This window comes from Lissotriton helveticus, chromosome 5_1, assembly GCF_964261635.1.
Source record: "Lissotriton helveticus chromosome 5_1, aLisHel1.1, whole genome shotgun sequence".
Lineage (NCBI taxonomy): Eukaryota > Metazoa > Chordata > Amphibia > Caudata > Salamandridae > Lissotriton > Lissotriton helveticus.
In genome coordinates, this window is record NC_136065.1 from 1,797,103,612 (window position 1) to 1,797,391,969 (window position 288,358).

The following is a 288,358-nucleotide window of genomic DNA, read 5'->3' on the forward strand; positions in this document are numbered from 1 at the left end:
CCACATACATTCGGCTAGCAATGTTTCTAGCTGTTGCTTTTGCTACCTCGTCTGCAAATGCATTTCCACGACCCACATCATCTGTAACTTTCTTATGCGCACTACACTTTATGATCGCTATTTGTGTAGGTGGGGTAAGTGACTCAAGAAGATCCGTCACTAACTGGCCATGTTGAATCTTTGTTCCATGGGAAGTGAAAAATCCTCTCTCCCTCCACAACTTGCCAAAACTATGTGCAACGCCAAAAGCGTACTGACTATCCGTGTACACATTCACTCTCTTTCCCTTTGACAACACACACGCTCTAGTCAGGGCTATTAATTCAGCTGCTTGGGCTGAATTATGTTCAATACCTGCCGTCTCGACAATAGTGCATAAGGTAGTGACAGCATAGGCAGAAGTGGTTTCTGCATTCGGGAGCTTAAAACAAGAACCGTCCACCCAAAGGGTCCCATCCGGGTCCTTGAGCGGAGTGTCCTTTAAATCAATTCTACCCTTCGTTTCTTCTTCCGTTCAGAGAAAACAATCATGTTTCTCTCAATCATCTTTCTCATCTGGAAGAGGCAACAACGTAGCTGGATTTAACGTGTTACATCTTTCAATGTGTACATGACTCGCTAGAAGTGTCAGCTCGTAACCAGACAAACGAGCACTCGTAAGATGCTGCATCTTAGTTCTATTCAGCAAGGTGTCCACTGCATGTGGAACCATAACAATGAGTGTATTATCCAATACTAATCCAGCAGACTGTCTAATAGAGATTGCGGCAGCTGCTGTAGCTCTGAGACAACTGGGCAAAGCTTTAGCTACTGGGTCTAATGTAGCGGAGAAATAGGCGCACGGCCTTTGTTTATCTCCGAATTGCTGTGTCAAGACTGACAATGCGCAACCCTCTCTCTCGTGAACGTATAATGTGAAGGACTTGTTGTAATCTGGGGTCCCTAACACCGGAGCAGAACACAGAGCAGTACGTAAATCAACAAAACTTTGCTGACATTCATCCGTCCAAGGGAGCGGATGGGGCGTATCTTTCAACGTTAGTGCCAGCAATGGTTTCAACTGGAGGGAAAAATTAGGAATCCATTGTCTACAATAAGAAGCGATACCCAAAAAGGCACGCACTTCTCTCTGTGTGGTAGGTACAGACATCTGTGAAATAGCATGGATACGTTCTGAGGTCAATCGCCTTCCCTCCTTCGACAAGAGATGACCTAAAGAGGTCACTTCTTGGCGGGCATATTGCAGCTTAGAGGGTGACACCTTATGATTCAAAGCAGACAAATGATGCAACAAAGCAACAGTCGCACTCTTACACACATCTTCCGTATCAGCAGCCACCAGTAAGTCATCCACATACTGAATAAGCGTAGCACCTGGAGGCAAAGGAAAAGCATCAAGTTGGGACTTAAGAGCTTTACTGTAAATAGAAGGACTTTCACAATAGCCTTGAGGAGCTCTCTTAAAGCGGAAGCCTCGGCCACCTAAAGAGAAACCAAAGATGTCCCTACTTTCCTCAGCTATAGGAATGCTAAAGTAAGCATTCTTAAGATCGATCACTGAAAACCAAGCCGCCGAAGCAGGGATCATCGTTAACAAGGCTGTAATGTCCGGAACAACAGGAAACTGTGGTACCACTATTTTATTGACCTCTCTCAGGTCGATAACAAATCTATAGACAGGAGGGTGTGAGGGATCCGTTCTTTTAAGAATCGGAAGAACAGGACTGTTACAAGCATTGCCTCTCGTTTCTTCAACCACGCCTTTCCGAATAAAATCATCAACAGTAGCCAATAGTGCTCTTTCCCCATCACTTGAAATACGATATTGGGGAATTCGTGGCATCCTAACATTCTCTCTAACTGTGACAACATACGGCGGGATCGCAAGATGACCCACGTCATTTGGACCCGTGGCCCAAAGACTTTCCGGGAGAGAAAGTAACTCAGGTGGAAACTGATCTCGAGACAAACACATGGGAGACATCAGTTTCTTTCCCAATGTAAGATGAACACTAGAAGGGGAACAATACAGTGTTGCATGTAGTCTTTTTAACAAATCCAAACCCAGCAAATTCTCCCCACAACCAGTTGTTAAGATAAGGGAAGTTTCAAAATCATAAGGGCCAATCGAGACAGGTAAAGGGCAAGAAACCGGATTACAGACTGGGGCGCCAGAAAATCCCACTGATGTATTCACCAAGCCAGACAAAGGTGCCCCAGGGAGTTTAGAATGCATAATAGAACTTCTCATCGCACCAGTATCCAAAAGAAACGGTTCTAAAACGCCCATAGTATTGACAGTAACATATGGCCCATTTTGATCTACTGGAATCGATACAACTCCCTCACTTTGTCCATGGCTGTCCTATTCAATCTGAAAATCGTCGACTCCATTTTCAGCATAATATTGTGTGGACGGAACTGCCTGTTGATCAAAATAATTCGAAGTAGATGAAGGAAAAGATCGCTGCTCCTTGGAGGACGCACCCCGTCCTCTACCTCTAGATCCTGTCTGAAAATTACCACGACCACGGGGAGCAGACATCCCATTATTACGCTGTAATAGAACCGGACAATTATTCTTAAAATGCCCTTCTTCCCTACAATATGCACATTGATTCGGGCCTAACGAAGGTCGCGGCGCATAATACTCAGGCTTTTGTAATAATCTCTGAAACTGTGGGGGCTGTTGGAACTAGGAAGACTGCTGATTCGGATTCGAGCGAGGCGGATACGCCTGCTGCAGGAGAACATTTGTTTTCAGATCTCTATTTTTCTTCTCTTGTTTCTCCTTTTCCTCTTTATCTCTGTTCTCATAATACTGTGCAGTAGCCAATATTTTGGCAGGGGAAGAGACAGCCCATGCACTTTCAGAACTCTTTAATTTGTTCGACAACTCAGGAAGCAAATTATATACAAACTTATCCACAAATAACCGCTGACCACCCTCTACACTCAAATCCTGACCACTATGGTCTATAAACGTCTCTTCGAAAGGAGTGAAGAAATCCGAGACACTTTCGTCTTTCTTTTGCTTGCACGCGGCCAGCTTATCCCAATTTACTCGCACTGCAGGCATCATTGTCTTCATCAATTCAATTATTCTACCTGGAAGAGCCGTAATCAAATCCTCAGGCTTCGCACCGCCTACCTGATTCGCATCTGCGGCTCTAATAGCAGCCCAATCGCCACCTAATTCAGCCAGGTGATTTTACTTGTGAATCCGTGCCCATATACCCTGCGGTACTACATTTCCGAACAGCATATCGATATCGGCCAAATTCATAATGCAAGCGTCGACTGTTTGGGACAATTCTTTATAGTATCCAGCAGGATTCTTACGCGGGTCCGGAAGAGTGCTCTTAAGTGCTAAAACTTCAGACCTCTTCCAAGGCTCATGGACCCATATACGCTGGAAATGAGCGGGGACAGGAGGTGGACCAACCACCGCTTCTCTCCATACGGGAGGAACCTCACGCATCGGATAATTCTTACTACCTTGTTTGTTGGCGGTGTTAACCTCAGAAACAGACAAGGACAAGAACATAGTGCGAAATGCAATGAGTTTATTCACTGCCTCTTCAACCCCGTTTCCTACAATAACGCCTTTATTGAAGTCAGCCTGTAACTTCAATAATTCCAAGGGAACTGTATCTGACTCCATATCATCCCAACCGCTAATAAGAGTTTGACACATAACATTAAAAACATATCTCTGCGTAGGTTCTGACCACTGATAGAAGTTACTCATAATATCTGCAGTACTGTATTCTAATCCCTGCTCAATCCATCTACGAGCGAGAGAACCCAAAGCCACTTTCTCGTCCGTAAGAGGAAGCTGACAACGAGATTGTCGTCTAGAAAAAGCTGGAGACAGATTGAAAGACCCGATAAGAGGAGAAAGGAAACTTGAAACAGCATCCGCTATCCTCCTCTGCGAGGTAGGAGAATCCTTCAAAAGAGTAGGAGGCATAACAGATGTAGAAGGCAGCGGAGACTGAAACATAGCAGGCTGAAGAATAGGAGCAGGAGAAGGCGGAGGCTGAATCACAGACTGCAAGGATGGAGCAGAAGCAGGAAAAGAAATATTGACAGGCTGAGCCTGTTGCTGAACAATTGGCAACTGAGCAACCACTTGCTGAGCAACAGGAAGGGGTAAAGGAGGTGCGGTAGCATTTTGCACATAGGGCGGAGGAGAACTCAGCAAACAAGACATTAAGGCATCTTCTTCTAATTCCTTATGTTTATCTGAAGAGGAAGTAGGCAACATTGGGTAGCATCTATCTATCGCCATACGATGTTGTCTTTCTGACACCTCCTTCGCACCATCTTCTTCATTATCTTTAAGCTGTTGTGCAGCCTGTAAAATCGACATATCTTGTGCTTTCTTATCCTTTTTCGCTTTCTTAATTTCTTTCTGTTTGGCTTCTTTACGCCAAAGGCGAAAGGAGTCAAACATAGCCGGCCGGGCTTTCCTTTTAAACAAAATCGTTTCTAAATTATCTAGTATAGTGGGGTCAAAGCTACCATTTTGGGGCCATCTTAAAACTCCACTATTTTTCGTATATCGGACCCATGTCTCGTTAAAGGTAATGGGACCAATACCATGTTTCGAATAGAGCTCATAAGTGGGAGTTCCAACTGGAGGGATCGGGCATGATTCCTCCAACTGGGAATCCCTCGTACAACCTAAGCAACAAAATCTCTTAAACTTACTCAGCCCAGGCATCGTTACTTCTCTAGACTGATCACAAACAACAAGGGGTGAAAAAACAGTAAGATAGTACAATCGTACTCACCCCTTGGCTTCAGGGATTGCAATACCTGAATATACCAAAGAACAAAGCAAAACAAAGGTCTGTGGGAGCGACCCACCAAATACTTAACTAAGAATCGTTCCACACCAGCGAAGGTCCATCTGTCGTCTCGCTCTACCAAGCGTCATCAGAAGGGTCCAAGGCAGGGCGACAGTCAGGGTAGCAGTCGTCAGCAGCCGTCGGAGAGGAGTAGCCGCGCTGTCAAAGACCTTCGGTCCACTTCCGACATACAGGGGCCGATCAGGTGGTGCGCCTCCTCTGGAATTTTCTTGCGGGGCTCCTCACGACCCTCGGGCTCAACCGTAACCGCTTCCGCTGAAGTCGCCCCGCGTTGGGCGCCAGTTGGAGAACCGCAGCCTTAGGGCCCGGCGGCGCAGGGTACGCCTAAATCCCCTGGGTTCACCTGCCTTATCAAATACAGAGACACGGACTCTTCGTCTGGCGTAGAAGATGGTATTTATTAGCTGCAGCTAGTACAGTGGTCTTAGAAGTCGTCAATGCAACGAGGTTCAAAAGAGACTGCCACTTAACTCCGTGGCGCACAGGTTTATATACAGTACAACACAATGCAAAAAGGCAATTTCACAAGAGCATGAGCTATAGGCAAATGTTAGAAACAATGTTTTAAGACTAAGGCAACTCAAATTCCCGGTCTCGTTTGTCACTCGACCTCTTAAGTAAATTACAAATGAATCCACATTATTCAGTTTACGAGCAAAGAAAACACACAAGTGTGTGTCGCAGGAGGACAGTCGTTAAACAGGAGAATGCAGGAGACATGTAGCGAAGAACAGCAGATAAGATAAACCAAAGGAAACAATGGTGTGAACCAACATGTAGTCCGGACGGGGATTAATCAGCTCAGACAGGAATTAGTGTACTCGGCCGGGCCCTGACACTCACTAGTAAACATTAGCAGAGAAGCCACCTGACACGCAAAGGCAGAAACGACAAAAACATCGCATTCGCCGTGCTGCCTGAGTGAGGGCAACAAAAATGGAGGCGAATACAAAATGGAGGCTGAGTACCAACGAATTCGTAATTTTCAGAACCTCACGTCTTTGCCTAGGCCTTTCTGCCAATTCCCCTCCTAATGTGTCTTCTCACGAAGATCAAGAGTGCCATGCAGAATGATCCTCATAGCCCCATGGTGGCCCAGGCAGCACTTGTTCGTGGAGCTTCTCCTTCTGTTGAAAATTCAACTGATTCTCCTTCAGCCCATTCCATCTCTTTTGACGATGTCGCAGGGACAAGTGCTTCATCCAGACCCCAAGTCTCAACGTTTAGCGGCATGGCTCCTGAACACTGTGAATTTCAACATTTAAACTATCATCTGAATGCAGGGATATTGTCTCAAATGCCAGGGCACAGAGTACAAATAAGACATACAGGATGAAATGGAGAAGATTCTGTTTATGGGGCCAAGAGTCTAATATTCATCCTCTTAGATCTGCTTCGTATGAGATTATTCCTGATATTCTGCTCTTGGCAAAATCTGGATTAGCACATGCATCAATAAATGTTCATCTAGCTGCGATATCCCGTTATAGAAGCACCTCATTGGGACCATCATTGTGGTCAGAAAGAATCATCAAACAGTTCAGGAAAGGATTATTTCGTACCTTTCCTGCAGTAAAGCCTCCACCACCTCTCTGGTAGCTGAATATGGTGTTATCACAACTCATGAAAAAAACTCTGCAAAAAAAAAACCCTTTGAACCCATTCACAGGGCGGATCTTAAATTCCTGTCTTGGAAGATAGCTCTTCTCCTGGCTCTCACACCTGCCAGGAGAGTTGGGAAGATTCAAGCCCTGACCATACAGGAACCTTTTCTGCATTTCAAAGAGGATCGGATAGTCCTTCGAATGAATCCAAAGTTTATACCCAAAGTACCATCAGACTTTCACTTGAATGAGCTTCTTATCCTAAAGAGGTTCTTTCCTCAACCGACTCCTGTGGCAGTGAGGACTCTACATTCGCTGGATGTCCAGCGTTGTCTGAAAATTTATTTACAAAGAACAAAAGCTTTTCGCAAGTCATCACAGCTCTTTGTATCCTTCAGTGCACCTAGGAAGGGATATCTTCTGTCCAAAAGAGGAATTGCTCGATGATTCTCGAGTGCAATCCAATATTGCCATCAAGCAGCACGGAAGCCTTTGGAAGCACGATTTCGTGCTCATTCAACGAGAGCAGTATCTACTTCCACCGCGTTGTTTGCTGGAGTACCTATCCAGGATATATGTAGGGCTGCTACCTGGAAGAGTACACACACCTTCACCAGACATTACTGCCTGGATGCAGCCGTTGATAATGATGTGGCAGTGGGACAGGCGGTGCTGAGAAACCTTTTCCAGTGACGGTGAGCTTTCTGTCTCATCGCTTCTTCCTTTTTACTATTTGAATGTGCACATTTTATTTGAAATGCATTTCTCATATGGTAGAGAGTTATAATGTATTGGTTTTCAAAAGACCGGTTTATACTTTGTGATGTCTACAATTATTGAGGTGAGGCATGAAATAATTCTCACGTTTGAAAGTTCAATGGTTTTCCCAGGTGAAGCTGTTTTCTCCAGAAAAATATACAATTTTACGCACACTCTGGCATATGTTCAGGTTCATGTACAATAAAATGTGCTGTATACTAAAATCTGCTAGCTACTCTGATTCAAGCATTTGATTCTGATTCAAGCATTTGAATCTATGAATGTTCCAATACTGGAGTAAGAAAACAAGTTACTTACCTGTAACTGTAGTTCTCCAGTATTGGAAACTTTCACGGATTCACATGCAACCTGCCCTCCTCCCCTGAGAGGCTCTCCTTTGGATTTTTACATGAGGGTATCTTGGGAACAAGTGCTCCGAAAATCTAAAGGGCTAAGGTTCTCTCAGGAGTGTTCCAGAGGGTGACTGGTACTGATTGGTTCATGGATTATTTTTGGTCTCTTACATAACGAGAGTTATGGGTTGCAAACCGAAAAGGGGCCTAGGCCTTTTTTCTGCTTTGTATTCATCTAAGCATTGCTTTGTTGATATACCGGGGACTCTCACCTCGACAACGGTGAATGATTCAAGAATGTGAATCTATGAAAGTTTCCAATACTGGAGAACTACAGTTAAAGGTAAGTAACTTGTTTTCTTCTTGGACATAATACGACAAAACAAAGTTATTTGAATACAATGCTAAACCTACGTAAAAGCATAATAAAAACCTTAAAATTATAAAACAGCACTATGCTAGATTGAGGATAAAAGCCTACAAAAAGCCATATTTAAAAAGCATAAAAGCTCATTTAAAAAATGCGTTAAAAGGCAGTGTATAAAACAATTTAAAAACAATTTAGGATGTTAAAAACAAGTCTGAAATAAAAATTGTTCCCACAACTCGAGACAGCCAGATTGTTTGTGTTCTGAGCTGTAGATGAAACATTGCTGTTCCCAGCAACTGCAGATGATGCTCCCAGAGGCACCCAACGCACCAGGTCTATAGAGCAAAGATAGAAACAGATTGTAACAGAAGCATTTGCATTTCAAATAGATCAATCTCAACTTGGGAATATTACAAACGCACTGTTTGTAGTGTGTTATTCTTTCAGTACCAATTCAGTACAACTAACATAGACAAATCATATTACAACAGAGTCATGTATTTATATAGTGAATTCTTCCTTTATTTTTCTTTAAAGCTTAAGTCAGCCCAGCCAACTGTTTTGTCCGTAAAGACTTTATCAGGGTTTAAGGTTGTTACATGTAAACTGGTGAGTCCACTCTCTCCTTGTAATTTCTGTGTGCAATTCTGAAAATTCACTCTTTATGTTCTCCCAGTTCACAATTGTTCTTTTAGAATTTTCTTCATGATATAAGTTGGGCATCACCATTATAAGAGTGTTCCTATCAAAAAAGTCAAATATCCTCCCTTTAGATTTGTTTAAGAGAAAGTGGAATAGTCGCCAACCCAACACGTGAAATCAGGTGATGAGCAAAGATGTTTCCATCCATCATCCTCAGCATCCGCCAAAGGAGGAACAGCCAGTGCTGAGTCCACAGATGATGATCCAGATCACCAGGTGCAGAAGCACCCCTGGAGGGCTCATAACATGCATTAGGAGCAATAGCAAGCACGAAGGACAACAGTACAAGTAAGCTATTAACGGGCCCACCAGTAGGGCATTCTCCGGGGGTTGAACCATTTGCAATCCCAAGCACATGTCCAGGGCACACTCAAGTGTCCACAGCAGAAAACGGGCTGCATGCTAAATGTACAAGAACCAATGGTCGCTTAGTTCCTGAAGTAAGGGTGTGCCAAAGCACTGTCTTATACGTTCATGACACAGGAGTACTTGTGATACTGTTATCCCAATTTGACCTCATAGTTGGACATCCATTGCTGAGCAGAAAAATTAAGCACAGTCCAGACACCTAGGAATAGTACAAGCGATAAGCCTCCAAATATGCTTTCAAGCACGGAGTGGATGAATGATGGAATAACTCTGAAGACTGTCTTGAAGGTGCTAACCAACTCGGAGTCAATTGACTTAATAAAGTGTGCTTCTTCTGCTGTATTGGACATGTTAAAAATGTTGTGCACAAGCTCCCCAAAATGGTGTAGGAAGTTAGTGCGGAGTAGCAACTGTATCTCAGCAGAGGACCTTGCAACTTGAAGATCAAACGCCTCCCTTGCAGATGTTAAGGCCACATCTTTCTGGAACAATTAGGCTTTTAGTCTGCTTAAAGCGTCAAAGTGCATATTTGTAACCTTTATCAATGGCTGAAGCGTCTCATCCCTACCTCTATGGGCAGGTGGAAACAGTACCTGTGTATAGCAAGTCATGACCGTCGCCAAATAGGCAACACCTGGTCTCATCCCACAGCAGCCTTGATCATTCAGCATCGAGTAACTCCCATTCAAGAGTAATCAGAAAGCCAGACGGATCACAGCAGCCAGGGAACCTTTCAAGTAGCATGACAAATTTGCCTCAGACGCATTATATCACCATGAAGCGAAACTAAGGAATGTCCTATGGTACTCTCGCAGTCAGTCCAGCGAAGAAAAATCTCAGTCTCCCTATTCCAATATTGTAACTTGAAAGGTAAGATTCAAGTCTCATGTACATACCCCTCTCCTCACGCTTCATATCTGCTCACTTGATCGTGTTTTAAGCAGTATTAGAAGTGAAATGAATCCGTGGGCTATCCAATCAGCGGAAGGTGTTTTAGAAACAGTAAATGGCATTTTCTCCAGCTTCTCTATGTGTAAGATGGCATAAGTTGTGTTTTTCTTTGCCATGATATCTGTTCTTTGGTAGGATAATAAGGCAAAAACAAGCTAGTGGCATTGAGGTGTCGACACCGAATGCGACCAGTTCGAAGTGTCTGCAGGGTCAAACTCAGTAACATTTTAGCTTTAAGCTATAACTACATGTGGCAAAGAAGACCTGTCACTCGGAATGATGTTAGTTGCAGATGACACTGTTACAGAGAGAGTATATTCTGGTAGATGGAGTCGTCATACCATTATCTACTACTGCCAGAGCCCTTTCAAAATTTCCCCTATCAATTTTGCGCAATCTCTCAGCAGCTTCCTGCTGTGACATTTTCCACACTTCATTGAATATTGCATGCAGAAAGTGCTTTAGATGCGGTCTTCAAGGACCTAGGAAACAGTCCTGTAATTTAATGTCTTCGCAAAGAAGGGACACCTATTTTTTTCACCTGGGACCATGCTGAGGTTTTTAGCCAGTCAAGACAGAACTTCCCAACACTGCACGGTGTTACCACCACTGATTGTTGGGTCTGCGCGTATCTTGGATCGGGCCTACTGATCTTAAACCTGGGGATCTCACCCAGAAACTGAGCCTGACACCTGCTAGTAGCGAACAGCCACACTAAACATCCCTCCTGATTGCTGTCTGAAGAATTGATGAGCCATTATGAAGCATGATGTGTAATGTTTCCTCCGTGTAATTTGTGAATTGTTGCCATTTCACAAACCGTGCAAATGTGGGAATGTTTGGTGTATTTAATTCTTTTATCTTAGCCAAGGCAGGACGTTTGCTACACAGTTTTGTTCAGGAAAACCCTTTGCTGTGGTATAAGGAATGCTCTAAATAAGGCCTCGGTTTCATGACTCTGCCAATTTTTACTTCCCCAAATCGATTTAAAGTCAACAATGTCTTTCCATAGGGTGTGGGCAGCTGGCAACAAAGATGGCACCCGACCTCGCCTTTTCGTCTGTCCGGTCACTAATCCGTCCTCTCGGAGCGATCTGAGGCTGTCAAGCTGATCACACATCTGAGGGAATCCAGAGGAACCCCGCAGTCCCCAGAAAGGAGACAACGCGAACTCCGGAGATCTGCTCGGCGAGGGGAGGCGCCACCCTTTAGTGTTCTGAGACACCGGGGCAGAGCGCTGCAGGTGGTGGACAACGCTTTGTTCCCCCAAACACCCCGCAGCCCACAAACCTAAATGGGGGACCTGTGGAGCCCAGTGGGCCTGAAAACAGAGGGAAGCGGGCCTCGGGGATCCGGCGCTATCCGCAGCGAGGACAGGCGTTGCACTTCAGCATACTGAGAGGCCAGAATGGAGCGCTGCCGACGGTACGTGGTGCTTTGCTCTCCCTTTCCCCCCTGTGATCCACAGCCTGAGCGGAGACCTGGAGAGGAGAGAGGAGACGTGAGACAGAAGGCTGCCTGCCTGTATGACAATCGGCACTGGGCACCCGAGCTCATTGCTCGGACTAAAGAGGCAAATTTCAGAATTTGAGCGGCAGCAAAGAACTCACAATAAGAAGAATCCAAAATTAGAAGTAAATATATAACACTGGATCTAATCGTCCAACTTGAGAACCAGTGAACCGATTATCATTGTCCCAGGAGACTCTGAATTAGATACTCCAAAATGGACACAGTCACAATGGAAGTGTCAATAATGAGATCACCTCCATCATGTAAACTCCAGAGTGAAAGCAAATAGAAGATACTACTACATCCCTAGAACAAGTTACAAAGACCCTTCAGAAGCTAATCTGGGAACTGCAGGATCCTAATACCACAATGGAGGGTCGTCTGGAAGATAATGAAGGGAGAGCAAGATTTGATAATATCTGCACACTATGGGTCCCAGAATGAGCGGTGGGACCCTCAACAGATCTCTTCATGGAAGACTTGGTGGTCAAGGAACTGCAGCCCAGAGGGCTGTCCAAATATTTTTCAGTGAAAAGGGCCCTCAGAATACCTGGCTGGCGACCACAACCAGTATCAGCTCTGAGACTTATCATAGCCAGGATCTTTAATTTTAGGGACAGAGATGTAATCCTTCAGACTGCCAGAAGTGCACCGCCGCTGCTCATTGAGGACACGTGCATCTCCTTTTTTCCAGACTTTACGCTCAAGGTACAGAGACTACGGTGTAGTTTCCTTGAAGTTACAAAAGAACAAAGGTAAAAGGGACTGAAATATGCGAAGCTCTTTCGCGCCCGACTCTGGGTGGAGGCGGAGGGGAAACATGTTTTTTTGAGTCACCAGAGTAAGCATGGAAGTGGCTGGATGGATGGAGAATCGCGGAAATAAGAGTCAAGCCCCAGCTAGCACGACAGCGGCTTACTTCAGGAGAAATGTCAAGACACTTGCCACGGAACGCACAACAAGAAGAGGTAAGACTGTTCCCCAAACCAGATCTCCATAAATGAGCCACAAACATAGTTTTAGCCGACTGGCTGAATGTGAGAGAGACAATACAGAAAGTGGGAGCAGGCTCTATTGTGCAGATGCTAACAAGTGTGGTAAGAAGCTGAAGAGGTAGGACTGGAGAAAAGAATGGTGGGATCCGAGACAGAAGAGTCAAATATAAAACTCAATTGAGGTAGATGACCTGTTGGAAAAATGACCCCGTGGGGATAAAACCGTTGAGTGATCTGGACACTCTTGACAGTACTAATGTATGGGGAGGTCGAGGTTAAATGCTAAGGGAAGGTTCACGCTCCCTTTACTGTAATGTTTTTGTTGAGGGGGAGGCGATAGGCACTCTGCAAAGTTTGTGGGGGGGGCCAGTTTTGAGCTCGCCATGCAGGGAGGCAGGGTGGGCGGTGGTTCAGTTTGGGAGGGGAGGTATTGCGGGGTGGGTTGGAGGGAGTTGAATGTTCTGTTATTCAGTATGGCGGGTGAGAAATGCAAAAACTTGAGTTACACAATGTATGCATCTTGGTGTGGTCATAGGCAAGCTTGTTATCATGCGATTATTGAAAATCGTACAGAGCGAAAATAGGAATACCGACAAAACCAGAGATTTGTCTCCTTTCCTGGAACGTAAATAGATTGGGCGACAAGGTAAGACTAGGAGTTGTGCTACAATTTATTAAACAATACTCGCCCAAAGTTGTACTCCTCCAAGAAACGCATCTAATGGGCAACACTTGTAAGATAATTACACTAAAGGGGTATATAGAGTACACGATAGACATAACCAAGAAAAATTTCTCAGTTTTGGAAAACTGCCCTCACTCACATACCGAAGTATGTGACATGCTTCATCATAGGGCCTGCTACAAATGCCCTGGTGTAGCCACATCCAGGGGGGAGCATCAGGGAGGGGAAAAAATAATAAATTCCACACTACAAGACGTACAACCACATAATATCAACACATACGAATAACACAAATGAGGTGAAAAGCATATGCAAAACACCCAGTGACTGGAACTGACAGTGCGACAAAAAAGGTGCAGTATGGGAAAGTGATTAAAACTGGTTAGGGGTGCCAATGAAAAGAATTACTTTATTACACACAATAAGGTACCCGTACCAGGATTAAAAATAAGAAAAGGATAGGTGTGACGGGGCGGGCCCCTGTGTGAGACGAGGGGCCCCATGACACGGGATCAGACTACGGACTGGTGGGCTGTCCCCCCTATTTTACGTTCCTCCGTTCCCTCCCTGCAGCAACCTGGTCGTGACGAGGGTGTGGACTGGCAGACCGGAGACCCCGAGTACTGGTGGCCGACCGCGGATGTTAAAGAACCCTGTCTCTTTAAGGACTCGGAGCCCCGCCCCTACACAGAAACGCGCCGGCGTCAAAAGAGGCCCGGATCCAGGAAGCGACGGACGGGTTTCCCAGGAAGCGAGGAGAGAAGGCGGTGAAGGAGTGTGCGGTGACAGCGAGGAGGCAGAGAGGAACACGAGGACCCTAGCTGAGACGGAGAAGCCAGGAGGCCAACGGAACTACGTGCCGCCCCACCACGTTCCCACGGGAGGAGCGTGGCTCCAACAGGTACGGGCCGAGTGGCGGGTTGGATGGGGCACCGAGTCCCGCCTATTGAGTAGTTGTACATTTGTAGAGACCCGTGTAAAGCTCTCCTCCCTAGAACCCGTTACCTCACAAGCACTGCCTCACGACCCCTGTTTTGTAAATACACTTGATCACTGGGTTTCCCTCACTCCCGGCCCTACAACCTGCAATCCCCAGAACCCGATCTAAATCAGTCCTTTTCTCTCTTCCTTTGCATACGGCGACACCTGGCCCTAAGGACGAGCTGACCCGACATCCAAGGCACGCTGGATCCCCCTCGCAGCACTGCATTTGATCCAGCAGCATTCGCCAGAGAACGCATTACAAGCCGGAGGAGAAAAACTTGATACACAAATAAAACCTTCCCTGAAAAGTCTTTTTAAGTTCTCTGGCTCTGCTTCTCTTGATCGTTCATCCAGGGTCAGTCTGTTAGTAGAAGAGTCCAGCCCGATCCCTAAGTCCCCACTCACCCCGGGACAATAGGAAATGTCTTGTTGAGAAATTGAGGTTCCTCAAGACTTCCCTCCTACCACTGCTGAGGTCAACATGTTTCGACCGCTGGAAATGCGCCTCTAAAGGTCACTCCGGTCTTCGTCAGGACTGTCGCAATCAGTACCACTGTTGTCCTTTCCGTAATCCGGTTAAAGGCCCCTCGAAGGAGAGTAGGTCTGTCGTATCCGTACTCTTCCGAATCTTTCTAAGTCAAAAGTGGAGGCTGATCCCAATAGTGCGGGAGAACTTTTACGAGTTCATGAATTTCACGAGCCCGACCAGGTGTCCGCCAGGAGGGTCTCCCTAAGAACACAATCGTTCTCTGGGCCAGCCCTGTCCCATATGCCTGTGTATTACGGAACACCGCGAAGGTAACACTTGTAAGACCCTAGCTAGATGGAGGTATAAAATGATGGCACGTGCAGGATTTACAACAAGCTCTAGAGGGGTAGTCATACTATTAAAGAAACAATTACCGTTGATGATACAGCGCTCCTGGATTGATTCTCTTGGCTGATATGTTGTCCTCTCAGGGACGTGGGAAGGGGAAACGATAAATATACTATTGGTCTACATACACCCAGCTTTGCATAAGACCACACTGCTTAAACTCCTTTTGAAACTCCCTCCCAGTGAGCTTCTCATGGGAGGAGATTTCAACATACCAATGTGGAAGTCGCTTGATCGTTCCCTTCCACGGACAACTACACCTTCCACCACACACCTGACGGACTTCTGTATAGCAATGAGGATAATAGACATATGGCGCTTTCAAAACCCCACAGCTCAAAAATTCATAGTTCATTTGGGAGCACACGGGAGCCTTTCTCATATAAACCAGTTACTGACTCTGGGTTACCAACTACCGAGGTTTAGTGAGGTACATCACTTGGCAAGAGGGATATCTGACCATTCCCCTGTATGGACCGTATGTAGGATTGACAATCAGGGACCCAGTAAGGGAATTACGCTCAACCTGTGGTACTTAAAGGTTCTGGGTATTAGGGAGGGCTTGACAAAAGCCACATACAACTTCTTTAAAGAAAACAAAGGCTCTGTGAGGTCCGTCCGAACCCTCTGGGAAGCTTATAAAACAGTAATTAAAATTGAAGCATAATCATTGACTGTTGGACACAAAAACAATCTAGGCTAGAAGTCAAAAACATTGAACATGAAATCCTGGCACTAGAGGCCCAGTTAGCCACTGACCCCACCACTGATGTTAAACACGAACTGGCACTTAAGAAACAGGCATATAGGGACCTGGCCACTGAGGGGGCAAGACTTAGCTACAGTGCAACACAACACTGTATCTATGAATCGGGAGATAAAGCTGAGAAACTGATAGTATGGCTCAATAAGAGAGAGAAGGCGAGCAGGTGGGTCACTCAAATCTTACAGAAGGTGGGGGATCCCTACGGACCCACAAGATATAGCAGACACTTTTGCAGATTATTATGAAAAATGATATGCCCCAATGGGTAGGGCAACAGTGGACAGTGCACTAGGTCTCCTTTGGGATCTGCATTTCCCCACCCTCACAACGGAAGATAGTGATACGGAAGCTGACCCAACAATAGAAGAAATAGCTCAGGCGATCCGAAAGACCGCATCAGGTAAGGCCATGTGGCCGGCGGGACTCCCAATAGAGCTATACAAATCCAACATAGCACTCCTAACACCCCACTTCTGTAGTAGGGGATCTCTGTGTATAGTCATAATCTAGTGAATAGTCCCGCCCATGTGCGTGGACCCCGCAGCAATCACAAATAATCTCTTAAGTTGTCCAAAAAATGCAGAACTGCACAGACACTTAAGAGAGAATTTAAAGACAGATAATGCAGCCTATATCCACAGGCTACACTGTCCAGTACTTCAACTAGAAATTCCACCAAAAGTCCACAAACAGCACAGCCTGTCCAGATTTCTCCACAGAGAAAAACCTTGCCTTTACCAGCAAAACCCTCTTGAATGATAGAGAGGAAGGAGTGGACAGACAAGCCCCATATGCTGCCATTATGTGGCTCAGAACAGGATACTGTGCCTTTAAGAGAACTTTCCAGAACTCTCTCAGTATCCCAGAATGCACTGCAGGTCCCTTTTACTTTCAGTTCTTTTTTCTGGCTCCTGCAAGCAGGACCCTGGAGCATTGAGCTCTCCCTTTTCAAGGGTTTATTGGTGATTGTTTTCACTTTTTCAAAGTATTTAGTGCTTTCATTGAAGGACTTTGGTGTTTTTCTTCCTTGTGTGTGTCTTGGTCACTCTTTTATTTGTCAAGATGCCTGCTTTGTTTGACAAATGCCCAGAGTGTCCGAGGAAGAAGGCCAAGTCGGACCCACATGAGGTGTGCATCGTCTGCCTTTCCTCATCTCATGTCCCAGAGGAGTGTGGCATCTGCCAGACATTATCCATCAGGACCCTGAGAGAGAGGATGAAGATCAGGCTCCAAGGCCTGGAAGATAGAAAACTGCAGACACAAGGTGGGTCTGGGCATGCGTCATCTGCCCGTGCTGAAGCCTCTGGGGGGCTCCCCAGAGGCAGGAAGGCCAGCAAACGTCCTATTTCTCCGCCGACTTCGATAGCATTGACGACGGCGTCAGGAGGGATGACAGCAGTCTGTTCCCCGTCTCCCCAGGGCTCTGGGTTGAAGCGGCGGCGACGTTCGACGTCGAGGGGACTGACGAGGCCGCCGTCGAGATCGCCGTCGACGGCGTCATTGACGTCGTCGTCAAGTCATCGACGTCGAAGGAGTTCGGCCCGGCGGCGGCGCTCGCCGTCGGCAAAGAGGAGGAGGTCGGCGTCGAGGGGATCCTCGACGTCGAGGAGAACGTCAAAGGCTCGCAGGCGGTCGACGTCGAGGAGGTGTTCGACGTCCAGATGGCGTTCGCCGTCGAGAAGGCGTTCGACATTACGAAGGAGACGCTCGACGTCGAGAGGTCGACGGTCACCGTTGAGGAAGAGATGTTCGTCATCCAGACGCGGTTCAACGTCGAGGAGAGGGCGCCGGTCGACGTCGGGACGGCGTTCCTCGACATCGAGACGACGTTCTTCGACGCCAAAGAAGCGCAGAAGGAGTTCTGGCGCCAGGAGTCCCTCTGGGTCTGCTGTAAATGTAAATGTAAATGTATTGCGACTTATATAGCGCACGTATCACCCGAAGGTATCAAGGCGCTTGCTTAGGGAACCCGTCCTGGTATTCCCCTGTGACATACCACGGCAGGGTATCCACAAGGTGAAAGCCAGGCATCCCGCCGCGAGGGGCCGTAGTGGAGATTAAGCAAGCCATTGCCCAGAGTCGCAGAGTGTGACCCCGTGAGTTGAGTAGGCACCGGAGCGAGAATTGTCAAGTCCGTGGAATTTTTGAGCCGGAGACCCGCCGAGGCAGGGAATCGAACCCTGGTCCACGGCCGATCTCAGCATCCGGGTCTGCCGCCTCTAACCACTGAGCCACGCTTCTCCTGCTGGGGCTCGTCGGCGACGTTCTCCAATAGGAGACAAGGCCTCTGCATCGCCTCCGCCTAAGAAGAAGAGGGAGTCACAGGGCTCTGTGTACTCCGAGGTATATACACCTACCAAGCCAAGATCAGCTACCCCTCCTCCTCCCTTGCCCACGGAACCTCCTCCATGGAATCCCACTCCGCCTCCGCTTCCACCTCTGGTTCCCCCTCATGGTCATCCTCTGCTACCTCCTCATGGACTGCCTCCGGTTCCGCCGAGGTCGGTTTCGCTGCCACGGTACCCGACGCCTCCTAAGGGGACTCCTCAGCCGAGGGTCCCGGTCAGGCCGCAGTCTCCTGCTCCTGTGAGACCTGCGGAGCGTCCGTAGCCGAGGAGATTGTGCTCTCGTTCTGGACGGAGGGAGAGATGATGGAGTCGTCGCCGATCGTTGACAAGATCAAGGCGACTCCACAGGAGGCGCAGACCGAGATCCCGCACGGGCTCCTCTGGGACCACGGACTACCCGCCGACTTTGTCGGAATCCCCGGGGACGAGGGTGTCGCCAGTGGACGACATCGTCTCATTCCAAGATGTTCTGCTGAGGGGTGCGGCTAAGTTGGGCATCACGGTGACAGTGCCCACTCCCACGACGTCCGTGATTTTCGAGACGCTACATAAAAAGCACCTGTCTCGGCCGTTACTACCCCTAGTACCAGGATTGGTAGAGCCCGCTCAGGAGTTGTTTCTCACTCCGGCGGTGACGAAGGCGGCTCCCTCCAGGCTCCTCAAGAAGTACCGGGCTCCGGATTCTGACCCGGCCTTTCTCAGGATGGATCCGCCACCGGACTAGGTCATAGTGACAGCTGCTAGGAAGTAGCATGCCACCCCCCCGTCGTCCACGGTACCTCCTGATAAGGAGAGCCGCTGGTTAGACTCGGCTGGCAGGAAGGTCTGTGGGACGCGTCTACTGCAATGAAGAATGCAAGTGCCGCGGCTTTGCTAGGGCGATATGATCGAGCCCTGGGTGAATCCCTCCAGAAATTTGCTGAGCTTCTTCCTCGAGAGAAGAAAGAGGACTTCCAAGAGATTCTCAATGAGGGACTATTGGTGTTGATCCAAGTCATCAGCGCAGCTGCTGATGTGTCCCTTCTGGCGGCACATGGATATTGCCATGGTGTCAACCAACGGCGCCACGGCTGGCTTCGCCTTACATCCCTCAAGCCAGAGGCCCAACAACGGGTGGCCACTTGCCTTTCTCGGGGGAAACCCTGTTTGGCAAGCATGTGGATGATAAAATGGTCCGCATGAAAGCGGAGGCCGAGACCCTGAAGGCTGTTGGGTTGGAGAAGCCCAAGGAGAAGAAGACCTACCGCCCGTTCCAGAGACGGTTCGGGGCGCAAGGCAGAGGGCGAGGGCAGGCTTCGGGACAGCAACAACAACAACAGCAGCATCAGTTCCGGAGGCCCTTCCAGAAGCGCCAGAAGGGCAGAGGCCAGCAGTCCGCAGCGGCGAACAAGGGCCCGGCTGGGTTTAGGCCCTGAGCGGTTACTTCCTCTACATCCGTTACCCACTCCGGTGGGGGGAAGCGTTAAATTTTTTCTGGCAGAGTGGAGAAAAATTACTCAGGACAAGTGGGTGCTGAATACTGTTTGCAATGGATACAGTCTTCGGTTCACCGGCCCGCCTCCAGCGATTCCACCGGTCAGCTCGCAGTTTCAGCTGCGCGAGCTCCAGGTGGAGGCCGATATCCTGTTAAGGAAAAGGGCGATAGAAGATGTACCTCTGTCTCAAAGGGGAAGAGGTCTGTACTCCCGGTTCTTTCTGGTTCGCAAGAAGGACAAGAACGAGTTCAGGCCCATTTTGGATTTGCGACAAGCAAACAAGTGGATTCGCAGAGAGAAATTTTGCATGCTGTCATTGCATCAGCTTTATCCTCAGCTGCAACAGGGAGACTGGCTATGTGCTATAGACCTACAGGATGCGTACTTCCATGTGCCCATTGCACACAAACACAGGAAGTTCCTGCGATTCCAAGTCGGCGCCAATCATTATCAGTACACAGTGTCAAGGCGATGCTCACGAGGTTCCTGTTGCTTCCTTCCTGGCGACGCAATATCCCTACTCCCTCGTAGACTAATCAATTAGCAAGATTAGTAAACTCTTAACCAATCAATTAATCCCCAAGGGGAAAGAGGAAGTGGACAGAGAAAACAATGCACACACTGGATCTCTTCTAGAGATGTCAGCGAAGTTCTCTCTTGAAGTGTTCAGGGCTTCTTCTTCTTGATTCTTATGATGTCTCTGAATTACATACAATCACCTTATCAATATATATACCCTATGTTCATTAAGCAATACTTCAAAAATATAAGGTTATATTTCACATACTATTGAAGAAAACAGCCCTTTCTGGCACTTCTTATAATTGACAAGAGGTTTTGCGAGCTTCAAACCTTTTAAACAAAGGCAAATTATCATGAGTCAAAAAACTATTAGAATTGCAAGACCTTTGATTAATTATTAGTGATTTGTTAGTTAGATTAATTAACACTATCACACCTTGCTTACCTTGTCAATACTAGATGAAAGCTTTACAAATGGATTCTGTTGAAAACAAAATTAAGAAAAGAAAAGAACATACAAATTCCTAACTTTTGGAATTTCTATAAACTCTCTGTATATATTCTGGACTATCACTTCAAAGATAGTGACTTATGTAAACAGTACAAAATAGTTCAAATATTCATATGATCATATGTAGACATGTATATCATGATAATTGTCTCTATTCAGTGTCCTTTTCTGTAAATAGCAGTTAACAATCACTGCTTTGATTCAGATTGTATTTACCAATGCTTTTTGTTCAAAACATGTTCAAAACATATTGATCAAAGTATCTTCCTTAAAAGTTTTCAAGCGCAACAATTTGTCTTTGCCAACTTTTTCCTTTACAATTTACCAGTAATTCAAGTAAATGTTTGCTGTTACCAATGTTTGTTGTTTTCGTTCTCTTGTTGACAGGTAACTAAAATGAGAACAATCTTACTTTCTCTCTTGCAGGACGGATCCAGCAATCACGTAGAAGAATCTGAACCGGAAACCAATGCGGGAACCGATGCGGGAAGACTTCACTGGAGAGAAGGCTGGAATCGGGAGAGAAAACCGGGCGAGGACCGAAGACTGCAGGAGAAGAAACGATGCAGGTAAGGAGGAGACTCGAGGAAGGAAGTGGGAGGGAATTGGAAGCAAGCGGGAAGGAAACTGGAGGTAGACAGGGTCTCTGCAGGCAAGCGGGGCTGGAGGCAGACAGGGTCTCGGCAGGCAGGCGGGGTCTTTCTGGATGCTCGGAGCTTGATGCAGGAACACTCGTAGAGACGCTGTGTTTCAACGAAGTGAAGCGTCTTGACTGAGAGCGAGGACGCTTTTATAGTCTGAGTGAAGGGCGTTGGTTGTTCATGGCACGTGTAAGTCTAGAACAGTTTGAAATGTGCCCGACCATGTGTTATTATCAGAATCTGCAAACATGGTTTTTAAAACAATCCTGGAAGCAACGAGCATTGCTAAAAGCAACTCAGATTAATGTCTTCTAAGCTTTATGATGATACCATAAGATTATTAGGATACCATAACAACATGAATCATAATATCACATGTGAATTCATGACAGTTCTCCCCCCAAAGGTCGTCTCACAGGTCTAGGTTTGCGAGGATGCAAAGCATGAAATAAACGAACTAATCGAGGGGCGTGTACATTAGATTCAGGTTCCCAAGATCTTTCTGAGGAATCATACCCTTTCCAGGCAATTAAATAAAATAAATGACCTCGAATGCGTTTTGCATCAACAATTTTTTCTACCTCATATTCAACATGATCCCCAACCACAATTGGTGGAGGTGGATTATCAAGCCTGGTGTCTGGATCATAAGGCTTCAATAGAGAGACATGAAAGACCGGATGAATTAAATAATCTTGGGGTAATTTTACTTTGATGGATACTGGATTGATAATTTTTTCCACAGGGAAAGTCCCAATAAATCGGGGTTTTAACTTTTTTGGGCCTTCAACTTGAATATTTTTTGTAGATAACCAGACTAAATCTCCAGATTTATATTGGGGTGCTGGTATTCTATGAAGATCTGCTGATTTTTTCATCTTTTCTTTATTTTTAGCTAAAGATCTTCGAATCCTTTCCTGAAAAGTTTGCAATTGAATTAATCTTTCAGTTATTGCTGGCATATCTTGTGTTTTATCTGGAATTATTATTGGTAATGATCAAGGGTGTTGACCAGTAACAAAATAGAAAGGTGAGCAACCCAAAGCTGAGTGCATTGAATTATTGTACGCAAATTCAGCTAAAGGTAAAGCTTCATCCCAACTAGAAGTCATTGTGGAAGTCAAACAGCGTAGACTTTGCTCAAGATATTGATTAACTTTTTCTGTTTGACCATCCGTTTGAGGATGAAAAGCGGATGATAAAGCTACTTCTATCCCCAATTGATCATTAAGGTGTCTCCAAAACTTGGAAACAAATTGGGGACCTCTGTCAGAAATAATTTTTTGAGGCCAACCATGAAGTTTAATTACATTATTCAAAAAGATGTTACTTAATTCAATGGCTGATGGTAATTTGGTCAAGGGAATGAAATGTCCCATTTTTGAAAGAAGATCCACCACTACAAGTATTGTAGTAAAACCATGGGATTTAGGTAAATCTGTTACAAAATCTACACTAATAGTGTGCCAATGAAATGGTGGAATTGGTAAAGGTTGTAACAAACCCATTGGAGGTGTATGTAATGATTTTTGTCGTGTGCAAATAGGACAGGTAAGTACGTAACGACGTACATCTTGATTTATATTCTTCCATCAGAAATGTCTTTTACAAAGTTCTAATGTTTTATTGATTCCAGGATGTGCAACTGCAGCAATGTCATGATTCCATTTCATAATTTGTACTCTCAAATCTTCATCTGGAATGAATGGTTTATCCTTGAAAAAGAAATAACCATCTCTAATAGTAGTATGTTTTTGAGAAAGCAATGTTGTTGATCCATCTTTTGTGTCTTTGTTTGTAGTATAGCTAAAAAATCATCGGAGGTTGTTTCTGCACACACTTTTTCTGTAGGTATAATACTCTGTAACTCTCTTGGCTGATCATCATTTTTCTCACAAACTAATCGTGAAAGAGTATCTGATAATAATTGCTTAGCCCCGGGACGGTAAGTGATTATGAAATCAAACTCACTGAAAAATTGTAGCCAACGCATTTGCCTGGGCGTAAAAGCTTTTACAGTCGAGTAGAACTGCAGATTTGTATGATCAGAGAAAATGGTTATTGTGTGCTTAGCCCCTAAAAGATGATGTCTCCACTCCTGGAGAACCGACTTAATAGCTAATAACTCACGTTCAGCTATAGTATAGTTTTACTTTGCAGGCAGCAATTTTCGAGAGAAAAAAGTTATTGGATGTAAATGACCTGTAGAGACATCTTTTTGTAACAAGACTCCACCTATGGCGGTGTGGAAAAGTAAATTTTGACATGTCATATGTGCCTACGTGTTCCCCATCTTATGTTATATGTGCATGATCGATATGCATGTATTCCCCTCTGATCGATTAAAGACGCAATTACAGTTGTGTCCATCTCTAGTATGCCAGTTTCCAGTTTTCGTGAATATAACGAATATCAGGCCTATGTAAAGCTACGTTGCCACGTTTTACAGTGTGCACGTTAATTCATTGAATTGTCCCCGTTTCTAGGCCTCAAAAGGGCCCGGACTCAGATTCAGCTCCTGTTTCCTGAACTCTCCGAGGAGCGATACAGCCCCCACCTGTATCCCTGACCCTTCACTTACTTTCATGCCTCGCAGTGCCCGGCTAGGCCTGGCTCTGCCTCCCAGTCTGCCAAGAGTATGTTATGTTTCTAGTTATCAGTTCAGCCCTCCTTCTCTGCATTCCTAAGCTACTGAATCGCATCAATAGTTTCCGTCATGGTCTAGCCTTTATGTCTCCATGTAAGAGAAATACTGTATTCATATTCATAGAATATTCCTCGCACATGCAATACATTTAGAATAATGCATGCACCAGTCTTAGTGTCTGTTAGCCTTTACCCTGATAACTTTTGGATTCTATCAACATGTACTATAAACACCAGATACTAGATATGCCTAGGTACATGTCGCTCTGACCCTCCAGACTTTTGTCTCCTCTTCTAGTGCAGAAGTCATAGCCCCCAGTTCTCCCTGGTAACACGTCATTGCCCGTTTGCGCGCACCACTAGGTTAGAGGTCCCAGCTGCTCAGGTAGCCCCCTCCATGTTTCCGCCCCGTTTATGACATATTCTGTTACGTTTGCATCACATGTCTATGTATACGCCCTGTACACGCCTTCTTGTTACATCATGTTGCCCTTATCTTTCGCGACTGCTACAAACTCCGCCTACTGCTACGCCTACTGTATTGAATGCAATGTATTTTGTTTAACTATATATACTAATGTACTGTTATTAAAAGCTAGCCAATTCCCAGATCCTGCCCCCGGCAGCTGCCATCCTATTCCCATGCAGGCTGTCCTGTTCCTGTCCTTTTATGCCTGATTAAAGCCTGTATACTTCAGCTACCTCGAATCTTGACTCTTATTTATTGAGCTATCTGTTATTAGAGTATCCTGAAAAATAGAACCGGTAATTAATTATTTATTTACCACATAATGGCGCCCGAACAGGGACTTGCCCTTTCCCCACGCGCCGGAGAAGCCACGCAGGCCCCCTGATCCTCTGCAGCCGTGACGGAACCATACCGGCCACGTGCAGATATTTCTGCTTCAAGTATCCCTCAGGCCCACGGAGGAGACTGAGGTTGCGGTCCAGCGTCCAGACGAGGCGGTGGAGGAACGCGGCGAGTCCCGACCAGAGCCCAAGCCGAGAGTCCAAGGTCCGAGGTATCCGGAGGCCCACCTGTAACTGAAGTCCGAAGTTCGTCCGTCCGTCGTCGTAGCAGTCCAGTCCAGTCCGAGGCCTTCCGTTCTTGCTGCCCGGTGAGTACCATTGCTGGGGTAGTATCTAGACAGGGTCAATTAATTTGTCTCTGGTCCGTGGGTTTGGGTACACAGATCCAACACGAAGTGTCCACCTAGGTGGATGCGGGTCCTGACGTGTCTCTTTATGAGACCGGTAAGTTTCGTACTGTTTCAGCAGTGCATCTAGTAATTCTAGTAAGTTCTGTTCTCGAGAAATTCATGTGGTTCTGTTTTCAGTATTCCAGGTAGTATTCTGTCCGAACCGTTATTTTTAAATGTTATTTCATGTGTTTTCAATGTCGTGGTATGAATGATTCATTTTCAGTTATTATTGTGTTCATTGTGTATTGTATTGTGTCCAGACTCTAGCCTAGTTATGCCTCTGTTCTCAAAGTTACGTCAGTTAAAAACTAGAAAAGGTCTGCTCGAGGAAGCAGTTCCTGTCCCGCCTAGGGACAGTCCAGGTCATTTTATGTATCATAAGCATGGCATAAGTGCCATATTATATCTAGACTTATGGGTCGAGTATACTAAAGATCTAGAAGAGAAATATAGATGGCCTGTATCAGGTACATGGGATGCCGAGTGCATCATGCGAGTAGAAGAAGCATTATGGAAAAAGAAATCCAGACAGTCCCAGAAAGATGCCATCGAGTTATGGCGCAAAGAATCTCATAAAAGAACCGAAAAAGAAATCAGAAAGTCAGAATTAAGTAGAGAATCCTCAGAAAGAGCCCAAGAAAGGGAATTAATCGAAGTAGGTGAACGAGTTAAAGCCGAACAGTCAGACAGACAGAGAAATGCCCTTATTAAGGGTATGTATCCTCTTCTTGCCGAGGGCTTGCCAAAAGCAACCCCGGAAGCACCATGTAATTTTCCGCCGACATTGGTTCCGATTAAGCTACGTCACAAACCGACCGCAGCTGATATTTTTCTCTCGTCCTATTTGGACGACACAGTCCCAGAATATGCAAATCCTGTTCCGCCAGCTCCTGTAAATAATGTAATTCCTGTTCCTCCAGCCACCGGGGCACCTGTTACAGCACCTGTTACGGTACCCCCGGTCCAGCCCGTAGTACAAGTTCCCGCTACATCGGTCACTCTGCCAGCACGAAGAGTATCAGTCGACGATTCTAGTATAGGGGCCGCGGGGGGAGGTCCTCCTGGTACCCCGCCGCCACACAAACGTGTAACGTTAGTCGAGTTACATGAACGTGCGTTACAGCGTACGCCCAAATATCAGTCCGTTGCAGATATCAGACGAGCTCTCACCGAATGCCGTTATGATCCAGTCCCAGGCGATGATAATATGGTTATATATTCATTGCGTGTAAGACGGGTGACCGAGTATTTGGACACCCTACCGAATATGAAAGAAGATCTAGACAGAATATATCGTTTCATCCGTACAGGAGACGATCCAGAAAGTATTGGCGAAATCATGTCTCTAAGGAAAGCTGAGACCCAGCTCATGCTATTAAAATTTCTAATCAATTGTTTAGTAAGGGAACAAGATTATCCGACTAAGGATCCGATCGAAATGAGAGTTCTGACAAAGTGGAGTGATCATATAGCCGAGGGTAGACACAAGACACTCAGTAGTATAGAGAGTATGTACAAGAAAATTCGTAAGGAAATAATAAGGTTACACGAGAAACGCAAAGCAGCACAAGTAAGCGAGAAAGAAGACAACACTGATACTGAAGAGGTAGAAGACGAGAATACCGCCAGAATAGCGTATGTAGGTAAATCTAGACTTCTAGACCGACATTCACGCCTAGAACACAAGAAAGTTTTTCACCTTCCAGCACTAGAACAAGAGAATCTTGAACAAGTATTTCAAGCTATCGATCACATCCTGAAATCACGAATCGGTTATAGTGAACTTAGTACTATGCATGAACAAGAATTAGCCCGATCAGCAGTTCGATGGACTACTGATTCTACCACTTTTCCAGACGAAATAGTGGCACAAATGTTTCTGAAACTGCCCCCAGCCGAGCAGCGACTGGTGGGTATGTATATGATCCAGCACCTCATTACACTGTATGAGGGACAACATTCTGATCCAGGTCCGTTACATGATGTTCTGAACGAGTTGCTCCAGTATAGATGGAAAGGTTTAGGTACCGATTTAATTAGTGTCATTCTAGAACAGCGCCACAAATATAGAACGTTTCTGAATCCGCATTTTGTTCACGTCTCACCTCCAGAAAGTAAACCATTTTACATAGATAGACAACATCCGTTACGAGAAGTACACCCAGTTAGGACAGCGGGTGGTGAAATGCAACGAGTATTTGTTTACACCCCTATTACCAAGATGGAACTCTTAGAGATGAAGAAATTAATTCCTTGTCACGACAAAGATCCAGCAGGGTTCCATCGAGAATTAAAAGACATGCTCCGTATGGGAGAATACACGTATCCAGATATCATTAAAATGCTAAAGGTCCTGTTGCCCGCAGGGGTATATGAAAAACTCAAGGAAAAAGAATGGGAGGTGGGAGAGAAAAAGATTGATTGGACAGCTCTAGAAGCTGAAGATAATATACGAGTACCAGGTACCGGTCTTGGGGACTGTTGGACAGGCCACATGAAGGGCTCGCTCCCTCCCCGCAGGACAGGGCCCGGGCCACCGTCAGCACCATTGCCCGGCCCAGCCGCCATCTTGGACACGGCACCACACGGCCGCGCGGCCTCAGCCCGACCCCAACCCTGGGCCTGGCCAGGCCCCGACATCCCGGCACCACCCTCCACCCAGGAGGTGAACGGACCACTTGGCAGGTCAATGGGAGTAAGAAGTGTCGATGGCTCTCCCCCGCCAGGTGCCGAGCACCCCCAGCCTCCTCGGGCGCTGGCTCCACCCCCCTGCTGGGTGTCTGGACTCCCTCATCCCAGACCTCCCGACCTCCAAGAGCGAGGGTCCGGACATCAAAGGGCGCCAGACCTATAACTGGGGCCGCCCCAGGACAGGAAGGCAGTTGTATCCTGGAGTCGAGAGACACCGTGACGAACTCATCCTTGACGGACGGCTGGCGCTGCCACAGCCCTGCCTTGTGAACTATTGTCCTGCCTGCTGGCGCTGCCGCGGCCCTCTGCAACCTTCATCCTCGTGGGACCTGCTGGCGCTGCCGGGGCCCTCTGCAACCTTCATCCTCGTGGGACCTGCTGGCGCTGCCGCGGCCCGTTGTAACCTGCATTCTCGTGGGACCTGCTGGCGCTGCCGCGGCCCGTTGTAACCTTCATCCTCGTTGGGACCTGCTGGCGCTGCCGCGGCCCGTTGCCCCCTACGACCTCTTCGGGACCTGCCGGCGCTGCCGCGGTCTGACCCATCCGAACACCGAGCTCGAGGATTGTGAGCTATCACCGTTACACCTCCGTACCCGTGGGTACCAAGACTGTCCCGCTACCCCCTTCCTTTACTAGAGACTAGAATTGAGAGGATCATCGTGTCCTGATCACCTTGTATCGTACCACACTACTACCAGAAGTGCCTATAAAAGGTGTTACCCTGATCTTGGTGTGGTGTCCATCTGTGGGGGGGAAGTTACCTGTCTGTGCGATCACTGTGCTCGGCCGACCCTCCAGGTCTCCGTCTAACATTGGTGGCTAGCGGCGCGATCCGAACCAACGCGTACCGTACAGACAGTAACTCACCCTACGACTAAAACCACAATGACGACCAAAGAGAGCGGATCGGCGGAGAAGTTCCAGATGGAAAAGCTGGAAGAATACAACCACCGAGAGCTCAAACAATTTTGCATGGACTTAGGCATTGCTACCACCGGGCTAAGCACAAAAGAAGACTTCAAAAACGCCCTAGAGGCCTGGACAGAGACAAATACCGCAACCCCCCGGGACCCCGCAGCCCCGGAAGTCAACACCACCCGGACGGAGGAACGGAGAGCAGGCCCTTCCCGTGAAGAGATCCAAGAGCGGGAAAAAAATAGATTGCACGAGTTAGACTTGGCCCGACTCAGATTAGACGGAGAATTGAAACTGGTGGAACAAAAAATAAACTTAGAACACTTACGGCTCAGAGAAGAGCGAGAGGAAAAACAGAGACAGAGAGACCTCGAAGAAAAAAGACTGGCATACGAGCACGAGTGCAAACTAGCGGAGATAGAAATACGCAAACTGAACAAAAACCTAGGGGTGCCCGAGCAACCGCACTCCCCGGGTCCTACCGAGCAGAAGGTTTTTTATTTTTTTTTGGGGAAAAAATCGACCTGTACACCGGGTTATGTGTATGCTTCTTATACTCTAACACATATTGCAGAAGGTTATAAATTGAAATGCCGTGGTATATGAGTTTGAAAAACTTCTATTTAATGGTTATTATTTTTTGGCTTTTTTTCCACTTTTTGTAACAATTTTTACAATAAATCACTTTTTTACATATATTTACAATAACAGTTAATATACTTCTTATACAAATCAAAACTACAATAGCATATTTTTGCCCATTACAAAACTAGATCCAACGCGTTTCGGCGGCTGGCCTTCATCAGGAGTTTTGTATTCTGCTATGTCGGTTTGATACTAAAACGGTAGAAAATACTCAATTAATTATACTCAGCACTAGGACAATCTATATTCTGCGACATGTGACAGTAGTTATATCTATATTATACTCATTTTATTCTTTTAATCTGATGAATGAGCGTTCTCTCCTAACTCCGAAAGCTCTCTACCCTAGACACTTACACATTCTAACATTAAAATGTGACCGAGCAGAAGGTCCACATCCCCAAGGATGTGGTCCGAGAATATCACCGGAACGACGACATACAGCAGTGGTTCAAGGCCTATGAGATTGCCATGACCGCCCACCGGGTCGCCCGAAGTGACTGGGGAGCCGGTCTATGGGGGAGATTCGTCAACGAGGGTCGTGATGCCCTGCTGCAGCTTCCGGACCATCAAATGACGTCCTATGACCACATGAAGGCCGCCCTCCTCAGTCGATATGGGCTTACACCCGAAATGTACCGCCAGAGGTTCCGCAACTGCACCCGGATCCCGGGTACAACGTGGTTGGAATACGTGAACTATTTCAGCCGAGCCTTCGAGGGGTGGATCAAAGGGTAACAACGTAACCACTTACGAACAACTCTTCAATCTCATTGTGTGGGAGCACCTCTCCAACAACTGCTTCGTCGAGCTCAGGCAGCACCTCCTCGACAGTAAATTGACTGAACCCCGGCAGCTCGCCACCGAGGCTGACCGGTGGGAGAGCACCCGAGTGACCCGGAGTGGGCCGAATGAGCAGAACAGAACCAACCAAGGTCACCATCGTCCCCGAGGAGGAGGAGGAGGCCCGGGCCGGGGCAGAGACGCCGTCCCGGCCGCGCCCACTAACGCCACCCCGGCCCCAGCAGGCCGGGGAAACCCCCCGATGCGCCCGGAGTTCCGAGCTAACATGACGTGTCATCGATGCCAGCGAGTCGGCCACTATGCCAGTGACCCGACCTGCCCGAAGAACCAGGTCCCCGGGCCCCGCCAGATGGCGGCCGCCGCCCTGGGAGAAGAACAAGTCTCCGAAGACACGGAGACCTATGAGTCGGAGCAGTTCGAGTGGGAACCCGCCGCCATGACCCTGGCATGCCTGGGAGGAAGAGACATGGTCCCGCGGACTCCCCTGCCCGCCAACACTCGAAAGTACAGCCAATGGGTGAGCATCAATGGGCGCAAGGCCGAGGCCCTGCGTGACACCGGGGCCAGTGTGACGGCCGTCTGTTGTCACCTGGTGACCCCAGAACAAATCCTACCAAACGTACTTTGCCCCGTCCGGTCGGCAGATAACTCGGAGAGCCTGTGTCGGATGGCCTGCGTCCCCTTCGAATGGGGAGGAGTGTCCGGCATGCTGAAAGTAACTGTCCGCGACAATGCCCCCGTGGACTGCCTCCTGGGGAACGATCTCGAGAGCTCCCCGTGGGCCGCTGTAGAAAGAAGAGAGCATCTGGGGATGTTGGGTCTCCCGGACTGGGCGTGCGTAACCACCCGGTCCATGGCCACCCGCACCATCCCTAGACCAGAAGAACCAGAATGGGCAGCACCTCCGCCCTCGATCACCCCAGAAGAAGACTTCCTCCAGACCGACCACCCGGACCCCACCACAGAGGGGTCCACACAGCCCCCCGAGCTTCCCGACCTGGCTCAGTGGCGTCAAGAAGGGGGGCCCACCCAGGAACAATTCCGGCAGGAGCAAAAGACCTGCCCCTCCCTCGAGGGATTGCGACAGCAAGCGCTCGCCCAGAGCCAAGGAGACACCACCGGGGCCCACTGGGTTTATTGGGACAATGATCTCTTGTACAGCGAGCAGAAAATTGCAGAACTGGGGGCCGGGCGAGTGCTGGTGGTGCCCCTCCACTTCAGAGACTTCCTGTTGAAGCTAGCCCATGATGTCCCCCTGGCCGGGCACCTGGGCCAAGACAAGACCTACCACCGCCTGGTGACTCACTTTTTTTGGCCCAAAATGAGAAATGACGTCTCCAACCATTGCCGGTCCTGCCCGACCTGCCAGGCCAGCGGAAAGAGCGGCCGCAAACTCAAGGCACCCCTACAACCATTCCCCGTGGTGACCACCCCGTTCGAAAGGGTGGGAATAGACATTGTGGGGCCCCTGGACCCCCGAACAGCACAGGGGCATCGCTTCATCCTGGTCCTGGTGGACCACGCCACCCGCTATCCTGAGGCGGTCCCCCTCCGTACTATAACAGCCCCAGTAGTGGGTCGAGCCTTGATGGGGATCTTCTCTCGAGTGGGCTTCCCCCGGGAAGTCGTCAGCGACAGGGGTACGAACTTTATTTCAAAGTATATGAAATCCCTCTGGCAGCAGTGCGGAGTCACTTACTGCTTCACCACCCCCTATCACCCCCAGGGGAACGGACTGGTCGAGCGGTTCAACCGCACCCTCAAGGGGATGATCATGGGGCTGGAAGAACCCCTACGCCGCCAGTGGGACGTGCTACTACCGTGCCTCCTCTTCGCCTACCGAGAAGTCCCCCAGAAGTCCCTCGGCTTCAGCCCCTTCGAACTCCTGTACGGACACCCCGTTCGCGGGCCTCTCAGCCTAGTGAAGGAGGAATGGGAAATGGCCCCCCTAAAGACCCCTCCGGACGTCTACAAATACCTCCTGACCCTCCGAAATCAGACCCGGAAATTCAGGGAGATCGCTAAAGCCAATCTGGAGGCCAGTCAGGAGGACATGAAGAAGTGGTACGACCAACATGCCTCCTCCATCGAGTTTGAACCGGGTCAGCAGGTATGGGTGATGTCCCCCATCGAACCGTGTGCCCTGCAAGACAAATGGACGGGGCCCTTCAAGGTGATCGAGCGCAGGAGTCCCGTCACCTATCTCATCGACCTGGAGTCCCCCCGGAACCCCCTCCGGGTCCTCCACGCCAACAGGCTCAAACCCCACTTCATGCGCTCAGAGCTCAGCCTGCTGATGGCGACCGACAGTGGCACAGAAGGAGACTCCGAGCCCCTCCCTGACCTACTGAGGACTCGGGAAAGAGATGGCTCGATGGACGGGGTCCGACTCTCCGAGGCCCTGACCCCAGAGCAGCGTCAAGATTGCCGGGCCCTCCTGCTGCCGTTCGCAAACTTGTTCTCCCTCGCACCCGGGGTCACCTCCTGGTGCCTGCACGACGTGGACACGGGGGACAGTCCTCCTGTCCGACACCGGGCGTACCGAGTACCGGATCGGGTACGTACATGCATCCAAGAAGAAGTCTCCAAGATGCTCGCCCTCGGGGTCATCGAGCCTTCGGACAGTCCCTGGGCCAGCCCGGTCGTCCTGGTCCCCAAGGCCGCGGCACCGGGCACCACGCCGGAGCTCCGATTCTGCATCGACTATCGGGGGCTGAACGCGGTCACCCGAACCGACGCTCACCCTATACCCCGAGCAGATGAACTAGTCGACCGCATGGGGGCAGCCCGCTACCTAAGCATCTTTGACCTGACAGCGGGCTACTGGCAAATCGGCCTCACCCCCAGGGCCCAAGAACGTTCCGCTTTCTCCACCCCGGACGGGCACTACCATTTCAGAGTGATGCCCTTCGGCATGAAGAACGCTCCAGCCACCTTTCAAAGACTGGTGAACCAGGTATTGGCGGGCCTCGAAGAATTCAGCGCCGCCTACCTGGACGACATCGCGGTATACAGCCGCCACTGGACAGACCACCTCCACCACCTCCGAGAGGTCCTGCAGGCCCTCCAACAGGCCGGCCTCACCATAAAGGCCAGCAAGTGCCAAATCGGCCAGGGGTCCGTGACCTACCTCGGACACCAAGTGGGGAGCGGTCTGGTGGCCCCCCTCCAACTCAAGGTAGCTGCCATCCAGTCCTGGCAACCCCCCGAAACACAAACAGAGGTCCGAGCCTTCCTGGGGCTCACCGGATACTACCGGCGGTTTGTGAGGGACTATGGCAGCATTGTGGGGCCCCTCACGGAACTCACGTCTAAGAACAACCCAAAACGAGTCAACTGGACTCCCGACTGTCACGCGGCCTTCGAGACGCTGAAGGCCGCCATGTGCACCGCTCCGGTGCTCCAGGCCCCCGACTACAGCCGCGAGTTCATTGTGCAGACCGATGCCTCCGACCATGGTATTGGGGCCGTCCTCTCCCAACTGAACCCCGAAGGAGTGGACCAACCCGTGGCCTTCATCAGCAGACGCCTACTGCCCCGAGAACAGCGCTGGAGCACCATTGAGCGAGAGGCCTTCGCAGTGGTATGGGCCCTCAAGAAGCTCCGGCCGTACCTCTTCGGAACCCATTTCCGGGTACAGACAGATCATCGGCCCCTGCAATGGCTCATGCAGATGCGGGGGGAGAACCCCAAACTATTGCGATGGTCCATCTCCCTGCAGGGGATGGACTTCACTGTGGAGCATCGTCCTGGCCAAGACCACGCCAACGCGGATGGCCTGTCCCGCTTTTTCCGCCTCGACGAGGAAAGTCCCCAAGAAGATGGGTGACTCTCCCCGCCTTCAGCTGGGGGGGACGCATGTTGGACAGGCCACATGAAGGGCTCGCTCCCTCCCCGCAGGACAGGGCCCGGGCCACCGTCAGCACCATTGCCCGGCCCAGCCGCCATCTTGGACACGGCACCACGCGGCCGCGCGGCCTCAGCCCGACCCCAACCCTGGGCCTGGCCAGGCCCCAACATCCCGGCACCACCCTCCACCCAGGAGGTGAACGGACCACTTGGCAGGTCAATGGGAGTAAGAAGTGTCGATGGCTCTCCCCCGCCAGGTGCCGAGCACCCCCAGCCTCCTCGGGCGCTGGCTCCACCCCCCTGCTGGGTGTCTGGACTCCCTCATCCCAGACCTCCCGACCTCCAAGAGCGAGGGTCCGGACATCAAAGGGCGCCAGACCTATAACTGGGGCCGCCCCAGGACAGGAAGGCAGTTGTATCCTGGAGTCGAGAGACACCGCGACGAACTCATCCTTGACGGACGGCTGGCGCTGCCACAGCCCTGCCTTGTGAACTATTGTCCTGCCTGCTGGCGCTGCCGCGGCCCTCTGCAACCTTCATCCTCGTGGGACCTGCTGGCGCTGCCGCGGCCCTCTGCAACCTTCATCCTCGTGGGACCTGCTGGCGCTGCCGCGGCCCGTTGTAACCTGCATTCTCGTGGGACCTGCTGGCGCTGCCGCGGCCCGTTGTAACCTTCATCCTCGTTGGGACCTGCTGGCGCTGCCGCGGCCCGTTGCCCCCTACGACCTCTTCGGGACCTGCCGGCGCTGCCGCGGTCTGACCCATCCGAACACCGAGCTCGAGGATTGTGAGCTATCACCGTTACACCTCCGTACCCGTGGGTACCAAGACTGTCCCGCTACCCCCTTCCTTTACTAGAGACTAGAATTGAGAGGATCATCGTGTCCTGATCACCTTGTATCGTACCACACTACTACCAGAAGTGCCTATAAAAGGTGTTACCCTGATCTTGGTGTGGTGTCCATCTGTGGGGGGGAAGTTACCTGTCTGTGCGATCACTGTGCTCGGCCGACCCTCCAGGTCTCCGTCTAACAGGGACAAATGTAAAGAATTGCCCGAGTTATTGATACAAGTTTTGCCAAGGTTACTAGCCACGAAAAAGGAAGATTGGGATGCAATCTCAGCATGTAAACAGAAACAGGATGAAGACACTAGTGATTTTTATTCTAGATTTGAAAAATGTTTTATCATTAACAGTGGTTTGAAGACAGGTAGCGAGTCATACCCTCATCTTTTTGTTACTAAACTAGTCGAGAATTCAAGTCCACAAGTTAAAAATCGAGTTTTGAAAGTTGAAAGTACCTGGCAAGCTAGTACCCCGTCACAAATGCTTCAGATGCTCCAGTATCACCAGAATAGAATCAGGGAAGAGCAAGAACACGAAAGGAGACGTATGAAAGACACGAAAATGAAAGTATTAGTTGCACAATCTGTTCCACAAGACAGTCAGAAGAGGGGTCCGAATCAAGCCAGTCATCCTGCAGCTCCCGTTAAAGGGACATGCAATTACTGTAAACAGCCAGGTCATTTTATAAACGAGTGTGCAGTTCTGAAACACAACATAGCTACTGGTAAGACTAAAGAAAGACCACGTCCGCCTAGGCAAGAACAAGTTTCACAGACTTCTCAGTCACCACAGAATGCACAACAGACAGTTCCAGCACCGCAGCCTATCGCTGCAACACAGCATGTTACACAGCAGATGTACCAGTATGCTCAGTCAGAGTATCCAGAGTATCAACAGTATTCATGAAACAGCCTAGAGAGGGAGGTAGGCTTGCCTCTCATCGAGATACCTGTAGATCAAGAGGGTCCCTATATGCACAGTCAAGTATTAGGGAAAGACAGAAAGTTTTTGATTGATACAGGGGCAAGTAGGACTACTATCAGTCATGACGAGGTTCCAGGGGCTCCGCTCTCAGGCTCTAGAAATGTTTCCCTTGGATTTTCAGGAAAGCCTATTGTGAACGAGATTTCAAAGCCAGTTTCTCTAGAAGTTGGTCCATTGTCCCGAACTACTGATTTGTTGCTTACGAAGTCATGTCCAGAAAATTTGTTAGGCATTAAAACATTGAAAGAACTAGGTGCAGTTATTTGCTGCTCCCCAGAAGGAATACGATTGTTTTTGCGTGACTTTAAAGGTCACTATGTATTACGTGATTTTGATCCAAGGTTACTAAATGTACCGCAGCATTTATGGGCGCAAGGTCCAACTGATGTAGGTTTTATGCAAATCACACCCCATCGTGTGACTCTCAAGCAAGGTATAGTCTTGCCACGAATCAGACAATATAGATTGCCACCTGAGGCTGTAGCAGCCTTATCCAAAATTATTGACGAGCTTATTGCTCAAGGAGTGGTTGTAGAAACTGACTCCAATGTATGTAATTCTCCTATCATTCCAGTCATGAAACGTACTGATCCAAATGCACCTCCAGTATATCGATTAGTGATTGACCTTCGAGAACTTAATAGATGTATCATACCCCAGTATCCAGTAGTCCCAGATATTTCATCCCTATTAACAGCCATTGATTCCGAAGCTACATTTTTCACTGTCATAGACCTCAAGAATGCATTTTTCAGTGTCCCCATTCATCCAGACAGCCAGTACCTTTTCGGTTTTTGTTTAAATGGACGGAGCTATAAATTCACACGAGCTCCTCAAGGTTTCACAGAAAGTCCTAGTATTTACAGTCAAGCACTTAAAAGACAACTAGACAATATTCACATGCCAACTGACACTGCCCTGCTCCAGTATGTCGATGATCTACTGATCACAGCCCGTTCTGAACGTGACTGCGAGCGAGCGTCACTTACAGTCCTGTATTTTCTGGCCGAGCAGGGGCACAAGGTGTCCCCTTCCAAATTACAATTCTGTGTCCAGCAAGTGATCTACTTAGGCCACTTACTGTCCAAGTGGGGTAGGCAGTTGACACCAGACCGTATCCAGTTGATAGCGAGTCTTCCACAGCCCAAGACACAGAAGGAGGTACGTGCTTTTATTGGCCTCACTTCTTACTGCAGACAATGGATTCCTCAGTATGCATTTCTAGCCAAGCCACTGATACAGTTAACGACACAGGAGGCAGCCGTATCGACTGTCCTCCCTTGGACATCTGAACATACACTTAGTTTTAATGAATTAAAGAAAGCTTTATGCCAAGCACCTGTTCTAGCAACACCTAACTACAGTAAGCCTTTTACACTTTTTGTCACAGAACGTGATGGTACTGCATTATCTGTTCTCACACAAGATCAAGCAGGACAGTACAAGCCTTGTGCTTATTTTTCGAGCACATTAGATCCAGTAGCCCAGGCTTTGCCTGCGTGCCTCAAGTCAGTTGCAGCCACAGCTCTAGCTATCAGACAAAGTGATTCCATAGTATTAGGACACTCCCTGACAGTACAAGTTCCACACTCTGTGGAAGTTCTTTTAAACCGAACACAGACACAGCACTTGACCATTGCACGTTTAACAGGTTATGAACTGACACTGTTCCAGCCACACATAGAAATCAGACGCTGCAACATTCTAAATCCTGCTACCCTGTTACCATCAGTTACTTCAAATCCTGCCACACATGACTGTGTGGAAGTCATTAATACTATGACTAAGCCAAGACAAGATCTGACAGACATTGCATTACCTAACCCCGACCTGACACTTTATGTGGACGGTTCATGTATGAGAACTAGTACAGGAGAACTAGCAGCCGCGTACGCAGTGACTACTGACACTGAAGTTATAGAAACACACCGTATTGACATCCTGTCTGCTCAAGCAGCAGAGCTAGTTGCTCTGACCCAAGCCTGCATACGTGCCAAGAACCTGAAAGTAAACATATATACAGATTCACGTTACGCATTCGGAGTTGTACACGACTTAGGAGTACTCTGGCAGGAGAGAGGTTTCATGACTTCTCATGGAACCAAGATTCAGCATGGTCTCCTCATTCAAGCTCTGTTAGATGCAATACATTTACCGACAGCTATCGCTATCATGAAGTGCAAGGCACATACGAAAGTTACTGACATCATTTCCCAAGGTAACGATCTAGCCGATCGAACAGCCAAGCTTACAGCTCAGACCCCAGACATTCCAGTTAACACGACACAGACACTCGCTCTAGATCCGACTACTTGTATGACAGTTAAGGACCCTACACAAGATGTCATAGACATACAGTTACATGCTACTCCCGAAGAAATCAAGAAATGGTCTGAACAAGGAGGGGTCCAGACAGATCAGGGATGGGTGACGAAGGGAAAAGCCACATGGTTTCTCCCCGACTCCATGGTTCAAGTCATTATCAATACCGCACATAGTCCAGCACACCTAGGAGAAAAAGCCATGTTAGACAGTATACAGAACCTCTGGTTCAACAAGCATTTACGAGCTGCAGCCAAGCAGAAAGTCCGTACCTGTATGATATGTTGCCAGTTCAATCCAGGTAAAAGTGTCCCGGTGGAACAAGGTGGATTCCAACCCCCTGACCACCCTTTTGAAGTCCTCCAGATGGATTATATTCAGATGGAGCGATGTCGAGGTTTCAAGTATGTCCTCGTAGTTGTATGCGCTTTGTCCAGGTGGACAGAAGCATATCCAGTCCCAGATTACACCGCCGCGACCACTGCCAGGCAGTTGGTTCGTGAATTCTTTCCCCGTTATGGACTCCCTAGGGTCGTGTATTCTGATAACGGCCAGCCATTCTCATCCGAGCTAATGAAACATGTTTCCCTTCTGTTAGGGTACCAGTGGAAGTTCCATTGTGTGCGCCATCCTGAAGCAGCCGGTCTCGTAGAGAGACATAATCAAACCCTGAAAATCCGTATTGCTAAGACATGTAAAGAGAAAGGTGTAGACTGGCTAGTTGCCCTGCCAGTTGCTTTATTCTACATGAGAATGGTCGCACATTCTAGATCAGGTCTGTCCCCTTATGAGGTCGTATTCGGCTGCCCCCCAAATATGTGGGGTACACCTAGACCCCGCAGTATTACAGATGTTTCCAGTAATATGCTGACAGATTACCTAGCTTCCTTGATGTCTGCCCTACACTCTTGTCCTTCACAGGTTGCCGCCGCATTTCCGGACAATACTGTAGTGAAACCGCACGAGGTCATACCAGGGGACCTCGTCCTTGTAAGGAACTTTGATCGTTCAAGTCCGCTAGAGCCTCGCTGGAAGGAGCCGCGACTTGTCCTTCTGACCACCCGCACGGCCGTGAAGTTGGAGGGCCGCAAGGGGTGGGTCCATCTGTCTCATCTAAAGAAGTTCCATGGAGTCTGAAAAAAAACATTTGCAAAGGACATTTCTAAAGACTGCCTGAAACCAGACACTGATTTGAATCCTGAACTGAAAGTTCCTCTGTTAGAGAAAACTCCGCAACAGGAGTATAAGTTAAAGCTCCGGTCTAGTAAAATAAGTCAGCCAGTTTAATTGTCTAAGTCCCTCTCGGGTGAAACGGTTAGACAGGTCCCTGACATGTATGAGATAGACCCCCATAGTGAGAGAGTTAGTCAAAACTCTATCAGATGTATCGTTTTTCTAAGTTTCTTATTGTTTCTAAGTTTGATGGTTACCTGCACAAGTTATGCATTGCATTTATGTTTTCCAAGTTCACATGTAAATATGTTTTCTAATGCTACAGTAGAGCACACATTTAGTGATCTGCCTCCTCACGAGCTATCCTATCGTCTTGCTATGCGTAATAAGTCATTCATCCGAATGTTACACTATTCACACCAGACCAGCAATGCCACTAATTGTTGAGTGTGTGGTCGACTCCCCCCTTTCCAGACACCGAAGGGAGTTCTGCCACTCTTTCCCTATCCGTTTTCACATAATGGTTCGTGTGGAGCATGGTCCACGTTAACGTCATCCTCCAATGATATGTCCCTTCTGAATAGAACATGTTTTCCAGACAAACAAGGTCTCCCCCATAGAACAGGGTTAGATCTAGAAAATGAAGTATATAATTTAGGTAATTATTCTTCGAATTTTATGGTATTGAATGTTCAGTCTGATACTACTCCAGACTTACCTGCTATTTCAGTACTACCAGTCAAAGGCGAATTATGTGTCAGAAAGAATGGTTCCGCACATGTAGGACATAGTGATTGTACTACTACTGTCAAGTATAGTGACAGTGGGAAATCTATTTTCAAAGCATCACGTCATTCTTATTTTGTTTGTGGTCAGACCGCATATGTTCGTCTGCCCCTCGATTGGGATGGAACATGTTACATTGCCTTCCTACTGCCACCAGTTTTTCTAGCCCCATCTGATTATCATAGAAACACACATCTAGTACACATTAGACATAGAAGGGAGATTGAGTCCCCAATTGTCGATCAAACTGAAACTGCTCTAGAACAGTATCAAGACTTCAATAAAGGTTTCTTCTTCTTTATAGGACCTATCCAGAATAGTAAGTTAATACGTAGACTAACCAGAACCCTTGAAGCAGTAGTGAATGAGACTACTTCTGCTCTAGGTAACTTAACCGAAGAGCAATCTGCTATGAGATTTGTCGTGCTCCAAAATCGTCTCGTTCTTGACGTCATACTGGCCGATAGAGGAGGAGCATGTAGAGTCATCGGATCTAGTTGCTGCATTTTTCATTCCTAATAACGCGCCGTCTGTTTATTCAGCTATAACCAGACTTCATAAAATTGCCCATCAGTTACACCAGAATCCAGGCACCTGGACATGGTCCGGTTGGCTCTGGAGTATCATATCTGCCTAGGGATGGAAAGTATTGTCATTTCTAGGTATTGCAGTAATGATCCTATTCAGTTGCTGCCTCTGTATACAATGTGGCCCTGCGATTTGCGGCATTTGTGCTACCTCTTGTATTCCTAGTCCTAAGTCCCGTTCCAAGACAATTCGAGACGAGCAAATGATGCTATATGAAATGATAGATGGTATCATGAATATTGATGTTTCCTGATGGAAACGTAGGGCACAAGGAGGGAATGTGGAAAAGTAAATTTTGACATGTCATATGTGCCTACGTGTTCCCCATCTTATGTTATATGTGCATGATCGATATGCATGTATTCCCCTCTGATCGATTAAAGACGCAATTACAGTTGTGTCCATCTCTAGTATGCCAGTTTCCAGTTTTCGTGAATATAACGAATATCAGGCCTATGTAAAGCTACGTTGCCACGTTTTACAGTGTGCACGTTAATTCATTGAATTGTCCCCGTTTCTAGGCCTCAAAAGGGCCCGGACTCAGATTCAGCTCCTGTTTCCTGAACTCTCCGAGGAGCGATACAGCCCCCACCTGTATCCCTGACCCTTCACTTACTTTCATGCCTCGCAGTGCCCGGCTAGGCCTGGCTCTGCCTCCCAGTCTGCCAAGAGTATGTTATGTTTCTAGTTATCAGTTCAGCCCTCCTTCTCTGCATTCCTAAGCTACTGAATCGCATCAATAGTTTCCGTCATGGTCTAGCCTTTATGTCTCCATGTAAGAGAAATACTGTATTCATATTCATAGAATATTCCTCGCACATGCAATACATTTAGAATAATGCATGCACCAGTCTTAGTGTCTGTTAGCCTTTACCCTGATAACTTTTGGATTCTATCAACATGTACTATAAACACCAGATACTAGATATGCCTAGGTACATGTCGCTCTGACCCTCCAGACTTTCGTCTCCTCTTCTAGTGCAGAAGTCATAGCCCCCAGTTCTCCCTGGTAACACGTCATTGCCCGTTTGCGCGCACCACTAGGTTAGAGGTCCCAGCTGCTCAGGTAGCCCCCTCCATGTTTCCGCCCCGTTTATGACATATTCTGTTACGTTTGCATCACATGTCTATGTATACGCCCTGTACACGCCTTCTTGTTACATCATGTTGCCCTTATCTTTTGCGACTGCTACAAACTCCGCCTACTGCTACGCCTACTGTATTGAATGCAATGTATTTTGTTTAACTATATATACTAATGTACTGTTATTAAAAGCTAGCCAATTCCCAGATCCTGCCCCCGGCAGCTGCCATCCTACTCCCATGCAGGCTGTCCTGTTCCTGTCCTTTTATGCCTGATTAAAGCCTGTATACTTCAGCTACCTCGAATCTTGACTCTTATTTATTGAGCTATCTGTTATTAGAGTATCCTGAAAAATAGAACCGGTAATTAATTATTTATTTACCACAGCGGTCTGAGAAGCATCTGCTTCCACAAAGAAAGGTCTATCTGAATCTGGATGCACTAAAATTGGTGCTGTGGGGAAAGCTTTTTTCAAGGTTTGAAAGGCAGCTTCTGCTTCTAAATTCCAAAGGAATTTTTTCCCTTTTTGTAATATGAGTGATTGGCGCTACAATATTGGAAAATTTTGAAATGAAGCGCCTATAAAAATTTGCAAATCCTAGTACTCGTTGAATTTCTTTGACAGAAGTTGGTGATGGCCAATTCAAAATTGCGTCTACTTTTTTAGGGTCCATTGTGATTCCTTCAGGAGATAGCCAATAACCTAGGAACTCTACTTTTGGAGTGTTAAAACACATTTCTCTAATTTAACATATAATGAATTTTCTCTCAGTTTCTGAAGCACAGCTCGAACGTGTCCAGTAAGTTCCCCTGGATTTTTTTAATATATCAGGATGTCATCAATATATACTATTACGCTAACATCCAACAATTCATGCAAAACTTCATTAATGAAGTATTGAAATGCTGCCGGAGCATTACAGAGGCCAAATGGCATCACTGTATACTGAAAAAGACCAAACTTAGTACGAAAGCGCTCTTCCATTCGTCTCCTTCCTTTACGCGGATCAGATAGTAAGCTCCGCGTAAATCAAATTTTGTGTAAATACTTGAACCTTTCACCTGATCTAGTAATACAAGAATCAAAGGCAATGGATAACGATTTTTTTATTGTTGCCTAGTTGACTGCGCGAAAGTCTATGCAAGCCCTGAGATCACCTGTCTTCTTCGCCACAAAAAAAAGTGGAGATGATACTGGCGAAGTGGAATGTCGAATAAATCCAAGTTCCAATAACTCATCTAAATAAGTACGTAAATATTGATTTTCCGGTTCTGTTAATGCATAAATGCGACTGCAGGGCAATTTAGCTCCAGGAATCAGATCGATTCGGCAGTCGTAAATCCTATGGGGAGGTAATTTAGTAGCTTTGACTGGATCAAATACGTCAGCGTAATCCAAGTACTCTGTAGGAATAGATTTATGTTCACAATGAGACGCGGCACAATATAAAGGCATTACAGGATCTTTAGTTTCTTGGTAACAGTGAAGTTTTCAAAAAGATGAGTCTAAAGTTACTGTACGCTTGATCCAATCTATCTTAGGGTCGTGAAGTTCAAGCCAAGGAATTCCTAAAATTACTCCAAAAGTAGGAGTATCAATAAGGTCAAATATTGTTAATTCTGTATGAGCATTGTCTGTAACCAAAATCAAGGGTGTAGTATGAAACCGTATTAATCCTGAAGAAAGCGCTGAACCATCAACAGCTCTCACCGGTTCAGGTTCTTTCTTGGGGACTTGAGTCAGGTTTAATTTTCGAGCCTATTCCAAATCAAAAAAATTCCCTGTTGCTCCTGAGTCAATAAGGATGGGAATACTATGTCTTTGTTGATTAGGTAATATCAAAATAATCCTTACTGTGAATGGAAAGGGGCGACCGCTCGGTCCCCCCGAACGTATGGATGGGGGCCCGAACCTCCCGGGAAGCCATTTTGGGCGGGGTGGGCGTGGCCCGGCTGGTATGCCCAAAGCGGCGTAGCCGGAGCGCGCCTTCCCCCGCCCGAGAGGGGTTGTCCTAGACACCTCGAAGGAAGACCACGCCCAGTAGGCGTATCAGGGACAGGTACACGCCCTCCCGCAGAAGGATAAAGGAGCGGGAACCCAGAAGATCGTCCTCTTGTTCCTCGGATCGGAAGGCTGCACCCACTCGTTGCTCGTGAGCCCTCGACGGAACAAGCAGCAATTTTGAACGTGGTAATCCTGTTTTTATCTTTCAGTTTCGACACAGATTTCAGGACCTCGTGGATCGACCAAAGGCGGAGGACTCGAAACCATACCTAGCAAGCAAGCAGGAAAGGGTTCCGAGATGGAGAAGATGTTACGCCTGTTGTCGAACCGGATGGCGTGTATGGACCGAAAGCTCGGTCAAGTCCAATCGCTCGGTAGAGGTTTGGCGGAGGTAAAGAAGCAATTGGCTACAATGAACGACCCAGGTCAGCCGAAAAAGGTAATAGGCCCGGCCTTGCCGGGAGTGGTTCCCGGGTTAAGAGGGAAACGGGTCAAAGAAAGGGCAGTCTCGGGGGGGGTCCCGGCACCAGTGGTGCCGCCCATCGTCCCCCTAGTACCGGCTGGTAACCCGGTTCAGGAACCAGTTTTAGGCCAGCCTATCCCAGTGGTGATCACCTCCACCGAGGATGATGAAATGCCCCCAGAATTGGCCGCTCAGTTGACCGCATGGCTTAAAACAAAGGTGGGGGGCACAGCGACCCCGGGAGATCCGGCCGAAGAGGCCAGAGTGTTAATGAAGCAGTTGCGGCAATCGAGAGATGTCGCGAAAGCGAGTGTTCCTCTTGTTCCCCCACAGGTGGCGCCAGGAGTACCAGCAGCTGGTCAAGAGAAGGTGGCGGCAACAATAGCCGATCCGGGTAAGCTCGCATTGCCAATGGTGGGGGAGGGCTCGATACCCTCTAGGCGGGAAAAAGTTGCACAGCACGTTCCCTTGGCCACGAAAGAGTTAATATGGGGAGACAAGTATGTCAACATGTTTTCATTGTTAACGGACCATCGTGAGATGGAGTATGCTAAAACGCAGAAAGATTTGTGGCACCCTAGTGTATGGCGCGCCAAGATGGCCGAGTTCAGGGTGGAAGAGACAGTGACGAACTGGGTTAAGGCCTTCTCTATATTTACCGCAGTTATGGGGGAACGTAAACCTGATGTTATGACTGAGTTGGTTTGCTATCAGAATCGCATTATGGATTTTTATTCAATGTATGAGGGGGAAGAATGGAAAGGCTATGACATGAAGTTCCGTAAAGCAAAGGAATATGATGCTTCTCTGTCTTGGGATTGTTTGGACTCGTCGTCATGGCACAAGCAACTCCTGCCAGGGGCGACAGGTACGTCCTCGCCAGGCGGGAGCGGGTCCGGAGTTGTCCGCCAAAAGCCCGGGGTGCCCTTTCGAGCAGGCACAGGTGGGGGCTATCAGCCTAGAGTTGGCGGGAAGGGCGGACAAGGAGGGGTCTGTTGGGGCTTCAATCGAGGCAATTGTAACAGACCACAGGGGACATGCAAGTTTAAGCATGTGCGTGCCGGCTGTGGGAATTCCTCACACCCGGAAAGTGCATGTAGATGAAAGAATGGCGGGACGGGTGGAAAAGGAGGACCTAAATAGGAGTGAGGTGGACCTTTGTAACCGATTGCCTACACCAGTTGATCTAATGGTTATGATTCCGTGGTTAAACAAATACCCTGATCATGTGTCCGCTGGGGTGTTGAGGAAGGGATTCTTACATGGCTTCCACATCCCGGTGGGGGAAGTTCGGGGGAATTCCTTTTGTAGAAACCAGTTATCGGTACAGCACAACCCAAGCGTGGCAGAAAAGAAAATAGCAAAAGAAGTCAGTTTCGGACGAGTGGCTGGCCCCTTTTCCTGCCCGCCGTTGGCCGATTTCATATGTTCCCCGTTAGGGGTTGTCCCGAAGAAAGATCCGGGGGAGTTTAGACTCATACATAACCTTTCTGCTCCCAGGGGTTCCTCGGTGAATGATGCCATAGACCCAGAAGTTTGTTCGGTACGATACGCATCGTTCGACGATGCCGTGGCCATGTTGAACCACCTAGGCCCTGGGGCGCTGATGGCGAAATGTGATATCGAATCAGCATTCCGGTTGCTTCCGGTGCACCCGCAGGATCAGCGCCTGCTAGGTTTTGCATTTCAGGGAAATTATTACATGGACAAATGCATGCCCATGGGTTGTTCCATTTCATGTGCATATTTTGAGATGTTTAGCTGTTTTTTGGAATGGGCATTTACAGAGGCCACAGGGCATAGACATGTTATGCATTATCTGGATGATTTTCTGTTTTGGGGGGCAGCCGATGATATGAATTGCGCACAGGCGCTGTATGATTTCTGCATCCTCATGAATGAATTCGGTGTCCCATTGGCACCAGGTAAGACGGTTGGACCATCTACTTCACTGGAGTTTCTGGGTATTGAGCTCGATTCTGTGGAGGGGTGTTTCCGACTACCAGTAGACAAAGTGACCAAGTTCCGGGCTTCCTTGAGGCAATGCCTGGGTGGGGAGAAAGTAACCCTGCACCAGTTACAACGAACAGTGGGTCAGCTTAATTTTGCCTTAAGGGTGATTCCTATGGCCCGCCCGTTTTCGCGCTCTATCGCGCAGGCTATGGGTGGTCTCAAAGAGGCTCACCACCGTACGAGACTGTCTGGAGAGGTTCGCCAGGATATGCGTATTTGGTTGGCATTTCTGGCGGACTTCAACGGTCGAGTCGTCTGGAGCTCCCCGCCAGAGTCTTCGGAGGAATTGGGTCTATGGACCGACTCGGCAGGGAGCGTGGGTTTTGGCGCCATCTTGGGTGATCGATGGTCGGCACAAACATGGCCAACATGGTGGCACTCCGACGGCCTCACAGGTAACATTGGGTTCCTGGAGTTATTCCCCATCTGGGTTGCTCTGATGACATGGGCCGATGACTTCAGGGGCCGCTCAGTGGTGTTTTGGTCCGACAATATGACTGTCATAGATTGCATTAACCGACAGGCAGCACGCTGCAAAATGATGTTGAGATTGTTGAAAGAGATTGTGCTGCTGTGCATGAGATTGAATGTACTGTTCAGGGCGAAACATGTGCCAGGTGTACTGAATCATGCGGCTGATGCACTCTCTCGTTCACGTATGCAGGCATTCAGGGGTTATCTGCCCACAGCAGACTTAGAGGCAGCACCATTCCCAGAAGCAATGTGGCTAATCGGTGCCTCGGATTACAAGACCTCGTGGCAGCGAGTCTAGCCCCCAGGACAAGGAAAGCATACGAAGGAGCGTTTCGTTCTTATTGCACATATTTGGGTCCTGTGGGGAGTCTGCATTGGGGGTAGGAGGAATCCTTCCTGGGGTACCTGGTTGCACTACACAGGGAGGGCCGATCAGTGGCAACGGCCGGTAGGCATAGGGTGGCCATTTCATTCATGGCCCAGGTACACGGCATAAAAGACCCTACAGGTTATTTTTTGGTGAAGAAAGCCCTTGGCGGCTGGCAGCGCCTTGAGGGTTGCAAGAGAGATACGAGGCACCCGATTGGCTTAGACAGACTGTCTCTGCTTTTAGCAAAGCTGGACGAGACGTGTTCCTCCCATTACGAAGCAGTTCTGTTCCGGGCAGCGTTCACATTGGCATTCCATGGGGCCATGAGGGTGAGCGAGCTTGTCGCAAGGAACAAGAGAGATATGGAGGGAGGTTTGTGCAGGGATCACATCCAGATAAGGGGTGCTTCGATGGTAATCATGATAGCCAGGTCCAAGACCGACCAGGGGGCTATGGGAGATAGTGTGGTCGTACAGCGCAAGCGAGGGTCCCCCGTCTGCCCGTTGAAGTGTGTGGAAGACTATTTGGCGCTGAGAGCGGCCGCTTGGGGGGGGAGCTTGCTCCGACACAAGGATGGCACCCCACTGACGAGATTTCAGTTTCAGAGGGTGCTGGCACTGGCAATCGCTGACGCGGGCATGGACCCGTGCGATTTTGGGCCCCACTCCTTTAGGATAGGGGCTGCTACTGAGGCTACAGCCAGGGGTCAGAGTGCCGAGGAAGTGAAACTATTGGGCCGTTGGTCCTCGAATTGCTTTAAGAGGTATGTGCAATTGCACATGTTGTAAGTGATCAATTGACATGCACTCACGTTTTCTGTCTTTTGTTTACTTTGCAGTTTCGCGGGCCTGCCATGCAGGGCGGAATTGGAGGTCGACCCTACATCAAGAGACCAGCGGTCAGAGATCACCGACTGGGGAGAGGATGGTATGGGTCGTGGGCCACTCATACGTGAGGCGCGCCGGTGACGTATTCAAGGAAGGTGACGCGATTCACGCACCTGGGGAATACGGGTTCAGAGTGGCTTTCCATGGGAAAGGTGGGCTCGTTTTTGACAAATTTGAGTCATTTTTCGAGGGACTTTTAGGGCGGCATAGGTCACCGCCATCTATAGTCATAGTACACCTGGGTGGCAACGATTTGGTGACACTGGGTAGACGAGTGTTACTTGAACGAATCTTGTCGGCTGTTAGCTGGTTGGCTAAAAGAGTCCCGGGGTGCACGATTGCCTGGTCCCACATGATTCCTAGAAGGAGGTGGCAGGGGGGCCTTTCGGTGTCAGCTATGAACCATTCAGTTAAACGGGTCAATAATAAGATTAATAGACTGTTCCGTTCTGCACAGTTGCATGTCATTCCTCATGGGTGTATCCGGGGTGACCATATGTATCTGTACGATGGGGTTCACCTGTCCAGGGAGGGGAATGATTTACTAATAGGAGATTTGGTTGCATGGCTGAGAGGTTTGAGGAAGTATGACCTATAGGAGGAGTTGGGGGGGGACCGGATAGTCGGTCAACTATCCGGTCTGTGGCGGTAAGGTCATGATCGGTGAGCAGGAATTTAAAGGTCCCTAGAGTGGGGCGCCACCCACAATGGATGGGAGCGCCCGGGGGAAGACGGCCATTGGCCCCTTCCACGGGGAGGCGGCACCCACTAAGGATGGGGCACCTAGGGGGAGATGGCCATGGGCCCCTCCCAGGGGGGGAGGCGGTTAAATGCCCCTCCTGACTAATTTCCCGGGGGCCGGATATCCGCGACGGCGGATAGAGAGTATGGGGTGGGGGGAGAGTCCACGCTGTCCTTCCTACAGAGACCTCATACGGGAACTCGGACGACCCTTAAGATGGCGTCGAGTAGAAAGGGGGCCCCCACCACGACAAGGGAAGTTACAGTTGGCAATGAGGGTAGAGCCCTCTGCGCATGCGCCGCTCACACGGTGAGGGCGGGAGTTTGGTAGTAGGGATCTGACACCGGTTAAGACCTTGCCGTTGGCCCTTAATGCTAGGATGTACAATTTGAATTAGAGTGTATGCATTTTCAGGATGTTAGCCAAAAGTACATGACTGCATCGAAATGTAATAAATGTCAAATTGTACATAATGCATAATGATGAAACTTTTAATTTAATGTTTTAAATTTTGTTTCATATTTTAATAAATACGGCCGGGAGGGTGACTCCCTCCCGTCTTCCAAAAGTTCAACGATTGTCCGACTTCCCATCCTTGGGGATGTGTGTTGGGAGGGGGTGGCGGGCATCCCGGCCATATGGAAAGGGGCGACCGCTCGGTCCCCCCGAACGTATGGATGGGGGCCCGAACCTCCCGGGAAGCCATTTTGGGCGGGGTGGGCGTGGCCCGGCTGGTATGCCCAAAGCGGCGTAGCCGGAGCGCGCCTTCCCCCGCCTGAGAGGGGTTGTCCTAGACACCTCGAAGGAAGACCACGCCCAGTAGGCGTATCAGGGACGGGTACACGCCCTCCCGCAGAAGGATAAAGGAGCGGGAACCCAGAAGATCGTCCTCTTGTTCCTCGGATCGGAAGGCTGCACCCACTCGTTGCTCGTGAGCCCTCGACGGAACAAGCAGCAATTTTGACCCACCCACCAGCCCCTGATAGCAAATGTTTGGAGAAAATAAAGTTTTCTGAGTGATGAAAGTATAGGCCTTTCCTTTTCCTTGGTAGAGTGAATAAAGGAATGTTGAGAATGTAAATATGGTTTGCATTGGAGAAATTTCTTCTTGCAGGAATGATCAGTAATAGCAGTAAGATGATGTGGATTTTTTTCTTTTTAGTAGGTAAACAACTGTCGTATTTATTTGTCGGGCGGTAAGGTCATGATCGGTGAGCAGGAATTTAAAGGTCCCTAGAGTGGGGCGCCACCCACAATGGATGGGAGCGCCCGGGGGAAGACGGCCATTGGCCCCTTCCACGGGGAGGCGGCACCCACTAAGGATGGGGCGCCTAGGGGGAGATGGCCATGGGCCCCTCCCAGGGGGGGAGGCGGTTAAATTCCCCCTCCTGACTAATTTCCCGGGGGCCGGATATCCGCGACGGCGGATAGAGAGTATGGGGTGGGGGGAGAGTCCACGCTGTCCTTCCTACAGAGACCTCATACGGGAACTCGGACGACCCTTAAGATGGCGTCGAGTAGAAAGGGGGCCCCCACCACGACAAGGGAAGTTACAGTTGGCAATGAGGGTAGAGCCCTCTGCGCATGCGCCGCTCACACGGTGAGGGCGGGAGTTTGGTAGTAGGGATCTGACACCGGTTAAGACCTTGCCGTTGGCCCTTAATGCTAGGATGTACAATTTGAATTCGAGTGTATGCATTTTCAGGATGTTAGCCAAAAGTACATGACTGCATCGAAATGTAATAAATGTCAAATTGTACATAATGCATAATGATGAAACTTTTAATTTAATGTTTTAAATTTTGTTTCATATTTTAATAAATACGGCCGGGAGGGTGACTCCCTCCCGTCTTCCAAAAGTTCAACGATTGTCCGACTTCCCATCCTTGGGGATGTGTGTTGGGAGGGGGTGGCGGGCATCCCGGCCACAATGCCTGGGTATATGATTAGTTACGCTGGTCGCATATTGTGAGATCATTAAACCTGAATCTCCAGAGGAGTCAATCTCATTATTCCCCGAAATAATTAGTTTTCCGAAAACTGAGAGGTTTGAGTCAATTACTAAAACTCTTTTCTTAACTGGTTTTACAGGACAGTCTTTGGCGAAATGTCCAGATTTGCCGCAATATAAACATAGGTTTCCTTTTCGCCTACGATCTTTTTCTTCTTGAGTAAGAGGACCTTTAATTCCTCCTATTTGCATGGGCTCAACTTGTGCATTTTTATCTTCCACGTCTTTACGTACTGATTTAAAATATAACTGCCTGATGTCAGCTCTTGGTCTCTCACTTTTTCTTTCACCTAGTCTATGGTCGAGTTTAACAACCAAATTTTGAAAATCAGAAAAGTCATTTGGTAAATCCACAATATGAGCTAAAGAATCTTTTAAATTGTCACTAAGTCCTCTATAAAATAATCAAATCCTCTTTTCCTCGGGCCATCTGGTTTCAGCCAATAGTCTGTTAAAACTAGTGACATATGTTATCAAATCTTTTGAACCCTGACGAAGATCATTATCAGATGCTTGCAAAAATACATGCTTGGCAAAAAGACTAGACATTGCGGTTTTAAAATGTCTCAAATTATGTATCACCGGGTCATCTGAATCTACGAGAGGCATGGCCCAATTTGCTGCTACTCCACCTAGATATGATATGATAAAAGATACCTTTGAAGTATCTGTGTTAAAAATTTGTGGTTTGCACATAAAGTGCAACTGGCACTGACTCATAAAGGTATTGTAACGATTACTATCTCCTGTGAACCTTTCTGGGTTAGCTAGAGGAATTGGATGAGGAGTTACAACAGTAACCTGTACAGGTTGATTGGAAGCCTGTCCTGAAGTAGCCTGAGAAGGAAAATTAGAAATATCAAACTTAGGAGGGGTCAAGATGGGACGTTTTTCTTCGGTTGATTCTCGCCAAGTTGTAAATCCTGCTTTTGTTTTATCCAACTCATGTCTAAGAGACTGATTCTCTTGACGCAATTCTTGCATTTCCTCTGACATATTTTGTATTAACTGAGCTAACTGGTTTTCTTCCATAGTGGATACTCTCTAAATATGGTTTGCGTCACCAGAAGGAAACAAGGGATTTGTGGCTTCGCTTTCTGTCAAGGCGATGCTCACGAGGCTCCTGTTGCTTCCTTCCTGGCGACGCAATCTCCCTACTCCCTCGTAGACTAATCAATTAGCAAGATTAGTAAACTCTTAACCAATCAATTAATCCCCAAGGGGAAAGGGGAAGTGGACAGAGAAAACAATGCACACACTGGATCTCTTCTAGAGATGTCAGCGAAGTTCTCTCTTGAAGTGTTTAGGGCTTCTTCTTCTTGATTCTTATGATGTCTCTGAATTACATACAATCACCTTATCAATATATATACCCTATGTTCATTAAGCAATACTTCAAAAATATAAGGTTATATTTCACATACCATTCAAGAAAACAGCCCTTTCTGACACTTCTTATAATTGACAAGAGGTTTTGCGAGCTTCAAACCTTTTAAACAAAGGCAAATTATCATGAGCCAAAAAACTATTAGAATTGCATGACCTTTGATTAATTATTAGTGATTTGTTAGTTAGATTAATTAACACTATCACACCTTGCTTACCTTGTCAATACTAGATGAAAGCTTTACAAATGGATTCTGTTGAAAACAAAATTAAGAAAAGAAAAGAACATACAAATTCCTAACTTTTGGAATTTCTATAAACTCTCTGTATATATTCTGGACTATCACTTCAAAGATAGTGACTTGTGTAAACAGTACAAAATAGTTCAAATATTCATATGATCATATGTAGACATGTATATCATGATAATTGTCTCTATTCAGTGTCCTTTTCTGTAAATAGCAGTTAACAATCACTGCTTTGATTCAGATTGTATTTACCAATGCTTTTTGTTCAAAACATGTTCAAAACATATTGATCAAAGTATCTTCCTTAAAAGTTTTCAAGCGCAACAATTTGTCTTTGCCAACTTTTTCCTTTACAATTTACCAGTAATCCAAGTAAATGTTTGCTGTTACCAATGTTTGTTGTTTTCTTTCGCTTGTTGACAGGTAACTAAAATGAGAACAATCTTACTTTCTCTCTTGCAGGACGGATCCGGAAATCACGTAGAAGAATCTGAGCCGGAAACCAATGCGGGAACCGATGCGGGAAGACTTCACTGGAGAGAAGGCTGGAATCGGGAGAGAAAACCGGGCGAGGACCGAAGACTGCAGGAGAAGAAACGATGCAGGTAAGGAGGAGACTCGAGGAAGGAAGGGGGAGGGAATTGGAAGCAAGCGGGAAGGAAACTGGAGGTAGACGGGGTCTCGGCAGGCAAGCGGGGCTGGAGGCAGACAGGGTCTCGGCAGGCTGGCGGGGTCTTTCTGGATGCTCGGAGCTTGATGCAGGAACACTCGTAGAGACGCTGTGTTTCAATGAAGCGAAGCGTCTTGACTGAGAGCGAGGACGCTTTTATAGTCTGAGTGAAGGGCGTTGGTTATTCATGGCACGTGTAAGTCTAGAACAGTTTGAAATGTGCCCGACCATGTGTTATTATCAGAATCTGCAAACATGGTTTTTAAAACAATCCTGAAAGCAACGAGCATTGCTAAAAGCAACTCAGATTAATGTCTTCTAAGCTTTATGATGATACCATAACATTATTAGGATACCATAACAACATGAATCATATTATCACATGTGAATTCATGACACACAGGACTGCCATTCAGGCTGAAGTCTGTGCCCAGAACATTCTCGAAGTGCATGGCAGTGGTAGCAGCACACCTGAGGAAGAACAAGGTGTTTGTCTACCAGTACCTGGATGATTGGTTGATCAAGGCCTCCTCCTTCTCGGAAGCTCAAGCGCACTTCTAGAAGACGTGCGTTCTCTTGAACAAGCTGGGGTTGCACATCAACATGTCCAAGTCTGTCCCGACTCCGGTCCAGTGCATACAGTACTTGGGAGCCTCCATCAATACGCTGTCAGCAAGCGTGTCTCCTTCGGAGGGGAGACGATTATCACTCCTTCGGAAGGCTGAGGCTCTTATGACTGCTCCATCTACAACAGTGAGGACGGTGTCTTCTCTACTGGGGTCGATGGCCTCTTGTATCTTCCTCACGCCACACGCACGGCTGCACATGAGACCATTGCAGGAGTGCTTGGAGGATCAGTGGGATCAGAGGAAATGACAAGATACGACTGTCTCTGCATGCTCTTCAGTCTCTGAAGTGGTGGTGTTCAGCGGAGAATCTCCTCAGAGGGGTTCCCTTCCACAAGGACATTCCCACACAGACTATCGTGACGGATGCGTCTCTCCACGGCTGAGGGGCGCACTCCAGAGACTTACAGATACAAGGAACGTGGTCCCAGATGGAGTCCACATATCACATTAATTTCCTGGAACTCAGAGCTGTTCACCTGGCACTGAAGGCCTTTCATCCGTCCTTCCTGACCAACTCTCTGCTTGTACAGACGGACAATACGACCACGATGTATTACCTCAACAAGCAGGGGGGCTCGAGATCGCGCACTCTGTCGCAGGAGGCGCAGGCGATCTGGCGTTGGCTTCTAGCCAGGGGACTGACGATAACGGCTACCCATCTACCAGGTGTGCAAAATGTTCAGGCCGACGCACTGAGCAGACTGATTTAGGAAAACCACGAATGGGTCATAAACGATGAAGTACTAGGAGAAGTCTTCGCAAGGTGGGGGACTCCAGACGTAGATCTGTTCGCCAACGCCGAAGACAACAAATGCCGAGACTTCGCCTCCAGGTACTACCAGCAGGGGACGCTGGGGAATGCGTTATGGATCAACTGGTCGAACAGCTTTCTGTACGCTTTTCCACCCATTCCCCTGATTCCGGTGGTGCTCATCAAGCTGTCCCAGTCCAGGGCGCGGATGATCCTGATTGCCCCGGAATAGCCCAGGTAGTGGTGGTTCACGGACCTGTTTCACCGGTCTCTCCTTCCTCACATACGGCTGCCGTGACGGCCGGACCTTCTCACAAAGTTCGGGGGCAGATGGTGCACCCCAACCTCTCATCTTTGAGTTGGCGGCATGGCTTCTGAGATAGTGCAATATGGCCATTTGAATCTACCAGAAGATTGTATGGACATACTGAAGGAGGCTAAGCGACTTTCTATGCTTACAAGTGGAAGAGGTTCTGCATCTGGTGCAAGTCCAAGAACTGTGATCCAACGACATGTAAGGAAGATGTCATCCTTCCGTATCTTCTACATTTGGCGCAGTCTGGCCTTAATGTTCATTCCATTAAGGTGCATCTCGCTGCGCTGACTGCCTACAGGAAATGCCCTTCACAGACTTCCTTCTTCCAGATCCCTGTGATCAAGGACTTTTTTGGAAGGCTTGAAGAAAGTGTTACCTCCTGTCCGGCGTCCTTCGCCTTCATGGGAATTGAATGTGGTGCTGTCCAGATTGATGAAGGAGCCTTTTGAACCTATTCATAAAGCTTCGTTGCAGCACCTGTCCTGGAAGGCGGCGTTCCTCGTGGCCATCACATCGGCCCGCAGGGTGAGTGAAATTCAGGCGTTGTGTTGCCAAGAACCTTATACTGTACTAGAAGCCCCTCCCCGACCTTGTCCGGGAGTAATCAGGCTGCCCCGACCCCCGCCCGCCCCGACATAGCAGCCCGTTCCGAAATGAGTGTTCAGGGCCCCCGCCCGCCCCCCGCCATGAGTGTTCAGGGCCCCCGCCTGCCCCGACCCCCGCCTGCCCCGACATTGTCCGTGGGTCCCCCGGAGCCTACCTCAGCTGACGCTCCTCCCCCGCGCTCCTCAGTTCACCGCTCCGCGCCGCTCGTCACCGCTCCTCCCTGCCTGTCCGCCGCTCCTCACCGCCTGTCCGCCGCTCCTCCCCGCTTGTCCGCCGCTCCTCCCCGCGCCATGTCCGCCGCTCCTCCTTGCGCTCCTGGACGCCGCTCCGTCCCGCGCTCCTGACGTCAGCACGAAGGTCGCGGCCGGCGCTTCTTCCACGGGACTACTTTTTTTTTTGCAAAATTTTTTAAATAACATATATTTTTCAACTTTATATAGCCTATGTCCATCTGCACACCCTGACGATTACAACGATGTATCGGGTGTGTGGATTGGCGCTGTGGTTCCCGAGTTTACCCGCCTCAAAGATTCAAAGTTCTTCCTTTATAATAGTAGTATAGATTTCATGCTGCTAAGGTTGTTATGCGTACTCACCCTAAATTTCTTCCAAAAGTTATCTCTGATTTCCATGTTAACCAGACCATAACTTTACCTACGTTTTTTCAGAATCCTTCCTCTCCAGCGGAAAGGTCTCTGCATTCCCTGGATGTCAGGAGGGTGTTGAAATGTTATCTGGATAAAACCAAAGATATTCGTAGGTCAGACCAATTGTTTATCAATCATGGATCAGTCAGGACCGGTCTTGCTACCTCAAAACAGTCCATCTCGAGGTGGATTGTGTCCTGTACACAATTGTGTTACCAGAAGGCTAATAAGACCTTAGGGGGTAAACCTAAGGCTCACTCCACCAGGGGCAAAGCTGCCACGACTGCTTTGCTACGTAATGTTCCGATTGCAGAAATCTGCAAGGCAGCCACTTGGAAGTCGGTCCATACCTTTGCTAAGCATTACTGTCTGGACACTGATGCCAGGACAGACGCTCAGGTTGGGCAGGCTTCGCTGCGAAATCTGTTCGCACAGTAGTGGTGTTACTTCTTTTTCTCCACCGCGGCTTTGGTGTGGGGATGGGCTTGCCATTCTATTCACTAGATTATGACTATACACAGAGATCCCCTACTACAGAAGGAGTAGTTTCTGTCCTGTAACTCCAGTTCTGTAGTAGGGGTATCTCTGTTGTACAAAAGGGGGTGGTGTTGGACGGAGCATCTGAACCAATCAAACACTCACACCCAGTCAAAAGATCTGGGTTTGATCCATCACCGTTCTTTAGCCCACTCTGTCACCCCAGGTCAGACATGGCTATATGCAAATCAGTCTGACCCTGTGCCTCATGGGAACAGTCCAGCCCGAACTGCCAAGCCATGCCTTCCCTGGACCGGGAACAAGCTTCCGAGGACCGGTTTCTGGCATTCCAGCCGTCTTCAGCCCGGCTTGCTTGAATCCAGTGGCAAAGTGAGCAAGGGACTCACGTCTGAGCATACCCTGCCACACTTATGGCGGCCAAAGCGGTACAAAAGTCATAAGCGCCCGCCATCCTCCCCGGTGGAGAGAGATATTCATGTGAGGAATGCTACAGGTCTGGCGTGTTATGCCTTCAAAAAGAACTGAAAGTAAAAGGGACCTGCAGTGCATTCTGGGATACTGAGAGAGTTCTGGAAAGTTCTCTTAAAGGCACAGTATCCTGTTCTGAGTCACATAATGGCAGCCTATGGGGCTTGTCTGTCCACTCCTTCCTCTCTATCATTCCAGAGGGTTTTGCTGGTAATGGCAAGGTTTTTCTCTGTGGAGAAATCTGGACAGGCTGTGCTGTTTGTGGATTTTTGGTGGAATTTCTAGTTGAAGTACTGGACAGTGTGTGGATATAGGCTGCATTATCTGTCTTTAAATTCTCTCTTCTGTGCAGTTCTGCATTTTTTGGACAACTTAAGAGATTATTTTTGATTGCTCCGGGGTCCACGCACATGGGCGGGACTATTCACTAGATTATGACTATAACAGACATACCCCTACTACAGAACTGGAGTTACAGGACAGAAACTACTCCTTACTGAACATGTATATAGAGAGCTGTGAAAAGGTGGACCTTCCCAGAGCTGCTCAAAGACTGGCATCTATAGTAGCCATACACAAAGAAGGTAGGCAGCCCGAGAACTTTCAGATCCACACCGACCCCAACACTACCCTCAGAGGAACACTGATCTACAGACCCCCCGGACCCTGGGCTCAGTTCAGGGACTCCATCGCCGACCTAGCCAGCACCCACGCACTCGCTTCCACGGACTACATCCTCCTTGGGGACCTGAACTTCCACCTCGAGAACAACAACAATGCCAACTCCGCCACCCTGACTGACAACCTCGCCAACCTCGGCCTCAGACAACTTGTCACCGCACCCACCCGCGCCGCCGGCTACACACTGGACCCCGTCTTCTCCACAGGCTCACACATCACCTTCGACAACACCACCGAACTCCACTGGACCGACCACCGCTACATCCATTTCACCTTCAAGAAACCAACCACACACCACCGCACCCAACAGCTACCCCGCCGCTGCTGGAGCAAAGTCACCGAACACCAGCTGATCACCACCCTTGCCCAGAACCCGCCCACCGACCCCACCAACCCAGACGCCGCAGCCCGCAACCTCAGACAGTGGATCGACGACTGCGCCAACACTCTCGCCCCACTCAAGAAACACCCCAACAATCACACCAGCAAGAGAGCCAACTGGTTCACCGACGAGCTCCTGACTTCCAAACGCGCATGCCGGAAACTGGAGAAGACATGGCTCCACGAACGCACACCGGACAACCACGCAGCCCACAAGGGCGCCACCTGCAGACATCACCACCTCATCAGACTAGCCAAGAGATCCTCCTTCAAAAACCGCCTGGACAGCAATGCCCACGACAGCAAAGAGCTCTTTAGCATCGTGAAGGAACTCTCCAACCCCAGTACCAACACCAACGACATCCTGCCCTCACAAGAACTGTGCGACTCACTAGCCATCTTCTTCCACTGCAAGATCGCTGACATCCACAACAGCTTCAACACCACGACCGCCCAAACTACGCCAAACGCCACCGACCCTGTGAACACCACCAGCACCAACCGCCTGACCTCCTGGCACAACGTCAACGACGAGACACGCAAGATCATGAACTCCATCCACTCAGGATCCCCGTCAGACCCATGTCCACACCACATATTTAACAAAGCAGACACAGCCATCGCACCGCAACTACGGAAGGTCATCAACATTTTCTTCGAAACAGCAACATTCCCGGAAAGCTGGACACACGCCGAAATCAACGCCCTCCTCAAAAAGCCCAAAGCGGACCCCAAGGACCTCAAGAATTTCCGGCCCATCTCCCTGCTCCTATTCCCGGCAAAGGTCATCGAGAAAATCGTCAACATGCAACTGGCCTGCCACCTGGAAGACAACAACATCTTGGACCCGTCACAGTCCGGATTCAGACGAAACCACAGCACCGAGACAGGCCTCATCGCCGCCACAGACGACATCGGGCGCCAACTAGACATCGGCAAAACATCAGCCCTCATCCTCCTGGACCTGTCAGCCGCATTCAACGCGACACGCCTACAAGAAGCCGGAATCCAAGAGAAGGCCCTTGACTGGACCACGTCCTTCCTCTCAGGCAGAACCCAGAGAGTCCGCCTCCCACCCTTCCGATCCGAAGCCACCGACATCATCTGCGGCGTCCCTCAGGGCTCATCCCTCAGCCCAATGCTGTTCAACGTCTACATGGTCCCCCTCGCACAAGTAGCCCGCCATCACAACCTCAACATCATCTCCTATGCCGACAACACCAAGCTCATCATCTCCCTCACCAAGGACCCATACACGGCCAAAACCAACCTCCACGAGGGAATGAAGGCCATCACCGACTGGATGAGGAGCAGCCGTCTGAAGCTGAACTCGGACAAGACGGAGGTCCTCATCGGAGGTCCTCATCCTAGGACCCACCCCCTCAGCCTGGGGCAACTCCTGGTGGCCGACCACGATAGGAACAGCACCAACACCCACCGACCATGCACGCAACCTAGGATTCATCCTCGACTCCTCCCTCTCCATGCCCAAACAGGTCAACGCCATATCCTCCTCCTGCTACAACATCCTCCGCATGCTCCGCAGGATCTACAAGTGGATCCCGACTTGACTACGGCAACGCACTCTATGCAGGAATCCCAGCCAAACACCTACGACGACTACAACACATCCAAAACGCCTCCGCCCGACTGATTGTCAATGCCCCCCGATGCAGCCACATCACCCCCACCTGAGAAACCTACACTGGCTCCCCGTCGACCAGAGGATCACCTTCAAGCTCCTCACCCACGCACACAAATCACTCACAACACCGGACCAGCCTACCTGAACAGCAGACTCAGCTTCCACACCCCCACCCGCCAGCTCCGCTCTGCCAGCCGCGCCATCGCCAGTGTCCCCTGCATCCAACGCACGACCTCTGGCGTCAGATCCTTCTCCTACCTCGCCGCCAAGACCTGGAACACCCTCCCCACCCACATACAGCAGACCCAAGACCTACTCACCTTCAGAAGACTCCTCAAAACCTGGCTCTTGGAACAGTAGCACTACCCCCCGCCCCCTCCCCTCAGCGCCTTGAGACCCTCACGGGTAAGTGGCGCTTTACAAGTACTCTGATTGATTGATTGATTACAGACAGATTTCCCTCCTCAATACCGAAGTTAAAATAGTGGTGAAACTCCTAGCCCTACGACTGATCCAAATTATTAACAAATAGTTCCATCCGGATCAATCCGGCTTCATGTCTAGCAGGAGTACAGCTCTAAATCTGCGACTTCTCCAGGGGGTCCTGGGACGAGTTCAGTTCATTCAAGAAGACGCTGTGATCCTGTCACGTGACGCCTGCATGGCGTTTGACACGGTCAAATGGCCAGATCTCTTTGCAGTGCTCGAATGCATAGGCTTCGTCCCTAACTTCCTGTCCTGGGTACGCCTACTGTATACTGCAGTATTGGCAAGAGTCGTAGTTAATGGGAATATCTCTAGAGAATTCCCATTAGGACGGTAGACCCGACAAGGCTGCCCCCTCTCATCCTTATTGTTTGCCCTACTCCTTGAGCCATTGGCAATTTGTGTCGTGCTGACCCTTGATACGAGTCCTGCGTTGGGCAGAGGAGTGGGAGGACAGTATATCCCTTTATGCGGATGATATACTCCTGTACGTGGCATCCCCTTGCGTTTCCCTAAGTAGGATATGGGATATATTCACATCTTTTGGGAGACACTCAGGGTACATCATTAATTGGTCTAAATCAATGTTTGTTCTCAGAGGGGAGGCCCCGCAGCAAACCCAGTGTACTAAAGTAAGAGTAAATAGGGATGGATTCCGATATCTAGGGATCTATGTTACAGTAAACTCAGAGGCTTTCATCGACCATAATCTCCAGGGCCCCCTGACACGACTTAAAAAAAGATGTCTGCCACTGGAGAAAACTTCCTCTTTCCTTATTGGGCAGAGCGGCGTTATTTAAAATGATGGCATTGCCCAGATTTCTGTACGTGTTACAAAACACCCTTTTGCCAGTCCCGGAGGTATATTTCCATACTATTGAATCGAAATTGAGTACTCTGCTGTGGGAGGGGAAGGCTCCTCGTATAGCGCTCATAAAACTGGCCCGTGATTGGTACGATGGGGGAATAGCATTGCCAGACATACACAAATATTACCTAGCGGCACAGCTTGCCACGGTCAACTAATGGATTCACTGCCCCCGGGAGATTCAGGATACGCCATGGATTGTCAACTGTTGCAACCACATGGCTAAAAACGCGCTCTTTACAGCCCCTTCAAAAACTAAACCCTTATGGGACCAGCATCACTCACGGTCCAAATATGGCAAAGGACCCTCAAAACACTAGGATGGGCAAGAAGAATGACACAATCCACCCCCCCTGTGGGATTCCCATAAATTGGGCACTTTGGAACTCAAGCCTGGGTTTGCTAAGTGGGACCTGATTGGCAGCTCCAGGGTGGGGGATTTAGGAAAGGAGGGACTGTCGTACCATTTCCCGACTTGCAGCGGTAATATGGTCTAATTGCATGAGAAACTTTTAGATATCTCCAAATTCGACATTCCATAATGGGAATAATCCCCAGGGGCTAGGTTCTCCCAGAGGCGTCCCCGTTGGAAGCTAGGCTACTTGACGACTATATGACGCGGAAAGCGATCTCATTGACATATAAGAAACTGATTCATAATATCCCAGACACATTGCATCATCTCCGCCTGCGTTGGGAGGCAGACATAGAAGACATAAAGGAGGAGGACTGGAAAGAGGCTTTATCCTCCGGTAGGGAAGTGGCACAATTTCGCCTAATACAGCTTAAAATCCTACATAGGGCTTATATGTCATTTAATACAGTAGCAAAGATGGGGAGGAGGCCTGATTCCGCCTGCCTGTGGATATGTGGATGAGGTGGCCCCTTCCACCATATAATCTGGGAGTGTCCAGCGATACAGAATTATTGGACCTTAATGCCAGCCTGTATAAATAATGTGGTGGGAGGAACTGTGCCCCTCAAAGAGAGAAGATGTCTACTGAATTTGTGGGAACCCTCAGATCTAGGCCAAATGAAGCAAGTATCGGTCACGCTGGGGTTGATGGTGGCTAAGACGAACATTGTGAGAATGCGGGGAGCTGAGACATCAGTACAACTAAACGATTGGAAACAAGATATGGACCAGTGCTTGATGGCGGAAAAAGTTATTTGTGAGTGCTGTGGTTGTCCATCTAAGAGGGAAGACATAATGGCATATTGGAATGAATACAGAGGTGGGCTCTGCACTGTGCCGGGGAGGGGACCTGCATTGCTTCCCAAGGGTGGAAGGGCGGATAGAGGAGGAGATGGGGAAGAGAGTCTGTGATCGGCATAGATTGTCAAAGGCAGAGAATGGAAATAGAAATGCCACAATCACTGTGTACACGTGCAATAACCTGATACTGTTGATTATATTGTGTGAATGCTGCCTTTTCTCTTTCTATAAAAAATATAACGGGAAAAAAACAATGTCATTTCATAAGTCAAACATCTTGTGCATCTTATTAAAACCTGGGACGGACCCAAAACGGTGTGAGTCCTACAGGCCACTGTCTATGTTAAACAGCGACCACAAGATATATAATCAAATACGGACTGGCAAGAAGACTGCACCAGGTAGTTGGTACTTTGATTTATGAGGTTTAAAAAGGTTTTATAAGGGGTAGACAGATCCAGAAACTAACACACAAATTGGTGGGAGCAATTGACATGGCCACTCAGGAAAGATCCCCCTTATCTATAATCACTTTAGACGCTGCAAAAGCGTTCAATAGGGTCAGCTGGACTTATCTACACAGAGCACTAGAAAAATATAATCTGGGAAGTAGCTTTGTATGGTCAGTTAAGACCCTATACAAAAACCCCACCGCATGTATATATTAGTAAATGGCGCCCTCACAGACAAAATAAATATCTGAAGGGGTACTAGACCGGGATGTCCCTTCTCCCCACTGTTGTTCAACTTGTACATAGAGCCTTTAGCAAATGCCTTAAGGCATGGTCAGCGGATAACCCCTTTCAGATATAGAGCATGGGTTAAGAAGGTTGCGCTTTACGCAGATGACCTAATGCTATTTACGGATGACTTAGCAGGCTCACTCCCGAAAATAACAGAGGCACTTGAACAATTTGGGAAAATATTAGGTTATCGGATAAACCAACAGAAAACGGAAGTCATGCAGTGGAACGCTTGGTGCAACATCCCTCTGGTGAAGCAAGAGATAAGGTTCTTGGGCATCCGGGTAGTGGGGGGATCGAGAAAATAGCTTAAATAAATTTTAATATAGTTCTAACAAAATCCAAGAAACTCCTAAATGCATGGAAAAACTTACCGCTATCCTTCCTGGGCCGCTGCTATTCAATAAAGATCATGCTACTCCCCAAATTCACATACATCTTCAAATCCATACCCCTAGAATTTAGGAGAAAATGGTTTAATAAGATAAAGGGAGATATTAGCAGCTTCATCTGGGCCTCAAAGGAGTCAGAATAGTCTGGAAAAAGATCCGGAGAAGGAAGGAACACAGAGAGATTGCTAGCCCGGATCTGTTTCAGTACTATACAGCTTTTCACTTTAAGAACATCAGAGTGCCATTCAAAGAATATAAATTGTACCCACCCTACCTGCAAGCTATGACATCCCCGGAAGGAAGCCACTTCCTATACAAATTTGGCAATCCAAAATTCTTTAAAAAAGTAAAATTGAAGATATTCGTGTCTGCCGCCAAACTATGGTACCAAGCTAGATGCTCATGGAAAAATCCTTATTATAGTGACAATGCCCCAATCTGGGACTCGCCAGAATGTTTAGGAGATTCGCTATCATCTGAACTGAGAATAGGGAGAGTAACAAAGTGGGGTCAGAGAATAACAGAAAATGAATTAGTCGGATATCGTTGCTGGCTAATGGGACACTTTCCAAATTTAAATTTTACCAGCTATTGAGCTGGACAAAGTCATTAGGGGTAGACGGCACAGGAAACTGGGAACTGAATACGAAAATCCAAGGGGATGCAATGAAGAAAGAAGCAGCACAGTGGTACTGGTCTTTCATATCAGCAGGAGAGGAACAATTCATCCTACCCACAGACTTCTGCGGGAAATACCTGCCGACGCTGGATACTCTGAACCTATGGCAAGTATCAATGTCTACATGCTGGCTGCTGGCACATAATCAAGTCTGCACCCCACAAAAAGAATCATTTATTTACATACATAGAGCTTATTGGACACCAAAGAAGCTGTCCAAGTTGTCAAGGTGAGAGGTGAAATAATTTCCCAAATGCGGAGAGGAGAGAGCGGACGATGTCCATATGTTTTGGAGGTGCCCCCAACTCCAAGCCTTTTGGGAAGATGTGGATAAGGTCCTCTGAGAAGTTCTACATCAGGTGATAGAGGTAACCCTGGGGTTAGTCATGTTTGGGGTGAGGAGCAACTATGATAATAGGGAAGGACATAGTTTGAGTAAAAAACAGAGCAGTTTACTTTTCCTTCTAATATTACTAGCTAGGTGGGAAATATTTATCAAATGGATTCACCATAACCCGCCAACATTAGCGGAATGGATGGGATCAGTTATCATGACAAATAAGCTTGAGCGGGCGGGCACACAAAACAAAAGGCAAGATTTCTGGGATATATTGGAAAGTTAAGTCCCACTACTGAAACATAATGATGACCAGGAAACGCCAACAACTAAAGGCAATATAAAAAAAATAAGAAGGTCCAATGTTTAAGCAAAATATCAATATGAGTAATTGGGAATCTGCTGGTGCAGGTATCACTCCCAATAAGGAAGAGTGGGCAGAGGTGAGGAAAGGTGGCCAAGAGGCCAGTGGATACCCACATATACTAAAAACTCCTCAATCGAAGGTGTATGCATGGGGTCAGGGCCTGGGAGGTACAGGTTGAGAACTAAGGCACCCCCAACTGTGAAAAATCCTGCTATCTCAACTCTGTTTTATTGCACATTGAGTGCTAAAAAATAAATAAAAAATAAGTCAAACCCTTGTACAGACAACTGGGAAATGCAGGATTCAGAACATAGCAGCGTAGTGCTAGTGAGCATAGTTTTGTGAGCTCGTGATGGTGTTAGTTTGTAAAAATAACTCTGGGTCAGCTGTATTATGACCTGAAAAATATGCAAACTTCTGTGCAAATGCTTTTGAGCTACTCTTAAATGTTGTAGGGCACTGTTTCTATTAGGAAATGGTGATAATATAATGGTGAAAACAGAATGTTTCCTCATAATTAGCTCATTCCTCATTAGCTGTGCCCTCATATATATTTTCATTGAAAGCAGTAGAAAGCTGCAGATCATCTAGCATTTCATGCACTGTATCAATGTCCTAATCATCAGAGATAGAAGTAGGGGTGATGAAATCATGCAGATACATTTTGAATTTATATGGAATTTGAAAACCGTTCAGTGGGACCAAATATATAATTGGTTACCTTATCCCAAACAATTTAATCAGGAACCGGTACAGCAGAAATGTTCACCAAGGAAAGGTTTCTTTGCACTTTGTGTGATGAAGAATGGGGGTTCAAAACCAGATTCACCAGTACAACAGCAGAGTGTTCTGGGCGATAGTGTCTGTTTGGAATCAAGAAAAAGACAGTCACAAAACCAAGGAAATGTAACGAAATTGTAATCTAAATGTATATCCAAGGAGGGATAAGGGATACATTTCAGCCAAATGTAGAATTCACGCAATATACCTCTGGGCGGTAGTGGGTCAGATGAACTGAAGAGACGACATCATAGTCGACGAAGTAGCCGGAGGCTGTTCGATCTAGGTTTGGCAGCTCTGGATTCTTTGGAGAATTATGGTAGACTCATGGTGATACTCTGCAGTAGACATTTTCTTTGTCTGTTTGCCGAATTGAAAACTGTGGTTCTGTGCATGAAGTAACAGAGAGAAGTGATAACTTCAGTATAAGCTCTCCCCTGGAGGGGAGAAAAGGCTTCATCATTGACCAAAGCTTCCATCGGGACTACCTATAAGGTATTGAGAGGAGGCAGGTAACTACCAAAAAGCAGTGGTGGCTGCATGCGAACCAAAGCAGTGGGCGATAGGTACACAGACAAAATAAAAAAATATATATAGAACTCACCCTGCCGCATTGCTCCTCTCCTGATCTTTATGCTTGTCCAATCCCAAGCTAATCACACTGCGCAGGCTCCCAGATGCCAGTTCCTGACTCTGCTCTCATGTGCTGGGAAGGGTATTCCCAGCATAAGAGCAGCACTGGTATTGGTCTGAGAGCCATGGTTCGGCGCTCAGACAGGGACTGTGAGCCTGTGGCTTTTCTCCACCCAGCTATACAACACAGCTGGGTGGAGAAATGCTAAATGTGCACTTAGTAGTGCCCATCAACCCTCCCTATGACGTGCTCTCTGGCAGCCGCAGGTAAGATGAAAAATAAAATAATAGAATATGTTAATTATCACGTTATTTTTCTAGTTTTTACCTCTGCTGCCATATATCTCACATCCTCCATTTTACCATGTCAAAGCCCCACTAGTAGTCTCAGCCAGGCTGCTATTGAATATTCTATTTGTGCTGAACTTAGCCCTTGTATAGAGTGTTCAAGGTGTTCTGATATGGTGCCCACAAAGTGATATCGTAAGCAAACTGAGTTCGAGAAATGTTATTCTATGTGTGTACTCAAATGAATGTGTGTCAAATGTCACCGTGTTTAAGGAGAGAGAAGGCAACTTCAGAATGAAAGCATGTAAAGATGGCATTTCTTAACCAGGCCTAATACCTCCACATGACACTAGAGGTACGATATAGCTTTGTAGGAGAACCTATAGCAGCTTGCACTAGAGCTTCATAATGACTGTAGGAAAGATGTTGAGGACTTAATTCATAAGGGCTTACTAGTTTCTAGACAAGTGATTAGCACTGCAGTAGACTGCATGCGCTGCCCTGCTTCAAAATTCTGCCATTGCATCTGCCTGGTTAGATCCTCTTGGCTGCGCCTTACACCTTTAAGGTATGTGGCTCATTTAACAATTATGGATCTCTTTTCTGGAGCAGTATTATTATTCCTCATGAAAATTGAGATGCATAGAACAAAGAGCGAAGCAGAGATCCTCAAAGGAGTGAGTCTTGAGGAAAAAATGACATTTTTAAAATACAATATAAATGTTACCACTGTTACCAATATAGCCAGAGGGTTTAGTCCTCTTATTGGCAATACCAACTACATCCTCAGAAGCAACAACAGGCCCATCATCCACCTTCCTACCAATGTAGTTAAACCAAAGGCAGAGGTTCTCAACAACAGTCCTACCCATTCAGTAAAGGCTGTCTCAAATTCAAGGCACTGACTCATTCCTGCTAGGGTGATGAACAGAGCAAGGGAAGTATTTAATTACAAATGCTAAGTGTGGCAGAATATTAAGACTGACATGTGGGTCCTAAACATCATTCAGGAAGGAATGATCCTCAAATTCAAATACCCTCCATATACCCAAAGACAGCACCAAAACACTGGTTGTACCTTTTAATGAATAAAATAGCTGTTCAACACCGGGATATTATCACTATTACATGGGGGATACCAACTGTCTTGGATGCCACAGATCAACAATTTGCCCTTTTTATACCAGCACAAGCCTTCCTTTAAAGCACATCAAATGGATGAGTAAATTGACCAAAGAGACCCCCTTGTGATATGGGATATGGTGGGTACACATGACAAAGCTTCACAGTCTGGTACCTAACTGAAATATCAAAGTTAGGTAACGTTTGAGTGGGCACTCATTTCAAATTCTTTGAGCAGTTATTTGATGAGTTAGGTCTGCATTATACACAGTTCTTTAGATGCATCCAGTTACACCATGCTCTAGGTTCGCATGCTGTGGCCCTGACTGAGGTGCTGGAATTCACCCCTTTTGGGGCATTGGCCACACACAGATCGTTGTTCTCAGGCAGAGAGGTAGTGGCCCTCAGTGGATTTGTTTCTATCCCCATCTCTTTGCCTTGTGGTGTCTCACATCGATCATAATTGAGCCAGACACTCGTTTAACGTTTACGATACACCCCTTGCCAGCATGATCAGATCCTTTGGTTTCTTCTTGATGATATATGCCGATGACTCGCAAATCATTGTTTCAATCTATAACAATTTTCATGACGCGGACATCAGAATCCATGATTCTCCTCCATCTTGTGAGTTGCAGCCTACCTGTGCCCTAGATTGCAGTGAGCAGAGTACAGGAAGTGGTAAGGAGGCAGACTAGTGCTGTTTCTTTTCCAAAAAAGTTAGTAAACGATTTTCCCTATCTGTGATTTCTGTCTTTGCCTGTGGTTGTTACAGTTTAAAATTGTAGTTTTAACCTGCCCGTGATTGCATATTTAATCACCTGTTTTGTGTTCAAACTTGTGGTTTTTCCTGCCCATGATTGCTTCCATTTAACGTGTTGAATTGTGGGATTTGCAGTCCTAAATCTCTGTAGTTTTTCCCTCTCATTCCCGGTGACTATCAGTTTTTCCTCCAAATGTCCCCTTGTGCTAAGACCTGTATGTTAAGCAGTGCACCCCCAGCCACCATTTTGTGTTAACAAGTCAGTGAATCCAGCCCCTCCTCGCCCCCCCCCCCACCAGCAACAGAGATATTAACCAGTATTATGGGTATCTTTCATAGATTCACATGCCTGAATCATTACCCGTCGTCGGGGTGGGAGTCCCCGGTATATAATAACAGTAATGTCATATAGACATATACATACTAATAGGCCAGAGGCCTCACATTAGTAACCTATCCAAGTCCTGTTGACCAAACTTTGGCCAGGAGCCAATCAGCTACTACCACCCTCTAGAACCTTCCTGGAAGGAGCCCTAGTCCCTCAATTTTCTACCGCACGTCGTGCTAAGGGATTCTCCACTGAGCTCTGCTCAGCTATCTGGTATTTTTGGATTTATTCCATATTTTTCTCTTCAAAATTACTCTTGTGGAGGAGTGCTAGAGCAGCTATGTCTACCACTCCTAAAAAAGGGCTCTTTAGACTCTGTGCCTCGTGTAGTAAGCTGAGACTGCATGTAGATGACAAACATGAAGACTGCCTCTACTGTCTCTACCCTGAACATTCTGCCAAGGATTGTAAGGTCTGCCGCACTTTCTCTGTCAAGACTTTAAAAGACAGGGAGGGTCGCCTGCTTCTGTGGCTTCAGAGACTAAAGGACAAGGATCAAACAGTCTCCTCAGGTGAGAGCGAGTGTTCCTTCAGGAGCTCACACTCCTCTGCCAAAAGGCCAAGACAGACATCTCCAGGTCCGTCTGATATGCCACCTCAAAAGAAGACGCCAAAGTCTTCAGAGGGTCGTCCAAAAGCCATGACAGTTAAGACTTCTCTTCAGGAAGCCACCTTCAAGAAGCCTGTGTTGGTGTCTTCTGCCTTGCCTGTGACAGCGTCGACAGTAACCATCACTACGTCGACAGCATCAACCTTCACCACCTTGTCGACAACTACCTCAGCATCGTCGTCGACGGGTAGGTCTCTTACCTCAATAATTCCTGTCAAAAAAGCATCGACGACGCCTCCGTCGACGATAGTTTCCGCGTCGACGAAGTCGAAACCATCGTCGTCGACGAAGGTCCCATCGACGTCGATGACACCCTCGTCGATGATGTCATCGTTGACGAAGCCATCGACGTCGACACCAGCGTCGACGAAGCCGTCGATGAAGAGGCCGTCGACGAAGCCGTCGACGACAGCACCAGCGTCGACGCCGCCGTCGACGAAGAAGCCAGCGTCGACGACGGTAGACGACAGAGAGGTCTACTGTGGCTGACAGCATCCCACGGCTGATGACCACCCCGTTGACGGGCCCGTCGACGGAAGAATCTCCTAAACTGAAGTGTACTTATACACACTTCAGGATGTCAACGCGTATGCTGACGCCAGAGACTACGTCTCCTAGCAAGGTCCAGCCACTGCTACCGGTCCACTTAATGGAGACTGAGGATTCTGATGATGGTGCCTTGTTCCACACTGCAACAAGTCCTTCACAGCTCAATGTCAAGGTCCAAGAGATTTCGGACTATGAAGACCTTGGCAGGCAGAAGTGCCATGCCAGGAGGAATATCAACCGCCTCCTCCTTCACAACCTATGATGTGCCTCCCGGCCTCAATAGTCACGGACCTCCAATTCCTCATAGCGGACTACAAGCAGCGGTTTCCGCCTACTCCACCTCCTTCGGTGGTGCCTCCAAATCTCGTGGCCCCAGCTCCTCCTCCTCGCCCTAGACCACCACCTCCGGTCATTCGCCCGGATCCTGTGACTTTGCCTCCTCTTCTGTCTTCTGATGAAGAAGAAGAGGAAGCAGTAGGAGAAGATGAAGAAGGTCAACAGGAGGAGGGAGAAATACAGGATGACGAGTGGGATGACTATGTCATTGAACGTCCGGCATCCCCAGACCAGGCACAGGCTGATTCACCCCCAGAAGATATCGGGGGGTTTCATAATGTTGTAGAGAGAGCAGCAGCAAGGTTCAAAATAGAGATGACCACGCAACCTCAGGATTGCTTCCTATACGACTTTAAAGAGCCATTCAAGAAGACGGTTCGGTCAATCCCGATTATCGAACACATCTGGGAACAGGGGGTGAAAATAATGAAAAACCCCTCATCTTTACTGCCAGTGCCGAACAGGCTTGATAAGAAATATAAGGCCCCGGACACGGCTCCGGCATGCCTTACAGGCCATACCAAACCGGACTCAGTTATCACCCAGGCCACGCAGCGGAAATCCAACAACCCTTCTGCTGCGCTGACTGCACCTCCGGATAAGGAAGGCCGTAAGCTGGATAACATCGGGAAGAGATTCTCATCGATGTCGGCCCTTACTGTCAGGGCGGGAAACTCGCTAGCGCTCTTAGGGCGTTACAATCGCCAGATGTGGGTGGATGTTGCCCCATATCTAGGCACACTGCCAGAGGAGCAGAAAGAAGAAGTAAAGAAGATCCTCCTTGAGGGAGAGCGGTCCGCCTCGGAAATGATTGATGTGGCGATGGATATCGCCTCAACCGGATTTCGACAGCTGGCGGGGGCAGCGGTACTTAGGCGCCAGGGATGGCTGAAAGCTACATCTTTCCGGCCGGAGGTACAGACCAAAGTACTGGACATGCCGTTTGACGGAGAGCTGCTCTTTGGGGAGCATATTGATGAAATGCTGCAGGGTATCAAGAAAGATACGGAGACCGCAAAAGCCTTGGGTACCCTCCAGTACAAAAATACTTCCTTTCGGGGCTCCAGAGGAAGAGGCCAGCAGACAAGAGGTGGCTATCAAGGATACAAATCCTCCTACGGCTCGTCCCAGCACTACAAGCCTCAATACCAACAGAGGCAGCAACAAGGCCAGTCCTCGTACAATAAGTCATCCTTTCGAGGGAGAGGAGGAAAGACGGACTCTACCAGAAGACAATGACTTCTTTCCCCAACAGGCCTCCACGTCTTCTCCACATTACGTAGTTGGAGGGAAAATTTCCAACTTCCTCCACAATTGGCAAAGAATAACGACGGATCGTTGGGTCCTCCAGCTGGTTCGTTTTGGCCATACTCTGGAGTTCGTGGAAACTCCTCCTTCGAATCCCCCAGGTCCCATGCAGCACAAGAAGCTGCATCTCCTTCAAGCGGAACTCTCACTAATGCTCCAGAAAGGAGCCGTAGAAAGAGTTCCCAGAGGTCAGAGGGGGAAAGGATTCTATTCCCGGTTCTTCCTAATATGGAAAAAGGAGAAGAAATGGAGACCTATATTAGATCTAAGGAACCTCAACAGATACCTCAAGAAACAATCGTTCCATATGGTATCCATTCAGGAAGTGTTACAGCTACTCAACTCCAAAGATTTTATGGTGTCCTTAGACCTCCAGGACGCCTATTTTCACATACTCCTCCACAAAAGTCACTGCCCAATACCTAAGGTTTGTAGTGGCGGGCAGACACTACCAATTCAGAGTGTTGCCATTCGGCCTGAAGTCGGCGCCACGCATTTTTACAAAATGCCTATCTCCAGTGGCAGCGTACCTTCGCCAGCACCATCACCAGGTATTCCCCTACTTGGACGATTGGCTCATCAAGTCTCCTACTCTAGAAGGCGTGAGCAGATCTGCCAACGCCTGTCTTCAACTTTTCAAGAGCCTGGGACTTACGCTCAACCAGGAAAAGTCAGTATTGCAGCCCTCTCAACGCCTCACTTTCCTGGGAGCAACTTTAGACACGCATCAGGAGAAGGCCTTCCCATCACAGGAGCGTCAGGTCAAACTGAGGTCTCTGGCAGCCCGCATTCAGGTCAAAAAGGCTGTGAGAAGTTGGCCTGATATATGATGTGCACTAGTTCTAGTGATCACCTTGTATCAGTCCAAACAACCCTTATGGTGATTGGTTGTAAGTCAACCTTATAGACCAGCTATCCTAATGGTAGCATGGACAAAGCAGTCTTTAGGCTAAACTCTTTTGGCATGTGAAGCCAGCTGTTTTACCACAATATAACCCCTTGAATACCAGATGAAAGGACTCCACACAGGTTGTTATGAAAATAAACAGTATATTTATTAATAACAACACCTCTGAACTCTTTATGAGGTCAGAGGGCTAAGCACATGACAATCTCTTAGGAAAAATACGTTTAAGTTGCACGAATTACAATGGTGCCCTAGGGGCACGACAAACCATATACTAAGTAAGTGGAATGTGAAAGTCAATAGATGGAATGGAGCTATCCAGAGGCTGTAGAATCGATGGGACCACGCTACACTAATGCTAGGTAAGTAATAGGAGGCCCACGGAACGCGTGTGCAGAGTGTGAACTCACACGCGAGATGCGTAACAACGTCTATGGACAGTACAGTTCAAGTTAAAGGTGAGTACGGACAATCCTGACTAGGTAGGACTAAAACGACTGTGGAACTAGACACTAGGACAGTTAAACTACCCTTGAACACCGAAAGGCTCTCGTTACCTCACCCACGGGCTGCGGGTGCAGAGGTGTCAAAGTGCGTCGGGTTCTCGCGTTGAAGTCAATGGAGCCTGAAAGAAAGATGCTGCAGGCGACCAGGAGGAAGATGTCCGGTGCGATCCAGGGGTGGATCGGTGAAGGAGGAGACCTGAAAGCAGAGGGGACCATGTTCACAGTCACTAGCCAGTGACTGGAGTGGAACCAGGAAGGAACCAGATGTCGTTGTCGCGATCAGGTGAAGAGTGGACGCTTGACTCTGCAGCCACGTGGACCAGGAGGTGTCTTCGACGACCAGGATGGAGGCACGAGCTGTCCCACGCAGGCTCTCGCTGTCGGCGTTCTTGGATCCGGAATCGGCGTCAACAGGCCTTGGCAAAGGCAACTCACGCGGTGAGTGGAGAAAGCGTCTGGTGCGGACTAGGAGAGTCCGGGGTGCCCCTCTTTTGGAAGCGAGCAAGGGCCAGTCTGGAGCAACCAGACCAGCAGCAAAGATTCAAAGGTTCGTCGTCTAGGAGGCCACTAGCCAGCCGGCAAGTGACCAGACAACGCGTCAAGCAGCAAACAAGCAGAAGGGCCCCACGCAGATCTCGTGGATGCTGGAGGGCTGATCTTCGGTGCAGGGGCTGCTCGGGGCTGGGGCTTCTCAGTCCCCAAAGCACTTGGTCGAGTTTACCTCGGGAGTCGTGCTGGAAGCGAAGTGCAGTTTCTTCCGAGATGGCCGGTCCCACGTGTCTCGTCGCACCCACGGGTCTCAGCTTTGCTGCAGATGTGAGTTGAGGTCGGAGAGGTCTGGGAATCCGGGTCTCGTCGGGCTCTGAAGTCTGGATCCTGGAAGGAAGACGACAAAGGGAAGCCGCTGGACGCTTGATGGTGCCTGCGGATGCAGGGTGGACACTTCTTGCCCACAAGGGAGATTCTTCAGTCTTCTGTGGAGCAGAACGTCGAAGTCCAGAGTTTCTTCTTACAAAGTTGTTCAGGATAATCTGATTTGGAATGGGACCAGCTCCTACCTTTATCCTGCTAAAGGGGGCTGCACTACTGACTAGGTCCCTCCCCTGGGTGGGACCAGGAAGGGGGGTGGTTACACCCCCTATCCTTTGTCCGGTTTCCCGCCAGAGCTGGGGCTGGAGTGTCCCAGCAACTGGTTTGAACCGGTGTATGCACAGGGCACCTTGTGTGCCCCAGGCATGTCTCATTCCTTTCAAGCCTACCCTACCCAATACACAAAATCCTGTTTGGGGTGGTGCTAGCACCTCCCAAGGCAGGAAACCCTTTGTCCAAGCCGTCCTCGCTGGAAGGACTCCCAGCAGCAGGAGGTCAGACTTGTGTCTGTGGTGGCAGCATCCATTTTGTGATGCCAAGGCTCGAGTTAACTTTAACCGGGGTTCTCAGTTACATACATGTCGTGTCCCTCTAGAAGGGTGGAATGCTACCCCCGTCACCAGAATTGGCGAGGGGGTAGTATTCCAATTCGTATGACACCTTACTCGACATGTTTTGATAATGTTATACCAGAGTTAGCATTTAACCGCGAGGATTATAATGCACTTAAGAGTATATGGTATAGCGTTATCGTGGAACAGCTATTAGGACTTGGTTCCGCAAGCTGCAAATGGGCTCAGCTCATGCCAGAGCACCATCTCACATAATTCCAAGCACTCTGCCTTCAGGATTGATAAGACCTTCCATAGGAGTGACTGATAGGAATATATGTGTCCATTTTAGGTTTAGATATAGGGAACTATATCTAAAGCAAAGGGTGATTACACCACCTTGCCCCAGCTGTCATGCAGCCAGTTGTGTCTGTTTAGATGGCCAGCCAGGGGTGGCATAATACATGCTTCAGCCCCTGGTAGGCTCTGGGTATGCCTATGCCCTGGATACCTAAGGTATACTGTACAGGGACTGATAAGGTGGCCCAGTACCAATTGGTAAATGCACCTAAGGTACATGGTTGTCAATTTAGAGAGAGAACAGCTAGGCTGTGGGTCTGATTAGCAGGCCCACAGCCAGGGAAATTCGTAAACCAGTGAAGCAAAAAGCAAAAATCTGGGGTGACCATAGGATTGCAGACCTCACTCTCCTACATAACCCCCCCCCCCAAACGTAGGGACATTAAACTAACCTTGACCAGGTGAGTCTTCCTGTTCTAAGTGGAAATACCTGGAGAGACCATCTGCATTGCCATGGTCAGTCCCTGGTCTGTGCTCCACTGTAAAGTCCAACCCCTGTAGAGAAATGGACCACATAAGAAGTTTGGGGTTTTCACCCTTCATCTGATTTAGCCATAAGAGGGGCTCATGGTTGGTCTGAATCTTGAAGTGAGTTCCAACCAAGTATGGCCTCAACTTCTTCAGGGCCCAAACCACAGCAAAGGCCTCCCTCTCAATAGCTGACCAACGTTTCTCTCTAGGGGTCAGCCTTCTGCTTATAAAAGCAATGGGCTGGTCATGACCATCAATATTCAGTTGAGATAGAACAGCTCCCACACCCAACTCAGATGCATCTGTTTGGACAATGAAGGTTTTGGAGTAGTCAGGACTCTTGAGAATAGGTGCAGTACACATGGCCTGCTTTAGGTCATCGAATGCCTTCTGACAGCTAACTGTCCACTGAACTTTCTTTGGCATTTTCTTACTTGTCAAGAATTTTAGTGTTGTCACAATGGACCCATAATTTTTGACAAATTTCCTATAGTAACCAGACAGGCCCAAGAAAGCTCTGACCTGTGTCTGGGTGGTTGGAGGAGCCCAGTCCTTTATGGCCTGTATCTTGCTCTCCAATGGTTGAACCTGGCCTCCACCTACAAGGTGGCCCAGGTACACAACCTGACTCTGCCCTATCTGGCACTTAGTAGCCTTGATAGTGAGGCCTGCCTTTTGCAGGGCCTCCAAGACTTTCCTCAGGTGGATCAGGTGATCCTCCCAGGTGGAGCTAAAGACAGCAATATCATATAGATATGCTGCACAGAAGTCATCCAACCCAGTGAGAACTTGGTTCACCAACCTTTGAAAAGTGGCAGGTGCCTTTTTCAAACCAAAGGGCATCACCACAAATTGGTAATGACCTCCTGGGGTAGAAAATGCTGTTTTGGCCTTGGCATCCTCAGCTAACCTGATCTGCCAATAACCAGCTGTTAGGTCAAATGTACTTAAGAAAGTTGCAGAAGCCAACCTGTCTATCAGTTCATCTGCCCTAGGTATTGGATGGGCATCTGTCTTAGTGACAGCATTGAGACCCCTGTAGTCTACACAAAACCTCATCTCTCTCTTACCATCCTGGGTGTGAGGTTTAGGCACTAGAACTACAGGACTAGCCCAAGGGCTCTCTGAGGGTTCAATGACTCCCAATTCCAACATCTTTTGTACTTCTTTCTTTATGCAGTCCCTGACGTGGTCAGGTTGCCTGTAGATTTTACTCTTGACAGGCAGACTGTCACCAGTGTCCACCTCATGGGTGCACCAGTTTGTCTGACTGGGGGTCAGTGAAAACATTTGTCTAAAGGATTGAAGAACCTGTTTGCGATCCTTTTGTTGATGCTCAGAGAGGCTGTCAGAAAAGACTACACCATCTACTGACCCATCATCAGGGTTCTGAGTGAGCAGGTCTGGGAGAGGGTCCCTCTCTTCCTCCTGCCCCTCATCTGTGGCCATGAGCAAGCCCATGTCCTCCCTGTTGACAAATGCTTTGAGCCTGTTTACATGAAGCACCCTGTGGGGGCTCCTGGGAGTTCCAATGTCCACCAAGTAGGTGACCTCTCCCTTTTGCTCAATGATGGTATGGGGTCCAGACCATTTGTCTTGGAGAGCTGCTGGGACCACTGGCTCCAACACCCACACCTTCTGTCCTGCATGGTACACAGTCAGGACAGCCTTTTGGTCATGCCAAGCTTTTTGAAGTTCTTGGCTGGCCTCAAGGTTTTTACTTGCCTTCTCCATGTACTCTGCCATCCTGGAGCGGAGACCAAGTACATAGTCCACTATGTCAAGTTTAGGCTTTTTGAGAGGTAACTCCCATCCTTCCTTCACAAGACATAGGGGTCCTCTTACAGGATGCCCAAACAGAAGCTCAAAAGGGCTGTAGCCAACCCCCTTCTGTGGGACCTCTCTGTAAGCAAACAGGAGGCAGGGTAAAAGGATGTCCCATCTTCGCCTAAGCTTTTCAGGTAACCATTTTATCATCCCTTTGAGGGTCTTGTTGAATCTCTCAACAAGCCCATTGCATTGTGGGTGATAGGGTGTGGTAAATTTATAATTTACACCACACTCCTTCCACATTGCAGTCAAGTATCCTGACATGAAGTTTGCACCTCTGTCAGAGACAACCTCCTTAGGAAACCCCACTCTGGAGAAAACTCCAAGCAGGGCCCTGGCCACAACAGGAGCTGTAGTGGTCCTAAGGGGAATAGCTTCTGGATACCTGGTGGCATGATCCACTACCACCAGTATAAACCTGTGCCCAGATGCTGTTGGGGGGTCCATTGGTCCAACAATGTCAATCCCCACTCTTTCAAAGGGAACCCCCACCACAGGTAGTGGTATAAGGGGGGCCTTTGTTGTGCCACCTGATTTGCCACTGGCTTGACAGGTGACACATGAGCGACAAAACTCTTTTGTGTCTTCAGACATATGAGGCCAGTGAAACTGTGGGGCAAGCCTGTCCCAAGTCTTGTTCTGGCCTAAGTGACCTGCAAGGGGAATCTCATGGGCTAAGGTGAGAAGGAAACCTCTAAGAGACAAGGGGATGACCAGCCTCCTGGTAGCACCAGGCTTGGGGTCTCTTGCCTCAGAGTATAGGAGTCCATCTTCCCAATATACCTTATGGGCACCTGTAGCATTCCCTGCAGCCTCAGCAGTAGCCTGCTGTCTGAGGGGTTCAAGAGAGGAACAGTCTAATTGGGCCTGCCTCAAGTCTGCCCTGGAAGGTCCCCCTGTCCCAAGAAACTCAACCTGTTCAGGTTCAAGCTCTTCTAGGACAGTTCCTTCTGGGGTCTCTGGGTCAGCCTCCTGAGAGGGCTGATCCTCAACCTGAGGCAGGGGGGAAGGCTCTGCCTTAACCCTACCATTCTTTCTCTTGGGTAGTGTCTGGTCCATTCTTCCAGGATCCAGCACTTGTTCAGCTGGGCATTTCTTGGCCTGTGACCTAGTCACAGCAAGGACATGTGAGGAGAGACCTAGCATTTCTACATGAGTCCTGTACTCCACATCTGACCACAGTGAGGATTCCAAATCATTGCCCAAAAGACAATCTACTGGGAGGTCTGAACTAACTACAACCCTTTTGAGGCCAGTTACCCCTCCCCAGGAGAAATTAACAACTGCCATACTGTGATTGGTAGTGACATTGCTAGCATTGGTCACTAGGTAATCTGAACCTAGCATGATCTGGTCAGGGTCCACAAATGTTGGTGTCACCATAGTGACACTGGCACATGTGTCCCTGTAGGCCTGAGCCATCTTTCCATTGATTAAAGGCGTTTGCCTGTATTTGCCCAGAGTACTAGGACTTACAGTAGGGGTCATATCCATGTCCCCAGTACAAACAAGAACTGCCTGAGTAGGTATTCTAACTAAGTCAGAACCCACCTCAGTTCCCAGGGTTAACCCAACTATAGCCTTGGGAGGTATACTACCACTACTAACTGTACTAGGGGGTGCAGGTGTCTTAGGGACAGTAGTGGTAGGAGTTTGGCCTTTCTTGGTGCACTCACTAAACCAGTGAGTTTTACTTTTACAGTATTGGCACCATGGTTTCTTGGGACCATCATTCTTCTTCTTTTGGGAATTTTGGGACCCACCCTCCTTAGGTTGTTGGGGCCCTGTTGAAGACTTCTGGTCATTTTGCTTATTCTCAGTACCCTTCTGGTCTGCTTTCTTCTGGCCACCACCCTGGTTCTGGTTCTGCTGCTTGACCCTTCAGCAAGCTCAAATCCCACCCGCTGCACACCAATGTGAGAAGTTGGCCTGATATATGATGTGCACTAGTTCTAGTGATCACCTTGTATCAGTCCAAACAACCCTTATGGTGATTGGTTGTAAGTCAACCTTATAGACCAGCTATCCTAATGGTAGCATGGACAAAGCAGTCTTTAGGCTAAACTCTTTTGGCATGTGAAGCCAGCTGTTTTACCACAATATAACCCCTTGAATACCAGATGAAAGGACTCCACACAGGTTGTTATGAAAATAAACAGTATATTTATTAATAACAACACCTCTGAACTCTTTATGAGGTCAGAGGGCTAAGCACATGACAATCTCTTAGGAAAAATAAGTTTAAGTTGCACGAATTACAATGGTGCCCTAGGGGCACGACAAACCATATACTAAGTAAGTGGAATGTGAAAGTCAATAGATGGAATGGAGCTGTCCAGAGGCTGTAGAATCGATGGGACCACGCTACACTAACGCTAGGTAAGTAATAGGAGGCCCACGGAACGCGTGTGCAGAGTGTGAACTCACACGCGAGATGCGTAACAACGTCTATGGACAGTACAGTTCAAGTTAAAGGTGAGTACGGACAATCCTGAGTAGGTAGGACTAAAACGACCGTGGAACTAGACACTAGGACAGTTAAACTACCCTTGAACACAGAAAGGCTCTCGTTACCTCACCCACGGGCTGCGGGTGCAGAGGTGTCAAAGTGCGTCGGGTTCTCGCGTTGAAGTCAATGGAGCCTGAAAGAAAGATGCTGCAGGCGACCAGGAGGAAGATGTCCGGTGCGATCCAGGGGTGGATCGGTGAAGAAGGAGACCTGAAAGCAGAGGGGACAATGTTCACAGTCACTAGCCAGTGACTGGAGTGGAACCAGGAAGGAACCAGATGTCGTTGTCGCGATCAGGTGAAGAGTGGACGCTTGACTCTGAAGCCACGTGGACCAGGAGGTGTCTTCGACAACCAGGATGGAGGCACGAGCTGTCCCACGCAGGCTCTCGCTGTCGGCGGTGTTGGATCCGGAATCGGCGTCAACAGGCCTTGGCAAAGGCAACCCACGCGGTGAGTGGAGAAAGCATCTGGTGCGGACTAGGAGAGTCCGGGGTGGCCCTCTTTTGGAAGGGAGCAAGGGCCAGTCTGGAGCAACCAGACCAGCAGCAAAGATTCAAAGGTTCGTCGTCTAGGAGGCCACTAGCCAGCCGGCAAGTGACCAGACAACGCGTCGAGCAGCAAACAAGCAGAAGGGCCCCACGCAGATCTCGTGGATGCTGGAGGGCTGATCTTCGGTGCAGGGGCTGCTCGGGGCTGGGGCTTCTCAGTCCCCAAAGCACTTGGTCTAGTTTACCTCGGAGTCGTGCTGGAAGTGAAGTGCAGTTTCTTCCGAGATGGCCGGTCCCACGTGTCTCGTCGCACCCACGGGTCTCAGCTTTGCTGCAGATGTGAGTTGAGGTTGGAGAGGTCTGGGAATCCGGGTCTCGTCGGGCTCTGAAGTCTGGATCCTGGAAGGAAGACGACAAAGGGAAGCCGCTGGACGCTTGATGGTGCCTGCGGATGCAGGGTGGACACTCCTTGCCCACAAGGGAGATTCTTCAGTCTTCTGTGGAGCAGAACGTCGAAGTCCAGAGTTTCTTCTTACAAAGTTGTTCAGGATAATCTGATTTGGAATGGGACCAGCTCCTACCTTTATCCTGCTAAAGGGGGCTGCACTACTGACTAGGTCCCTCCCCTGGGTGGGACCAGGAAGGGGGGTGGTTACACCCCCTATCCTTTGTCCGGTTTCCCGCCAGAGCTGGGGCTGGAGTGTCCCAGCAACTGGTTTGAACCGGTGTATGCACAGGGCACCTTGTGTGCCCCAGGCATGTCTCATTCCTTTCAAGCCTACCCTACCCAATACACAAAATCCTGTCTGGGGTGGTGCTAGCACCTCCCAAGGCAGGAAACCCTTTGTCCAAGCCGTCCTCGCTGGAAGGACTCCCAGCAGCAGGAGGTCAGACTTGTGTCTGTGGTAGCAGCATCCATTTTGTGATGTCAAGGCTCGAGTTAACTTTAACCGGGGTTCTCAGTTACATACATGTCGTGTCCCTCTAAAAGGGTGGAATGCTACCCCCGTCGCCAGAATTGGCGAGGGGGTAGTATTCCAATTCGTATGACACCTTACTCGACATGTTTTGATAATGTTATACCAGAGTTAGCATTTAACCGCGAGGATTATAATGCACTTAAGAGTATATGGTATAGCGTTATCGTGGAACAGCTATTAGGACTTGGTTCCGCAAGCTGCAAACGGGCTCAGCTCATGCCAGAGCACCATCTCCCATAATTCCAAGGACTCTGCCTTCAGGATTGATAAGGCCTTCCATAGCAGTGACTGATAGGAATATATGTGTCCATTTTAGGTTTAGATATAGGGAACTATATCTAAAGCAAAGGGTGATTACACCACCTTGCCCCAGCTGTCGTGCAGCCAGTTGTGTCTGTTTAGATGGCCAGCCAGGGGTGGCATAATACATGCTTCAGCCCCTGGTAGGCCCTCGGTACGCCTATGCCCTAGATACCTAAGGTATACTGCATACCATAAAGAACAAAATACCCTAATCTAATACATAAGTTAAATATAATAATCGTTCAAATCATAATTCAATATTGGTGACAGGAAACATAATAATGACTTTTATTACTTCAAGAAAATATATGATTTTTTTTTTAATACATTAGAAATAGATACTATTTCTTTGCATCCAATAACATTTCTTTATATCTTGAAAAATTGCTATTTTTTATAAAGACAACACATTTTTATATATTTATATAAACAGAACCAAAATAGAAAAGACATAAAATACATGAAAACTATACATAATTCATAACCCCTGGAGGAGAGAAGAAAAACATCAACATACACACACACTCATAACAATCTCAACATTTTCACTCTGACTACATACATTCCCACACCATTTAAAAAGAAGGAAGTTAATTCATGAATACAAGTCTCCAAGATCAATGTGAGACCCCGCACTTGGTCGACGCACGTTTCGGCGGCTCAAGGCCACCTTCTTCAGGACCAATTCCAATAAAAGCACCCAATTATCCAGGGGATATTGATATATGCGCAAAATATCGTAGATACAGGAGGGATTCTAATGAGGTACACTTATCTCGAGACAAGACATTCACGATCTGTACATCATCCAATATTTGAGTCACTCTATGCCTGAGTCCTGTACTCTCATAGACTAATAAATTCTCTTCTTCCGCTGAGTTACTTGACTTATTTCAAAAGCTTCAAGAACTATGCACAGAGTCTTGTTGATCCCAATTTTATTTCTTATCTTATATAGGGGACACACTGCTCCTCTCAGTATCCTTGCCCGGCGTTTAAACCCTCATATGTACCGGTCCGTCTCCAAATTAAATCGGACCGGGTCCGATTTAATTTGGAGACGGACCAGTACATATGTGTATAGTCCTTGAAGCTTTTGAAATAAGTCAAGTAACTCAGCGGAAGAAGAGAATTTATTAGTCTATGAGAGTACAGGACTCAGGCATAGAGTGACTCAAATATTGGAGGATGTACAGATCGTGAATGTCTTGTCTCAAGATAGGTGTACCTCATTAGAATCCCTCCTGTATCTACGATATTTTGCGCATATATCAATATCCCCTGGATAATTGGGTGCTTTTATTGGAAGTGGTCCTGAAGAAGGTGGCCTTGAGCCACCGAAACGCGCGTCGACCAAGTGCGGGGTCTCACATTGATCTTGGAGACTTGTATTCATGAATTAACTTCCTTCTTTTTAAATGGTGTGGGAATGTATGTAGTTAGAGTGAAAATGTTGAGATTGTTATGAGTGTGTGTGTATGTTGATGTTTTTCTTCTCTCCTCCAGGGGTTATGAATTATGTATAGTTTTCATGTATTTTATGTCTTTTCTATTTTGGTTCTGTTTATATAAAAATATAAAAATGTGTTGTCTTTATAAAAAATAGCAATTTTTCAAGATATAAAGAAATGTTATTGGATGCAAAGAAATAGGATCTATATCTAATGTATTAAAAAAAAATCATATATTTTCTTGAAGTAATAAAAGTCATTATTGTGTTTCCTGTCACCAATATTGAATTATGATTTGAACGATTATTATATTTAACTTATGTATTAGATTAGGGTATTTTGTTCTTTATGGTATGTTGTTTCATTCCCCTCCTTCCCTGACTTTATTTAGTCTTGAGGGGGTCCCATTATTATTGCTTACCTAAGGTATACTGTACATGGACTGATAAGGTGGCCCAGTACCAATTGGTAAATGCACCTAAGGTACATGGTTGTCAATTTAGAGAGAGAACAGCTAGGCTGTGGGCCTGATTAGCAGGCCCACAGCCAGGGAAAGTCGTAAACCAGTGAAGCAAAAAGCAAAAATCTGGGGTGACCATAGGATTGCAGACCCCACTCTCCTACAAAGGCCATCAAGGTGCGACTCTTCAAGTCATTGCTAGGAATGATGTCCTCCAATATCCTCCTAATACCACACTGCCGCCTCCGTATGAGTCCCTTACAGGAGGCATTATCATCTCAGTGGATCCAGTGTACGGGATCCTTCGACGATCTTATCAAGATCACTCCGTTCATGGTGAAGGCCCTGCACTGGTGGCTTCAAACAAGAAACCTGAACCAGGGCCTTCCATTCCTACTTCCAATCTCCCCACACGTGATAACAACAGATGCATCATTGGAAGGATGGGGTGCGTTCCTGCAGGAACTACAGATACACGGTCAGTGGTCGCTGGCAGAAAAACAACTCCACATCAACCTGCTAGAGCTGAGGGCAGTATACCTGGCACTTCGAGCATTTCTGCCCCGGATCAGGAACTCCCCAGTGCTTGTGAGGACGGACAACACCACCACAATGCACTATCTAAACAAGCAGGGGGGAACTCGATCCATGACGTTGTCTCAAGAATCACAGCGAATTTGGAAGTGGCTACTCCAACACAACATTTCGCTGAGAGCGGAGTATGTCCCAGGAGCAGACAACACCCTGGCGGACTCTCTAAACAGGCAACGCTCCATTTGTCACGAGTGGGAGCTCAACCAACATGCTCTCGCCGCAGTATTCTCCCGATGGGGCAGACCTCGCCTGGATCTGTTTGCGACGGAGATCAACGCAAAATGCCAACATTATGCAAGCTGGCTTCTCCAGAGAGGATCTCTCGGGGATGCATTTTCAATGGCATGGTGCAACGTGTTTGCTTACGCATTTCCTCCATTTCCCCTGATCCCCAGGGTCCTCCGGAAACTGAAAGTGGAGCATTGCACCCTGATCCTGGTAGCCCCAGCGTGGCCGTGCCAACACTGGTTTACAGAGCTACACATTCTGTCGCTGGAGCCTCCGTTTCCATTCAGGCCTTACCCGCATCTCCTCACTATGAACCAGGGGCAAGTCCAGCATCCAGATCCGACATCTCTCAGATTATCGGCTTGGCTCCTGAGTTCAGAGAGTTCCAGGTCCTAGATATTCCTCAGGACTGCAGAGTCGTCTTAGCCCGGGCCCGGGCTGACAGTACTAATAAGACGTATTCCCTTAAGTGGAAGAGATTCTGTTTGTGGTGTAAAGCTAACAAACTGCACCCGTTCTCGTCATCTCCGGCACAACTTCTGCCTTACCTGCTTCACCTGGCCAACTCGGGATTGGCCCATGCCTCAATCAAAGTCCACCTGGCAGCCATATCTCGGTTCAGGCGCTCTTCCTCTGGTATTTCCCTATGGTCCAATAGACTGGTCAAGCAGTTTCTGAAAGGCTTATTCAGGACCTATCCTCCAATAAAACCTTTACCACCTACATGGCAACTCAATGTTGTCTTGGCTCAGTTGATGAAATACCCCTTTGAGCCAATGCATAAAGCAGATCTCAAATACTTGTCATGGAAAACTGCTCTTTTGCTGGCTCTCACGTCAGCAAGGAGGGTGAGTGAACTGCAGGCTTTCTCTATTCAAGACCCGTTCCTTCAGTTCAAACAGGACAGGGTCTTCTACGAACTAACCCCAAATTCATACCAAAGGTTCCGTCAGCTTTTCATCTAAATGAGCCTATTGTCCTGAGATCTTTCTTCCCGAATCCATCTTCAGCAGCGGAGAGATCTCTACATTCCTTAGATCTGAAAAGATGTCTGAAATTCTACATTCATAGAACGGAACAATTTCGCAAGTCCAACCAATTATTCATTGCCTTCAGCAGGCCCAGGAAGGGCCTACCATTGTCAAAGCAGAGCATTTCAAGATGGATCTCTGCGGCCATCGCCTTCTGCCATCAGCAGGCGGGACATCCTTTGCCCTCCAAGGTTCGGGCTCATTCCACTAGAGCGGTCTCCACCTCCATGGCACTCTTTTCTGGGGTGCCCATTGTCGACATTTGCAGAGCGGCGACATGGAAGACACCACATACGTTCACCAAGCACTACTGCTTGGATTCGGAACTTATGAAGGATGCAGCAGTGGGACAGGCGGTGCTCCGTCATCTATTTCATTAGAGGTGAGCCTTCTTCCTTTCATCCCACCTTTCCTATTACCTAATTGCACATTTCTTATCCTGCTACTGTTTGCAGTTTATTGTGTTGCACTATTGATAAGTTATTATCAAGTGTCTTACATGCTATGTTATACGAAATGTGCTGCCTATTGCTTGCTACTCTGATTCAGGCATGTGAATCTATGAAAGATACCCATAATACTGGATAAGAAATGCGTTACTTACCTGTAACTGCAGTTATCCAGTATTGGTATCTTTCATAGATTCACATGCAACCCACCCGTCTCCCCTGGAAGGGCTCACCTTAGTTCTCTCAGTAGGTACTACTTAGCACTGTGCTTACGAAAATCTGAGGGACTAGGGCTCCTTCCAGGAAGGTTCTAGAGGGTGGTAGTAGCTGATTGGCTCCTGGCCAAAGTTTGGTCCTTTTTACAAAAGGACTTGGATAGGTTACTAATGTGAGGCCTCTGGCCTATTAGTATGTATATGTCTATATGGCATTACTGTTATTATATACCGGGGACTCCCACCCCGACGACGGGGAATGATTCAGGCATGTGAATCTATGAAAGATACCAATACAGGATAACTGCAGTTACAGGTAACGCATTTCTTCTACATCAGAGGGTGCTTTGAGGCAACAGTGATCTTCTGTGTGCTGTTTAAACTGTGTTTAATAGGGGCTGTGCACTGCGTTTTTTAGCCAGGAGAGGGAGTAAAGTTTTATACAAACACTATTGTCAGGGGATAAGTTAGGCCCTTACCTGCAGAAGTCCAAAGTGTGGATTGAGCCTGTCTGTCTCCTAGGAGATTCTGAACAAGAGAAACAGCTCCCAACTCCCTAGCCAGCAAACCTTGTCTGAGGTTGCTGGAACCTTATATAGTCTGCTAGTGGTTGGTACATGTATACACTGATTGGTGGTTGTATCTGATGTTTCTATTGGGCTAGTGTCCTCATTGGTTGGGTATTTGAGGGTTCTGATTGGTTTCTGGATCTGTGAATCAATCAATGTAGGTTTGGAACTAGGGCTAGGGTTAGGATTTCTATTGGAAGCAGGGACCAGGGCTTCCTGTGTTATTGGTTGTTGGGACTAGGGCTAGGCTTAGGCCTTTCATTGGAAGTAGCGATTAGGGCTTCTGGTGTGATTGGTTGCTGGACTAGGTGTGGGACTAAGAGTAGGGTTAGGCTTTCTATTGCAAGTAGGTATTAGGGCTTCCTGTGACATTGGTTGCTTGGACTTGGGTTGGGACTGCTGGTAGGGCTGGGGCCTGTATTCGACGTGGAGATCAGGGTTTTTGAAAGTTATTGGGTGCTTGGAATAAACAATAATCACTGGCCTAGACGTACTGAACCTGCATCAGATTGACTGGAAGGTCCTTGTCTCCTATTTGTTCTAGATTTTAGGGTTAGTGTTGTGATTGGATAAGGTTAGGGTCCCTATTGGCTGAAGGGGTCACCTGATTACTAGGGCTATAAAAGGCAGAGGCTTAGGGCAGCTCAGCTCGGGCGTCGAGCCTAAGGGCGGAGAAGACAAGGGCATTTACCTGTTTGAGACTGGTCGGGACTACGGCCACAAATGCTGCCCATGTTCACATTCAGTAATAGCTACCCCACAACATCCACAAACATAGTAACACATTCACCCCAAATGTATATCACACACAACCCTATGCACGGACCAATATACCAGCATGGAGCTCTTCCTGAGTGCTCCAGGGGTAAGGGATCGCCATCGGCGTAAATCCTGGGTAAACCTAGCCCATCGAGCCCAACGAACAAACTAATAGGTTATTCAATTTAAGGATTATCTCCATACCTTCGTTCTGGAGTTTCCGGACCCACACGGCGGCGGATTCAGACTCCGATCTCTGGCTCCGGATTACATCGATGAGCGCCCCCTGCCACGCCAAAGACCCATAAGTCAGACCCCTGGAATTGCCCTCTTCAACCCGAAGTCCAACGGGCCAACTCCTGCTGTCCCACTGGAATCCGCCCCGCCCCGACTCGAAGGCATCCCCCCCCAGCCTGTTGGCGCTGTAGCTGGGTAGTCGGATTGATTGTCCTTGCAGGGCCCGCCTCCTATCAGAGGCTCACCAGTCTGCAGGAACTCCACGACCTGGGTCTACCGCTCTCCCACCGTGGCGAAAACCCTCAAGGGCTTGACTCAGCACAGTGGAAGCCGCCACAACCCCGTCTCTCAGCTGTTGTCCCGAAATCGACGTTGCACCAGGAGGAGGGTTCCCGATGAACAAGGTAAGGGTGTCCCCTTGCCCCGCCCGCAGCAGCAGTAATTGTGCCACCTCGTGAAGAGTTGCGACCGCCCAGAGGTCCAACGACCTTCCCGACCTCCACTCCTCCTGACTTTTCCCCGCATTTGAGGCACTGCAGTCTGCATCCGGGTGCTCTCCTCCCTCTCCACAGACCTTCCCCCGCTGCAACCGCCGGCTTCACGGCTGCTTGTCTGTGTTGGCTTCCAGTTGCTCTCCTGCCGATCGCGCTTCGGGCAGCTTTATGATTAGCAGCTGTGAGGCAAAGAGCTGGAGAGCTGGAGCCGTGGGGGAGTTTCTCTCTGCTTCGCCCCCATTTTTGGGCCACACATGTTGGAACTACAGACGCAGCCGGCTCTCGGGGCACTAGCCGATCCCCCGGGGAGCTGCTGACTGCCTCACCCCTCTGCATGGCACTATCGACGATCGCGCTGCATGCAGCAGTGGGGTAATGGAGACTCCGAAGCGAGAGGCATGAGACCCGGAGCCTGATTTTGCAGTTGATTTTGCAGTTGTTGAGCTTTAGTTGCCCCCAGTCATTTTGTACAAAAAACTACCCTCAGACCATCTTTCAGACCTTCTTCCCTCCAAAATGGCAGCTCCTGATAGTTTCCACAGAAGAAGGACTGCTCCTTAAAAACAAACAAGGACCCTTAACTGGACCCCAGCCAGGCTTGTCCTCAGTCAGTTGTAACAGAAAGAGGACTGCACAAACACTACAAACTAGGGCGGCCATCTTGAAGTGGTACCGACCGACTGTATTAACCATCATCCTAATTACTATGGTCATAATAACTGCTGCTTACTGATCCAGGTCTACCCGAGTGTGCCCAACCCTAGCCAACATGGTTGGTCCTGGTCTGACTGCCTCTGGGACAAACTCTTACACCCTGGTATACCCCCCTAAACTCTCAAAAACCGCTACAAAAGCCTTCAAACACCTCACCCTGAAAAACCATCCAGAGTCACTGATCTCTGACCTATGTTTCTGTGCAGACAAAGGCACTGTCATCAACGACCTCGTTTTCTATTCCAGAAGAATCCCCTCCTAGCGCAATACCTTTTCGCTATTCCTCAATGTACGCTCATCCAGGAACATTCCCTGCAGCACTAAGCTCACAATAGTGCCCTCAACAACCCTGCGAGCTGACCTCACCGTCACCCTCTACAAAAGCGGCATTGTATTGATCCAAGCTTCAACAAAAAACCTTGATTAATTTGCAGATCTCTTTACCATTCTCCGAAACCATGTGCATGACACTGGAAAGACGACCAACACCCGGCCTGACTTTAATCCGACCCCCCTGCCCAACATGACTAACTTCCCCTAAGCCACCTCTCCTAGAGTCTCCAACACAGTTCCTACTAACCCCCCAACTCATCTACTGGCCTGGTCGTGGGGAAGACGACCAACACCTGTCCTGACATTCCTCCGACCCTCTTGCCCAACATGACTAACTTCCCTCAAGTCAACACTCTAAGAGCCTCCAACGCAGTCCTTCCTAACCGCCCCTGTTCAGCTACCGGCCTTGCTAACACTTCCACCACGAGACCTCGGGTCTCCTCCCCTCTATCTACCCCTACGGTCCCCTCTGTTTAAAGTAAAGTAAAGTCCACATTTGTAAAGCGCACAATCACCCGTAAGGGTCTCTAGGCGCTGGGGGGCCGTCGGGAAGATTAAGCGAGCTATTGCCCAGAGTCACATGGTGCTGGGCTAACCTGCCGCCGGAGCCGGGGATCGAACCGTGGTCCCCAGATTCCAGCGTCAGTCGCCCTGGCCGCGGCGCCACAGTACACCCTAATCTTGTAAGTCCTCCTACCAGTCTCCCCAATGCAATTGACCCGAGACCCCTGATCCCCTCCCTTCATGCTCCTCACTCGGAATCCACGGTTTCTAACACAGCAAACCCTAACCCCCTCAGCCCTCCTACAACCCCCCCGAACGAAATCGGCCCAGGACCCTTGGTCTCCTCCCTTCATGCACCCCACTCGGACTCTAAGACCATTACGTCTACAACGACTTTTGCTGATGCAGGTCAAGCTAGCCCAGCTAACACTCAATCAACCCCTTCTATGACCCCTAACACAGTCCATCCTAACCCCAAGATATCCACACTCTGCACTCCAGAGCCACCAAAATAATTTTGAGCATCCACTCCTTCATCCTAGATCTAACGAACCTCCTTCACCTCGCCGAACTCTCCTTCGTTAGCCTCATGCCTCAGCTGAATTCCTCTTCCCCTCCCATCCCAGAGCTCCCCAAACGCCCACTACTGACATCCTTGAGGCATTTTCGCTCTCGTAAGCACCCTTGCTGCCTATCGAAGGAGGAAACCCTTAACCTCGCCCTCTCCTACAACCTTTCCCTCGTCACAACAAATCCGCTAGACCTCACTGAAAAGGAAATCCATGACATTCTCCAGGACCATAATGCAGCCCCTATCATTCCTTGTCTATCAGACGTGAGTGCTGCACACCCCATCTGCACGGTCGCTATCAACCCCTGCAGATCAGCTTCCCTCTGTAATAGAAGCAATCTAGCGCCTGTACACCTGTTTTCCCCGACTCCCGACACCACCTCCCTCCCCTCTCTGACTGGTCTCTTAATTTACTGCCGATCGGCAGTAAAGCATGCCGCCGATGACCCTGCTCTCATTCTGAACAATAACACCGACTTAGCTATTCTAACAGAATCATGGCTTAATGATTCCTCATCCCCATGCCTTGACCTCTTAGTCCCCCCAACTTTAACATTGCTAGGCTAGACAGACCACATAACAAGAAAGGTGGCGGCATCGCCTGCATCCATCGCTCTAACCTCCTTGTCACAGAGCTTCTGGCGGATACTACCGATTCCTGCGAATATCTAGCCCTCTCAATCTGCAGTAACACCACACAACTATGCAACCTGCACATCTTTTACCACTCCCCAGGCATGAAAACCCCTTCACTGACTACCTCATGGAAATTATCACAACTAAGAGCTTCCCCAACACCAAAGACATTTTCCTCGGAGATTTCAACCTGCACTGGAACGATCTTAAGGATCCTCATGTCAACGCCATTAAAGACCTCCTGGCCAATCAAGCCCTGACCAAAGCTTGCTCACTCCCAACCCATTCGAAAGGGGCCTCTCTTGACTGGATCATCTCTAAGGAGGCAACTGTCAAGCTTATCTCTAAAGACCCCTGTGACTGGTCTGACCACCACGCCATCGCCTTCCTTCTACCTGGCACCCGCAAGACAAGGGCACCACAACCGGTGCTTCCTAAACGTTGGGTCAGAGACACCAAAAACCTAGACCACAATGAACTTGAGATCCGCTGCAAATCCGACCCCTCCCCCCCCCTACATATCACATCGGTCAGTGACCTAAATGATCACTACTCTGCAATGATGTGGAACATTATGGATGACCTAGCCCCTCTTAAACTAAAAAGAACTCAAGTCAAAGATAGAAACCCATGGTTTACTGGTTCCCTCAACGACGAGAGGGGATCCCTCCGACAAGCCGAAAGAATCTGGAGACAGCACCCCTCGGCCGATCACCTAAAACTTCTCCGTCAGGCCAGAAATACATACAACAAGAACATCCTCAACTCAAAAAAAGAGTTCTTCAGAGCGGAACTAGGAAATGCCCAGAACAGACCACGCAAACTCATTGAGCTGGTCAAACACCAATCAAACAAATTGTCCAAAACAGCGAAAGAAAACCCCAAGTCTCTCATCTCTTCCGAGGAATTCTCCTCGTTTTTCCCAAACAAAATCAAAACCTTAGGTAACAAACTTAATGCTGCCTCACTCCCTCTACCGAACCCTGACCTTCCGCATCCTCCCCCCCCCCTGCCTCCACAGCCCTCACCTAAGAATCTAGCACACTGGACTGATTTCTCACTCTATGATGAAGACTCTGTCGCCAAAATCCTTTCCACCTTAAACCCGAACAACCATTTCAACGACCCGCTCCCTTCAAACTGTCTTGCGACAGCTGCCCAATTCATTATTCCCAGTTGGACTGCGATAATCAACGCCTCTCTCCGGCAGGGATCAATCCCGGAAAGCGGGCCAAGTCCTCCATTCTGAGAAAACCGTTGCTGGACCCAGCCTCCCCAGACAATTTTAGACCGATTTCCAACATTCCTCTCTTGGCTAAAGTGCTGGAAAAGTGTGTGCAACTACAGCTAAGTCACCACATCAACAACTTCCATCTACTCGATGACTGCCAATCTGGCTTCCGACCTTGACACAACACTGAAACCACCATGCTCCAAATCGTCGAGGATGCTCTACAAGCCCTTGACCAAGACAAAACCTGTCTCCTAATCCTCCTAGATCTATCCTCGGCCTTCGACACGGTAAACCACGAGATGCTACTTGAACGCCTCAAACTTAGGATGGGATTAGATGGCACAGTCCTCGATTGGTTTAGTTCCTACCTCCAAAACAGATCTCATAGATTCCTAATCAACGGCAACCTGTCCACTCCCTCCTTGGTCACGGCGGGAGTCCCTCAAGGATCAACGATGTCCCCCACCCTTTTCAACATCTATTTAGAACCCCTTGCCGAAGTCCTTCGCACTGCACATATCTCCTACCATATGTACGCCGATGACACTCAGATCTACATAAAAATCTCAGGCCCTGAAACTGACCATCCAACATCTCTCCTCCAACCAACTCAAACTCAATGCTAAGAAAACTGAGTTCCTCCTAATCTCATCGCCCAAAAGCAACTCTGAGATCCAGACATGGATTAAAGCTATCACAGCCTTAAACTGTCCCCCGACCATTGTGGACTCGGCCAAATCTCTGGGAATTACCTTGGATTATAACCTAAACATGCAAGACCACATCAACTCAATGGCCAAATCTGCCAGATTCCACCTGAGCTACCTATGGAAACTTAAACCTTTTCTTGACGCTCCCGACCTAAAACTTGCAGTCCAATGATTAGTTATTTCTAGGCTGGAATATGGTTGCTCCACCCTCTCTGGTTTATCCAAGATCTCCCTAGCACCCTTAAAAGCCTGCCTCAATGCAGCCGCCAGACTATTTACCGGCACAAGGAAATTTGATCACATCACTCCTCATCTGAAAGCGTTGAACTGGCTTCCTTTCGAGGATTCAACTCAAGCTGGCATGCATCACGCACAAGGTCCTACACTCAAACTCCCCTGCGTATATTGTTCAGAAACTTGTGATATCCGGAGGAAGCAGAAATTCACGATCGGCCAGTGCCCTCCTACTCCAGCCTGCACGCTTTCGGAAAAAAAACCTATAATTGGGCGTTCGCTGGGGCTGCACCAAGAATATGGAACTCCTTCCCACCCGCCATCAGAAGAATCCCCTCTCTGCACGCTTCAAAAAGGAGGCTAAATCCTTCCTCATGGGTACATTCCTTGACTAAACCGTTCCTTAACCACCTCAGAGACTATTGCCCTCATCCTGTGACCTCGCCCCACCAAGAAAACCGGGGGTCTGTCTTCAGTAATTGTAATTGTAATGTTATCCTTGTATTCTCCCATCCCCTGGTACCCAGCACCCCCTCCCCCTAATGTACAGTACTCTTGTGATATCCTGTCTATTGTATGTCTCCCTGACTCTGTAAAGCGCTCTGATGTACGGTACTCTTGTGATATCCTGCCTATTGTATGACTCTCTGACTTTGTAAAGCGCTCTGATACCCTTACGGGTCAAGTTTGCGCTCTATAAAACACTAAAATAAATAAATAAATAAATACATAAATATACACCCTTCTATCCCAACTACCACACATACCCACCATCACCTACAAACAGTACACAACTCTATCCTATACCACTAACCAATCCACTCATCACTAACTCAACCCGATTCAACACCATACATAACTACATACCATCCAAACACACGCCCCGTGCTCTAATTACACCTAATAGACCACCATTAATCACTAACAAACTTATATTCATCCTTCCATCATTTGTCCAACCAACACCCGTCTCGCCCTGCTACCATAATAACACTAACGCACAACACACACACTGCAAACCACCACACTTTTGAACTCTTACAACAAACCAGTCCAAGACTTAAACACTCTTACTTCTACTTCATTCCCTTCTACACACAATATACATTCTACTCATAAACACATCACTACCCCCTCTACCTCACAACCTCCTCCCACAAACAATACTATACAACCAAATCCATTGCATGAAAGAAATACACCAGCACCCCTTTATACTACTCCTCAAAACACAAAACATATTACACACACCAGCACAACAAGATCTTCAAAGCGCAACATGTCAAAATACTTACCATCACAAAATACAAACATAAACCACACAATGGAACAAACTCCAATGCCAAGCTCTCTCTCTTCCACCACACCTAACACAGATACAGCAACACAGAAACTCTCTCCTAACCGCCTCTCATCCATTGAACAATTTAGAACCTTACTACATGACCCATATGCTGCACCACCACCCCTGACTCATACACCTTCCGCCATAAACACATGCAAACAACATAAGCAAAGTGCCACTCCTCACAACTTTGCTTCCCCATGTCACTGCACAACAATGTTACACCACGAAAACAACACAGCACACCAACTCACTCTCAAACACCATCTCCACCACATATACACGCAGACCCATCAAAATGCCTTCTTAGCATGCTGGATGAGAAACATGATACAGAACGGCTAGATGATTGCTATCCTAGCCTATATCCATCCACCTATCGTCCGTGGAACAAACTCAGTTTGGAACACTTAGAAACACAACTAACATCAAGTACAAATCTAGAAACAATAACTTTGGTTCAAAATATATATGAGTGGCTACAGGACGCTTTTGACATCCTGATACCATTCAAAACCACACAACAGCACAAAAAACAAGCATTTGCAATGCAATAGGTCTTGCTTTAGGAAAGTGTGAGCTATTGGTATTGTAAATGACAATTTTTTTATTTATGTGTTGGTTTTGAAAAATGCAAAATTAATAGCTTTGTCATTTACTATGCCAATAGTTCTAACTTTCGCAAATGTGACACCTATAGCATTTATAATGCAATATGTGTTGTATTACGTGACTTAGATGTATTGATATTACAAATAACAATGGCTTTTAAGTTGTTTTAATAATTAATACTTAAATAAAAGTTATTGTAATTTATAATGGCAATAGCTTAAACTTTTGTAAATAACTTTTGTGAAGATTATGTTCAGTGTATTTTATTGTGACGAAAATCCAAGAACAGATGTGAAATATTAACATCTTTTTGTGACATTTGTAATAAAGCTTGAAACATTGAGAGACCATATTTGAACCAGTTGTTGTTGAATGGTTGCTCAGATTATTGCTGTGGTGGCGCTGAGTGATGTTGTGGTGGCGACGAGTGATGCTGTGGCATTCAGTGAAGCTGTAGTAGCACATAGTGATGTTGTGGTGCCCCGGAGTGATGCTGTGGTGGTGCTGAGTGATGCTGTGGTGATGTGATAGATAGAGTGAGAGCGATAGATGGAGTGAGGGCGATAGATAGATAGAGTGAGAGCGATAGATAGATAGAGTGAGGGCGATAGATAGATAGAGTGAGGGCGATAGACAGATAGACAGATAGAGTGAGGGAGATAGATAGATAGATAGATAGAGTGATGGCGATAGATAGATAGATAGATAGATAGATAGATAGATAGATAGATAGATAGATAGATAGATAGATAGATAGAGGGCAATAGATAGATAGAGTGAGGGCGATAGATAGATAGATAGATAGATAGATAGATAGATAGATAGATAGATAGATAGATAGATAGATAGATAGATAGATAGATAGATAGATAGAGTGAGGGCGATAGATAGAGTGAGGGCGATAGATAGATAGAGTGAGGGCGATAGATAGAGTGAGGGCGATAGATAGATAGATAGATAGAGTGAGATAGATAGATAGATAGCTAGGGAGCAATAGATAGATAGATAGATAGATAGATAGATAGATAGATAGATAGATAGAGTGAGGGCGATAGATAAAGTGAGGGCGATAGATAGTGAGTGCGATAGATAGATAGATAGATAGATAGATAGATAGATAGATAGATAGATAGATAGATAGATAGATAGAGTGAGGACGATAGATAGAGTGAGGGCGATTGATAGATAGATAGAGTGAGGGCGATAGATAGATAGATAGATAGATAGATAGATAGATAGATAGATAGATAGATAGATAGAGTGAGGACGATAGAAAGATACCCTCAGACCCCATGGACTGACCCTCTGACACCTCCTGACAGCGCCCAGGCCCACCCTGACGGCAGGGCTCACCCATGGATTTCTAACTGATTGGGCTGTGACAGAATGCGGTTTGGCTGAGGATGTGGACGTGTATGCATGAGCTGTAGAAGCACATTCACCAGGAGAAATGGGGGCCCTGTGAGAGGATTATTGGGAGAAATGTAGTGGGAAATGAAGCATTTAGTGCCGTTGTCCTGATACCTTTGCTTTGAGCTTAATAGCGTTGTGCACCTATGTTAGTGTAGGAGATGGCAGCTCTCCCACAAGTGTCAGGTAAAATAAATAAACCCTGCCACCGGCTCTTTCTTCACAGCTTCTGTGTGTGTATTCTGCCTGACTGCATAACGACTCAGGCCCCAAGAGAGGCTTAACTAAAACGAGTTTGAGCGATTGGCATTGCAAATAACAATGCCTTTAATTTTTGTTTTTGTTTTAAAAACATAAATAAAAGGCATTGTCATTTACAATGCCAATAGCTTTAACTCACTTAAATGCGAGACCTATTGCATTGCAAATGCTTATTATTATTAGGCTAGCATTCCAAAAGAGTGCATGTGTTTGCAGCTTGACCCTGCCACTCCCACCCACTCTGGCAATGTGATTGATTGCCCTGTCCTTCCCACCCCCTCCCGCATAGTTGTTGGTTGATCCTACCCCTTCCCCTTTCCTATTGCTTTCCCCTGTACCACCCACCCCTTCATGTGTCCTTTTTACTCCCCCTGTCATTGGCCATGTCATAAAGCTTTTTTCCCCAAATTTTAAAACCTGTTTGTAATGATGCCGGGTGTGCCCTACAATGATCACCAGGGAGGCAGGATGTGGCTGGTTATGTCTTTATTAATTAAACAACAATCGCGGGAGAGTGCCAGGCGTCCGGCGTTCTCCGATAACTCTCTCTTCGCGCATGCGCAGTCGCTCAAAATGGGCGGCCCTGCGCGCTACGTCAAGACGTAGTGCGCGTAAACTAGAGCGCGACTCCACATATCACCCTCTTTTTATTACCAAAAGAAAATAATTGTCTTTATTATGTCCAAAGGCTGTTGAGCTTCCCCCCAGTTCAAAGTCTCGAAAGCGGGTGGGCCTTACCACCACTCTGCCTGCTCGTGTGCGTCTTACCGGAGTAGAGAGGGCTTTACCCGGTAATGTTCTCTGCAGGGCTCACCACTTTATCTCCTTGGATCCATGGCCCTTCTCTCCTCGGGGTCACACTCTCCCTCCAGGTTGTTCCTCCTCCTCGGGTACGTCATTGTCTCCCAACTCCTCGCGGCTTCCCTCTGCTCCTGGGTTCTCTTCTTCTCCTGGGGTACTTTCCTCATCCTCCCGTTGTCTTCGGTCTTGTACTGTCCTCCCATTATCCTCATGGGACCATTGTAGGATCTTGTTGCATTTAGACATGCGGTCCTGGGACCACACATTTCCGTCGCTGAGCAATGCTGCCCTGTCGTACACTTCTTTTACTTGTAGAGGTTGGCTGTATTTACTGTCCCCTTTTCTCTTCAGCACAGCTAATTTGACTCCCACCCATTCCCCTCTCTCAAGAGCTGTCTCCTTCACATTTCTTCTCTGGTTGTAATGTTCGGCATATATCCTTTGGGCTTTCTCTAAATTGTGCTGCACCACTGCTGGAGACCACTTGCTTGTGATAGTCTTTTCCCTCCATGCTAAGTTGTCCTTGGTGAAGGGGTGTCGCTCCCTCAAGATTTGGAAAGGGCTATACCCTGTGCTGGTGGGGGTGATGCGGTAAGCCCACATCATACTTTGGACCTCCTTCTCCCAATCTTTGCCCATCGTGATCGCGGCTTGTATGGATCCCATTATGACTCTATTGAACCGCTCCACTTGGCCATTACTCGAAGGATGGTATATGGAGGTGTGCTTGACTTTAATCCCGTTCCTCTCGGCGTACTTATACCACTTCTCCGGGGTAAATTGTGGTCCATTGTCGCTCAGAATGGATCTGGGAATACCTTCCCTGAGGAAGACAGATGTGAGGAAACGGAGCACTGTTTCTGTGTCCATCTCTTCCTGTATGTGCACCTCAGGCCATTTCGAGTACCTGTCAATGAGGACACACAGATATTTTGGCGTTCCTTGGGTATCTAGCACGGGTCCCAGAATGTCTACGGACACCTCTTCCCAGAGATTACTCGGGCTGGCAAACTTCCCCAAGGCCGGCCTTAGGGGCTTCAGCGTTTTGTCTGCTCTTTGACATTGATCGCAATCCCTCACGTGTCTTTCCACTTGGATGTCCACTCCGGGCCACCAGTACATTTGCTTCGTCCTCATCTTAGTCTTCACAAGTCCCAAATGTCCTTCATGCAGTATCGCCAACAGACGGGAAATCAGCGTCGTCGGGGGAACTACTTTGTCACCTCTGGACAGGAATATTCCTTGTCTCCCACTGACAGTTCCTCTCGGACTTCATAGAACTTCCTGAGTGTTTCTCCCAAGTGTTTTCTTATTGGGCCATCCATGTATTATGCACTCCTTGACCTCTCCGATGTCCCTGTCTTCTGCATAAGCTTTGGTCCACTCCTGGATGCTTATCACGCGTTCTTGGTCTTCCATCACTGCTACCATCTCCTCGTTCTCTGCTGTCTTGTCGGGAGCTCCTTCCATTGCTGAGGCTCTACTGAGGTAGTCTGCCACCTTGTTTTGTGTCCCTAGTATGTATTCCACATCGTACCTGTACTCTAGTAATTTCAAGGTCATCTTGGCGATGTGCGGCGTGGTGCTCGCATGTCCGCTCGAGGTGAGTACTTTGACCAATGGCTTGTGGTCAGTCTTGACGCATGCTCCGCAAGATCTTCCGATGGATCCCGATCGAAACCAGGAAGACAGTCACCCAGGCACTCGTCACCAGCCGACTGGACTACGGAAACACCCTCTACGCCGGAACCACAGCCAAGCTACAGAGGAGACTCCAACGCATCCAGAACGCCTCCGCCCGACTCATCCTGGACATCCCCCGATGCAGCCACATCTCTGGCCACCTGAGCGACCTGCACTGGCTCCCCGTCAACAAGAGGATCACGTTCAGGCTCCTCACCCACGCACACAAGTCTCTCCACGACCTGGGCCCCAAGTAACTCAACGACCGACTGACCTTCTACACGCCCACCCGCCAGCTACGATCTACTAGCCTCGCCCTCGCCGCCGTACCACGCATCCGAAGAGCCACCTCCTGAGGCAGATCCTTCTCCTACCTGGCAGCCAAGACATGGAACTCCCTCCCCATCCACCTTCGACTGACCCAGGACCACCTCGCCTTCAGGAGACAACTCAAGACCTGGCTGTTCGAGCAATAGCGGACCCCTTCCCCCAAGCGCCTTGAGACCCTCACGGGTGAGTAGCGCGCTATACAAGTGTTATGATTGATTGATTGATTGAGTTGGAACATCGTGGCCCATAGGAATTGGTGGAACTTCCCTATGGCCCTCACAACCACAAGCATCTCTTTCTCAATTACGCTAAATTTCTGTTCCGTGGACGATAGGGACCTTGATGCGGAGCTGAGGGTCTCCATCGTTCCGTCTTTCTTCTCCTGCATGAGGACTGCTCCCAGCCCTTTCCCGCTGGCGTCCGTCGTCAATACTGACCGCCCTAGGGGGTTGTATCCTTGTAGCGGTATAGCTTGGCTAATGTCATTTTTCAAGGTGTCAAATTCTTTTTGTGTCTCTTCTGTCCAAGTGAACACTGTTTTGTCCCTTATAAGTTGCCTCAGGTGGTGTGTCTTGGTGGCGAAGTGTTGTACAAATTTGCTGTAATATTCGGCCATTCCTAGGAAGGATCTTACTTCTTCTTTGTTGGTTGGGGCCAGAGCATCGCAAATTGCCTTCACATTTGCTCGTTTGGGTGTGATGCCGTATTCTCCGATCTCGTGTCCCAAGTATGTGACCGACGTCATTCCGAGTCGGCACTTCTCCCATTCCGCTGTTAGGCCATTGCTCCCTAGGACTCGAAGTACCATTTCCAGCTTCCTATCATGATCCTTCCGATCTTTCCCCATCACCAGTATGTCGTCCTGGAAGTACTGTATTCCCTCGATGTCTTTAAATAGGCGGTGCATTAGTTTCTGAAAAACTGCTGCCGCTGAAGCAAGGCCAAAGGGCATTCTGTGGAATTGATAGCACCCGAAGGGTGTTATGAATGATGTCAGCTTCCGGCTTGCTGGGTGTAGAGCTATCTGATGATAGGCGGAAGTGAGATCAATGGTGGGGAACCACTTTACCCTCTTCGTCTTGGCCAACATCTCTTCTATGCGAGGCAGTGGGAATTTTTCCACGATTATGCATTTGTTCAGTTCTCGAAGGTCTACACAGAGACGAACCTTGCATTCGGTTTCATTGCCACCACTAGGGGTGCCAGCCACTCGGAGCTATTTATTGGCTCGATCATTCCATTCTCCTCTAGTCTGTGCAGTTCCTGCTGTACCGCTTCCCTCACGGCTAGGGGCACATTCCTTAGTTTGTGGGATATAGGTCTGGAGTTTTCCTTGAGTTCTATCCGCTGTGTGAATTTCTCCAACTTGCCGACCTTCCCGCCGAATACTTTAGGAAACTCGCTCTTCATCTTCTAAAAGTCCGGCCAGTACTCTGAGGCTGTCATCAGCACTTGTGTGTCTCCCCCAGGATCCAATTGAATTCCTAGGTCACCTTGGTCCATCCATCCTAGGAGCGATGGGCCCTTCTCGGCTACGTACAATTTGCACTCTGCACTCCTTCCTCTGAACTTGAAGGTTAGAACTCTGTCCCCGACCTTCGGAATGGGTTCACCCGTGTACGCCACCGGTCTTATGTCGGGTGGTTCAAGTCTTGGGCCCAAGCTGGGTCTGAATTCTTCATTCCACACTGCTCTTTGGACGATGGTCTATGGGGATCCCGAGTCCACTACAATCTTGATCTTCACTCCTCCAATCACCATGTCGCACTGTGGCTTGCGGGAACGCTTGCAGTCAATGCCCAGTACTTGCCCTTCCACGCATAGTACGTTGTCTTCTTCATCCTGTTCTTCTTCTTCTTCCTGCTGATCCTGCGCCACATACTTCACTGTGGGTCTTCTCATCTTGCGGCGACATACCTTTTCGTAGTGACCCAATATGCCACAGAACATGCATTTTACCCTGAACGCCGGACAACGTTTGTCTTGGGACGCATGGGACTGGCTTCCGCACCTGTAGCACGTGGACTTGCTTTCTTTGTTCTGCGTCCACTGGGGTGCGGGTACTTCCCTGTATTCACCCTCGGTGTCTTTCCTCAGCCTCTGTTCGTTCGCCCTCTGGTTTCCCACTTCTTAGTTTCCCTACAGCACCTTCTTGCTGTGTGGTGCCACTGCCCCTGGTACCTTGATGTCTTGGTGCTGCTCTCCTCTTTTCCTCGTGCCTCTGCTACGCTCCCCCGCTGTGTTGTCTCACTTTGGTCTCTGCTTGTACTTCCTGCATCTTCTTGTGGTGGGCCTCTGGCTTGTGCCTGTGCCTTTCTGTGCCCTTGTTGGGGCTTAATTGTCTTTCCTGATGATCGTTTTGTATTTCTTGGGCATCCCGCCCTCGTCGCCACTGTAATGATGCTTGGTGTGCCCTACAATGATCACCAGGGAGGCAGGATGTGGCTGGTTATGACTTTATTAATTAAACAACAATCGCGGGAGAGCATTCACCAAAATGTTAGAAAAATTGGTCAACCAACAGCTCTCAGAGTATCTCATGCTAGGAAAGCTGCTTCATCCCAGTCAATCCGGCTTCTGCCACTGTCATAATACGGAGTCGAGTTTTCTGGAGATTTCAGACCATATTAAATGTGGGCGAAAATGAGGTTCTGATCCTTCTTGATTGGTCCACCGCCTTTGAGACCGTTCCACACTCTATCCTCCTGTGTGGGACTGGTGTAAGTCCTTTTTGGACTCTAGAGGCCAGTCATTTTGGCAGTCAAGCAAGGGGTCCTGCAGGGGTCTTTGCCTAGCCCCGCCCTTTTTAGGTTTTGCCTCGCCGAAAGCTGCGCAGCAGACTTTCGCGCAGGCGAAATCCTTTTGTTTTGCAGTATGTGGGCTTGTCCCACCTCTGTTTTCCATTGGCTAGCTCCATAAATGGAGGCTAGCCATTGGAAAACAGAGGCGTCCGTCATTCTGCGAGGCGACTCGTGGGCGTTCCTGAGATTTTTTCTCATCCAGCCCCTTTTAGGACGGCAGTACGGCGGTGGGCGGGGTTTATTTTTTTGGTCGTCCATGTTTCTTTTGGTCATTCCGCGGCTGACCGCCGCCGGAGGAAGTCCAGGTCCAGGTGAGTGCTTTTGATTGTGGCCGTTCCCGCCGCCCCCCTCCTGCTGTCCGTGTGCCCGTTCCCACACCCCCCTCCCGCTGTTCGTGCCTTTCCCGCCCCCCTCCCGCTGTCCGTGCCTTTCCCGCCCCCTCCCGCTGTCCGTGCCTTTCCTGCCCTCCCTCCCGCTGTCCGTGCCTTTCCTTGTTCTGTTTCCAACCCACTGTGATATAGCACTTTAATCCAATTGCTTTACTTTAGATGAAGCAGGACTAGGAATACCAGAATGGAAAGAGTTGGTAAATGAAAGGCCTGGGCCGAAATATAGTGTCCTAATGGCATGGAGTTGTTTGGAAAAAGTAGTTCGGCGTTATGAACACAAGCGTGTATTAGTCAAAAAGCCTGTTAAGCATCAGTCGTGGCACTTAACAGGCCAAAATACCAAACATCTGTTGTACTCGTCCATTAGTATTAGGAAAGGGGCCCTCAAAAATACCGTGTGCCCGTTCCCGCACCCCCCTCCCGCTGTCCGTGCCTTTCCCGCCACCCCTCCCGCTGTCCGTGCCTTTCCCGCCCCCCTCCCGCTGTCCGTGCCTTTCCTGCCCTCCCTCCCGCTGTCCGTGCCTTTCCTTGTTCTGTTTCCAACCCACTGTGATATAGCACTTTAATCCAATTGCTGTACTTTAGATGAAGCAGGATTAGGAATACCAGAATGGAAACAGTTGGTAAATGAAAGGCCTGGGCCGAAATATAGTGTCCTAATAGCATGGAGTTGTTTGGAAAAAGTAGTTTGGCGTTATGAACACATGCGTGTATTAGTCAAAAAGCCTGTTAAGCATCAGTCGGGGCACTTAACAGGCCAAAATACCAAACATCTGTTGTACTCGTCCATTAGTATTATGAAAGTTGCCCTCAAAAATACTGTGTGCCCGTTCCCGCACCCCCCTCCCGCTGTCCGTGCCTTTCCCGCCCCCCCTCCCGCTGTCCATGCCTATCCCGCCCCCCCTCCCGCTGTCCGTGCCTTTCCCGCCCCCTCCCGCTGTCCATGCCTTTCCCGCCCCCCTCCCGCTGTCCGTGCCTTTCCTGCCCTCCCTCCCGCTGTCCGTGCCTTTCCTTGTTCTGTTTCCAACCCACTGTGATATAGCACTTTAATCCAATTGCTTTACTTTAGATGAAGCAGGACTAGGAATACCAGAATGGAAAGAGTTGGTAAATGAAAGGCCTGGACCGAAATATAGTGTCCTAATGGCATGGGGTTGTTTGGAAAAAGTAGTTCGGCGTTACACATGCTTGTATTAGTCAAAAAGCCTGTTAAGCATCAGTCGGGGCACTTAACAGGCCAAAATACCAAACATCTGTTGTACTCGTCCATTAGTATTAGGAAAGGGGCCCTCAAAAATACCGTGTGCCCGTTCCCGCACCCCCCTCCCGCTGTCCGTGTCTTTCCCGCCACCCCTCCCGCTGTCCGTGCCTTTCCCGCCCCCCTCCCGCTGTCCGTGCCTTTCCTGCCCTCCCTCCCGCTGTCCGTGCCTTTCCTTGTTCTGTTTCCAACCCACTGTGATATAGCACTTTAATCCAATTGCTTTACTTTAGATGAAGCAGGATTAGGAATACCAGAATGGAAACAGTTGGTAAATGAAAGGCCTGGGCCGAAATATAGTGTCCTAATAGCATGGAGTTGTTTGGAAAAAGTAGTTTGGCGTTATGAACACATGCGTGTATTAGTCAAAAAGCCTGTTAAGCATCAGTCGGGGCACTTAACAGGCCAAAATACCAAACATCTGTTGTACTCGTCCATTAGTATTATGAAAGTTGCCCTCAAAAATACTGTGTGCCCGTTCCCGCACCCCCCTCCCGCTGTCCGTGCCTTTCCCGCCCCCCCTCCCGCTGTCCATGCCTATCCCGCCCCCCTCCCGCTGTCCGTGCCTTTCCCGCCCCCTCCCGCTGTCCATGCCTTTCCTGCCCCCCTCCCGCTGTCCGTGCCTTTCCTGCCCTCCCTCCCGCTGTCCGTGCCTTTCCTTGTTCTGTTTCCAACCCACTGTGATATAGCACTTTAATCCAATTGCTTTACTTTAGATGAAGCAGGACTAGGAATACCAGAATGGAAAGAGTTGGTAAATGAAAGGCCTGGACCGAAATATAGTGTCCTAATGGCATGGGGTTGTTTGGAAAAAGTAGTTCGGCGTTACACATGCTTGTATTAGTCAAAAAGCCTGTTAAGCATCAGTCGGGGCACTTAACAGGCCAAAATACCAAACATCTGTTGTACTCGTCCATTAGTATTAGGAAAGGGGCCCTCAAAAATATGGAAATCATTTCCGCCCCAATATCGCTTTGCTTGAGAACAGGACAAGTAACATGCAACAAGCTGTTTTCCGTACTTACTCAAGTCTGGCTTACTTAACTAGACATGTACCCATTTCAGCCAAATGAGCCACACAGAGTTTTGATGTTTGTTTAAAGGGATGGGGTGAGGGGGCACTTTCTTTCTATGCTGATGCAAATTTAAAGATTGCGGATGGTCTACGCCAAACCAGAAAATCACATCTTTAATCTAATATCTCTCCCTTTAAAGGAGTAAGGAGCATATCTATGCAAGGCGATACAAAAGGGGATGATGGACGGAGCGTTTGAGCAAATCAAACACTCACCCCCAGTCAACTGATCTGGGTTTAATCCATCACCATTCTTTAGCCCACTCAGCCACCCCATTTCAGACATGGCTATATGCAAATCAGTCTGACCCTTTGCCTCATGGGAAAAGTCCAGCCCGAACTGCCAAGCCATGTCTTCCATGGACCGGAAACAAGCATCCTGGGACCGGTTTCGGATTCATAATCCTCATCAGCCAGGCTATCTTGAATCCAGTGGCCAAGTGAGCAAGGGACTCACGTCTGAGCATACCCTGCCACACTTAGGGCGAACAAAGCGATACAAAAGGGGATGATGGACGGAGCGTTTGAGCAAATCAAACACTCCCCCCCAGTCAACTGATCTGGGTTTAATCCATCACCATTCTTTAGCCCACTCAGCCACCCCATTTCAGACATGGCTATATGCAAATCAGTCTGACCCTTTGCCTCATGGGAAAAGTCCAGCCCGAACTGCCAAGCCATGTCTTCCATGGACCGGAAACAAGCATCCTGGGACCGGTTTCGGATTCATAATCCTCATCAGCCAGGCTATCTTGAATCCAGTGGCCAAGTGAGCAAGGGACTCACGTCTGAGCATACCCTGCCACACTTAGGGCGAACAAAGCGATACAAAAGGGGATGATGGACGGAGCGTTTGAGCAAATCAAACACTCACCCCCAGTCAACTGATCTGGGTTTAATCCATCACCATTCTTTAGCCCACTCAGCCACCCCATTTCAGACATGGCTATATGCAAATCAGTCTGACCCTTTGCCTCATGGGAAAAGTCCAGCCCGAACTGCCAAGCCATGTCTTCCATGGACCGGAAACAAGCATCCTGGGACCGGTTTCGGATTCATAATCCTCATCAGCCAGGCTATCTTGAATCCAGTGGCCAAGTGAGCAAGGGACTCACGTCTGAGCATACCCTGCCACACTTAGGGCGAACAAAGCGATACAAAAGGGGATGATGGACGGAGCGTTTGAGCAAATCAAACACTCACCCCCAGTCAACTGATCTGGGTTTAATCCATCACCATTCTTTAGCCCACTCAGCCACCCCATTTCAGACATGGCTATATGCAAATCAGTCTGACCCTTTGCCTCATGGGAAAAGTCCAGCCCGAACTGCCAAGCCATGTCTTCCATGGACCGGAAACAAGCATCCTGGGACCGGTTTCGGATTCATAATCCTCATCAGCCAGGCTATCTTGAATCCAGTGGCCAAGTGAGCAAGGGACTCACGTCTGAGCATACCCTGCCACACTTAGGGCGAACAAAGCGATACAAAAGGGGATGATGGACGGAGCGTTTGAGCAAATCAAACACTCCCCCCCAGTCAACTGATCTGGGTTTAATCCATCACCATTCTTTAGCCCACTCAGCCACCCCATTTCAGACATGGCTATATGCAAATCAGTCTGACCCTTTGCCTCATGGGAAAAGTCCAGCCCGAACTGCCAAGCCATGTCTTCCATGGACCGGAAACAAGCATCCTGGGACCGGTTTCGGATTCATAATCCTCATCAGCCAGGCTATCTTGAATCCAGTGGCCAAGTGAGCAAGGGACTCACGTCTGAGCATACCCTGCCACACTTAGGGCGAACAAAGCGATACAAAAGGGGATGATGGGCGGAGCGTTTGAGCAAATCAAACACTCACCCCCAGTCAACTGATCTGGGTTTAATCCATCACCATTCTTTAGCCCACTCAGCCACCCCATTTCAGACATGGCTATATGCAAATCAGTCTGACCCTTTGCCTCATGGGAAAAGTCCAGCCCGAACTGCCAAGCCATGTCTTCCATGGACCGGAAACAAGCATCCTGGGACCGGTTTCGGATTCATAATCCTCATCAGCCAGGCTATCTTGAATCCAGTGGCCAAGTGAGCAAGGGACTCACGTCTGAGCATACCCTGCCACACTTAGGGCGAACAAAGCGATACAAAAGGGGATGATGGACGGAGCGTTTGAGCAAATCAAACACTCACCCCCAGTCAACTGATCTGGGTTTAATCCATCACCATTCTTTAGCCCACTCAGCCACCCCATTTCAGACATGGCTATATGCAAATCAGTCTGACCCTTTGCCTCATGGGAAAAGTCCAGCCCGAACTGCCAAGCCATGTCTTCCATGGACCGGAAACAAGCATCCTGGGACCGGTTTCGGATTCATAATCCTCATCAGCCAGGCTATCTTGAATCCAGTGGCCAAGTGAGCAAGGGACTCACGTCTGAGCATACCCTGCCACACTTAGGGCGAACAAAGCGATACAAAAGGGGATGATGGACGGAGCGTTTGAGCAAATCAAACACTCACCCCCAGTCAACTGATCTGGGTTTAATCCATCACCATTCTTTAGCCCACTCAGCCACCCCATTTCAGACATGGCTATATGCAAATCAGTCTGACCCTTTGCCTCATGGGAAAAGTCCAGCCCGAACTGCCAAGCCATGTCTTCCATGGACCGGAAACAAGCATCCTGGGACCGGTTTCGGATTCATAATCCTCATCAGCCAGGCTATCTTGAATCCAGTGGCCAAGTAAGCAAGGGACTCACGTCTGAGCATACCCTGCCACACTTAGGGCGAACAAAGCGATACAAAAGGGGATGATGGACGGAGCGTTTGGGCAAATCAAACACTCACCCCCAGTCAACTGATCTGGGTTTAATCCATCACCATTCTTTAGCCCACTCAGCCACCCCATTTCAGACATGGCTATATGCAAATCAGTCTGACCCTTTGCCTCATGGGAAAAGTCCAGCCCGAACTGCCAAGCCATGTCTTCCATGGACCGGAAACAAGCATCCTGGGACCGGTTTCGGATTCATAATCCTCATCAGCCAGGCTATCTTGAATCCAGTGGCCAAGTGAGCAAGGGACTCACGTCTGAGCATACCCTGCCACACTTAGGGCGAACAAAGCGATACAAAAGGGGATGATGGACGGAGCGTTTGAGCAAATCAAACACTCACCCCCAGTCAACTGATCTGGGTTTAATCCATCACCATTCTTTAGCCCACTCAGCCACCCCATTTCAGACATGGCTATATGCAAATCAGTCTGACCCTTTGCCTCATGGGAAAAGTCCAGCCCGAACTGCCAAGCCATGTCTTCCATGGACCGGAAACAAGCATCCTGGGACCGGTTTCGGAGTCATAATCCTCATCAGCCAGGCTATCTTGAATCCAGTGGCCAAGTGAGCAAGGGACTCACGTCTGAGCATACCCTGCCACACTTAGGGCGAACAAAGCGATACAAAAGGGGATGATGGACGGAGCGTTTGAGCAAATCAAACACTCACCCCCAGTCAACTGATCTGGGTTTAATCCATCACCATTCTTTAGCCCACTCAGCCACCCCATTTCAGACATGGCTATATGCAAATCAGTCTGACCCTTTGCCTCATGGGAAAAGTCCAGCCCGAACCGCCAAGCCATGTCTTCCATGGACCGGAAACAAGCATCCTGGGACCGGTTTCGGATTCATAATCCTCATCAGCCAGGCTATCTTGAATCCAGTGGCCAAGTGAGCAAGGGACTCACGTCTGAGCATACCCTGCCACACTTAGGGCGAACAAAGCGATACAAAAGGGGATGATGGACGGAGCGTTTGAGCAAATCAAACACTCACCCCCAGTCAACTGATCTGGGTTTAATCCATCACCATTCTTTAGCCCACTCAGCCACCCCATTTCAGACATGGCTATATGCAAATCAGTCTGACCCTTTGCCTCATGGGAAAAGTCCAGCCCGAACTGCCAAGCCATGTCTTCCATGGACCGGAAACAAGCATCCTGGGACCGGTTTCGGATTCATAATCCTCATCAGCCAGGCTATCTTGAATCCAGTGGCCAAGTGAGCAAGGGTCTCACGTCTGAGCATACCCTGCCACACTTAGGGCGAACAAAGCGATACAAAAGGGGATGATGGACGGAGCGTTTGAGCAAATCAAACACTCATCCCCAGTCAACTGATCTGGGTTTAATCCATCACCATTCTTTAGCCCACTCAGCCACCCCATTTCAGACATGGCTATATGCAAATCAGTCTGACCCTTTGCCTCATGGGAAAAGTCCAGCCCGAACTGCCAAGCCATGTCTTCCATGGACCGGAAACAAGCATCCTGGGACCGGTTTCGGATTCATAATCCTCATCAGCCAGGCTATCTTGAATCCAGTGGCCAAGTGAGCAAGGGACTCACGTCTGAGCATACCCTGCCACACTATGCAAGACCATCACCTTACAGAAGTGAGGGAATGCCTGTTGTGAGGAAGAAGGTTGCTTGATTCAATAGTCCTGCCCGAAAGGAAAGGAAACGCATGTCGCCCAGATGGAAGCTGCCTAGTCTAATGGCATGGTACCGCATGGTTGTATCCCGCTGTCCGTCCCCCCTCCCGCTGTCCGTGTCTTTGTGTATCCCGCTGTCTGTCCCCCCCCTGCTGTCCCCCCCCCCGCTGTCCGTGTCTCTGTTTAGGCACACCCAGGCGCTAATGGCTGTTCCCATCCCATTTTACAAGAGCCCAGCCCCATTAGCCCATTGCTAATGGCAATGTAAATGACAATGCCATTTAGTTATCTGTTTTCAAAACCAACACATAAATACAAATTTTGTCATTTACAATGCCAATAGCTCTAACTTTTCCAAAGGCGAAACCATTGCATTGTAAATGCTTGTTAATATCGTTATGTCCACGCTGGCCTTGTTTAGATGGCAAATCATCTCGTATGCTGATGGTACCCAGCTGCTTTTTGCTTTTGATGGCTCCCATGCATCTATTAACCTCCCTTATGGATTGCATGCACACTGTCTTTGATTGGATTTAATTTGGTAACGTAAATGCAACTCAGAGAAGACGGAAATCACCCCATTTGGATCTCATCCATCTACTTGGTGTGAAGATCTTTGACCCCCCCCCCTCCCGCCCCCCCAATGCTACTGGCACCGCCCCTCCTGCTGCTTTGGTAAAAAACATTAGGAATGAAGTCTGACACTGCTCTTTCTATGCGGCTGCAAATCTCTGCAGTAGTGAGCCAATGCTTCACCATGCTCCGCACCCTGAAAAAATGTCATTCCCTCCTCCCTCTGGAAGTGAGGAGAGTGGTGGTTCATCCATTGATCACTTTGCGTCTTGACTACGCCAAGGCTGTCTATTTAAGATCGGTGGAGGTGTTTGTGAGCCACCTTCAGGTGGTCCAAAATGAGGGGGCCAGGCTTCTTCTACGTCTTTCTAGGCGTTTGTCCACAGCATCAGCTTTGAAGGCTCTCCATTGGCTGCCCATCAGGAAACAGATATTAATTCAAAGCCCTGGTCTTGGTGCATAGGAAAGTGTTTTTAGCTAGTCCGCATTATCTGGCAAACAGATTTCTACAGTATCATCTTTCTAGAATGTTGTGTTCTTCCTCTGCCTCTCTGCTCTCAATTCCTCACTTCAAATAAGTTTGCTGGGGAGGCAAAACCTTCTCCTTCCTGGCAGCCATAAACTTGGAATGCACTCTCATGCGATTTGCGTCTGATTCCCCTTGAAACTGCATTACGTAGTAAACCGAAATCCTGGTTCTTCCCCGTGTGACAGTAAGGTGCTTCTGTGTTTGTGTGCATTGCAGTTTTTTTTTTTGCCCCTCTAGCGCCAGGACACTTCTATGAGTAGCTGTGCGCTTTACAAATCTCATCATTCATTCAAGCTCTTCAATGAGTGACGCTGGTGAAATTGATCCATCATAACAAGCATCTTGCAGCAGTGACAAATATATAGCTCACCATTGCCTCTGGTGGCATTGCAGCAGCTGCAGGAGCTCTTCCACGTCTAGGAAAACCACTAGGAATTGCTCCAGATGAAGGTCCATGAAGATTTCAGCTGGACAGTTCATGCATTATTTGTGCCACCTGCAAAGCAGCTTTTTTTCCGAAAAGACAACATCCAGTTTTCACTCAGTTCGGAAAGCCACACATGTCCCAGATTTGCAGCACTTTTGCTCAGCTGGATACTTTAACTCTTTGTCGTTGATTTTCCTGCACAATCAGTAGGAAGATACCATAGCTGATGAGTAGAAATAATTCCTGCAAAAAGATTGGAGAACAAACCCTGAAAAATGCTGGTACCACTCTGAACACAGCGCTAAATCCAGTCACAAAATCAGACCTGATGTTCCTAAAAAAAGTGCACAATACCAGCTGTTGTAGATGTGTTGAAGGTCATATGGCAATATTGGCAAAATGAGTTGGCTATTGTGTCTGTAACAGCCTCTGAATCTCATGCGATAATATGGGGCAAAGGACCTCTCCAACCCAATGGCAACTTTTTTTAGCTTTTTATACTGTTGATCATCAATTCGATATGGGGAATTTCTTTTGACAGTCTGTGTGCGTGAATATGCTAGTCTTAGATGCATTAGTATAAACAAATATCATAAACATACGTCAATTAAGACAACATTGTTCATGTTGTTATCATTAGCTGACGAAATATTGTTAACAAGATGCTTGTCCCAGACTGATGTCGCGTTAGGTGTTCTTATCAATGAAATTGTTTGGATGGGTTAACATCTTCACTAGTACTAAGAAAGATAAGGGCAGCAGCATCCACATCAAAGGCAGGCATGCCCATGACCAGGCATACAATGGAGTCTCGGCCTGCTCAATATGGAGTCTGGCCTAATTGGCTTTACGTCATAACCACCTGCTCAGTTGTGCATATCATGACTGCACTCCTGTCTTTTGTTACCCCTCTGAAATGTCATATAATATTGCTAATACCCTGCTGGTATTAGTGTGCCACGTGGCTGACTTTATCTTTTGCTGTTTCTGCTAAAAATATCATTAAAACAGTTATTAAAATAGAGAGAGCTAGCTATACTTTTGCAAAAGAAAGCCGTACAATCGGTCTCTTCCTCTCAAGACATTTTTGGTTAAAAAAAGAGGCCTGTAGAATGAATTCGGATTTACATTAGGCTTCAAACTCGCAAACAAACATTTTTGCATGCGTGCTCTCTGTCAAATCTTCCCATAGTTTCAACAAGGGGACTGGATGTGTGCAGTGGATCTGTGGAGGGCATATGTTCATATTCCAGTAGTTGTCCAAGAGCATGGTAATAATAGCACCCTTACTTCTTGGAAAAAAAACAAATTATGTACACACACACACCTTGATAATTGGCTAATTAAGACTCATGCCTCTGAGAAGACTTGTCAGGATTTTCTCAGAACCGTTGCCGCCAGCCAGCCACTAGGTCTTTGAGTGAACTCCTAAGTGTCGACTGAATCTAATTTCCACCAGTAGATTCCCCAACTCTGGATCAAGAAGAGGTGGAATAGCTCTCCTGCACCGGTAGGGGGTGCTCTACACCGTTTCCACGTTCTTCAGTGCGGTTCTGGAGCCCTCTATCAATCTTGGTCTCTCGTGAAACTTCGTCTGTGTTCCCTGGGTGGGATTGCTCAAATTCTGAATCCAGCAGGTTCATTGAGGAGTGAGCTCAGCTGCCAACAAAGGTCTCACTGTATTATTAAGTCAACACCTTATGATAATGTGAAGCATAAGAGAAACAACTTCCCGAATGAAGACACGCATTCTCCGAGGTTCAAAGTATCCATATCTGGTTTAATGCGAGCATCACTGTTACATAGTGCTCCTTCACTGTGTATAAATAGCTTTATATACATGTCCAGTCAAACTCCTTGGCCTCCACAGCCACCTTAAAAGTCTAATTCTAGGCTATGTGCTTGAGACACTGCAGCCCCTGGTAGGAAATCCAACCAATCTGCAAAAGTTGCAGAAGTTTATTCTCTCAGTCTATTCTTTTTAGTTCTTTCGTGACCCAGAGATGTTGCTGCTGCAGTGAATATGTGTTTCATCCAACTCTGTGTTCTTGTCAGATTTATGGCCTCATGTTGAGGAAGGCAATTATGTTTATGAACTGACAGTCTTTTGACCAGGCACTGTTGCTCTGATGACCTTTGTCGTTTCCGGGGAAACCAAGAATACGTTTTGTGTAGCTAGCGCTGTGCAAAAGTACATTGCACTTTTGCTATTACAGCTGTTGCCACTTAGAATAGACATACAAACTACAGTGAAAACAGAACATTGTAAACTTCACGTACTTCCTTTATACATGCTGAGGTCTATTTACTCCTTCCATCCACATCCTCTCTTTGGTAGTTTTAGTTTGTTAACTTTAAAAAAATGTGCAGATCAGCTGGATGTCACCTCCAGGAAATCTAGGTTTCAGTAGTGTCAGGCCAGCCCTAAGTAGATGTCTGTCTCCGACCCCCACGAGGGGTGGGCTTGAGGTGCCTGGGCCCAACTAAAAGTTGTGCAATAAATGCAGCCCTATGACATTAAAGGCTATGAAGGAGATGGAGGTGCCCCCCGCCTGCCGCTGCTCTCAGCCTCGCTGAGCCTTCCTGCCCTCGGGCCAAGCCCCCCGCCGCCGCTCGTTGCTTCCCACAACTCTGCCATTCTGTTGCTTCGTTATTACATTGTACTGTATTTCTGTTTTAAAATCTTTGCTTTCCTGTGCTAGTATTGGTGCCCCCACCCATGTGCTGCTGTGCCCTACACCCACCCGCCCCGCTCCCCGCTTCCCGCCGACGGGAGTGTGGACACGCCCCCTTCCTCCCCGCTCCCGCCTCCCAGCTGCTCCTCCCTCCCTGCACTTTGCCATAAATGGCAACCGTGCGCACGCGCAGCGTTGACGCGCAGCGGGCGCGCCGATTGTGCGCCGAAGGCGCGCCAAAGGTAAGCCCGTCTGCGCCCGTCCGCGCCTGGACCGCGCCCCGTGCCAGGACCCCTGGCTCCCGCCGACACCAGCCCACCCGCCCACCCGCCGGACCTACGACGCCACCGAACTCTACGCACTCAACACCGGTAGAACCCCGGGCTGCTATCGAGCCACCCTGAGACGCACCCACGGACCCTTCTGCTGCCACTCCTGCAAGTTCACCTGCATTCGGACCTGCACCACACCAGCACCGACCAAACCAAACTCCAGCAGCAACCACCTCAAGTGCATCCTGCTTAACACCCGCTCCGTCCACAGACACACCGTCCAGCTCTGGAACCTGCTCGACACCACAGCCCCAGACATCGCCTTCCTCACGGAAACATGGATGAACGCCTCCTCAGCACCCGACATCGCCATCGCCATCCCGGACGGCTACAAGATCATCCGGAGGGACCGCATCAACCAGACAGGAGGAGGCATCGCCATCGTCCACAGGAACACCATCCGCATCACGACCAACACCGACGACACCCTCGCACCCGCCGAACAGCTGCACTTCCAGATCCACATCAACCCCAAGACCACCCTCCACGGCACCCTCATCTACAGACCCCCGGGACCACGCACACAATTCAGCGAAGACATCGCCGACTTCATCAGCCCGCACGCCCTCCCCTCCGCTGACTACATCCTCCTCGGGGACCTCAACTTCCACCTGGAGAACAACAACGACCGCAACACCACCACCCTGCTGGACAACCTCACCAACCTCGGCCTCAAGCAACTGGTGACCACCCCCACCCACTACGCCAGACACACACTCGACCCCGTCTTCTCATCCAGCAAGGACATCGCCTTCAGCCACGCCACCGGACTCCACTGGACGGACCACAGCTGCGCCCACTTCAGCTTCAGTAGGACCACGATCCACCACCACCAGCAACAGGTTGCACGCAGAAGCTGGAACAAGATCACAGCCGACCAGCTATCGACCTCCCTGAGCATGAACCCTCCCACCAGCGCAACGAACCCAAGCCAGGCGGCCACCAACCTCGCGAAGTGGATCAGCAACTGCGCAGACGTCCTCGCCCCCCTGAAGACCCCGCCTAGCAGACCCGGCAGCAAGAAAGCCCCATGGTTCACCGACGAACTCAAGAGCTCCAAGAAGAACTGCCGAGCCCTCGAGAAAGCCTGGCGCAGAGACCCAACACCGAACAACATGACTGCCCTCAAGCTCGCCACCCGAAAACACCACCAACTGATCCACGCCACCAAGAAAACGGCATTCAAGGAACCACTGGACAACAACGCTCACAACAGCAAGAAACTCTTCAACATCGTGAAAGAGCTCTCCAACCCCAACGCCGGAAACAACGACATCACCCCCTCGCAAGACCTCTGCAACTCCCTCGCCTCCTACTTCCACAACAAGATCGCGGACATACACAACAGCTTCAGCTCTCATCCGACGCACGCCACGACTGAACCACCGCCCCCACCACCACCCTCCGCGCCTGGACCCCGATCAGCACCGAAGACACCATCCGCACGATGAACTCCATCCACTCCGGATCTCCGACCGACCCCTGCCCTCACCACGTATTCAACAAGGCCGACGCTGTCATCGCACCCCACCTGCGGGACATCATCAACACCTCCTTCGACACCGCCACCTTCCCGGAGAGCTGGAAGCACGCCAAACTCAGCGCTCTACTAAAGAAGCCATCAGCCGACCCCACCGACCTCAAGAACTACGGCCCCATCTCGCTGCTCCTGTTTCCTGCCAAAGTCATCGAGAAGACCGTCAACAAGCAGCTGGCCACCTTCCTCGAGACGAACGGATCCCTCGACCGCTCGCAGTCTGGCTGTCAGACCAACCACAGCACCGAGACCGCCCTGATCGCAGCCACCGATGACATTCGAGCCCTGCTCGACAACGGAGAAACAGCGGCTCTCATCCTCCTAGACCTCTCCGCGGCCTTCGACACTGTCTGCCACCGTACCCTAGTACAGCGCCTCAGCAACGTCGGAATCCAGGAGAAGGCACTGGAATGGATCATCTCATTCCTCGCCGGAAGGACACAGAGAGTCCGCCTCCCCCCGTTCAGATCAGAAGCCACCGAAGTCATCTGCGGCGTCCCTCAAGGCTCCTCGCTCAGCCCAACCCTCTTCAACGCCTACATGAGCCCCCTCGGAGACATCGCACGCCAACACAACCTCAACATCATCTCCTACGCCGACGACACCCAGCTGATCCTCTCCCTCACCAACGACCCTGCCACCGCCAGAACGAACCTACATGAAGGGATGACAGACGTAGCCAAGTGGATGATGAGCAGCCGCCTGAAACTGAACTCGGACAAGAGGGAAGTCCTCATCCTGGGATCTTCACCCTCCGCCTGGGACGACTCCTGGTGGCCCCCCGCCCTGGGCAGCGCACCCAAACCAACAGACCACGCACGCAACCTAGGCTTCATTCTGGATTCCTCCCTCTCCATGACCAGACAAGTCAACGCCGTCTCCTTGTCGTGCTTCAACATCCTGCGCATGCTACGTAAGATCTTCCGGTGGATCCCCACCGAGACCAGGAAGACGGTCACCCAGGCCCTCGTCACCAGCCGGCTGGACTACGGCAACTCCCTCTACGCCGGAACCACCGCCAAACTCCAGAAGAGACTCCAGCGGATCCAGAACGCCTCAGCAAGACTCATCCTGGACATCCCCCGCTGCAGCCACCTCTCTGGACACCTAAGAGATCTGCACTGGCTCCCGGTCAACAAAAGAATCACCTTCCGTCTCCTCACCCACGCACACAAAGCCCTGCACAACCAAGGACCAGCATACCTCAACAGCCGCCTCAACTTCTACGCCCCCACACGCCATCTCCGATCAACCAGCCACGCCCTCGCCGCCGTCCCCCGGATCCGAAGAGCCACCACAGGAGGAAGGTCCTTCTCCTACCTGGCCGCCAAGACTTGGAACTCCCTCCCCACCCACCTCCGCCTGACCCAGGACCACCTTGCCTTCAGGAAGCAGCTCAAGACCTGGCTGTTCGAGCAGTAGCGGACCCCCCCTCCCCCAGCGCCTTGAGACCCTCCGGGTGAGTAGTGCGCTATATAAATGCTGTGATTGATTGATTGATTGAGGCCAAGATGTTTATGGTGCGGAGCTGCACTGACCATCGCAGTCCAACCTCTGTAGTTTGTCCCTCTCATTCCGTGGTGACAATTCTGTTTTCCCTCCAAATTTCTCCTTTGCTCTGTGCTAAGACCTGTATGTTAAAACAGTGCACTTCCAGCCACCATTTTGTGTTGACAAGCCAGTGAAATCAGCCCCCCTGCCCCCCCCGCACCAGGGGTTTTCCACATCAGAGGGTGCTTCTGTGAACTGTGTTTTAAAAGGGCCTGTGCACTTCGTTTTTTGGCTAGCAGGGGGAGTAACGTTGTATTCAAACAGTATTATTAGATTTCAAGTTAGTGAGGCCCTTGCCTGCTGAAGTCCAAAGTGTGGATTGAGCCTGTCTGTCTCCTAGGAGATTCTGAACAGGAGAAGCAGCTTCCAACTCCCTGGCCAGAAAACCTTGTCTGAGGTCGCTGGGACCTTATATGGCCTGCTAGTGGTTGGTACATGTCTACACTGATTGGTGGTTGTATCTGGTGTTTCTATTGGATTAGGGTTAATGTTCTCATTGGTTGGGTATTTGAGTGTTCTGATTGGTTTCTGGGTCTGTGATTCAATCATTGTAGGGTTGGGACTAGGCCTAGGGTTAGAATTTCTATTGGAAGTAGGGACTAGGGCTTCTTATGTTATTGGTTGTTGGGAGTAGGGTGGGACTAGGGCTAGGTTTAGACCTTTCATTGGAAGAGGCGATTAGAGCTTCTGGTGTGATTGGTTGCTGGACTAGGGTTGGGACTTAGAGTAGGGTTAGGCTTTCTATTGGAAGTAGGGACTAGGGCTACCTGTGACATTGGTTGAATGGACTTGTTTTGGGACTACTGGTAGGTCTAAGGCCTTTATTGGACGTAGAGATCAGGGTTTTTGAACTGATTGGGTGCTTGGACTAGGGCTAAGATTGGCTGTGAGGTCCTGGTCTCCTATTAGTTCTAGATTTTAGGGCTAGTGTTGTGATTGGATAGTGTTAGGGCTAGGGGCCCCATTGGCTGAAGGGGTCACCTGATTACTAGTGCTATAAAAGGCCGGGGTTAGGGCGTCGAGGCGAAGGGCGGAGAGGACAAGGGCAGTTCCCTGTTTGAGCCTGTTACGGGCGGAGAGGACAAGGGCAGTTCCTTGTTTGAGCCTGTTAAGGGCGGAGAGGGCAAGGGCAGTTCCCTGTTTGAGCCTGTTCCAGACTGGTCGGGACTAGGGCCAGAAATGCTGCCCTATTTCTCATTTAGCAATACCCAATCCACTGAGTCCTCCCCTCCAAAACTCCTTTTTACTCATCCAAAAGCCTCCTCCTATTGCTAAGACCTAAAAAAAAAAAAAATCTTTCACTCTTTTATCCCTCCACTATCCTTTTCAATCGAAATTAATAGACTAACATGTTCACTTCTCAAAGTCCATATTAAACGATACTAATATACCACCGAAATAACTGAATAACATATCCACTACTCAAATTACTTCATATATTTTAAATTTTTTTTTACTATACTAATTTTTAACATAATCCTTTATGGGTTCTGGAGTGGCGTGCTACTCGGCAGAAAAACGCTTCAACACCCATCAGGGGTAACAAGTGCTATATGAATGCAAATCTTTCTTCCCCTTTTATCCCTCTGCTATCCTTCTGACTCCAAGTAACTGACTAATATCCACCACTGAAATTACTTCATATTTCACCACATTAATTCACCACTAACCCTTTGTAGGCTTCCTGAATAGCGTGCGTCAACAAACGCTAAATAAATACAAACATTTGTCCTCCTCTATCCTTCTGCTATCATTCCAAATCCAAATAACTGTCTAATCTATCCACCACTTAAAATGTACTCGCATGTTTAACTATACTAATTCAACACTAATCCTCTATGGGTCCCGGAGTAGCGTGCTACTCACCGAAAAAGCGCTTTGAGGCCTCGTCAGGGGTAGTAAGTGCTATATAAATGCAATAGTTATGTTATGTTATGTTAACAATAATTTGTAAAGCGCGCTAACACCGATTGGTTTCCTGGCGCTAACAAAGACAGAGAGCGTGGCTGACCATGGGGTAGGCCAGGATTTTAATGGTATGCTTGGGTATAGAGCCAGGTTTTTAATACTTTCCTAAATGTCAAAAAGTCCGTACAGGACCGAATTTCCAGAGGGAAAGTGTTCCATAGACGGGGAGCCAGTGTTCCAAATCTACATCCACCAGAGCGTTTCCGTTTAAACGACGGTGTCTGTAAGAGGCCCAGATGGGCAGAACGCAGGTTCCGGGTCGGGACATGCTTGATGACTAGTTTGTCGATAAACTTGGGGCTCTTGCAGTGAAGGGACTTAAAAATAATGCAACCCATCTTAAAGGTGCATCGATGGGTCACGGGGAGCCAATGGAGTTTCATCAGTAGGGGGGTAGCTGATTGCCATCTGGGTTGGTTCAGGATCAATCTGGCAGCATAATTCTGCACCATCTGAAGACGTTTCAGGAGAAAAAGGGGTAGACCCAGGTAGACAGAATTTGCATAATCCAGGTGGGAGATCACAGTCGCGATTACCACCTGGGTAATGGCATCCGATGTTAGGAGTCGCCGTAACTTCCGAATTTTCCTGAGTTGAAAAAAACACTTGGAGACCACCTGGCCCACTTGCGTTTTTAGTGAAAGATCACTATTCAAGGTGACTCCAAGTGTCTTCGCCGAGGGGGATGGGACAGGGGCTTGGCCTAGCTCTAACGGCCAGTAGTGTGGGCCCCAATACCTGGCGCTGTCTCCCGTAAGGAGCAGCTCGGTTTTCCCCGGGTTCAATTTTAGATGATTTTGGTCCATCCAGGCTTGGATGAACCTCATAGTTGACTGGAAATTCGAGATTGATGTTTCAGAGTTGTCGATAGTAAAGACCAACTGCAAGTCATCTGCGTAATTGAACACCGTTACTTGTAGATCTCTAAGGGCCTGAATTAAGGGGAGGATATAGATATTGAACAGATGGGGAGATAGGAAGGAGCCCTGGGGGACTCCGCATGTAATGATTTGTTTGGCGCCGACTGACTGTCCTAGTCGGACTGCCTGGGAGCGGTTCTCCAGGAAAGACTTCAGCCAGCTGGCTGCTGTGCCCTGGACGCCGGCCTGGATGACACATGTCGATCAAGATGGAATGGTCGACCGAGTCAAATGCGGCCGACAAATCCAGGAGCACCAGGGCCTGGGGAGAGCGTTTATCTACGCCGTCTCGAAGGTTGTCTAATACTGCCATCACTACCGCCTCCGTTGAGTGTGCGGGGCGAAACCCTGCCTGATGGGAGTCGAGGCAATTAGATTCCTCCATGAAGTTAGACAGGCACTTGGCTACATGTGCCTCCATTACTTTCGCAAGGAAAGGAAGTAGAGAAATCGGGTGATAGTCTGCCTTACAAGTTGGATAGGCCCCTGTTTTTTTGAGGAGGGGAATGACCGTGGCTTCTTTGAAGGCCAGGGGCACTTGGCCGGACGTTAGTGAATCATTCAGGAGGGTAAGGGCAGGGGTGGGGAAAGCAGAGAGGCAGTCTTTTAGAATGTAAGGGGGACATCTGTCTGACGGAGCACCAGATTTAATTCTCACTAATAACTCTTGAAATTGTACCGGGGTTATAGCGGGGAAGCTGCTAAGAGTGCTGGTATTAACCATTGTTAAGGCCAAGGGGCTCTGGGGTTGTGGAATGCTGGCTTTAATGTCTGCAATTTTCTCAATAAAGTAGATGTTAAGTGAGTCGCAAATCTCCTGAGTCGGGTTTGCGCTGGGTCGGACACTATCCAAGTTAGTGAGCTCATTAAAGATGGCGAAAATGTCTTTAGATCTGTTGGTCGAGTTGAGAATGCGAGCCGAAAAGTAAGCCGATTTAGTGGAAAGAATGGACTTCATATAGTCTTTCCTAGCCGTGGTATATTTGCTTTTTAGGTCCGGGGCATAATTGCGACGCCATTGTCGCTCCAAATGGCGCACAGCCAGTTTCATTGCTTTGAGCTCAGGTGTAAACCACTTTTGGGCATCTGCACGCCTGGCCAATTTAATTGTTTTGTACGGGGCATGGGTGTCGCTGGCTGTTTGAAGCCAGTTGGAAAGATTGGCTTCAGATGCGTTGATATCGGGGTGAGAAGAAGGAATGGTATTAGCCAGTGTCTCAAGAAAGGCTGACCTATCAAGGGAGTTCCATTTCCTTGCTAAGCCTCCTGCTGATGTTACGGTTGTCCTAAGGGGGGTGTATGCGAGGTTGAATTTAAGAAGGAAATGGTCAGACCATAGGCAAGGGGTAATAATTGGTGTTGTAACTAGTAATGCATTAACCCAGATCTGGTCTAAAATGTGACCTTTACAGTGGGTAGGTGATAGCACTTGTTGTGAGAAGTTTAAGTTCGTAAGGAGCTCCGTGAACTCACTGGAGTGGGGGCCTTCCAGGGGGTCATTAAACCAGTAGTTAAAGTCCCCTACCAGGACAATCCTGGCGTGGTCCATGGCTAGGTTAGCAATTTGCTCACTCAACGCGGGAGGAAAAGATGGCATGGAGTAGGGAGGCCTGTACAGGAGAACACAAGCTATAGTTGTGTAAGAGGTGTCGATTTTGAACACCAGGTTTTCTGTGTCTGGTAGATGCAGACAGGTCAGATTTGTGACTGTAAGGTTTGAACGAATGATAGCCGCAACCCCCCCCGGATTTGCTCGAGCCACGATCAGCGTGGATGATGTAATAGTTCGGTGGGAGTGCGGCTATTATGTCTGAGGCAGAGTCCTGAGTCAACCAGGTCTCGATGAGTAGTAGGATGTCTGGTTTGTCGGAGTCTAATAGTAGGAAGATATCCATCTGGTGTTTCACCAGCGAGCGGGTGTTTAGATACATTATAGACAGGGGATGAACGGGAGGGCAGGACTCTGCCCGACTACTCAAACTCAACGAGTTATAGGAGGAGAGCCATTGACTAAGATCCCATGTTTACGGGCTCGGTTGACCGCTTCCCAGGACATATGGCCCTGGCCTCTGTTATATTTTAAGAGGTCATTGCGGGGGTATGAACGTAAATGAGCAGCATGGCTAGGCCCGGGTCCCGTATGGGCGCGGATGGGCGCAGACGGGCTCGCCTTTGGCGCGCCCGCTGCACTTCCTAGGTGGGAGGATCATTTTATACCTCCAAGGGCGGGAGGGGCCGAGCACTGGACCGCTCGCCTGCTCCTCGCCCAAAATGGTGGCCGCAATAAGTCAGAAGCCCAGGCAGCGCCTAATCGGCTGCGGTGGGGCTAGGGGGGCAGAGACCGGGGAGTAGGTCTACACAAGGCAGGTCAGTGCTGCACGATGATTGAATACACATTTTTGGTTACACAATTAACAATACGAGCAGTGAAAACAAAGTGCAGAGTCCATCAAGTACCCCCCCCCCCCCCCAATTCCTGTCGGCGCCGTGCAACTGCTCCCTAGCGTCTTACTGATGCTAGAAAATACTATTCCGCTGCTGAGGTCTGGCTGATTTCATCTGCACCGGTACCATCTTCAGAGCCGCTGGCTTTGCCATTTAGGGTCACTGCATAATGCAGTGAAGTTTCCCCAAAAAATCCTAATGTGTTCTCTACTTCAAGCACTGACTGGTAGAGGAGATTCAATATAGACCTCTACTTAGGGACAAATACTTTGAAAGGATACATGATTTATTCAGGTGAGACTTTGATGCATTAAGATGCCTGCAATGTCAGAAATAATGACAACAACAGCAGTGAGGCGGTTAAACTACTCTTTCATGCTAACACAGAGGCTGGGAAGTATTTGGCCCCACAATATGCCAGCAAGTTAGATACCAAAACCCAGAAGTTCACTTGTAGTGTTTGCAGCACCCCATCAGAGGGAATGGAATTGTCTCGAGGATGGTGGCTGAGGTACTGGAACTATGGTTGCCCATGGAGAAGAACGAGGCAAATATTTTAGCAGATTTTTCAGCCGTCATTTTCACCCTCTGACCCATACCTCCCTTCAAAGAGACGTTAATTCATCCTGGTTGCTTGGGACAAACCAATTTCCTCCACAGTGGTTAACTTATAAGTTGCTCGCCACTAGCCTAACGTTTTTGTCTGCCAATCTTTCACTGAGGATTTTGTTGGTGAAGGCGTCGTCCTGATCAAAGTAGAATCATTCCCTATGACTCCTCCTGGTTGTGAGTCTAAAAATATTGAGGTAGTAGAAAATAATGTTTTCTCCTCAGGGAGCCTCCAATTTCACTCCAAAAATGAAACCTGGCTGCTAGCAAACTATTTGCACACCCTTTGGGAGATGGCTGAGATCATTGTGCAAATCCTTTCAGACCACTTGAGGGGCCAGTTTGTAGTAGCCATACACAGTGGACAGGATGCAGGTAAGCAAATCCTTGGGTGAGGATTAGACAGGCATTTAAGGGCCGCTCAATGAGGTCCTTTTTCACCATTTAGCCACAATCCTGGTTACGGACCACTGAATTTTTAGGGAAGTCCAGGCCAACGTGTTTCAAGTGCCATTTTATGGCTATCCCCTGATTAGTGAGCCTGCTGATTCAGCACTTGAGAGGTTCAAGAAGGGTCATGTTTCAAGTTCAAGTTCAAGTTCGGGAATTTGTATAGCGCACTACTCACCCAGAGGGTCTCAAGGCGCTTGATGGCGGGTGGGTGCATTACTTATCGAAAAGCCAGGTTTTAAGTTCTTTTCTGAAGGAGAGGTGGTTCTGTGTAAGGCGGAGGTGAGTGGGGAGAGAATTCCAGGTTTTAGCTGCTAAGTAGAAGGATCTTCCTCCCATGGTGGATCTATGGATGCGTGGAATTGCGGCGAGGGCTTGATTGGATGATCGTAGTTGGCGGATGGGTGTGTAGAAGGACAGTCGTGTGTTGAGGCATTCGGGTCCTAGGTCGTAGAGGGCCTTGTGTGCGTGGGTGAGGAGACGGAACGTTATTCTCTTGTTGACGGGAAGCCAGTGAAGGCCTTTCAGGTGACCGGAAATGCGAGCTTTGCGGGGGATGTCCAGTATGAGTCTGGCTGAAGCGTTTTATTTCCATAATCCAGTCGGCTGGTGACCAGTGCGTGGGTGACCGTTTTTCTTGTTTCGGTGGGGATCCAACAGAAGATTTTTTTGAGCATGCGTAGGATGTTGTAGCATGAAGAGGAGAAGGCATTGACTTGTCTGGTCATTGAGAGGGAGGAAGAGTCTAGGATGAAGCCCAGGTTACGTGTGTGATCTGTGGGTATGGGTGCTGTGCCCAGGGCCGGTGGCCACCATGAGTCGTCCCAGGCAGAGGGGGATGATCCTAAGATGAGGACTTCTGTTTTGTCCGAGTTTAGTTTTAAACGGCTGTTCTTCATCCATTCTGCTACTTCTTTCATTCCATCGTGTAGATTGGTTTTGGAGGTGTTTGGGTCTTTGGTGAGGGAGAGGATCAGCTGGGTGTCGTCTGCGTAGGAGATGATTTTGAGGTTGTGTTGTCGCGCGATGGATGCGAGGGGACTCATGTAAACGTTGAAGAGGGTGGGACTGAGTGAAGATCCTTGTGGTACACCGCAGATGACTTCGGTGGCCTCTGATTTGAATGGGGGAGGCGGACTCTCTGAGTTCTTCCGTCGAGGAACGAGATAATCCATTCCAAAGCTTTTCCTTGTATTCCGACGTTGCTGAGGCGTTGTATGAGGGTGCTATGACAGACTGTGTCGAAAGCGGCGGAGAGGTCAAGAAGGATGAGGGCAACTGTTTCTCCGTTGTCCAGTAGCGTTAGGATGTCGTCTGTAGCAGCGATGAGGGCGGTTTCGGTGCTGTGTTTGGCTCGGAAGCCGGACTGTGAAGGGTCGAGGGAGTTGTTGGATTCGAGGAAGGCGGCGAGCTGAATATTGATGGCTTTCTCGATGACTTTAGCAGGGAAAGGGAGGAGTGAGATGGGGCGGTAGTTCTTAAGTTCAGAGGGGTCTGCTGTGGGTTTCTTCAGAAGGGCGCTGAGCTCGGCATGTTTCCAGCTTTCCGGGAAGGTGGCGGAGTTGAAGGAACAGTTGATGACATCGCAGAGATGCGGTGCGATGATAGAGTCTGCTTTGTTGAAGATATGGTGGGGACATGGGTCAGTTGGTGAACCTGAGTGGATGGAGTTCATTAGGCGGATGGTGTCTTCAGTGGTGATTGGGTTCCAGGCGCAAATGTTGTGAGAGTGCTGTTTTGGTTCGGGGGTGGGTGGAGTGGTCTGATCTTCGGATTGGTTTTCAAAGCTGTTATGTATGTCGGCGATTTTGTTGTAGAAGAAAGAGGATAAAGAGTCACAGAGGTCTTGGGAGGGAGTGATGTCATTGGAGCCGGCGGTGGCGTTGGTAAATTCTTTGACGATGTTGAAAAGTTCCTTGCTGTTGTGGGTGTTGTTGTCGAGTCGATCCATGAATGCTGATTTCTTGGTGGATCGGATCAGTTGGTGGTGTTTGCGGGTGGCGTCCTTGAAGGTGGTCAGGTTCTCAGTGGTAGGGTATTTTCTCCAGGTTTTCTCGAGGGTGCGACATAACTTCTTGGATTTCTTGAGGTTGTCGTTGAACCAGGGGGCCTTTTTGCTACCTAGTTTGGTCTGGTGGTTTTTTAGGGGTGCTAATTCGTCAGCGCAGTGGGTGATCCATTGTGTGAGTTTGGTGGCAGCTTGGTTTGGGTCCGATGATATGGCAGGAGGGTTTTGGTTAAGCGATGTGAAGAGTTGGTCGGTGGTAATTCTGTTCCAGTTTCTTCGTGGAAAAGGTTGTGGGGGGTTGTGGGTCGTGGTCTTTTTGTAGCTGAAGTGAACGCAGCTGTGGTCCGTCCAGTGGAGAGCTGTGGTATGATCGAAGGAGATGTGTTTGCTGGAGGTGAAGATGGGGTCGAGCGTGTGTCCGGCTAAGTGGGTGGGGGTGTCAACGAGTTGTTTGAGTCCGAGGTTGGCCAGGTTGTCCAGAAGGGTGTTGGTGTTGTTGTCGTTGATCTTTTCCAGGTGGAAGTTGAGGTCTCCTAGTAGAATGTAGTTCTCGGATGTGAGGGCATGTGGGCTGATGAAGTCAGTGATGTCTTCATTGAATTGTGTGCGGGTTCCTGGTGGTCTGTAAATGAGGGTGCCTCTAAGTGTGGTCCTGGGGTCGGTGTGGATCTGGAAGTGAAGGTGTTCGGCGGTCGCGAGGTTATCGTCGGAGCTGGTCGTGATTCGGATGGTGTTCTTATGGACGATAGCGATGCCTCCTGTTTGGTTGATGCGGTCCTTTCGGATGATCTTGTAAGTGTCCGGGATGGCTATGGCGATGTCGGGCGCTGATGAGGCGTTCATCCAAGTTTCTGTGAGGAAGGCGATGTCCGGTGAGGAAGTGTTGAGTAAGTCCCAGAGTTCGGTGGCGTGTCTGTGGACGGAGCGGGTGTTCAGCAGGATGCATTTCAGGTGGTTAGAGTCGGATTTGTGTTTGGAGGAAGTGGGTTTGGGTTGGGTCCTGATGCAGGTGAACTTGCAGGAATGGCAGTTGAATGGTCCATGGGTGTGTCCTGGGGTGGCTTTGCAGCATTGTGGTGAGCGACCGGGATTAAGGGTAAAGAGGGTAGCGGCGTCATACGTTATGCGGGTGGAGTGGGTATTGCGAGGGCCAGGGGGTTTGGCGCTGGGCGCGGTCCAGGCGCGGACGGGCGTAGACTGACTTACCTTTGGCGCACCTTCGGCGCGCATGGGGCGCGACCGCTGCGCGTGAACGCTGCGCGCAAAGGCATCTGTCATATGTGGATAGTGGAGGGGGAGGGGCGAGGGAGGGTCAGCTGGGAGGCGGTAGCGGGGTGGAGGTCCGGGCAGGGAGGCACGACAACAAACAACAAGATGGCTGCAGGCCAAAAGCGAAACTGGATAGGGGCACAAGCTACAAAATACGCTATGCACAGATCAAAATCCAAACTTCTATGAACGCAATGCACAGAGTGAATTATACAGCCTAAGGTAGCCAATCACTATACAATGGTGTTAGAAGTGCGATTTCCAAATATAGCGCTACAATCAATTTTTAAATCGAGCAGCAGGCAGGCACTAACGCGTGATTAATAAATAAAGCGCAACGATACAATTTAAAATGTCAAGCAGGTAACAAAGGCAATGCAAGTAAGCGGTCTGGCGGTGCAAAGAGCTTAGATACCGCAACAGTGCTGGGAGCTGCGTGGGGAGCGACCGCTTCTGACGGCTTTCAGGACGGTCACAGCGTAGCAGCAGGCAAGTAAAGCCTACAGTATCAGTGGGAGGGAGGGTCAGCTGGGAGGCGGTAGCGGGGTGGAGGTCCGGGCAGGGAGGCACGACAACAAACAACAAGATGGCTGCAGGCCAAAAGCGAAACTGGATTGGGGCACAAGCTACAAAATACGCTATGCACAGATCAAAATCCAAACTTCTATGAACGCAATGCACAGAGTGAATTATACAGCCTAAGGTAGCCAATCACTATACAATGGTGTTAGAAGTGCGATTTCCAAATATAGCGCTACGATCAATTTTTAAATCGAGCAGCAGGCAGGCACTAACGCGCGATTAATAAATAAAGCGCAACGATACAATTTAAAATGTCAAGCAGGTAACAAAGGCAATGCAAGTAAGCGGTCTGGCGGTGCAAAGAGCTGAGATACCGCAACAGTGCTGGGAGCTGCGTGGGGAGCGACCGCTTCTGACGGCTTTCAGGACGGTCACAGCGTAGCAGCAGGCAAGTAAAGCCTACAGTATCAGTGGGAGGGAGGGTCAGCTGGGAGGCGGTAGCGGGGTGGAGGTCCGGGCAGGGAGGCAAGACAACAAACAACAAGATGGCTGCAGGCCAAAAGCGAAACTGGATTGGGGCACAAGCTACAAAATACGCTATGCACAGATCAAAATCCAAACTTCTATGAACGCAAAGCACAGAGTGAATTATACAGCCTAAGGTAGCCAATCACTATACAATGGTGTTAGAAGTGCGATTTCCAAATATAGCGCTACGATCAATTTTTAAATCGAGCAGCAGGCAGGCACTAACGCGTGATTAATAAATAAAGCGCAATGATACAATTTAAAATGTCAAGCAGGTAACAAAGGCAATGCAAGTAAGCGGTCTGGCGGTGCAAAGAGTTGAGATACCGCAACAGTGCTGGGAGCTGCGTGGGGAGCGACCGCTTCTGACGGCTTTCAGGACTCTCTCCCTGGGGTTGGCCTCCCCTGCCCATGTTTCACAGGGAGTACTGCAAGTTTTGCACTTAGTCCAGGGCAACACACTTTCAGCAGTGCTAGCTATCCCTACCAGCACAACAGCCAAACCAATTCCTGCACCAGTATAGGGGACCCTAGCTCAAGGGGTAGTCAATGCCAGCAGCAGCCTTCTTTCTACCCTTCCTCCTCTCCCGCCATACCTGCAAAACCACTTTAATTAAGTCACAAAGGAGCAGGTGAAGTCTGTTGCCGGAGGGTGTTTTACCATCTGTCAAATTGGTGGGATGTCCCGATGGTGCGGCTGGGTCCTGTTAACAGGAAAGCTTTCCAGACACTTCCCCCTCCAATTCCTCCTGCCCCCTTGACTACTTCAGCTGTTCAGGCATGCAGGAGGAGGTCTTAAATCTGTTGAACTAAGGAGCTGTGGCACTGGTCCTCGATCGAGAGATCAGACAGAGCTATTCATTTGTTGTCAAGAAGAAGTACTGTAGGCGTCATTCCTTGCTTGACCTTGAATATCTTTTATCCATTAGAAGTAAATTCAAGGTACTCTGGAGCTGGGAGACTGAATGCTGCTCCTCAATTTGCAGGACGTGTACATTCACAAACCTGTCCTGCAGTTCCACCAGAGGTACTGGAGTTTTGTGGTATGTTCCACCCGCTACCAGTTTGCAGTCCTTCCATTTGGTTTGACATCGGCACCTCTGGTCTTTTCTAAGGTGATGGCAGCACACCTTTGCAGGGCCTCGATGAACTGATGAACTTGATGTACTCACTAAAGCTGGTTTTGTACCACCAGAGTTCCATGGTATCATCAATCTTAGACTTGTTTTTTTCCATCAACCCGTTAAAGTCTCACCTAAAGCCCTACAAGCTCTGCAGTATCTGTCAAGGCTTTCCTGCCTCCCAAGAGAATCCAGGAGTTTCAAGATATAAGTTTGATTTTCGGTGAGATGGGGCTCTTCTTACGGCTGTTGTGGTCCTTCACCTTTTAAAGCTCATTGCTGCTTCTTATTGGACATCACCACACACTGGCATATTGTGGAAAATTGTGTTACTGTCAAGCAGCAACCACAATGCTTGTCAGGGTGAAGTCCCAAGCAAATCCCAAACTAAGCTATGCTCAACCCTCTGATAGCCTGGTACAGAGCAGTTCGGCTTAACTTGGAGGCAATGTGTATTCATGCAGCACTTCAAACAGTAATAACGTAAAAACACAACACCAGAAGAATCCTACTCCAAATTTGAAAAAAAGTTCAGTTTGCCTGGGATTGTGCGTAGGTCTACTACAGAGACCCACCTTGGTCCGCTGAATAGAGTACCGTAATCCTGGATACAAAGAGATTTGGTTTTCAAGATGCGTTGATCAGCAGAGGCAATGCGATGTCTGGTAGAGGAGATATGTCGTGCAGTGGAAGTTCCGGTGAGCTGGGGAGTGCGAGGCGATGTCCTTGCATGGAGATGCGTCATGCAGCAGCAGTTCTGACCGGCTGCATTGGGCGAGACTATCAGGTAGATTCATCAAGCATTTTTGCGAGCGCAAACGGAGCGAATCGCAAAAATCGGCCGTTTGCGCCCGCAAAAATGGCATTTGGAATTCATCAATGGGTCATGAACTCGCAATTAGAAAAATCGCAAATAATTGCGATTTCTCAAATTGCGATCGCATTTATGGAATCTCAATTAGAGATTCCTTAAATGCTATTTATGAACCTTAAAAAAATTGCGAATTCGCTATTTTTTGCCGCTATTTACCGCGAAGTCTGACTTCGTGGTAAATAGCGAAAACTTAGAAAAATGCACTTTAGTGCATTTTTCTAAGTTGTATGTTACACACACACATGTCCTTGAGACATGTGTGTGCGTAACACCAGTGTCCAATGTCATTTCAGGGGTGCAACAGGGTGTCCTTTGGACACCCCTGCACCCTTGAAATCGCAAACTTAAAATGCGAATCGCTAATAGCGATTCGCACATTTATATGTCTTCCCATTCATTCCTATGGGCCTTTAGGCCCATAGGAATGAATGGGGAGGTATTCCTTATTTGCGATTAGCAATTAGCTAATCGCAAATAAGGAAGCTGTAGGAATCGCAAAATAAATTGCGATTTGTACATGAATCCCGTTTTGCGAGTCTGTAATAGCGATTCCTTAATAATCGCTATTACAGACTCGCAAAACGGGACTTTGATGAATATATATGTCTGTCCTTATATGGAGATGTGTCAACAGAGTTGGTACCAATGGACTGCGATGGGAAGTCCATGCAGAAGAGGTGATGCACCAAACAGCAGAGGAGATGTGCTAGTTATGCGGGAGATTTGCCACACCATGAAGAAGCAGCATTCTTTCTGCAGAGTCCACAAGAGGACTGGCAGAGTAATTTCAGGCACACTTCCAAGAGTCCAGGTCTAGTGTGGCACCACTTGGGAAGGCAGGAATCACAGTAGGCAATGTCCAGGTGCTGGGTTCAAGGTGGTTGGAAGCCTGCTCTGTCCCTGAGGCATCTGATCAGGAGCCCAGCTAACTAGCCCTTGAAGCCACTCTGGGGTCCTGGGTTTAGAGATGCAGGTCCAGTCCTTCTCACCCAGGCACGAGGGCAACAGATCAGCAAAGCAGTGCAGCAGTCCTTCAGGGCAGAAGTCCAACAGAGTTGTGGTCTTTTCAGCAGCACAGCACTCCTTCCTGGCAGAGTCCACAGGTCCAGAAGAGTTGGTGTCTGAGGTCCAATGTTTATACCTGGTGCCCACTTTGAAGTGGAAGACGCTTCTAGAGGTTTCCACCCCCCCCCCCCCCCCCTAGAGGTATCAGGCATCATCTTCCTCCCTGCCATGGACCCACCTTCCCTGGAGGCACAACAGACTAGTTTTAAACCATTTGTCAGAGTGCTCAGGCAGGTCCTTTGTGATGTCCAATTGTGCTAGGTGACAGCTACTCCCCTCATTAACTTAGAGTGGCCCATCCTGCCAGCACCAATCCCCCGTTTGTCTCACTCTCTGTGTGCGATACACAAAGACCAGCTGCCAGTTACACCTAATCCGATTGCTATCACCTTGATGCAGAATATTAGCAATATTTAGACTTTGTCCTACCCTTACTTCTTTCTGGATAAGCTTTTCTTCACAACAAAAGCTTCATTCCTTCTGAAGACTGTCACCCCTTTTTACATGGGACAGTTGCTCATCCTGCTAACTTTGTGTCCCCCTCCTCATTCCACCAATGGCGGTCAAGAGGCTCCATCTCTTGAATCTTCACTGTCTTCTCAGATAATAGGTTCACATCGGACAGTCGATCATTCTGCTAACTTTGTGCCTCAGATAATAGGTTGACAGGACCCAGGAATACTGTATCGATGATCACCTCTTCTTTGTATTAGCACAGTCAGCACCGAGGGGAAGAGCAATTCAGAAAAGGGTGCTTTCCAGATGGATTGTGTTGTGCACTAAAAGTGAGCTCTCTGAACCTTAAGCCTGCCCCCCTTTTCTTTTGCTATGGGCAGACCACGTTCTGATAGCTCCTCTTTTTGGGAGACCTGCTCGAAGAAAATTCGCATGCCTCCCAAGAACCTTTGGAAGTGAAGATTTGGAGTAAAGTAAAGGTATCCGAGATGCATTCCTTTCTGAGGGCCCCCAACCAGAATGTTTAGGTGATCTGGATGACGAGACCATGTTTTTCAATAACTGGTTGCAGGAGGTGGCTAGTCGGCTTGTTCCCACACCAAAAAGGTTCAACCTGAAGGTGTAGTCACCTCAGCTCCCTGGTGTTCGTCATAAATTTTAGGTATACATGAACATTGCAAACACCCTGAACTACTATGGCATCGGGATTAGAGCCCTGTCTGTAAAGATCATTACAATCAGTCCTTTAAGGAATAACACATTATTATTAAAAATGCTAGGCAATCCTAATTTTGATCCCATCGATTCTGCTGGAAAGGAAATATTTAAAATTGTAAAATCTTATTTGCATCTGACAGCCTGTAATCCATCAGAAAACGGCAGATAGTCCAAAACGCAGCAGCGCGGCTTAACTTGGACCTTTCTAGGAGAGAGTCTGTTTAGTCTCTGTTGAATGAACTGCAGTGGCTTCCTATCAAGACCAGGTTCAGGCCTCTCACTGGAACCGCAAAAAACTGACATTGGCCTCTGCTGAAAATGGTATCCATCAAGCAGTTAATCATCCAGGAATTAAAAACTACCAAGGAGATGGCCTGTTGGTGAGGCAGAAATGTCCCTCTCTTGTTGATGTACATACACCCCTGTTCTAAGTACCTCAACTTTAATGATGTCTGGAACCCTAATGCTGAATTCTGTTGCAATGGGTGAACATGTATCACTCATGTGCGCCATTTCATGGGCCTGACTCACAGATTGCAGTCTTTTTGGACCAGAAGTGGCGTCCAAAGTGCTACCCTCTTATTGGTAAAAGGATGCTTACTGCCTTTGATAGGAGTTGCAGCATGAGTGTGGTTGTGGCAGCCTACCGTGTGGTGTCCAGTAGGAGTGAACTGGTCCTTTTTACCCACGCCACTGGAGAGAGGCTACTGGCTCGCTCATTTAAAGTTCTGCTGTTGTGTGCTTAACTCACCCTTGGCCTATATTGGTTGTGTGTGTAGTGCTGCAGCAGTGCATGTGTGGTATGTTTGCCTGAAACTGGGGAAAAACGTGAAAAATGTAGTGCTGTGCAGGGCATGTATGCTATATGCATGTGCTGGGTGCATCCATGCCTGTGAGTGGTACAATACATGGAAGAATCTGGGCTTCATTTTGGGAGACTCTGGGTTGAACGGAGAAACAAGAGACAGGAGGCAGAGGAAACCCACTGGACAAATTTGCAGATTGCTACATTCCTTTAGGCTGGGTGGGACACACTGGAGGAAGGAAGAGCCAGGTTCTTAAGTGCCCTTCAATGAGTGCTCTTTAACTCAGAGAGATGTCACTGGGAAGGGGCCTGGGCATTTCTCAGAAATTGTGTGGGGCTGATAGGAGGATCATCAAGAGTAGGGCTGACGCCCTGAGATAACCTTTTGATAAATATGTCACTGAGGCCTACATCCAGGTTTGAACTTTGAGTTGCTCCTGAAGTGACAGATTGTTTTCTGAAGGAAAAGAGAACAGGGGAAGCAGACCCACGATATAAACCTCAAAAGCTTGTCATATAGATATGTTTTGCCTTCACACTGTGTTAAGTTAGCATGAGCTTATTAGAAGTTTAAAAGCCATTTTACCTTTCTGCTGCTTCTGCACACTAACAGCACTACTGGGATTCGGCTCCCAACAGTAAATGCCATTCCTTGACGTGGAGGTATACCCCCAAGACGGAGGTCTAGTGACGACCTTGTTCAAAAAGAAAACAGATCGTAACAAAGCGTTGCATTTTTCCAGCAACCATCCCAGAAGCCTAAAAGAAAATCTCCCACTAGGACAATATTTTAGGATCAGGCGAAACTGTCACTTTAGGGACGAATATTTTCTACATGCAGAACAACTTTCAAAAAATTTGCAACAACGAGGCTACCCTAAAAAACTTTTGAAAAGAGCCATGAAAAGGGCTTGGTGGACCCCAAGAGAATGTCTACTAGAAAAAAAGTCCAAAAAAGGAAACAGACAGGATTGTCTGTGTATCCACATTCAGTCCCAATTCCAACATGTTGAAAAAGGTAATAATGCAGAACTGGCACTTAGTGAAAAATGTGGACACCTCTTTGAAAGAACCACCCCTCTCCGCATTCAAAAAAGAATCTAGCCTAGCCAATCATTTGGTTAGAGCTGCACTTCCACAAACTAGTCCATTGACAGTGAGATCATATGCTGGATTACCACCGGTTCAAGGTCACCGAAAATGCGGAACCTGTATATGCTGCCCCTCTACAAAGGAAGGAAACATCTTTGAACACCAGAACATTTACTGGAAGCATAATACATTCACAAACTGTAAATCGAGATATGTGATATACGGGATTATTTGCCCATGCAAAATGTTGTATATAGGTAAAAACAACCAGGAAGTGAGGGCACGCATCACCCAGCACAAGTCAAGGATTAAAAATAATGTTCATACAGCACCACTGGTAAACCATTGGCGTTTAAAAACCCACAAAGAATCTGACCTGTTGTGGACAGTCATATCTAACGTAGAAAAAGACCAAAGGAGAGGAGATCTGGACCTGAAACTCTCAAGAAGGGAGGCAATGCTCTTTGTCAAATATAATACTGCAACGAATGGGCTCAATGAATTGTCTGAAATCTACAACCTCAGTTAGTTTTAAGAACACAATGACATGCCAAGTGTTAAAACTGAATATACCAAAACTCCGCATAGAGTCTGTTACTCTTGCAATAACACCACCATGAGGCTTTATGAAGGCCTCCTCTGGTAGTTAATCACATGCACACAGAGTACAATGGCTCATCTCGAATTGAACACAACCCACCAGAAGGCAGGTAATCATAGTTGTGGATATAGAAAAAAGAAACACCAAAAATATTACATCGCCCAGCTGTTCCGACGTTAATTAAAATACTGGATCTCCGTTTTACCCATTTATCGCGTATAGTAAAATGTAGACACTACATCCCCCATGAGCACCAGGGGCAGTACTACAACTCCCATGCTCCCTAAAACAAAATACGGGAAGTAAAAATGCAAAAGCCCTTCCGACTGAACAACCGAAGGCGTTGCAAACACAAGGATTCCCTGGGCGGACGGATTACAGACAGCGGTCCCAGCCGCGCTTTGAGGTAAGAACCGAAAGAAGACTCCGCTTGTTTAAAAACTCCAACGTGTTGAGAACAATTACTGAAACCGGTTTATTGTTTCACCCCATAGCGCTCACAAGCACGAGGGACCGAATTAAATGATACACGCTAAGCCTGACTGTGCCCCGAAGTAAGTGCATTGAACAAAATGTTCCTTTCCAACAAACTTTATTTATCACCAACGATATTCACTCAATCAACACATGTCTTTTAAATCTTAGTGTCACAATACCGCGAACAATCCGTCCTAAGCCCAAATTAAAGATCCAGACCTCAGGAAACAAATGTAAGTGTTATTGAAACCTGGTTTGGTGTTGTAGACGCAGTATAGTTGTTTCTAGAGAGAAGTTTGGTGTGTGTCTAAAGGGTAACGACTAGTTCTATTTTCCATCTTTTCAGTAATCCATGGCAGATTTAATCTGGTTTCCAAACAAGTCTCAATCGAGGTAAGAGAGGCTATAGCTGATCCAAGAGGGAGGGCAGCAAAATTGAATAATAAAAATGAGACTAATTAGGCTATTTTTTATCTATCTTTCCCACAGCTTGTTCTCTTTTTGGTCCTGATGAGAACTCTATAACTGTTTAGAGTTCGAAACGCGTAGACCCCTTGTTTCTCAGCCATAAAAACCTTGCAAAGAGAAGTGTTTGAATTAACCACACAAAAAAGAAACTTTGTCGGAATGTTTTATGGCGACTAAGGAACGTCGTGTATATATAAAAATCTGAACTAGTGTAAATAGTTTTGTTTTGTGTTGGATGAATGTGTAGAGTGGGCATGAATGAAAGTATGTAAAGTGCACAGTCAAATGCGAAAATGTTATTGAGGTTTTCTGGATTGGTATTTTTGTTTTTCTTCGTTTATTTTAATTGTATCACTGTTGCTATCAGAAAATGTAAAAAGTGAAAAATAATTTCTCAAAATATGCATGAATTTGAATAAATAGATACCTGATTAAATCGGACAAAAAAGTGGTCCACCCCATTTTTGTTTCAACTCAATTAGTGGGAGGTAATTTGTTTTTGAAAAAGCGAGTTGCAGTATTGGCATCTTTTTTTGTTATTTAGCTTCTGCACACGGCACATATTGTTATTAGAGCTTTGAGTCTAGTAGAATATTTTGCTTCACACGAAAATATGTTTTGCTATTGTATCAGCTTTGCTTGGTAAGCTATTTCTGTACAGTGAGTGCTGAGGCCTTCAATGTTATTTCAACACAGTGGTTGTGTGAGGTCTGATCTTCGCACGTTCTAGACATAACATATATGCAGCTGCGGCCAACTCTGGCTTTAGGCGCGTTTAATATTGCACTGCACAGAGCATGCCAACACACTTGATGATTCTTCGCATGCAGAGAGCTGGTGGAAGATGATGTGATCCCTTTCCACTAGGATCAGAGGTATGGGGCCGCCCTTCTAAAACCCAAAGAGACCTTCTTTAGATAAATTATAATATACTAGCAAGAGAGGGTAAGACTTAGGTGCCATTTAGCCTTCTTCCCTTTAGCATTTTAACATGCTTTCTCCCTTTGTATTTTATGGACTAGTAACTATGCTGATAACGTTGTTTCTTATAATATGTTTGCTTGTATTAGCTAAGATACTGCGCTTGAGAACACTGCATTAGAAATAAACATTTCAAACGTGCACGTGTCTTCATTTACTCCTCGTTCTGGATTGATATGTTGGTATAACGAAAGAGTGTTCATGTGTTCCATGCTACCTGAGGTGTTCTAAGTCCATGTTCTGGGTTGTCTAAACATTGGGAGTTTATAAGAACCAATGAGACACTGATTGTTAGTCTGGTAGGGGATTTTGGTACTAAGGTGACTTTTGGCACACCCTAATTCACTGAGGTTCCAAGTCTCTATGCACAGTTCTGTGTGAGAGCAGGATCCCTGCGACATGGCGCCCAACCGTTGGTGGTCTTTTACATGACACTTGAGTAGTGCTTCTATCAGTCCTTAACAACCTTCGCTATTGTTTCCGGAAGACAGTGGTGTCGGACGAACCTACCTATAGTTACATAGGTCTTTTCAAGCTTGAATCTTTTCAAACGGTTTCTTTTTGAATTACTACCCAGTTGTGCTATGTAGTTTTTATTGTACCTCTTTCTTACTGTGTCGCTATGGCTAATGCCGTTGATATTCCACAGCATAGTCGGATTGCGGTTTGCAATCATTTACAGTCTTATAATGTCCCTGTGGATGGCATGGCTGTGATCATGGTGGTGAGTGCGGAAGTAGCTTACTCATACGAAATTTTTTACTCGTGGGTGACCTTCCCGGCTGTGAATGTAAATACTAATCTGTTCGACACGTACACTGCGACTGCCATGCCACAGGAATATGTTCCCTATAGGACACAGGAAGATCCTATTAATGCTTGGCAGCACCGAGTTTGGTTTAATGGCGCCCTACCCCACTCTTTGTTAACTCCGAGGTTAGGTCCTTTGTCCATTCCAGGCACAACTTGGCCTGTTTTGGCTGAATTTACACCGCATCCTAGACATGAAGCGGTTCCCGTAGCAGATTTATGGCTGTTAAATACAGTCGCAATTAGTGTAATTCGGTCGTTAGTGCAGTACATTACCCGCAATCTCCCAGGCAGGGCCCCGGGTGCTGCGACGCTTCCTGCCGGACAGGGCGGAATGAAGCTCAGTCCTGTGATGGTGAATGCAGTAATGGGCAAGCGCCCCCAGAATAAGGATGATTTTCCTTTCTGGCTTGCCGAGAAGTTTGACCAGCTGGAAGCAGTATTTCCTAACACGACTCCTGGTGAAAACCACAGGATCCTGACAATTAGCATGCCAAAAGACTTGGTCCCGGAACCTGGTGACTGTGAGACATGGGGTAAGACCTTTGCGGCAGTGTATACGAGGTGCGTCGGTACTCCTTCAATGACTGTCCTTCCTACGGTCCTAAAGCGTGTTCAGGATGAGCACGGACCCGAGGCGGCGGTTGAATTGGGTATGCGCCTATGCGGCGTTTTTGACGTAGTTTCCGATCTCGTACTTGCAAATGTCAAGGGAGATGCTGTAAACTTTCAGGTGTCTAATGCTTTGCAGGCTGTACCCGATGTCGACAAACCCCGACAGTTAGCAAGAATTATTGTGGCGGCTTATAAGACCGTAGGCCGTAATAGTTTGGGCCTTAAGCCTTTCTCAACAGAAGAGAAAAAAAAACCCAAGGGCAGAAGTCAGAAACTGACGAACAGCCCAAGGCTAAGAAGCAAAATTGGCCGAAAAAACAATAGGAGTCTCGTCCTGCGTCTCCAGTGCCTGCACCTACAGAACGCATTTATGACTTGCGCGATCGCGCGACGATAAAATCACCTGATCATTTTCAGGTTTCTGAACAACGCTCTTCTCGTTCTTTTTAGAAATCATTGGCCTCATTGACCCGTGGTAGAGGAGGCGGCATTGGTCGGGGCAGCCAGCAGGGACACGACCAGCCCCGCCCGAAAGACGGTAAAGGCAAGCAGGATGATTCCACACCGAAAAGACCCTATTTTCAGAAAAAGAAAGTTGCCGCTTTAACAGCGAGATATGCCACAGATAGTGAGAACGCAGCTTCGGAATCAGACATGGGCTCTGACCTTGCTGGACAGCGCGGCGGAGATTACCATAGTGCGAGAGGCTCTGCGTTCACTACTGAAGGTGACAGCGACTGACCGATATGTTGTTGTGGAGACAGCTGACACTAGAGTAGCTCCCCCTGATAGACTTTATGAAATAGTCCTTTTAATTGAAGGTGACATACAACGTACCATAAAAGGGGTATTTTGGGAAAATCTTACGACTACCTATGACATTTTGTTAGCGGAGGCTGACTGGCCCCCACCTTTTGTGCTTGCAGCTCCGAGAGGGGAGGAGGTGATCCTCCCTAGTTTCGCGCACACTGTTTCGAAGGAGCATGCGCTGAATTTTGCAGAAGTGGGCTAAAGCCCTTGCGCCGGCTCTCTACCGTACACACTCTGGTTGGGATAGATTTTCCTCACACCACGAGATTCCCTTACGGTCTATGCCGCAGCCTCAACCTCAATATCCTATCAGACGCGAAGCTAAGGCTTCCGTTGCGGAAATCCTTGAACAATTGCAATATCAAGGTGTAATTGAAACTTGTGTGTCACCGATGAATAACCCTCGTTTTACTGTAACCAAGCCGGACGGCTCGTATCGTTTGGTATTGGATTACCGGCATCTGAACTCGCATTGTCGTACCTGTGCAGTACAGAATACCCACGGCTCTGCTTTAGTGGATGGTCTTGTGCGTAAACTGTTTAAAACACACTTGAAATTTCCAATGTTTTTTTTGCCCACAACTTGGATGGTCTAAGTTCCCAATGGACCAGTTTATCAAGTGACGGCAAACAGCGCCAATACAAACGTTTGCCGATGGGCTATAAGAACAGTCCAGGCGTGTTTGCTGCCCGCATTGTCTCTCTCTTAGAGAGAGTGGACACGGATGTGTGTTCGTATGTGGATGACATCTTTCTCACAGACGACGAGCTTTGGGCGCATCTGTGTCGCGTTGACCGCATAATTTGTAACTTTGCGGACTTCGGTTACAAATTCAACTTTGCAAAGTCTCACATTGCAGAGTACACAGTGTTGTTCTTGGGCTATGAGCTCAACAATGAAGGTCGAGGATTGGCTCCTCACTTCTTGGAGAAATGAGCACAACTGCACGCTCCTACAACTCTCAATAAATTACAGTCCTTGCTGGGATTTTAGAATTTCGGGTGTACATACATTCCTGAATATGCCCAGCGTATCAAGCCTTTGTATGCTTTGATACAACCTACTTTTACCAAATCATGCTGGCTGCCAGAACACTCAGCTATTTTGCAATCTTTGCAGGCTGATCTTTTAGAATCTAAATTCTTACTGACTCGTGATAACCACACCAACCTGGTGATAAGAATCATCCCTGGGGCGGTGGGTTTCACTTACCTTACTTTTAATGAAGGAGACACAGTACCTATTGCTTACAAGTCATACTTGTACACTTCGGCTGAAATGCGGTTTTCCTCTGTGGAAAAAGTATTGACAGCAGTGCAGATGGCGATTCTTAAGGAACGTGCGCTGTCACAGGGAAAACGCGTATTGGTTGTTACCCCGTATCCTGCTTTGGAGGCAGTTACGAAAGCCAGTGTACCAAATTCTAAAGCTTTGCACCCTCGGTGGATACAATGGGCAGCATCATTGACATCTCCGGGTGTCACATTTATTTTTGATGCCTCCTTACAGTCGCAGGAGTTTTTGCAATATGAATTCGTTCATCCTGCACCTTTGGCTATGCAGCCTTTGGAGGATTCCCATTGTATCATTTACACTGATGGTTCAGCGCAAGTTGCGCATGGGTCTAAGCATGCATTCGTTTCCGCTTGCGCCATTGTGGTAGGTGCCATGGTGAATGATGAGTTCAAGTCCAGAGTTGTGCACACGCAGACTCTAGGGGACTGCACCGCACAATTGGCAGAGCTTCGTACTCTGATGCTTGCATTGGAGTACGCTGATCCTAGTGTGACGACTCTTATTGTGAGTGATACTTACTACTGTGTTCAGTCTTACAATGAGAACCTCTTCTTTTGGATTCAGAATGATTTTCGTGATTCCAAGGGTAGCACAATAAAACATAAAATGATCTGGGTCCGAGTGGCTGAGCTCAAAGAGCAATTGCCACTCATGTTTGTAATTCACACTTTAGGTCATCAGCACATAGGAGTCGACGCTGTTGGCAATTCGTTAGCAGATGAGGCCGCGAAATCAGCAGTATCGTCATATTTAGTTGCAGCAGTTACACTATCCAAAAGTAAGATTGATGATGATATCTTGGCAGCTGTTGCTGTGACTGAGAGGGGAAGTAAATATCCTAAGGGGTTCCCTTCGAAGTATTCATACCACTTAAGTCCTGATAAAGTTCCTTATGTGAAAATACCTGACGTTGGTGAGAGGTTGATTACCAACGCAGATCGCAGGCACACATTGCTCACAGCGGCCCATGAAGGAGTTGCGTCTGCGCATGCGGGCGTTTCGGCTACTGTGGCTCAGTTACAAGAGCGTTTCTGGTGGCGGGGACTGTACAAACAGACGCGTGATTATATCCTTCAATGTGACATTTGCCAGCAGATTAAGCCTTCAATTGATGTGCATCCGCCCCAGACGCAGTTGTACATATCTAATAAACCCCTAGGTTGTGATTACTTAGATCACTGCGGTCATTTTTCTTCTGATACCGCGTATAAGTACATCTTAGTAGCAGTTGATTCATGCACACGCTTTGTGTGGGTGTGGCCTCACCGCAGCGCTGATTCACGAACTGTCATAAGAGACTTGCGTGTATTTGTAGGGATTTTTGCCTGTGGTACCTTCCATTCGGATCAGGGTCCGGCTTTCGCCTCTAAGGCATATAAGGAGGCCATGACTTCGTTGGGGGTCCAAGTCAAGTTTTTGTCTCCATACAGACCTGAGGGTAATAGTGTTGTAGAACGAATGAACCGAGATTTAAAGCAGTCTTTGACAGCTCGAGTTATAGGCACTGGCAGCAATTGGCTGGCCCACCTCAATAGCGTGCAGCGTGCCCTAAATAATCTCCCTAGAAGGTCTCAGGGTGGGCGGACCCCATACGAGATGCTCTTTGGTATCAAGATGTTTGTACCGGACCTTGACGGTCTAGACTCAGCGGCTGTTGCTGCCTCCTTTGACGTAGATGAACATTGCAATGTTTTACAGAATCTACAAGAGACAAGAGACAGTCTTGCAAAGGAACATTTGCCCTCCACCTCGGATGATGCGTTGCAGATCCCGGTAGTTGGCTGGCTACCCCAAGTTAGAGAACTGGTTCGGGAGAAGATCGAAAACAAGAAAGAATTTTGTCCCTCTTATCGAGCTCCAGTTCCAGTGCTTGGTGTGAAAGGCACAAGAACAGTCATTTTACCACCACTTCCAGGTCGTAAGGAAAACAGGAATATCTCCATTGACAATGTCAAGATACACAGAATGGCCGATTCTTCTTAGTATGACACCGGCGGTCTCATGTCCTTCGATTTTGAAAAATTCTGTTTTGGCCCTCACTGGCTTCAAATCCTGTGCCTGATGTCTCCCTCGAGATGCCTGCAATTTCTAGTCTTTTATTGAGTACACTGCTTGGTACTCAACTTGATGAAACTGACTACACTTACCCAACTGACTTATCGATGCCTGATTTACAAACTCGCTTGGCCACAGAATCCAGATTTTCATTTGACACTGTTTCACACACATCAAGAAAGCCTTCAAGAATTACTGTTTATGCAAGACTGTTTAAAAAACATTTTTTGATTCCCCATTGGACCTATATTTGGCTGCTGCTTTTTTGATTTACCTTTTTATGTCAATTGTTTTAGTGTTTTATTTTTTCCGTCTCGTCAATGGACACTATGTCGAGGACAGAACATGCATTCGACATATCAATGGAACATTGGCACCCCATTCCTCATCACACAGATTGAAGAGAGACTTGGCTTTTGTTAACATCACTGCCTGGCCTGTCCTGGATGGGATTGTATGGGATGCTGTTAAATTTCAAATCCATGGCCCCACTGAGGTTATAAATGTCCCTAATGTGCTTAGAGTTATCATGGGGGATGTAGTTAAACAAAATATACGTTCTGATGATTGGGATGTTCAGGCCGTAGAAGCGTTGTTTTCTGATTTGAAATATTATGCTGCCTTTGATGCTGAAGATGCGTATTTAGGATCTGCTAATTACAGTGATTTATATTGTTACCAACATTTTGGCAACCACTACCTGCATAAAACTAATACCAGGGGGAACACTGTAAATTATACACAATGGGAACATTGTCCAGCTGCTATACAAGGCAGTTCTGCTACCTTTTTGAAAAGGTTAACTTATTTTACTGATTTTAATCAGTCAAATCCCAATGCATTTTATTTAAAAATGACCGAAAAGTCCACATCCAAAGTTAGACTGACCGATACTAAATTATTGTACTCAAAGTCCTTTCTAGACCAGTTAGCTGTTGGAGGCTACGAGTTGTGGAAGGAAACAGTTGACCTTAAATCTGTTTGGGGTTCTAAAAGTTGGCAGGTGCAAGGCACAGAGGCTTTGCACCGTGCATGTCTCATCCCGAATCATATGTTGTTTTTGAATTCTACAATTTCACAGACAACATGCTTTGGATTGGCTACCTCTAAAAAATGAAATACTCCTTCTTTTCCTGACTTAGAGGAATATTTGGGTTGGGGTAATACTACAAAATGTTCGATCAGAGAGTTGCAAACTCTGTTGCTAAATTCTTCGTTTAACATATCAAGTTTGGATCCCAATGGCTGGTTGCTCTGGCACAGAAGTGCTGACTCGTGCCAGCATCATTTTCTGGCTTTGGCTCAAGGCTTTACACAGGTCAGGGTGGATCCCCGTTTTGAAAGTGACCATTCTGTGACTACCTATTCTGTAGGCAAAATATGTCAGAATTGGCTCAAACATTCTACCTTGGCGTCAGTTAAATTGCATTTATCTAAACTGACTGACGATGTTGATCTGAATGATTTCATAAAAGGCCCGGCTAAAGGTAGATCTAATAGATGGATATAAGCTGTTTATAACGAATTCTGGAAAACATCCCAGATTGAGGCGGCTACCCGCCTTAGGGCTATAGATCAAGCTAATTTAGAAAAAGTGCTAGCAGTTGTAGATAATAGCATTAACACGCTTTCTTCCCGCATTTACACATTAGATAATATTGTGTCATCTGTTGTTGATATTGTGCAAGATGAAGTGTCTGTATTGTACCATGGTCAAAATCCATTGCGTTCTATTATTCAGTTTGCTTGGACCCTGCAGACGCTTAAGGCAGGAAAAGTGCCATGGCATTACATGAATACCTCTTCCCTGTTTGCCCCATTTAATTTGACTGACAAGCAGCGTTTACTTTCAATGAAGGATACCTCTTTTTCCATGTTACATATTGAGCGGTTAGAGTCTTTACCGTTTTCTGTGGCAGAGGCCACTACTGCAACATGGCTTATCCACGGATTGATAACTCTCCCGTTTCCTTTGTTTGAGTTTAAAAACTGTATGAAATACTTTGCCATTGGTAGATATGAGCCTCTTGGTAGTTCTTATCTCCATGAAGCCTGGTCGCTTCCTTTTACATATAGAAATAAGTAGAACAGTAGTGGTGTATCCAAATTGGAAAAGACCGCACATACACAAGCAATAATGAGATGAAGAACAATACTGGATAAGTAGAAAATCTTTAGTTTATAAAGACGGAGTGCTGCATAGACCACTATCCCCCACTACCAAGAGGGACCAATGACAATCAAAAGATTGGCCACGCCCCCAAGCCGACTCCACCCCCCCGCAGTGGGATAAACCATGTGCATATTCCGGTCGCGCTGCGGGCGAGACGTTTGCGTGCCGAAGGCGCGCCTAAGCCAAGCCCGTCTGCGCCCGTCCGCGACCGACCGGGACTAGGGGCTACACCCCCTATCGGTTCTACCCCAACTCTGCCCATACCTATCCGTTACTCGCGCAGTGAGCTGCTAGCCATTAACAAAGTCAATACGAATACAAAAACTCATCTGTGCACCCAAACCGGCCCTGGCTCTTCCTATGGACCCATTTCCTGCCTCGCCTGCCGTTGGTCTAGCATGGGTCAAACCCCAACAGACCATCTCACAATCATCGGGAAAAACCAAAACTTTCTGGCACTGAAATGTCTATACTTTAACGCCAGATCCCTACCTAAACATGCCCTGGACATCTGGGATCTACTGATATCAAAGGCCCCAGACCTGGTTTTCATTACCGAAACCTGGCTATCTGAAACCAGTGTTCCAGACCTAGCAAATGCCCTTCCTCCTAATTACAAAATTATTACACAAGACAGACCGGGCAAAAAAAAAGGTGGCAGAGTCGCTGTGATCTTTAGTGATCACCTAACGTGCCTCGCCGAACCTACAACTGTCTATACCGAACATCAGACCCTACCTTTCAAAGTACTTTTTGAAGGCCTTACCATTATAGCCGGAGCGGTCATATATAACCCCCCAGGGCAACAAGCTAGCTTAAGCGCCAAACTACTGAACCAACTGCTACCACTTTGTCTGAAAAACAAAAACTATATGGTAGTCGGCGATTTCAACATCCATTATGAAAGAGCGGATGCCCCTGGATCTTCCCAATTGGAATACGACATGGGAATTTTACAACTAAAGCAGTGGATAGTGGGCCCCACACATTCAGCTGGCCATACCTTAGACCTACTATTCACCAACATTGAGTCGACCGATATTGAAGAAATCCTACCCCTATCCTGGTCCGACCACTCCATGGTATCCTTCTCATTTAAACTTCCCGGTAAACCTCTGAAGCCCAGAACTACCCCGCCCATGGCCAGCAGAGCCTGGAGGCTAATTAATGAATCAAACTTTCAAAACTATTTTCTTGAGACAGCCACCACACCGGCGGATGATTCTCCCGTCTGTAAAGACGCCGCTCTATTAGATGCCGGAATCCGGCAAACGCTAGACAAACTAGCCCCCATGCGGGAATCGAGGAAAAAAACCACAAACGAGAAATGGTACACCCCTCACCTCAAGAAACTCAAAAAGGAATGCCAAAAAAATGAACATCTATGGAGACAGATGAAAGATAGTGAAGCGAGAGCAAACTATATTACCAAACGGAAACAATACATCTCGGCCATTAAAGATGCAAAAAAGGCGTATTTTACTCAACGCATTCATGAGAACAGCAACTCAGCAAAAGAACCGTTCAGAATAGTGAAGGAGCTTAGCAAACCATCCAGCACCTCACAAACCCTCACCCCCTCAACCGAGGCTTGTGAGCGCATCAGCACTTTCTTTTCCGACAAAATTAATAGAATATACTCAACCTTCACTCCCCTAAATACCCCTAGCAAGCCGGACAACCCTGGCGAGCACATAATGACATCAGAGAGATGCAACGACCAATTAGACTTAGGCAATACACCTCGTCTAACTAGTTTTCAACTACTCTCTGAGGAGGAGGTATTAGCGCTACTGAGCACAGTCAAATCCGGATCCCCCTCGGACCCCTGCCCCCACTTCGTGTTTTCCAAAATCGCACCCACGCTCTGCCCCCTTGTCACCCAACTCTTCAACAAGTCGCTAACCACCGCTACCTTCCCTGAGGCCTGGAAACACACCTCCGTGACCCCCCTCTTGAAGAAAGCAGGATCCGACATTTCTAATCCAGAGAACTACAGAACTATCTCCCAGCTTCCCTATCTCTCCAAAGCCTTGGAGAAGTCGGTCAATATACAACTGACCCGGTATCTGGAAGATAACTCTCTCCTGGATCCATCTCAAACCGGCTACAGAGCTAACAATAGCACCGAGGCAACGTTGCTGGCAGTGTCGGACAGTATCAGATGCTCCACTGATCAAGGGGGATCGGTGGCACTGATACTGCTTCACCTGTCAGCGGCGTTTGATACGGTTTCCCACGACTGCCTGCTAAACACACTCCTGAGTAAAGGAGTGCAATCAACAGCACTGAACTGGATTCGATCCTTCCTGAGCAATCGTACCCAGGCAGTGCATATGGGTCAGTTCCACTCAAAACCCAACACCATCGGCTGTGGTGTCCCCTAGGGGGCCTCTTTGAGTCCCACTCTCTTCAATGTCTATATTTCATCACTGGCCGACATTGGAAGGAAGTGGGGCATTGGCATATGCTCTTATGCTGATGATACACAGCTGATGTTGGCAATGGATGAAGGGCCTGAGACAACAAAGAAAAAGCTTCACGACTGTCTCTCCGAGATGGCCCAATGGATGCACAACCACTGCCTAAAATTAAACGCCGGCAAATCGGAGATTCTCTCGTTCGGGGGAGCCAAACTCATATGGGACGCCACATGGTGGCCACCCACACTAGGACTGGCCCCCACTCCAAAACAACACGCGAGAAACTTGGGGATCATCATGGACGACGCCCTGTCCATGAAGGACCACGTCCGATCACTCTGGGGCAAGGGTTTTGCCATACTCAAACTTCTCTCAAAGATATTCCCCTGGATACCCCAGGATTGCAGACGCTCAGTCACGCAAGCCCTACTGGTTAGCCGCCTGGACTATGGCAACGCATTATTCGAAGGGATGAACGAACAACTCTTCTCCCGCCTTCAGGTCTTGCAAAACCAGGCGGCCAAACTGGTCTGTAATAAAGGCAAGCGAGACTCGGCATCGGAATGCCTAAAGAAACTTCATTGGCTACCGATGCGCCAGAGAGCTGCCTTCAAACTACTAAGTTACACGCACAGAGCTCTTCACAAAACTGGTCCCACAATTTTCCAAGGGAGGATCGACTTCTGCGTTCCCAACAGGAATCTACGATCAAGTCAATCAGCTCTGGACAAACCTAAGCGTATTTACAAAGTCAGAACAGGTGGCCTCGCCTTTTCCTACCTGGCAGCCAGAAGATGGAATGACCTACCTTCCGACCTTAGACACACCACAAACTATCTTCTGAGTCTCGAAAAACTGAAAACCCACCTTTTCCCTAAAACATAACCCTTCCCTAAAACATAACCCCCCAGCAATGCCTTAGTAGTCTCTCTTGGTTCATAGCGCCGTGATATCCCTTGGGATGAGTGTCGCGCTTTATAAATACCGAAAATAAATAAATTGGCAAATATACAATTAGAGAGAGAAGGTCAAAAAAGAGCACAATCCTAGAGCACATGTAAAGAAAAAGACTAATAAGTCTTGAATTTATAGTGTCCACAACACTTAAGCTGTCTGTATTAGATGTTTTCAGTCTTTGGACAAGACAAAGGAGCGGAAAAGGGGTTCAAATTTTCATTTTCTTTATTTGTAGATCCATAAAATCAAAGTTGATAGGAAACAGCCGACACATGTTTCGTCAGTACTAGCAATAAGTACTATGACTTTTTCAAGGCTAAAAAAGAGAAATATTGGTTCGACGCATGTAACCTGGTGTCATTTGATACGACAGAAACAGTGGGACTCAGGAATCATGAATAGTAAAAAAGGTCCATGTGATCCTATAGAGTGACTCCAATTATTGTAGTCTGGAGAAAGGCAACTTGAAATGTCATCTCAAGCTCAGAGGACGGTCAAAGATCCCCGTAAATATTGGGAGGTGATGTGGGTCAGTGAAGCACACTGCACACGTAACTGCAGGCTGCTGCAGCCTTGCCTCGAAGGAATATAGAGGCGATATTATCACGGATAGCCCCACATGATAACGAAGCCGTGCTTCACTGGCCCACATCACCCCGACTCAGGATTCTCCTATTTGATAGAGTGTGGATTACTATCCATATATCCCACATAGGGAGGCTTAAACAAATATTGTTTCTGGATACACCTCCCAATGTTTACGGGGATCTTTGACCCTCCTCTGAGCTTGAGATGACATTTCAAGTTGCCTTTCTCCACACTACAATAATTGGAGTCACTCTATACGATCACATGGACCTTTTTTACTATTCATGATTCCTGAGTCCAACTGTTTCTGTCGTATCAAATGACACCAGGTTACATGCGTCGAACCAATATTTCTCTTTGTTAGCCTTGAAAAAGTCATAGTACTTATTGCTAGTACTGACGAAACACGTGTCGGCTGTTTCCTATCAACTTTGATTTTATGGATCTACAAATAAAGAAAATGAAAATTTGAACCCCTTTTCCGCTCCTTTGTCTTGTCCAAAGACTGAAAACATCTAATACAGACAGCTTAAGTGTTGTGGACACTATAAATTCAAGACTTATTAGTCTTTTTCTTTACATGTGCTCTAGAATTGTGCTCTCCTTTTACATATAAATGCCTTAGGGAGGGCAAAGAAGTTTATTTGAATGGTGAAGAATGCACTGAAACACCGGATCACTCATTAATGTGTAGACATATCCAATTACACGGCTCCTGTAATCAGAATGACCCAAATTTAGCCTGTATTTTGAAAAGTACCCCCGTGCCTGCTATCGTTCCCACATTCACATTACTGGCAAACGGGAGTTATTTACTATTAAACAATGAGGATTGCTGTGGGTTAATAAAAGGAATTGCTTATGTCGTTACCGTCAGTGGGCGTGTGGTTTGTTGTAAGAATGTAATGTATCCACCCCCGCATCGGAAACTGGATGTTTCCATCTGGCCCAAGATTCCGACCTTGAAAGCAGAGTTCAATAAGATGAGTCGCATGATAAGAGCTCTATTGTCCCAAAAAGAAGTTGCCCTCACATCTGGTCGTGAAACATTTGTCCTTCACGTGGCTAACACCCGCACAGAGGTGCATGCTTTATTAAATACTGACTTGCCCTTGCATTTCGGTGAATTAATTCACACAATCTTTAATGCATCCTCCACAACTGGGCTGGCGCACTTTTTCAAAGTGGTTAGCAGTGGCCTTGTGACTTCATTTCAAAGTATATTTGGAGTCTTTCCTGCTTTCTTTCATTTGATCTTTTCCAGCTTATTTGGTGGATTTTCCATTCTACTGGCACTGGCTGCAGGCGTTCTTTTGCTGTTTTGTTTCATTCAAAATGGATGCACGTCCTGTGTTCGAGACGAGCTGTCACGACTGGCACTGTTTCGCAACAGAATGCTTGAGTACTATGGAGTGCTGCCACTTGCCACCTTAAGTGCAGCTTATGGATTATCGTTTTGATTTTCCTATTTTACATGTCCAGCCTGTCTTTCATTGCCTGAGTTGCGATTTCGACTGGGCCCTGGATTTGTGTCTCTGCAATACGGTGTCTCCTGATGTGGATTATAACCAGCTCATGAGCCCCTTAGTTGCTCATGGATTGCTTTGTTCTGACGGAGGGATTATGGCCTTTGCATCAATGCATGGAATAATGGGTCGTAGGAATGTATTCACAGCGGCGCAAGATTTCTTGGCACACAGCTTCATTGAGAACCCACCGAGTTCCCCTCTGATGGTGTTAGAGGTTCTGGTAATTGAAGAGCATGTATGTTCTTTCCCGCTATTGAATTGGATGGCTGAACTATTTTCGGATGAGAACAGTGACTTCCTATTGGAAGCTGTTGCTGCATATTTTGCATATTCAATGTTAGGATGAAGTATGTCATCCCCATTTATTGGACATTGAACATTTTTTCTTTTCTTTTTTTTTTCTTTTCTAGCATATGAAAACTTTCTCTGCCCCATGCTTATTGACTCTGCTAAAGCCAATGACTAAAATGATCAGCCGTTACCGACCGGTATGTGGGCTCCTACATCTGGCCCCTAGTTTTTGGGTGACATTTAAAAAAAAAAAAATTTCACTTGCGCAAATTTGAGCTGACTGTCGTTCTTGAACTCTGCATTCCAAAAATGTGCCCCTTATCTTATCTTATCTTATCCGTGCTCAGATCAAGGGAGGGTGTCATATAGATATGCTTTGCCTTCACACTGTGTTAAGTTAGCATGAGCTTATTAGAAGTTTAAACACCATTTTACCTTGCTGCTGCTTCTGCACACGGCACATATTGTTATTAGAGCGTTGAGCCTAGTAGAATATTTTGCTTAACACGAGAATAATATGTTTTGCTATTGTATCAGCTTTGCTTGGTAAGCTATGTCTGTACAGTGAGTGCCGAGGCCTTCAAGGTTATTTCAACACAGTGGTTGTTGTGAGGTCTGATCTTCGCACGTTCTAAACATAACATATATGCAGCTGCGGCCAACTCTGGCTTTAGGCACGTTTAATATTGCACTGCACAGAGCATGCCAACACACTTGATGATTCTTCGCATGCAGAGAGCTGGTGGAAGATGATGTGATCCCGTTCCACTAGGATCAGAGGTATGGGGCCGCCCTTCTAAAACCCAAAGAGACCTTCTTTAGATATAATATAATATACTTGCAAGGGAGGGTAAGACTTAGGTGCCATTTAGCCTTCTTCCCCTTAGCATTTTAACATGCTTTCTCCCTTTGTATTGTATGGACTAGTAACTATGCTGATAACGTTGTTTCTTATAATATGTTTGCTTGTATTAGCTAAGATACTGCGCCTGAGAACACTGCATTAGAAATAAACATTTCAAACTTGCACGTGTCTTCATTTACTCCTCGTTCTGGATTGATATGTTGGTATAACAAAAGAGTGTTCATGTGTTCCATGTTACCCGAGGTGTTCTAAGTACATGTTCTGGGTTGTCTAAACATTGGGAGTTTGTAAGAACCAATGAGACACTGATTTCTAGTCTGGTAAGGGATTTAGGGTACTAAGGGGAGTTTTGGCACACCCTAATTCACTGAGGTTCCAAGTCTCTATGCACAGTTCTGTGTGAGAGCAGGATCCCTGCTACAAGCTCAAACTCTAAAGCATAATTTGTGTCTGGAAATGGCCTAAAAGAAGGGAAACTTGAGACCCCAAAAACTGTCAACTGTCAAGCAGCTAGTTGGGCTGTGCGAGTATAATCCCTGCAAGACTTCTGCCTGTGACCAGAACTGAGGGCCAGGGACTGTTAGTCTCCCAGCTGGGTGAGGGTAAATCTTCCAGGGAATCCACAATCACCTGCCCTGGAGTTTGGAGCATCAGCACCTGCCTGCTTGCCAAGACGAGTGTGCCCTTTGAGGAAGAGGAGAGCGCGGGAGGGAGCGAGGTCCAGTGCGGGAATCCTGACGGGTGATTACCTGTAGCAAGGTGCGAAGAAAAGGCAGCTGCACCATTTGCACTGTTGCTTGTGTGCAGAGAAAAGTTGGTGATCCCTGTATGCCAGAGGAGGGCCACAGTGAGGTGAGCTGAAACCGTTGCTGCACAGAACGTGTATTCGCCACTTTGTGGAGTTAAGTTGGCGACCCTGTATGTCAGATGGTGCCACTGTGATGATTGCTGCCATGTTAATCAGGCCATAGCTCTGTGCCGTATCAAGTCAATGACCCTGTACACCAGTTGGGGTCGCCATGAAGACTGCTGCTTGCCAATCGGGCCATAGTCTGCCCGTCGAGGAGGAACAGTGACCACATAGTGTAGACGAAGCCACTGGGACCAAGCAAGTAGCGCAATCTGGTCGAAACTGTCGATTCTAGCATTCCTGCGCTGTGACTGAGCATCATTATCACTCTTCTTTGCTGCCTTCTAAATGACCAGTGCTTTAAGTTCAATTGATTAGTGTTCTACCGCTGGCCATCAGATGCTGATTTAGTGACTTATAGACTATTTATTCTAAAAATATAAAATAAGATTTTATAAAAGTGCTATGACAAGGTCAATGATGGTCGCCCTCCCTCCCTCTTGTTTCCTGTTTCTTCTACCTTTCTCACCCACCAAGTCTCAGTTTATTCTCCCGACAGAAGGAAAACAAGCATTTGCTATGCAATAAGGTTCGCATTTGCGAGAGTTTAATCAATTGGTATTGTAAATGACAATGCCTTTTATTTATGTTTTAAAAACCAACACATAAATAAAAGGCATTGTCATTTACAATGCCAATCGCTCAAACTCTCGCAAATGTAAGACCTATTGCATTGCAAATCCTTGTCTGTTGGGCTCCCAGGGGTACTGAATATTTGGACTCACAAATATCCAGAACTTTCTTTGAGAAAATGCAAGTAAGACTGAGAAGGGATAATTTCGAAGGGGTCTGAGTTCTCATCCCTCCCCTTCAAATTAGACCTATGGCCATCTTAATTTGTGAGAGGTGCTCTAATATGGGAGAAAGGCTGATGAGAGGCAATAGATAAGAGCAACAAATTACAGTGTACACATAGCAAAGTTGTTTTTTTTTAAAATTATTTATTTATCATTTTGACAAAACAAAACAGGCAACCTTAGAACAGATTGAAGGTATACATACATTCCAATCACAAATGATATGAAAGACAATAATTGCATTACAGGTACATAAATCAGGTAGGCGCATGATCAGCAATACGGAGCGACCATTGGGATTGTGTCAACATAGTTCAAGATCAGTATATCAACTGCACAGTGTCCGTTTCCACGGAATAAAGCTCTACTAATGCGGGCAATGGAAGTCACAGGAGTCTCTATAGTCATCCTCACGTGTTCAAACAGCATCTTTCTGCACCAACACATACGCTGTGTAAGGCCCCCAAATGTCTTGTGGCTTAGATGCAGATGGCAATCCCTCGGAATAACAGGTAAGTTGGTCACGGCAGTATGCCAGGTCTTGCAGACACTGTTTCAATGTAGGTACCCGCCGCCCTCCCCAACACAGTGCTACCCTACGTTTGGCCAACTGCAAGGTGAGCACCACCAGTTTGCTCACCCCCGCTGGTATCTTGGACACAATCCCCAACAGACATACCTTGGGGTCACATCCAATCTGAACACCTGCCATATCAGACAGTGCCTCGGACACGCTCATCCAAAATTCAAATATGCCAGGGCAAGTCCATGCCAGATGCATGAAGTCAGCTCCACCCAAGCCGCAACGCACACAACAGCTAGATTCTCTCAGTCAGTCTATATTTATGCAACTGCGCTGGTGTGTAGTACATTTGATGTAGATATTTATAGTGCAGAAGTTTAAAATTGCCATTCACAGCAAACCCCCCAGTCATCACACAGCTTTCTTCCCACTCGTCGTCCGTCAATGGCTGCGGCAGGCTGGCATCCCATTTAGCCCTGGAGCGCGATCCTACGGCGCCTTCATTTATCTGTGAGGTCTGATACAATCGGGAGACCAGCTTTGTTCTATTATTGGCCGTATAAAGCAGTTGTAAAGCCTCCATGGTGTTTGGTTCCGTAGGAAAAGTGGGATAGAGGCTACGCACCGCAGCCCGGAATCTAGCGTAGATGAATGTGTCCATTGCTGTGTTACCCCCTTTCTCTAAAAAGCCCTGTAGTGTGATAAACGACCCATTTACAAATGCGTCGCCCATAACCTGAAGCCCAGCAGTATGTAGAATCTGGAGTGCTCCGACTTCACTCGTCACTGATATATTAGCATGATGCAGCAATGGCATGGCAGGGGCATACAGTGGTAGCCGTTTCGCTCTCCTCCCCAATTCAGACCACGCTCGAGCCGTACACTGTACAGTATCAACTTCACCTTTTTCATACACTGAATGCGTATTCACAATCATAGCTTTAAGGGGCAGCGGGTGGACCGCTCCAGCCTCAATGGCCACATGCGGCGTGAATGGCTGCGCCGACTGCCAATATGAAGCAAAATGCGCTTGCCCGCACAAATAATCTAATTGCATGTCCGGAATTGAGGCCCCCCGAGTGCATAGGGTTTCGTCAGTGTGTCCCAACCTATGCGAGGTTTTTTACCACCCCATGCAAGCGTGATTAGCAATGATCTGAGTGTGTCAAAGAAGTGGCCCTTCAAAACAATCGGAATGTTAACAAATAAATATAAAAACTTAGGCAGCACCACCATCTTGATCAGGGCGACTCTGTCCGCGAAGGACAAAGGCAAACATATGCATCTAGACACCTGGTCTTCAAGTTTGGACACGGCCACCCAGTAGTTAGCCCTAAGCACTTCCTGTGGGTCTCGATGAATCCAAATGCCGAGGTAGCGGACAGGGTCTGACGCCCACTCCAATGGGAAATTCAACTCAAACATCACCGTACGACTTGTGAGCGGTAATATGAGGGACTTAGTCCAATTGATGGCTAAGCCCGAGAACCATTCAGAGCGTACATATTCCCGAATCACGCCCTCCAAATACTGTTCCGGCTCTCTGACATATAAGAACATGTCGTCCGCATACATTGACACAGCCAATGGTTGTTGGAAGAATCTAAGGGCCGAGTCAGCATGCCTTTGCCTCAGTATACACGCCCGCGGCTCCAACACAAGAGCAAATAGCAAGGGCGACAGTGGACACCCCTGCCTAGTGCTCCGCCTGATTGGAAAGGCATCCGAGACATGCCCATTGACGCGTACCCGAGCCATCGGATCAGTGTACAGTAGCCTTATCCAATCTGTGAAGCAAATTGGCACCCCCATCCGGTGGAGCACTGCAAGCATGTATCTCCACGCAATTGCAACAAACGCTTTGGCGGCGTCCAATAAGACCGCCGCCGCTGATAGTTCTGGCTTGAGCAAATGGAGAACAGCAAATAGAGCTCTCAGATTGTGAGCCGTGGAGCGCGTTGGAATGAAACCTGACTGGTCCGGAAGAACCATAACGTTGAGCAACAGACGCAGTCGTGTCGCCAGGACCTTAGCAAGGATTTTCACATCAGTGTTCATAAGCGAAAGCGGTCGGTAGGACTCACATTTGTCCAGTGGTTTGCCTGGTTTGGGTAGTGCAACTATCAGAGCCTCCCTGAGCGTGACGGGTAGTTGCTGCTGATCAAATGCCTCTGAATACATGGCCGTGAGGTGAGGCAGTAGCAGTTCCGCATATTCTTTGTAAAATTCGGAAGGGAGACCGTCGGTGCCCGCAGCCTTCCCGTTTGGCAGTGCAGCGATGGCATCTCTGATCTCTGTCTCTGTCAGATGGTGCATTAAAAAATCCTGCTGTCCCTTTGATAGCCCCACCAAGGCCACATCATCTAGATATTGCGCTATCTCGTCTTCGCTGGCCGTGGTTTTATGCCCATACATTGCTTTATAAAATTGGACAAATTGTTCTAATATATCGGCAGTGTCTGTAACGGACTTATCGCCCTCTGTGAGTTCTTGCACTCCGCAGTACTTAGCCCAGGGCTCCGTGATCCTTTCAGCAAGTCACCGCCCAGGACGGCCACCCTCACCATAGTATCGGGCTCTGCGACGCCTCGACAAGTGCCTCACCTCCTGCTCAGCCAGCTCATTATATTCGTCCATCTTCAGCCGTATAGTAGCCAGGAGGGACGCTGCCGATGTCTGCTCATACTGCCTCTCTAAGCTCGTCAGCTCCCGCTCCAGCCTACTCATGGAGTCTCGTAATGACTTAAGCACCCCATCCTGTAAGCCTATGCACACACCCCTTATAGTCACTTTGAACGCCTCCCATACAGTACACACATCAGTCACAGATCCAACATTCACCGCAAAGTAAGTCTCTATAGCCTCTCGTATGCCTTCACAAAACACCGAGTCAAGTAGAGCCGTAGGTTGCAATTTCCATGTGAATGGGGCAGGGGCGTATGCCGGGAGAACCGTGTCAATCAGTACAGGCGCATGGTCCGACAATGTACGGGGCAAATGCACAGCGTTCACCACCCAGGCATTCACATCCTGTGTCGCCAACCAATGGTCCAGTTGGGACCAGGTGTCATGCGCATAAGTGTAACATGTTCCCTCTTTCACACCGGGATGATGCAAACGCCACACATCCACTAGTCCTAAATCATTCATACCATCCTGCACCGCTTGCTTGACATGAACAGTGTTGCTCGACTTCCTATCAATCTCCTGATCCAATACCACATTGAGATCACCTCCGCATATAATGGCAGACATTGGCAGTGCAAAAACTTTGTTCCACAACACTGTAAAAAGTTCAGGGTTATCTACATTCGGCCCGTACACATTTACCATTGTGATCAGAGTTCCACATAATTTCCCTTGCAATATTATGTACCTGCCCTGCTCATCGACTTCCTCATATGTACTCTCAAAAGGGATATCCTTCTTTATTAATATCATGACCCCCCTAGCATATGATGAGTACGTAGAGGCAAGACGCACCCCCGCCCAATGTCTGGCCATGGATGTCACAGTATGCGCCGTGAGGTGCGTTTCCTGTAGGAAAGCAATCTGAACATTGTGGCGATTCATATATGCCACGACCTGTCTGGTTTTCTTCGGATTATTCAATCCCCGTACGTTCCATGTAAGCCAAGTGATTTTACCTACCCTACCTATGAGAATCAGAGAATAGTAACCTGTAGCGGATAGTAAAGTAGCACACCTTCAAATTCCGTTGCCAAAACTCGTTAACACTTAGTCCATGAATCTCCCCCCGAGCAACCAAACCCCAATCCCACCCAGATCCCTCAAACCCCTCACCCACTTCAGCTCCCCCAACATGCCAAAGCTTCCCCAAAAGCGCAACAACCTTCCCCCTCCCACCCACCCCATCAAACCATTGTTGGGGTACACCCATATGTGGGGGCACAGAGGTGTAGAAAAAGGGTTAGGCAGATCAGGTCGATTACCCCTTTTCATGGTTTGCCCGGCGTTAGCCGCCTCTCACCCAACTCACGGTTACCAAATAAAGAGGCAGGCGCTGGAGAATGGAAGGCAGGAAACAGGAGTTTATTCCGACGGAGCAGAACACGTCAAATCAGACAACAGGGTATCTTCTCGAGGTGCTCTAAACGCATCCTTGAGGCCTGGCCTCTTATACACGGGTTTATTGCTTTATTACATGAAACACATTCTTGTCAATACTTTGATGTACGGAAAGACATCCTCGGAATCCTCACTTTGGGCCTGTTCCCACACACATTTACAGTAGAAGTCCCCACCCCGGTCACAGTAGGTGATGGCTATCGCACACCAGGACATTCCGTCGATTCCCGGAATGTGTGTCTGATTGGATCTCATGGGGTGGAGGGGGCTTTGATCAGTCAGAGATCCTTTGAATCGGGGCAGCTGCTTACTGTAAGGGGGCCAATTAACGGTATCCGCAGGGCCAGGTGGCGCCCTGGGAACGGGCAGGACGGTTGGGCACAGAGGAAAAAAGGGGGGTTCATCAAAGGATGGGGAGGTGTTGACTGCGAGCGGAATGCATTTCCGAGGCAGAGTCGCGCTGAAGGGGAGTTTTATGGTTCAGGTATGGGAGAGCGGGGGCTATCAGCGCGCGGGGGATGCTTGTGAGGTCAGAGGGAGAGACGCGCTAGCTAGCGGCGCTGGGCAGGGAAACCATGGTTTTCAAAATGGCTGCCACTTACGCGCACGAAGGTGCCTCAAAAGGGACAAGATGGTGTGGCCAATGTTTCATGATTTTTACTTGACGCTCAACAGTAGCTATGGTGAACAGAAATGAACGCCGCTTATGTATACCGATTTTAGTCATTTTCCACAGTCCCCAGTTTTTATCATGAGTTAGTTCATTTCTGTTCATGTCTGAGGTAAGGATGTACAAGCTGACATTTAGTTATACCAATAACGGAAGTATATGGCTGGGCTGTCTATTGAGGTCTTTGGTAGCCCATATGCATTACGGACAGATGGAAATAATCCCGCTATCAATGCTGACAGAATCGTACATAACCACATGTAGTTAACACCTTGGGAGCTTGTAAACAGACCTCCCCAGTGCTGCGCTGTCCATTATCCAGTGCTGAACTGGACGTCCAGTGGTCGCACGCAGCACTGAGGAGGTAGTGCCCGTGACGACCGTTGGCCGACGGCAGCACCTAAAGGGTTAATGCGATAGGCGAGGAGGCAGTGCATACAAAATTACATTAGCTGGGTCATACGTTAGACCTTGGGAACGGGGACATTATTTAGACGATGTAGGAAATTCGTTGGAATACAAACATGATGTCATACAAAAAATGTTCTGGCAGAATAAGGGTTATTATCACTTGAGGTCTGGACTCCATGGGGATCAAAACTAGACAGTATGTTCATGTGCATAACTGGTGTTCTACAATCATCACGATACAGAGTTAACGCTATCTTAGTTATCCATGTACAGTTGAAAGTGACCGATGTAAGGTTTTGGAAGCTCAATTGGGTGATAATCAGTACAAGTGGTTGGGAGAGAAATTCAAATTAATACAAGTGTCAGTCAAAGGGTGGCAATGTTCAAAAAGGGTTCGTCCTTCCAGTGTCTTATTACAGCGAGCCATCACTGGTAGGCTCTCATCGTTCTTCTTCTTTCGTTGGCACTGTTGAGCACCGGCGGTGGAGCTATGCGTCCAGCTCTAATTCAGATTTCGCGTTGCAGGGTGCGGCCACTTTTTGCTCTCGGACCACAGTCCTGGTTGTCCTGTTCCCTAACTAATCTATCATAGGTACCTTAGGCGGGGTACCCGCATTCCGTTCTTCTTTCGTGACAAACCCTACTCTATCTTTGTGCTGGGCTTCTTCTTCAAGTCAAGTCAAAAGGAAAAAAAAAAAAACTCCGTATGGAAAAAAGGGGCGATGGGGCGTGCCTTGGGAGGCCGAGGGAAGAGAGGGTGGAGTGGGATCAGATCTGAAACGGACCAAGGAGGGCAGAAATTTCAAGCGAGTGGGCCCATCAATCGGGCACAATGGGCCGGGACTTTTCGGCATGAGCTCATCAACATGCAGGGGCTTCTGGACAGCCCTTCTTTAGTTCACTTTCCACGTTGAGAATGGTGCCTCGTCCCGCAACTCTTTGCTCTGTGGCTCCACCTTGGTCGCGGTCATAGATATTTCCCGATCTGTAGCCTGGCTGTGCGTCACATTCGGCCTCTCTCCTCCGACGACTGCACGTTATCTTTAAATGAGTACAAAAAAACAAGACTTAGAGAAATGACAGGGGAAGACGTTTACACATGTTAATTTCTCTCCCAACCCCAAGTAGTTGGGGAAACGTTTATCGGTCATGATAGGGTGGAGGCTGTTTTTTTTTATCCTTACGACGGGGTATGCTATTAATTCATAAATTATTGCTGTGGTGTAGGTTTGCGAGCAATTCTACGAATTTCCATAATCATGTCTGTTAGATGTTGATTCCTGTTACATTCGAAATCGCGGCAAGGAGTCTGGAGTCTATCAATTACATGGTCTATTAAATTCAAACCGGCTCCTCCGGTAGAGACTCGTCTTTCTAAAACAAATCCTGTTGAGCTATATTTTTCTTCAGGGTCTGCTAATTTTATGAGAAAGTGTGAGGGGCTACTATATGGGTTTAGAGACACCTTTTTCCAGGGAAGGACATACGTTAAGCATTTTTCTTTTCTGAAGGCAACGGCTAACCTTTATCAGTTTTAGACGACTTGTCTTTAAAAACAAGGTCATCAGCTCCAGTCTTTAAGGTATTCTGGGACGGCTGGTACAGAACTGGGACCATTCTGAAAAACGGGGACGTTTCGGACATTTCTACTTTTGCGCAATGGGCGGTGGTAATCTGAATGAGGAAGGTGGTGTTGCTAAAGCACTAAAACAAAAAGCCACTGACATATAGTTCCCTTTTAAGGGTCAGATTAGGGGACATCAGTCGTCTTACCTGTCCTTTCTTTCTCAGCCAATTAAGTTTCATCATTTTACAGAAAGAAGAGGCAGTAATATGGCAAAACACGATCGTTTTGTTTCTGTCAATTTGTTCAAACACCGTCGTGTCTAAAGCCAATTATACCTGTACCGGCGAGGTACAGTGTCGCCATTTATTCAAAAGGGAGCAAGGGAGCCCTCAGAGGGAGAGAGCGTCGTGCGCACCAAATAGGCTATTAATACACGTACAACATAAAGAGAGAGAGAAAAGTGTGTATGATAATAGGTTATTTAGTGCACACACATATAGGACACTACGGGTTGGTTTCACGTATAAAACACAGGCTGAGAGAAAACATAAATTCGCAGTTTACGTACACACAAATACCGGATAGGGTGCGACAGTACATACATCAAGTACGAAAACCTAAGACAAAACACAGAGCTATTTTGGGCAAAAGGACTTTTTCATGCGTGTTGCGCATTTTCAGTATTTCATTTAATTCATTGGGGGGTCGTGCTCTTTATTCTCCTTCCTTCCTAATAGTGGACAATTTTTGTTGGTAACCTCGTTTTTGAAAATACTTACTCCCTCTTAGTTGGTCGGACACTAGTCCAGTCGTGCTTATACTCACGGTGGGGCCTTCCAACATCTAGCAAATGATGATCCAAGCTGAGGTAACGGAAGGGGTGTCAGTCGGACGTGTAATGATACAATCCTGATTTTCCTATGAGGATGGAAGAAGAAGGGGTAAATCTAAAACATAACAATATCCCTAATTTCTGGGCTGAGGGGGGTTTGGGATGAACCCCAACCCAGGGTACTCTTGACTTCTCTTATTTAGTCAGCACGTAAATTGACTCACTGGTGCGCATTATTTTGGGTGTACATTTGGGATATCGGTTCGGGTCCGAGGTACTACGATAACCCTTCAAGTTTCTAGTGTAGGCCACTCTCCCATTCACTAGCTCCAGAGAGGGAGAGAGTCGTTCCTAGGTAAGGTAAGTGCTATATTCTTTTCCGTCCTTCACATGTAGGTACCATGTTCGGACTTATTTTTCTTATTCCATTAACCGTTCGATCAACACCTCCGTCATACAAAAAGCATTCTTTTATCGACCCAGACGTGCGCCACACATACGCATTCATACCGTACAAATCAGGGCCCATGCGCACATTCATACCATACAATTTTCATGCTCTCAGAGATAGCTCCTGTATATAATGTACCATCTCACAGAGCTGGCCTATTTTCCTCGCGTGGAGCATGGTGCGTGTTAGGTCCTCTCCATACTTCAGCTGAATTTCCGATGTAACCTGCAGAAAAAGAAAAGAGGGGGAGGGGCAGCGTTCAAAGCACATCAGCGCGCATAAACATAAAAATGTTTTTACCTACCACGTACCTGACTTATCTCTGTGGGATGCAGTCCCTTTTATCTCGGCATTGAAACCCCGAGGAACCGGTAGTGCGGAAAAGATAACCAATGACAGGCTGTTCATTACATAGGTCGCCCGAGGGCGGTAGTACAGACCGCGTGTAGGGAGGGGTCAAAAGCCAGGGGCCTTCGGTATAAGGTGGGGGGGGGTGACGGATTCACGTTTTTATTAGAGGAAAAGAAATGGCCTACGGTGGTATAGGGTCGTTCCTATTCGCAGAGCGTGGTATTTAAAAAACCTTAATAATCAAAGTGACTGTTATGATGCTAGTTTCATATATTTTAAAAACCTTTATTGTGGAAATGTCAGCATTCAAATAAGGGCCTCCAACCATATAGGTCGGTTACAGAACAGACGGGAAACGCATGAGGCAAGGAGAGATTACACTGTAGTATAGAGGCAAGTGAGTCATTTAATTGAAAAGAACCAAACGTGACAAACGGTTGCAGGATCAGTGAACGTTGATTTTATAAAGGTATGACAGGATCGGTTACAATAAAATCGTTCATACGTACACCATGGGCGAGTATCATGAGTAACATTACTTCGAAGCTATAATAATACAATAATCAAATAGTGAAATAAAAAACCACTATCAGTAGGGTTGTCTGCATGCCCAGTCAGTACCCTTCCCTGCCCGCCACGTGCTCAAGGACCGCATACATATCCCATAACATCAAGGCTACGTAACTAAAACGTCATAAGGAGTTGCAAGTCTCGCCTATACTGGCGCCATTTTGGGGCGAGGCCGGGTGGGTCCAGAGTATAGTCCAAATGCCTCCAACAACTAGCGGCCGGACCAGAATCCCTTTCGGCAGTTTCAAAAAAGTTCGTTAGCGCCAACAGAAAGAACAGGCTGCATGAACCGTGACTCAAAAGGGGGAGGAAGGCAAAAATCTTCCCTACCGGGTCACGCTGAGGTCCCACCGGAGCTGATCGAGTGTCTCTTGGTAATTCAGACAAAAGTTGGTGTTATCATGAGAGCACCATCCTCTCGCGGCAACGTCGTGGCCACTCCGGAGAGCGGGACAGCAGGCGTATCCCTCCACCGATGCGCTGAATCAGCCTCTCTCACGGCACCAGATGGGAATAAGGCGGTGGTCACCCGGGGCAGTGGCATATCCATGGGGGATAGTCGGGCAACAGTGGCGGTTGCCCCTACCGGAAGCCCGCGGGAGTCGAGGGCCAACGACTCTCTTAGAATCTTTAAAGCTTGGACAATGTCTTCAAGAGTGTGGCTCATGCCCGAGCAGGCAAGCATTCGAGTTCCAGAGTAGTCCAGAGTTGTTCTAGTGGACCAGGCCCGAATCCAGGGAGCCGGCCGCCATTTTGAGCGTTCCGCAGCAGCAGCCGCTCTTCACCCCGGCCACCGGAGCGGGTCCCCCGGCCATCCAACCGAGTGGAACGCCAATGGCAGTCCTGGTGCAGCCGTCCGGCAGGTGAAACGCTAATGGTTGTCCTGCTGCAGCTGGTCGGCGAGTGAAAACGCTAAGGGTCGCCCTGCTGCAGCTGGTCGGCAAGTGAAACGCTAAGGGTCGCCCTGCTGCAGCTGAGGAACCCCCACCTGGGGGGGTGGGGGAGGCCCGTTCGCGTCGCCTCCCCTCAGGGCACCCCACGCCGTCTCTTGGCGCAGCATTATAGGATGGCCGGACCAGGCAACGGAAGAGGGTGCGGGGGTGCGGAGAGCCATCAGCAAGGCACCCCCCCCGCACACAACTTGTTGGGCACCACCTCTGGACGTCCTGGGGACGGGCCTTGGCGCGTGGTGTTGCCTCCGGGCTATTCGTACAACGGTCCTACCGACGCTACCTCACCGGCTGAGGGCTTTTGTAGACTTTCTAAAGCCCAAATCCTACTAAAAAGTAGCCCAAAGTAGCCCAACATTGCTACAGCGTCAAGCAGGCGGCAAATGCATTTGAGTTTGTTGTTGCAGCCGTTTGCCATGTAAATAGTTGTTTAATAAATAGTTGTATAATAAACCGTTTTAACATGTTACTTTGCTGGAGTGTTGTATTTATTTATACGAATTGCATAGGGTTTGTCGTTATTTGGGCGGGGTGGGCGGTGGAGCCGAGCTGTCTTGCAGCCATCATGGCGTCGAGTTCGGCTCTTCTCACTAGTTTAATATTTCTCATGAGGGGTTGTTCCTAATGTTTCTATTTTAGCGAGGTCAAAAAAAGAGATCCCATCAATGGCCTACTGATTTTGCTCGATTCCTTTTGTTTTTCCTAACGATTTTTTATGTTATTGTTTGCTAGCATGATACAGCGGCTAATCCGCATTGTTATATTTATGTCCTTTTTATTAGGGGTGTCCTCCGGTGGAGCCGGATGATCTACCTCTAATAAACGGTCCGGGCTGAACCAACTACCAACAAACGGGGCAAAGATAGGCATGACGGGTTACAAAGGGGACAAAAGTCTGCACTACCTATCCTTCACTATCCGCAAAGACTAAACAGAGTATTGCGACTCTGTGCTTATTTGTGAATAGAGAATAACCCAAAGAGAACCAATTCCGAACGATCAATGTTCGGTCAAACAATCAATCAAATGAGGGATAAAAATAGGCACGACGGATTACAACGGGGGCAAAAGCCTGCGTTACCTATCCTTCACTATTCACAAGGACTAAACAGAGTATTGCGACTCTGTGCTTATTTGTAAATAGAGAATGATCCAAAGAGAACCAATTCCAAAACAGTAAATGCTTGGATAACAATCAATCAAATGGAGAGGGAAGTAGGCACGACGGATTACAACGGGGGCAAAAGCCTGCGTTACCTACCCTTCACTATCTGCAAAGACTAAACAGAGTATGGCGACTCTGTGCTTGTTTGCAAATAGAGAATCTCTCAGAAACAATCAAATGAGTAATACTAGTATTTTCAAACAATCAAACAATCAATTCGCAATTTGTCATGTTACACGACCTTACCCGGACCGCATGGACAGTTTCCTGTCTTCCGAATCCAGCGCCCGATCGTCCTCTATCTTCTGTCGTGGCACTCCTGGTGGTTCCCAGTCAGGACCGTAGATCACTTGAGAGAGGTCTGCTCGGAACCAGTGAAGTTCGGATGATCGGCTGCCAGACGAGGGTCTATCGGGCAGGTGCACTTCCCGATCGTTGGAGTCGTTCACTCTGTTGTTGGGACCTCTCCTACTGGATCCACGTGTCACTGATGGGCCCCACGTTTGGGACGCCAATTGTAGAAAAAGGGTTAGGCAGATCAGGTCGATTACCCCTTTTCATGGTTTGCCCGGCGTTAGCCGCCTCTCACCCAACTCACGGTTACCAAATAAAGAGGCAGGCGCTGGAGACTGGAAGGCAGGAAACAGGAGTTTATTCCGACGGAGCAGAACACGTCAAATCAGACAACAGGTGCTCTAAACGCATTCCTGAGGCCTGGCCTCTTATACACGGGTTTATTGCTTTATTACATGAAACACATTCTTGTCAATACTTTGATGTACGGAAAGACATCCTCGGAATCCTCACTTTGGGCCTGTTCCCACACACATTTACAGTAGAAGTCCCCACCCCGGTCACAGTAGGTGATGGCTATCGCACACCAGGACATTCCGTCGATTCCCGGAATGTGTGTCTGATCGGATCTCATGGGGTGGAGGGGGCTTTGATCAGTCAGAGATCCTTTGAATCGGGGCAGCTGCTTACTGTAAGGGGGCCAATAAACGGTATCCGCAGGGCCAGGTGGCGCCCTGGGAACGGGCAGGACGGTTGGGCACAGAGGAAAAAAGGGGGGTTCATCAAAGGATGGGGAGGTGTTGGCCGCGAGCGGAATGCATTTCCGAGGCAGAGTCGCGCTGAAGGGGAGTTTTATGGTTCAGGTATGGGAGAGCGGGGGCTATCAGCGCGCGGGGGATGCTTGTGAGGTCAGAGGGAGAGACGCGCTAGCTAGCGGCGCTGGGCATGGAAACCATGGTTTTCAAAATGGCTGCCACTTACGCGCACGAAGGTGCCTCAAAAGGGACAAGATGGTGTGGCCAATGTTTCATGATTTTTACTTGACGCTCAACAGTAGCTATGGTGAACAGAAATGAATGCCGCTTATGTATACCGACTTTAGTCATTTTCCACAGAGGCAAAACACTCCCACAGAGTAGGAGCCGACCGAGTATGATAAGCAGTTAAGTACATCTCACGTCATACATGAAGCCATTTCAGGACATTCTCCCCAACACCTCCCCAACACCGCCCCAACACCCCCAACAGTAGGCATTGGTCAAGAATAGCAAAACATCTTAAACACACGACCCAGCAGAGGAACATCAAAAAAGGTTCGCAGTTATACCAGCCCCATGGAACCAGAGTCATATACGGATCAGATGGACCAGTGCTATACTCATAAATACAGATGGAGCAGACACCAGTGGGATCAAAATCCATCATAAGTTTTGACAGTAACTTAGTCCAAGGCACACCAGGAGCCTCACGAACCAGAGAGGCAGCACCAACCCTTCGTGGGTTCCTCATTGTCCTGTGTCCCCCATCTCTTCTTCATCGAACTCTGCAGTAGAGTCTCTTTTCTGGCGTTTCAGCTTCTTAGCATAATCCATGGCGGCCTTCGGGGTTGCGAAGATTTTATTATCGGCCACAGCGCCGATGCGAAGACGCGCTGGATACAGCATGGCGTATGGGACTCCTTCCTTCCGTAAAAATTGCTTCACAACTCCAAACTCACGTCGCGCCGCCTGTACGGCCACAGTAAAGTTAGGAAAAAATGCTAGAGTATTCCCGTGATGTTCAATGGTGCCTTTCTCCCTGGCCAAGCGCAAAATGACATCCCGGTCCCTGTAATTTAAAATCCGAGCTATTATGGGACGAGGTGGAGCTCCCGGGACGGGTCGCGCAGCCAGAGAGCGATGGGCCCTTTCAACAATGAACATTGGTGACAGATTCTCCGTGCCAAAAATGTCGTTGATGAGGCGCTCCACATAAGTTTCCATTCTGCCCACATTTGTGGATTCTGGCAGCCCCGTGACGCGGATGTTATTGCGCCAGGACCACGCCGCCAAATCCCCATTCTTTGCTTGGATGAGGGAAAGAACCTTCTCCATGTTCGACGTTTTGCCTGTGACCGCAGTCAACCCATCCTCCGCCGCCGAGACCCTCTGTTCCACTTCCCCCATGCGTGCATTCTGCTTCTCCAATTGCGAAGACATATGATCCAGCCTTTGGTTAACAGCAGCCATTGACCCCTCAATGGACTGCAGGGATCGCTGCATAGTCACCAAGGTAGCCTCCAGTGTAGAAGTGCCCTCCAGAACAGTGTCCGCCTCCGAATCCGAGGCTACCCTCTGTGGCGGATTAGGCGCCTTCCGGGTCTCGAAGGCAAGTTTCGTCGGACTTTTGTCTGTTCTCCCCATAGTTAGAGAGCAGCCCGGTAATATCAGCACTGGAGATGGGTATTACTCTCACACCCAAACCTGCGCGTGCCTCGTGCAGCTGATACTCGCCTCCCGCAGTCAAGCAATGCAACCGTCCAGATGTAGCACTAGCAATAAGGCCACCAACAACAGATCCAGACAGAGAAGCGTTCCCAATCGCGGCACAGTATGGCAAGGATGAATAATCCAAACTATGCATGCGCCGACATCCACAATGCAGGGGGAGTAATAATCCAATTACAGCACCAGTACACTACACTCCATTAGACCACTGGGCCCCACTAGGAGATGCAGAGCCAGAAGATGATTAAATCCAAGTGCCAGTCGTCAGTCACCCCAAATGCGTGATGTCAGCTCCTCGAGCAGCACCGTCTTTTCCTCACAGATGGGCCCAGGGTACACACCAGCGACAGGGCCCACAGGCCCAGAGCACTCACAGGAAGGCCTAGCCTGCCGGGATCACACCACAGGCCGATATGAACTCCCCCGCCCCAGCGCTAGACCCGGCACCAGTCACAGCAAGCCGAGCGCAGCCCCAGTCCCAGGCCCAGTCCCGCCTCCACAGTCCAGGCCCCAAACCGAGCCGGCCCACTCACTGCAGCCAGCGCTGACGGCCACCGGCACCAGGACCAGGGGGCCCACTCCGCTCCTCCTCAGGTCTTCAGCGTCCAAGCCTGCCCACAGTAGCCTCCAATCAGCCTCTTGCCCCGCCGCTGGACATCCGCTGGTCACCCGCTCCTCCAGGCAGGCTCCAGTGCAAGTTTCACCGCTCAGGATGTCTCCGCAGGGGCCCCGTCCCAGCTACTCCCGCCTCGGAGCAAGATGGGCCTAGTCGCGGGCCGCAGGGTCCGGCCACCGCCGCACTCCGATCACAGCCTCCAATCTAGCCAGCAACGCCAGCCGCAGGTCTCCCCGTGGCGCCAGAGGCCCTCCCAGACAGAGGGCGCCGCAGCCCCAGCCGCAGACCGCTGCCGCTTCTTAACTGCACGGGCCGAGGCCCAGTTCGCCACCTCGCCCAGCGGCCTATCGGACCCCAGCAGCCGCCATCTTCGAGGAGTGTAGCGCGGTGTAGGTCAGAATCCGCGTTTTCCTCAGCGCAGGTAGGGAGTTGCTGTACGCAAAACACAGCGACAGGTTCAGCAGACTCTTACAAACCCCCCCCAGCGCTTTAGGGAGCGTTATTGACGTGTGATGTGGCAGATGTTGGGCGGATAATTACTCAGTCGAGCAGAGCCTCACAGCAGTGCGGCCATCTTGCTGTGCACCCTCTAGCACCCCCCTTCGTACACATAGCAAAGTTAATTCCTCAGGTGTTGAGTTTTGTTGCAAATCTGTATTTTCCAAAAGTCATTTGTACACATGCAGAAAACAGCCACCACGTTTCACCTTTCACAAGGGCTTCTTCAGGGCAAAGGTAAGATGACCAGAATCATGCGTCAGTTTGTAGAATCCATCAGATAGAATGGCTGATGTTATTGTAACACATCCCTGTTAGTGGACGTAGTCTCCACACATGAGGCCTAAAGCCAGCAATGAGTACCCTTATATCCATGGTCCAGTTGAAACGTTTGTCGTCTCCAATGGTGAAGAACCAAGTCTTATGGCAATGTTCAGCCTCCAGTTCAATCAGGTATGGTACCTGTGTCAATCCGCGTGTGTAGACGGAGCGGCCCGTGTCCGGTAGTAGCAGTAGTAGTGCTCTAATATGGGATGAGGTTCTAAGCCTCATTTCGATCCCAAAAAATATAAATACTGTTACTATAAAAACAACACATTAAAAACTACACAGCTGGTACAACAACCTCTTTACCTGTCAATCGTCACAAACTACAAATGCAAAAAGCACCATCAAGAACAATAACTGAGAAATAAACAAAAACGAGAGAGCGATGCACCGATAATAATTATCAACTTTAAAACAACGCCTCCATGACTAAGAAGATAGTAAACTGAAGCGTTCCCGCAGGAGTTATGCGGTGTCCCTTGAGTGGGAGAGCGTATCATCTCATTGGCAGCTTAACGTCAAGCGTGTGGTAAAGTGAGGCCTAATTGTCAGGATGAAGGCCCGCCACTGGAAAGCAGGCCCGTACTGAACTATGCCTGTAGTTTACATAGCCAAATACACATGTTCCATACTCTGACCTGCCCTGCTGTACATTGAGCATGAGTCAGCACATTTAATGACTTTAGACAACGCTTACATTTTTCCAGATATTTTCGATCAGTAATATATCTGGGCGGGTAAAAATAAACACGCTAAGATATGGGCAACGTGGACACCCTCGGGGGAATAGGCGGGGCTTTAGGTCTGTTTGGTGAGGGGGAAAGAGACACAAGGGCGAGGTTAATCAGGGACCTAGTGGGTGGGGGATTGAGATAATACTGGGCGCTGGTGTTACCGTGATAGTGGGCGGCCCTGTTGTTATTGAAAGCGGGCATCCATGTGCTGCCGGCAGTAAAAGAAACTCAATAAAAAAATAGTGCTTGGCGCCATGACCGGAGGCGGGCCCGCTCGGACTCCCCGCTGGGTCACACACAACAGCCACCCCAGGTTGAGGAGGGAGCGTCAAATGGGAGGCACTCAGGTTCATCTGGCCGACTGGACGACAGAGGTGAGGCATTCCGGCCCTCCGTGATTGACCTTCCGGACACAGACCTCTCCCGTAGCCCGATGCTGTTGAGGGACCCAGCTTGAGCCGTTCTCTGCCCGTCGGGCCTTGCTCCGCGGCCGGAGATGGTGCACTGTCCCTGTTCTGTTCCTAACTTACCAATGGTCTTTGTCAATACGCATCTGCTCATGAGGAGGGGTCCTCCATGCTTCCCTATTCCCAGGCGTTTTACTTTGGTTGCTCGCACTGGGTACTGAGTGTTGTTTATTGGGGGGGTCGACAGATGCTTCTGTTCCTGAAGTGTAGGGTGGGGGTGGGGGTGAGTGGTGGGGTTGGGACTGTTTTTTCCTGTATGTTGTTCTATTATGCGTTGTTTTTTGTTTCAGCTATCGCGGAATGCCACAACTTACCGGTGGGAGGGGTGGGTGTGTCCCGGCAGTATGTGATCACATATACCACCTTAGGCGTCCAGGCGCGACTATACACTCCAAGCCACGCGCTCCGCCTAGACCAAGAGCAGTCTACCATGACATATCTCTCCACGTCTTGTCGTGAAATGTCAACGGTCTGCTAGACCGTCACAAATGTACAGCGGTTTTAAGTTACGTGCAGCGTCTCCACATGGACATCCTCATGCTCTAAAGAAACGCACCTTCTGGGTAATTGCTGCCCCTTATTGGCTCGTTATGGCTACGACAGTGTATGACACTCTGGGCCAGAAGTAGGTCACCAAATACCGGTCGTAACGGCCGATTTCGGCCGTTACTGACCGGTATTTGGTGATTGAGATGTAGGGGGCCTATATTTTACAGAATCGGTAAATTTACCGATTCTGTAAATTTACCGATTCTGTAAAATACCGAATCGGTAAATCTGTGAGTTATTTGTGAGTTTGGAGTTCTTGGAGATGAGCGTCATGACTCCCCCTCTCTTCTGAGTGGCTGGGGAGCAGATCGAGTGGGCAATCCACTTTGCTTTAACTAGTTTGTAGCTTTCCTCGTCTAGTTTAGTTTCTTGTAGTAGGACTATGTCACTCTTGGATTTGGCCAGGTATTCTAGTATTTTCCTGCGCTTAATGGGGTGGTTCAGGCCTTTGACGTTTAGTGAGGTTATTTTGAAGTCAGTCGCTAGTGCGACATGGGTGTTGTTAGCCATTATCTAGGTGGTGTGGGTGCCACTCTCTGTGCCCAACTCTCATTGGCAGATTTGTTACAATCAAAGACTGGATCTTGGTAGTGGAACGCTTGGGTTTGTGGGGGGTACTAAGTTTTGTTCTCTCCATGGCACAAAGTCTGTCCCTGCCTTTGCTGGTAGAATGTGAGTTGGAGTTGAAATGTGATGTGATCAATTAGCTGACAAGGTATTCTACTCTTAGAGTATGTTATTTGAGTCAAGTCAAGTGTTTCTTAATTCAGTTTGATCAGTGCAAATCATAAAAGTACATAAAATGTCATAAAACAGCAATAATAAAATTACGAGTAAAAAAATTCTAAGACACATCAAACACTAGACTGTAAAACACCAGATAAAAACCATGATAAATAAAAAACACACAGTTGCCATGGGCAAGGATTGCAAATACAATAAAGCGGGATGTACTTGTCTTAAGTTTAGAGGCTTCAGGCTAGGGTGAATAATTTGTTTGGAAGAGTGTTGAATCTAGGGCATATGAAAACAATTTGCAAAGTGTCAGGCTAGAGAGCATGTCATAGACACATACAGAGCAGTGGCGGCTGGTGGCATTTGAAAGTGGTGAGGCGTAAACATTGGGCATGGCTTTTATATAGTGAGTGATGTGAGCAGGTTTAATGGATAAATCTGGGATCCAGGGTGGGTCCCTCCCCCAAGAAAGTAATGAAAAAAGATTCCCAAATGGTTCATTTCCAAAGCAAATAAATGTAGCGATAAAGCAAGGCTTATAAAGCAGTGGGAAAGGATAGTCTTGAAATATTAAAAACTGCCCCATATCTTACTGCATTAATATGTTGAGCATTTATGTAATGTGTAAATTGTACAGCGTGACAACTTTTTCACTTTAAAATGTATACTTGCCCACTGTCTTGCACTGCATGCAGCATTAACTTTGGAAAACAATGCTTTAACCACCAAGCTTCGGGAAGCATATATGGCTGCTGGATGCAACCATTCATGTAGAAATATGTGCAGACAGGTCTTTAAGTGGGATGAAAAAAGTACCTAGCTTCAGTGCCCACAGTCTAAAAGGACATGTTCCGTGTATAATACAAGTCTCCGTCCTAGGAGAACGTAATTCTTTTGTGGAAGGAACTGCACAGTTTGAGAAAAGGATCATGTTATACAAGAAAACAGCATAGTTTCAATTATTCTTCCCAATCTCTGTAATTCCTCTAGCTCTTAACATTTAAGGAGGGTGGTCTCCTTCAGCCAAAATAATACCATTATTAGTACGTGGAAGAATCACATTCAGGGGAAGTGATGTTTCAAGGGGGCTTTAGCTATTTAAAGGTTTAAAAATATTTTGGGAAGTAATCATGGATTAGGGAAAGCTGAAATGGAGCTATTATTGTTTTGTACATAGATAGGAAAGGGTCACCGATGGCAAGACGTGGCAACTCTAAAGATCATTTCATATTCCAGGAACTCTAGACCTATTTTCTTTAAAAAGTAAATAAATGTTTTTCTGCCCTCTTTTCCTCCCCATGCAGGAAAATAAATGTATGGGAAGATTGTGTGATGAAAACATCCCCCAATAGAGCAGTTTAGAGATTGCTTAACAATTGAATTGTTAAGCAGGAATGTTTGTTGAAAGGATGGATTGTAGAGCAACTTCCCCCATTAATGCTGTTATCCAAAGAATCAAGAGTCTGTTTTCCAATTCCTACTTCCTGTCTGGCATTCTGTCTCAGGCACAGATGTAAAAAGGATTGTGGGATACTGTAGTCCAACAATCTACATGTGTATAAGCCAATATCACATCCCAAATTTCACAGTGTCTAGTTATTGCATTTAGCTCCAACTCATACTTTGAAACGAACCATGTGCCAGTGAATGCCACAGGCAGGAGCAGATGATAATTCCCAATGCCCTAACACCACTACACACACCACAATTAAGGTAATTTGTTGTAGCGTAACATTATGGGGGAAGTGGAAGACAAAAAAGACTGCCTCAAAGATGTCAGTCGCACCCAAGATGTTCTGATTCTATCACCATCTTCACCCCCCTCCGCTCCCACTCTTTCCAGCTTCTGTCCTCTGCCCTTTGCCCCCATCCGGTTTTTCTGTGAACCTCTTCCTTCACCACTTGAGACCGAACTATTTTGTCTGATGCCCGTTGGGGCTACCTGGTATAGCAATAGGAGAGATGGGCCATGGATTACCTCCTTGGCCGTCACCTACCCAGTCGGTCTTTAGACAGACTTCCATTTGTCTCTACGGTTGTCTCCTCCCTTATCCTCAATTTCTCACCTCCCCTTCCACCCACTACTTTTTTCTCTCCTTTCTTTCCTCTCCTAATGTTTTGCTGATTATTTGATGTAATGTGTAATTGTTGATCTTTTTCTGTTATACTGTTGAACCACATTGAACTTCCTTTCGTCTCTCCTGTCGTCTCCGCCCTCACCCTCCCTCTATTTATGTCTCTCCCTCTCTCCTCTCTCAATGTACTGAGACTGAACTATTTTGTCTGATGCCCGATGGAGCTACCTGGTTTAGCTATAGGTTAGATGGGCCGTGGATTCCCTCCTTGTCGTCACCTACCCAGTCGGTCTTTAGACAGACTTCCTTTCGTCTCTCCTTGTTGTCTCTTCCCTTATCCTCCCTTTCTCACCGCCCCCTCCACTACTTTTCTCTCTCCTTTCTCTCCTCTCCTACTTGTATTGCCTATTTTTTGATGTATTGTGTAATTGTTTAACTTTTTCTGTTACATTGTTGATTCTCATGTAAAGCGCTCTGATACCTTCGGGTCTAGCCAGCGCTATATAAAACTCTTCAAATAAATAAATAAATATATGAAGGTGGCACTGGAAACAGTGCCACAGGCCCCATAGAATTCGTTATTTACCATGTAGTACTATTGCATGGTAAATAACGAATTCCTGTGTACATGCACATCTGTGCATGTACACCTGTGCCATGTGGCACACATACATGCCCTGAGGGCATGTATGTGTGTCACATGTCACACAAGCCTGAATCAGGGGTGCAACAGGGTGTCAAAGTGACACCCTGTCCCCCTTGTAAATTCGGTAATTATACCGAATCGGTATTTACCGATTCGGTAATTGACATTGGTTCCTATGGGCCTCAAGGCCCATAGGAATCAATGGCAATTACCGAATCGGTAAATACCGATTCGGTAATTACCGAATGTTACAGATTCGGTAAAAAAATCGGTAAAAATACCTACATAGCATTTACCGATTTGTAAATACCGAATCGGTAAAATTTGGTATTTACGAATCGGTAAATGCCATTTACCTACATCGGGCCCTCTGGCTTTTCCAGGGGCTCACACGGGGTGGCAATCCTCCTAAGGCGTATACTGCAATTTGTCCTCTCCCAAGTGGTGCATGACCCTCACGGATCATTTGTGACGGTTTGTGGGTCGTTGGCTGGTACACACCTCACTCTCATGTCGATATATGCCCCTCCGTCCTTGCTTGCCCCCACTTTGGCACACACAGCTTCTTTGTTACACGACATGCCTGCAGGCAACATGGTCATTGCGGGAGACTTCAATGCAATCTTAGCACCCGCCCTCGATGCATCGGGAACTCGTTCGGCTGCTCGGGCGGTGAGTGCGAAACAACTGCAGAAATGATCTGAGACCCTGAGGCTTTGTGATGCATAGCGCACTTGGCACCCACGCAGCATCCAGTTCATGCACACATCCGCGGCCCACCACACCGAAGCCCGCATATATGCGATCTTTGTTCCCGCGCTTTATTTCTCACTGATTGTCGACGTCCGTATCCTCCCTAGAGGCATTTCCGACCATTCCCTGATACTTCTTAGTTCAGGGGCCCCCACAGCTGCAGGAGATCTCTTCCAAGGAAGCGCAGGCGCTTCGCTTGGAACAGCTGCTATCCACATCCGAGGATGCTGCTCAGACTCGACAATTGGCCCTTATTCGGGACGACATTAAGCAATTATCCCTGGAAGCGGCCAAGCTCATCTGGAGATCTTCGGTGTCAAGAGTTTATGGCTGGGGAGACAAGAAAGGTACGATCTTACACAGGCTGTCCGCATATCCCAGGGCGAACCGTAAAATTCCAGAGGTGGTCGATACAGCTGGAGTGGTGCACCGTTCTACCATGGCAATGGCAATTACCTTTGCCGCATACTATCGGAAGCTGTTATCGGCACAAGCCCCCGGGCTGACCGTCGTTGCTCTCCTTGACCGGGCGGGTGCGCCTTCCTACGCTGGAACCAGCGGCCCAGAGGTATCTAGAGCACCCCATCTCCTTGAAAGAAATTGAGTAAGTGATCGCCCTGGTCTCCGGGTCCGGATGACCTGCCGCAGAAATATTATGCGGCCTGCCAAGGTACTCTAGTCCCCCACCTAGCAAACTTGTTTAAGGAAGCCATGGAGAGAGATTCGTTTCCGCCGGAAATGGACATTGCCACCATTGTGGTTTCCCCAAAATCCTAGCCTCCCTCCCGATTGTGTGCAGAGTACCGCCCTATATCCCTCCTTAAAACCAAAATTAAACTCTATGCCACCATTCTGGCCCAGCGGCTGAAACCCTATTTGGCTTCATTGGTACACCCGGATCAATGCAGGTTCATGCCTCAGCGGGGGACCCGCCACTGCCTCCGAAGACTACGGTCGGCTCTGGCATATCAACACCTGCTTACCCCTTACTTGGCACTCCTGTCCATAGACTTTGAAAAAGCTTTCGATTCAGTGAACTGGGCATATCTACAGGGCGTGCTGGCCGAGATGTGGTTCTGGCCCCACTTCTGTTCTCTGGTCTGGGTCCTCTACGCCCACCCAAGAGTGCGAGTCCTGGTTAACGGGGCACTGTCGGAGGCCTTTCCCATCGCCAGAGGCACTAGGCAGGGATGTCCCCTTTCTCCTTAACTATTCGCCCAGGCGATGGAACCTTTGGCGTCCCTGGTGCGGGCTGAGGAACGCCTCCGTGGATGGGAATGGCCAAATACGGACACGGACAAGATCGTTATACGCGGATGATGTGCTTGTCTTCCTGTCCGACCCCGCCTCCTCCGGGCCACAGTGCCTCCGGATCCTGAATGCTTTCGAGCAGGCCTCTGGGTTGCGGCTTAACCCCGGGAAGTCCGTGTTCGTCCCCCTTTCTTCTCTCTAGAGAGTGCTTCGAGTGGCAGTCCACCATACCGCTCCGGAGGCAGTCCTTTAAATATCTGGATCACCCTTCTTCCCGAGCTGGGCTGGGCCCTCAACATGGCCCCCTTAGTTAAGAAGGCTAAGGAGGACCTCCTCAAATGGAAAACGCTGCCTCTGAACCCCCTGGGGAGGGTGGCCCTGTTTAAAATGATGATCCTATACAGTTCCTTTAAGTCCTGCAGAACACCCCCTTCTGATTTTCTAGGGTCTGGTTTAGGGAACTGGACAGTCTAATCACTAAGTTTCTCTGGAGTGGAGGACGGGCCCGGCTGGCTCTGTCTGCTTGTCAGATTCCCTCTTACGAAGGCGGCATGGGGATGACACACCTATATCTGTATTTTCTGGCAGTACGCCTATTAGTGGTCCACGATTGGTTTAGTGGGGGCTGGTCGGATCCAGCCTATAGGCTTGAATTGAGCGAACTGGGGATTACAGATGTCCAAGCTATACTATATGGGGAGCCCATTCCTAAACGACTACCTGAGGTGACGCGCTCAGTGTTGCTGGCATGGCGGGCCTCACTCCGGGGTGGTTGGGAAAACTAACCCAGTGTACTCCCCTTTGGCAGGTGGCTTGGCTTCGGGAGGTCAGTGGATTGCAGGGATTTAAAACTTGGGACCTTATTTGTATCCCCCAGCTAGGGGAAGTGTGGGCCAGGGGTCAGATATTGTCCTTCCAGGAGCTTCAAACTCGATACTCCCTACACTCCTCCCAGCTCTATAAATATCTGCAGTTGAGACATGCCCTCCTCAAACACATGGCGGGCGACACAAGGCTCCCTGAATGCAGCCCCACCGAGGCTCAAACGCTGATGGGCGACTTGGGTAAGAGAGGGTCTACCGAATTTACCGCACCCTAGTTAATAACACTCCCACATCACTAGACAAGTTGAGGGACCAATAGGTGGGCCCCCTTGATGATGTAGATTGGCGCAATACCCTTATGGCCCCCAGAATAGTCACTGTCTCCGCCAAACTCAAGCTGATTCAGTTATATTATTTACACGCTGCGTACCTCGCCCCCCTGTGCCTGCAGCGAGCGGGTCTGCACCCAGACGCGTCGAGTGCAAGATGTAAGCATGCCCTGCCGACTTCCTCCTTATGGTTTGGTCATGCCCCCGCTTGGGGCAGTTCTGGGGATCTATTGAGGGGGAGCTAACAGAGGTATTGGGCTGGGAAGTTCCTCACAACCCACGTCACTCCTTGCTGGGGATCACTGACGAGCTGGATGGGTCCAGGAATGATAAGTTGTTCTACAACACAGCTATAATGGTGGCCAAGCGGGACATTGCGGCGGCCTGGATAAGCCCTGATCCTCCCACCCTGGAGAGGTGGCGAAGAGCGGTGGACTGGTGTGCAACCCAAGAGAAAGACATGTATACAGCTAAGGGGCGTGTCAGGAAATATCGCAGAGTGTCGGGGAAATGGCTGGTGGCTGTGGGGGGGGTCCTGGTTAACCGGATTCAAGCTTTGGCTAGGCATTTTTATGGGGATCGTGATTGGGGGGTATAGTGATTTTGTGAATGAACTTATATTTGTGATTTCCGTGCATTGGCTTATTTGTTTCTATGTTTTTAAAATCAATGTAATTTGCTTATCAAAAAAAATAAAATAATAGTGCTTACAAGACTAAATAAGTACTGTGTAACAACTGAAGTAAAAGGGCCAGTCGCCATGGGAGATTAGAAATAAAGACAAGGCGGTACTAAGGAGGGACTAACAAGCTTATTTACGAATCAGAATCCAGCATTTACGAAGGACAATGACACAAGCCAATGACAATTATGGGCGGAGAGTGGGCGGGTCATCTATTCCATACTCCACTACAACAAGTCTCGCAGAGCATCGCATGCACGCTGGCTCTAGCTCAACCTAAGAAGCAATTTGAAGCGGCCAGTGCTGGCCGCCGCTTCATAGCGCTTTTGTTTAATCATTCCATTACCCACCCCCAACAGTTACAGCCACTATATCGCAGGTGCACTAAGAGCTCTTGCTCTGTTGGTAAATTCATCTAGATTGGAAAGGACATTTAATGGTGTATGGTAGCAAAGGAGGTTCTGTTTTCGGCACTACCTGATTGTCAGGGACAGCACTTCCAAACAAGCATTGGCATGGCCAATAGGTCTCGCCTTTGGGATCTTATAAGTGTTTAGCCATGCAACAGTTGATGTTGTTGCACCAAGGAAATTGTGCTGCATAAGTAAAAACTTATAAGATCCCAAAAGCGAGACCTATTGGCTATGCCAATGCTTGTTAAGACATGTTGTACAGTAGCTGCTGTGCAACATGTCTGAAAGGGATTTAATAAAAAGTGTTATGACACAGCTGTGCTCCACATCACAAAGTTTTTTAAACAAAAACCTTTAGATCACCCACTGGCAACATAGCTAACAAGCATTGGCATAGCCAATAGGTCTCGCCTTTGGGATCTTATAAGTGTTTAGCCATGCAACAGTTGATGTTGTTGCACCAAGGATATTGCGCTGCATAAGTAAATACTTATAAGGTCCCAAAAGCGAGACCTATTTGCTATGCCAATGCTTGTTAAGACATGTTGTACAGTAGCTGCTGTGCAACATGTCTGAAAGGGATTTAATAAAAAGTGTTATGACACAGCTGTGCTCCACATCACAAAGTTTTTTAAACAAAAACCTTTAGATCACCCACTGGCAACATAGATAACAAGCATTGGCATAGCCAATAGGTCTCGCCTTTGGGATCTTATAAGTGTTTAGCCATGCAACAGTTGATGTTGTTGCACCAAGGATATTGCGCTGCATAAGTAAATACTTATAAGGTCCCAAAAGCGAGACCTATTTGCTATGCCAATGCTTGTTTTGACATGTTGTACAGCAGCTGCTGTGCAACATGTCTGAAAGGGATTAAAAAAAAAGTGTTATGACACAGCTGTGCTCCACATCACAAAGTTTTTTAAACAAAAACCTTTAGATCACCCACTGGCAACATAGCTAAAAATGCATAAATAAATAAATAATGTAATTGGCAAACATGCGCATTCTTCCAGCTTGTATCTCACTCCTACCATTGTACTTCTAGCCCGTAATTGCGAAACACACGCGCGCGCTACAGCAAGGCGTGTCATTGCTCTCACGTATTTTGTTTACTCACAACTATCACTTTTACCTTATGTAAGTTAGCGTCTGCTTTTGTAATATGTTCACGTGTTATGTTCTTCTCATGTATCAGTTCTGTTCCTATTGTGAAGCGCTCTGACGCCTCGGGGTAAAGTCAGTAGTACATAAAAATGCATAAATAAATATATAAAGTAATTGGTAAACATGCGCATTCTCCCAGCTTGTATCTCACTCCTACCATTGTACTTCTCTGTATCGATAAAGACACACGCGTGCGCGCTACAGCAAGGCGTGTCATTTCTATTACTGTTCCTTAAAGCACGCCGTTCAACAATTTTTTTTTTTTAAACTAGTAATTGCGAAACACACGCGCGCGCTACAGCAAGGCGTGTCATTGCTCATGTATTTTGTTTACTCACAACTATAACTTTTACCTTATGTAAGTTATCGTCTGCTTTTGTAATATGTTCACGTGTTATGTTCTCCTCATGTATCAGTTCTGTTCCTAGTGTGAAGCTCTCTGACGCCTCGGAGTAAAGTCCGTAGTACATAAAAATGCATAAAGAAATAAATAAAGTAATTGGTAAACATGCGCATTCTCCCAGCTTGTATCTCACTCCTACCATTGTACTTCTAGCCCGTAATTGCAAAACACACGCGCGCGCTACAGCAAGGCGTGTCATTGCTCTCACGTATTTTGTTTACTCACAACTATCACTTTTACCTTATGTAAGTTAGCGTCTGCTTTTGTAATATGTTCACGTGTTATGTTCTCCTAATGTATCAGTTCTGTTCCTAGTGTGAAGCGCTCTGACACCTCGGGGTAAAGTCCGTAGTACATAAAAATGCATAAAGAAATAAATAAAGTAATTGGTAAACATGCGCATTCTCCCAGCTTGTATCTCACTCCTACCATTGTACTTCTCTGTATCGATAAAGACACACGCGCGCGCGCTACAGCAAGGCGTGTCATTTCGAAGCCCGTAATTGCTAAACACACGCGTGCGCGCTACAGCAAGGCGTGTCATTTCTCTTACCAAGCCCGTAGCTCTGTTGCTCCTCCTACGGCCTATTGGTGTCGGTTACGAGCTGCATGCCCGTAATAGACACCAATAGGCCATGGGAGGAGCAATGCTCGCGGAAAAAGTCAATAGATTTAAGTCTTTCATTATGGAAACAACGCCAAGGCCAATGAAGTAACAGTAAACAAAAAAGGACACGCACGAGCATTTTACTGTGAAAAGTGGCCCTGAAAACCCCTTTTTTTGTTTACAAAATGCCTCGCACTGCGCGAAGCACTGCTACGCAGTGCAACGCTAGGCGCGAGACCTAAAAACAAGACAAGACAGGTGTCCTAGGACACCCCCATCATTTTAGCTCTATTGAAGGCCACCAACTGGGTTTTCAATCCAAAAGTTGACTCCAACTTTTAAAGGGACTGTAGGAGGACTTGATATTTTGAAAAGGGGGGGCTCTTGGCCCCCCCGCCTGCATGGCGGTGCGGCGACCGCTCCTCTCCTCGGTACCTCTCGGTGGTGGGGCGTGTCCTCTGGGGCGCGCCCACCCACCGATTGGTTGGCGCCCTCCCTGACCCGGATGGCATTAAGCGACATCCGGGTCAGGGGGGCGGGCTGCAGGAGGGGTCGGGAGAGGGGGCGTGCCGCCCCCCCCCGGGCCCCTCAAGGATAAAGAAGCGGGGAGCGCCCAGGTGACCCCTTGTTGCCTGGACGCTCCCCCACACCGGTTGTGCCCCGCGCTCGGGGCTTCTTGTTTTATTTTTCAGTCTTTCTGTTTATCTTTTAGGCAGTCGAGGAGCAGGCGCGGTGCAGGAGCGGTGCCCGGATCTCGGTGGATCGCCCATCAATCGTCCAGGGGGAGGCTCCGGTTGAACATTTTGCGCGCCAAAGGAAAAGGGGTGTCTTTTGGAAACAAAAGAAGAGCGCCGCATCCTTGCGTTTCCCGGCGTCTGATAAGGTATTTCTCGGGGCGTGTGCGGGCGGGGACGAGCGGCGCGGTCTGGTTTACCTGCTGCTGCGGCTCGGGGTCGGTGTTCTCGTGGTGGGGCGAAGCAGGGTCGACCAGGGCAGGGCCTGGATGGGAGACCTGAGTAAGAGTAAATTGTTTTAGCAATGTGTTTGTAATGACAAGTGGTGCTCTGGATTAGTTTAATTAAACAGCCAGGTTTGGGCATACAAACAATTTCGCCATGCTATACATGTGATTTTCCTCTAATTTTCGTTGTTTGGAGGGGATAAAAAGATTGTTTTGAACAGATAAATTACAGCCCTGTGCTAGTCTATACGGTTTTAAACAGCAAGGGTCGGACCGGGGGTGGGCACTAAGGGTTCGAGCCCCCATTTAAGTGTGGTATTGATTGAGGTGTGCAGCTAATGTTTGAGTGCTACTTCTGGATATTAATACTTTTTCTATTCCAGGCAATACACTACAGTTTGTCAGCATAGGGTGCACAGCGAGCCCAGAGGGGGGAGTGGCGGACGTTGTCACAAACACGATATCGGCTGTGGAAGGGCGCAGGATTCGTTCGGTAAGAGGAGAGCGGGGGGCTTGCATTTCATAGCTTCTAGTAGCCGCCGGGTGGGTCTACGTTAGAGTTTACTCACCCCTGACAAACCGGATAAGCCGGGGCGTTGCGGTTACGGTTGCATGGTGCTAATAGCCCCCTGTACATCCTCCATCTGGTGAAGGTACAAGGCACACGGTCACCTGAGTTGTAACACTAGGAGTGTAGGGCAGGGGTGCGCAAACATGCCGGGGCCAAAGGGTGGTAAAGCATGGAGTTTATGATGCACGCCATGATGCGTGAGATGAGCGAAATTAATAAGAGGTTGGGGAAAGTTGATGAATTGGAGGCCCGCATGAATGAGAGGTTTGCTGATCCCCCAGGCCCATCAGGCAGGCCCATGCGACAGAGAGCGCCCCCCTTGCCGAGGGGGGATTTCGTTACCCCACCAAAGAGATCTAAGGCCAAAAAGCCGAGGTACAGTGCCCCAGCCCCTGTACCTCTAGTTCCGGTCCCGAGTACGCCCGTACCTGCGGTACCGGTTCCTCTTGCACCTCCGCCGGTAATTCTGGCGCCCGCGGCACCGGTTCCTGCCATGCCACTGGCACCCCCTCCTGCGGGGCCTACCCCCCCTGCTCGTGGTACCAATACCAGTCCTGAGTGTGCCGCCGACATCCACTCCCTTGCCTACCACGCCAGTGCCACCGGACATGCCCCCTGGGGTCCCAGATGTGCCAGCTGGTAACCTGGACCCGGTCCCTGTTGAATTGGTTTCTCAGATAGCTGCCTTATTGCCTTGGCTGCAAAAGGGGGGTGTGTTTCCTGCCTCGTCAGATCATGCGGCAGAAGCGGCGAAGTTGGTAGAAAAGATTAAAGCTGCAACGGCGGCTGACAGTACTGTGGTGCCCTCATCTTCTTCACTTACAGGTTCCAGTCCCGCCCAACCGAATGGAGATGGTGGTCTACCGGCCCAGGTGCCCGTAAATGGTAAGGAGGTGGCGCTGCCTCTCTTGGGGGACGGCTCAGTGCCATCCAGGAGTGAAAATTTGGCACAACATGTGTCCCAGGCAGTGAAAGAGTTGATTTGGGCGGGAAAATATGTTTACATTTTTTCTTTGTTGCTAGACAATAGGGAAATGGAGCAGGCCAAGCTACTGAAGGAATGGATGCATCCGAGTGAATGGAGGGCACAGTGCTCCAAGTTCAGGGTAGATGAGACTTTGAAGAATTGGATCAGGGCCTTTTCCGTCCTTACGGCTATCACGGCCAAACGCCCCCCTAATGTGCAGGCAGCAATGGCTTGCTACCAGAGCAGGATTGTGGGGTGGAGCGACCAATACACCGGGGATGTGTGGAAGGAGTATGATGTTAATTTCAGGAAAGCCAAGGAATTTGACGCATCACTGGCATGGGACAGGGTGGACTCTATGTCTTGGCATAAGCAGTTCTCAGGGGATACAGCCCCATCCCAGGCCACCAGTGCAGTCAGGGTGTTCTCCGCTAGACCCCAACAGCCCTTTCGGTCAGCCCAGGGGAGTGAGGTCCCGGGGAAGAATAGGGGGGGGGTCAGAGAAGAAAAGGGTATGCTGGGACTTTAATAAGCGCTCCTGCACAAGGGCCCAGGGCACCTGTAGATTTAGACATGCATGTGCAGTCTGTGATCACCCTTCCCACCCCGAGACAACTTGCAGGTCCAAGCAGGGCAACCACGGTCAGAGGGGAAGGGGGAAGACAAAGTAGTGCAGACGAGTCTGGCCCCCCCACGCCAATAGACGTTTTAGCAATGATCCCATGGTTGAATCGATACCCGGACCACACAGCGGCCACTCTACTTCAGGAAGGTTTCTCACAAGGTTTTAGGATCCCGGCGGTGGGGTACACAGGTAGCTCACATTGCAGGAACCAACTATCAGTAAAGCATAATCCTGATGTGGTGGGTGCTAAGATTAGCAAGGAACTGTCGCTGGGCAGGATAGCTGGCCCTTTCCAGGAGGTGCCTGTCCCCAATTTTGTGTGTTCACCGCTGGGAGTAGTACCCAAAAAAGAGAGAGACAAGTTTAGACTGATTCACAACCTGTCGGCACCAAGAGGAGCATCCTTGAACTATGCGATTGATGAAGGTATTTGTAGTGTAAAATATGCCTCATTTGACCAGGCTATTAATTTATTGCGGGCTCTTGGGCCAGGGGCACTGATGGCAAAGTCCGACATAGAATCTGCTTTCCGTCTCCTCCCAGTCCATCCGTTGGATCACCACCTCCTGGGTTTCAATCTCGAAGGCAAGTTTTACAGGGACAAATGCATGCCCATGGGCTGTTCCATATCATGTGCTTACTTTGAGACGTTCAGCTCATTTCTAGAATGGGTTATGAGACAGGCGACGGGCCACCAGCAGGTCATGCACTACCTAGACGATTTCCTTTTCTTAGGTGCAGCGGGCTCTCAGGAGTGTGCTTGGGCATTGCAGAAATTTTGCGTGCTCATGCGGGCTTTTGGGGTCCCGCTGGCGCCAGGGAAGACGGTCGGCCCGTCCACCTGCCTCGAATTCCTTGGTATCGAAATTGACTCAGTGGAAGGATGTTTCAGGTTGCCCAGGGACAAAGTGTCTAGGTTTAGAGCAGCTCTTCGGCAATGCCTACGCAAAGACAAGGTTTCTCTACAACAGCTGCAGGAAGTGGTGGGGCAACTGAACTTTGCTCTGCGGGTCATCCCAATGGCACGTCCATTCTCACACTCCATTGCCCAAGCTATGAAGGGATTACGGGAGAAACATCACCGCACGAGGTTGTCATCTGAGGTTCGCCAGGATATTCATATCTGGATGGCATTCCTGGAGGATTTTAATGGCAGGGTAGTGTGGTCCGGTCCTCCCGCCACATCAGCGGAGTTGGGTTTATGGACAGACGCTGCTGGTAGTGCGGGCTTTGGCGCCATCCTGGGGACCAAGTGGGTCGCCCAGCGGTGGCCGGAGGAATGGAGAGCATGGGGTCTGACCACCAATATTGGCTTCCTGGAGCTCTTCCCAATATGGGTGGCTTTGAAGGTCTGGCGGAACACCTATGTAATCAATCAGTGGTGTTCTGGTCTGATAACATGACAGTTGTCGAATGTATAAATCAACAGGGGGCACGCTGTCCATTCATACTGCGCCTGATAAAGGAGATTGTGTTACAGTGCTTAAAATGGAATGTGGTGTTCAGAGCCAAGCATGTCCCAGGCATCCTCAACAATGCAGCTGACTCCCTTTCTCGCTTTAAAATGCAGGTTTTCAGGGAACATCTTCCTGCAGCAGACCCCTCCCCGGCGCACTTCCCGGCTGTACTTTGGCAGATTGGTGCCCCAGATTACAGGACCTCGTGGTTGCTAGCTTAGCCCCCAGGACCAAGGCAGCTTACGAAGAGGCGTTTTTGTCTTACTGTGCTTTCTTGGGGCTGGAATGGGAGGTTAGGTGGGCACAGGAGGACAGCTTTGCGGCCTACTTAGAAGGGATGCACAGGGAAGGACGCTCAGTGGCGGCTGCGAGCAGGCATAGGGCGGCGGTCTCCTTCTTTGCGCAGGCTAAGGGCATGCGAGATCCCACTAACACCTTTATGGTGCGCAAGGCTTTGAGGGGTTGGCGCCGTTTACAAGATCACTCTGCAGATAGGAGAAGGCCCATTGGGCTAGCGTGGCTGACAGCCTTATTGGTGGCGCTTCGCAGTGTCTGTAGCTCAGAGTGGGAGGTACTCCTGTTCAAGGCTGCATTTTCCCTGGCCTTCTATGGGGCTCTGAGAATCGGCGAGTTGGTTGCAGCGTCAAGGGAAGATAAGCTGGGCGGCCTACAGGGGGCCTGTGTAAAGATTAGAGAGGATACCATGTGGGTGACAATTCAGAGATCCAAGACTGACCAGGAATCTCGGGGTCACACCATAGTGCTCCACCGGGCCCGGGCCAATCCTTGCTGCCCGGTTTCTCATGTGGAAGTCTTCCACAGGCAGCATGAGGGCACGGCGGGGGGTGCACTGTTGTGTCACGCCGATGGTACGCCATTGACAAGGTACCAGTTTAGGAGAGTCTTAGAACTGACGGTTAGACAGGCAGGTTTTGATCCCAAGGAATTTGGCATGCACTCCTTTAGGATTGGGGCAGCAACTGAAGCAGTGGCAAGGGGTCTCCCAGTGGAGAATGTGAAGAGACTAGGGAGATGGTCGTCTGAATGTTACAAACGATATGTACGAATTGACATGTTGTGACAGAATGGTGCTCACGCCTGGTATGTTTCTGGTTTTTTGCAGTTTCTCAAACCTGTGACGCAGGGGAGGAACTCGCTGCTGGGCGTCACCGATCTACACCATCCCAGCAAAAGCGGCACGAAGAGCGCAAGAAATTGGTGATTTGGATTGTGGGCCACTCTTATGTAAGGCGTGCTGAACATGTTTTTTTTTCAGGAGACCGTAGGAACAGGGCGGCGCAAAAGGGGTTTCATATCTCATTTTTCGGAAGAGGGGGTCTGTGCCTCAGCCAGTTTAGGAGCTTCTTCCAGGGACTCTTAGCTCAGCAGCGCGCCCCCCCGTCAGTGGTGATACTTTACCTGGGGGAGAATGATTTGGCCAAATTGGGGAGGCGCATCCTTATTGAGGAGATCATCTCAACTGCAGGGTGGGTGGCTAGGATTTGCCCGGGCTGCACAGTAGTATGGTCACAACTTATCCCTCGGTGGCAGTGGCGAGGGGGGAACTCGGTCAGGGCGTTGAATCACTCGGTAAAGAGGATCAACACACAGTTGGACAAACTATTCCGAGCCCCCCGGTTGCAGACGATTCCGCATGGATGTATCTGGGGCAAGCAGTATTACCTGGGGGACGGAGTACACTTGACTGAGGCAGGGAACGTCCTGTGGTCTAATAATCTCTGGGCCTGGCTAGAGGGATTTGCTAAGTAAATCTGTCATGGTTGAGGTCTAGGAAGGGGGAGGCCAGATCGTCGGTTAACAATGCTGGCCTGTGGCGGTAAGGTCATGACCGGTGAGCAGCTATTTTTAGGGTCTGAGGGGGCGGGCATCATCCTATGGAGGTTCCCGCCCAGGGGGAGGGGCCATTGGCCCCTCCTAGAACTTCAGGGGCAAGGTAACTGGTGCTTCAAAGGGGCGCGGGTTGGAGGAGTCACGCTTTCCTTAGGCTGGTAGCCACCCTGCGCGCGCATACTTATGACGTCACCGGATGGCGCAGAGTAAGGGCCCTCCTTTAGTGGGTAAATGGCGTTCACGGCGTGGACCGGGTAATTACCGGGCTCGGCTGCGCATGCGCACATCTTTTTTGGTGAGGCGCAGCTAGTAGGACCTGACACCGGTTAGCGACCTTGCCATATGGCCAGAAATGTTAGTATACAAAAATTCAGATGAGGATGTTAGATTCGGTTAGGAAACAATCTGTATTAGAGTTTTGTTAAGGATAGTCTCTCACACATGTTGACAATCTTGTATCTAATGTCTTGCTAATTTTTGTATAAACTGATTATCGTGCAATTAAAATGTATTGTTTTATATCTTAATAAATACGGCCGGGGGGCCTTGCGACCCCCCCGCCTTCCAAAGATAACCATGTTTCATGTTCATGTGTCCGGGGGTTGGTGTGGTCATAGGGAGGGGGCGGCAGCCAGTCACTGACTATGTGAAAAGGGGGGGCTTTTGGCCCCCCCGCCCGGATGGCGGTGCGGCGACCGCTCCTCTCCTCTGTACCTCTCGGTGGTGGGGCGTGTCCTCTGGGGCGCGCCCTACCACCGATTGGTTGGCGCCCTCCCTGACCCGGATGGCATTAAGCGACATCCGGGTCAGGGGGGCGGGCTGCAGGAGGGGTTGGGAGAGGGGGCGTGCCGCCCTCCCCCCCCGGGCCCCTCAAGGATAAAGAAGCGGGGAGCGCCCAGGTGACCCCTTGTTGCCTGGACGCTCCCCCACACCGGTTGTGCCCCGTGCTCGGGGCTTCTTGTTTTCCCACCCACCATCCCTGGAACTATGCGGTGTTGTATGCATTAGTAGTCTGATTCAGTCTGTAATTTGCTATGATGTTAGTTAGGCCAATTTTCCATGCATAGAAAACTGTTTTGTTGGTGTATTTTGCTTGTGATGCTTTCTCTTAGGCCTTTTTCCCCCGTTTTGTTAATGGTATTGTAATATGTTATGTGGTTGCAATGATATTTAGGCCTTTTTTCCCTTGTTGTAGGTCTACGCTGTTATGCGTGATGGTTAACTTAGTCAGTGTAGTTGTCCTTTAGAATTTTTTCCCATAGGTCGTCGTATTTATTAGGAATGGGGCATGCGGTAAGGTCATGACCGGTGAGCAGCTATTTTTAAGGTCTGAGGGGGCGGACATCATTCTATGGAGGTTCCCGCCCAGGGAGAGGGGCCATTGGCCCCTCCTAGAACTTCAGGGGCAAGGTAACTGGTGCTTCAAAGGGGCGCGGGTTGGAGGAGTCACACTTTCCTTAGGCTGGTAGCCACCCCACGCGCGCATACTTATGACGTCACTGGATGGCGCAGAGTAAGGGCCCTCCTTTAGTGGGTAAATGGAGTTCACGGCGTGGACCGGGTAATTACCGGGCTCGGCTGCGCATGCGCACATCTTTTTTGGTGAGGCGAAGCTAGTAGGACCTGACACCGGTTAGCGACCTTGCCATATGGCCAGAAATGTTAGTATACAAAAATTCAGATGAGGATGTTAGATTCGGTTAGGAAACAATCTGTATTAGAGTTTTGTTAAGGATAGTCTCTCACACATGTTGACAATCTTGTATCTAATGTCTTGCTAATTTTTGTATAAACTGATTATCGTGCAATTAAAATGTATTGTTTTATATCTTAATAAATACGGCCGGGGGGCCTTGCGACCCCCCGCCTTCCAAAGATAACCATGTTTCATGTTCATGTGTCCGGGGGTTGGTGTGGTCATAGGGAGGGGGCGGCAGCCAGTCACTGACCATGTGAGTTTCCTATGATGCAGTTGGCAGAGCCTCCCAGACTGCACGAGCTGTAGTGTAAGACATCACATCCTGTTTCCATTGCTTTACTTGAAGCCAGGCAGGGCTGTGGTCGTAAAGCCCTAATAAAGCACTACAAATGTGAAAATTAGTCAGAAACGCCCATTTTCCCAGCAGTATGTAGGAGCTGGATGAGCAGCAACCTAACTTTAATTCGCCTTACATCGCAAAAAAGCGGCATTGCTCTGATCTTGCTGTGCTTTCTCAAGATGTTGTATAAACACGGGTCAACCCAAGAAGTCACTGGGACCTGGGCAATATATCAGTACAAACAAAGTGGTCCCAGTTTGTAGAGAACAAATAAAAACAATCAATAAACAGAGAAGTAGAAATAGATGCACAAATGATTATAACAGCATTGTTTTTTAATCACAATGTGTTTCATATAACAATTATTCATTCATTAGATATACAATAAATCACTTTACAATATGCCCCTATGAGAGTGAGAAGGGAAGGGTAGTGATGGGATGGTGAAAGAATAAGATCTTTAAAGAAGGTCAGCAAGACCACAATATAACCAAATTATTATATAAAGAGTTAAATCATCTTCTACTTAAAAACATCATGCCTCAATGAAAAACAATACTAATAAATGATAATAGAGGCTGAACATAGAAGGAAGTGTCGACGTTTCGACCCAGTTCGCAAAAAAACAGCAAATGGGGATCTAACAGCAAATTAGATCCCCATTTGCTGTTTTTTTGCGATGGTCTCTTCCAATTCATCATCATAAGAGTACCTCCTACCCACTAACACCAGACTCAGACTTTATGATTCTATGAGTGTCGGTCCATTATCTATGGTTAGAGAGTGTACTCATTACACCTCCGATGTATTCCTCCTCTCCTTCCCTACTCAGGAGTAGTTCCTCTCGATGAGCTTTTATTTAAATTGTCTGGGATCTCATGTGGCCCGTGAACTAATTATTTTAATATTGAACTTTTATGCAGATTTATTGCCCCACCCTCCACCACCCTTGTCCTGATGAAGACCCTCTAGCAAGGTTTATCCACGCCTGCATTCCAACTGGGTCGAAACGTCGACACTTCCTTCTATGTTCAGCCTCTATTATCATTTATTAGTATTGTTTTTCATTGAGGCATGATGTTTTTAAGTAGAAGATGATTTAACTCTTTATATAATAATTTGGTTATAGTGTGGTCTTGCTGACCTTCTTTAAAGATCTTATTCTTTCACCATCCCATCACTACCCTTCCCTTCTCACTCTCATAGGGGCATATTGTAAAGTGATTTATTGTATATCTAATGAATGAATAATTGTTATATGAAACACATTGTGATTAAAAAACAATGCTGTTATAATCATTTGTGCATCTATTTCTACTTCTCTGTTTATTGATTGTTTTTATTTGTTCTCTACAAACTGGGACCACTTTGTTTGTACTGGTGCTTTCTCTAGAAACATGAAGTCATTCATAAGCACTGCAGGACTGTGTGCGAGGGACGCCAGCACAGGACGCGGCAGAACGAAAGAAGAACGTGAAAATGCTTGTCCTGTCATATGACTCCTCGACTCCATTTTCAACTATGCAGAGGCACATATTGTTTGCAGTCACAGCCATGCCCTGGCTGGTTCTGAGGTGCACCAGTCAAAGCTCGGACTCAATCCAGCTTTCTAGAAAAGACTCTTTATTCTCCATTTGAGATTACCTACCAAAAGTAGCTATAGTACTGGAAAGGAGATATAGTCTCACTTCACTTTTAAAAGGTTTTCAAAGCTGTCTAAGTAGATTTAAAAAGGGACAAAGAGGGATGACTGTCCACCAGGAACAATGTGTGGAATTGTAGTGCTCCAGGCGAAATGCTATTTTGTCTCTGGAGCACTCCCAATTCTTCAGAAAAAGACACTTTGTACTGTCATTTGGAGACTAGAAGCCCCTCTGTTTCCCCCACACACTACTTTTCTAAATACACGAATTGAGCCTTTAGTTCAGTGAAAAAAATGAGTTTAGGCTCTTCTACACAGAAATTATAGAACACAAAGGTAGGTGATCGTGATATTGTGGCACCCTCGTGTTCTCGCATACTTTGTGTCCACAGAAGACAATGTTAGATTTCTTAAATTACATGACTGTCAACCTGTGGCATCAATTTGACTATTTAGAGAACATACAACTCAACGTTGTCTTAAAATTCACTACATGCTCCACAACTTAGTGGCAAATTAGAGCTGTGCGTCATTTACAACATCCAATAAACTGCTTCATTCAGCACAATGGCACACAATCAATTTTACAAAAACATCCTTAAATTGAAGATATATTGTTCGTGTTTGAGATCTCACTGCCATACTTAATTCCTGCCAATAAACAAAGATTTAACCGTGTGAAGAGGGGGAGGGGTCTTGGAGGGGCGGGGCCTCGTGCCCAGAAGTAGCTAAGAGGTAAAAATGCTTCTTGAAGCTAATGCCAATATCCTGGGGTGCTTTTAGATCCCATAATGGACGTTTGCACTTCAACGCCTTAGAAAATAAGCTGAAAATCCACTGTTTACAGTGTCTTTCAGCTCTTTTTCTCTGCCACCGTGTGATATCGGCATCTTGCTGGGTGACCGTGAGAAGGTAGCAGATATCATGTGTCACACGGTGGCACGGTGTGAGTCGGCAGAGCTGATACTTAAATAGCTGCCCCCCCCTCCCCGCCACCATTATCAGCAGGTAAAGCCAATAGGCCTCATCTATGAGAGCTAGTGGCTTTGGCAATGCTTTGTATCCATACTGTACAGCACCACGGATGTTCTGCAGTGTGGCTATTACTAATTTTTTTTAAACGCTATGACGCAGCCAGGGCTAGCGCACTTTTTTTTAAAGTGCTTTAGCAGTGGATGGATCATAGTTCTCTTTTATTAATATTTGTAGCCATTCTGCACAGCAGCCACACTGCTAAACGGTATGGCTACTAATCATTGCCAAAGTTGGCAATGCCCATGAACAAAAGGCGACGGCAGAGTCAATAGTTTCAAAGGCGAGACCTATTGGCTTTGCCAATGCTTGTTCATAAAAGCAAGTATGTGACTGTATAATAATGTATTGCTACTGCTTCTGGCTGTATTTTGAGTTGTGAGCCTGTGTTCACACCGCTATGTCTATTGTCCGCCAACGAGGCTTGGACTGCTCGACCCACGATACCACTGAGAGCCAAACTCTGAAGCTGCAATTAGCTCACTTGTTCAGGATCCACAGTGGGTCGGGCTATGACATCAGAAGTAAAACGCTTACTCTCTGCAACATTTCAAAATGCAAAGAGCCCAGAGTACACCTCCTGGGTCAAGAACCAGGCTTGTGGAACATTCACTTTTGACAGACTGGACGAGGAAATTCCTTTACACTTTTCTGCTGATTCCACGAATTTCAACGGTCTTGCTTGAACTTAAAGTTTCCAACTTTAATGATCCTGCTCCTCTCCTGAAATGGTTGAGACAGTGGTGGTTTCCATATCTTTCCCATCTATCACTGAAGCTACACTGTGGGCTTTCAAGCAAATGTAATCTTATATCCAGATTTCAAAGCAGCAGTTCCACCCCAACGTGACATCATTTAATTTGGCACCATGGCTACTGAGATTGTCCAATATGGCCATCTGAATTTGCCTAAAGCCGGTTCAGCCAGCCATCTTTTAAGATGCTAAAAAGCACCCTGTCTGTTTAAATGGAAGAGATGCTACGTGTTGTGGCAGTCATGGCTTTGATCGAATCTTCTGTCAAGATGAGGATACCCTGCAATAGCTCAGCCATTGTAGCAGTATGCACCTTCTTAAATCTGAGCCATGACAAACAAGAATAGTGCATCCTATTACAATGAATGCACGGCCCCCAGGGCAGCTGCAAACTCGCGCTGTCCTGAGGAAGCGCATTCAGTGACTTACAGAACTGCTGCTTCAAAGCCTCTCTGGGTTTCTCTGTGCAGGAGGCAATCTGCCTGCAATTTAAAGAGGGGAGAAATATCCCGATTTAGGAGGGGGTATCTGAGTGGGTCCATGGAGCCCCCTTCCTCCAATCCCGATAGTTACCCTCAGGGGTGTACTGACAGTGCGCTGCCTTCTTGTGACGCACTATCAGTGCACATCCTAAGGGCCTGTTTGCCTCTGCATGTGTAATACGGCACAGAGACAAAGTGATTCCCTCATCTGCATGGGGCCACACCCACATGCAAATGAGGAAATGCCCTCTCAGGATAGCATTGGCACTATATGTGCACTAGCACTATCAGTATTACAGAAGGGACCACACAAGTATCTGCCTCTTCTTTTGAAATACTATTGCGATCCAGGGCTCAAAAAGTAAACACACACTCTTGTTGCACCCCCAGGGCACTTTGTGTAATACAGCGCCTGGTGGTGATTGAAGCTTACTGAAAGAGCCCTTCTCAATGATTTTTCATAATTCCTGTGACTAAGGTTTTTCTGCAGGGGTTAAAGTAAATGTTCCCTCCCCTTTGGTGACCTTCTCGATCAATCAATGATTTATAAAGCTTGGCATATCACCCGCGAGGGTCTCAAGGCACTGGAGTTGCTAACTGTTTTGTGGTGATCTGTTCATTCAAAAGCCAGGTCTTGAGTCCTTTCCTGAAATGGCGAAGCGATGGGGCGGTCCCGAGGTGCAGGGGAAGATCGTTCCAAGGTCTCGCCACCAGGTATGAGAAGGAGTGTCCTCCGCTGTTGCCTTGGCAAGTCGGGGGTGTCAGAGGAAGAGGGAGGTGGATCGTAAATGCCTGATCCATTGGTGGAAGGTCATGAGTTTGTTGATGTATGCTGGTCCTTCGTTGTGCAAGGCTTTGTATGTGTGTGGAAGCAAATGTGGTCGTTTCTAAGTTAGTCGTTCCTCCTTTAAAGCTCATACTTCACACATTGCTCAAGCACCTCTCTTGGAAGGTAGATTTTCTAGGGGCTGTCCATGTGGATAGTGTTATGAATTATGCTGGTACTATCTTTCTAGTAAATCTTTACCTGGTAATGTATAGGCACAGTCTACTCAAGAGAAAGCAACTGCTTGTTTTATAGACATAACCATTGTAGATATATGTAATGCAGCTACTTGGAAATCTGTACAAGCGTGCACATAACATTGTCTAGATGTGGGTGCTTGAGTAGACACAGAAGTTAGTCGAGCTGCTCTGCTGAACCTTTTCTGTTAATCTTTCTTCATGGCCCTACTAATTTATAGCATTCTTTGTATCCCACTTGGACAGAGGTGCCAGTGGATAATTTGGCTAGGCTTACACCTCTGTTCAGTACTTAGAACTATGAAAGAAAATCCTAAAATGCAGAGTGAAATGTTACTGCTAATCCTTGTTCTGCATCATAGGTATCTTCGTTAAAGTCATAAATGGCCCTCCCTCTTCCCTGCTTCCTCCTGTTTAATTAACTATGTAATCTTCAGAATATGAATGTTGGGGCCTCTTAAAAGGAATGTAGATTCCCTGATAACTGCCAGCACAAATGGCAATAGGATATGAAAGCTGCTGCTGCACAGTCCCATAATATATCAATTTTAGGGTACTGTTATGCAAAGTTGCTTTATGTATGTTTAATTTGAAAAATCATTAAAACATGATTAGGTTATAGGCATTAAAATTATCGATTTCACAACTTAATTTTTTCATCTTTGTGAAATAAATGATCTGTGATCCCCCCACACAGGTGGGAATTATTCAGCATGTATGACTTCAATGAAGATGCGTTGAAAAGGTGTAGTGTTTCCTTCTAGGATAGGGTGCCTGAAAAACACCAGTTGTCCGAAAACTGTCAATCTCAAAGTAGCATCCAGATTTAGTGCCCGATATATAAAACTCGGCACTTGGGCTGTCATGGGAATACTCCTGACTTATTTTTAGGTTGGATGGGAGAACCACCTTCAGCCTTGACAAAGACAGCGCACAATCATCTGCCGTGGGACAATACTCTACTGGCGTCAGAGTGGCGGTTTACTGCCTGCTAGATTGGAGGCCTCGCAGCGATGCACCAACGGAGTAATTATGCCTCAGAATTGTTTATGCTTGCAGTATCTATCCATTTTAAAGATGGGCAAGTAAGTCATACACCTGAGATGAGTGGGCCAAGTAATCACACCTGCACAGCGCACTGCAAATCACACCCCATTTAATATCATTATCCTTTGCCTTTCTCCTATTGGAGCAGCAAGAAATAGGTTCTTTGTTGGTTGCCTTGTATTACTTCAGAGTCTTAGTGGAAGGGATCATTAGGGTAAAGCCACACTTGTTTGGAACCCTTGATCAAAGAATGAATGCTGTATCTAACAACAGGTGCTCACAGGAGGAAATTAGGAAGCACTGGAATGATCTGGAGAAGATCTGAACGCCTGGAGAAGAACTGGAGAAACACCAAGACAGCCGAAAACCATACCACATACAAGAAGGCCATGACGAACTACCAGAACCAAATCAGAGCCACCAAGAGGAACTTCATCCACAGCAAAATCCTCGCCAACTCCACCAACTCCAAGGAACTCTTCAGCGTCATCCAAGAATTCACCAACCCACAGCGAAGCCACAGACATCATCTCATCCAAAGACCTCTGCAACAAGCTTGAAACCTACCTCCACCTCAAAATCAAGAAAATCTACAACAACTTTACCAACCACCCTCTGGGCCTCACAGACTTCCCTCCTCGCACCAGAGACACCAGCCGGCCCACGATCTCCAACTGGACACCGGTCACAACCGAAGACACCGCCTCGGCCATGAAAGGCATCCACTTGGGGGCCCCAACTGTCCCCTGTCCCCCTCACATCTACCACAGAGCCATCGCCGCCATCCCACCCGAACTACAACATACCATCAACACCACCTTCAAAACAGAAATCTTCTCAGATGACTGGAAGCGCGCAGAAGTCAGACTCCTGCTCAAGAAGCCCACAGCTGACCCCACCGACCTCAAGAACTATCAGCCCATTTCGCTCCTCCCGTTTGCAGCCAAAATCACAGAGAAAACAGTCAACAGGGAACTGACACGTTTCATCGAGAAGAACGCCGTCCTCGACCCATCCCAATTCTGAATCAGAAGCAACCACAGCACAGATACCGCCCTACTCGCCGCCACAGAGGACATCCGCACCCTCCTGGACCAAGGCCACTCCACAGCCCTCATCCTACTGAACCTGTCAGCGGCTTTCAACACCGTCTCTCACCGCATACTAGTCAGCAGACCATACGACATAGGCATACAAGGAACAGCCCTGGACTGGATCCAATCATTCCTCGCCGGAAGAAGCCAAAGAATCAGACTACCACCCTTCCTCTCCGAACCCACGGAAATCAACTGTGGAGTCCCACAGGGGTCATCACTGAGCCCGACACTCTTCAACATCTACATGGCCCCACTCGCAACCATCGATCGATGACACGGCCTCAACATCGTGTCCTACACTGATGACACCCAGCTCATCTTCTCCCTCTCCAAAGACCCCACCACCGCCAAACTCATCTTTCAGGAAGGAATGCAAGACGTTGCAGTCCGGATGACCAACAGCTGCCTGAAGCTCAACCCCAGAAGACAGACGCCCTCCTCCTCGGCACCATCCCCTCAGCATGGAACAGCACATGGTGGCCTACCGGCCTCGGAAGCCCACCAACCCCCTCAGACCACGCCAAGAAGCTGGGCATCATACTCGACTCATCACTCACCATGAACTGCCAGGTCAAAGCCGTCACCTCCAGCTGCTTCAACACCCTCTGCATCCTCCACAAGACCTTCAAGTGAATCCCCCCGAGTTAAGGAAGACAGTCACCCACGCACTCATCACCAGCAGACTGGACTACGGAAACGCACTCTACGTCGGCATCAACAAGTCCCTACTCCGCAAACTCCAGACTACACAGAACTCTGCCGCCAGACTCATCCTCGGCCTCCCCCCGGCGCAAACAGCTCACCCGGCACCTACGAAGACTCCACTGGCTCCCCGTGGAAAAAAGAGTCACCTTCAAAATCCTCACCCACGCCTACAAGTGCCTACATAACAACAGACCCAAATACCTCAACGACAGAATCAACTTCCACGTACCCAAAAGAAACATACGACCCTCCAACCTCGCACTGGCCGAAACCCCGCACATCCACAGAGCCAGAGCAGGCATTAGATCCTTCTCCCACATTGCAGCCAAGACTTGGAACCAGCTACCGGCAGACATCAGACGAGCACCCTCCTTGACCACCTTCAGGAAGACCCTCAAGACCTGGCTCTTCAGCTAGACGGACCTATGCCCCCCGCACCTCCTAGTGCCTTGAGACCCTCGCTGGTGAGTAGCATGCTTACAATTCCCCTGATTGATTGATTGATTGATTGATCTGCAGTGGAGAGTTAAATCACTGGCCTTTAAAACCCACCTAGATGCCCAGTTGAGTGGTAGTGGTCTTGCCATGGCCCATGAATCACTTGCCCTGGGAGGAGAAGGTGTATCGGATCCTAAACACAGAAGGCTTTGCAGGAATCTCTCGTGGTTTAGAGACTGGTAAGTTCAATCACTGTATGTTTAACAGCAACTGTGCTGTCATCGTTTTGAAGTTAATGTGTGCTTTTCTTATAAATATTTTTTAAGGTATAATAAGGATTAAATGTAAAAAAATCTTTTTGTTGTTTGTGGAAAGTACCTTTATTCACACAGTGTAGAATGTTAAGTCTTATTTGAACCTTTTTCATTTTCAGAATGTAGTCTGTATGCGCATATATATATATCATAATGAAGGATACCTTTGCAGAACTGATGTCACTTTCTCTCACACTGTCTTGGAGTACTCTAATATATGCCAAAAGCAGAAATGGAAGTGGTCAAATCAATTCTGTCCACAGATTGACAAAGCCAGGAAACATTTTAACAAAACTCTTTTTTCATTTCTCAGAGATCATCGCATGGGCTGTATCTATACCAAGAATCTGCATTTTGAGATGCATGGAATTTATAGAAATGATGGTGTGCACTTTACAGTTGAAGGCAACAGGGTGTTTCTAAGCAACCTGAAACTCCACATCTGTCTTATGTATAGCAGCCATATACACACAACCAACACAACAGCTCTTGTCTGAGCCCCCCTAGTACCCGAAATATTGTGAATTCTTTATCTAAAGGTTTTTATTCCTTTAGTTTTTGACAATCTTCGCAATGATGACGCGATCCCCGCGAACACATCACGAAAACGGAAAACAAAAGCCGACATTCAATGACCACCAACACATCCAAAAATAATATGTAAAAAGCCCATTCTGAACATTGCCCTACACATATTACAATATACATACTTCTTTCAAAGCATATTTCAGCTCATAATGTTGTACTAAGTTTCTTTATAAACAATCTTTCAGACCTATTTTCCATTTTCGCTGTTAGTCAGGATGTTGCGATGACGTTGTTAAACTCGACGATTGCGTCTTTTCCATAAAGTGAAAGCGCATATATGCACACACATTACACACTAGAGGTTTATTACTGTACACTTCAAACTCCTGTTTTTCTAGTGTATTTCTAGAACAACTATCTCTTAAACCTATTTTCTGTTTTCGCGGTGACTCCGGCAATTGCGATGACGTCGGTGATCGTGATCCCCGTGATTATGTTACGAAAGCAGAAAGCAAAAGCAGGAATTCAATAGCCACCACCACATTAAACAAGCATTTGCAATGCAATAGGTCTCGCATTTACGCGAATTTAAGCTATTGGCATTGTAAATGACAATGCTTTTTATTTATTTTTCAAAAACCAAAACATAAATAAAAGGCATTGTGATTTACAATGCCAATAGCTCAAACTTGCGTAAATGCGAGACCTGTGCATTGCAAATGCTTGTTTTTAGTAGTTATTGTTGTAGCCATGTTAAACCTTGGAGAGGGTTAGAGTGCTGTACATTAATGTTCAACTTACAAAAACTACTCATGTACAGTAGCAGAGTATAAATATGTTCTATACAGAGCAGAGAGTATAGAAAGTCAGTCAACAACAAAGGCACAGCTTGAGAGTAACAGAAGATGAGGACCAGGCAAAGTAAAAAGTGAAAGAAAGAAAAATAAAAAGCATTAAAACACAATTTCATCTAGCATCACCTCTGACAAAGTTTCCTGAGGAGGGCCTCTAAACTAGAGTGCGGGAAATGCATTATTTCTGCACCCTAGTAAAGCCTGTCAGAGGAGGGGTGGTGGTAAGGGGGGTTCTCATTGCCGTTCCTTCAGCAAGAGTTCGCAAAGAATCCATTTCAGAGAAGACTCCTTTCTTGCGAGGTAAAATGGTGTATTTCTCACCCACCGGGTATTTCATGTCTATGGAAACCGTCAAAGAAGTGAATCGCTCTGCCGAGGCGAGACTAGTTGACTTGTTAGATCGTAAAAAGGGGTTTGAGAGCCTCAAACTGTACAATTGTGGGTGTGCAGTGGTTGTATGCGAGGATCATCCAGCTTGTCAGGGGGAACATGGACTCATGCACAATCTTTAACCACATGACGTCTAGTTCACGTGCAAGAAACATCCCTAAGGGGTGCATCGAGGGACCCTGCAAAACACTGTCAGGCTGCAAGCACCAGCAGTGTCGGGAGAAGACCCCAAGTATGACTCAGGGTGGCGGTTTGCCATAAGAATTATTGGGGTACTAACTGCCACTCTAGTGCTCATTCTGGGTAGTGCGCAGAATTAGACGGTGAACTCCTCTAGCAGCCTTGGCGCTACAGATGTGTTTTAGTGCACATGTTCTGCTCTTAAAATAAGGAATTATAGCAGCACAAGAACCATGTGCCTTCCAGCATTTATATATATGCCCTCCCATGTGCACCAGCCGTTTCATTTGTTGGCTTGAAGCAATTTGTTGTTTATTTTTGTTTTACGACATATTTTTGTTTACCGTCATCTCTGATACTGTAAGCCTGCCCTTGAAAAGCGGTTCTCCCACAAAACCTTTACTGGATGCAAATGGTTTTCTCAATGTATGATGATTACTCCAAGCCCTCCCTAGGGTAACAAGTCTTCTCTTTAGGAAGGCAGTATAGTGAAGAGGCCCCCATATTGGCTACAATGTGAGCTGCCTAAATGCCAGGTCTGCGTTCAGGCTCCTCTGCCCACTTCGACAATACTAGCAGACACGAGGCAAATCTCCTCAACTCCCTAAATCCGTTTCCCCCTGTGTGTCAAAGCTGAGTGCAGGAAGCATCTGTGTCCAGCTCTGAGCCTTGGTTGGGTTCATCAATACCCAAGATGCAATGTTTCTGAAAACGAAGCAAGCCTGTGTGCTGGCCAAAGGAGAGTCTGGTCGAATGTATTTTTTTAATGGTGATATCTGTGAAAAAGATTTCACTTCTTAACTTAACGTGTGTTTGTGAAGCGCATGTTCACCCAAGGGTATCTCCACGCTGAGAAACAGATGTTTGTTGTTACTCAACTAAATGGTACTAATTATACCTCAGAAGGATGAAATGCTTGAAAGGCTGATCGGACCCGCTGGAATGAGAACCTGTGACTATCAGGTCGAGCACAGACCTCTTAGTGGACGCATTTATCCACGAAGCCACCCGAGCCAACTTCATTAATTTACCTCACTGTTACACCTCGGCACATCTGTTTTCTGAACGCCTCATTTGACATTCTTCCTCTGTGGATTTAATGTAAAAAATATTGGGATACCGAGGGACATTTGGGAAGCAGCCTCAGGTTTACAAAGAACTCACAGGATGCCCCCACACTTAGGATGTAGGAAGATCAGAGTTGGCGGGGAGGTTAGATAAAGTAAATTTATTCTGTCTGTCCCATACTCTCGATGGATTGAGTTAAAATATATGTCTCTTTGGGGAGAGATGCTGGGTCTTTAGCCCACGCGTTTCCACTGAGATTGAGGGGGGCTATTATTAGACGTTGATGGGTCTGTGGCAGACTGTAGTGAGGGAGGGGGGTATTTTGAGTTAGCCCCGTTGGCTACAGTAGGACATGACGTATATTGGAGATGAAAGATCAGCGGATGATTGTGTAATATAATCTCAGGTTCATAAATCCACTATGGAAATGTCATAACTAGAGATTTTTGCTGAGTAGGGTCTTGTTATGCTGAAGGTAAATGAGGCGAGTTTTAAACATATCTGGCTGCCTCAATCACCTTAACTGGTCGTGAGCGATGAAAACACGATCTGTGGTCGGCTGCCAGGGGCGGAACGCAGTCCACTTATGCCCCTTTGACGAAGGAGGGGGTACTCTCCCTCATCCTCGCAGTGGCGCAGGGCATAAAGAGATCCACACCAGATGGGTTTGTGTCTGGGACAGACAGACATAACAAGGAGCTTGCATCACCTCAATAGTGACGTGTAAAGCAATGAGGAAATGAGGCGAGGCTGGAAGCCGGGTAATGTCAAACACTCGAGGCCGGAGAGGGGCGGTGAAAACGACGCTGCCTTGAGAGGAGTGCACACCCCCTTGCACTACGAGAACAAGCATCTATCTCTCAGCTTTATGGGGCCATGTGTTTCTAATTAGCATGGAACATATGGCCCCATAAAGATAAGAAAATGCTTTGCGGCAGCAGCAAGGCAGGTGACCCAGTCCGGATCGGAGGCGAAAGGGCGTCAACAAAAAAAACCTTATTTCCAAAGGCAGGCCACCGGTTGGCATAAACGGTGACGCCAGCCAATGAAAATGAGGGGCGAGGCTTCAAGTCCCCTTCTCAAATCTATTCTCCTACAAAATCTCTCGCCCAGCGTGTAGTGCTTTGCGCTGCAACGCCATGCGAGACCAAAAAATTATATCTATATAAATAATTTTAACCATCACAGTAGATAGCTCACTATATAAGGAATTCTATAAAAACATTTATCAATATCTCAATGTCTTTATAACAATGCATATTAAAGATTCATTGGTTTTTTTTGTTTATAATTTCACCAATATTCGCGATGATGCCGATAGTCGCGATGTTTCTGTGATGGTACACGGGGGCCGCGTTGGTGGTCGTAGCATCAGCGACAATATCACGCATGATTTAAAAAATCAATTTTGGACACATAACTTGTGTCACTAACACCTCAATTTCTCGACCATGGAGTCAGAGTATCTCCACCCTGACCCCTTACATGGGCTTTCACACAGATTTTCAGGCCCTGGATCCATTCCCGATAGATAAATGGTCCAGCCAATCAGAGCATTCTGGTTGGCGAGTGCATCAGTGATTCATCACGTAACCTTTGTGAAATATCCGCGGCCAGAGCTATCACTATTATTTTAAACTTAAACTTCTCAAAAACTACTGAACAGATTTACAACAAATAAGCAAAAGGTACTTCCTCCTTCCTCCAGCATCTGATTCCATGTCAAATTTGGTGTAAGTCCGTTCAGCGGTTCGGGCTGTAGAAGTGGCTAAAGGTTCCTGTGGGAATTAACATTACAATCGCAACCTTATTTCGTGCTCCAAATTCTCGGTCGCCACTGCATGGATCACCCCCAAACTTTGCATAACAATAAAACCCGCGTGTGGGGGGTTGGGGTTTGATAAGCGAGGTACGCGACTACCGATAGTCTGGGTTAACTGTTTTATTTGGATATGGGCGGTCAAAACAGCGAGATCAACAAAAGTGTCCAATAGGTTCCCCAGGTTCAGGTCCGGGCGTGTTCTCCTTTTTCCGGCTTCGGGGCGTCCTCGGGTCAGGTCTAGAGGGTCACAGCTTCAGGCTCAAAAAAAGAAAAGAAACAGCCGTGTTAGGGGCTGGGACCAGAGTTCCAGAAAGGGAGGCGGGCAGGGAAGTGAGGGATCACCGGGATAGCTACCCAACCTAACCAGCGGTCGATGTGAAGGGAGCGGGATACAGTGACCACCCTCGAACTACTCCGTCCCACCCTGTGACTTAAACAACCCCTGTAAGCGGCCCCGTACCTTGCGGAGCCACACTTCTCCCCTGGAAGTGTGGCAGGGCGGCTCGTGATACCGGTGGCCTCCTGGCTTGTCGGGTCTCAGCTCCGGTGCGTCGAGCAGCGGTTCTTCGGCGCTTCCTTCTTCTTCTCCGTCCGTGGCGTTCTCCTCGTGGACCGGCTGGCTTCCTCGAGATTCCGCCCTGGTAAACGGGGACGATGCTTCCTTAAACGCCCCCTGCGCTTCTGATTGGACGGTTGCAGCTGACGTCCGCTCAGCCGATTGGTCCACAGTAGAGCATGCCGTGGAACACACCCCCACCGTCACGGGAGGCTGGCAGAACGGCGGGGTCAGTGAAGGCAAGGCCGGCGAACCCCAGGAAACGTCCAAGGGAGCCTGCGGACGGGGTGAAAATGGAGAAACGTTAGCTGGAACACCCCGTCCGGTGCAGTCAGGAAGCACCTCCGAGGTAGGCAAGTCGTCCTCGTGACACATCCCACCCCCAGGATTGACCCGATCGGGGGAAAGAGGAAAACGAGAAAGGAAGTCAACTTTCCCCTGCAGAGAGCCCTTCCGGTGACGGACCTCAATCTGGTACGGTTGCAAAGCCAAGAACCAACGCAAGATACGGTCATTGTTACCCCTGTTACGCTGTAGCCAGGTCAAAGGAGCATGGTCCGTATACAGCACAAAAGGACGTCCCTCGAGGTAATATCTCAGTTTCTCCACGCCCCAACGGACGGCCAGGCACTCCTTCTCAATAGTGGAGTAAGCCTGCTCCCTAGGAAACAGCTTCCTGCTGATAAAAAGAACAGGCCTCTCCATACCCTGATCATCCACCTGAGAAAGGACAGCCCCGATGCCCACCCCAGAAGCGTCTGTCTGGAGGACGAACGGTCTGAGGAAATCAGGGGAAACAAGCACAGGGGAAGAAGTGAGAGCATCTTTTAAGGCCTGGAACGCAGAAGTGTGGATGACCGAGGGGTGTGGGAGTTTAGAGGACTTGACGTGTTTGCCCAGGAGATCAGTGAGCGGACCGGCCAGATTAGCGAACTGAGCAATGAACCGGCGATAGTATCCCACCAACCCCAAGAACGCTCTGAGTTCCTTTTTCGTGGAAGGATAGGGCAAGGCTTTGATAGCGTCAAGTTTTTCGGTCTGGGGTTTGATCTGTCCCTCACCTAGGAGGTATCCCAGATATTTGACTTGATGGAAAGCAAAGCGGGACTTCTTTGCATTGATGTGCAGATTGGCTTCCTTTAGACTAGATAATATCTTCTCTAGATGTAGCATGTGATCTTCCCAGGTTTTACTAAACACTACGATATCATCTAGGTAAGCTGAGGCATACTGCAAGTGAGGAGACAACAGGGTGTCCATTACTCTCTGGAATGTCGCAGGCGCCCCATGCAACCCAAAGGGGAGTACTGTGAAGTGGTAATGACCGGAAGGAGTGGAGAAGGCTGTCTTTTCCATGTCTCCGGGTGCAAGGGGTATCTGCCAATAACCCTTGGTGAGGTCTATAGTGGTGATATAACGAGCCTCACCAAGGCGTTCTAAGAGTTCATCCACTCTAGGTAAGGGATAAGCGTCTTGTTTGGAAACCCTATTGACGGCCCTGAAATCGATGCAAAAACGGATGCTCCCATCCGGTTTCGGTACCAATACCACTGGCGAACACCAATCACTGTGGGAGGGTACTATGATCCCGGATTTTAACATGCTCTGTACCTCTGCTTGGAATGCTACGCGTCTTGCTTCTGGAATCCGGTAGGGTTTTTGCTTTACAACTGTGTTTGGGGGCGTGGGTATGTAGTGTTTTGCCAAATGAGTGCGCCCCGGCTGGTCCGAGAACACTTCGGAATAGGAAAGGAGTAATGACCCAACGTCTTTCTGTTGGTCAGGAGATAAGTCGGGATTGACAGGGGCATCCCTGACTGTATGACTCGCCTCAGTCACAGGAGACGCTACATTGACTGTCTGTGGGGGTTTGCCTAACCATTTCTTTAACAGATTGATATGGTACATTTGAGTTTTTCCTCGTCCCAATTGTACTAGGTATGTCGTGCGTCCTATTTTCCGCAGGATTTTGAAGGGACCCTGCCACTCCTTCTTCATCTTATGGGTGGAGGAGGGTAATAAGATCAGAACCCAATCGTCTACTTCCAACACCCTCACTTTCGTACCTCTGTCATAAAGGGTTTTCTGTTTGGTTTGGGCTATGGTCAAATGGTCATGGGCAAGCGTTCTGAGTTTATGTAACCTGCTTTGTAATTGCCGAGTATAATCTAACAGGGCCTCGGCTTCTTGGGATCCCTCGGCTTCCCAGCTGTCTTTTGTTATCTCAAGAAGAGTTCTAGGGGTTCTTCCAAACAGAAGCTCGATGGGAGAGGTACCGAGACTAGATTGCTTTTGACTACGCAGGACAAAGAGAGCAAGAGGCAGTAACTGGTCCCAGTTTTTGCCATCACCTGAAAGGAGTTTTTTTAAGGTCAACTTAAGGGAGCCGTTGTAGCGCTCAACCAATCCATCTGTCTGGGGATGGTATACAGACGTTTTGATGTGTTTAATGTTCAACTGTGCACATACCTGTTGCATTAAACGGGAAACAAATGGAGTGCCCTGATCGGTAACTATTTCCCTTGGGAATCCCATTTGAGAGAACACCTCCACCAATCTCTGGGCTATCGCTGCTGACGTAGCGGTCTTAAGGGGGAATGCCTCGGGATAACGCGTGGCGTAATCAACCAACACAAGAGCGTATTGATGACCTCGGGATGACTTTGGTAAGGGACCGATGAGGTCCATACCTATACGGTCAAAGGGAACCCCAATGATAGGCATGGGCACCAACGGAGCCGGGGGAGGAATGTACGGGTTCCGCTTTTGACATATTCTACACTCTTGGCAATATTTCTGGACCTGGGCGTAAATACCTGGCCAGAAGAAGTGTCGCAAAATAGCCTGCCCGGTTTTTTCCACTCCAGAGTGACCAGCTAACAAATGTGCATGTCCGAAGAACAATATTTGGTCACGGAAATCGTTTGGGACCAGCAACTGGGGCTCAGCATCGGCTTTGGCGAGCCGATAGAGCAGGCCATTTTTCTCAATGAACGTAGGATACCGTGTGGTGGACGGATCCTGTGTTCCCCGTGCGACCTGCCACGCATTAGTGAGACTGGCGTCATTCAATTGGGCTGTTCTAAAGTGGGTGTCCCTGGCCCAGGGTTCGGCTGCTGACAAGGCTTCATGAGGAGGAGGCAAATGTTGGAGAGTGTCTAACAACAGGTCATTAAAGGAGGGGTTATCCGTCCCTATGATAATGGGTTCTGGTAGGCGAGACATAACCCCTACGGTGACTTCCATCACTTTCCCTGAGGGTGTATGTAACGTGACTTTGGCTACGGGATACTCCTTAACGTCCCCATGAACACAGCGAATGCTGACTTGTTTCCCTGGGATAAGAGAGGTAGGTTCTACATACTCCTCTTTGATGACAGAGTGCTTGCAACCAGAGTCTAACAAAGCCCTGATAAAAGTTCCGTTCAGAGAAACCCGTACATAGAAGGTGGATCCAGTTTCTTGGGCATACAGGATGGACCTGGGGGCGTAGCTCACGTCCATGGGTTCCTCTTCTCTGTCCTTCTTTTTCCTACAGAATCGGGCGATATGACCCCACTCTCCACAGTCATAACACTGAGGTCCTGAGTTTGGTAGCTCAGGGCGTGAAAACCGCAACCGTGGGGGTTCCGCTACTGGTTTTTGGACTTTTCTTTCTATTTTGAGAGGTGGTATGATTTTGGTTGGTTTCTCAGGTTCTCTCATGTAGGGTTTACCCTGAGCCCGCGAATAACAAGTCGCCATTTCGATGGCGTGTTCCAACGTTAGGCGCGCATGTTGTTTAAGCCACCTCTGCGTGCCATAGGGAAGGGCGTCGATGAATTGTTCAAGATAGATTTTATTCATGACGGCGTCAATGTTCCCTTCCTGGGGTTTCAACCACAGGTCAGCGGATTCCTTTAATTTGAAAAACAATGTCTTTGGTAGATCCCCGGGAGTCCCTTTTTCCTGGCGGAATCGTAGTCGATATGTTTCTTCATCAACACCCAACCTGTCTAGGATATACTGTTTCACAACCGCATAAGCGATGGTACCATCTCGATTTACTGTTTGGTACGCTGCCTGAGCCTCCCCTGTTAACAACGGTGCTAAATAGAAAGGCCACCTATCCCCCGGCCAGGAACTAGCTCTTGCGGCCCTCTCGAAATTCAAAAAGAATGCAAGGGGATCCTCTCCTGTTGTGAATTTTTGTAGGGGAACTACCCTGCCTGGAGTTGGGGCAGTTGCTCTCCCTTGGCTTCTCACAGTCATTAACTGAGTCTGCCCTTCTGTCAACTTCATAATGTTCTCAGATTGGCTCTGTATGGCTTGGGAGAACGTAGTACGGTCTGCCTCCATTTGGGTCAGGAGGTTTTCCATTCTGTATCGGATGGGGCGGTTCCTTGAGGGATCCGAGTCACGGCACCACTTGTGGGGGGTTGGGGTTTGATAAGCGAGGTACGCGACTACTGATAGTCTGGGTTAACTGTTTTATTTGGATATGGGCGGTCAAAACAGCGAGATCAACAAAAGTGTCCAATAGGTTCCCCAGGTTCAGGTCCGGGTGTGTTCTCCTTTTTCCGGCTTCGGGGCGTCCTCGGGTCAGGTCTAGAGGGTCACAGCTTCAGGCTCAAAAAAAGAAAAGAAACAGCCGTGTTAGGGGCTGGGACCGGAGTTCCAGAAAGGGAGGCGGGCAGGGAAGTGAGGGATCACCGGGATAGCTACCCAACCTAACCAGCGGTCGATGTGAAGGGAGCGGGATACAGTGACCACCCTCAAACTACTCCGTCCCACCCTGTGACTTAAACAACCCCTGTAAGCGTCCCCGTACCTTGCGGAGCCACACTTCTCCCCTGGAAGTGTGGCAGGGCGGCTCGTGATACCGGTGGCCTCCTGGCTTGTCGGGTCTCAGCTCCGGTGCGTCGAGCAGCGGTTCTTCGGCGCTTCCTTCTTCTTCTCCGTCCGTGGCGTTCTCCTCGTGGACCGGCTGGCTTCCTCGAGATTCCGCCCTGGTAAACGGGGACGATGCTTCCTTAAACGCCCCCTGCGCTTCTGATTGGACGGTTGCAGCTGACGTCCGCTCAGCCGATTGGTCCACAGTAGAGCATGCCGTGGAACACACCCCCACCGTCACGGGAGGCTGGCAGAACGGCGGGGTCAGTGAAGGCAAGGCCGGCGAACCCCAGGAAACGTCCAAGGGAGCCTGCGGACGGGGTGAAAATGGAGAAACGTTAGCTGGAACACCCCGTCCGGTGCAGTCAGGAAGCACCTCCGAGGTAGGCAAGTCGTCCTCGTGACACATCCCACCCCCAGGATTGACCCGATCGGGGGAAAGAGGAAAACGAGAAAGGAAGTCAACTTTCCCCTGCAGAGAGCCCTTCCGGTGACGGACCTCAATCTGGTACGGTTGCAAAGCCAAGAACCAACGCAAGATACGGTCATTGTTACCCCTGTTACGCTGTAGCCAGGTCAAAGGAGCATGGTCCGTATACAGCACAAAAGGACGTCCCTCGAGGTAATATCTCAGTTTCTCCACGCCCCAACGGACGGCCAGGCACTCCTTCTCAATAGTGGAGTAAGCCTGCTCCCTAGGAAACAGCTTCCTGCTGATAAAAAGAACAGGCCTCTCCATACCCTGATCATCCACCTGAGAAAGGACAGCCCCGATGCCCACCCCAGAAGCGTCTGTCTGGAGGACGAACGGTCTGAGGAAATCAGGGGAAACAAGCACAGGGGAAGAAGTGAGAGCATCTTTTAAGGCCTGGAACGCAGAAGTGTGGATGACCGAGGGGTGTGGGAGTTTAGAGGACTTGACGTGTTTGCCCAGGAGATCAGTGAGCGGACCGGCCAGATTAGCGAACTGAGCAATGAACCGGCGATAGTATCCCACCAACCCCAAGAACGCTCTGAGTTCCTTTTTCGTGGAAGGATAGGGCAAGGCTTTGATAGCGTCAAGTTTTTCGGTCTGGGGTTTGATCTGTCCCTCACCTAGGAGGTATCCCAGATATTTGACTTGATGGAAAGCAAAGCGGGACTTCTTTGCATTGATGTGCAGATTGGCTTCCTTTAGACTAGATAATATCTTCTCTAGATGTAGCATGTGATCTTCCCAGGTTTTACTAAACACTACGATATCATCTAGGTAAGCTGAGGCATACTGCAAGTGAGGAGACAACAGGGTGTCCATTACTCTCTGGAATGTCGCAGGCGCCCCATGCAACCCAAAGGGGAGTACTGTGAAGTGGTAATGACCGGAAGGAGTGGAGAAGGCTGTCTTTTCCATGTCTCCGGGTGCAAGGGGTATCTGCCAATAACCCTTGGTGAGGTCTATAGTGGTGATATAACGAGCCTCACCAAGGCGTTCTAAGAGTTCATCCACTCTAGGTAAGGGATAAGCGTCTTGTTTGGAAACCCTATTGACGGCCCTGAAATCGATGCAAAAACGGATGCTCCCATCCGGTTTCGGTACCAATACCACTGGCGAACACCAATCACTGTGGGAGGGTACTATGATCCCGGATTTTAACATGCTCTGTACCTCTGCTTGGAATGCTACGCGTCTTGCTTCTGGAATCCGGTAGGGTTTTTGCTTTACAACTGTGTTTGGGGGCGTGGGTATGTAGTGTTTTGCCAAATGAGTGCGCCCCGGCTGGTCCGAGAACACTTCGGAATAGGAAAGGAGTAATGACCCAACGTCTTTCTGTTGGTCAGGAGATAAGTCGGGATTGACAGGGGCATCCCTGACTGTATGACTCGCCTCAGTCACAGGAGACGCTACATTGACTGTCTGTGGGGGTTTGCCTAACCATTTCTTTAACAGATTGATATGGTACATTTGAGTTTTTCCTCGTCCCAATTGTACTAGGTATGTCGTGCGTCCTATTTTCCGCAGGATTTTGAAGGGACCCTGCCACTCCTTCTTCATCTTATGGGTGGAGGAGGGTAATAAGATCAGAACCCAATCGTCTACTTCCAACACCCTCACTTTCGTACCTCTGTCATAAAGGGTTTTCTGTTTGGTTTGGGCTATGGTCAAATGGTCATGGGCAAGCGTTCTGAGTTTATGTAACCTGCTTTGTAATTGCCGAGTATAATCTAACAGGGCCTCGGCTTCTTGGGATCCCTCGGCTTCCCAGCTGTCTTTTGTTATCTCAAGAAGAGTTCTAGGGGTTCTTCCAAACAGAAGCTCGATGGGAGAGGTACCGAGACTAGATTGCTTTTGACTACGCAGGACAAAGAGAGCAAGAGGCAGTAACTGGTCCCAGTTTTTGCCATCACCTGAAAGGAGTTTTTTTAAGGTCAACTTAAGGGAGCCGTTGTAGCGCTCAACCAATCCATCTGTCTGGGGATGGTATACAGACGTTTTGATGTGTTTAATGTTCAACTGTGCACATACCTGTTGCATTAAACGGGAAACAAATGGAGTGCCCTGATCGGTAACTATTTCCCTTGGGAATCCCATTTGAGAGAACACCTCCACCAATCTCTGGGCTATCGCTGCTGACGTAGCGGTCTTAAGGGGGAATGCCTCGGGATAACGCGTGGCGTAATCAACCAACACAAGAGCGTATTGATGACCTCGGGATGACTTTGGTAAGGGACCGATGAGGTCCATACCTATACGGTCAAAGGGAACCCCAATGATAGGCATGGGCACCAACGGAGCCGGGGGAGGAATGTACGGGTTCCGCTTTTGACATATTCTACACTCTTGGCAATATTTCTGGACCTGGGCGTAAATACCTGGCCAGAAGAAGTGTCGCAAAATAGCCTGCCCGGTTTTTTCCACTCCAGAGTGACCAGCTAACAAATGTGCATGTCCGAAGAACAATATTTGGTCACGGAAATCGTTTGGGACCAGCAACTGGGGCTCAGCATCGGCTTTGGCGAGCCGATAGAGCAGGCCATTTTTCTCAATGAACGTAGGATACCGTGTGGTGGACGGATCCTGTGTTCCCCGTGCGACCTGCCACGCATTAGTGAGACTGGCGTCATTCAATTGGGCTGTTCTAAAGTGGGTGTCCCTGGCCCAGGGTTCGGCTGCTGACAAGGCTTCATGAGGAGGAGGCAAATGTTGGAGAGTGTCTAACAACAGGTCATTAAAGGAGGGGTTATCCGTCCCTATGATAATGGGTTCTGGTAGGCGAGACATAACCCCTACGGTGACTTCCATCACTTTCCCTGAGGGTGTATGTAACGTGACTTTGGCTACGGGATACTCCTTAACGTCCCCATGAACACAGCGAATGCTGACTTGTTTCCCTGGGATAAGAGAGGTAGGTTCTACATACTCCTCTTTGATGACAGAGTGCTTGCAACCAGAGTCTAACAAAGCCCTGATAAAAGTTCCGTTCAGAGAAACCCGTACATAGAAGGTGGATCCAGTTTCTTGGGCATACAGGATGGACCTGGGGGCGTAGCTCACGTCCATGGGTTCCTCTTCTCTGTCCTTCTTTTTCCTACAGAATCGGGCGATATGACCCCACTCTCCACAGTCATAACACTGAGGTCCTGAGTTTGGTAGCTCAGGGCGTGAAAACCGCAACCGTGGGGGTTCCGCTACTGGTTTTTGGACTTTTCTTTCTATTTTGAGAGGTGGTATGATTTTGGTTGGTTTCTCAGGTTCTCTCATGTAGGGTTTACCCTGAGCCCGCGAATAACAAGTCGCCATTTCGATGGCGTGTTCCAACGTTAGGCGCGCATGTTGTTTAAGCCACCTCTGCGTGCCATAGGGAAGGGCGTCGATGAATTGTTCAAGATAGATTTTATTCATGACGGCGTCAATGTTCCCTTCCTGGGGTTTCAACCACAGGTCAGCGGATTCCTTTAATTTGAAAAACAATGTCTTTGGTAGATCCCCGGGAGTCCCTTTTTCCTGGCGGAATCGTAGTCGATATGTTTCTTCATCGACACCCAACCTGTCTAGGATATACTGTTTCACAACCGCATAAGCGATGGTACCATCTCGATTTACTGTTTGGTACGCTGCCTGAGCCTCCCCTGTTAACAACGGTGCTAAATAGAAAGGCCACCTATCCCCCGGCCAGGAACTAGCTCTTGCGGCCCTCTCGAAATTCAAAAAGAATGCAAGGGGATCCTCTCCTGTTGTGAATTTTTGTAGGGGAACTACCCTGCCTGGAGTTGGGGCAGTTGCTCTCCCTTGGCTTCTCACAGTCATTAACTGAGTCTGCCCTTCTGTCAACTTCATAATGTTCTCAGATTGGCTCTGTATGGCTTGGGAGAACGTAGTACGGTCTGCCTCCATTTGGGTCAGGAGGTTTTCCATTCTGTATCGGATGGGGCGGTTCCTTGAGGGATCCGAGTCACGGCACCACTTGTGGGGGGTTGGGGTTTGATAAGCGAGGTACGCGACTACTGATAGTCTGGGTTAACTGTTTTATTTGGATATGGGCGGTCAAAACAGCGAGATCAACAAAAGTGTCCAATAGGTTCCCCAGGTTCAGGTCCGGGCGTGTTCTCCTTTTTCCGGCTTCGGGGCGTCCTCGGGTCAGGTCTAGAGGGTCACAGCTTCAGGCTCAAAAAAAGAAAAGAAACAGCCGTGTTAGGGGCTGGGACCGGAGTTCCAGAAAGGGAGGCGGGCAGGGAAGTGAGGGATCACCGGGATAGCTACCCAACCTAACCAGCGGTCGATGTGAAGGGAGCGGGATACAGTGACCACCCTCAAACTACTCCGTCCCACCCTGTGACTTAAACAACCCCTGTAAGCGTCCCCGTACCTTGCGGAGCCACACTTCTCCCCTGGAAGTGTGGCAGGGCGGCTCGTGATACCGGTGGCCTCCTGGCTTGTCGGGTCTCAGCTCCGGTGCGTCGAGCAGCGGTTCTTCGGCGCTTCCTTCTTCTTCTCCGTCCGTGGCGTTCTCCTCGTGGACCGGCTGGCTTCCTCGAGATTCCGCCCTGGTAAACGGGGACGATGCTTCCTTAAACGCCCCCTGCGCTTCTGATTGGACGGTTGCAGCTGACGTCCGCTCAGCCGATTGGTCCACAGTAGAGCATGCCGTGGAACACACCCCCACCGTCACGGGAGGCTGGCAGAACGGCGGGGTCAGTGAAGGCAAGGCCGGCGAACCCCAGGAAACGTCCAAGGGAGCCTGCGGACGGGGTGAAAATGGAGAAACGTTAGCTGGAACACCCCGTCCGGTGCAGTCAGGAAGCACCTCCGAGGTAGGCAAGTCGTCCTCGTGACACCGCGGTGACACTTTTGTGGCAAAATTTTATGCAAAGTTGTCTAACTATAACTACCTACTGGCAGTCGCCAGTAGGTAGTTATAGTAAGACAACTTAATATACATGTATGTGTATAAACACACACACACACACACATATATATATATATATTTTTTTTAAAGCAAAAAACTGTACGCCGCACTCAGGAACTGTAATAACTCTGTTTATTTGGCAAACTCCACAGCAAGTTTAGTCTGTCACACCGACGCGTTTCGGGCACAGGCCCTTTCTCACGGTGGGCGGCACTACTTTTCTCTCTGCTTAAAAAGGCTTTGCATTGGAAAACACTACCTTGGATTTCTGGGACTTGTAGTCAATATATGTACATACAGCAGAATTACACCTTTTGTGACAGTTATATGTCTCTGGTTAGGGTTACATTTTCTGGCACGTTCTTACTGCGATTGCACTCATTATTTGTTAATATGCATGTACTTTTAAGGGTATAGTACCTATTGAAACAGTGTTTAAGGTTACCTTAGTGCAGTCGCACTGCTAGCCTATTTGCCACATTTCATCATGTAAGATAGTACATTATCTCGTATTTTAAGGTATAGTACTCTTAGTTATCTCTTATATTTCCTTATACATGTGACCATCATCCTATCTGGGCTGACTCTTCCCCCCCACCTCATTATGCAATACATTTGTTATTATGGTTCGTCAAAGAATTGTTTTTTACTTTAAGTCACAAATCTGATTTTGGTTTTAGTTCCATTTCAAAGTCCTTGTTACAAGTGTACAAAAAGTTCCTCATCGAGGTTCATCCCTCTCGGGATTTTGGTTTTCATCCGAATTATGTACTTCGATTCAAGTTGTCTAAATTTTGATTTTCGATCACCCAGTCTTTCATTTTCTTTGATGTTATCGATTCCAAAAAAGCACATTTTCTTCCAATATCCTCCTTGGCATTCAAGCATATGTTTTGCTGTAGCGTACGTCATGTCCCTGTTCTTTACCGCTCTTATTTGTTCTAGGATTCTCTTTTTCAGGGTACAAATTGTACTTCCTATATACATCTGAGCGCAGTCACACTGAATGACGTACACAACTAATTGGGTAGTGCAAGTTATTTTTGTTTTTATCTCAATTAGCCGTCCTTCCGGATCTCTGAAGGATTTCTTGTTCTTCCCAATTTTACAGGCCTTGCATTTTCCGCACTTATTAAATCCGTTTTTTTGTTCTTCTAGCCAGTTGGTGGATGTTTTACTCGTGCTTTCAAAATGACTTTTCACCAGCATATCTTTTAATGAAGGTACTTTTCTGAAAGTCAGATTTGGTTCTTTTCGTATGATTTCTTTAAGATCAGCGTCCTGATGTAGTAGTGGCCAGTATTTTTGTACACATCCTCTGATCTTTTGTGCCTCTTTGCTATAGTTCAAAATCATTCTAGGTGCTTCGTTGGTGTTCATTTTCACTTTTGGTTGTTTCATTAAAATTTCCGATCTTGTTTTTTTCTTGATCTTTTCCATATTTTTGTTTAGATCTCTCCTCTTGTATCCTCTTGATTTTAATCTGGATGCACATTTGGAAATTTCTGTATTTGCTTCCTCTTCTTTGGAACAATTTCTTTTCATTCTTATGAATTCTCCAAACGGGATGTTTCTTATCACTGATTTTGGATGAAAACTTTCAGCATGTAGGATGCTATTGGTCGCCGTACTTTTCCTATAAAGTGTGGTGTTTATTTGATAATTTTCGACGTATACTGTGATGTCAAGGTAGTCAATTCTACTCCTACTTGTGTTGCAAGTAAATGACAATCCTACTTGGTTGTTATTTAGTTTGGAGAAATATTTCATAAAATCTTTTTTCGTCCTGTTCCATATAAGAAAGAGGTCGTCAATGTACCTCGACCAGAGCATTATTTTTTCCAATTCTTCATTGTTGTCTGGTCCCCACGCTATCTCCTTCTCCCACCAACCCATAGTAAGATTTGCATAGTTGGGGGAGAAGGAGATGCCCATAGCACATCCACATAACTGTTGATATACATTGTGATTAAAGAGAAAAACATTGTTGTTTAGGCACGTACTTATCAATGTTAGCAGCATGGCTGAATGTTCCAATTGGGATATGTTTCTTTGTTTTAGAAAATAGGCACAGCCATTGAGTCCCACTGAATGTTCAATTGATGTATATAAAGATACAACGTCTATTGTTACCTATAAATATGTAGGGTTCCAGGTGATATTAGAAAGTATTCGTAAAAAATCGCCAGTATCTTGTACATATGAAGTTAGATTTTTTACCATTGGAGCTAGGTATTGGTCGACATAGGATGAGATATTTTCGTATATGGAATCACACGAGGACACTATTGGTCTGCCCGGTGGGTCAATTAAGGTCTTGTGCACTTTGGGCAAAAAATAGATTGTCGGCATGGTTGGATTTTGTTTCCATAGATATTTAAGTTCCTCAGTGTCTAGTAGTTTTTGTTCAGGCCATTCATCCAACATGTTTTTGATTTCTTTCTTCATTGTGTTTATGGGATTGGATGTTAGTTTCCTGTACTTTGTCTCATCATCTAGTTGTCGATGTGCTTCCTTAATGTAATCATTGGTATTTTGAATAACGATGTTTCCGCCCTTGTCTGCGGGCTTTATTATTATTGCAGTATTGTTTGCCAATGATTGTATAGCTGAATTTTATTTTATCGAGATGTTTTCAGATCTCGTATTCCGTTGTTTTTCGAGTTTTTCAAGTTTAGTCATCACTGCTTCTGAGAATAAATCTATTTTGTTCCCTGGTGATAATTGTGGGCAATACTTCGATTTTAATCGTAAACTACTTTTTTGATGTGATTTTGTGTCCAACCCTAATTCCTGTAGCATTGTGATTTCTGAAACTTCATCATTTTCAAAGTCATTCGCTAGATCGTACAGCACTTTTAGATGTGGTATCAACTCAATTGTTAGTTCCGGTCTGTTTCACCCGATATGGTTGTAATCTCTCTCCTGTTTTCTGATGATTGACATTCTGTATTGTATTCGTTGGCATGAGTTTTTGCCAGTTTGATTTTGCAAACGAATTTATAAATGTCAATGTTGGTATCCGTGTAATTGAAATGTTTTTGTGGACAAAAGCTTAATCCTTTGTTTAGTACCTGACTTTCCATTGGTGTTAATGTGTGATTTGACAGGTTTATTATTAGATTTTCCTTTTCTATTGATTTTTGTTCCTGTTCCTCAAGGGGTACTGTCTCCTTGTGGCTGCTGCGGTTGTTTTTGGATATCCTGGTTCTTCGGCGGCTTCTGAAGACCTTGTAGTATTTTTTCCATATCCTCTGCCTCTGCCTCTTCCCCTCACTTGACCTTGTGTTCTTGATATGTTCTGGTCGAGGTTCACTAGGCGCATTTCCTTTATAAAAGATAGATTAGTTTGATGTTTATATCCAGTTGCTGGGTCCCCTTCGCCACCACTCACATCGGATTCACTTCCCGGTTCACTTGGTGGCTGGTATGTTTTTTTTTGGGGGGGGGGGGTTTCCGCAAAATTAGACTTTAAGGCATCGAAACGTTTAGCAAATGTTAGTATGCGCCCATGTTTATAATCGCGTCATCTCTTAAAAACTTTCAATGTTTTCTCTGTTGTACTTCGTCCTCGTATTTTTCGAGGCGCTCCTCCATTTCTTTTCGTATTTTGTCTTTCTTTTTTATCTTTCGATGAGATTTTAGTTTCCAAGTCTTTTATCACATCATGAATTTCCTCTAAGTCTTTTTCGGCGTATTTAATCAGAATGCGCATCATATTTTTACTGCATTGCATATTATTTTCACCCCATTCCAGAAACATCTCAGTTTTTGTGTCCGGGTAGGTGGGCATCGTGAAGATTCGCAGTTCACGTGGAACTCTATCCACTTCCAGGTATTTTTGAAGTGCTAGTATTTCCCAACTTTTATTTATTTCACGTTTATATTGTTTCTCTAGTTGAAAAAATAGTTGCTTTAACGATGTGTCTGTATTAGATGTTTGGGCACTTTCATTTCTCTCTGTGCTTTCATTATCATTGTCTTTTTGAAACATTGTTGCAGCTTTGGCCATGCGTTTCGTTTTCCGTGCTTCCATGGTGATTCTGTTCAATTTTTGTAATGTTAGTGGGGCTTTTTGACTTAGTCCAGATGGAGATTTTATTAGGCTCAGCAGGCGCTTTCAATTGTTTATCTTTGCGTGCCAAGTTGATATTGTCGAGTTTGCAGTTGTATCAGTTACCAGAGAAGCAGTTCCCGCTTTAGTGAGTTACGAAGGGAACAGCCATGCATTGGCTGCCGCTACGTACTTTCCCTCACTTTCAAGTCGCTACGAAACACGGAGATTTCCGATAAAGATATTATACATCAGTAGCTTTACACTGACGGGTTTCGGGTTCACGCCCTTTCTCACGGTGGGCGGCACTACTTTTCTCTCTGCATGAATATTAACAAATAATGAGTGCAATCGCATTAAGAACGTGCCAGAAAATTTAACCCTAAACAGAGACATATAACTGTCACAAAAGGTGTCATTCTGCTGTATGTACATATATTGACTACAAGTCCCAGAAATCCGAGGTAGTGTTTTCCAATGCAAAGCCTTTTTAAGCAGAGAGAAAAGTAGTGCCGCCCACCGTGAGAAAGGGCGTGTGCCCGAAACGCGTCGGTGTGACAGACTAAACTTGCTGTGGAGTTTGCCAAATAAACGGAGTTATTACAGTTCCTGAGTGCGGCGTACAGTTTTTTGCTTTAAAGAGATTACTGGACTTGTGGTTGGTCCCACGCACGCAACCGCTGAAGAGCGCTCTAGCCTCAACCGCCATTGTTTTCAATATATATATATATATATATATATATATATTCACTGAAAAAACCATAGGTTTTACACACGTTATAGTTAGGAAGTAGCATTTACAAAACCTATGAAATTCACTGAAAAAACCATAGGTTTGACACCAGTTATAGTTAGCTGGAAATTTTACTGATATAAAACCAATGAAATTCCACGTTATAGTTAGTTGGACTCATTATAACTTGCGCGTGTAATGCACTGCTGATGACGTCACATATTACATCACTCATGACATCACTGATGACACCATCCAGTGAATGTGTGTCTTTCTGAAAAATAAATATGTGTTATATATGTATATATTATTGAATATCTTAGTGAATACATATATTACTGAGTAATGCTTACATATTTAAATATATGTATTAGTGTTTCACTTTGTGTATAAGTGGCTGCATGGGTTGATGAGCAGGTACATGTGTATGTATATAGGTTATTAGATGTTTTTTTTAGTATCAGTATGAGTGTCTGTATGGTTTGGTGGGGGTATTACTTAACACATAGATGCATGAATGACTGAGTCTCTGTTTGTATGTGTTTTGAAGACAGCATATGTGCAGGACTGTATGGGTGGATTAGTGTGCATATGTCTGTGTTAGTGAGTGAATGACTGTCTTATTAGTGTCTTTATCAGTAACTACATATGTTTTAATGTAGTATATGTGAATATTGATGTATATAAGTGACTATATGTGAGAGTGAGGGATTGTAAGAGTTCCTGTTTAAATTTGTATGTGTTTCTATAAGTGATTTTTTAAGAGAGTAAGTATGTGTAAGTTTCCTTAGAAGTAAAGTGGTAGTGTGTGTATAGCTGTTTATGCAAATAAATGGATGTTCAATAGTTTATTTGCATGTGTAAGTATGTGTGTGAATAACTTTTGGATGACTGTCGGTGTGTAACAGGATGTGTAGGTGTATCACTACATATGATTAGTGAATATATGTATGAGTGACTATATAGAACTGTTGGTGAATTAGTGCATGTGTATATAGATGGTGGAATTATTGAATTGGTTGTTGTAACTGGTATGGGTATCTCCATTTTTTTGAACATTTTAGTTTCTATTTTTGAATATGCGTTTCAAGGGTTAGATTACAGTGAAAGGAGGTCTGTCACTGTGTCACAAGGATGCTGTCATCAGTGATGTCATGAGTGATGTAATATGTGACGTCATCAGCAGTGCATTACACGCGCAAGTTATAGTGAGTCCAACTAACTATAACGTGGAATTTCATTGGTTTTATATCAGTAAAATTTCCAGCTAACTATAACTGGTGTCAAACCTATGGTTTTTTCAGTGAATTTCATAGGTTTTGTAAATGCTACTTCCTAACTATAACGTGTGTAAAACCTATGGTTTTTTCAGTGAATTTCATTGGTTTTTAAAATGCTAATTCATAAATATCTCGTGTATACAACCTATACTTTTGTCAATAAAGTTCTGGCAATATTTTTTTCCGAAACTAGCCGTTTTCTTCACTGTTCAAGTTGCATAGAGACTCCTTGTAAAGCGATACAGAATTAGAAAGTCTGTACCTTGCCTTTTTTCAACGCATTAAAATTTGTCTGTAAATAAAAATAGCCTTACTAAACTTTCGTGCACGACCCGGTGTGCGCACTCTCGGCAACAGTTCTCAATAAAATGGATAGCGCATTTCCAGGGTTTCGTGCGCGACCGACTGCGCGCACCCGCCTATATATTTCGTGAAAACTTTGCAATCTGAACTTATTGAATTTCTTCATTGACCCATCAAAGAACTTATACTACGTCAAAGAGACTAAACCTAGGCTTCTTTTTTAATATTATGAACATTTTCATTAAATGGAGCCGAATGTCTTTATAAACTTTCGTGCGTGACCGAATGTACACACCTTGGTATTTAAAAAAAATATATAAAAGATTTTATAATTTAACAATTGTATGCTTGAATCGAGCTCAGAAGATATATTAAATCCGGATGTGTTTGGATTTACTCCTTTTCACGTTTTGAAACTTCGCTGAATTAGACCGCTACTTCCAAATGGCGTACGTGACCAGATAATATCACCGCGTACACGTCCTGAGACGCGCATGTGAAGTCATGTGACTTGAAAACAACACTTCCAATTGGTTCTTAGTAGTTTCTATTCTGCAATTTACACGGAGCACTCCACCCACTTCTCTCACTATGTTTTCTACTCTCAAAAGAGAACGACGTTGAACACCCTTCGGAAGACTTTGCTGAAATGGCTGCCGCCCCCCATTCATCTTCCGAATCTGAAGGAAATGAGCGACTACCTTTAAAAAGAAAAAAGGAATCTTTTATTTGGCAATTTTTCACTTATCCTGAAGAACAAAAGAAAGTGAATGCGCCAAAAGTTACCTGCACGATATGCAATTCGGTTCTCTCAAGAGGAAATCCAAGAAAAAAATATTCCTTTTCCATACATACCATGGTGCGGCATGTCAAACAAGTGCACCCTGTGGAATTTGCAAAAGCATCGACAAGAGCCCTGGCCACGCTATTACCATCAGAGGTGGCCAGCACATCTTCTGGTGGACGACCTGTATCTCCATCGAGTGCTGTGATGGACTTGAGACCATATCTTGCAAAGGTGCACATGAAATGCAACGAGTGTGGAGAAATTCTTCTGTACGGAGAGCAGAGCCTCATTCTTACTAAACTAAAAATTGAGAGTCATAAATGCCCCGAGAAAAGATAAATTTCTTCATTTCATTTTGATCCTGTGTCACACATGAAAATGTTGTTGCAAGTTTAAAAAATCAAAAACAACATAACACTTGTTTTAAACAAAAAAAAAAAAAGTTCTTTTCAGAACTAATTCATTCTACCAAAAACAGCTCCAGGAGCATATTATAAAGGGGGTTTATCTCCGCTTTTTTGGCTTTCGTTCGTGCGCGACCGTGTGCGCGCACCCGCATATATATTTCGTGAAAACTTTGCAATCTGAACTTATTGAATTTCTTCATACACCCATCAAAGAACTTATACTACGTCAAAGAGACTAAACCTAGGCTTCTTTTTTAATATTATGAACATTTTCATTAAATGGAACCGAATGTCTTTTTAAACTTTCGTGTGTGACCGAATGTACACACCTTGGTATTTTTAAAAAAAATATAAAAGGTTTTATACTTTAACAATTGTATGCTTGAATCGAGCTCAGAAGATATATTAAATCCGAATGTGTTTGGATTTACTCCTTTTCACGTTTTGAAACTTCGCTGAATTAGACCGCTACTTCCAAATGGCGTACGTGACCAGATACTATCACCGCGTACACGTCCTGAGACGCGCATGTGAAGTCATGTGACTTGAAAACAACACTTCCAATTGGTTCTTAGTAGTTTCTATTCTGCAATTTACACGGAGCACTCCACCCACTTTTCTCACTATCTTTTCTAATCTCAAAAGAGAACAACGTTCAACATCTTTCAAAAGACTTTCTTTTCACGCGATAATGTGAATTACTGAGATTGTTACAGGATTTTCTATCAGATATGTGTTCCCATTTCTGTTGAAGCACTAACACCGTGGAAAATTCCACCGATAGCAGTGATATTTTTAACGCCGAGCACCGGCGATTTTTATCACTTAGAAGCCTTCCTAATATGAAGGTTTATCTCCCAAGTCTCTGATTCTCAAACTGTGCAACACGGCTCCCCTGTGTGCCGTAATGTACTGCTAGGGGCGCCACCCACACTCTAGTGTGACTAACCATCTATAAATTCCACAGACATCTCTACCCTATTATCTGCAATTGTGAGCATCAAAAGGAGCTGCGCTACGCCCCTGTGAGAAGCCTCACTCCCACTGCTGCAACGGCTTGGCAGTCCTCCAGATGCACAGGAACAGCCCCTCCGATCCATTGAAGTTCTGTGTCGTCTCAATACCACTTACGAAATGAAAATAAGCACTGAAGAATATTCAAGCATGTAGTACTCCTCCTGCTACAGCATACAGAATGCATTGTATTACCTATAAAAAAGTGAAACACCCACGCTACAATCATATAGAATACTTCCTCTAAAGAAGCCTGTGAATAACTTTAAAACATCAGATTAACCTTTTTTTACTCTCTCATCATTGTTAAAGATAAGTATTTACAATACTATATTAAACAATGCCATGGTTGTTGCTTTTTAATTTTAAAAATCTTGCAATCTTTCACAAACGCAATACTCATGGCTTCTTTTTCGTGACAAAAATATTGCAATATTACATACCTACATAGATAACAGAAAAAACATAAAACTACAAAGGCCAAATAGTCTACTAAACGTGGATTTGTAACCTATGGGGCAGATTTATGTTAACTACTTCATACCCAGATATGCACCAGTTAATGTGCACCACAGTATGCTAGTGCTCCGTTACCCATGGTGTGCCACATTTGAAATGTGGCGCACCATGGTACAAAAACACCATACATGCGTAACACATCTGTGCTGAAAAAGTAATACATTGCTAGAGTTGCATTGCAAGTGTGATGCAGCTCCAGCAAGGCTCACCAATGCACTGTATTCACAATACTGCGTCAATACCTACGCCTGCTTCAAGCACATGCACAGTTTTGAAACAGCATAGGTCTGAAAGTCACTGAGTGAAATATCATGCATTACAGTCAGCCACTTTCAAGACGCATTCCTTCAGAGGAACACTTCCTTATGGTGCAGGGCTTTCGAATGTGACATATCTCCTAGATCCATAACGTTGTAAATATGGTACATTATTTCCACTGTCATTGTATTAAATAAACTGACGAAATTGTGGCGCAAAGAGACGCAACGTCAACATAAAGCTGCCACAATGTGTTTTAAAGTGCCCTTTAAATTACAACCAACACTCTCTCAGGTTTTTTAACACCTGTTAAGTCCTTCCATGCTCATGACAGAGCCGCTCCATCACGAGCATTGCCTCAGCTGTCCTCAGGATGGACCAGTTTTGTCATGAGCTTGCCGCTGTGCTTGCACAGCACTAATATTGCGCCTCCATGACACGTTCTATTGACTAAGCAGAGCCATGACAGAATCACTGTATCATGAACAGATCTCAACCGTGGCTCATGAAGGAGTAGCTCTATCATGAGCATAGAAGTACCACTCAGCCCCCCGGCCCCCTAATGCCGAGGCAGAATTGCCACTGCAGCAAAGGACTTAAACTCCTGGAAAGAACAACATGTAACATTTAATATCATTTCCCACCAATGTTTTCATATATCAGTGTTGCTGAACTCACTCAGTGAAATGTCGCTCATTTCATTAAATCACTTTTGAAGCATACCTTATAACAATGCACCCAATCCTATGTGGAAGTGCTTATATTAAACATGACATTGCGTTAAGCAGGATAGACAAAGAAATGACACAGTGATGTAAAAGTTTCTTTATTTTTTATACTTACCTAAAAAATAGTAAAAAAGTAAAGTAAATTTCTTTTAAAAACATAGTACCTGTGGAAGAAAAGTAAAAATAAGATTATAATGTACATTTCATAAAATTAAAAAAAGTAGGAGTCAATAAGAGAGAGGCAGAGAAAACTCTCGGATGTTATTAGTTGTACTTACCTTATAAATATAATATCTGTGAAAGACAGTAAAAAAATATGTTTTAATACATATTTCTAAATTCAATGTAACAAAATAACTCAAACAACATATTAAATGGTTTATTTTTGCTGTCCTCAGAATACATTGATTTTCACTATAAACAGTGATTTCAATATTAATCATCATATAACAGCGGGGAAAAAAAGCACAATCAAAATGATTGTGTTTAAAAAACCCATCCAAAATCTCCATACATATTATAAATACCTGAAAAAAACATATCTTAAATGTTTTTCTCAAATTCGCAATTTCTTGAGTAAGCACACTACATATTCCACAGTTACAAACTAATTAAACTATACGACCTATTTTTAAATATATCTCAAAAAAACACCGTGCAAGTATCTCCTATAAAAATCTATCTTAAGTATACATTTTCTTCTCTCATACCTTTCCGCGTGGCCAAATTGTATAAGTTAACTCATTATCTTTTAAATACCTCTCCCAAAAACTTGCGTCCATATATGTTCTAAAATAATTATCTAAAGTACTCATTTTCTTCTCTCATAATTTTCCACATGGCCAAATACTATGAGTTAAGTAGTTTTTTTCTGAAATTTCTTAATCTGAATCTTATCTATTCTTTTGTGAACCTTTACAGTAAAAATGTGTAACATGTTTTATACCATCAAACATTAACTAAATTTCTACCTGATGTTATCACTATACCAAACACAAATTTCATTTATAGATTTGTAGACCCTCAGTCACATGATATTTGTAAACAAGAAAGTTTCATATCTTTACAGTATTAATCTTCCTACAGGAAGTGATTCTACTGAAATTTGGGTTCCAAAAATAGCAGATAGGAGTTAGTTAAGGCAAAAGGCAAACGTTTCTTAAAAGTCAATTGGGTATCATTGCAAAGCGTCCAGCCACTTCCACACTTCAAATAAGCTGTATAATGTCCTGATGATGTGGAAGGCCCTTCATGAAAAATGATGGCTACAGTTACAAATGTTCTTCTAGAAATAGATACTTGAGTAGCCACAACATTTTTTATTAAAGTTGACAATTTACTCCCATCAGCTCTGCATCGTTGAAACATTAATATTACATATTGTCCATATCTATGGATAAATAAAGTTGATAACATTTCAGACTTACATTGAGAACAGACCATGTTCTGATGCGCATCTTTAACTAGTTTATTAAAAGACACTTCTTTACAGTCTGGTAATGTTAAATATATAAATCTTTCACTGTTTATATCAGTACTACTTGAAAATGAGCAATTATCACACTTATGTTCCCATTTATAAGAAAGACCAAAAAGATTATCAATATCTACACCTTCATCTTTCAAAACTGTAAACATATACATAATAAATTCCTGACAATCTTGCTGAATATTCTGTGAAAATTGATTTACTCCTGCACATATGTCTAAAACATTCCTTAGTTCTGAAACACTTCCTACTTCACTTTCACCACTACTACATTTTTCAAATATAGAATTTAAGGAATAGCAAAATGTTTGCTCCTGATTTTCTACAATCTGTTCCTTAACATTTTTTAGAAAAAAAACAACATTAACTACTACATTTGCATAACAGTTGACACCAGACCTGTTTTCAAACTTAAATCCAACAATCTCTTCAATACTAACTGTTTTCTTATGCCTACCAACAACAGCTACATCTTTTTTTCGTCGTTTCTCAACTACTTCAGCACATTTCTCCTAATTTTTCCTTTTCTGACCAACCATACGCCTTTCAATTAAAGGATATTGAGGTAAACTTGGAGCATATTCTCTTCTTAACCTATTATACTCCTTCACACAATTTAAATCTGCACTAATCTTTGTCTCATCATAATCAATTAAATAAAGTCCACATACAGTTCTAACTCGCGATAAAGCAACATATGCCATACCCTCTTTGAATACAGTGCTTCCAATATTTACCAAAGCACAATCTACACTTAAAACTTGAGATTTGTGAATAGTCACTGCATATGCCAAACAAATTGGAAATTGCTTCCGACGGACATATAAGTCTTTCACAAGCAAAAAACGATTTGAACAGCGACTAATTTGCTGAACTTCCTCAATTCCATAAAATTTTATTCTTAAAAATTCAATCTCATCTCTATTTGTATAATTGACAAAACCAACAACATTACCCATTGCTCCATTTACCAATCCTCTCTCTACATGTAAATTTCTCCTTAAAATTATCCGACAATTTAAACATACATACAGATTTTTCTCTAAACCAGCAGTTTTAGATATACTTTTTTGAAGAGAATCCAATTTTAACTTCAACTTTTCAGACAAAACAATAGTACTACCTTCATGCTCTATTCTATCTTTAGCTTCCAGTTTCCTAATTTCTTGATTTTCTAAATTCAACATTTTCTCATTAAAAACTGAATATTCTTTCACAGTTGGCATCAAGCATATCACTGATTTATCTGCTACCTCTTTACTATATATTTTCTCAGGTACATTATCTTCATTAGGAAACAGCTTGGAAAGTAATCATGTTCGTAGAGTGCGTTTCGCATCTTCAGTTAGTTTTCCAATCCTTATATCTTGAAGAATATTACCATATTTAGTATCCTTTGCCTGTCGCATATTTTGAATCAGTTCAGTATATTTGAAATGTGACCATATATTAACATTTCCAATACTGCCCAGGCACTTTCTAGTCTCCTCATGCGTAACAGTTTCAAATACAGGTTGTCCTTTCACTGGAGTTAGTTGGAGTAGATCTCCAAAAACTATGACATGTTTACCTCCAAATAACACATCATACTCTGTCTTAAGTATCTGTTGCATTCTTAAATGCACAAAAGCAAGCATTAAATTAGATACCATGCTTACTTCATCAATAATAAGAAGTTTCATTTTTTTAAGCACTCTAGAAACTTCAAAACAAGCTTCTCCAGATAGCTTGTGATATTGTAATTTATTTTCATGTTCAACTGGCAGCATCAGTAAACGATGTAAAGTAATACCTTTAATATTATGTGCTGCCAATCCAGTTGGAGCAGTAACAACACACGACAGTGTTGACTGAGTTCTTTGCTGTAAATATATAGTAATTCCTTTAATTAGGAAACTTTTACCAGTTCTAGCTTCTCCACTTACATATAATCGAATAGGTTGAAATGACATACATGAGCAATCTTTTCTCTCATGACGAAAACCATGCTCAATGTGCTCTGTCACTTCATCATATATCTGTCTTTGCTCAACATTAAATTGCTTCTTTAATTCTTCTAAGTTGATTGCCTCCTCTTGACCTTGCTGCATTGCTCTTTCCACCTCATCCATGGCGGTGGCTGCTTCATTTTGGATAATTGGTTGTCCCAGTGGATCTTGACTTAATGAAGCGGAACTTTGACTATCTTGTGAACTATCTCTAGCAATCTCCGCTGCAATTGTCGCTTCTTGCTCTATTTCATCATTCAACATTTGGAGATAATTACTAAAAACAGGACATTGAATACTACTTTTAGAAGCGTTGAATGAATCTTCATAACTATCAAACTCCCCAAGTAGTTCCTCTTCTCTACGCCATGGTTTAAAGAGTTGCAAAAGAGCAAAATAGTAAAATTCTCTTTTGTCAGGTGTTTCGCAACTCAGTTTCCGATGATTAATCAAGTGTCCTTTTCTTTGTTTCACCAGACATCCTTCTTGTCCAATTACAGCGTATACACCTTTATCAATGTTGTCTGTAACATTCCTTTTAAAAGTGTAGTTTTGAAGTATTTCATACAGACAAATGTTTTCTAGAAGACTACTTCTATTTGGATAGTATGTATCCAACATATTTGTTTTCAGAATGTCTGTACTGTTTGGTTCTTTCTGGGCTAAATATTCAATTTCTTGCACAGGTTTTAGAACACGGTTTCGTGTTTCTGCAAGACCCAAACTCACCCAGAGAATAGTCCTTGATTTAGCATAAAGACTTGCTGATGATAATCGGTCACAACATTTATATGCTCCAATTTCTCGATGAGACAACATCTTCAAACTGTACGTATACAATTTCTTGCTTAGGCTCTTTTCATGAGAAATGTCCTACCACATCTCCTTCAGTTCCGTCTTTTCAGATTTTGTGATGTAAGACGTTACATATCGAGCCACAGCAATAGAGTTGTCTGCAACATATTGTATGTCCATGTTAGCATTCCACATGGACAAAATGACTGGGTTATAGTCATTTATATATTTGGATTCTTCACCTCTTCTTAAATTGTACGTATTTTTAGGTGACCTTCTTCTGATGTTATGTCGCAAAGATGACATCAAATTGTTGACTCTTCCTTTTGAAAGTACCGGTCGTGCAAATCCAAAACGACATTTGGTGTAGAATTTACTCTTTGATTTGAATTTTCGCCGACAATATTTTCCACAACGATGACTTTGAAAGCGTAACACTTTTCCTCTTAAGTCCTTATCAGTTGTACTGTTAGGTATGTCACAAGTGGCATACTGTTCAATAAAAGACAGTACAGTTTCATCCGAGTCTCTTCCAAATTTAGGAGCATCCTTGATCCATAACAGCATATGAATATGAGGAGCACCTCTTGCTTGGTATTCTTTTCTCCCAAAAAAATCCAGTACTTCACCAAGAGGCGGATTTTTCTTGTTTGTAAGAAAAGACATCATAGCTTCAAATCTATGATTAAAATATCTGCAAACATTAACCGGATCTAACGAACACAGTTCTCCGGGTGTCATGTAGTTTATATTTTCTATGTTTGCATTCGCCTCCTGAAGAAATTCAAGTAAATCTTCCCAAGCATACTCTGCACAGCTTAGAGTTAAAAACCATGTTGGTGCTCCTAAGTTTCTAAGCATGCACTTCAAATCTCCATGACGACGGTACCAATACTCATTAGTACCACGCTGACAAGCCATTAAATTAATTAGATGTGAATCCAAAATACTATCTTTCTGTTGCACTTTATCCATAAATTCCTTTGCTGAAATATTATGCAGATGAACTCCACTTTTTAAAATATGGTTTACTGCATAAGAGAGACCAGATAAGTCACTCTCAAACAGAAGATGAAACAAATATGGAATGCATTGGCGAAACCTCGGATCTTCTGCATATAATCTTGTTGTCCGGTATTCAGATGCAGGAATCTGCATAGGTCGATCATCATATCGTGTACCTTCACCTGTAGGGAATAACTGTGGGAAACAACGACCTTCCAAACTTTCTTCCCACACACTAATAGGATTTCCTTTCGCCTTTTTCATCTGAAATAATTCAATAGCATTCCCTATTGCTTCTTTGGAACGCAGTGGATGAACACTGTAATGTTCATAAATTTCTTCACTTCTGGATAGGTCAACTTTTTCAATTTGTCCAATAGACAAATCACTCTCCTCTTCTTCACTTACATCTTCTTCTTCTACGTATACATCTTTATAGTACTTATTGTTTTGAACTAAATACAACGTTGCCTTTTTGACTTTTCTAACATCCACTAAATCTTGCCAGATTTTCTTACTCTTTGTAGGTACACCATTAACTAGAATAACTAGAGGTTCCTCTTCTACATTTTCAACACCAATTGTTTCCATATTTTTTTTAAATCAAGTGGCAAATATACAACTCTACCCTTTAATCCTCTTTGTAAATCTGAAGGATTTAATTTACCAGTCTTAGGCTCCATACGAACAATAGCCTGAAAAGGATGTACACATTGGATCAGAATAGTCTCATAAGTATTTAAATCCATCAATTCTGATGGAATATTTATCAACTCTAGATTATTATGAACAGCTCTAGCAGGCATTTTATTTTCATTTAATGTATTATAACAATATTTACAAATACGTTGCTCAAAACCCAAATCAAAACAGTTTTCCACCAACAAATAAGTTGCAAAATCTTTCCATTGACCATTACTTTCATCTTCACTTTTTAAAGATAAATCAACTAACCTAGTTTGACTTTTGTAATGAATGCGTCGACAACAGACACAAGAATAATTTGGTTTCTCACCTGCAATTACCTTAAACTTTATTATTTCCTGTTCAAAATTTTCAATATTAACATGTCCAACATTTTCTAACACATTTCCTTCTATAATTATACCAGTTTCTGCATTATCTTCCTCTGGACCAAAATATCTTACCTCAATTTCTGCACAAATCTTCTTAACATCTAATTCACATCCATGCAAAAGAGCACTATTTAACTGTTTAAGTTTAAGTGCTGGACTTTTTGCATAATACAACTTTCTCACTAATTTTCTCATTTTAGTATGATGCACTGCTAACATCCTGAAGTGATGAAACACACTCTGGCATATTTTTTTAGAAAGACAAGCCAGAGAATGACCTTGCAGACCTATTTTTTCTCGCACTCTGCAATGATCTAATTCTTGCAACATAACAATTTGTTTTCTAAGACTTTCTTTAGTGTACTTACGTAAGAAATTGCGAAAGAAATCAATTGAATCCTGTCGTACACTACAAATGCTACTACAATTCCAACTGTAAACAGGAACATTAGGACGTCCCCCTGAAGCTTCTCCAGCCATCACCTCTTCTGCATTTCTAACCACAATTTTCTCTTTCTCAATTACACATCCCTCCTTCACCTCATATCCTCGACCGCTGGTGTCATCTGCATGCAACAAATCATTACTTTGAAAGTAACTCTCTTCATTAAAAAATGGTTCAGAAGTTGAAGTATGCATCCACTTCCCAGAAAACACTTTACAAAAATTACTCCTATTTATGTGTCTCTTCCATTTACTTTTAGCTTTTAAAACTCGTATTGCCTTATTTAGCGTATTTATTCTATTAAGTACTAAAATAAATAATTTTCTTTTTGTCTCAAACGCGCGCTCAACAATACCCTCTATATATTGTTTCTTCTTAAGAAAAGCAGATCTTCTTTTAGAAACTTTCTCCTTTTGTAATAAATTCGAAATTACTCTGTTGTAAAACATACGCTTCCTGATTTGGCTAAATTGATTCATCCGAGTTTTACTGTACAGATTTTCCTGTCTGCTGATTCCAGAAACATTTTTATCTTTGGTTCCATGTCTCCTTCTCGATACTGGTATACTTTTTTCCTTGTGCACTTCAATACTAACATTTTTCCTTCCACATATTGCTCTCAAAAACTTTTTGGTTTGCTTACCAGGAGCACTCTTCTTTTTAGCCGTCCTATGTTCTTTTGATACTTCTTCAATTCCTTTCTTCTTCAAATTGTAAGTCCGTTTATAGAGCTTTCTTTTTTCACTTCTGGTCGGCATCTTAATTTAAGATTTTGATGAAATTCTCAATCTGTAAAACACAAACATAACAAATATTATAGTTGACTACTAGCATATAACATACAAATTTAAACAACAGATTCATTTTCTAAGTAGAATAAAGAAAATAACAGAAAGTCTCTGAACAGAGTATTAAATCCTGTAGTAAATGTTGGTTCTTAATTTTATCACACTCCATATCTGTTTTAACATTTAAGACAGTTTTTAATTCTAATTTTTAAAGCATACAAACAGTACACTTTTTTCAAGAACTATGGGTCATCGTAGATGTTTTAATCTTTTTTACTACAATCTCTTTTACACTTCATGAGAACATGTCTTATCACTCTCATAAAGCACATCATCGACGAATAGGACAAGAAAACTGTCTTCAAGAATGCTTTACTATCAAAAAAAAATGTATTCATTGAAAAGTTCATAATCTAGTAGAACTTCCAGCATTATATCATCAGGAACTTCTTCAAGTCCAAAGTCCTCATCTCCTTCTACCATCTCTAAGTAAGCTGAGTCTAAAGACATGTCCATAAAATCATTATTTTTATCTATTTCCTCTTCAAAGACTGCATCTAAAATTTCCTCCATCACTTCGTTAATGATTTCAAAATGAATTTGTTTCTCTTCTGAGGAATTCTCCATAACTAGACTCAGTTTATTCTTCTGTATCCTTTTAAAAAAATATAGAGACTAAATTATATCTTTTTTCATAAATGTATAACTTAAAAGTGCCTTTACTAATTTTTAAACTACATATATTTTTATAATTTCTAACTTATTAACTGTATATATTTTAAGATACCACGTTCCGCTTGTTTTGAAAAGAAATTGACAATATAACCCTAAACATTAACACTGATGTTTTTTTTCCATTAAATAATTACTGTTCTTAAAAGACATTTTACGGTAAAATTTCTTTTTAGATTTTCTAGATATCACAAATATTGATTAACTGTAGAATTAATTTTTAGAGACCCATTTTTTCTGTTCACCAGTACAAAGAGCTATGTAAACTATATGCACTCTGAAGAGAAGGCTCACACTATACAAACCATAGCATTCACTTAACAGATTACTACTTTCCACAGAGACAGTTCCTTTTATGTTTCAACAGCATACTCACCATGTAAATCTCATAGCATATATAAAATGTCATACTAAGCATGAAGAACAACCTCATAATAAACCTCTGCATGAATATGTAAAACAATACCTATACATAGTATAATCACAGATATGCAGGAAAGATACCCATCACACCTAGAACCATATCATAATGCCTCTCTGTAAATAAAGGAGAAAGACTGACAAACATAATGCAACAAGATTTCAGAAATCATGAGCACTTCACAAGATTTAAGTAATGGAAACATGAAAGAATTATAACCCAATGATCCGTAAATCTGAACTCCATCAAAAACAACACATGCACCAAGCCCATTAAAAGATTATTTCAACTGTCACTGGAGAATATCTCAAAATACATATCTAGTATAAGCAGATACAACCCATGTGAATAATTCAAAATAAAATCATATTTCAAAATGAAATTTTACAAACATTTAAAAAAATCTTCTTCATTATTTTCATGTGCACCCAAAAAAATTGCCTATGCAAAAATACCAACTCACCTGAAAAAAAGAATATAATTCCTCAAATTGTGTAATTCAGAAGGCAGGTTGTTGCTTTTCAGCACCAAACACTGTAAAAAAGAAAATAATAAAATGTAATTAACTTATTACAGACTTATTTCTTACACAACATAGAGCCATTATAGCAAAGAACAAGCATAACAGATAAATTCCCCAAGATTCTCTATCATTACAATAAGATACAAAATGTCTCATTTATGAAACCATTGCGCCACAGATATGTCACTTTTTCCCATGTTAAAACTGATGCACCAGCGACACAAGGCCTTCATAACTAAAAGCCCATGTGACGGAGAACAAGTGCATAGACAGAAAATACAGGGCCAACCTTGGGCATATGCAAGCAGTACACCTGCACAGGACCACCAAACCCCAGGAGCCACCATATTAATATATATCCTTAATATAATAATCCTCTAAGGATGCATACATATTTGCGTAGCGGCCCATGGCAGGAATTTGGCGTGCTCTGGCTCTGTTCCACTTCCAAACACCTTGATCCACCCCTCCCTCTTCAGTGGGCTGCACGCTCCGCCCCGCCCAAACCCCCTGTTACAGAGCCCCCTACCTACGCTCCCTGCCCAGGGCTGCCATGACCCTATACCCGCCCCTGGAAAATGTATAAGACACAGCAACAGTAAAAATCAAAGAATGGCCAACATGCAGAAAAACTGCACAGTAGATAAAGAAACATATGTTTAAGATAACCCCATTGAAAAACATGTAGTAATTTTTTTAATCTGCCATGCATCTGGAGAATATCCTGCTTTAAACCTTTACATTTAATTTTCACCACACACACGTTTTGTAAAAACCCATGTAACGGACAACAACCGCATACACAGAAAATGCAGAGCTGGCCTTAGGCATATGCAAGCTGTACACCTGCACTGGATCAGCAAACCCCAGGTACCACCATGCCAATATATATCCTTAATATAATAATCCTCTGACAATAGATACATGTTTCTGTGATGGCCCATGCCAGGAATTACGTGTCCTCTGGCTCTGTTCCACTTCCAAACACCCTGACCCCCCCCCTCTTCACTGGGCTCCGCACTCCGCCCCGCCCGGACCCCCTGTTACAGGGCCCCCTACCTACGCTCCCTGCCCACGGCCACCATGAGCCTAGATCCGCCCCTTGAAAATGTATAAGACACAGCAATAGTAAAACTCAAACAATAAGCAACATGCTGAAAAACTACACAGTAGATAATGAAACATATTTTTTAGATAACTCAATTGAAAAACATGTAGTAATTTTTTTAATCTGCCATACATCTGACCCTCCACGACCGCTTTGCAAACTCCTGTTTTAAACCTTTACATTTTATTTTTGAACCATACGCACGTTTGTTTTCAAAGCTGCATATTAAACGCCTAAACATGTATTTAGTCGTCCACATGCAGGCACTTTCAATTACATGACTTATTTAAGTGGAATCCCTGTAATGTTGCATATCTTTGTCATTGGGATATATTCGCAGCGGCGCAAGATTTCCTGACAGACAGCTACATTGAAAACCCACCGAGCTGTCCTCTGATGGTACTAGAGGCTCCGGTAATAACTGATCATGAATGCTGCTTTCCTCTTTTCAATTGGATGGCTGACATGTTTTCGGATCATAACAGTGACTTCTTGTTAGAAGCAGTTGCTGCCTACTTCGCCTACACAATCCTAGGATGACTGTTATGCAAGCCATTGACGTCCACATTTCGTTTTGCCTCCCTATCTTTTTCACGTTTTCTTGGATATTTTCTTAACATGAACAGACCTATTGGCTTTACTAACAGTGGACATTATGATTTCCTACTGGTTAAATTTTGATCTTTTATGTGGACTAAATTTTTTTTCTTCAGCTACTCGATTTTGAACTTTATTTTTTATTAAAGTCTAATCTCAACAATTCTATTGTATATCTTATCTTATGTTATTTCAAACGTACTCGAAGCAAAACTCGCTAATATATGCTACATGTGCCCTAATTAATGTGTAAATATAGAATGAGTTTTTTATAACTGTAAACGCCATTTCGCATTTGAACTGCTTATTTCCGCCTCACACACCTCTGCTCCTTTAATTTTCCATAAACTAAAATATTTTTTAATACATAAGAGAAAAATATGTTCTATCAATAATATTTCCATTGTTTTTCGTACTGTACTTCAAATGCAATACTGCAACCTTCAAAAGATATCTCAATACAGTAGTTCTTCTCAACACTGATTTGCGTACGATCCAACACATTACATACATGCACCTCTCGCCATTTTGTCGGTTTTGGCGCGTTTTTTTTCCCTTACACAATAGCATAATAGAAACGTGATAGTGCTTCGCATGCAGACAGCTAATTGATAAAGACATATTGTCTAACCACTAGCATTTTCATGTATCGTTCCTAAACTGAAAGGCCATAGACCTTGTGGAAGAGGTGTGGCGCCGCGGCCAGGGCGACTGACGCTGGAATCTGAGGACCACGGTTCGATCCCCGGCTCCGGCGGCAGGTTAGCCCAGCACCATGTGACTCTGGGCAATAGCTCGCTTAATCTTCCCGACGGCCCCCAGCGCCTAGAGACCCTTACGGGTGATTGTGCGCTTTACAAATGTGGACTTTACTTTTACTTTACTTTAGACCTTCTTCCATTTATTAAAATATAATGAGCCTTATTTATGAAGGCCTTGCGCCGCCGGTGCGTCACTTTTTCCCATGTTAAAAGTGACGCACCGGCGGCGCAAGGCCTTCATAAATCTGCCCCAATATACTTCCTCATAAGAGTGTATAATTAATTTTGCTAAACCATATTCATTTTTCATCAACTATACCGTTTGTATTTTATGTACTAGTGGCTATACCGATTACTTTGTTTTTTGCAATGTCTGTACTCGTATTAGATAAGAAACTTGCCTTGAAAGCAGTGCATTTCTGAATAAACATTTCAAATATACACGTTCTCTCTTTTAATCCATAATCTCAACTAAAAGGATTGTATATTGAAACAGTATTCATGTGTTCCACGTAACTTCAGCTGTACTAACTTAATATTTTCTTTTGTCGACCTGATTTACTCATACTAGAACCCACAGGCCTATAACAGCCCGTGAACCCTTTCTTAGTAGGTTGCGCACCATCAGACAGTTGTACCTCTGTAAAAAAATAATTTATTACTCTTACCAAGCACTACCGCAGTTCCGCTTCTATCAGTGTTAATCACTGCTCCCACGCTTCTACAGACCAGACGCTATGTCGTATTTCACTCCTTATCACGCTTTAATCTCCACAATAACAAACACTTCTCCGCCAGCCACCAGAGAACAGAGTGCAGATGCAGCGGCACTAAGTAGTGAAATACAACATACCCTCTGCTCTATGGAAGCAACCGAGCGGTAATTGTGAAAGAAAACATTCACTAGCGCTTCAAAAAAGCATTTCAATTATAAAAATAGTTTTTTGAAAACGTTCCAACTACTTTCATGAGACTATCTGTGTGTGCCTCCACAGCAAAGTTCCTCAGCCCGGACTGAAGGCAGACACAGACAGACGCACACACAATAAGATAACACAGGGCAACGGAGACGGAAAACAGAAGGGAGATGAAGATGCAGTCAAACAGCAGGAGTGTGAGAGATATTTTTATACTCCGTTTGGTACCTCAATTTACGAACACATTTACTGCACAAATCTGTGTACAACCTCATGGTCAGAACTTTTCATTTTATTTTACTCGACCACCTCCCCCTCTCACCCCACCAGTGCAGGCCGCGGCCACAAACCGCACTATAATTTTGTCGTCTGACAGAAACTTTAAGAATTCATTAAGCATTACCACTTTTTCAAGACGGTATCACATGTAATGTACCAACTTTTCATTTTATTTTACTCGACCACCTGCCCTTCTCACCCTACGCCCATCATCGCAGGCCGCGGCCACAAACCGCACTATAATTTTGTCGTCTAATAGAAACTTTAAGAATTCATTAAACATTACCACTTTTTCAAGACGGTATCACATGTAATGTACCAACTTTTCATTTTATTTCACTCGACCACCTGCCTCTCTCACCCTACACCCACCAATGCAGGCCGCGTCCAGAACCCGCACTCTAATTTTGTCGTGTGACAGAAAGTTTACAAATTCATTAACCATTAGCATTTTTTAACGACGATATCACATGTAATTTACCATTTCTCTCTCTATCTGCATTATCTGTCTCTCTGCTAATATCATTTTTTCACTTCATAAACAACTTCTCTCATTATATATAAAAGCTTCAAAATCACACAAATAATTACTCTTTATAATAAACATATTTTATACTTCATATTTCATATTTAATTTAAAAATAGTTTTAGAAATACAACACATTATGACAGCCAAAAATGAGTTTAGTTTCACACTATGAGGAAAATCAATCATTGTTTGTAAGTAAACCATATTTTACGGTACATGACAAAACAAACAGTTACAGACTTACCTTTACCAATGCGTTGTACGATGTACAACAGTGACAGTCACAAAATAGATATTCGTTTGACGGAAGTCTCAATTATGCTGCTATCACTGCAACCAAAATTCAATGGCACAGATATCCAGTCAATACAGACTCATATATGTCTCTTCAGCCAATCATATTTCCTCCCGCAAATTTTTTATTCAAATTTACATTGCGCTTGGTTGTCCCTCACAATATTTTCAATGTCACATAAAAGTCACCCATCACCCACTGCCTTCTCTGGCTGTTTCCATGGTAACACCTCATTCTGCACCTGGCTGAAGGCACAGGTCAAAAGTTCATATGTCAACGTTCTACAGCAAACTAACAGCACTGTTTTCCCTCCAGAAACACCTGCCTATCCAGATCTCTGTTATATGTCATTTTTTTCATATCCAATATTACTTTTTCTTTTACATAACATTAACATGCAACGTAGTCTTCAATCTTCACGTATTAGAATCAACCAATCATATTTTGTTTTTCAACCACACCAAGCCTCATCCATTTTTTTATCCTGACTTTCAGCTTCTAACTTCCATTCCACTTCCAGAACCCATCGGAGTACGAGTGCATCTGCCTTGAAAATGAAGGTTTGGCTTTTAGGACATTTAGGTCTGGAAATGCTTCTAAAAGACACCTTTCGACAATTGATGACACTTTTTCCTCGAACTGCCTTGGTATATTCCAATATATGCCAAAGACAGAAATGGAATTGGTCCAATCCACATTGTGCACAAATTGAGAAAGCAAGGAGACATGTAAATAAATCTGTTTCTGCTTTCCTCAGAGATTATAGCATGGGTTCTATTTACCACAACAAATTGCGTTACCACATGCAAGACATCTATAGCACAGATGGTGTTCATTTCACGGATGAGGGAAACAGAATCTTCCTCTGCAACATTAGACTCTGCATCGGTACTTACTTATAAATGCAGAAAAAACTCAATTAACACAAGGGCTCTTTTCAGAGCCACCTTATATCAAAGCACTCAAACTTCTGATTTATCTCCATTTTCACACTCTTGTAAATAGGTGTGCGTGCCCGAGTGCGCGCACCCCGCAACTTAAAAAAAAATATATATATATATTTTCGCGTTTAAGGGCCTTACTGCACACCCTGAGAGAACCTACGCAGCAAAACAATCTCTACCTTCTCCCCTTTCCATGTTCCAACGCTTTGAACTGACAATATATTTACTCGCAGTGACAACATGGCGGTCAACACTTCCTGATTTCCTTCGAATCGAACGTTAACGGACGTCACGCAGCAAAAAAAAAATTCCGCTCGCACGCAGCCGCTTGAGTGCGTGCACCCGTCCGCACTTCGTTGTCCCTCACAATATTTTCAATGTCACATAAAAGTCACCCATCACCCACTGCCTTCTCTGGCTCTTTCCATGGTAACACCTCATTCTGCACCTGGCTGATGGCACAGGTCAAAAGTTCATATCTCAACGTTCTACAGCAAACTAACAGCACTGTTTTCCCTCCAGAAACACCTGCCTATCCACAGCTCTGTTACATGTCATTTTTTTCACACCCAATACTACTTTTTCTTTTACATAACATTAACATGCAACGTAGTCTTCAATCTTCACGTATTAGAATCAACCAATCATCTTTTGTTTTTCAACCACACCAAGCCTCATCCATTTTTTTATCCTGAATTTCAGCTTCTAACTGCCATTCCACTTCCAGAACCCATCGGAGCATGAGTGCATCTGCCTTGAAAATGAAGGTTTGGCTTTTAGGACACAGCTATATTCACTGGAGTGGAAAATATGCAGCAAGCAGACGAATTTCCAACCTTGATTTACCAAATGTGCAGATAACGTGGATTGGGCAAAGAGGATTAAGATGTCACCAATAAATACCATTGGTGAAAACTTTTATGCATCTCCCAGAACCAGACCTTATAATTGTGCACTGTGGTGGGAACGATCTAGGCACATTGACTGGGGTAGGTCTGGAAATGCTTCTAAAAGACACCTTTCGACAATTGATGACACTTTTTCCTCGAACTGCCTTGGTATATTCCAATATATGCCAAAGACAGAAATGGAATTGGTCCAATCAACATTGTGCATAAATTGAGAAAACAAGGAGACATGTAAATAAATCTGGTTCTGCTTTCCTCAGAGATTATAGCATGGGTTCTATTTACCACAACAACTTGCGTTACCACATGCAAGACATCTATAGGACAGATGGTGTTCATTTCACGGATGAGGGAAACAGAATCTTCCTCTGCAACATCAGACTCTGCATCGGTACTTACTTATAAATGCAGAAACAACTCAATTAACACAAGGGCTCTTTTCAGAGCCACCTTATATCAAAGCACTCAAACTTCTGATTTATCTCCATTTTCACACTCTTGTAAATAGGTGTGCGCGCCCGAGTGCGCGCACCCCGCAACTTTTAAAAAAAATATATATATATTTTCGCGTTTACGGGCCTTACTGCACACCCTGAGAAAACCTACGCAGCAAAACAATCTCTACCTTCTCCCCTTTCCATGTTCCAACGCTTTGAAATGACAATATATTTACTCGCAGTGACAAAATGGTGGTCAACACTTCCTGATTTCCTTCGAATCGAACGTTAACAGACGTCACGCAGCAAAAAAAAAATTACGCTCGCGCGCAGCCGCTTGAGTGCGCGCACCCGTCCGCGCTTATAGATATATAATTGACTTTAACTTTAATTTTCACAGCAACTACTGAACGGATTTACACCATTCCAAAAAAAGCGTAATCTGCGAGCCGGACTGCCAAATTTCTTATAAATCCATTCAGCCGTTCGACCTGTAGCCGTGTCTAAACGTCCTATGGAAAATAACATGGAGAAAACACGTTTTGGGACCCCCCTTTTATCTCAGCCCCCACTTCACCAATCCCCCCCAAACTTTCAGGGAAGGAGCGCAGCGGACCGAGCCATCTTCTTTGAGAAATTCGCAAAGATTCATCCACCAGGGCCAAAGTTAATCCAAATAGAATGTTGAGGATTTCCTATGGAAACTAGGTCCTAACTATAACTACCTACTGGCGACCGCCAGTAGGTAATATATATATATATGTATATATATATATACACTCACTGAAAAAAAACATAGGTTTTAGGCACGTTATAGTTAGGAATTAGCATTTAAAAAACCTTAGAAATTCACTGTAAAAACCATAGGTTTCAGGGGCGTTATAGTTAGCTGGACATTTTACTCGTAAAAAACCATTGAAATTCCCCCATTATAGTTAGTTCAGCTAACTATAACTTTTGCGCCCGCAATGCACCTCTGATGACGTCACATATTACATCACTCATGGCATGGTCAGTGACATCACTCATGACAACACTGATGACATCTCAAATGACATCACTGATGACATCATCCAGTGAATGTGTGTTTTTCTGAAAATTAAATATCTTTTATATATATGTATATCTCAAGGTCGATGGAATAATAAATGGGTATATAAGTGTCTAAATGGATGATTTTTTTAATAAAAAATTGATTGTATAACAGATTGATTAAGTGTATCTTAGTGAATACATGGGTTACTGAGTAATGTTTAAATATATAAATATCTGCATCAGTCTCTCAGTTTGTGTATAAGTGGCTGCATGGGTTGGTGAGTAGCTACATGAGTGTCTATATGGGTTATTACTTGCTTTTTCAAGTATCAGTATGAGTGTCTGAATGTCTGTATTGTTCAGTGGGGGTATTACTTATTGCATAAATGCATGAATGAGTGAGTCACTATTTGTATGTGTTGAAGACAGTATGTGTGCAGGACTGTATGGGTGGATGAGTGTGTGTATGGGTGTGTTAGTGAGTGAATGGCTGTCTCGATAGTGTCTTTATAAGTAACTACATATATTTTAAACTAGTATATGTGAGTATTGGTGTTTATAAGTAAGTATATGTGAGAGTGAGAGATTGGAAGAGTGTCAGGAACTAAGCAGACAGCGCCTGCCAAGGTTTTAGGACTACAAGTCTCAGAAAGCTCAGCGGATGGAGGCGCGGTTAAAAGGAGCAAAAGCGCACTTCGGCGCTTGCGTAATTCATGGTATTCCGGGAATCACCTGCGGGACCTCGAAGCGGCAGGAGAAGACTGCGAGAGCTGGCGAGTTGCCGATTCACTCTGGCCTGCGAGGAAGCACCCGAAGCAGAGCAAAAGATTCCAGACTTAACTAGCTGTAAGGTAGGGAGGGAAGAGTAGGGTCTCGGCTCTGTCTCTCGCGCCAAACGTCTTTAAGGGAAACAGTACACGGAGCACAACAGGGGAACTTACCGTGACGCTAACGGCTCCTCACTCAGCTCCGCTAATTACAAAGGCACCATTTTAGGCTGGCGGTTATTCCTCCGGATGGAGGGAAGCCGCGACTTTCACAGAGTTCATTTTGTGTGAATACTTAATTTCTTGGACAGCGTTAGGAGGAGCGCTGAGAGAAGCAACTAGTTAAATAGGGCGGCGGTTTCTAGACACCGCAAAGCCATTCCTGTTGTGATTCATAGACATACAAAGTTCTGAAATTGTCGGGTAGTATAGTAACTACGAGACTTCCTATGCGCATGCTTGCTGATACAAGTTAAACATTCATGCCTGGTTTCTAATTTTTGGTTTGACATTGGATTCTGCAGTATATAGAGACTGCTAAGGTTACCGCCGGATGGCGAGGTGTTTTGGTTTCAAATGATATTTGCACAGGGGTCTGCATTTAAGGTAACCAGGCTTTAGCGATAATTATTGAGAGTAGACATTGTTCTTGTCTGTGGTATGTTCATGGTGTTTGCTTTTGTGTTACAGATCCTTTGTCCTTGCAGTCCCTACCCGACCTTTTCCCCCGCCTGATCTGACTTGAACTCATTGTTGTTAATTCTGAGTTCGAAACGATCTGGGAGTGGAACCCTTATAGCATCTTCCTGATCCTGAGGAGCGTCACAACCCTGACAGAATTACGCACCCAAGAAGGTTGCTCCTCCTGGTCAGGTCTGTGGCTATAATGACAACTTTAGAAGATGTGATGCAGGTCTTGGAGGCCTTGCAGCAGGAACTTGCCACTTCCCGGTTGGAAACAGCTGCATTGAGGGAAAGGGTAGATAGAACCAATCGGAATCCCTTTGATGCTAACGCAGCAGTAGTTCCCCCCCATACAGGTCACGGTAGCACCTCCTATCCCTTTGGCTACCCCAGAAAGATACACCAGAGACCCCCATAAAGTCCTGGTGTTTCTTACGCAGATACTGCTGCATTTCTCCTGTCGGCCTTCGTCGTTTCCTACCAACCACTCAAGAGTGGCTTTTGCCATTTCATACCTCAGCGGAGACGCGACAAACTGGGCCGTTCCCCTTAGTGCGCAACAACGACGCTGTGTTGTCTGACTGGGACGCCTTTAGAAGCGCATTTGAGGGGGCGTTCGATAGGAGAAAGACCTCCTTCAGTGCCGATAAGGAGTTGTTATCTTTGCGGCACGGAAGGGGCGATCTGGTTACGTACCTCACCAACTTCAACAGATTAGTAGCTGCGGCTGCATGGCCTGAGGAGAAGCGCATGTCTCTGTTTTATCAGGGTCTGTGTGGAGAGCTTAAAGATGTGATAGCGAGAATTGACCCTCAAACCCGCACGTGTGCGGAATTGGTCAGCCTATCGTTGCATCTGGATGGGGGCATATGTGACAGAGGTTTTGATAAGGGGCTCAAAAAAGAGGCATCACCGGGGGAAGTAGGCGGGGAGCCTATGGAGATTGGGGCAGTGAGGGCTCCGTTGTCTCGCACAGAAAGGGAGAACCGTCGCACACAGGGACTGTGTATGTATTGCGGCAAAAGAGGCCACTATGTTCGCGAATGCCCTACTAAACCTAAGGCACAGAGCCCTTTGTTTCATGCTAAAAGAACAGCTGTTTCCAAACTAGGTACAGAGGGTGGTTTATCTGAGAGCGCCCAGGTTGCCGAAAGACCGGGTATGAGAATACCATCCCTTGCATCCGACCTCCCCTCCGCCTCAGAGGCACACATAGTGCTGCAAGGCGGATTGGTCGTTGGCTCACAAGTCCATCAGGTATTGGCTATGTTAGACTCAGGGGCCACTGGCAACTTCATTGACAGTGGTTTGGTCAGCATGTTGTCCTTAGGGGTGGTAGCACGGAAGGTTCCTGAAGAGGTGGTGGCGGTGGACGGCAAGCCCTTAAAATCAGGTATGATCACCGCTCAGACCGAGGAGTTGAGGCTTATCCTCTCGGGTGGGGGGAGACAACACACTGAAGATATAGTAGTGAATATCATAGACGCACCGCAGTTTGAGCTCATCCTGGGAATGCTGTGGTTTTGCCGGCATAATCCAGCTGTGAACTGGGCAGACAGGGCTGTGAGGTTTCCCTCAGCCTTTTACAGCGAACACTGCATGAGAGAAGCTAGGTCACCCGCGACAGCATTGGCATCATCCTGGTGCATTGCTACCGTGGTCGAAAAAGAAGTTAGTTTACCAACGGCATACCAGGCTTTTGCATAAGTCTTCAACAAAGCAAAAGCGGAGAAACTACCGCCTCATCGAAGATACGATTGTCGGATCGATTTGGTGGATGATAATGTTCTCCCGGCATGCAGGGTGTATGCTCTGTCAGAGCCTGAAACGGTGCATCTTCGCGCATACCTGGACAACTATGTCAAGTTGGGGTTCATCCGTCCTTCTAGGTCTCCGGCAGCCTCCGCTTTGTTCTTCATCTCGAAAGCCAATGGCGATTTGAGAGCTTGCTGTGATTTTCGGATGTTGAACAAAAACACCGTTAGGAACAGGTACCCGCTCCCCCTCATCAGTGTGCTGTTGGATCAGGTGCGTGAGGCTGTGATATACACCAGGTTAGACCTGCGAGGAGCATATCATGTGGTGCGTGTTAGGCAAGGGGATGAGTGGGAAACAGCCTTCAAGACAAGGTATGAGTATCTGGTAATGCTGTTCGGGTTGTGCAACACCCCGGCGGCATTCCAGTACTTCTTGAATGAAGTGTTGTCTGAGTTCGTGGACTTATTTGTTATAGTTTACCTGGAAGACATCCTCATCTATTCAGAAAAGACCCAGTACCATTACCACCATGTGTGTAGAGTGTTAGAGAGGCTCCAGAAACATGCACTCTTCTGTAAACTGAGCAAGTGCGAGTTCAGCGTAACAGAGGTGGAATTTCTAGGGGTGAACCTGAGTCCAAAAGGACTGTGTATGTCTGAACGCAAAGTACAAGCTGTGTTCGATTGGCCCACGCCTAAGAACATCAGGGAAGTGCAGAGCTTCTTGGGGTTCGCGAACTTTTATAGACGATTCATCAGCGATTTCTCACAGAAAGCGGTACCCATCACACGTCTGCTTAGGAAAGGAACAACTTTTGCATGGAACACCGAGGCGACCAGGGCTTTCGAGGTTCTAAAGAGAGCCTTCACAACGGCCCCGGAACTGAGACACCTCCATCTGGAGGCGCCATTCATCGTGGAGGCGGATGCATCCGATGTTGCCATAGGCACGGTTCTTTCTCAAAGGGATAAAGATACGGGGCGGTTGCACCCGGTGGCGTATTTATCCAAGAAGCTAGACAAAGCAGAAAGCAACAACACCATTGTGAAGAAGGAGCTCCTATCCATAAAGAAGTCCTTTCAGGAATGGCGAACGTACCTGTTGGGGGCCCGTCACCCTGTCACGGTATACACCGACCATAGGAATCTGCAATACATGCAGTCGGCTCGTCATCTCACCCAGAGACAGATGAGGTGGACTCTTCTTTGTGGAATATGATTTTCACATTACGTTCTGACCAGGAGACGACAATCGCAAGGCAGACGCCTTCTCTCGACAGGAGAGCCCCGGGGACCAGGAAGTCCACGCACCCATGGCTATTATCCCAAAGGAGAAGGTCATATGTGTAGTGGAAGCTGAATCGTTCTTGAAGGAGATACGCGGAAGCCGTTCAAAGGAAAGATGGGAAGCCTGGGCTGAGGGATTGGATGGACGAACAGTGAGGGAAGGACTTCCCTTCTTTAAGGACAAGCTATTTCTACCTACCCAGGTGTTACAAAGAAAGGCGTTTCGTTGGTGTCATCAGTCGCCCTTGGCTGGTCATCCTGGAATAGAGAAAACCATAGAGCTGTTACAGCGTCACTTCTGGTGGAAGCTCATGTCTGCTCAGGTCAAGAAGTGTGTGTCACAGTGCGAGACCTGCGTCAGAGGGAAATCGGACAACACCAAAACCAGGGGGAAACTTATGCCAATGCCCACGCCTCCTTACCCCTGGCACACCATCAGTCTCGACTTCATCACCGGGCTGCCCACAGAGCTGGGCAAGTCGGCAGTGCTCGTAGTGGTCGACAGCCTGACCAAGATGGGTCACTTTGTGCCTTGTAGGAACCTACACACGGCGGGACTGAGCGAAATAGTACGTCTCCATGGACTGCCAACGGCGATAGTGTCGGACCGAGATCCTCAGTTCGTTGCTAGCTTCTGGAAAGCGTGGTGTAAATACCTACATATAGAGTCAGCAGTGTCCACCTCGTTTCACCCACAAACGGATGGACAGACCGAAAGGCTCAACCAGACCTTAAAGAAGTACTTGCGGTGTTACTCCGAGGAAGCCCAGGAGTCCTGGGTTTCACTGCTCTGGTTGGCTGAGCTATCGTACAACAATGCGGTGCAAAGCTCCACTGGCGTCTCTCCCTTTATGGCCAACTTCAGATATGCCGCAAGGACACTCCCCGTGGTCATCCCCACAGAGGTGAAGGATCAACCGACGGTCCAGGCCTGTATTAAGGCCTTGTTGATGGTACACAAGCAAATGACTGGACACTTGCTTCGGGCTAAGCAGGAATATAAGAAATGGGAGGACAGAATACAAGGAGGGGGACCGGGTGTGGCTGTCCACGAAGAACATCCGGTTCAAGCTCCGGAGCGTCTTTCACCCTCGTTTCATTGGTCCGTACGAAGTGATAAGGAAAGTAAACCCTGTGGCTTACAAGCTCCGGCTGCCTGGGAGCCTGAGAATTCACCCAGTGTTCCACTGCAGCCTCCTGAAGCCGGCTGGACCCGCGAGGGGAAAGGCCCCCCCTCCGATCCTCACGGATGACGGTGTGGAGTACGAAGTACGGAGGATACTAGACTCACAGATTCGCCGGGGGGGCGCTTATGGTTTTTAGTATCATGGAAGGGGTATTCGGAGGAATAGGATTCCTGGGAACCCAGTAGTGGTGTGCATGCCCCACGTGCGATTCAGTCCTTCTACAAAAGATTTCCCGGGAAGCCGGGTTCTAGGAGGCGCATGGGAGGGGGGCCTACTGTCAGGAACTAAGCAGACAGCGCCTGCCGAGGTTTTAGGACTACACGTCCCAGAAAGCTCAGCGGATGGAGGGGCGGTTAAAAGGTGCAAAAGCGCACTTCCACACGTGCGTAATTCATGGTATTCCGGGAATCACCTGCGGGACCTCGAAGCGGCAGGAGAAGACTGCGAGAGCTGGCGAGTTGTCGATTCACTCTGTCCTGCGAGGAAGTACCCGAAGCGGAGCAAAAGATTCCGGACTTAACCAGCTGTAAGGTAGGGAGGGAAGAGTCGGGTCTCGGCTCTGTCTCTCGCGCCAAACGTCTTTAAGGGAAACAGTACACGGAGCACAACTGGGGAACTTACCATGACGCTAACGGCTCCTCACTCAGCTCCGCTAATTACAAAGGCACCATTTTAGGCTGGCGGTTATTACTCCGGATGAAGGGAAGCCGCGACTTTCACAGAGTTCGTTTTGTGTGAATACTTAATTACTTGGACAGCGTGTTGATCCCCCATGAGGAGGAGCGCTGAGAGAAGCAACTAGTTAAATAGGGCGGTGGTTTCTAGACACCGCGGAAGCCATTCCTGTTGTGATTCATAGACATACAAAGTTCTGAAATTGTCGGGTAGTGTAGTAACTACGACACTTCCTTTGCGCATGCTTGCTGATTGATACAAGTTAAACATTGTATGTATGTATGTATGTATTTATTTTTATAAAGCGCACATATCACCATTCGGTCTCACAGCGCTGACAGAAGGTATGAAAGATGCAAGAAGACGGGAAATGATGTCATTGCCTTGAATAGTAGGGTTTTGAGTTCTCTCCGGAAGATTTTATGATTCTGGTTAGATCTTAAGGCTGTAGGCAGGGAGTTCCATTCCGTAGGGCCAACCTTCGAGAAACTCCTATCTCCATTTCTAACCGTTCGAACTCTTGGTATTTTTAGGAGATTTTTATTTGAGGAGCGCAGTGTCCTTTCCGGGCAGTATTCCTGAAGTTTGTTTTTTTAGATATTTGGGGCCTTGTCCATTTATGGATTTATGCACTAGGCAACAGATCTTAAACCTAATGCGTTTTCTGACTGGGAGCCAGTGCAGTTTCTTCAGACACGGGGCAGAGAGAGTGCGAGGGGGCAGGTTGAGAGTCAATCTAGCAGCTGCATTTTGGAGTGTCTGTAGTTTAGTTAGTGCACCTTCATTCGCATCAGCCAGAAGTGCATTGCCATAATCAAGGCGGCTGGTGATTAGGCCCTGTATTAGTGGTTTACGGTAAAGCAAGGGTAACCATTTGAATATTTTCCTCAGGCTTCTCATAAGACCTATGCAGGTGTGAACTGCTTTGTCTATGTGGGGTGCCATGGTCAGCTTATCGTCTAGGGTGAAGCCCAAATTCCGAACAGTACTTTTCGGAGGTGGGCAGGGTCCGAGTTCCTGTGGCCACCACTCTTGAGACCAGATGGATTTGGCAGCGCCAAAAAGCATTATTTTGGATTTGCCTGCATTGAGCATCAGGAAGTTGTTGGTCATCCAGCCCTTTATCTCAAGCATGCAATTCCTGAATCTCACTCTTGTCTCTAATGGTTCTGGGCCAAGGGTAATGAGGATTTGAGTATCGTCGGCGTACGACACTGTGTCGAAGCCGAAGTCCCTAATTATTTTGGCCAATGGTGATAAGTAAACATTGAATAAGGTCGGGCTTAGAATTGAGCCCTGTGGCACTCCCTTATCGTTGTCGGTCGCCCCTGATAAAAAAGGTCCTGATTTGACCCTAGAGCTACATCCTGCAAGATAGCTCTGGATCCAACCTAGGGCTTGGCCTTCGACACCTATCCCCGCCAGTCGTTTTAGTAGGACTCCGTGGGATATGGTGTCGAAGGCCGCCGAGAGATCTAGCAGGATGAGGATAGCCGACTGTTTGGAGTCCAGTGCCAGCCGAACGTTGTCAACCACCTCAATTAGTGCAGTCTCTGTGCTATGGGAAGCTCTGAATCCTGACTGCGAGGAATCCAAGAGCGTATGTTTTTCAAGGTATTTGACTAGCCTCGCGTTGATAATGGATTCCATTAATTTACCAAAAAGTGGTAATAGAGATATGGGGCGGTAATTTATCGGTTGCTTAGGGTCTGCGTTATTTTTCTTCAGGATTGGCCTCACAATGGCTTCTTTCCAAGGAGTAGGGAAGGTGGCTCGTGTTAAGGACGCATTAAAAATAGATGTTAGTGTGGGAGCCAGGGCAGGTGCTAGTTTTGCTAAGATCTTGGCAGACGCTGGGTCTTTAGGAGATCCTGATTTAGCCTTTGTTAGTTTGTCAGCTACTTCGTCCTCAGAAATTGTTCCAAAGTCAGCTAGGTTGTGCTTTATGGAGTTTGTGGAAAAGCGGTCTGCATGGCATACTTCATTTGTTGTGCCTGTTTCTGTAGGGAATGATTCATGGATTATATCTATTTTATCTTTGAAATAGATAGCTAATTTATCAGCCCAGTCCTGAGACTCCTAAGCGGCCTTTTGGCAGGCAAGGGGTTTGAGAAATCTTTTACGATAGCATAGAGTTCTTTCTGTGAATTTCCGGCTGCTTTGATTTTTTTCCCCAAGATAGGTTTTCTTGGCAGTGGCTATTTTGCTCATGTATTCTTTATGTGCAATTTTATATTGTAATTTGTCATCAGTGTTTTTTGATTTGCGCCATTGTCGTTCAGCTTTCCTAGTATGTTGTTTAGTGGTTTTCAATTCATCATTGAACCATGGCGATTTCGTTTTCGGGCAGTTTATTTGGCGTTTAGGGGCTATGAGATCCAGAGTCTTACTGATTGCGGAATCAAAGTCTAGTACCGACTTATCTAGCTCTATGTCCTCACTTACTCTCGGGGGTGCAAAGGTTTTGGAGAACGCTTCTGGGTTAATCTTATTCCATGGGCGGCTCAGCTTTTTTTCTTTAAGGTGAACCGAAGCGGGCTCACTGGTTTTGATAGTGAATTTGATTATTACATGGTCTGACCATAAAACAGGAATTAGTTCATTTATATGTGTTTCTTGAGAGTTGGTGCATACAATGTCTAGCGTGTGGCCCGCTTTGTGTGTGGGGTCGGTTTCAAGAAGTCTTAGATCCAGGGACTCTATGCTGTTCATTAGTTCCATTGTGTAAGGGTCCTCGTTTTTTTCCATGTGGTGGTTCAGATCGCCTAACAGCAGGAAGTTCTTACAGGCTAATATATGGGGTGCCAAGATGTCAATTAATTGGGTGGCAAAATTGGCTTTAGTTTCTGCGGGTCGGTAAATCAAGGCTCCTTTCCATGACTCCTTCCTATTGAAGGTGAGAGAGAAGATTAAAAACTCTCCCCAGGTGTCTAGATGAGTGGCGATGATGTTAATTTCAATCTCTGTTTTGTAAATTATCGCGGTCCCTCCCCCTCGTTTCCCGGTTCTATCAAGTCTGGCTATTTTGTAATCTGAGGGCAGAGCTGCCGCAATGTCCGGGCCCGATGTTTCCATTAGCCAGGTCTCGGTTATAAAGAAAAGATCCGGGGCTTCTTGATCAAGTATGTCCCAGATCTCCAGTGTATGCTTAGGGAGCGACCTCACGTTTCCATAAAGGCAGGACAGTAGATTGCGTGTTGGTGGGGGGCCAGGTTTAGTAGGAGGCTCTACGTTTGTTAACTGGGTCGAGTTGAGGGACAGGAGCTCTGAACGAGTATAGGTAATCATTTTAGAAATTATAATTGTTTTTACCTGTTTGTAGACGACGGACTGTCGGGGGTCAAGAGAAAAGGATGGGCCTGTCGCCGGCCTGGCGCGGACAGGCGCAGACAGGCAGGGCTTGACTTTTGCGCGACTTAGGCGCGCTGCCTGCGCGTTGCTGCGCGAGTCCGCTCTACGCACTCCGCTATATGCAGGAGTGGGTGGGACCGCCTTCCGGGGAGTCTAGATCGCTGACCGGTGTGGGCTTCCGGAAGCGCTGTTGTGGGGGGAAGGACCCCGCCGTGCTAGCGGCACAAGCCGTGAAGGATCGGGTGTCCAACAGGTAATCAGGGGCACAACTTCAATTTTAACACAATAAAGTTACGATCGTTGTGGAAATGATTACAAAGGGTGCCTTCTTTAAAACACGGCGCAGCACAGTTAAAATGCAAGGTGCAAGCTGGCTTTTAAAATCAGTCAGTCTCGTTCTTGCTACCAGTTCTAAAGTGCTCAGGTGCTCACGTGCAAAATACTGGCTAGTAAGTTTCAATTTTCAATTTGTACAATACATACAAGTTTTAAAATTCATACAAGGTTTAAAAAATTGGGGCGAAACAAGAGCTGCCTAGCAATCAAGCAATCTCTTTACCATCTGTCTGTGCGAGTCCGCTCTGCGCACTCCGCTATATGCAGGAGTGGGTGGGACCGCCTTCCGGGGAGTCTAGATCGCTGACCGGTGTGGGCTACCGGAAGCACTGTTGTGGGGGGAAGGACACCGCCGTGCTAGCGGCACAAGCCGTGACGGATCGGGTGTCCAACAGGTAATCAGGGGCACAACTTCAATTTTAACACAATAAAGTTACGATTGTTGTGGAAATGATTACAAAGGGTGCCTTCTTTAAAACACGGTGCAGCACAGTTAAAATACAAGGTGCAAACTGGCTTTTAAAATCAGTCAGTCTCGTTCTTGCTACCAGTTCTAAAGTGCTCAGGTGCTCACGTGCAAAATGCTGGCTAGTAAGTTTCAATTTTCAATTTGTACAGTACATACAAGTTTTAAAATTCATACAAGGTTTAAAAAATCGGGGCGAAACAAGAGCTGCCTAGCAATCAAGCAATCTCTTTACCATCTGTCTGTGCGAGTCCGCTCTACGCACTCCGCTATATGCAGGAGTGGGTGGGACCGCCTTCCGGGGAGTCTAGATCGCTGACCGGTGTGGGCTACCGGAAGCGCTGTTGTGGGGGGAAGGACCCCGCCGTGCTAGCGGCACAAGCCGTGACGGATCGGGTGTCCAACAGGTAATCAGGGGCACAACTTCAATTTTAACACAATAAAGTTACGATCATTGTGGAAATGATTACAAAGGGTGCCTTCTTTAAAACACGGCGCAGCACAGTTAAAATACAAGGTGCAAGCTGGCTTTTAAAATCAGTCAGTCTCGTTCTTGCTACCACTTCTAAAGTGCTCAGGTGCTCACGTGCAAAATGCTGGCTAGTAAGTTTCAATTTTCAATTTGTACAGTACATACAAGTTTTAAAATTCATACAAGGTTTAAAAAATCGGGGCGAAACAAGAGCTGCCTAGCAATCAAGCAATCTCTTTACCATCTGTCTTCACATTCATGCCTGGTTTCTATTTTTTGGTTTGACATTGGATTCTGCAGTATATAGAGACTGCTAAGGTTACCGCCGGATGGCGAGGTGTTTGTGTTTCAAAGGAATATTTGCACAGGGGTCTGCATTTAAGGTAACCAGGGTTTAGCGAGAATTATTGAGAGTATACATTGTTCTTGTCTGCGGTATGTTCATGGTGTCTGCTTTTGTGTTACAGATCCTTTGTCCTTGCAGTCCCTACCCGACCTTTTCCCCCGCCTGATCTGACTTGAACTCATTGTTGTTAATTCTGAGTTCGGAACGATCTGGGAGTGGAACCGTTATAGCATCTTCCTGATCCTGAGGAGCGTCACAACCCTGACAAAGAGTTCCTGTATGAATAAGTATGTGTTTCTATAAGTGATTGTTCAAAAGAGTAAGTATGTGTAACTTTCTGTAGAAGTAAGTGTGGCGGTGTGTGTATAACTGTATATGCAAGTAAATGGATATTTGATTCTTTATTAGCATGAGTGACTATGTGTGTGAGTAACTCTATGGATGAGTGGCAGTGTGTAACAGGATGTATAGGTATATGAGTACATATGATGAGTAAGTACATGTATGAGTGACTATATAGGACTGTTGGTGAATGAATGGATGTGTATGTAGATCTTGGAATTACTGAATAGGTTGTTGTAACTGGTATTGGTATGTCCATTGTTTTGAAAATGTAAGTTTCTATTTTTGTATAGGTGTATCAAAGGTTATATTAGGGTGACATGAGGTCTGCCACTCTATCACAAGGATGATGTCATCAGTGATATCATCAGTGATTTCCATTGAGATGTCATGAGTGATGTCATGAGTGATGTCACTGACCATATCATGAGTGATGTAATATGTGACGTCATCAGCAGTGCATTGCGGGCGCGCAAGTTATAGTTAGCTGAACTAACTATAACGGGGTAATTTCAATGGTTTTGTACGAGTGAAATGTCCAGCTAACTATAATGCCCCTGAAACCTATGTTTTTTTCAGTAAATTTCTAAGGTTTTTTTAAATGCAAATTCCTAACTATAACGTGCCTGAAACCTATGGTTTTTCAGTGAATTTCAAACGTTTTTTAAATGATAATTTCTAACTATGCCTACAGTGATAGGACATGTGAAGAAAGAAGAAAAAACGCACAGAAAGAAAAAAAGGAAATGCAGAAAGAAGCAACAGAAGTCCTCAAAGACGAAGAAAAGTGCAGGAAGAAGGAAAACGTGCAGAAAGAACAAACAGAAGAGCAGAAAGAAGCCTTGTTGCAAAATCAGCCTGTACCCTCAACTTTTTCAGACGGATACTGGTGGTAACTGAGTCTGACTAACCAGTCCTAGAGCCAGTGCTATGTTAAAAGACACTTAGAATACAGTGAAAACACCTACATACACAAGGGTACACTATGCGTTGGGGTCCCCCTGTGATTACCATGGCCTCCTCTGTAGGCCCCTAGTATATACTAGGGCAGGGGGATTAAAACTACCTCTTAAAACACGCAACAGGGCGTGTTTGCACACTGGTGAAGGGAGGGGGGCTGAGCTGACGTGTGCAAACATGCCCTGTAGCCGTTTTAATTTGGAGGATAAAGTCCCCTTTGAATCCTGAGGGTCCCTGGGGTCCAACTAGCCCACTAGGTACCTCCAGTAAGGCGACATAGCTGCGTTGCAGAGAGGTGTAAAAAGGGGGGAGTCCACCTCTCTGCAACGCAGCGCAGTGGTGCTTACTGGAAGCACCTGGTGAGCTAGTTAGACCCCCGAAGCCCTCACGATTGAAGGGGAATTATTTCCCCTACTAAAAACGCGCCACAGGGCGTGTTTGCACACATCACCTCAGGCCCGTCCCCTCCCTTCACCACTGTGTAAACACTTCCTTTGGCCATTTTAACTTGGGAGAGTAAGTTCATTTGAATCCTGAGGTTCCCTTGGGCCCAACTAGCCCACTAGGTACCTCCAGTAAGCGCCAAGGAGCTGCGTTACAGAGAGGTGTAAAAAGTGTAACGGCCTGGACCACCTCTCTGCAGCGCAGTGGCACTTACTGTAAGCACCTGGTGGGCTAGTTAGCCCCCAGGGTCCCTCAGGATTGAAGGGGAATTATTTCCCCAACTTAAAACGCTCCATAGGGCGTGTTTGCACACGTCACCTGAGGCCCTGTCCCCTCCCTTCGTCACTGTGTAAACCCGCCCTGTGGCTGTTTTAAGTTGGGAGAATAAGTCCCCTTGAATCCTGAGTGTCCCTAGGGGCAAATTAGCCCACTAGCTACGTCCAGTAAGCGCCATTGCAGAGAGGTGTAAATAGGGGCACAGCCTGCACCACTTCTCTGCAACGCAGCACAGTGGCGCTTACTGGCAGCAACTGGTGGGCTAGTTGGCCCCTAGGGTCCCTCAGGATTGAAGGAGAATTATTTCCCCAACTTAAAGCGTGCCACAGGGCATGTTTGCAGACGTCACCTCAGGCCCCGTCCCCTCCCTTCACCACTGTGCAAACGTGCCCTGTGGCCGTTCTAATTTGAGAGATTAAGTCCACTTGAATCCTAAGGGTGCCTAGGGTCAAACTAGCCCACTATGTACCTCCAGTAAGAGCCACAGAACTGTGTTGCAGAGAGGTGTAAAAAGGGGCGTGGCCTCTGAACACCTGTCTGCCAAGCAGCTCCCTGGCGCATACTGGAGATACCTCTTTGGCTAGTTGGCCCTCTGGGACCCTCAGTATTAAAAGAGAATTCATTCCCCAACTTACAACTCATCACGAGCGTGTTTGCAAAATGGTGAAGGAAGGGGGCGTGTCCTGAGGTGACATGTCTGCAAACACACCCTGTGGCACGTTTTAAGTTGGAGATTTAATTCCTCCTCAATCATGAGAGTCCCTGGGGGCCAACTAGCCCACCAAGTACCTACAGTATGCGCCAGAGAGCTGCGTTGCAGAGAGGTGTTCAGAGGCCACGCCCCTTTTTACAACACTCTGCAACGCATCTCCGTGATGCTTACTGGAGGTACCTGGTGGGCTAGTTGGCCACCAGGGACCCTCAGGATTGAAGAGGAATTAATTCCCCAACTTAAACCACACCACAGGGTGTGTTTGCACACATGTCAACTCAAGCCCTGCCCCCTCCCTTCACCCCTGTGCAAACGCACCCCGTGGCGCATTTTAAATTGGGGGGATTAACTCCCCTTGAATCCTGAGGGTACCTGGGGTCCAACCAGCCCACCAGGTACATCCAGTAAGCTCCACTGAGCTGCGTTGCAGAGTGTTGTAAAAAGTGGCGTGGCCTCAGAACACCTCTCTGCAACGCAGCTCCGTGGTGCATACTGGAGGTTCCTGGTGGGCTAGTTGCCCCCCGGAGACCCCGAGTATTGAAGGGGATTTAATTCCCCAATCTAAAACGTGCCACAAGGCGCGTTTGCAGAGTGGTTCCATGAGGGGGCGGGGCCTATGCACGATTGCGTCTTTTTTTTTTTTGGAAGGGGGACTGTGTAGCCCCCCTTCTTTTTTCTTTTTAGTAGCCCTGGGGACTTGATCCCCCAGGGCCTGACCCCAATGTAAAAAAAAAAATTATTACCGGGAAGGGGGCTGCGTGGGCCCCCCTCCCATCCTCAATTGTGGGCCCGGGGACCCCAACCCCAGGGTCCTTCCTTTACGGTTTAAAAAAAATAATAATAATAATATTGTGGAGGGGGCTGCGTGGCCCCCCCTCCCTGGCCACTTCTGGCCCCCGGACCCCATCCACCGGGGCCTGGCCACCTGGTTGGAGACCGTGGGGGGAGGCCCAATGCCCCCAAGATCCCAGCCGGCTCACCGCCTCCTGCCGGACCCAGTATTGCTTTTCCACATGGGGAGCTGCTAAGTGCAGCTCCCCGTGTGAAAAACCAATTTGCTTTGGTATTTGGAAGAGAGAGCAGGTTTCCTGCTTTCTCTTCCAAATACCAAAGCAGAGTTTGCTATGGCAGGACAGGAGCCAGGAGGCTCCCGCCCTGCCATAGCAAACTGCAGTGTCCCGGGGTGGGCACCCTGGGACACTGCTGGAGCCGGCCCTGGGGGGTGGTGTTCCCCAGGGGCATCAAGGGCTCCAGGAGTGTGGCCGCACAGCCCCCCTCCCAACATTTTCAAAGCTTTGGGGGGTGGTGGTCCCCGAGGCTGGGGGTTCCGTCACGGACCCCCCAATTTAAAGATTTAGAGCCCTGGGGAGGTGGCGGTGCTCAGGGCGTGTGGGGGGGGGCTTGAGCCCCCCACAGGGTATTTTATTTTTTTTAAAGCCCCGGGGGTGGCGGTCCCCGGGGCTGCTGGGGGCCGTGTGCCCCCCCGCAATTTTTCATGCTTTGCCCCGGGGGGTGGCGGTCCCTGGGGCAGTGTGGGGGGGATTGAGCCCCCCCGTACTTATATATAATATATCTTAAAGCTCCAACTGTTCTCCAACTCCAGGGAAATCCCAAAGGAAAACAGCACCCGTGGGGGCAGGATCCGCAAGTTTATTCACAACAGAACACTTGCACTTCAACATGTTGAGTTGGAGCTTTAATTGATATGCGGGTGCACCCCCACATTTGAGCAGCACCCGTCTGTGAGTGCACCAAGCGGGTGTAATTGGAGCGAGAATATATATATATATATATATATATATATATACACTGAAAAAACCATAGGTTATAGACCATATATAGTTAGGAATTAGCATTTACAAAACCTTGAAAATTCACTGAAAAAACCATAGGTTATAGACCATATATAGTTAGGAATTAGCATTTAAAAAACCTTATTTTACTCACACAAAACCATTGAAATTCCATATATAGTTAGTTGCACTAACTATATATCGCGCACCCGCAATCCACTGCTGATGATGTCACATATTACATCATTCATGACATGGTCAGTGACATCACTGATGACATCACTGATGACATCTCAAATGACATCACTGATGATATCACTGACGACATCTCAAATGACATCACTGATGACATCATCCAGTGACTGTGTGTTTCTGTAAAGTTTAAATATGTTTTACATATTGAAGAATGAGTAGATGTAGAAGTGTCTGGATGAAGGATTTAGTAGGTGCGTGACTGACTGTATGAGTGAGTGATTAAATGTGTCTCACTGAATGCATGGGTTAGTGACTAAACTGTCTTAATTTGTGCATCATTATGTCTGTTGTTCTGTAAACTGCTGCATGTGTTGATCAGTAGCTATATGAGTAACTATATGGGTTATTGATTGATTGCCCAAGTATTTGCATGGGAGACTGAGTGTGTGTGTGGCTGGCTGGGAGGTGTGTGACTCTGTGCAGATCAATGTGTACTACTATCAATGATTGTATAAGAGACTAAGTATGTGTTAGTATATGGTTGAAAACGTAAGGTGCTCTATGTTTAACTGTATAAACTAGAAAATGGAAGTGTGATTGATTCTTTACAGGACTGACTAGGTGTGTGAGTAACTCCATGGATGAGTGGCAGAGTGTGAGTGTCTGTATAGGTGTATGAGTGCATATGATAGTGTTGTAAAGATGAGTGATTGTATGTATGAATGATTGTATGGGTGAATGAGTGAATGTGTGTGTAGACGTACGAATCAGTGAGTGCGTATGTAGTAACTAGTATTGGTGTGTCAATGGTTTCAAAAATTATACTCTGTATTTAACACTGGGTGAAACAGAGGTTATATTAAAATGTGAGGAGATGCATTGTATTGTCACATGAATGATATCATCAGTGATGTGGTCATTGATGTCAAATGAGATGTCATCAGTGATGTCATTTGAGATGTCATCAGTGATGTCATCAGTGATGTCACTGACCATGTCATGAATGATGTAATATGTGACATCATCAGCAGTGGATTGCGGGTGCGCGATATATAGTTAGTGGAACTAACTATATATGGAATTTCAATGGTTTTGTGTGAGTAAAATAAGGTTTTTTAAATGCTAATTCCTAACTATATATGGTCTATAACCTATGGTTTTTTCAGTGAATTTTCAAGGTTTTGTAAATGCTAATTCCTAACTATATATGGTCTATAACCTATGGTTTTTTCAGTGAATTTCAATGGTTTTTTAATAGCAAATATCATAAGCTGTCGAATGTCAAGTACGTGGTAAGTGAAAACATTTTCGTGTTTATGCACACTGATCTGCTTTGAATGGTGCCCCCCCCTCATTTCTATTAGGAGTACTCTCTCTTTGCAGATAGTGAAAGGTAGTTAACGCAGGCCTTTGCCCCCGTTGTAATCCGTCGTGCCTGCTTCTCTCTCCATTTGATTGATTGTTATCCAAGTATTTACTGTTTTAGAATTAGTTCTCTTTGGTTCATTCTCTATTTACAAACAAACACAGAGTCGCAATACTCTGTTTAGTCTTTGCAGATAACGAAAAATCGTGTAAAAAAAGAGAAAAGGAATCGAGTAAAATCAGTAGGCCACTAATGGGATCTCTTTTTGACCTCGCTAAAATAGAAACATTAGGAACAACCCCTCATGACAAATACAAAACTAGTGAGATGAACTGAACTCCACACAATGATGGCTGCAAAACAGCTCGGCTCCGGCACCCACCCCGCCCAAAATAACGATAAAGAGCGGCTGCCATGATTGGTTGCGGAATGGCCACAACGGAGCTACGAAATGGTGCTGCTCTCATGCTAACCCCAGCTTCAGTCTGAAACATCCAGAAACACTGTAGACTACCAATTCGATCAGTTCCGGTAGCGCCCCAATGTAACCCGGTAGAGAAGAACTAGCCCTCCCCTCTTTGACTGATGGTTCTTGTTGCCTGTCCCTTCTGTTGTCATTTAACAGAACTATTTAGCCTGCTGAAAGGGGTTGTGTTTCGACCGCTGGTTGGTGGAGACATTTTGACTATATTCTGGACCTGCGTTGTCGCGTAATGCGTCATATGACGCGCCGCGTTAGCGCATCCGGAAGTCATCCGGGGCGCGCAGCGCGTAACGTAAGCATAACAAGTCATGTGACTTGTTAATAAAACTTTTCATTGGTTCATTTTACTTTTCTTATTGTAATGATGAAAGGCTTGGTCATATCACCTAAAAATTACGCTTTTAATTACTTCCGAACATTATTTTTTCTTAAATATATGTTATAATGTTCCAGGCTAATGTACTTTCCCGGAAATTTTACAACTGTCCTGCAAGTAAAATATATTCTTTTTTCGAGAAAAAGAGCGTTTCTTCGTCCCATGACGGAGCCGTTGAGCAAAAGAGGGTCGACCTGCTGTCTTAGTCGCCGATACGCCTGAATATGAGATTCTTATCGATCACTTTATGTTGCAGGAATAGAAAACACAACAGCCCTTGACCATTTATCTTTACTGCGTTCCTTCGTATTATACCTTTTACCCTTCATGTAATTGGTCTGCTTTATTTCACTTGCCTTTTAATGATTCTAAAACAGTGACTATTATTAAAAACTTTACCAATGTATATACTACTACCATGTTTTCTTTTAAAAACCTTTATTGTGAAAATTTCATTATACAAATACGAGCCTATAACCACGTGGGCCTGCCACGGAGCAAACTGTAATCGTATATGATGAATAGACATTTACACTGTAGAGGAACGTAACGGGCGGGCCATTAGGTTGCAAGAACTAAGGTGTCTAACAGTTACGGAATCGGTGGACGTACATTTTATAATTAAAATACGACAGGGCCAGTTACAATAAAATTATCTAGATATACATTTGCGGGCAAGTACCATGGGTGACGTTAATTCGAATTTTCAACAGTACAGTAATCAATAACACATCAGAACTTAATATCAATAGGGATGTCGAAATATTCAATCAATTCTCGTCCCCGCCCGCCATGTGCTTCAAAACTGCATACGTATCTCGTGATTTCAAGGTTCTGCAACCAGTACACAACAAGGAGTTACGAGTCCCATTTATTCCGGCGCCATTTTGGGCGAGGACGGGCAGGTCCAGGATATAGTCAAAATGTCTCTACCAACCATCGACTATGATGATGTTCATATGCTGTATTTATTAGAGTAACACTCATCTGTCCACATGAAATTAATTTACCACAATCTAAACATGTCATTTTAATCTTTCCAAAGTTCTTCTAAATATTTGGGACCGTTTCCCTTGCCTCTGAAGCTCTCAGTGCCACTTCTTTGATGAATGTACTAGCAGGTCAGGGGTTCTCCTCCAAATCTCTCTTTTATGCAGCACTATAATTAATTGGTGCCACCTCTCCATATGACGATGCATGGTATAGTTACCACAACTATATTTTTTTTTGGTTCCTCTGGAGAGTTCATCGTGGCAGATGAAGCGTGTAACGTACCGGGCATTTACCTTTTTTTGCATGTACAGGAAAGGAAAAAAAAATCGAGCGTCCGAGTTCTAAGGTGTCCCAGGGCCATTTTAGTGGACCAGGCCCAAATCCAAAGAACAGGCCGCCATTTTGAGAGTCCTCTTGCAGCCGCCTGTCGCTGTAGCATCAAGAGCAGCCGAAACTCAGCTGAATGGCAACTGAAACGGTAAAGGGGCGCCCCACTACATTTCAGCATTGTAGGATGACCACACCAGTACAGCAACTTGCTAGACATCACCTCGGTGCCATCCGGATCTCGGCGCCCCACTGCAGATGAAGTGCCTCTCAACTATGAAACCACCACGGTGACATCCGGATCTTGGCGCGTTGTGCTGCCTTCGGCCTATTCGCACATCGGTCCGCTACTGACGCCATCTCACAGGCTAATGGGGCGACCCACGCCGAGTTTCAGCATTGTAGGATGACCACACCAGTACAGCAACTTGCTGGACATCACCTCGGTGCCATCCGAATCTTGGCATCTCAACGCCTAGTGGTATCTTCCATACAGAAAATATTGTTACGCTGCCTTTGGCCCCATTCGCACATCAGTCCGCAACTTAGACATCACCTCGGTACCATCCGGATCTTGGCATCTCAGCGCCTTGTGGTGTCAGTCAGAAAATATTGTTGCGCTGCCTTTGGCCCCATTCGCACATCAGTCCGCTACTGACACCATCTCACAGGCCAATAGGGCGCCCCACGCCGACTTTTACCATTGTACGATGGCCACACCAGTGGCACAACTTGCTAGACATCACCTCGGTGCCATCCGAATCTTGGCATCTCAACGCCTAGTGGTATCTTCCATACAGAAAATCTTGTTACGCTACCTTTGGCCCCATTCGCACATCGGTCCGCAACTTAGACATCACCTCGGTGCCATCCGGATCTTGGCATCTCAGCGCCTTGTGGTGTATTCTCTTCAGAAAATATTGTTGCGCTGCCTTTGGCCCCATTCGCACATCGGTCCGCAACTTAGACATCACCTCGGTGCCATCCGGATCTTGGCATCTCAGCGCCTTGTGGTGTCTTCTACTCCGAAAATATTGTAGAAAATATTGTTGCGCTGCCTTTGGCCCCATTCACACATCAGTCCGCTACTGACACCATCTCACAGGCCAACAGGGCGCCCCACGCCGACTTTTACCATTGTACGATGGCCACACCAGTGCCACAACTTGCTAGACACCACCTCGGTGCCATCCGGATCTTGGCATCTCAGCGCCTTGTGGTGTCTTCAAATCAGAAAATATTGTTGCGCTGCCTTTGGCCCCATTCGCACATCGGTCCGCTACTGACGCCATCTCACAGGCCAACGGGGTGCCCCACGCCGACTTTCAACATTGTAGGATGGCCACAGAAGTGCGACAACTTACTAGACACCACCTCGGTGCCATCCGGATCTTGGCGCGTTGTGCTGCCTTCGGCCTATTCGCACATCGGTCCCCTACTGACGCAAACTCACAGGCCAACGGGGCGCCCCACGCCGACTTTCAGCATTGTAGGATGGCCACACCAGTGCGGCAACTTGCTACACACCACCTCGGTGCCATCCGGATCTTGGCATCTCAGCGCCTAGTGGTGTCTTCTATTCCGAAAATATTGTTGCGCTGCCTTCGGCCCCATTCACACATCGGTCCGCTACTGACGCCATCTCACAGGCCAACGGGGCGCCCCACGCCGACTTTCAGCATTGTAGGATGGCCACACCAGTGCAGCAACTTACTAGACACCACCTCGGTGCCATCCGGATCTTGGCGCGTTGTGCTGCCTTCGGCCTATTCGCACATCGGTCCGCTACTGACGCAAACTCACAGGCCAACGGGGCGCCCCACGCCGACTTTCAGCATTGTTGGATGGCCACACCAGTGCGGCAACTTACTAGACACCACCTCGGTGCCATCCGGATCTTGGCGCGTTGTGCTGCCTTCGGCCTATTCGCACATCGGTCCGCTACTGACGCAAACTCACAGGCCAACGGGGCGCCCCACGCCGACTTTCAGCATTGTAGGATGGCCACACCAGTGCACCTTACTAGACACCACCTCGGTGCCATCCGGATCTTGGCGCGTAGTGAAGCTGCAGCAGCTGCAAATAAGCTTCAGACAGTGTTACAACCGCTGCTCAGAACTCTCAACTATGACACCACCTCGGTGCCATCCGGATCTTGGCGCGTTGTATTGCCTTCGGCCTATTCGCACATCGGTCCGCTACTGACGCCGCCTCACGTGCCAACGTATTTTCTCCGCATTTTATACCCTATGCCGCATAACAGGTCATGTGACTTGTTTATAAAACTTTTCATTGGTTCATTTTACTTTTGGTTTCCTAATGATGGAAGGCTTGATCATGTGACCTAAAAACAACACTTTTCATTGGATGAAAACTTTTTTTTTTTCCCAAACGATGAAAGCCCCACCTTGTTTCTGGATGTTTCAGACTGAAGCTGGCGTCAGCATGAGAGCACCACCATCTCGTAGCTCAGTCGTGGTCATTCCGCGAGCAATCATGGCAGCCGCTCCCCACCAGAAGCCTGCAGGAGTCGGAGCCCCCAAAACTTTTGATGAATTCTCAAGGCGGAGGGGACGCTTTCGAGAATGGGGTCCAAGACCTAGCAGACAAGCGTCCGATTTCCAAGGTGTCCCAGGGCCATTTCAGTGGACCAGGCCCAAAAAGGAAACAGCCTGCCGCCATTTTGAGAGTCCTGTGACAGCCGCCTATCGCTGCACCGCAAGAGTGGGCGCAACTCAGCTGAATTGCGGCTTTTGACACAGTGGACCAAAAACGGACGGAATGGCAACTGAAACGGTAAAGGGGCGCCCCACTACAACAGATGACACTCCACCTGCAGAGGCCCGTTCACGCCGCCTCCCCCGGGGCGCCCCACGCCGTTATTCGGAGCAGCATTGTAGGATACCAAAACCAGTGCGGCAACTTACTGGACATCACCTTGGTGCCATCGTTCTGCTGCCTTGGAACTATTCGCGCAACAGTTTGCTACTGATGACCCACCCCCCGCGACGCCCCATGCCGTTATTTGCTGGGTGGCAACTTACTAGACATCACTTTCGTGTCATCTAGATTTCAGCGCGTTCTGCTGCCTTGGAACTATTCGCACAACAGTTTGCTACTGATGACCCACCCCCCGCGACGCCCCACGCCGGAAATCTGGACGTTGTGCTGCGTTGGGACTATTCGCACAGCCGACCGCTACTTCGTTGTTTTTCCCTAAAAATGTTTATATGTTATTACTATTTTTGTTTTCTTGTATATATTTATAAATTATTAAAGTTTTATAATCTTACTACTTTGTCGGAGTGCTATATATTTTTAATGTGACACATAATTGTAAAAACTTTGATGTACAAAGAGTCATCCCTGGAATCTTCCGCTTCAGGCTCGGTCCCCTCCCCAATCACAATACAGGATGGTTTTCAGATAATAGCAACGCTTCTGCTGTGACGGATCTCATCGAGTGTGGGCCTTGATCTACTATAACTCCTTTGAAGAGGGGTGATTCTTTACAGCTGTGGCCATAAACTACATCTGCAGGGCTAGCTGATACCCTAGGACCAGCCTGGACAATCGGACACAGAGGAAAAGGAGTGTCAGAGGGTGCGGTAGTGAATAGGGCGAAAGGGAGGTGTCGGGCGGGCACAGGGTGTGATTCTCAGGGAAGAGCAGCGCAGATGGGGGGAGGTTTATTACCCATGCATAAGACAGAGAGCGGGGGTGACCACTGCCTGGGGCAGATGCTTGCGAGGGTGGGGAGCCATGCTAAGGATCGACAGCGTGCACAGAGTGGGTCTGGTCAAGGCATCTAAAATGGCTGCCGTGCACGACAAAAGTGTGGCATTTGAAAAAAGACAAGATGGAGCAGACAATGTTTTTCAACACTTCCTGATTTCCTTCGAATCGAACGTTAACAGACGTTGGGGCATATTACCAAAGTTAAGCGATATTTATCCCTAACGATGCTTAGCAACGATTTTTTTACCGTCAGAAATTATCGCAGATAAACCTTGCTATTATCAAGGTTTATCGCAAATACGATAAAAAACGACCGCAATGCATTAATATCGCTGAAAACTCAGCGATATTCATGCATTACCGAGCTAATGCTCTTAGCCATGTTATCCACCTCCCATTGGATAACATGGCTAAGAACTGCTCAGGGAAGGTGGTAGCTTTTGGAGATATTCGCGCTTATCTCGAATATTTCCAAAAGTTGATAATAGGAGATAGCGATGTTAGCGACTGTTTCCAGTCGCTAACATCTTGGCATGCCCACTTTGCATGTCATTAGTGATAAATATCACTCACATGCAAAGTGGGGCCCAAGATGGTCGCTATCTTCTACTAGCCGTCGCTAACTGGTGTTAGCAACAGCTAGGTAATACACATATAATTTTATCTCCGCGAAGCGGAGCGCTGTTACAGATATATATCTTGTTTTTGAACGTTAATTTCTCAAAATGCACTGAAGCACATATATTGAGACCTAGCAAAGGCACATCGGGCTACCAGTCCCTACAATTTTGCCAAGTTTCGTACAAATCCATTCAGCTGTTCGATCCTACCGAGAGACAAGATGGCGGCCGCTACGGACTGTTTGGAATGTTTACAGACACCGGAGAGCCAAACAGCTTCGCTTCGCAAAGCTCCGTAACGCGAAAAGTACGCGAAGCGGTGCGCTGTTACAGATATATATCTTTTTTTGAACGTTAATTTCTCAAAATCCACTGGAGCACATATATTGAGATCTAGCAAAGGCACATCGGGCTACCAGTCCCTAATATTTTGCCAAGTTTCGTGCAAATCCATTCAGCCGTTCGATTATTATTATTATTATTTTTTTTGCCCCGCGGGGCCCTTTTAAAACCTCCACATCAAAGGAATGTTTACAGACACCGGAGAGCCAATCAGCTTCGCAAAGCTCCGTAACGCGAAAAGTACGCGAAGCGGTGCGCTGTTACAGATATATATCTTTTTTTGAACGTTAATTTCTCAAAATCCACTGGAGCACATATATTGAGATCTAGCAAAGGCACATCGGGCTACCAGTCCCTAATATTTTGCCAAGTTTCGTGCAAATCCATTCAGCCGTTCGATTATTATTATTATTATTTTTTTTGCCCCGCGGGGCCCTTTTAAAACCTCCACATCAAACCTAGGGGGTCAGCGAGGATCTACTATGCCCCCTTATGGTTATTTCCCCCTTTGTTTTGGCCTCCTCTTGTCTGTCGATCCTACCGAGAGACAAGATGGCGGCCGCTACGGACTTTTTGGAATGTTGACAGACGCCAGAGAACCAATCAGCTTCGCTTCACAAAGCTCCGTTGCGCGAAAAGTACGCGTCCTGGGACGCTGCCCGGTCCGCTGTTACAGATATATATCTTTTTTTAAACGTTAATTTCTCAAAATCCACTGGAGCACATATATTGAGACCTACAAAAGGCACATCGGGCTACCAGTCCCTACAATTTTGCCAAGTTTCGTGCAAATCCATTCAGCCGTTCGGGCTAAAAGTGAGGCCAACCGCCCTATGGAAATTAACATGGGAAAAACGCGTTTTGGGACCCCCCTTTTTTCTTGGCCCCCCCTTGACGAACCCCCCCAAAATTTTCAGGGGCTGCTCAGAAACAAAATGTGCCATTTTCCTGAAAATTTCTGCCAATTCCGTCCACAAACGCCAAAGTTATTAGACATAGAATTTTCAAAAATCCCATAGAGAAAAAATCCTAACTATATATACCTACTGGCGACCGCCAGTAGGTAATATAAAATATATATATATATATAAATTCAAATTCTGTCGTTTTTCCAAAACACCAGAGAAACACGAACTCTTCTTTGCAGAAAATAGCCTTTATTTCAAATCAAAAAGGCAAAGCTCAACACGTTTCGGGGATTCTCCTCCCTTGTTCACGAGTCATATATATATATATATCAGTCATATATATATATATATGTATATATATATATATCAGCAACAACTCCCTCCACACGGACAGAGCAGAGGCCACACAGGGGAAAGTCAGGAAAACACTTTTATTCACGGCGAATGCATTTCGGCTTTTCAGCCTTCTTCAGCGCCAAATCAGTGTTCAGGAGGTTTGCCCAGTCCCGGTTGATGTAAGTCCTGCTCCGTTGTCATTGGACAAACGTCAGCTCCTCCCCCAAACAGGTGTATCTGCTCACTGGTAGCTTCTCACGGACTCAATGTGAACTACAAAACCCAGAATGCTGTAGGATTCCAGGTAAGTGATTCAAGGGGGTGTTATCTCGCCACAATGGTTGTGCTGAGTGCAGGACAGTCCATGGTACTGCTAGAAACGAGATCCCACTGTGATGTTTTTTAAGTGTTTCCCTGGGTCCCCAGACCACATCAACCCTGCGCCAAGGAATCCATCAGGCGGGGGCAGGTATGGCCGTGCATTCCGTCCAGCATGAAGTGAAATCACCTCACAACCGCCATCTCTCCTTCCGAAGCACGAAGGTGGGCCCCAACTTATCAAAACCTTGATAATTGTCCACGAAAGCTGCCGAGGCAGCAACCAGTAAAGTTGGGGCCCATGGCTAATCGGTCCTAACTATAACTACCTACTGACGACCTCCAGTAGGTAATATATATATATATATATATATATATATCCAAGCACCAGTTTTGCCCGTTGAGAGAGGACACCTCACAGCAGAGTTCTTTATCTTGCTCCTTTATTTCAGCGAAGACAAACACAGTGAACAAGCACCACGGCAACATACGTAATCCCTCTTCCGACGCGTTTCGTGCAGTGGGTGCACTTAATCATGGAATGCTGGGGGTATGATGTTCGAAACCAGCTTTTGTCCGTTAACTATCATAAACCATTTCTCTCCGCCCCACTGGGCGTGGCCACCGATATGGCCTGATGGTTATTGTAGTGCATACGATGTTACTCCAGTGAGTTGCAAAAGTTCCGAACACCACATAAACAATGAAATCCCAAGTGGGTCTGCACACTGCATGCTGGACTCTGTGTTGCCCTTTAGCTCGTTGAAACGCACTCCTCTGGCCTTAAACCAAGATGCCAGGTGACATCTCAGCAGGACTGCGCGAAGCGCAGCGGGGTCACTCTCGCGGCTCAGGCGGGGCCGCAACAAATCCAAGCACCAGTTTTGCCCGTTGAGAGAGGACACCTCACAGCAGAGTTCTTTATCTTGCTCCTTTATTTCAGCGAAGACAAACACAGTGAACAAGCACCGCGGCAACATACGTAATCCCTCTTCCGACGCGTTTCGTGCAGTGGGTGCACTTAATCATGGAATGCTGGGGGTATGATGTTCGAAACCAGCTTTTGTCCGTTAACTACTCATAAACCATTTCTCTCCGCCCCACTGGGCGTGGCCACCGATATGGCCTGATGGTATTGTAGTGCATACGATGTTACTCCAGTGAGTTGCAAAAGTTCCGAACACCACATAAACAATGAAATCCCAAGTGGGTCTGCACACTGCATGCTGGACTCTGTGTTGCCCTTTAGCTCGTTGAAACGCACTCCTCTGGCCTTAAACCAAGATGCCAGGTGACATCTCAGCAGGACTGCGCGAAGCGCAGCGGGGTCACTCTCGCGGCTCAGGCGGGGCCGCAACAAATCCAAGCACCAGTTTTGCCCGTTGAGAGAGGACACCTCACAGCAGAGTTCTTTATCTTGCTCCTTTATTTCAGCGAAGACAAACACAGTGAACAAGCACCGCGGCAACATACGTAATCCCTCTTCCGACGCGTTTCGTGCAGTGGGTGCACTTAATCATGGAATGCTGGGGGTATGATGTTCGAAACCAGCTTTTGTCCGTTAACTACTCATAAACCATTTCTCTCCGCCCCACTGGGCGTGGCCACCGATATGGCCTGATGGTTATTGTAGTGCATACGATGTTACTCCAGTGAGTTGCAAAAGTTCCGAACACCACATAAACAATGAAATCCCAAGTGGGTCTGCACACTGCATGCTGGACTCTGTGTTGCCCTTTAGCTCGTTGAAACGCACTCCTCTGGCCTTAAACCAAGATGCCAGGTGACATCTCAGCAGGACTGCGCGAAGCGCAGCGGGGTCACTCTCGCGGCTCAGGCGGGACCGCAACAAATCCAAGCACCAGTTTTGCCCGTTGAGAGAGGACACCTCACAGCAGAGTTCTTTATCTTGCTCCTTTATTTCAGCGAAGACAAACACAGCGAACAAGCACCGCGGCAACATACGTAATCCCTCTTCCGACGCGTTTCGTGCAGTGGGTGCACTTAATCATGGAATGCTGGGGGTATGATGTTCGAAACCAGCTTTTGTCCGTTAACTACTCATAAACCATTTCTCTCCGCCCCACTGGGCGTGGCCACCGATATGGCCTGATGGTTATTGTAGTGCATACGATGTTACTCCAGTGAGTTGCAAAAGTTCCGAACACCACATAAACAATGAAATCCCAAGTGGGTCTGCACACTGCATGCTGGACTCTGTGTTGCCCTTTAGCTCGTTGAAACGCACTCCTCTGGCCTTAAACCAAGATGCCAGGTGACATCTCAGCAGGACTGCGCGAAGCGCAGCGGGGTCACTCTCGCGGCTCAGGCGGGGCCGCAACAAATCCAAGCACCAGTTTTGCCCGTTGAGAGAGGACACCTCACAGCAGAGTTCTTTATCTTGCTCCTTTATTTCAGTGAAGACAAACACAGTGAACAAGCACCGCGGCAACATACGTAATCCCTCTTCCGACGCGTTTCGTGCAGTGGGTGCACTTAATCATGGAATGCTGGGGGTATAATGTTCGAAACCAGCTTTTGTCCGTTAACTACTCATAAACCATTTCTCTCCGCCCCACTGGGCGTGGCCACCGATATGGCCTGATGGTTATTGTAGTGCATACGATGTTACTCCAGTGAGTTGCAAAAGTTCCGAACACCACATAAACAATGAAATCCCAAGTGGGTCTGCACACTGCATGCTGGACTCTGTGTTGCCCTTTAGCTCGTTGAAACGCACTCCTCTGGCCTTAAACCAAGATGCCAGGTGACATCTCAGCAGGACTGCGCGAAGCGCAGCGGGGTCACTCTTGCGGCTCAGGCGGGGCCGCCACAAATCCAAGCACCAGATTTGCCCGTTGAGAGAGGACACCTCACAGCAGAGTTCTTTATCTTGCTCCTTTATTTCAGCGAAGACAAACACAGTGAACAAGCACCGTGAATGCATACCATGTTGAAATTGAATCTGGCAACTCACTTGAGGAAAACAGCACGTACTTCATTTACCATCAGGCCACAGGCGGTGGCCACACCCACTGGGGTGGAGACACTTGGTTTAAATGCAGTAAGCGGACTTTGCCGGTTTTCAATCAGCAGTATCCCAGCACCCCATGATGAAGTGCTATCCTGAGCACGAAACGCGTTGGGTGGGATTTGAACTTTTGCCGCGATGCCTGTCCTTATTGACTGCTTTCGCTGAATAAAGAAGCATAATACTGAACTCACCTGTGAGGTGTCCTCTTTCAGCAGGCAAACTTTTGTGTGGATGAATAGCGGCTTCGCCTGAGTCGCGAGAGTGACCCCGCTACGCTTGACGCAGTCCTGTTGAGGTGCCACATGGCATCTCAGCGCTAGGGTCGGGTGATTGCTTTTCAACGAACTGAGCAGCAGCACTGAGTCCGGTATGCAGCGAGCACACCCACTGGGGATTTTAATGCATACCATGTTGAAATTGAATCTGGCAACTCACTTGAGGAAAACAGCACGTACTTCATTTACCATCAGGCCACAGGCGGTGGCCACACCCACTGGGGTGGAGACACTTGGTTTAAATGCAGTAAGCGGACTTTGACGGTTTTCAATCAGCAGTATCCCAGCACCCCATGATGAAGTGCTATCCTGAGCACGAAACGCGTTGGGTGGGATTTGAACGTTTGCCGCGATGCCTGTTCTCATTGACTGCTTTCGCTGAATAAAGAAGCATAATACTGAACTCACCTGTGAGGTGTCCTCTTTCAGCAGGCAAACTTTTGTGTGGATGAATAGCGGCTTCGTCTGAGTCGCGAGAGTGACCCCGCTACGCTTGACGCAGTCCTGTTGAGGTGCCACATGGCATCTCAGCGCTAGGGTCGGGTGATTGCTTTTCAACGAACTGAGCAGCAGCACTGAGTCCGGTATGCAGCGAGCACACCCACTGGGGATTTTAATGCATACCATGTTGAAATTGAATCTGGCAACTCACTTGAGGAAAACAGCACGTACTTCATTTACCATCAGGCCACAGGCGGTGGCCACACCCACTGGGGTGGAGACACTTGGTTTAAATGCAGTAAGCGGACTTTGCCGGTTTTCAATCAGCAGTATCCCAGCACCCCATGATGAAGTGCTATCCTGAGCACGAAACGCGTTGGGTGGGATTTGAACTTTTGCCGCGATGCCTGTTCTCATTGACTGCTTTCGCTGAATAAAGAAGCATAATACTGAACTCACCTGTGAGGTGTCCTCTTTCAGCAGGCAAACTTTTGTGTGGATGAATAGCGGCTTCGCCTGAGTCGCGAGAGTGACCCCGCTACGCTTGACGCAGTCCTGTTGAGGTGCCACATGGCATCTCAGCGCTAGGGTCGGGTGATTGCTTTTCAACGAACTGAGCAGCAGCACTGAGTCCGGTATGCAGCGAGCACACCCACTGGGGATTTTAATGCATACCATGTTGAAATTGAATCTGGCAACTCACTTGAGGAAAACAGCACGTACTTCATTTGCCATCAGGCCACAGGCGGTGGCCACACCCACTGGGGTGGAGACACTTGGTTTAAATGCAGTAAGCGGACTTTGACGGTTTTCAATCAGCAGTATCCCAGCACCCCATGATGAAGTGCTATCCTGAGCACGAAACGCGTTGGGTGGGATTTGAACGTTTGCCGCGATGCCTGTTCTCATTGACTGCTTTCGCTGAATAAAGAAGCATAATACTGAACTCACCTGTGAGGTGTCCTCTTTCAGCAGGCAAACTTTTGTGTGGATGAATAGCGGCTTTGTCTGAGTCGCGAGAGTGACCCCGCTACGCTTGACGCAGTCCTGTTGAGGTGCCACATGGCATCTCAGCGCTAGGGTCGGGTGATTGCTTTTCAACGAACTGAGCAGCAGCACTGAGTCCGGTATGCAGCGAGCACACCCACTGGGGATTTTAATGCATACCATGTTGAAATTGAATCTGGCAACTCACTTGAGGAAAACAGCACGTACTTCATTTACCATCAGGCCACAGGCGGTGGCCACACCCACTGGGGTGGAGACACTTGGTTTAAATGCAGTAAGCGGACTTTGCCGGTTTTCAATCAGCAGTATCCCAGCACCCCATGATGAAGTGCTATCCTGAGCACGAAACGCGTTGGGTGGGATTTGAACTTTTGCCGCGATGCCTGTTCTCATTGACTGCTTTCGCTGAATAAAGAAGCATAATACTGAACTCACCTGTGAGGTGTCCTCTTTCAGCAGGCAAACTTTTGTGTGGATGAATAGCGGCTTCGCCTGAGTCGCGAGAGTGACCCCGCTACGCTTGACGCAGTCCTGTTGAGGTGCCACATGGCATCTCAGCGCTAGGGTCGGGTGATTGCTTTTCAACGAACTGAGCAGCAGCACTGAGTCCGGTATGCAGCGAGCACACCCACTGGGGATTTTAATGCATACCATGTTGAAATTGAATCTGGCAACTCACTTGAGGAAAACAGCACGTACTTCATTTGCCATCAGGCCACAGGCGGTGGCCACACCCACTGGGGTGGAGACACTTGGTTTAAATGCAGTAAGCGGACTTTGCCGGTTTTCAATCAGCAGTATCCCAGCACCCCATGATGAAGTGCTATCCTGAGCACAAAACGCGTTGGGTGGGATTTGAACTTTTGCCGCGATGCCTGTTCTCATTGACTGCTTTCGCTGAATAAAGAAGCATAATACTGAACTCACATGTGAGGTGTCCTCTTTCAGCAGGCAAACTTTTGTGTGGATATATATATATATATATATATATATATATATATTCACTGAAAAACCATAGGTTATAGACCACTTCTAGTGTGTGTGGATGTGGTGAGTTCTGTCCTGAGGCAAAATAGCCGGGACTGCTGTTTTTTAACTAAATACGCTAGACTTGGAGCGCATTTTAAAAATTGTAGTTGACTGATTTTAAGAGTCAGCTAATTTTACTGTGTGTAAATAACCTGTTAATTAAAAACGCAATACCTAGAGCGCTTTTTAAAAATTGCAGCTGACTGATGTTAAGAGTCTGCTAAATTGTGTATTGGGTAGTAAATACCTGTGTGATCCACTGCTACCACCGCCCAGATCCCCAGGTGTGCTGGTGTCTTTGGGCTCCCCCACTCTCCTTCCCACAGCCGAGTGATTGCTGCTGGGGCCGCCGCCATCTTTGGTGAGGGCACAAGAAGGGCGAGCAGACGACTGCTCGGCCCCTCCCACCCTCCCGCCAAATCCTGTACAAAAGGCCATTCCACACTCCCCCACTGACTTCTAGTGTGTGTGGATGTGGTGAGTTCTGTCCTGAGGCAAAATAGCCGGGACTGCTGTTTTTTAACTAAATACGCTAGACTTGGAGCGCATTTTAAAAATTGTAGTTGACTGATTTTAAGAGTCAGCTAATTTTACTGTGTGTAAATAACATGTTAATTAAAAACGCAATACCTAGAGCGCTTTTTAAAAATTGCAGCTGACTGATGTTAGGAGTCTGCTAAATTGTGTATTGGGTAGTAAATACCTGCGTGATCCACTGCTACCACCGCCCAGATCCCCAGGTGTGCTGGTGTCTTTGGGCTCCCCCACTCTCCTTCCCACAGCCGAGTGATTGCTGCTGGGGCCGCCGCCATCTTTGGTGAGGGCACAAGAAGGGCGAGCAGACGACTGCTCGGCCCCTCCCACCCTCCCGCCAAATCCTGTACAAATGAAGCCACTGCCCCGGAAGCGCAGCGGACGGGCGGAGCGGGCGCGCCGAAGGCGCGCCAAAGGCGAGCCCGTCTGTGCCCGTCCGTGACAGTCCGGGGCACGGGGCCAAGACCCCTGGTCCCCCCTCTGGCCACCCTAACCCACAGAGGAATGGCGCCACGACATACTCAGGCAGTGAACTGAAACTACTGAATACCACTGGCATACCGCACGAGGACAGGTGCGCACAGCTGGGACCTTCGAACACCATGGGACCAGGTAGTTGTCGGAATTGCCACTGGCTGAGCAATGCCGGGCACGGTCCCAGTAAACAAACTACCCCTAACGTGACCCTAAAATGTATTCTGCTAAATGTAAGGTCCCTCCCCAAACATGCCATGGAAATCTGGGACATCCTCAAAGGTGACCAGCCAGACCTTGCCTTCTTTACAGAGACGTGGCTGGGCAACCATAATACCCCGGACATCGCTATGGCTCTACCTGATAACTACAAAATACTTAACCTGAACAGGGAAAGAAAGAAGGGAGGCGGGGTTGCCCTAATATTTAAGGACTCCCTTACCTGCAGACAGGAGGTAATCACTCAGACTACCAGCCATGAAGCGATGGCCTTCTCAGTATCCATCAACACCACCATCATATTCGGCGGTGCCATTATTTACAACCCCCCAGGCTGCACCTCCGATTTTAACGCCCAGCTCCTGTCACAAGTCATGCCTATATGCCTTCAGAACAAAAATATATTGCTCATAGGAGACTTCAACATCCACTTCGATGACAGCAACTACCCCCTCACCAGACAACTGACCGAGAACATGGAGATTCTACAGCTGTATCAAAAAATCAATCAGCCAACGCACAAGGCAGGACACACCCTTGACCTACTGTTCTCTAATATCAACTCCATTTCAATCTCCGCTATTAAACCGCTAGTGTGGACAGACCATTCTCTGGTCGAGTTCAACTTTCACCTACCCACAAAAAACCCCAGGTCCTCCAACTTCATAACAAACCATAGGAGAAGCTATGCCAACTTTAAAGTTGAAACCTTTCAGGAGCATTTCATCCACCCCCTAAGCGGTGAATTAGATGCTGATGAAGCAACAGACAGACTTCAGAGCCACATAGCGGCTGCCTTGGAGCATTGCTCAAAACGCCGTTGCAATGTCAATCCTAGACGCACCGTTTCCGAAAACTGGTACGGGCCAGACCTGAAGGCTCAAAAAGGAAATGCACTGTGCTCGAGCGCATGTGGAGACTAACAAAAACTCAAGAAACGAGGGCCACCTACAAAAATGAACTATCAAAATACACCAAAGCCATCAGAAAGGCGAAAAAAGACTACTTTTCAAGTAGAATCTTAGACAATAAGGACTCCTCCAAAGAGCTTTTTAAAATTGTTAAAGAGCTCTGCAGCCCTGCCAATCTCTCGGCCAACCTAACTCCCTCCCAAACAGGCTGCGACAAAATGAACACTTTCTTTTGTGAAAAAATAGACAAGATCTATTCATCCTTCCCTAAACTTAACAACGACTGCCTGCTGGACCATGAGTCACCCTCTCCTAAAACCTACTGCTCTAGCTTTGGCCCTTACTCCGAAGAGGAAGTAGGCAAAGCTATGCTCGAAATCAAATCTGGCTCTCCCCTCGACCCTTGCCCTCATCATATCTTTCGGCAGCTCACTCCCTTGATCTGCCCCGCTGTAACCCAGATATTAAATCACTCACTAGAAACTGCAAAATTCCCATCATGCTGGAAGACCGCCACAGTCACCCCCCTGATAAAAAAAGCTGGATTAGATATCAACAACGCGGCCAACTACAGGCCTATATCCCAACTTCCCTATCTGTCGAAAGTCCTGGAGAAACTGGTCAACAGACAACTGGCCAGTTTTCTCGAAGCAAACAATCTGCTGGACATCACACAGACGGGCTTCAGGGCTAATAACAGCACTGAGACTACTCTCCTAGCAGTGCTGGACACTATCAGGATGCATGTCGATCAGGGGAAGACAGTGGCCTTGATACTGTTGGACCTCTCGGCGGCGTTCGACACCGTCCCCCACCAACTGCTTCTGGAAACCTTAGCATCCAAAGGTATCAGGGACAAAGCTTTGGGCTGGCTGCGGTCTTTCCTGTCGGACAGATCGCAGTCAGTGCACATGGGTAACTTCTCATCCCCATGCCGGAACATCAAATACGGGGTCTCACAGGGGGCCTCATTAAGCCCAACTCTATTCAATATCTTTGTATCATCCCTGGCAGGAATAGGTAGAAAGTGGGGCGTGGAAATCTGTTCCTATGCCGACGACACCCAACTTACGGTCATCCTGGACGAACAAAACAACCCCAAAGAAAGGCTCCTCAACTGTCTTACTGAGCTGGCCGAATGGATGCATCAACATTGCTTGAAACTCAATGCTGACAAATCCGAGATCCTTCTGTTCGGCAGCCATACTGAGCTGTGGAACGTCAGCTGGTGGCCAAAAGCGCTGGGCACTCCTCCAATCCCGGCACAAACTGCGAAAAACCTCGGAATAACCATAGATACTGCACTATCCATGAAGACTCATGTAGCTGCCATCTGTGGCAAAGGCTTCGGAATCCTGAAAATGCTCAAGAGAGTCTTCCCCTGGATCCCACTGGAGTGCAGAAAGATCCTGGTCCAGTCACTCTTGATGAGTAGGCTGGACTACGGTAACTCCTTGTTCGTAGGCATGGCCGAGTACCTTTTTTCCAAGCTCCAAATGTTGCAGAACGCAGCAGCCAAAGCCATTTGCATGAAAAAGAAATACGACTCGGCCAAGAGTTGTCTGCGCCACCTCCACTGGCTGCCAATGAGGCAAAGAGCCTCTTTTAAAATGATGTGCATCACTCACAGAGCACTTCACAAGACGGGCCCCCTCATCCTCAGAAATAGGATACAGTTCTATGCGCCCACTCGGAACCTCCGCTCTCAATCCCTGGCACGCGCAAAACCCTGCATGGTAAAGAAAGCCAGGATGGGCGAACGCGCGTTCTCTCATATTGCGGCCGCCAAATGGAACGAGCTACCTACAGCGCTCCGACTCACAGAAGATCACCTGACATTTAGGAAGCAGCTAAAAACCTTCCTCTTTCCTCTTCCCGAGTAATCCCCCTCTTGGCTTCCACCCATGCTACTCTCACATTAGCAAGCATAGCGCCGTGATATCCCTCCCAGGATGATTGTTAGCGCTTTATAAAAACCTAAATAAATATAGTTAGGAATTAGCATTTACAAAACCTTGAAAATACACTGAAAAAACCATAGGTTATAGACCATATATAGTTAGGAATAAGCATTTACAAAACCTTATTTTACTCACACAAAACCATTGAAATTCGCATATATAGTTAGTTGCACTAACTATATATCGCGCACCCGCAATCCACTGCTGATCATGTCACATATTACATCATTCATGACATGGTCAGTGACATCACTGATGACATCACTGATGAAACATTTCTATGGCAAAATGAAACCCCTTATTTTGTTCCTTTTCAAATTAAATGTATTAAGTGTTACCACTTTATTCCAATCAAGATGACTTCAGGTGTGCCATACTTTTGTCATAAGTAAGACTGTTAGCGTTCTAGTTGTTCTTTAGAACACTCTGGGACATTCTGGCATTGGGCTATAGTTGGGCTACATCTGCCTGATATTTGGGCTACATTTGGGCTCTTTTGTCTCTGGTGGCCATCTTGGGAGACTGCATATCAGAATTTTTTTAATGAAATATAAGAGGATTTAAGAAGTCACTCAAAATGTGCCCTAATTTTTCTTTCTTCAGCACTAATCATAATTTCTATGGCAATATGAACCCCCTCATTTTGTTCCTTTGCAAATTCAATGTTTTAAGTGTTAACACTTTATTCCAATCAAGATGACTTCAGGTGTGCCATACTTTTGTCATAAGTAAGACTGTTAGCGCTCTAGTTGTTCTTTAGAATACTCTGGGCCATTCTGTCACTGGGCTATAGTTGGGCTACATCTGGCTGATATTTGGGCTACATTTGGTTTTTTTGTCTCTGGTGGCCATCTTTGGGCTTCATTGGGCTACATTGGGCTACATTTGGGCTCTAACATATATATAGCCCAATGTAGCCCAATATATATTTTTCAAAGTTAATTTTCGTAAAAACCACTGGAGCATATATCTTGAGACATAGCAAAGGCACATCGGGCTACCAGTCCCTACAATTTTGCCAAGTTTCGTGGAAATCCATTCAGCCGTTCGAGCTAAAAGTGAGTCCAACCGCCCTATGGAAAACTCAATGTTAAAAACACGTTTTGGGACCCCCCTTTTTTCTCGGCCCCCGCTTGACGAAACCCCCCCAAATTTTCAGGGGCTGCTCAGAAACAAAATGTTCCATTTTCCTGTAATTTTCAGCCAATTCCGTCCTCAAACGCCAAAGTTATTCGACATAGAATTTTCAAAAATCCCATAGGAAAAAAATCCTAACTATATATACCTACTGGCGACCGCCAGTAGGTAATATATATATATAAATATATATATATATATATATATATATATATATATATATATATAACATTTCTATGGCAAAATGAAACCCCTTATTTTGTTCCTTTTCAAATTAAATGTATTAAGTGTTACCACTTTATTCCAATCAAGATGACTTCAGGTGTGCCATACTTTTGTCATAAGTAAGACTGTTAGCGTTCTAGTTGTTCTTTAGAACACTCTGGGACATTCTGGCATTGGGCTATAGTTGGGCTACATCTGGCTGATATTTGGGCTACATTTGGGCTCTTTTGTCTCTGGTGGCCATCTTGGGAGACTGCATATCAGAATTTTTTTAATGTAATATAAGAGGATTTGAGAAGTCACTCAAAATGTGCCCTAATTTTTCTTTCTTCAGCACTAATCATAATGTCTATGGCAATATGAACCCCCTCATTTTGTTCCTTTGCAAATTCAATGTTTTAAGTGTTAACACTTTATTCCAATCAAGATGACTTCAGGTGTGCCATACTTTTGTCATAAGTAAGACTGTTAGCGCTCTAGTTGTTCTTTAGAACACTCTGGGCCATTCTGTCACTGGGCTATAGTTGGGCTACATCTGGCTGATATTTGGGCTACATTTGTTTTTTTTTGTCTCTGGTGGCCATCTTTGGGCTACATTGGGCTTCATTGGGCTACATTGGGCTACATTTGGGCTCTAACATATATATAGCCCAATGTAGCCCAATATATATTTTTCAAAGTTAATTTTCGTAAAAACCACTGGAGCATATATCTTGAGACATAGCAAAGGCACATCGGGCTACCAGTCCCTACAATTTTGCCAAGTTTCGTGGAAATCCATTCAGCCGTTCGAGCTAAAAGTGAGTCCAACCGCCCTATGGAAAACTCAATGTTAAAAACACGTTTTGGGACCCCCCTTTTTTCTCGGCCCCCGCTTGACGAAACCCCCCCCCAATTTTCAGGGGCTGCTCAGAAACAAAATGTTCCATTTTCCTGAAATTTTCAGCCAATTCCGTCCTCAAACGCCAAAGTTATTCGACATAGAATTTTCAAAAATCCCATAGGAAAAAAATCCTAACTATATATACCTACTGGCGACCGCCAGTAGGTAATATATATATATATATTTTACACACATATGCATATAGTGAAGTTGGTAGATATAAACATAATAATATAATTTTGAGGAGTATATATATATATAGACCGAATGCAGCAACTTGCATAATTGGATTGCAGGAATGTATTAAATGTATACCTATCGGCATTACAATAGTCGTTAGTATTATACATAAGGCACTAGAACCTATGAATTGTATGATGATCATTGTATTATTTCATGCCCCTTGATTCTTACCCATGAATAGGGACAAATATGTAAATAGTATATAACCTATGGCCTTTGAATTAATTGGCTTTAGGGGAGTACATATATATGTGATGATGGATTTACCTTAGAAATACACCACTACAAAATGGCACCCATAGTTACGCTCCACTATTGGTTAATTTACTAGTCACCTCCTCTATGTTTACTTTTGTGATGTGTTTATCTGCCACTTCTTTCCCGGAGACTTCACGTGTGACCAAGACACTCATTGTGTCGAAACGCGTAGCGTGTAAACTGTAAATCAATAAATTACTTGATAAGCGGATTCCTGAGTGCGCAATTTATTGCTTTGAAGCAATCGTGTACTTTAAAAAAATTGGATTCGGCCATTGTGGTCCGCCGAATATCGTTGCGCTACCTGACTTGGGAGAAAGGATTCCAGCAGGACCCTGTTTGCCTTTTGTGATTGAAACGGAGGGATCCAGTGCCGGCCGCCAGACGCTAAGCTACATTCATGTAGCTGTGAGAAGGTCCAGTCTTTGAGGAGCCGCCGTCGCGACTCTAAAGGTGAGCCCATCCGTGTCTGCCTAAGTGCGGGGAACAAGGGAAGCAGTGGCAGGAGTGCGATTGTTTCGCTCTGATTTCCTGGCTGGGGGAGGCGGAGGGAGGTTTGCCGAGTACGAGCGGGCGGCGCAGGGTACAGAACGGGACACGGAACTATTTGTATTATAAAAACAACAGCGGTTGTTATCATGTCCGTTACGATGTACTGAGAGTCCTCATTGACACAAAAACGAAGCGGCATCAGGAACCACTTATAAAAGTGGGGGAAAATGCTTACAGACATTTGTCAAGAAATTTTTTGGGGAATGGTATAATATACCGCCGATGTTTACAGTTCCATACTACGAGTGCAGGATTGAAATAACACAGAGCAATCTGCAAGGCATAACCTGTCTCTTTACAGCATGGCGGAGGATGGAGATAGAAAACATGAGGCAGCAACACTATTTGCCAGAGCCCCAGGCAAAGGCAGCAATATCTCTAAAATGGTGACTAAACCAGAAAATGACTCATTGTATATCCAACTAAGGAAGTATGAGAGACTAGTTAAACAAGAAATCTCTCGTTGGTGGGAGGCAACATCATTGCAGGACTACGTTGATAAGGCAATGGTGCCACGTGGTCTGCGCATCTATATAACGCCTTCACGAGAGTCATCTAACCCTCAAATGCTGCAGGATTGGGCAAATAACTAGGCTATGAGTAGTAAAAATATGCTATGCATCCTTATCAAAGACGCATGGGAAGAACGCGAGGCAATTCTGAAAGAACTTAAAGAGCTGGATAAGGATTTTGACAAAAGCCCAGAACAAGAGACTATAATCAAATTTAAGGATGAACTAAAGGGTCGTCTGAAAAAATATGAGGATGACATCAAATATCGCAAACAGCGTAAACTCCACAGAGACTGTGGAGATTATGAAAGTGGACGAATACTAACTTATAGTCCAAAATATGATCATCTCTACTATCAAACGGGAACAGCTAAACAATCAGGCGGAGTCAATGCCTCTGGCGCAGCAACTCAAATAACAGAGGTGACCACTGACTCAGATACGGATGCATCAAGACAGTCTTCAAGTACATCATCGGAATTTGAAATAACTACAAGACCGGCGAATTTTTTAGAGGAGTTCAGAGTACTAAGAACAAGAAGGAAAGCGGTACCAGAACAAACTCAAGTCTTCAAGAAGAATCCAACACGAGGCAGACCAAGGGGCAGAGGAAAAGGCAGGGGAGATCAGCAAAGAGACGACTCAGGCTCCAGCAGAGGAGAAGAAGAGAAAAACAAAAACAACCCCGTGGGAAACAAAGGAAAGGGTTACAAAAACAGAAAATAATCATGGATGCAGAAACGGTAAATAAAACTGTTATTAATTTATCATCACGTACTTTATCTTTCAAAGAGAAAGAAACTCTCTGTTTGGGCATTAGTTTCTGCCCCACTGAATGCTTCAATTATGCAAATACCAGGGTGGATATTTTTAAATTTGTCAGAAAGATCAAATTGAAAAAATGGCATTTCTTTAAACAAGCAAGAAACAATGATCTCGCTGATATTGCTGATGATGTAGAGGAACTCTTTGATATGTACAACAGTGGGAACCTAAACGTACCAGACGATGATACCACTCTTGTCAATCAGAATATCGAATATAAAGTCAGTCACGATGAGATGAGAACGGATAGGGCAGCCTGCACCTCTTTTAAACCTAAATCCGTGTTCTGTCCTATCATGCCTCATGACACCATAGACACATTTCACGAGGTTGCCACTAAGGAACTGGGGAAACTGAAACACAGCAAAGAACAATGGCGTAAAAGTGACATGAATCTCTCGAGTGAGCAAAGAAAATTTCTATTTGACCTGGCAGATGATAAGAACATCATTTTGAGACCATCGGACAAGGGTGGTAACATTGTTCTGTGGGGCAAAGAATTGTATGTAACTGAGGCCCTAAGACAGCTAAACACCTCCAATTTCTATTCAAAATGTACTATGAATAACTATAATGACAGCATACTAGAAACTTGGGAAAAACTACAGGAATGGCAAAATGAGGGTCTTTTATCCTGGCAGGAGTATTGTTTCCTCAAAAAAGACTATCCGAAGTTACCCATTTTTTATTTGCTGCCCAAAGTTCATAAAGATGCTAGGGTCCCTCCGGGAAGGCCCATTATATCATCAATAGGCAGTATCAATGAATGTGTATCACAGTATGTTGATCATTTTCTAAGAGAATATGTATGTAAATTACCCTCGTACACAAGGGATACTACGGATTTTCTGAATAGGATCAATAACTTACTCTGGGTTGAGGGATCCTTCTTGATTACGATGGACGTCAGTGCCCTGTACACGATCATTGATCATGTGCAGGGTATGGAAGCAAGTCTCCATTATCTCAAACACCGAGACAACTGCTTTAGGGAACATACTTGCATGCTCATCGAAATGATGAAGATATGCCTACGCAACAATATATTTATGTTCGATGGGGTCATGCACAAGCAGATACGGGGTGTGGCTATGGGTTCGGCATTTGCTCCTAGCTTTGCGAACCTTTTCCTGGGCAAGTGGGAGGAGGAAATAATGAGCAATTCCAACTTCTCCAATGACTTAGCTAATTTAACCACGTGGATCAGATATATTGATGATCTGTTTTTAATCTGGACAGGGACAGAGGAAGATGCGGTCCGATTTATAGAGAAACTCAATATCAACAACTATAATATCAAGTTGACATACAATATCAGTCCTGAAAGAGTGGAGTTTTTAGACACTGAAATCAGTGTGGAGGATGGAAAACTTGTTTCCAACCTCCACAAGAAGGACACCGCAGGCAACAGTTTACTCCACGCCCTTAGTGCTCATCCATATCCCTTGAAATGGAGTATCCCATATGGAGAGCATCTGCGGGCGAGGAGAAACTGCAGCAGTGAAGAAGGTTTCAAAAAAGAACAAGGGACCATGCTGGATAGATTCAGAGAAAGGGGTTATCCGGAAGAGGTTTTAGAAAAAGAAGTTCTTAAAATCTCGCAAGTAGCCAGAACAGACACCCTGAAACGCAGAGACAAAAGTGAGGTCACCAACAACAAGACTCGGGTGATAACTACTTTCAATAGTAAATCCAAAAAGGTACAGAAAATATTGGTTGACAACTGGAATATTTTGAAGGCAGATAACACAGTTGGTCCTCTCCTGGATGATAGACCCCAAATCACATACAGAAGAGGGAGAAATCTACGAGATATCCTGGTGAAAGCAGATATCACTGAAAAGAGAACACATGTACAGGGCCTCAAAGGTTTTTACCCATGCGGTCATTGTAAAGCTTGCAAAGCCAGCACCATGGTCAAAACTGTTGACGTCCCTGGGAGAAGGGAACCCAGGGTTATCAAACAGTTTCGGACCTGTAATACCAACTTTGTAGTGTACGTCCTGGAGTGCCCATGCAAACTTAGGTACGTAGGGAGCACTACCTGTCTGGCCAAAAAGCGGGTACAAGAGCACCTCAGAGCCATCATACATGTAGATGAGAAATACCCTATTGCACGACATTTCCAGAAGTACCATAATTCCAATGAGTCCTTGCTACGTTACTTTATTGTAGAACAGGTTAACATAGGAAGAAGGGGTGGGAATCGCGAACTGGCCCTGAGAAAGAAGGAGTCAAAATGGATAATGGAGCTAGAGTCAAAGTTCCCTGGGGGACACAACCTCGATGAGGAACTTAGCACACACCTCTATGAAGACTAATTGGGACAATATGACAGAGTTATGCCTTACAGTGTAGAATATGCTCTTATGTGTTAATGAACTTCAAATTGTAAACCTCTTTTATAAACAAGATTTTATGAAGAGATTTTAATGGTATGTTTATTTTTGTTTTTGTAGGCTATTATTGAGGAGAAAAATTGGTTCCGTCACCTTCACTTCACGGTCCTCTGATCTCAATAATTCCTCACTGGAATGAAAGACACTTTCACTTGTATGCAAGTTTTATAATAGTAGATGTGCACTCGAATTTGGGGTTATGTAGTTGGCTACAAATGTAATATGATGAAAAAAGAGAAGTAGAACTAGAATACCAAGGTGCACATATGTGGTAGATTACGGGCACTAGACCGAATGCAGCAACTTGCATAATTGGATTGCAGGAATGTATTAAATGTATACCTATCGGCATTACAATAGTCGTTAGTATTATACATAAGGCACTAGAACCTATGAATTGTATGATGATCATTGTATTATTTCATGCCCCTTGATTCTTACCCATGAATAGGGACAAATATGTAAATAGTATATAACCTATGGCCTTTGAATTAATTGGCTTTAGGGGAGTACATATATATGTGATGAGGGATTTACCTTAGAAATACACCACTACAAAATGGCACCCATAGTTACGCTCCACTATTGGTTAATTTACTAGTCACCTCCTCTATGTTTACTTTTGTGATGTGTTTATCTGCCACTTCTTTCCCGGAGACTTCACGTGTGACCAAGACACTCATTGTGTCGAAACGCGTAGCGTGTAAACTGTAAATCAATAAATTACTTGATAAGCGGATTCCTGAGTGCGCAATTTATTGCTTTGAAGCAATCGTGTACTTTAAAAAAATTGGATTCGGCCATTGTGGTCCGCCGAATATCGTTGCGCTACCTGACTTGGGAGAAAGGATTCCAGCAGGACCCTGTTTGCCTTTTGTGATATATATATATATATAAATAAAGCACTTTATTTTTTGAATCCTCGCCTGTGGTCTGTGCCTGTTCTGTGCCTGTGCGGTGTTGCTGGTCCTCAGGATTGTGGATTATATATATATATATATATATATATATATATATATATATATATATATATATATATTCACTGAAATAACCATAGGTTTCAGGCCTTATATAGTTAGGAATTAGCATTTAAAAAACCTTTAAAATTCACTCAAAAAACTATACGTTTTAGGGGTGTTATAGTTAGCTGGACATTTCACTCATGCAAAACCATTGAAATTGCTCCTATATAGTTAGTTGTACTAACTATATTTCGCGCACCCGCAATCCACTGCTGATGATGTCACATATTACATCATTCATGACATGGTCAGTGACATCACTGATGACATCTCAAATGACATCACTGATGACATCATCCAGTGAATGTGGTTTGCTTCGTTATTTAAATATGCATTATATATATAGCAATTTGCATTGAAGAATGAGTGGATATATAAAAATAAATATTTGGATGGAGGATTTAGTAGCAGTGTAATTGACTGTTTACTTGACCAATTTATAGTGTCTCACTAAATATAGTGGATAGTGACTAAACTGTTTGAATATCTGTATCACTTTGTCAGTTGTTGTGTAAACTGGTTCTCCAGTTGGTTACTAGCTATGTGAAAGTCTGTATTAGTTATTGATTAGTTAACTGTGTATTTGTATGGGAGAGTGAATGTGTGTGTGGTTCGGTGGGGGTGGTGTGACTGCCCAAAGATGTGTGAATAGTTGATTCACTAGATATATGAAGTTAAAACTACATGTTCTAACAGTTGTTTGGGTGAGTGAATACCTTTATGGGTGTGGTGATGAGCAAATATATTTCTCAATGGTACATGTCCAACAAACTAGAAAAATAAAAGGCAGTGTATGTGTCAGTTGTTGTATATTAATAAGTATACAACTCTTTTTTCCAAAGTCAAGGAATTGGCGGGCGCACATACCACAGCTGTTGCACCTCCACTAAGCACACAACAATGCCAGGCGTTAGCTTGTTTCTTTACCGAGAAAATCGATAAAATTATCTCAGACATCAAGACACAAAATTCTGACCCTGATCCTCCCCCTCTTTCTGACCCATTTTTGCCTCAACCCACTGCCTTGGGTGAAAATTTACTGGAAGCCTGGCCGACTCTTTCATTAGAGAAACTGAAAGGAATCCTAAAAACTGTTAAATCCGGCTCCCCTAGGGACCCCATCCCTATTAAAATTATTAAAAAACTGGATGATCAGTCTTTGGAAATCATTGCCAATCTCCTAAACTCATCCCTCGATCTCGCCACTGTCCCAGCCTTATGGAAGCATGCCATGGTGACACCCCTTTTGAAAAAGCCAACTGCAAACCCAGAAATACTGGCCAATTATAGACCTATATCTCTGCTTCCAGCTTTTTCTAAATGTCTTGAGAGACACGTACACTCTACTTTAGCCACTTTTGCAGAAGAAAATTCCCTACTCCATCCTTCGCAATCTGGCTTCAGGGCTGGTTTCTCGACTGAAACCGCCCTGTTAGGTGTCACTGAACACATCAGAAAACTTCTTGACCAAGGCCAGACGGTCGCACTTGTGTTATTGGACCTAAGTGCGGCGTTCGACACCATCTCTCATGAAACGCTTATTAAAGAGCTATTTACAAATGGTGTAAGAGGAAAGGCTCTGGATTGGATCAAATCCTTCCTGGCAAATAGAACCTTTCAGATCGCTTCTGCACAAGCCGTGTCAGACACCCTACCTGCATCACATGGAGTGCCTCAGGGGTCCATCCTGAGCCCTCTGTTTTTTAATATCTATCTTAAACCTCTGGCAGAACTTGTTGAAAAGTTAGGTCTAACGCTTATGAACTATGCCGACGACACCCAAATCATTTTTTCCCTATCTGAATCTTGTCCCCACTCTCCGTCGTTACTCAAGGAAGGACTATTAAAAATATTGAACTGGATGACAACTAACCAGTTAAAACTGAACGGCGACAAGACGGAAATTCTGATTTTGGGTAAGGATCCAGTTCTCTGGAACCCTGCACATTGGCCGGACCAGATGGGCACTTTTCCTACCCCGGTGTCCCATGCTCGAAATCTGGGCTTTATATTGGACAATGCCTTATCCATGGACAAACAGGCCAGTAAAGTAACCGGCCTTTGTCTCACCATAGCCAAATGGTTGAGGAAGATCCTGTGGATGTTGCCAGTGTCAACGCAAAAGACCGTAGTCAATGCCCTTATCACATCAAGGCTTGACTACGGCAACATCCTCTATCTGGGCGCAAACAAATCTGTGATCGGACGACTACAGGTAGCGCAAAACGCTGCGGTCAGACTCCTTTGCAATATTCCGAAGAACTCTGGAGTCTCGAACCATCGTCGGAATCTTCATTGGCTCAGGATAGAGAGCAGAATCCGCTTTAAGGCCCTGAACTACATGTTCAGAATAAAAGCAGGAATAGCACCAAAATATCTCCAATCTCTTGCCTGCCTCTATACGCCCAAGAGAAACCTCCGGTCACAGACAGCAGCCTGTTTCTGCATACCTAGGTTTAAACGTGCAAGAACAGGTGGCAGATCTTTTGCCTATCTGGGACCCTCCCTGTGGAACTCGCTTCCCCCCGGTATCCGGAAGGAGGAAAACTACTGTAGGTTCAGAAAGCTTGTAAAGACCTGGCTGTATGAACAATAACCACTTAACAGTCACCTCCTTCTCTGTCCTCAATCTAGCTGTGTCTAGGCGCCGGGAAACCCTTTTTGGGTAGCTGTTGCGCCCTATAAATTGATAAAATAAAAATAAAATAATAATAATAATACATAAGACTCAATGATTGTGTGAGTGACTGTATGGATAACTTTATACTTGTAATAATGATTTTATAATTCACTAAGTATGACTTACTATCTAAATGAATAGATGAAGTTGTGTTTGTATAAGTGTGTAGCTAAGTAAATATGTAAGTATGATCCATTGTTTGCATAAGTGAGTAGGATGACTTCATATGTGAATAGGATGTGTGCTGGTGTGTAATGTCGATTTAGGTGTGTAAGTAAGTATTTTTGATAGTGTTCTATTGTTCATTGACAGCATGTATGAGTGAATCTACAGGTAAGTGATTAGATGTCTGTATACATCTATGAATCACTGAGTGGGTTTTTAGATACTTGTATTGCTGTAACAATGGATTAAAATATGATACTCTGTATTTTACAAAGAGTGATGAAAGATTTTACTAGTGTATGAAAAGGTGTATGTGATTGTCACGTGGATGATGTCATCAGTGATGTCATCAGTGATGTCATCAGTGATGTCACTGACCATGTCATGAATGATGTAATATGTGACATCATCAGCAGTGGATTGCGGGTGCGCGAAATATAGTTAGTACAACTAAATAAATAAATATAGGAAAGGCCTTAAAACTTATCTTTACTCGAACCCATAGTGCACCGGTAGCTCTGCATCTCTATTATTTGCCCAGCATTTGCACCTATGCGCAAGCGCGGAGATACTCCTTCGGGGGTCGAATCCTGCGCTATATAATAAAATAAAATAAATAAACTATATAGGAGCAATTTCAATGGTTTTGTATGAGTGAAATGTCCAGCTAACTATAACACCCCTAAAACTTATAGTTTTTTGAGTGAATTTTAAAGGTTTTTTAAATGCTAATTCCTAACTATATAAGGCCTGAAACCTATGTTTTTTTCAGTGAATTTCAAAGGTTTTTTAAATGCTAATTCCTAACTATATAAGGCCTGAAACCTATGGTTTTTTCATTGAATTTGCAAGGTTTTTTAAATGCTAATTCCTAACTATATAAGGCCTGAAACCAATGTTTTTTTCAGTGAATTTCAAAGTTTTTTTTAATGCTAATTGCTAACTATATAAGACCTGAAAGCCCACCAGGAATCTCCAGTATGCGCCAGGGGACTGCATTGCAGAGAGGTGTAATGAAGCCACGCCCCTTTTTACACCTCTCTGCAACGCAGCCCCTGTGCATGTTTGAAGAGGGGGAACTAATTCCCCTTGCATACTGAGTGCCCCTGGGTGCCAACTAGCCCACCTTGAACCTCCAGTATGCGCCAGGGGGCTGCATTGCAGAGGTGTTATGAGGCTATGCCCCTTGTTACACCTCTCTGCAACGCAGCCCCCGTGCATGTTTGAAGAGGGGGAACTAATTCCCCTTGCATACTGAGGGCCCCTGGGGGCCAACTAGCCCACCTTGAACCTCCAGTATGCGCCAGGGGGCTGCATTGCAGAGGTGTTATGAGGCTATGCCCCTTGTTACACCTCTCTGCAACGCAGCCCCCTGGCGCGTTTGCAGAGGGGGAACTAATTCCCCTTGCATACTGGGGGTCCCTGGGGGCCAACTAGTCCACCAGGAGCCTCCAGTATGCGCCAGGGGGCTGCATTGCAGAGAGGTGTAATGAGGCCACACCCTTTTTTACACCTCTCTGCAACGCAGCCCCCGTGCATGTTTGAAGAGGGGGAACTAATTCCCCTTGCATACTGGGGGTCCCTGGGGGCCAACTAGCCCACCTGGAACCTCCAGTATGCGCCAGGGGGCTGCATTGCACAGAGGTGTAATGAGGCTATGCCTCTTTTTACACCTCTCTGCAATGCAGGCCACTGGCGCGTTTGCAGAGGGGGGACTAATTCCCCTTGCATACTGGGGGTCCCTGGGTCATATCTGCCCAAACGCCGAAATTCCGAACGATTGAAAATGACTTTTCTTGAGAAACATTTGGATTATCATGTCCTATACTTTGGAATTTTTGAAAGACTGACTTTGAGGATGCTATAAATTACTCAAGTCTGCCCGAATTGTGTGGGTAAAATTGATAGCTAGTCACTTTGAATAAGAATGTACTTACGTCTCGTCTAACATTTGGAAGAAATATCTAGTTATATGACAACAGGATACTGACATAACTTGAAGGAAATAAGAACGCCCTGAAGAAGTTCTGTTGTACAGAACGAAACGCGTCAGCTGGCTGTGGTACATAAACTTAAGGAAAATAAAAGCATTTGA